Below are 226,218 nucleotides of genomic sequence, written 5' to 3'. Positions count from 1 at the left end.
TGAATGGGAATTAGTGAAGTGGAGTCAGCAAATGTAGAGAACCCTTTCAAGGTGATACATGCAAAGGGTTTCTCCATCTAGCCCTTGCCTTTATCCCCTCATCGCCCACAGTTTTCACTTGATGTTGCAGTAAATTTCCTGCAGACATTTATCACTTAGCCTATTGGGCATAGGATTTGTAAAATGCCATTCCTTATGCCTGAAATCCCCCTCCCTTCCTGCCTCTCACATTCTACTCCTGGGTTCTGATGAACTTTACCTTCAAGATCCACTTGAAGTGTTCCCTCCTCTGTGCAGCCCTAGTTAACACCCTCATATTGAGTTCATTGTTTTTTCCATCTTTGCCTCATACTTATACCCATTAGGGAAGATGTCACTATGATTTATAAATTGCCCCTACTTCTGGTCTACATTTTGACATGGATACCTTTGGATATCTCTATATTCACGGGACCTCATACTTTCAACCACAAACGATGAGCAATAACAAAGGCAACTCCCTGTGGGGAACAGAACCCACTGGATTGGGAACTTCTAGAGGTTTTCTTCATGGTCCTCATGCCTAGTCAAGTTCCCAATATAGTAGCTATCAAATAAATATTTGTGAAATGAATTCATAAAACATTAAGGATGATCCAAGGTCAGTAATAACCTCACCAGGCGTAAGCAGAATGAATTGCTTGGTGGGGGGAGGTGTTAATGAGGGAAATCCTTAGTGAATTTTTAATTCCATACAAAGATCAAAATAATGGCATGGCTCTCTTCAGGGCTGATAATTAGTGCTGGTGTGTACCAGTCAAGCTCAACTGGTTGTTCCTTACCAGCAACAATTCTGCCTGTGCCAGTCTTGTTGGTTATTATCTTGAGTCTTATTCCTAATTTTATGGGAAAGTCTGACTCCTCAAGAGACCAGTCAGGGGCACACATTCAGGATCTTAAAGACCTACCACAATAGTATACCTCAACATTTGTAAACAGGTGAAAGTGGGTTAAAATGAAGGTCAAGAAATACTTAGGGAGGAGATGTTTCAAAACAGCATGAGCCAGAAGCTGAAGGGTGTATATGATGGAGAAGGAAAACTTCCAACTTTACTGTGGGGGAAGTAAAAAGGTGGTTCTGGGCTGATTATATCCATAAGTTCCTCAAATCTATTTGCAGACCTTCAGAGTAATCTAGCCCCAATCTCCATTCCCCCAAATAGATTTATTCTATTTGCTGTGTTGAAGACATGAGGGTGAGATTCATAGTGGATGAGTTATGAGATGTAGACTTCACCTTCAAAAAGCTCCCAGCCCAACACTACAAGCTGAGCTCCAAGGAGCTCACATGCTTCTCTTCCCACTCTCCCCCAGCCCGTCTTTTATCTGTCATGGCAAAATTTGGGAGCCAGGGTACTCTCTGGGTAGCATGGAAGAGGTTCCTATATCTCGTCTGTATTGTGATAAGGTAATTGAACTAGATGATATCTCTGTCCTTAGAGGACCTTGCTCTTTCAACCACTAAGAGTAGACAATAGAGAGGGTAGCTCTATATGGGGAAGAGTCCTGTCCACAAGCAACAGGGAAAAGTGGCCAACCAACTGCCTCTTTTCCCACAAACACACCCAGTTTTGTGAGTTCTCTCTCATAAGTAGTACATTTAAGCCAGAAACTAGCATTTGGTTAACAAAGACTAATATTTATTGAGTTCTTGCTATGATTCAAACACTGGACTAAATAAACTCATGTGTTATCTTATTGTCAAAACTCAGTCAGAAGGAAAAAATTCACCATAGTCTTTGAGGCAGGTATTATTGTCACCTACACTTACAGATGATGAAACAGAGGCTGAGAAAGAACAAGGAACTTGCCTGAGGGCACACGGTGGTAGAATGGGGATTTGTACCCCAGCTAATTAAGCAGTAAAACAGATAGACTGTTGACTGCCCCTAATCCGTGAAGTTACAGAGACCATTATTATACCTTCTTTGCTACCCATATCAAGTTTGACTAATTCACTTGTGGTTTTAAAAATTCCCTTAGTCCCCCCATGAAAGAACAAATTACATAATGAGGGGGTGGGGGAAGAGTAAACTGGGAGGAGCAAACACATTCATTATCCAACCAGAAGGAATTTGGCTCTACTGTTGAAGCCCAGTCTTGGGACAGCTCTCTTTACTGGGCTTGGGAGGTGCCAGTCACACTGTATTCTATATAGAGCTAATCCTTGTCTTTGAGAATGGAAATTTTGGGAGTACAGATGTGGAATGTTAGTTCTGATTCTCAATTTCCTCACCAGTGAATTGGAGGTAAATTTAATTTAATGCATTTGAAGTGAGGGATTAAATAAGATAGAATGCTGAGCGCACAATTTTATTTAAATAAATACTTGCTCTTCCTTGCTGTTTAAAAAGAGGACTGTATGTGGAATCAGGAGGCCAGTCCTGAATCCAGTTCTGCCACTGACTTGCCATGTGACATTGAAGTTTTCATTCCTCCTCATTCTCTCTCTCGTTTTTTTCCCTTAGCTGGACTAGAGGATCTGCAAGTCCCTTTCCTCTCTCATATGCATTGATTCTGGGATTCTGTACATCTTCCAGACAGTGACTTTATTAAACCTCTGCACCTGTTAAACTGCTTTCCGAATTCATTCAACATTCTCTAGCCTTTGCTGTTCTAATTAGTTTTTCACTAGTATTGTATTTCTGCAAGTGGTTCATACTTACTTCTATCTGGCAGATCCAGTTCCTGATTGTTTTAAAATATTGGTCTAGAATCCTCTATCAAACACCTACAGTGTGAAGTGTGACCCCCAACCCCCCCACACGCAGATCAAATGATGGAGTTATGCTACATGGAAAAAGTCTGGGTTCCTAAAACCACTCATTATCTTATCTTCATTGTTAAGATGTATACTTTGAGATCCTGGTTTGTGCTAGCCCTGAAACTACAAAAGTAGGGAAATATAAAGCCTGAAATTTCACCAAGAATTGCAACTGGATACACCAGAAGTAAGAGGACAATAATGTCTACCAACAGAGCTCACATGCAAGGTAAAATTTGTACCTTCCCTGCTTGCTTTTCTCACCATTTTATGTCCAGTGCCCTGCACAGTGACTGACACATAATAGGTACTCAACAAATTCTTGCTGAATAAATAGTGAATGAGAGAAATGGAGCACAAATGAAATGTTTTATATTACTATGGTCCTGAGTAGGCTCTATTTTAGGCCTTGTTCAGGAACTATCTTCGTCACAATCATCTAGTATGTAGTTTGTCTTCAAACTTTTTTTTTTTAATATTTTATTTGAGAGAGAAACACACACAGTGAGAGAGGGAACAGAAGTAGGGGGAGTGGGAGTGGGAGAGGGAGAAGCAGGCTTCCCACAGAGCAGAGAGCCTGATGCCGGGCTCGATCCCAGAACCCTGGGATCATGACCTGAGCTGAAGGCAGACGCTTAATGACTGAGCCACCCAGGCACCCTGGTCTTCAAACTTCTAGTCTGACTCTCTCCAGCCTCTCTATTAATGGAGAGAAAAACAACTCTAGAAAAAAAGAAGCTTTTCACATAATTTCCAGTGATTTGTAAAAGATTAATATTTGAAAATTTCCCATATTCCTTCCCAACCAATGGTGTTTCCTTTGTAATAGGGTGTCAAGAAAAGTTTATGCCACAGGAATTAATCTCCAATAGTATAATTTCAATTTCAAACATCAGGTGCACATAGGCAAACGAGGAGAGACCACTTTTGGAGTTGAAAAATGAAGGGACTTTTGGTGTTCCTCAGATCGAAGTGATTAGCTCTCTATTCTAGATGTAAGGCTGACATTTTTATGTTATAATCCAGGTCATTCCTCCTAAGCACAATGATTACACATCTCAAGTTCTAAAAACTTTGCTTTCAACATTAAAAGGATCATACACATGATCAAGGGAGATTTATCCCTGGGATGCAAGAATGGTTCAAAATACCGGAGTCAATAAACGTGACACGCAACTTTAACAGAATGAAGGATAAAAATCACATCATCATCTCAATCAGTACAGAAAAATCATTTGACAAAATTCAACACCGTTTCATGAATAAAAACTCTCAACAAACTAGGTATAGAAGGAATATACCTAAATATAATAAAGACCATATATGACAAGCTACAGCTAACGACAGACTCAATGGTGAAAAACTGAAAGCTTTTCATCTAAGATCAGGAATAAGATAGTGATGCCCACCCTCACCATTCCTATCCAACATAGGACTGGAACTCCTAGCCAGAACGGTTAGGCAAGGAAAAGAAATTAAATGCATCAAAACTGGAAAAGAAGTTAATTATGTTGGGCCCTAGATTGCATGAGCTTATATGTGGAAAACCCCAAAGCCTACACACACAAACACATTAGAACTGATTAACAAACTTGATAAAGTTTCAGGGAAAAAATCAGCATACAACAATCAGTCACATTTCTATACAATAACAAGGAATATCCAAAATGAAATTAAGAAAATCCCATTTACAAATGCATCAACAATAAAGTACTTAAGAATAAATTTAACCGAGGAGGTGAAAGATTTATACACTGAAAGTCACAAAATGTCAATGAAAGAAAATAAGAAGACACAAATAAATGGAAAGACATTTCCAGCTTATTGATCTGAAGACTTAACTTTACCAAAATATTCATACTATCCAAAGAAATCTATAGATTTGATATTATTGCCATCAAAATCCCAATGGCATTTTTTTACAGAAATAGAAAAAATGTCTAAAATTCATATGGAACCACAGATGATCCTGAACAGACAAAGTGATCCTGAGAAAGAAGAACAAGCTTGACATCTCATAATTCCTGCTATCAAAACTATAGTAATAAAAAAATACTATGGTACTGACATTGGGACAGACATATAGCTCAATAGAACAGAATAAAGAACGTAAAAATAAACACACACACCTATAGTCGAGTGATCATCAAAAACAGAGCTGGGACTCCTGGGTGGCTCAGTCATTAAGCATCTGGCTTTAGCTCAGGTCATGATCCCACGGTCCTGGGATTGAGCCCCACGTCAGGCTCCCTGCTTAGCAGGAAGCCTGCTTATCCCTCTCCCACTTCCCCTGTTTGTGTTCCCTCTCTCATTGTGTCTTTCTGTCAAATAGATAAATAAGTATAATCTTTAAAAAAAAAAGAAAGAAAAGAAAAGAAAAGAAAATGGAGCCAGGAATACAAAAAGGGGAAAAGACAGTCTCTTCAGTAAATGGTGTTGGGAAAACTGGATAGGAACATGAAAAAGGATGAAATTGGACCTTTATCTTACATTGTATACAAAAATTAATTCAAAATAGATCAAAGATCTAACTGTGTAAGAGCTAAGACTATAAAACTCCTAGAAGGCAATAGCAGAAAGTCATCTTGGCAGTGATTTCTTGGATATGACACCAAAAATGCAACCCACAAAGCAAAATAGACAAATGGGACTCCATCAAACTAAAAAGCTCTGTGAGGCAAAGGAAACAATCAACAGAGTGAAAAGGCAACCTACAGAATGGGAGAAAATATTTGCAAACCCTATATAACATAAGGGGTTAAAGTCTAAAATATATAGGGAACTTCTACAACTCAATAGAAATAAAACAAATAACCCATTTAAAAAATGGTTAAAGGACTTGCATAAATGTTTCTCTGAGGAAGACATACTAATGATCACTAGGAAGAGGTATCTGGGTGGCTCAGTAGGTTGAACATCTGACTCTTGATTTGGGTTCAAGTCATGATCTCAGGGTCGGGGGATTGAGCCACATGTCAGGATCCAAGCTTAGCAGAGAGTCAGCTTGAGAATTCTCTCTCCCTCTCCCTCTGCCCCTCTGCCTACTCATGCACTCTCTCTCTCTCTCTTTCTCTCTCAAATAAATAAATATTTTTTAAATGGCCAGTAGGTATACCAAAATGTGCTCATTGGGGCACCTGGATGGCTAAGTCAGTTAAGCGTGTCCCTTTCCTTTTGGCACAGGTCATGATTCCAGGATCCTGGGATCAAACCTGGTATCAGTATCATGCTCCCTAGGGAGCCTGTTTCTCCCTCTCCCACTCTCCCTGCTTGTACTCTCCTCATTCTCTCTCTCTCTCTCTCTCTCTTTCTCTGCCTGTCAAATAAATAAATAAAATCTTTAAAAAAAGAAGGAGGAGAAGAAGAAACGAAAGGTGCTCAACATCAGTAATCATCAGGGAAATGTAGCTCAAAACCACAATGATGTACCACCTCATCCCTCTCAAAACAAAAAGAAGTCAAGTGTTGGCAAGGATGTAGAGAAACTGGAAACTTCTGCACACTGCTGGTGGGAATGGGAAATGGTACAGTAGCTGTGGAAAACAGTGAGGACATTCCTCAAAGTATTAAAAGTATAATTACCATCTTATCTAGTAATCCAACTTCTGAGTATATATCCCAAAGAACTGGAATCGGAATCTCAAAGAGATATGTGCATGTTTATGTTTTTTAAGGTTTTATTTTAATTCCAGTTAGTTAACATATAGCGTAATACGAGTTTCAAGTGTACAATAGAGTAATTCAACACTTCCATACAACATCCTGTGCTCATCACGAGGGTCCTCCTTAATCCCCATCAGCTATTTCATCCCCCTCCCCTCTGGTAACCATCAGTTGGCTCTCTATAATTAAGAGTCCTTTTCTTGATTTCTCACTCTTTCTCTCTCTCAATCTCTCTCATTTTTTTCCTTTTGCTTGTTTGTGTGCACGTCTGTGTTTATTGCAGCACTATTCACAAGATAGGGAGCCACCTAAATGTCCATCAATGAATGGACAAAGAAAATGTGGTACATATGTCAAAGAGAATATTAAGCCTTCTCTCTCTCTAAAAAAATTCATTCATTCATTCATTCATTCATTCAAAAAGGGGCACGTGGGTGGCTCAGTTGGTTAAACATCTGACTCTTGATTTTGGCTCAGTTCATGATCTCAGGATCATGAGTTGGAGACCCGAATGGGGCTCTACACTGGTCGTGGAGCCTGCTTAAGATTCCCTCTCTTCCTCTGCCCCTCCCTCCACTTGCTCTCAATTTTATTTATTATTAAATGTTATTAAGCCCTAATAATAAATATTATATTAAATACTTACTTAATATATTATTAAAATATTAAGCCTTAAGATATTGTTATTTTAATAAAAATATTAATTAAAATAAGATAAATATATTGTTTATTATTATAAATAAATAAATTATTTATTTATATAAATATGTTACGAATAAAATATTATTAAGCCTTTTAATTTTTTTTTTAATTTTTTTTTTGAGATTTTATTTATTTTTCAGGAGGAAATGCTGCCATATGCAATAGCATGTATGACCCTGGAAGACACTATGCTAAGTGAAATAAGCCAGTCACAGAAGGACAAATACTGCACATTCCACTGAAATGAGACACCCAAAAGAGCCAAACTCATAGAAGCAGAGAGCAGAATAGTGGTTGCTGAGGGCTATGGAAAGGGAAAGAAGGAAATGGGGAGTTGTTCAACTGTTGGGGTTAATGTAGGGCATGAAATCAGCCATAATACCTGGCTTGCTAAAATGTCACACAGTGGCTGCTGAGGGCAGGGAAGGTTTTGGAGAAGGGCGTATGCAGGCCTTTGGAATGCCAAGGCCTGTCAGACCACCCTGCCACTGGAATGCCTCGGGGAGTTGCCTTCCCAAACCAAGAAGCTTTCTTAGCTCAATCAGCTGCTGTGTGATCTAAGAGCTGTAAACATGGTCCCTTGGGCGGTCTTTAGCAGAAGTCCTGGAACACCCTCCTTAGCATGTCGTACCTTTCAGTAAACAGATCCTCCTAGTTCCTGTAAGACCACTTGTCACACATCCCGTGCTTGAGAAACAGTGATAAGGATCTGTGATTATTCTGAAGGACAAATAAGAGCGGGAGCAAAGAAGAGCAAAGGGTCTTCATCTCTGAGTGTTGACCCCCTTGCCTGCTCCTCTCTTTCACAGAAACGTCTGGAGTAATCTTTCATCCGTTGTTACAGGGATTGCTGACCATTCTCAGCATTCAGGGGGTATAGGTGTCAGTCAAGCAAGAGGAATAGGTTCTAGAGATCTGCCACACAACATAGTTCATATAGTTAGCAACATTGTATAGGGCACTTGAAAACTTGATGAGGGTAGATGTCGTGTTGAGTGCTCTTATCACAACAACAACAAAAAGAATTAACTAAGAATTTTGCCTTTTCAAAATAGCATGCTCCAAATATACACATTTACAACACAGGTTTTCCTCAGCCCACATGTTAGAAAGTAGCTCCTGTTATTTGTTCTAAGTTGTTAGGGCTCTTTGTTAAACAACCCTCATGCTGGTGGATCATCCCTCCATTTTTTTCTGAGCTCTATTTCATGCATTGGGTGGTATTTCTAACTCTGCTAGGACTCCCTGTAGAACCAGAAAGTTATTTAGTACTCTAGGATTTAGTCTTGTTCCTGATCCAAAGATTTTGCAGAAGGAAACTCATTCTTTTTTTTTTTTTTTTTTTTTGAAGGCCCTCTTCCTTCACTTGCTCGTTTGGACTTAAAGACAGTATTATAAAGCCCTTTATAAAAGACACTGTCTTCAAAACAAGCTGACTGAAGCCTCCCCTGGGGTTAATGGGAAATGTGGACATAACTAAAAGCTTAAAGATACGAAATTTTGGAAATAGGATACTACTGACCCACAGCCCTTCTGGGGCCGTTGCCTAGGTAACTCAGATTTGAACACCTACATGGAATTGGGCTTCCGAGGAAAGTAGCCAGAGCATAGGGAGGCATCGTTTCTTTTCAGGTGGCTTTCATAATCTGGTGGGAAGGCAGATTTCACAAGGAAAACAACTATTCTTTAAACATGTACAAAGATGGACTATGTCAAATAGCTCTGAGGAAAATGGTCCCTCATCCTAGCTTGTCAAGCCGAGGACTTCTGTGGCTGATTGATTTTTGCCGTTTCAGCCTGAATCCAGTTAACGGCTTGTGTAAGACAGCATCAGGAAGAAAAAAAAAAGAGTCACGAGTGAATCGAAGTGAAAACCTTTGAGCCCAAATCTTGATTTAAAGTATTGAAAGTTCTTCCCCCCTCCCTTTCTTTCCTTCTTTCTCTCTCTTTCATTCTTTCTTTGGCTTCGTTTATTTTTACTACATGTTGCAGTAAAACTGTTACCTCTCAGTCAAAAATCTCAGCCTCTATGTGGGCTTTCTTCCCCATTACAATCTTTCTTAATAAACAAGAGCTGTCAACTACTCTCCATGTAATTCACTGTTCAAATATCTTCCATTTGCCTTCTGTGCATGCAAATCTCTGGCATTGTTACCCAGTGTGTTCATTTCAGGGAGTCCTCTCTATGCTCATCATCCTGAGCAAGGACTCCAGTCTGCTGAAAAATCCCATTAATGAGATAAATAACTGAGAGGGATAATAAACCTTCTTGTGAACCACTCTTTGGCATCCTCAGACCAAGACTGGGATTAGGATTCAGAAAGACACTTCTAATCCTTAAATTGATCTCACTTGGAGCAGAGTTAGTGCTGACCTAAATGCATTGACCCAGACATTAACGAACAATTAGAATCCTCTGGATAAACACGTCGTCCTCCGTGGACTACTGCCTACTTCTGCCTTTCAAAATCAGATTTACATGCCCTCAGATTTGCCTCTGTTTTTCTTCCTTTTTCCTTTCTGTCAAGTAGCCACATATCGCCCCTTCTCCGGGACAGCTTGAAATGCCAGAACATTCATCAGCTGTGATTTCAGTCCAGGATACGAAAGATGGTTCAGGCTGGATCCCTGCAAAATTCAAAGTACATGTAGTTTGTCCCCTTAAATGCCTTCACTGCCTTTCCCTCCAACTTAACCCACACCTTGGCAAGCCTCCCATGCTCTAGATCTATCCTTTTTTCCCTGAGTGGTCCTTCTGTCATAGGCACCATTTGTTCAGGGCCCTGTACTAGTTTACTAAGATAAGAGCAGAATGTTGGTGGCTGAAAATTACTTGTATTAAATTAGGGCTACTATGTGGCAGATATTTAAAAAAAATAACCACTTTATTGAGACATAATTCACATACCACAAAATTCACTCATCTAAAGTGTACCATTCAGTGTTTTTCAAATATATTCACAAGGTTGTAACAACCATAACCATCTCTAATTCTAGAACATTTTTGTTCTCCTCCTCCCAAAGAAATCCTGTACCCATCATGGACATTTCATATAAGTATAAACACAGTATGAAGTCATTTATCACTGGCTTCTTTGACTTAGCGTATTTTCAAGGGCGATGTGTGCTGTAGCACATGTCAGTACCCTGTTCCTTCTTTATGGCTGAAGAATATTCCATTTTATTGACTTTACTGCTTCTGCTCATTCATTTTTCTATGGATGGACATTAGGGTGGTTTCCATTTTCGGGCTATTATGAATAATGCCTCTGTGAACGTTGTGTATACTTTTTTGTGTGGACCTAAGTGTTTGATTCTCCTAGCTATATGCCTTCAACTGGAATTGTTGGTTTGCAGGGTAACTCCATGTTGAACGTTTTGAGGAACTACCAGACTGTTTTCCAAAGATGCTGTACCATTTTACCCACCCACTAGCAATATATGAGGGTTTTTGTTTCTATGTGTTCTTGCCATTACTCACTATCATCTGTCTTTTTTATATGGTAGGCATTTTCCACATGTACTTCATCTCATTTTATATTCACAAAAACCATGAAGATAGGTAATATTCTCCCCATTTTGTAAATGAGGAAGCCAAGACACCAATAAATAAGGCAATGTTATTTGCTGAGTGCTGATGATGTGACAGGTGTTCTTAGAAGCCCTGCCTCCTTTCACCTGCACAACAATCCCATGAGGTAGATACTATCTGAATTCCAGATGTGCAGAGAGGTTAGAGTAACTTACTGAAAGACACAGAGCCAGGGTTTAAACCCAGACAGTCTGATTCTGGTGCAGTCAGAGTTCAAACCCAAAGCAATTGGTCTCCAACAAAGTCCATGCACATAAATAAAATTTCTACAGTAATGTTTTTAAATTAAGAGATCCAGAAGTCCTTGCGTCTTTCTGCAAATACTTTTTATAGAATTATTTATTTATTTTAGCAGGGGTAGGGGCAGACGAAGAGGGAGAGAATCCTTAGGCAGACTCCCCACTTAGCGTGGAGCTCTGCATGGGACCTGGACCATGAGATCATGACCTGAGTTGAAACCAAGAGTCAGATGCTTAACCAGCTGAGCCACCGAGGTACCCCTCTCTGTAAATATTAATAGTTAACAGTTACTGAGAGTTCACTAGGTGCTAGGCAATGTTGTATGGGCTTTACATAAACTAAATAACAGAATCCTTGCAACAGTCCTATAGGGTTGGTATTATTAGCATCCACATTTTATAGATGAGAAAACTGAGGCACAGAGGATTCAAGTAATTTGCCCAAGGACACACAGTTAGTAGGTGATAGAGGCCGATTGTGAAGAAAATAAGTGGTCTAGATTCAGAGCCAAAGCTCTTAACCACTGCCCCTTAAAAGAAATCACAGGGTGAGCCCACTGGATTTATCCATAGACTCAAAAATACCCATTGGATCTCCAGACTTCGGTGACAATATAATTAACAATCATTTTAGAACAACTATTTGGGTTCCTCATGAGTCAAACAAAATTCAAAAACTTCACATCCATGAGTATAATCAGGGATTATGCCTACAGACTTTTTAGAACCACTGGGTCAGAAAGCTCAGCCACACTATCTGGTTAAATATTATCCCACTGGACTGTTAGAGGGATCCTACTGGATTTTACTGAAACATACCAGTTCCCGTTCTACATTCCCAATATCGAACACTAACAATTCACAGAATTCAGTTACCTCTGAACGATCTTTACTTCCTAAAAACCCATGGAATGAAAGCATCCAAAATGACCTTTTCGCCCCACAAGACTGATTGCAAGGGCAGACACATCTCTTTAGCTTCCTTCTTAAGTTTCGTTACAGACAAAAATACAGTCCCTTCGCATTTAATTATTTTTTATACTGCTAGACCCTACAGGAACCCCCAATTATATACATCATGGGAAAGTAGCAAAGGCTTTCTTTCCGTGGCATTAGCCTGGGATCTATGTATTCCTTTTGAGACCAAGACACAGAATGAATAGCTAATTCTGCAGGGCTGGGGCATGGACTATAAAAATAGGTCCAGAAAGATGTGTTCTTAGCTAATCATCCAGAACGAGGCTTGGACAAGTAGCTCCTTGCAGTCAGGAAGTCACGTGAGAACCTGGGGAGCAAGGGAGGTGGGAGGAAGTTGAATGAGAGTAGGAGAGGAAAACTCCAAGAAAGGATGTTAGACAAATCTCTGCATTTGGCCGCAAGGGCTGCCGAGTCACGAGTCATGAGTCACGTCTAACCCCACTGAGGCTGAGGAGGGAAACAGAGCTTTCAGCTCTACCTGCCAATCACCGCATAGGAGCATGAAAGGCTCTCTCTCATTTCTACAGTCACAAAAACTCTGTGCTGCCTGTCATATTACTTTCTCCGCATTAGGTAAATGAGGGTGAGGCAGAGCGGGGAACCTGCCCAGGCCAGACTCAAAGCGGGATCTATCTGCCTGATTCCAGTCTGGGCTCAGAATTGCAATTCTGAACCTCTTCTTAAATGCTTCACATAAACCCTAACCCACTGAAAGTTCTTTGGTGAATTCAGCAGTAATAAAAAAAACTTCCCTCATTGCTTATGGCACTCCACAAGTTGTGTGTGTGTGTGTGTGTGTGTGTGTGTGTATTTATATGATATAAAGTTATGTGTATATGTAAATTTCTCTCTACCGTAAGCAGATGTCTGTTTTTGGCACAGGTAATAATCTCGGTGCCCTAGGACTGACCCTGCATAAGGCTCCTGCTCAGCAAGGAGTCGGCTTCTACTTCTCCCTCTGACTCTAACCCCAACCATGCATTCTTTCTAGCTCTCACTCAAATCAATAAATAAATTCTTATTAAAAAAGGGACATATAATTTATATATATATATATACAGATATATATATCTAAAACTTACTGAGTGCCATAAGCAGAATATATATAGTTATATATATATATATAAAATATATATAGTTATATATATAAGTATATATATAGTTATATATATATATTTTTAAAGGACAGTATGGGATAGGAGACAATATAATAATTACCAATTATCTCTTCTCAACGGGCACTACTGATACTCAGTACAGTTTTTCACTTATTTCTCATAACAACTAGAAGACATGGAGGCCATTCTTTTGTTTTCTTTTTTGGAAATCTATTTTTTTCACATATGAGTGAAACCATGTGATAATTGTCTTTCTCCGACTGACTGATTTCACTTAGCAGAATCTGCTTCAGTTCCACCCACACCGAGAAATAGGAGGTATTTGTCCTTTCTGACACTTGAGTCAGATTCCAGTGTGTACAGGAACCACATCCTCTTTATGTAGTCATCTTTCCTGTATGGTATATAAGGAATAGCGTGGAGGATCACAGGGATCGAGAGGAAAACTGAATGGGAAGAAATGGGAGAGACAAACCACAAAACCCTCCTGACTCCGGGAAGCAGTATGACTTTGACGGAAAGGGAGGTGGGCCAGGGGATGGGGTAACCCGGTGATGGGTATTCAGGAGGGCTCAGGATATGATGAGCCCTGGGGGGTATACGCAACTAATCATTGAACATTGCATCGAAAGCTAATGATGTATTCTATGTTGGCCCATTGAATTTACTTAAAGAAAGAGTTCGTTTATTCCTTTGATAGAGAGAGAGCGCGCGCGCCCAGGCAGGCTGAGTGGCAGGCAGAAGGAGAGGGAGAAGCAGGCTCCTTGCTAAGCAGGGAGCCCGGCGAGGTGGGGCTCGATACCAGGGCCCTGGGACCATGACCCAAGCGCAAGGCAGATGCTTCACCACCTGGGCCACCCAGGAGCCCCTACTTTCCTTTTTTAAGGAAGCCCTACGCCCAGTGCGGGGTTTAAACCCCAGACTCTGAGGTCAAGAGTCAAATGCTCTACTGAGGCAGCCAGCCAGCCACCCCAAGGGGAGGACAGTTTTTATTCTCAAGTCAGAGGTGAAGAAAACAATCAAGTCCGGAGAGGTTACCTGATGTGGTCTAGTTCACGCAGCTGGTAAATGGTGAACTCCCGGGTCAAACAGAGGCAGCACGGTTCCAGGGCTCAGAGCGAAATAATTTGCCGCGTTGCTACTGGAGGCAAAGAGGCTGCTTGAGGGTATTTAGGTTATGTATCCATCTACTGATTTATCTATTTATTTGTGGCAGTTTGGAGAGGCCAGGTGGAATCCTGACCCTACCTTCTGCCACCTTCAACCCCAGAAAATTTGAGCGAAAGCAGCTCAGTGCTGCCCTCTAGTAGCCAGATCCCAAACTGAAATGAAAGGAATTTTTTGAGTACTTTGGTCATGATGCCTTGTAGCCACGCGATGTCAGTATTACACAAGAATTCCTCAAACTCCCAGGTTTTCAAAATCAGTGTGCTGCATGACCTTTGTAACAAATATTTTAGAAGATGCAGAACGGTAAGTAAGAAAAAATACATTTCATCTCATTTTACTATTTTATTTTCAATGAATCGTGTACTGTCTCTTAAAGTATAATGAAAACATGTAAACCATTCAGTAAGCTCTTTGTATTCTGGTTAAATGCTTGATGCTACAGCATAGGTCAGATCCCATGAAAAGCTGAGAATTGGAGTCACAGCCACCTGCCCTCAAACTCCAGTTCTACTTTTCCCAGCTGTTGTGGGGATTAAAGAAATTGGTGCAGGAGCACCTGGCTGTCTCTGTTAGTGGGAGCATACAGCTCTCACTCTTGGGGTTGTGACTTTGAGCCCCAAGCTGGGTGAAGAAATGACTTAAAGAAAAATGAAGAAGATGGTGCATATTTTCTGGCACATAGTAGGTGCTCGACATGCACTCACAATATTTTAAGACCATGCTAAATACTAAGCATGCCTGATTTCGGTGGCAGTCCCCCTGACCTTCCCATAAAGACTTTAACCCATACTCAGATCCTACTTTAAACAAACCTTTTGCTAGAATTTGGAAGTAAATTGGAAATGTTGTTTTGGATAGTATGGAGGTTCCTCAAAAGGCTAAAAACCGAACTCCCCCTGCTATCCAGCAATTACACTACGAAGGATTGACCCAAGGGATACCAAAATACTGATTGGAAGGGACATGTACAGCCCAATGTTTATAGCAACCTTATCAACAATACCGAAATGGTGGAAATAATTCAAATGTCCATCAACAGATGACTAAATCAATAAGAATGTGTGTGTGTGTGTGTGTGTGTGTGTAATGGAATATGACTCAGCCATCCAAAAGAATGAAACGTTGCCATTTCAACGACATGGATTCAGCTGGAGAGGACTATGTGAAGCAAAATGAGCCAAAGAAAGATGAATACTATATGATTACTCTCATATGTGGCATTGAAGAAACAAAACAAGTGAACATGGGGGGAAATTGAGAGAGGCAAACCAAGAAAGAGACTAGTAGCTCCAGGGAAGAAACTGATGATTACCAGAGAGGCGGTTGGCAGGGGGATGGGCTAAATGGGAGACGGGTATGAAGAAGGGCATTTGTTGGGGCGCGTGAGGGGGCTCAGTTGGTTAAGTGTCTTCTTTCATCTCAAGTCATCCTCTTGGGGCCCCATGATTGAGTTTCAAATCAGGCCCCCTGCTCAGCAGGGAGTCTGCTTCTCCTTCTCCCTCTGCCTCTGCCTCCCACTCATGCTTTCTCTCTGTCTCTCTCTCTCAAGTTACTAAATAAATAATTTAAAAAGAAGATGGCCCTTGTGATGCACACTGGGTGTTTTATGTAAGTAATGAATTGCTAAATTCTATACCTGAAACTTATATTATACTGTATGTTAACTGGAATTTAAATAAAAACTTGAAACTATAATGAATTACTTAATTTTGTGTTTGAAATTTACCATTAGTTAGGACTTTATGGAAGGGATTATATACATAGGAATGCTTACAAAGTGATACAATCGAACCAACTATTTTTCCAAAGTATTGTAGTTTTTCTGAATATGAAATGTAATAATTTATAAAATTGTTACGTTTTCAGCCTTTACTTAAACATGTACTGACTTTAATTTTCCAGTTACCTTTATTTTTCCAACCAGTAATTTTTGTCACCTTCAAATAGATTTGTAGTTCCTTGAATAGTTCATAGGCCTTAGGCATTGTCTTCATATTGATCAATGGATTAAAATAAAAGTCTCTGGTAACATTTTGATCATTTCACTACTGCATTATTTTATGGCTGCAAAATATTTAATTTTGCATATGTTCCAAAATTTACTTAGTTTAAACTTTCCTGTATGATTATATTTAGGTTGTTTCCAATTTTTCCCTATTACAAATGATGCTACAATAAATATTTTTGAGTATAAACCTCTTTTCAGTATATTAGGAATATTTCCTTAAGATAGTTTTCCCAAAATGTAACTATTGGGTCCCAGTGTTTGACTATCAGTCATGACTCTTGACATATATGGTCTATTTCTTTTCCAAAATATTTGGACTGCTTTGTGCCTTCTCCAATGGTAAATAAAAGTGTCCACTTTATTGCTCAGTCACCAGCTTCAGGTTATCTCTAATTTATATTAATTACTTCTACAAGCCAAAAAAAAAAAGTGATGTGATTTTGCTACTGATTTTGAATTGCTGGTGAGTTGTTTAAAAATTCTTCTCCCATAATTTTGTAAGTCATATGCATTTATTTTTTGTGAATTGCCTCTCTGTCTCTTTCTCGCTTCCAAGGTCCAGTGGCAGGCAGTGAATAGTGGAAATTAAGGTGTTTTCCAGGCTTATGCAGAAGTCGGTAGTAAGTAACACTATACAATAATCACAGACTGTGCTAATACTGTGGGCTGGTTTCCTTCACTTTCATTCAACCTCTTAATCCCACGCAGCTTGGAGTTTGCATGAGAATTAAAGATCACCAGGTAGATGCACTTACATGATTTCTGGCAGGTGGAAATAAACTCACAAGCTGGAAAGAGCAGTCCTATTTTCAGCAAGATTTCTTCTTCAGTTCCTTGGGTATCAAAAACAAAACAAAACAAAACAAAAACAAAAACAGAGGTGCCTGAGTAGCTCAGTCCATTAAACGTCTGCTTTCAGCTCAGGTCATGATCCCGGGGTCCTGGGATCGAGCCCCAAGTCAGACTCCCTACTCAGCAGGGGAGTCTGCTTCTTCCTCTCTGTCCCTGTGTTCATGCTCTCTCAGATAAATAAATACAATCTTAAACACACACACACACACACACCCGAGGGGTTACCGCTAGCGAAGGCAGGAACAGCAGTTTGTTTGTTTCTTTCTTTCTTTAGCAACAGCAATTTTTTTTAAGTTTTCTGAAGTTCTTATTTTTAAGATTTTATTTATTTATTTATTTGAGAGAGAGAGACAGTGAGAGAGAACATGAGCGAGGAGAAGGTCAGAGAGAGAGAAGTAGACTCCCCGTGGAGCTGGGAGCCCAATGCGGGACTCGATCCTGAGACTCCAGGATCATGACCTGAGCCGAAGGCAGTCATCCAACCAACTGAGCCACCCAGGCGTCCCAGCAACAGCAATTTCTTGATCCGGTTTCTAGTCATCAGGTCAAAGCGATGGATGCTCCTCGTCTATCCTCGTCTAGCTCTCTGAGTATTCAGAGGTGGCTGTGGCATGTAGAGAGGTGACAATGGCAGATTCTTGACTCTTGACAGAGCTCTAGGGGTGACATCAGAGGTAGTAGCTCCGTTGAGTTTTCAGGTCCTGTGTTTTTTGGACCTTTTATTTTCTTTGTTTAAAAGATATTTATTTATTTGACAGAGCGAGAGAGAGCACAAGCCGGGGGAGCAGCAGGTAGAGAGAGAGAGAGAGAGAGAGAGAGAGAGAGAAGCAGACTTCCCGTGGAGCAGGGAACCCGATGCGGGTCTCAATCCCAGGACCCCGGAATCATGACCTGAGCTGAAGGTAGACGCCTAATGACCGAGCCACCCAGGCACCCCAGACCTATTCTTTTAAATCCAGCCTATACCCCACTCCTTTATACCTTCCGGCCATTTTGTAAGGATTTAGTTCTCTGTTTTAAATCCATTCCCAAAAATTGTTACAAACTTTTTGGAATATAATCTAGCTCTGTCTGTTACAGTTAGAAAATATGTAATACCCTTTGACCCAGGCAATCTCCTTTAGAAACTTCCACTGCCCAGAAATAAAAGTACCACAACTCACTGTCACAAAGACATTTACTGTAGTGTTATTTTTAGTGGCAAAACAAAAACAAACCCTGGAGACAACACAAATGTACATCCACAGGGCAATGGCTAAATGCATTACAGGACATCCACACTATGGAATATTATAGATCGTACTGAAGAATAAGGTTCGGTATGTACCACACTGACAGCATGCCACAATGTATGATCTATTTAATGAAGCAGATTGTAGGATTCCATTTTTAAATAAAGAGGTGAAGGGAGTCCCTGACTTCTTAAACTTCTTTTTTTAAATAGATTTTATTTATTTATTTGACAGGCAGAGATCGCAAGTGAGGCATAGAGGCAAGCGGGGGGCGGGGGCAGGGAGCTGAGCAGAGAGCCCAATGCAGGGCTGGATCCCAGGACCCTGAGATCATGACCTGAGCAGAAGGCAGAGGCTCAACCCACTTAGCCACCCAGGTGCCCCACTTCATAAACTTCTTAGAGTGCTTTCTGTTTCCTGCACTCAACTCTGACTGAGTATGGTGACAGTTGGTATCTACACTTACTGGGTGGGCAGTCATAATGTATAGTAGTGTCTGTGTGGTTCACCTGAAAATAATATATTGTAAGTCACCTATACTTCCATAAAATATACTGTGGTGCCCAAGAGACTTCCACTCTGAGCTGGTGTAACCTGGGGATCACCGTCTGGCTCAGTCAGCAGAGCATGTGAGTGACTCTTGATCTTGGGGTTGTTAAGTCCAAGCCCCATGTTGGGTGTAGAGATTACTTTTAAAAAAATGATGGAGTAACTTGTAGTAGATCAATGCCATTCTGAGAACAACTAGAAAATTTTGGTAAAATATGGAAACTAATTTTCTTTTTTGAAGGCATCAGAGAGCTTGGCTTTCAGAGGTGAGATCCCAAAAGAAGGGAAACTCACCTGAATAAGCCCAACTTCTTGCATGTTGCTTTTTTTCCTTTGGAATGCCTGCCAGTTCTTGGACCCGACTCTGTGGAAAGTGGCTCCCAAAAGGCAGAGAAGCAACTAGAGCTTTAGGTAAGATCACAGGACTAGCAGAACAAAAAGTGGAATTTAAGGTCTGTGAGGCCAGCTAGAATTTGGGTGGCCAAGATCAAGAGAGAGGAGAAACACAGAAAAGTGAACCTAACGGGGCCCCTGGGTGGCTCAGTGGGTAAAGCCGCTGCCTTCGGCTCAGGTCATGATCTCAGGGTCCTGGGATCGACTCCCGCATCGGGCTCTCTGCTTGGCAGGGAGCCTGCTTCCTCCTCTCTCTCTCTCTCTCTGCCTGCCTCTCTGCCAACTTGTGATCTCTCTCTCTGTCAAATAAATAAATAAATAATCTTAAAAAATAATAAAAAAAATAAAAAGTGAACCTAACACTCAACACAGGTGGTGCCCTCCAGGAAATTGCCAATTCAGTTGCACAGGGTAACAAATGAGAAGCTAGGGGCACCTGGATGGCTCCATCGGTTAAGGGACTGCCTTTGCCTCAGGTCATGATCTCAGGGTCCTGGGATGGAGCTCTCCATCAGGCTTGTTAGGTCCCTCTATCTAGATCCCAGAAAATGCTTTGTCTCTGAGGCCTGGTTGTTTAGTCTTTCCTTCTGGGAGCTGACCAGGTGCCTTACAAATAAATTCCTTGGTTGGTCAGTGTCATAATTTGGGTAAGTAATAAACCCCTAAATTTTAATGGCTTAAAAAATGTGTATTTCTCATTCATGTCCAATCCCAAGTGAGTCAGCCAAAGGATTATATTCCACAGTTAATCAGGGATCCAGTCTCCGTGCATTCTTTAGCTCTGCTCTCTTCCAGGTCTTAGGAGTTGCTAAGCATTTAATGTTTCTGTCTCCTCAACAGGTATGTGGTGAAGCCCTAATCCCCAATATGATGGTATTCGGAGGTGGGGCCTCTGGAAGGTAATTAGGTCATGCGGGTGGATCACTCATGAATGGGATCAGTGCACTTAAAATAAGAGACCTGAGAGAGATGATTTCTCTCTCCATGTGAGAATCTGGCAAGCAAGCATCATCTGCAGACCAGGAAGAGTCCTCACCAGGAAGTGAATTAGTCAGCACTTTGGTGTTGGACTTCTAGCTCCAGAGCCATGAGAATGAAATTTCTGGTGTTTAAGTCATTCAGTTTATAGTATTTTGTTATAGCAAGTTGAACTGTCTGCATTCATCTGGTAGGCTCAAATGGGGGAGCTTTTTATGGAAAATGGCACATAGCACTTTTGCTCATATTCCACTGGCCAGAACTCAGATACATGGCCACACTTTGCAACACTGAAGCCAAGGTTTGATTAGTGGACTACTAGTGCCAAGCCCCAGTATGTGAGTCCCATCACATTCAATCTTGAATCCTGGGAGAGTGCACTTCTGTCAATATATTTGCCTCAACCAATTGTACATTTCCTCGCCTTCGATCTAATACATTCAGAGAAATAAATTTTATTTATTTCTTTGGGCTCCCTGCTCAGCAGAAAATCTGCTTCTCCTTCTCCCTCTGCTCCTCCCCTCCCACTGCGCTCTCTCAAAAATAAATAAAAATTAGAAAGTGATAAATACATGAGTACACCAAAATAAACATTGATTGCATAAAAACAATAATAATGTCAATTTGTGGCATCAAAAATATAGAACAAAAATGATGGGCAATAAATACACACAAGTTAAAACAGGGCAATCAGAGTTAAAGTGTCCTATGGTCTTTGTATTGTTTGGAGGATAGCAAATACAGTGATTTACTTTGAACCCTATTAAATATGCACGTTAACATTTCTAGGATAACCACTAAAAGAATAGAAACATGACGTTTAACCTCTAAATAGAAAAAGAAAAAGTAGTTGAGATAAAGACACATTTTCAAATATCAATCCAAAATGGAAGCAAAAGATGAGGTCAAGGAAGAGAAACAAGAGAAGGAAGACTATGAGAAAGATCAAAATAAGATGTTATAATGTAGAAATAAATGCATATATACCAGTAACCACAATAAACATAATAGACTAACCTCTTCAGTGAAAACCAAAGGCTGTATAGGAGAAAAAAGTTCTGATTCCAGGCATAAAGTTGTAGCTTGTAGCAGAATAATTCTCCCACTGGAAACAGTTATTAAAATTACACAAAATATATACTTCATTTTTAAAGATTTGGTTTATTTATTTGAGAGAGAGAAAGAGAGCACATGCACAAGCTGGGGAGAGGGGCAGAAGGTAAGGGAGAAGCCGGCTCCCTGATGAGCATGGACCCTGATGCAGGGTTCGATCCCAGGACCCTGGGATTATGACCTGAGCAGAACGCAGATACTTAACCACCTGAGCCATATAGGCTCCCCAGAAAATATATACTTTATAAAGTGTTAGAGATATTAACAAGCAACCAACAAGAAAGTGTCAGCAGTTCTGGGATAAAGAGATGGAAGTAGAGTTCTGGACTAGCAAAGTGGCTGAAAGTTGAGGGACAAAATCACAGAAACAAGGGAATCACAGAGAAATTAGTTTCAAAATGTGTATATGAATTCCCTACAAATTTTGGGGAGACTCCTGAGCTACACATGGCCAGGGTGGGAGAAACAAGTGGTATTCTGGAACCATTTCTCACCAGATGTGTGAGTGTGCATATGTCTTCCCAATTTCATGTCTACTGTGTCACATTGGTAACTTCACATTGTCCATGGTGGCAAATACAACAAACCAGGGCTTTTCCCAACTCCTGCAGAGCCAGCTTACCAGAATGCAAAAGCATACAATATAAAGCCCTCTGGTAAAGATAACTATGCAAATACAGAATCCCGTAATGCAGTAATGATAGTACAAAAATAACATTTAAATCAGTATAGAATTTAAAAAATAAAGCTCTAAGGGCTCCTGGGTGGTGCAGTTGGTAAGCTACTGCCTTTGGCTCTGGTCATGATCCCAGGGTCCTGGGATCCAGCCCCACATCGGGCTCCTTGCTCAGGGGGAGACTGCTTCTCCCTCTACCTCTGCCTGCTGCTCCCCTGCTTGTGAGCTCCCTCTCTCTGTCAAATAAATAAATAAAACCTTTTTTTAAAAAAAAGATAAAACCATAAAAATAAGTATAATTATAAAACTATGTTAATGAATACAAAATATCAAAAGGTATATCTCATGACATCAACCATAACACAATAAATCTCAAAACCACTAACAGAAGGAAAGTGGAAAAATTTACATATATGTGAAAGTTAAACAACACACCCTTAAACAATCAATGGATCAAAGAAGAAATCACAAAGGGAGCTAGAAAATATCTTAAGACAAATGAAAACAAAACATACCAATTCTCATGGGATACAGCAGAGGTAGTACTAAGAGGAAAATTTATAGACCAAACACCTACATTAGAAAAGAAGAAACATCTGAAATCAAAACCATAACTCTGCCCCTTAAGGAACTAGAAAAAGAAGAGCAAATTAAACCCACCACCAGCAGAATAAAGGAAATTCTAAAAGCTAGAGTGTAGATAAATTAGAGAATAAAACAATTAATATGGAGAATTAATGAAATCAAAAGTTGGTTCCTTGAAAAGATTAATGAAATTGGCTAGACTGACAATGAAAAAACAGACAGCAATAAAGATCACTCTCGTAGCAACTTTCAAGTATATAATACAGTATTCTTAACTATAGTCACCGAACTGTTTGTGTTTCAATAGTTAATTTCATATTATGTGAATTTCACCTCAATTGAAAAAAAAAAAAGATTTTCAAATGAAAGGGGTTTTATTTGTTTTGTTTTGTTTTTCCCAGCAGATGCACACTACAAGAAAGATGAAAGGGGACACTTTAGGCTGATGTAAATGACCACAGATGGAAGCATACTGCAGGAAGGAAAAAAGATCACTGTTTAAAACAATGATAATAATGTCCTGTAGGGTTTCCTTTTAACTGTGGTATAATACATATAGCATAAAATTTAACTCCCAAGCAATTTTTTAATAATTAGATGGAGAGAGAGGAAGAAAAGAGGAAAGAAGGGGGGTGGAGAATTAAGCCTACATAGAAATTCAATAGCACAAAAGATGAGAGGTCAGAAAATGGAGTGAAACTGTCATACAATCATTAAATGTTGGGGGAAGTGGTAAAAGTATGAATTTAAATCAAAGAGGGACAATTATTATATGATCTCACTGATTTGAGGAATTTGAGAAACAAGACAGAGGATCATAGGGGGAGGGAAAAATGAAACAAGAAGAAACCAGAGAGGGAGACGAACCATAAGAGCCTCTTAATCTAGGGAAACAAACTGAGGGTTGCTGGAGTGGAGGGGGATGGGAGGGATGAGGTGGCAGAATGATGGACATTGGGGAAGGTATGTGCTATGGTGAGTGCTGTGAATTGTGTAAGACTGGTGAATCGCAGGCCTGTACCCCTGAAACAAATAATACATTATATATTAATTTAAAAAGCATGAATTTAAGATGAACTGGAAGTAAAGGATGCATATAATACTCTATGGGATCATCACAAAAGGAATCATAAAAGAATGAATAATTGAAAAGGTATAGAGGATAAAAATGGGGTAGTAAAAATACTTGAGGGGCGCCTGGGTGGCTCACTTGGTTTTGCGTCTGCCTTTGGCTCAGGTCATGATCTCTGGTCCTGGAATCGAGGCCCACGGTTAGGCTCCCTGCTCAGCAGGGAGTCTGCTTTGCCCTCTCTCTCTGCCCCACCCCACTGCATGTGTGCATGCTCTCTCTCTCGCTCACTCTCTCTCTCAGATGAATAAATAAAATCTTTTTAAAAATACTTGAATAATAAAAAGGCAAGAATGGAAAAATAACGGATTGGACAGATGAACAAGCAGCAAGAGGGTAGCTAGAAACCCAACTATACTCAATGATTACTTAAAATGTAAATGGACTGAGAGCTACCCTGTGACCCTACAGGGTATTTACCCCAAAGACACGGAAGTAGTGAAAAGAAGGGCCATGTGTACCCCAATGTTCATAGCAGCAATGGCCACAGTCTCCAAACTGTAGAAAGAACCAAGATGCCCTTCAACAGATGAATGGATAAGGAAGATACGGTCCATATATACAATGGAATATCATGCCTCCATCAAAAAGGATGAGTACCCAACTTTTGTATCAACATGGACGGGACTGGAAGAGATTATGCTGAGTGAAATAAGTCAAGCAGAGAAAGTCAATTATCATATGGTTTCACTTACTGGTGGAACATAAGGAATAGCATGGAGGATATTAGGAGAAGGAAGAGTGAATTGAGTTAAATCGGAGGGGGAGATGAACCATGAGAGACTGTGGACGCTAAGAAACAAACAGGGTTTTGGAGGGGAGGGGGGTCAGGGTTTGGGTGAGCCTGGTAGCCTGGTGGTAGGTATTAAGGAGGGCTCTATTGCATGGAGCACTGGGTGTGATGCATAAACAATGAATTTTGGAACACTGAGAAAAATAAAATTAAATAAAATTAAAAAAATAAAAAAAATATAAATGGTCTGAGCACCTTCATTAAAATACAAATACTATCAGGCTACTTTTTCATTTATAGAAAACAAAATGCAAGTACATACTACTTACAACTCAGATTAAATAAAGGGATATGGAAAAGTTGAAAGTAAAAAATGTGTTAGTATACACAAGTCAAACAGTAAAAAAGAAAGAGATGCAGTTATTTCTAAAGAGGCCAGCAGAACCCTGATACCAAAACCCAACAAGGACACAAGAAAGGCAAATTGTAGGCCAATTTGTCCCAAACATAGATGCAAAAATCCTCAACAAAATATTAACAAATGAATCCAGCAATGTACCAAATGAATCATGACTAAGTGAGGTTTACCCCAGTAATGGAATTTGGTTAAATATTTGAAAGTCATCCAGTGTAATTTATCATATTGGCTGAATAAAAGAGAAAGCTGCCCATAGATGCAAAAAGGACATTTGATTAAAACCCATTCATGGGGTGCCTGGGTGGCTCAGTGGGTTAAGCTGCTGCCTTCGGTTCAGGTCATGATGCCAGGGTCCTGGGATCGAGTCCCGAATCGGGCTCTCTGCTCAGCAGGGAGCCTGCTTCCCCCTCTCTCTCTCTGCCTGCCTCTCTGCCTGCTTGTGATCTCTCTCTCTCTGTCAAATAAATAAATAAAATTTTTAAAAAACCCATTCGTGACTTTAAAAAAGTACACATCAAACTAGGAATAGAAAGAAACTTCTCTAATTAATAAGGGATGTTCTTTTTAAAGCTAGACTCATACTTGGTGGTGAAATGTGAACTCCCTTCCCTAAGATCAGTTTATGTGTCCTTTATCCCATTGATTGACTTTTGTGTTGTTTCCGGTTTGAGGCTATTAAAAACCACACTGGGTGTTATATACAAACAATGAATCTTGGAGCACTACATCAAAAACTAATGATGACTAACATATGGTGACTAACACCACAATAAAAAAATTTATAAACCTCTTGGGGTGGGTATGGACTATGGTGAGTGAAATGTGTAAGCCTGATGATTCACAGACCCGTACCCCTGGGGCAAATAATACATTATATGTTATTAAAAATAACATATATGTTTATGTTATTAAAAATAATTTTTAAAATTTATAAACCTAAAAAATTTTTTAAAAATAAGAATGTTTAAGAATGCCTAAGCCAGTGCTCTAATGTAATAACATGGATGACTTTCACACTACCATGGAGTGAAAGAAGCCAGATGTTAGAGAGTACATACAGATGTTAGCAAGTACCTACTCTATGAATCCATTTGCATGAAGTTCAGTAACATACACAAACTCACTGTGATCATAAAAGTCATCATGGTGGTTACCTTTGGGGCGTACTGACTGAGGGGATAGGAAGGAGCCACTGGCCAGTGGAAATAGTCTCTGTTGTGATGCAGTTACTGGTTATGTGGGCGCATACTTTTGTGAAATCCAGCCAGCAATATACTTAAATTTATGAATATTAGGTAAATCATATATCATTAAAAAAAGATATCAGGCAAAAAAAAAAATCCAGCTATATGGAATTTACAAAAGACACACCTCAACCTAAGGACTCAAAGGAAAGAAAATAAAATGATGGGATAAAAGTGAAGTCAAGCAAATAATCACAAAAGATTGTTGTAGATCTATGCTAATTTCAGGCAAACATATACTTGAAGTTAAAAAAAATTACGTGACGGTGTGCCCGGTTGGCTCCATCAGTTAAGGGTCTGCCTTCAGCTCAGGTCATGATCTTAGAGTCATGAGATGGAGCCCCGCTTCTGGCTCCCCGCTCAGCAGGGAGTCGGCTTCTCCCTCTCCCTCTGCTTGCCACTCCCCCTGCTTGTACTCTCTCTCTCTGTGTCAAATAATAAATAAATAAAATCTTTTTAAAAAATTGACTACACGAAGCCACTAACATTTTCTTCCTTCCTCCCTTCTTTTCTTTTCTTTTCCTTCCTTCCTTCCTTCCTCCCTTTCTCTCTCCCTCTCTTTCTTTCTTTCTTTTATCTAGAGAGAGCAGTTTTTATTTTGCTTATTTTTGGTTTTGTTTTCATTGAGTTTGTGGGAACAGGAAGAAGGTTCAAACTAGATGGGAGGGAGGGGATGGAAAAAGAAATGGGTGTTGAGTGTAAAGATGACTTCTCAGATAGAGCCAAGTAAGATAGGGAAATGTTCAGGTTTTAATTCCTCATCTTGTTAGTTGAATGTGTGCCCCTGCCTGAACTTTACATTACGATGTCTTGACAATGAAAATTCACGTTTTTCTAAGAAATTTGCAGAGTGGGTGAGCTAGGGTCTTGGTGGAATTTCCTCAAACCTGAGAGCTCAACCAATACAAAAGCCTCATTGTACGTTTTGCTTCTGGAAATAATTACTTAAAGCAAAAGGAGTTTCCAGCAGAGAGTTGAAAGAATTTTTCTCCCCTGAAGATAAGACTTGTGAATACCCCATAGAGGAGGCGATTGAAAAATAATGAGGTGAAAATGGATTATTCTCTCACTTTTTCCTGACAAGAAGAAAGATTTCCCTTTATAACAAACAAGTTCATTGGGGCACCTGGGTGGCTCAGTGGGTTGAAGCCTCTGCCTTTGGCTTGAGTCGTGATCCTGGGGTCCTGGGATCAAGCCCCAGTCCCCTCGAGCTCTCTGCTCAGCGGGGAGCCTGCTTCCCTTCCTCTCTCTCTTTCTGCCTCTCTGTGTATTTGTGATCTCTGTCTGTCAAATAAATAAATAAAATCTTAAAAAAAAAACAAGTTCATAAAACAATAATAAAAATTTTAAAATAAATTTTTTTATTTTTTTTTAAGAATTTATTTATTTATTTGACAGAGAGAGATCACAAGTAGGCAGAGAGGCAGGAAGAGAGAGAGAGAGAGAGAGAGGAGGAAGCAGGCTCCCTGCCGAGCAGAGAGCCCGATGCGGGGCTCGATCCCAAGACCCTGAGATCATGACCTGAGCCGAAGGCAGAGTCTTAACCCACTGAGCCACGCAGGCGCCCCGAAAATAAAAAATTTTTTAAAAGTGAGGAGTGCCTGAGTGCCTCAGTCAGTTAAGCCTCTGAATCTTGGTTTTGGCTAGGGTCATAGTCTCAGAGTCAGTGGATCAAGCCCCACATTGGGCCCTAGGCTCACCTCAGAGACTTCTTGTCCCTCCCCATCCCCCTCTGCCCCTCCACTTGCTGGCACATGCACCCTCTCTCTCCCTCTCCCATTGAAAGAAAGAAAGAAAAAAAGAAAGGAAGAAAGAAAGAAAGAAAGGAAGAAAGGAAGAAAGAAAGAAAGAAAGAAAGAAAGAAAGAAAGAAAGAAAGAAAAAATTTTTGAAAAAAAGAATTTAGCTCACACCTTCACTTCCTTCAGACTGGATTCAGAAGCAAACTAAAAGGAGGAGAAAGTTTCATATGGTCATTCTCTTTTAACCACCTATTTTGCCTATGTTTTTACTTGTGCCAGTGGTCTGAAGTAAATGTTTAATATACGAAAAGCACATAAAGTTAGTCCCTCAAAATCTGGCCAATATATAAATAATAAAAGTCATCTAATAACAGTGTAACAGTGTCTTTCAAAAGATAGACCAAAGTGCTATCTGACAGAGCTTCTAGAATGGCCGAGTAAAGATCTCTGTAAATTCACACCCCTATAAAAGCAAGGAAAACACAGACAAACGTTGTCAAGATTAACTTGTCCAGAACTCTAGAAATTAAGCAAACACTTGCAAAAATCTGAAGAGCATGTATTCAAGAAAGACCCCTGAACACCCATAAGGACATGTAACTGAATGTACTCATGATCTCGAGCACGGCTCCATGGTAGTGAAAAGACAACCCCCAAAATGAGACAAAATATTTACAAATCATATATCTGATCAGGGGCTTGTATCTGGAAAATGTAAAGAATAATTAAAACAAAATAACAAAAGGACAAGCTAATTTTTTAAATAAACGAAGGATCTGAAGAGACATTTCTTCAAGGATGATAAACAAATGGCCAATAAGCTCATGGAACGATGCTTGAGATCATGAGGTATCAGGGAGATAGAAATCGAAACCATGGGGCACGTGGGTGGCTCAGTGGGTTAGGCCTCTGCCTTCAGTTCGAGTCATGATCTCAGGGTCCTGGGATCAAGCCCCACATCGGGCTCTCTGCTCATCGGGGAGCTTGCTTCCCCCTCTCTCCCTACCTGCCTCTCTCCTGACTTGTGATCTCTCTCTCTGACAAATAAATAAATGAAATCTTGAAAAAAAAAGAAATCAAAACTACAGTGCCATATCACTTCACACCCCCTTGGATGGCTATAATAAAAAAGATAGACAATGACAAGTATTGGCAAGGATGTGGAGAAATTACAGTTCTGATGTATTGCTGATGGGAATGTTTTGGTGTAGCCACTGTGGAAAAATGTCTGGCAGGTCCCTAAAACATTAAACAGGTTAAAAACAAGACAACAGCTCCTCCCCCCATGAAGTTGCTTATGCTAAGCCCCACATCATCTAACCAAGACTTAACTTACTTACAGTTTTGGCTCTCCGGGGAATGGAATCTCAAACCAGTCAATCAGGAATTGCCTGATCAGCATTAGCTAGGTGACATTCCCCATAGACCCCTGACATACCCTAAAGGAAAGTAAACATGACATAACCAATAGGCTTTGTTTGCCTAGTAGAACTTCCTTGTTCCCTCTCCCTTCTGCCTATGAAAATCTTTGATTTTGCACAGCTCCTCAGAGCTCCTTTCTCTCTGCTAGATTGGATGTTGCCCAATTCATGAACTATTGAATAAAACCAATAAGATCTTCAAAATTTACTCTGATGAATTCTATTTTTTAACACATAACTTACCATACAACCCAGCAATTCCACTCCTAGATATCTCCCCAAGAGAACTGAAAACATATCTGCACAAAAACTTACACAGATGTTTATAGAAACATTATTTATCATATCCAAAAAAATGGAAACCACCTAAATGCCCACTAGTGGATGAATGGATAAATAAAATGTGGTACATCCATACAATGGAATACTACTCTGCAATTAAAGGAACAGGAGTATGGATACATGCTTTGAAAACACTGTGTCAAGATACATATTGTATGATCCCATTCTTTTTTTTTTTTTAAGATTTTATTTATTTATTTATTTGACAGAGAGAGATCACAAGTAGGCAGAGAGGCGAGCAGAGAGAGAGAAGAGGAAGCAGGCCTCCTGCTGAGCAGAGAGCCTGATGTGGGACTCGATCCCAGGACCCTGAGATCATGACCCGAGACGAAGGCAGCGGCTTAACCCACTGAGCCACCCAGGTGCCCCTGTATGATCCCATTCTTATGAAATGTCCGAAATAAGCAAATCCAGAGAAGCCAGAAGTGTATTGGTGGTGCCAGGAGGTGGGGGGCATGAGGAATGGTTACTGCTAATGGGAAGGAAAGAGGTTCTCTACAGGGCATTGAAAATGGTCTAAAATATCATGGCAATGCTTGCATGACTCTGTGAATATACTAAAACCCACTGACCTGTACACATTAAATGGGTAAATGGTAGGGTATGTGGTTTACATCTCAATAAATCTGTTTTTAGAAGTACTATCTGATGTGAACCAGCCAAAGGTGCCTAGCTAACTTAGTTGGTAGGGCATGAGACTTAATGCAAACAGGCTGATCACCAATCAGAGACCTAAGAGGAAGGGGCTGACTGCTTGGATCACTTTTCTGATTGTTCTAGACTAGTCCATCTCAAATCCAGGGAAAGGTGAAGATTCAGATAGGGATGGTAGTAACTCCAAACAGCTTTAATCCCATTAGGTCTATGTCTGACCAGGGAAAATGGCTGCACAGCACTGCCGCAGGCAGTCCGAATCAACCCAGTTTATTGCTCCTACAGAGCATCCAAGCCTCTCCTGAGCTATGCCGATGCCTCTCGATACACCAAAGCTACCTAATATTTCTCAGCTTCATACTCTCAAATAGTTGTCTGCATTATCTATGCCATGGGTAGGGGAAAATAATGTTCCTCAAGCAGAGACTGCATGCCCCTAACAACAGTGTTACAGAACATGTATTAATATTATTATTTCTATTTTACAAATTGGGAGACTGATGCATGGAATAGTTAGTTGATTTGGCCAAGGTCACAGAGCTATTCAGCGGCGTGGCCAGGATTTAAACCCATGCGGGTCCCAACAACAATGTGCTTAACCAGGATGTTGTTTGGCCTTCCAAGAAAAGCCCTTTCACACCCTTCCTACTCAGCCTCCCCACTTCTTACACCTGTACAACCATCGAGCAAAGAGCAGTTCTGTGTCTCCTTTGCCTGGTTCCCATTTTTCCCCCAAACATCGTTCTCATATGGTTTAAATTTGCTGCTCTGCCCAAGGAGAGTCCAACATTGTTTCCTATGTTGTTTTCCCAGCCTCCCACCTGTGTAGCACAACAGTGAAGGTACACACAATTCTGTGCAAACATTCAGTGCAAACCTCGGAGGCTTTGCTCCACCTCTAGCTCAGCTGTCCCCTTTCAGTACTCCCAAAACTCCTCTAATCCCCAGCGCTATTGCTCACCACCAATAGATACTCATCATGGCCATAGGACAGGTCACAGCCTTCTGGGCAGCTAGAAATGTAGGCAAAAAAAAAAAAAAAAAAAAAAAAACACTTCAAAATAAGCATAGTTTAAGCACATGCATGGCTAGCAGTGTCTAAGAGCAAAGACTTTGGGACCAGCCAGCTGTGGGTTGAAATCTCAACTCCAATAGCAGTGTCATTTTAGCCAACTTACTTAACCTCTTTGAATTGCCATTTAAATTCTTCAAAACCTGGATAATAATATCTCTCTCTCCAGGGGTCCTGAGGATTGAACAAAATTAAAATGAATGCCAGACACATATTCTGAACTCTCTCTCTTTTTTTAAGATTTTATTTATTTGTTTCTTTGACAAAGCAAGAAAGATCACAAGTAGGCAGGGCAGCAGGCAAAGAGAGAGGGGGAAGCAGGCTCCCCACTGAGCAGAGAGCCTGATGTGGGGCTGGATCTCAGGACCTGGAGATCATGACCTGAGCTGAAGGCAGAGGCTTAACCCACTGAGCCACCCAGGTGCCCCCATATTCTGAAGTCTTAATTAAGAAATACAATCACCTATAAAGCAGTAAACATGAGTCATTTTTGGCAAACCATAGTAATTAACTTTGCCACTATTGGTGAATAATGGGAGAGAAGTCTGGAAAGGCAAATTGAGACCAAACCAAGATAGGCCTTTAAAAATTAGGAAAGTTTTGGAAAAATGAGAAGAGTGATAATGTTTGTGGACTGGGGAGAGAAAGTGAGGGTGGGGGAGGGGAGGGGGGTGAAAGGGAGAGGGGGGAGTGGAGGGGAAGGGAGCAGAATGGAAGGGAGAGAGGGAAGGGGAGGGGAAGTGGGGGAGGGAAGCAGAAGGGAAGGGGGAACAGAGCTGAACAGAAGCAATGGGGGAGAAGAGGGGTGGTGAGGGGAGAGGAGGGTGGGTTGGGGAGAGGGGAGAGGAGCAGAGGAGAGGGGAGGGAGGGAAGAGAGGTTGCTTAAAAAAATAAGAGTTGAACAAGTTACTTAGAATTCCTCTGTAGTACATTAATATTTTGTTTATTGTCTTTTATTCCCATTATACTGTGAACTTTATGAGCATATGAATCATGTCTATTTTTTTACCCCTCTATATTCAGAACCTTGCATAATGTGGTAGTCCATACTAAATGCTTATTATTTTTTGAATGAACAAATGAATTACGATGATGGGGTGCTACAAATAAAAATTCCAAGTATTTGAACATAGATGACTCAAAGAATACACATTGGACGTGCAGAGAAAATAAGGAATTTAAATTTTGGACTCCATGAGTTTGAGAAAGCTGTAGCACATTCCGGTGTTCATATCTAGCAAAATTTCATATGCGTAACTGGAGGTCAGGGAAGGGGGGCGGCTAGAGCCGTGTTATGTAGAGTCATTAGCATACGGGTAGCAGTTGAAGTCACGTGGGAGGAGGGACGTTTTAAATAAGAGACAGCCCCCGGAAGTGACGCCAGTAAGAGGGGCGCAAAGGAAGAAGGCGGGTGGATTTGCAGTTGAAGCTAGTCTGAACAGCGGAGAGTTCGGGAGAAAAAATAACGCCTGAATATGAGAAGATTCAGGAGAGACTGGTCTCATGGCGGAGACTCAGGAAGATACCAACGAAGAAGGGAATATTTTGATGAGGAGCCAGAAACCAGTTATTCGTGGTAAGGCTATAGAGTATCTAATTGATTTCACCACCCAGAATTTGTCAGTGCCTATGAGGTGAATGGTTTTAAAGGATGCTAGACAGTGAAATCAGGTTTTAATGGTAGTTACAACTCTCGAGCTTGAACCCTAAGTAGTTTGTGACCCTGAACAGGTTAATCAACTTGTGCCTTAGCTATAAACCGGAGAGGATTACATCATAGTGTTATTGAAGTAATAAGTGAATGTAGATTAAAATGCTTAGAAAAAGTACTTGCTCATGGTCATCAGGCAGTAAAATTCTAGCTATTCTTAGAGAGTCGGTTGCAGAAGGGGGTAAATGGCAATGTATACTAATCTTCATTTGCAGTCTGAGACAAAAACCGTATGTTAGAATGAAGGAACTTGATAAGCCTTTCCTTATGAATAAATAGCAGATAACCAAATCCGTGATTTGTGAATAATTTTAGGAATGCTACTGAGACCGTTAGGATTCAATTCAGTGAGGGTAGATTCTTCTAGAATGTTCCAGAACTTTAAATCCTTCTCCACTAGACATGCGCAGAGTGGTTGCCTACTTCGCCAAACTCCACCCCTTTTTCCTATAGGCTACAGAGCTAGCAGGTCTCCTCGCGTTTCTCATTGGTCTTCGGCTAGCCTTGGCCCCGCCTCTTGGAGCAAAGAAGCTCCGCTATTGGATCGTTTAGATGATCTTTGCTTGTCCCATGTCGCTAGGAAAATGGATACTTTCGGTTAGAGTATCTCGTTTTTGAAAGCCGAGGATTTTTTTTTCTCCCCCGAACTAGATAAATAGCTAACAAATGAATACAGAAGGCTGATAGGAGGGTACGGTCGGAACTGAAGGGACGTGTACTTAAGGTGGGAACATCGGGGTGCTTTTAACAACGGACTGAGCTACTTCCGGGGGAGAATGGGCGGGTAGAGAATTCAGCGTTTGGCGGGTTTAGCTGTCTTCCTAAATATTTGGTGCTGCAGCAGCCGAGAGCGCCGGACACGTGAAGAGGTAGTGACGCCGCCACTTCCAGAACAGGCTGCTTCGGGCTCGCTCATGGCCACGTCCGTGGTGAGTACCGGGGCCGCAGCAGGGTGCCGGGGCGCCGCGGCTTGGGCAGCTGAGGGGAGGGGCGCTGGGGCGGGCTGCCTGGCGGTCACGTGGTGCAGTGGCGAATCAGGGCCTGGCCCGCTGGGCTCCGGGGGCGGGATTCCCTCTCTGTAGCCCCTCTTGGTCCGTAGCCCCCCTATTCCCCCACCGCCCCCCAAACCCCGGCGTCTGTGTAGTCTTTCTCCTGGAAAGGACTCCGAGATGGGAATTCGCGGGAGGCAGGAATGTTGGGGTCTGTTTATGGCTTGGGATCTTTTATTCTTCATTATTTCCCTTTACAAATAACTTTCCATCCCCTGACAGATTCTTAACTCAAATAATAGGCTGGGCTCCGTGAATGGCTGGGGAAAAGGTACTTACTAATCATCCGGCAGGAGAAAACCCCAATAGCATTTCTCTTCTTCCGTTCTGCAATTCTTAGCAAACGCCAGTGAATTTTTACATAATGTGGGGAAGTTTCCTGTGTATGTACTTTTTCAAGTATTTCGTTGGCCTTTATTTTGTACTCTTATTTTGTCCCCACTGAGCAACTCCTTGTCATAACTTCTGATTCAGCTCTCTACCCCCCCCCCCGCCTTTTTAAAGGTTCAGACCACATCATTTCTATTAAGGTTAATGTTTTGTAAAACACTGGAAACCTACAGTACTTAAACAGCACCGGTTACCAAGGAAAGATTATCAATTCCAATTTAAGATGAGAACACTAATGAGGGATGACTATGTCCTAAATACACGTGCTTTAAAATGGTAGAAAATGTAAAAACTGGAAACTTGAGCCCTGAACTTTATTTATTTTTTTTTTTTGGAAGATTTTATTTATTTATTTGACAGAGATCACAAGTAGGCAGAGAGAGAGAGAGGAGGAAGCAGGCTCCCTGCTGAGCAGAGAGTCCGATGTGGGGATCAATTCCAGGACCCTGGGATCATGATCTGAGCTGAAGTTAGAGGCTTTAACCCACTGAGCCACCTAGGCACCCTGATCCCTGAACTTTATAATGTCTTAATTTATACAGAAGAATATGGACTGTGTATGGAGGTACAGACTGACTGAAATAAATCATTAGTTTTTGTTGGTGGGTTTCTGTTTGTTAGGGGTTGGAGGGGTGGTAATGTACACATCTGAATTTTTTCTCCTAGGATTTTAAGACTCATGTAGACCAGGCATGTAGAGCTGCTGAGGAATTTGTCAATATTTACTATGAGACAATGGACAAAAGAAGAAGGGTGAGTGTTTTGGACTCTGCTACTCTTTGTTAAGTACCTGGGTTTTTTGTCTTTTGTTTTTTCTTAGCCAGGCTTGCATAAGTGATAATTGTGGACTTGTTCTTTAAAAGTGCTTTGTTTAGGGAAGGATGGGTTTGATATTATGGAAGTGTGGGTTCTGGGATCCTCTCTCAGCTTTGCATCTACTTAACTCTGTGATCTTGGGCAAACTGCTAACCTCTCTTAACGTTATTTTATTTTTATGGTGGTAAGTGAGAAGTAACTTACTGCACTTGACATGGGGCTTAACATATGTTTACTTAAGTATATTACCTTTTTAATCCCATCATTCATGCAATATGCTTTAAACAGCATTAGTGCTAGTAAACAGCATTAGTGTTAGTGAGGGAGTCTGCCATTACAGGGAATGTTCCTTGGTTTGCTTGTTTAATTTCCAGTATTGGTAATTTCTGATTAAAGCTCACAGCTGTAGTAAGTTCTGATTAAAGCTCACAAATAGGGCCCACATGGTTTGGATACTTTTAGTTTTCAACAGAGGAAATTCTCATGTCATCAGCTTATTTGTTCTGATTTATCCCTGAGTCATATCTTCGAAGTAATTGTTTCAGTATGTGCTGGAGTCTTGCCTAAGCCTCTTATCAGCATAGGACTGCTTTAGAGCACGTTCTTTATGCTGCAGGTAGAGAAATTAATCTCACAAAATTTCTTTTTTTGGCAGAAGATAAAAGAAGTTTCTGGTACTGATGTTTGACAAGGGACCTGACAATAGATGTTTATTGTGTCTTGCACAATAAACTTACTTTCAAAAATAAAGTAGCAAAAAAAAAGACAACATAGTTTTATTACCAGAATCAAGATAAGGAGCTGGTCTTTGCATCCAAGTAAAATTTTAGGATTAAGCAAATAACTGTCCTGTGACAAGCTAACCGCCTGTGACTAACTCCTGTTCCTACAGGGTTAACTCTTGAATTCTGCCTTATGTGGGCGTTAATTTACATGACTTAGCAAAGACCTGCACTAGCAAATAATTGTGATTCTTTTGAACAAAATAGGTGTTTGAGTAGTACTAAAAGAATTCTTCCTAACACATAGAACATTAAATGGTTCAAACATCAAATGGCTCACGTGTACGTAAACACTGGGGTTGGAGTGGCCAGGTAGAACCCGATCTACAACTTTAATTCTCTGAATTAGAAACCGGAGGGAGACTAAACCTGGTCTGGGGCTGCATGTGCTTAAAACTCATCTTAATTCATTTTAAGAAAAAGAAACCCAAACTTCAAAACCCTCTTGGGTGCAAAGTGTTTTCATGGCTAAAGTGAAATTGTCTCTGTTAAATCCAAAATGATCAGTCAGATACCTTCTTTGCTCACATTATCTTCCAGGGGGAGGGGGCAAGGGGAGTGGAAATGGAGGTTGAACTATGGAAATGTTTATATGTCACCTGTAGCCCCTTGATCCATTTCTGTAACATGCTTCCCTAGAAACAAAATCTTTACCTTTTTTTTCCTCTTTAAGGCACTGACCAGGCTGTATCTGGACAAGGCCACTTTAATATGGAATGGAAATGTTGTTACAGGGCTGGAAGCCCTAACTAATTTTTTTGAGATGTTGCCTTCTAGTGAGTTCCAGGTCAATATGTTAGATTGCCAACCAGTGCATGGTAAGATCACATTCTTTCAACGTTTTCTTTTGTTTTCCTTTAGTGAGCACTAAGCTTGAACGCCAAAAGCAGCAAGCAACTTGTAGCAATAGAAATAATTACTTTTTTGAGCATGTTAAAAATGAAAAATTCAGCAGTCAGATTAAATTATTGGTTTTCCTTTAGGTGCATCTAATTCCAGAAGACCACTAGCCTTCTGTTGGATTGTGTGATTATGGTTTATTAAAAATGAGTGAGAAATTGAGGTTAAGTGTGCTTTTGATTGTTGGGAGAGAACTGAATTATCTATCGTCCCTGAATAAACAACTCCCTTTTGTGCCTTGGAATGTTTCCAGAGAAAAATTATACCAATTTCTGATTAATGTTATTATTTTACAACCTACTGAAATTTCACAGAAGAAATTTATTCTGCTACAGGAAAAAATTATTTGGCAAGAGTTTGATTCAAGGTAGATTGATGTGATATGTAAGATTGACCTCTAGATGGGGTCCTAAGCGTCAGAAGTAGTAGTTCGGGGTGATTTTCTTTCCCCGTTTTAGTTCTTAAAAAGAATAGCTTAAGAAGGCAAAGTACGAAAAAGTTCTATTAGAAACACAACGAAATATTAATAAATAGAGAAATAAAATGGTCCTGTGCAAAAAGCACTTCATTAGAGTCCCCAAACCCCTTCTGGACTGAAAATAATTTTAATATGCTTTGAAACAATAATTTCATTTTCTGCCTTTGGGTGTGCATGCTCAAGGTTATGCTCAAGGTAAAGAAAGTTTATGAAACTTTTTTTTTCTGTGTTGTTAGAAGCAATGTCATTTAAGCCTGAAGATCTACTTCTTCAGAGATAGAAACTGTGACCTCTTCTCTTTTTTTATTTTATGTGGGTAAAGAGCAAGCTACTCAGGCCCAGACCACAGTTCTTGTTGTGACCAGTGGAACTGTGAAGTTTGATGGAAACAAACAACACTACTTCAACCAGAACTTCCTGCTGACTGCCCAGTCGACTCCTACCAACACCGTGTGGAAGATTGCAAGTGACTGCTTCCGTTTCCAAGACTGGGCTAGTAGTTAAAAGGGGGCAGAAGTCCATTCTTGTTTGGTCCATTAGTTCCAGCAACATAAATTTATGTGAAGTAATTCATTTTATTATGGAAGCACTATAAACTAGTATGTGCTGAAACTGTTTTCTTTAATACTTTTTTATTCCTAGCAGCACCTTTTATAGTGGCTGCCTGTTTGGATCCTTGCCCTTAAGAGCTTTAATGCGAGTTTTTTACATGCCTTATATACATTTCACTAATGACATTCTTGTGATAATATTGCACACGTGGTCTCTGTATTAACACATGCACTGTGAGCCCAGCCTATTGCAAAAATGAAACCCTTTTATAATACTATCTATGGGATATCAGCACAATGTAACTATTTGGGAGGAAGTAGAGTTTTTGTTGTTGTTGTTATTAGCTTAATTTTTTAGTGAGACACATCCCTATTTTCAGTAAATGCTGGTAATGCAGTTATAATATAAGGCTTATCCAAATCAGTTTCATGAAAACATTACTAATTTAGGTTTGCATAGATGCTCTGACTTATTAGCATGTAGAGATGTTCAGTAGTCTTTTTCATGTTAAGTATTTGTTTTATGTAGGCATGTTTTCTTATGGAGTGAATTAATCTACTAAAATGTTCCCAGTTGATACTTGAGTATTCGATACACTCAGTGGTTTAAAAACAAAACTACTTGAGATTTTTCTTGGCAGCTCCAAGTTTATAACTTTAGGTAATGAATGGTAGTAGCACTAATAGCTTCAATGGGAAAATGGGGAGTGAGAAATGGAGAGGATCCAAGGTTGGCCAAAAGTTAAGGAGGGTGGCCAAATGGTAAATTTTTGGTACTTGTTTTCTACCTCCTAAAAGTGTAGCCTATTTTGAGGATTTAAGTCATAAATTATCCTTGCCAAAATGGTCCCGAGTGTCACTTTTGTTCAAAGAATGCTTTTGAAAGGTTCTTCCAGTTCACCTCATACTTATCACCAATCTCTGTCTCAGATTTATTCAAGAACTTCTGGGGGTAAGATGTCAGCAATAATGCTGACCCTGCAGGGTCTGACAGGAAAGTGGGAAACAAAGCCATCAATATTTCTATGGAACACTCTTAGCTTCTAAGTCTTCCATGTGAACTTCAGGCCAAAAGTCTCCTATGTATTACCCATCCCCCAAAGTCAGTGATTTGTTCTCTGTGTTTTACACTGTCGATTGCTCTTGTTTTGTTTTCTTTCTTTTCTTCCTTATTTAAAGTTAAAATTTTTTAATTTGATGATTCGTTCTTCTGTTGACTGAGAAGAACTGTTTGAAAGCATGTTCCTGTCATGTGGCTAGCTCTTGGCCTTTTTAAAGAGAAAACAGAGGACAGCAGATTTTCATAAGCTCCTAGACTTCAGAGGAACAAGTTGATTCGTGTTCCATCTCAACATCTAAAGAGAAAAAGCTAGCTTTGGTGTTTGTTAAACTTTAGATTTTTCTCCTTTCTTGTGTTTATTGTTTCAATGTTTTTATGCTAAATGTGCCAGCTTTGTTTCTCCATCACAACTCAAAGTTAGGGTTTCTCATCACTTGCTTTGAAAACCAGCAATTCATTCACTCTTGCCCCAAACTACACATTTTACTTCTGATGTGTTAAAAGAATAGAATTAAATATGGGAGGAAGGGGTGGAACTGAAATGTAGCCCACACCCTCTTGTAGTACTGATCAAAACTTACGTGTTATATAAGGTCTACTCAAAGTGAGCCCATTCTAACTTTGGATTGGCCGTCTAAACCTACACCTTGAGCAGGCAACAGTCAGTGCCCGAACACTGCCTTTTGCCTTGAAGAGAATGGTCTCAAGTGAAAGCTGCACATAACTAGCAATAACTGAATTGAGTGGTGATATTATATGTTTTAAGACTTCTATATACATTGCTTTTTCCAAACTCTGTAGACGTTTTAAATGGCTGGAACTACTCTTGTATGGACTAAGACTGTATTTTTTGACTATGATATTTTTGTAACTTGAAAAAATAAAATAAAATTTGCCTTGTGTCAAGTTTTCTCAAGCTTGTTTTAAGGTCTTTTAATTTTTTTTTTTAACTGGAGAAGTTAGTTGTTTCTTTACCATACGAAGTTTTTCAAACTAAAAAAAAAAAAAACCACACACACACAGGTTAGAATGTTGAAAATGGGTTGACAACCTGGATTTTGTCCTTTCTCTAGCCCATCCTGTTCTTTGCCTACCACATACTCACACCCACGAGATCCTGTTTGAGCCAGCAGTGAGGTTTCCAGTGAGATGTTGGAAATTTTAACCTTGAGAAACTTTAGCCAAAGTGCTGGATTCAGCAGGCAGGTAAGCCAAAAGACAGTTGGTTTTCAGAAAGAGGGGTCGACCCATTAATTTAAATTATACCTTAAAAATGTGTCACCAGGCACTTGAAGAGGAGTGAGAAAAGGCAACAGCCCTTGAAACCATCTCTTCACAGATAAACTTACTTTTCACAATTTAATATCCCTGAGATTGGCCTAGATCCTAAACTGATGCCAAATCATACTTGAACAGGCTCTCCGTGCTTTTCTCAGTAGTACCAAAAATACTGGAGAGTCTTGAAATCAATGGCATCTTAGATAAGGTTGATAAAGTCCAGCAATGATTTACCTGGATAAAAATGGTTAGGAGTCTACTTAGGTCCAAATTTGTAAGCATAGTGGAAGGAAACAGCCATAAGCCTAGGAAGCTAGTACAAGATTCACGTTTTGTCAAGTTATTTGCATGATTAGCTTTATGTGGCTGGAAGAGCCACAGAGCTTATTTAAATATGCATGAGCCTTAGTGAATTGGAACTTAACGAGTACCTGGTTTTTGGAAATCACCTAGTAATAGAGGATGTGTTTCAAAGATAATCCCAGTGAGGTTAAAGGGTCCATGTGTTTGGAGAAGGAGCAAGCAGTCCAAAATAGGCAAGAAGATACTAGGAGTTCCCTTATTCTGGAATATTGCTGGATTGACTTGCTTGAACGTGACGCAGGACAGACATCTGGTAGAAGGGGACTTCATTTGCTAATTTTTGTTATTTAATACAGGGTATAGAAAAGACACACATGCTATGAAGGGTAAAGATATCCAGGGGGAAATGGTGGGGCATAGTTAGCTTTTAGATTTAACAGTTGGCTCTATCCAATGAAATATTTCATCAAAACACTTGGTTACCAAACTGCGGTATTCTATTAATAAATATTTGCCTTTCATTGCCAAATGCAGCTTTCTGTACAAAAGAGTTCTCAGTGACCATGTGTGGGCTGTATAGGTCAGTCTGCTCCCTAGAGAAACACTAAAAAGAGGAAACAGTATTGCCGGAATAACATATCCGATGAAGCTAGGATAGAGCCTGTATCTCACATTGAGATGTATGTACCTTCTAAATTGGTGGCTTTCAGAGGTTTTGCCTGAACACACAATAAAAAGTATAAAGTACCACAATCCAGCACACAGATGCATACATGTGGCCAATGAAATGTTATGTCCAAAAGAAACCTCATGCATACTACTTGCAAGTTTGTTCTGGTACTTTCTATTTCACTGTACTAGGTTTTTTTTGAAAATTCTGATCACAGCCTGCTGCATAGATTTTTTTACAACTTCTTAATGGACTGTAGAAGCCATTTGGAAAACAAAAAGGAACAAGCATGTAATTTTCACTATCACTTTCTAGTGAGGGATAGGGTTGGGCAGCTTAGGAAAAGTGGTGCCCTGTGTCAGCCATGTCACCTGACTGAGGAATGATCAAAAACTTCCTCCTCTCATAGTTGCATGTCATAATTGCAGAGGGCCATGAAAGGCAGCGATGTTTTCTTCCCTGTCGTTGCCTTGCCCCCAAAGTTCAGAGGTAAGGAAGCAACTGTTTAGTCTCTAGGCAGAATCTGAGAGTAGCATGTGTGGCAGTGAAGACTTGAAATGGGGAGCAGGCCACCAGATTTCAGGTGTCCAAGAAGAGTATTGAGAAGGCATTCTGGCAGAAACCCTATGAACATAGTCTGATACTGCATAAACTGTATTTTGGTCTATTTTAAGTCAATCCTGTGTGTGTGTGTGTGTGTGTGTGTGTGTTCTCTTTCCCTTTCTTCTTGAATATTCCAGATACGGTATATCAGCCCCTTGGTTTAACACAAGCTATGGTGGTCTCAGTGGAGTCAATCCAGGTCCCAGACCCAAAGGAGATCTGTAGTCTCAGGCTGATCCTATGACCTTTGGTGACTCACTTACTCTGAGCCTCCATCTTCCTCTATTGCATGGAGATTTTCCTTGTCTGGCTCCTAACGGGTGGTTGTGAAGCTTGAATAAGACGACAGATGTGAAAACACTGCACAAGACAATTTGCACAAGACAAAGATTCATTGGCTTTGGTCTCTCCCCAGATTCTGGTTCTCTGAGGGTATAATCAGGTGACAGAGACTGCTGTCCACAACCACAACCTGCCACAGGTTGTGCAAGACTTCAGCTGCACAAGGCTCAGATTAGATCAATAAGGAGAGAAAGGACTGTTTTATTGTACAAAAGCGATTTAGGCTCTTCAAGGGAAGTAGGAGTAACAATCCACAACTGTCTTTTTGAGAGGTCTTTCTGTCATGGGGGGAAAGAAATGGCCTAGAACATTATCAATTCCAATTCTCTTCCACAAGGACAGGAAGTCAGGGAGAAGGGGGCAAGTGCCGCCAGCCCCCTTGGAGCCCTGAGCTTCCTGAGCTGGTCAACACACAATTTGTCCCCCTATCCTTTTGTACTGCTTCTCAAAGAGTCTCTGGGAATGATTTCTCCAATAAGCTTATCTGTCTGTCTGTGGCACCCCGGATTCCCAGTGGTCTGGGCCCAACCTCAGAGCTAATAATTCATTGGCTTTGGATGTTGCTGGATAGAGAGAGAGAGAGGAAAGGCAAACCTGGGAGAAGGGACCAGAGGAAAAATTAGCTGGTGGGGGTGGGGGTGGGGACAGTTGGGGAAATGTTGCTTTCCAAACAACTGGAAATTAAAGGAGAGGACGTGGGAGAGAGAAACCAGGAAATAGAGGCTCCTTGTACAGAGGATTTATAATCACACTGGAAGGGAAGGCATGGTGGTTAAGGAAGCCCTTCCACCTCGGAATAAGGACTGCAACTAAAAACATAAATACACTCACACATCTCTGGGAGACCAGTGGCAAAACAAGGAACTAGGAGGCCTCCTACCTCTCTACACTTCCTCTCATTTTTCTGGGACCCTACTTTGTTTTGCTTAGCAAGGGCCCCTCAGTTGCTGACTCTGGACTATTCTGCCTTCTTTTCAAATCCCCTTTCTCATCCTATCTGGATCTCCTTTGCCCTAAGGTTCATTCCCTCAGGCTCCAGCCTCCATTTTCAAGCTCGGTTCCTTAACTCATATGCTCACTATGGAAGTGATTGGCTTCGAGGTTGTGCTTTGTCTGGAAGCAGCTGGAACTGTACTAGAACTCAAAGACAACGACCACTAATCTTGGCCCTTTGGGCATATGTTTTGTGTGTGAGGGATGGGAGGAGCTTGATTTCTGCCCCTCAAACTCTACCTTGCAGAAGGCAGACTTCTACGTACTATTTATTTATTGTCAACTATCAATGAGCCCTGCATATAACCTCCCAAATATCTTACCAATAATTCATTCTTTCGACTTCTGTTCACTGTGGGAAATGTCTTTTATTCCACTGTGGCTCTCACCTAGCTGTTAGTGGCCTGAGAACCCTCCCAAACCCCATTTCTGTCCCCCATCCTTCTCATTAGCCTGCAGAGCCCCTTTGGTAGCAGCCTGGGAAAACTCTAGAACATCGTGTCGGTCTGAATTAATGGGTCTTCGAGTCAAAGAGACGTGGAGGTGAATTGGGGACTTGCCACTTACCAGCTGTGTGATCCTTTAGCAAGTTATTAATACTCTACCAGAGCCCCCCACTGCCTTAACTACAAAAGGGGGAGTAATACTTCCGTGGCAAGGTCATTGTGAAGCTTGCATGGGGTAAAAACCATACTGGGCCTGGCACACAGTAGTAATATACCTAACCGCCATTAAGCACCTATATGAGCCAAGCAATACTGAACATCTCGTGCGCATTATTACCTCGTTGGGCCCTGGGAACATTTTTGAAAATTTTTGAAAATACAGCAGTTGAGGCTCCAACAAGACAGTCACTTGTCCAAAGCCACTCAGCGGCAGAAGTAAAATCCAAAAGCAGGTCTGTGTGATCCTTAACCATTATGAGAGAATTACAAGCACATCATGAACAGTGGCGAATCCGGGAACTGCTGTGTCTTCCTTTCTTAGATCCAAGCCTTCAGGAGACTCAGCCACCCATATGCCCTGGGTATATAGCTGCACCCACTCAGCGTCTGCCTTTGTGGGCACTTCCTCCCTTCCTCCCTGGCTGGATGGCTCCTAGAGCTGAGGCTCAACATGGAGAAACATATTCAGTACATCAGCCACAAGTGAGGGCAGGTCTGGGGCTCCTGTCTGGAGGAAAAAAATATAATAGCACAGGGCAGGAGACACTTTCACCAGCCCCACCCCCGCCCCATTCCTTGTAAGGCAGGAAGGCCCGCACCCCAAAGCTGCAAACCCCATCTTGGGAGGGTCACCAGGTGATACGTTGCAGGACTTCTGTAAAGGGCTCCCTTTGCTCTGTAGCTGTCTCCTGGCTTGGCCCTGACTTTCAGATCCATACCGACAGCCTGCCCAATCCTGCTTCTGCCCTCCCATCCTCTCATGAGTGTTTTATCTGTAACAATGTCCAGAGACTTCTCTGCCCAATCCTGCTTCCTCTCCCTCTCTCTTTCACAGGTGTCCACCCCCAATCAACCATGTGCTCCTCACTCCATCCCGGTATCTGCTTACTGGAGAATCCAAACTGACCCCCACGTCTCCAGCCTGTCCTTTGCCGACCTGAAGAACTGATGAGTATGGAGAAAGAGTGTCTGGGGGCTTCTCAGACAGGTACCCTAGTGGCCTGCTTGACCATGACCATGGATCCTTCCATGGGCAAGGACAGGGGAAAAAACAACAACAGGAGACAAGGACTCATGGGAAAGGCCCATACTCAGGCTATGGGGGGTGGAGGGGCTTCCTAGCTACCTGGGCAGAAGGTTGGAGTCCTGGTTGACTCCATTTGGCTCTCCGAAGGTTGGAGTCGAAGAGGGGATGGAGAGACATTTGGGCTGTCCAGGGCTGGCAGACAGGGGAAGGAGATGGAGGATGGGGAAGAGAATGCTGGGGAATGGGAGTACAGCCCAGATAGCACTGTTAGTATTCACCAGGGGACCCCAGCATCCTGGCATCGTAGCACTTAACTGATGCTTTCCAAATACAAACTGGCCTGCCGAAGACTTCTGCATGCCCTCGCCTTCTCTCCCACCCTCCTCCCACCCTTGCCTTGTGTGTCTTCACACCATTGTCCCAGAACAGAGGTTCTGGACCCGGCCTGGGGTCCACAGACCTCCCAGAACTTCAGGAGAGAGGTATGGGATCTCCCAAGGAAATGAGTATTTACCTAGGGACAAAGTCTGTAGTTTTCACCAGCATCTCAAAGGAGATCATAGTACTAAAGAAGTTCCAAACTATTGGTCCAGAGTTAGTGAGTCCATTTTTATGGATTTCCTAGGCAGATCAAGCACAAAAGAGGGGACCCAAAGTAATTGCTACATGGATGAATGCCTAGAAAATAGAAATGACTCTGTGTAGCAAAAATGAACTTTGAGATAAGACATAAAGCTCTTAGCATGGTACCTGACACACAGTAAGCAATCAGTAAAAAATATTAAAATTATTTTCCTCACCATCATCACGTGGTCAGTCTTTGAACAGGAATCTGGACTCCAGGCTCACTGAACAATAGTGTATTTGACCGTTTTCTGCCACATTGGACATTAATAATTTTTTAAAATTTGCCCAACTCATTAGTGAGAAAATAATATTGTGTCTCAGTTTGGATTTCTTTCATTGTTAGATAACTTGGTAACTTCTAAACTTCTACCTCTAGTCATGACCTCCAATGCCGTACTTAAAACCAACTGCCAATTCCAGTGTCTAATGGACAATTCTAACTTCATTTAGCAGGCCCCAAATCAAAATCCTACTTTCGAAAATTTTCTTAAATGTACAATTAAAGTATGGACAACAAAATCATTTAAGATAGGAGGGACTTAGCATGTGTAAACTAAAGGCCTGGTCTTATCCTCCAATCTGCTGTACTACACCTTGTCTCATCTCTGTAAATGGCAACTCTATTCTCCATTCTTCCACCATGCAGGCCAAAACCTAGAAACCATCCTCAATTCCTCCCTGTCTCTCATACCCCACAGAGTCTGACCACCTCTCACCACCTCCACCAGGTCTATATCAGGGTTGATATATCAGGCTGATCATGCCACTACTCTGCTCAAAACCCCCCAGTGTCTTCCCACCTAATTCTAAGTGGGAGCTGAAGAGGAAGAGGGAGAGGTAAAATGACAGAGAGGGAGAAGTGGAGGGGGAGAGAGAGAGAGAGATTATAAGGAATTGGCTCAGAGGCTGAGAAGTTGCAAGATCTCCCATCTCTCTCCTGGAGACCCAGGAGAGCTAATGATGTAAGTTCCACTCCGAAAACCACCAAGCTCAGGACCTAAGAAGAGCTGATGTTTCAGTTCGGGATCAAATGCTGGGAAAGAACAACATCCATCTCAAACACTCAGGCAGGAGGAGTCCTCTCTCCCTCAGGCTTTTTGTTCTATGTAGGCCTTCAGCTGGTTAGATGATGTCCACCCACACTGGGAGGATGATCTGCTTTACTCAGTCTACCAACGCAAATGTTAATCTTGTCCAAAAACATCCTCACAGATATCCCCAGGATAATGTTTGACTGAAGAGATGGACTCCCGTGGCCTAATCAAGCTGACACATAAAATTAACCATCACTCCATCCTTCCTAAAAAGTCACTTTTTAAAAAGATTATTTATTTATTTATTTCACAGACAGAGATCACAAGTCAGACAGAGATCACAAGTAGGCAGAGAGGCAGGCAGAGAGAGAGGTGGGAAGCAGGCTCCCTGCTGAGCAGAGAGCCTGATGTGGGGCCCCATCCCAGGACCCTGGGATCATGACCTGAGCCGAAGGCAGAGGCTTTAACCCACTGAGCCACCCAGGTGCCCCCTTCATTCCTTTTTAAGGCTGAATGATACTCTGTGAATAACCTACTCATCCATCTGTGGACATTTGGCTTTTCTTTTTGGCCATCGTGAATACTGCTGTGCAATGAACGCCAGCTTACAACACTATCCCCCTACTCTGTTTTATTTTGTTCCAGAGCACTTTTCCCCACTGATAAATTATATATCTCAGTTTTCACTGTTTGTCTTCCTCCACTGTAAGTTCCAAGGCAGAGACATTGTATATTTTGTTCATCTAGTACAGTGCTAGTAGTTTGGAGCTGTTCATTAAATATTTGTTAAATAAATGGATGATTGAACTGAGAATTATTGAGTATGAACATTTATAGCACTTCATCTGTGAAATACCACTTCATTTCCTTTGCCAGGTTTTCCACTAAGATTTCCTTTTTCTTAATTTTTATACCTTTGGCCATGCAGATATTTTATGTCCTTTATCCAGTCAAACATGACACTCTTTTCTTTTTTAACTTCTGATGTTCATAGTCAGCTTAGGGCAATATTCCCTATCCCCAAATGATAACTATATCCTCTCATATTTTCTTCCAGAACTTATAGATGTTTGGGGATATTTGATTTTCTTGGGCTTTTATAAAGTTTAGATTCATTTGATTTTTTTTTTCACTAGGTATAATCTGTAAATAGAGAACTGACTTTATTTTTGCATTCCTATTTTAGGAAAATGTGTGTCAGGCTTGCTAATATAACTGGCCAGCAAACACTGAGTTCGTGATTCCCATAACGGATTTTCCTGCCAATCTCTGCCGTGAAGAGAAATAAGATAAACTCACCCACCTCCACTCTCTCCTATCATCAGATGAGAAACCAAGGGATTAGGGAAAAAAATCTCTGAAACAGAACTCTGGACAGAGGAGGGGCGAGTGTCTTTTTAAAAAGATTTTAAATTTATTTATTCAAGAGAGATAGAGAATGGGGGAGGAGCAGAGGAAGAGGGACAAGCAGGCTCCGTGCTGAGTGCAGAGCCTGATTTGGGGCTTGATCCCAGGACCCTGAGATGATGACCTGAGCAGAAACCAAGAGTCCAAGGCTTAATGGACTGAACCACCCAGACACCCCAGGGTGAGTGCTTTATTGACATAATATATGCCATCTACTCCCAAGAGACTATCTATCCTTAAACCTGTCCTCTGAGCTCCCGTCTCATTTATCCAACTGTTGGATTGGCATCCTTTCTTTGACAGCTAATTGCCATATCTGACTTATGTTCAAAAGTGAACTCGCCATCTCCCCTACAAACTGGTTCCTCCTCAACGAATGACACCGCTGTTGCCTTAATTGTCTCTCCACCCTAGAGCAAGCCACTGTGCCATCATCTCTTGCCTGAGCTGCTTCAGTATCTTCCAGCAAGATCTCCTTGCTCCTGCCCTTGCCTCGCTAGAGCCCATTCTCTGCCACACAGCAGCCAGTGATCTGAAACAGAAAATCAAATTATGTTACATCCCTCACAAAACCACTGGGGGGTTTTCTTCTAACTTTCTGTCTACAAGTTGGAATCTTTATACCTCTACAAATCAGTTGTCCACAGGCCTGGAGCAAAGTGACAGAAACTAATGATTGTCCTTCAATATATACCTTTCACTTTTTCTTTTAATGATAGAAACCCCAAGTTTTAGATGGGTACTGGCCTCCCGGCTGAAGACCATATTCCCCGGCCTCCACTGCAGCTAGAGGTTGAGGTCATGTGACTGGAATAAAAACAGAAGTCATATGTGCAAACTTCTGAAATACACCTTTAAAGGGAAGGTACACATAGATATGACAGTAAGAGCTGGAGAAGCCATCTCAGATCTTGAGATAGAAGCTTTGTATTAGAACACTTTATCTCCTTTTCCTTTTCTTCTGACCTCTGTTACTATCACCATACTTTAATAAATTCTGCATATTATTTTGAACTCTAAAAGACATTATTTTGTTTTTTTAAGTGGATATTTATTTAGGTTTATCCCTTTCATTTCTATTCATTCCTTCCTGCATTTTTACACTTTTACCTGGGACCATTTTGCTTCTACCAAAGGATGGCCTTTGTTATTTCTTCCAGCATGGGTTTGGTGGTTTCTCAGGGTTTTTTTTGTTTGGAAAAGTATTTTACCTTCCTATTTGAAGATGTTTTCATCATGTATAGAATTCAAGATTGGCCATTAATCTCTTTCAGCACTAAATCCAGCACTCTGTATTCTAGCTTCCATGATTTGTATTGAGAAGTCAGCTAATATCATTGTCCCTTTGAACATAATGTGTCTTCTTCTTTCTTTTGGCTTCTTGTAAGACTTTCTCTTTAATTTAGTTTTCAGAAATTTGAATATGATATACCCTGTGGCTTTCTATGTATACTTGGTGTTTGTGGTGCTCTTGAGTCTGTGATTTTATATATCTTTAAACAAGTTCTGTTCATTCATCTTCTTTATGTCCAATCTTCTGTTAACCCATCTAGTGATTTTTTTAAAAGATTTTATTTATTTATTTGACAGAGAGAGAGAGATCACAAGTAGGCAGAGAGTCAGGCAGAGAGAGAGGGGGAAGCACGCTCCCTGCTGAGCAGAAAACCTGATGCGGGGCTCGATCCCAGGACCCTGAGATCATGATCTGAGCTGAAGGCAGAGGCTTTAACCCACTGAGCCACCTAGGCACCCCGTGATTTATTTTTGTATATTTTATCTTCATAGTTCTAGAATAGTCATTTGTGTGGGTTTTTTTTTTTTTTTAAGATTCCAGTTCTCTGGTGATGCTCTCCATATTGTCACCTATTTTCTTAGACAAATTAATAACATTTATTTTAAAACCCATGTCAGATAACTCTAATGTCTGTGTCTGTGTCTCTGAGCCTTTTTCCATTGTCTGTTGGCTTTTGAGGGGGGTTGCTCTCATTACTTTGTATGCATGGTAATTTCTTATTGAAATGCTGAAAATTGTATTGAAAACTTGGAGAAGCTCCGAATTATGCTATCTTTCTCTAGAGAGGGTCCCCCTATCTTCTAATAGTCACTGTGGGAGGTCAGAATTCACCTAAACCCAATAGGGACTAAACAGATATGAAGCTCAGCTTCAATCTTTGTAAGCCTTAGTCTACCCCTGGTACACTCCCAGACCCAATGTGTAGCCCTTTCATAACTGAGAGCCTGAGGGGTTTTAGTAGGGCTCTCAGTTCTTGGCAAGTACTAAATTCAAAAGTTTTTCCCTTAAGTGTTACGGGATGTCTGAAAACTCCAGACTGCTTTTCAGTGGCTTTCAACTTGGTTTCTTAGCCTCTTGCTCTCCACTGCTTAAGAATTTGGCAATTGTCAGGAGCCTGAGTGGCTCAGTTGGTTGAGCGACTGCCTTTGGCTCAGGTCATATTCCTGGAGCCCTGGGATCGGGTCCCACATTGGGCTCCCTGCTTGGTGAGGAGTCTGCTTCTCCCTCTGACCCTCTCCCTCTCATGCTCTCTCTCTCATTCTATCTCAGATAAATAAATTCTTTTTTTTTTTTTTTTTAAGAATTTGACAATTGTCTTGAGTCAAAAAGCACTGAGTGCCTGGCTAACTTCTCCGTGCTTCACCTCTGTCTGGGATATTACCCCTCGGCAGCTCCAAACCCCAATTGTTTTCTCCTCAGCTCCATGCAATTTCTGAAAGCTCTGACAGACAACTTGGTCCAGATTCTCAGTTTCTTGTCCTGCACCAAGAGTCAACAAATGCCCGAAAGCTCTCTTCTCTGTTGTCTCCTTTTCTCCAGGATCTTCAATCCTCAAGGTATCTCTGACTGTTTTGGCAATTCCTGATACCTTCATAGATGGCTTTCCTAAGTTGTTTTTCATGCATTTGTTCTGCAAAAATGTGTTCTATCATAACTAGAAGCAGAAATCTCTAATTAATACATGCAGATATAATGCCATTAATAAAATATTCCCTAATATGTTTCTGATGTATGGTCTTCAGCACTCATCTTCCTAGAATGTTCCCTAAAATGTCAAAGAATCTGGAAAGTTGTCCAGAGCTGCTCCCTTTTCACACATCCCATATCCCACTTACGGCAAATTGTTTCCTCGTAGTGCTTAGCTTCCCCTTCAACCTCTTTTCGGTCCTTAGCACAGTGGAGGAATCTCCAAAGTTATAATTTGGTCAACTTTGTTCCTGGGTTCCTTTTCCCTTGGAACCTTTGATGAGACTTATCAGGGACTTTCCTCTTGTATGCCCTGCCTTCTATGTGGTCGATGCCTTAGCACTCAGGACAGGAGTGAAGAAACTAAAAGATACTCATCCCTGGTCATTTGCTAAACCATACCTAGTCCTTACCCAAAAGAGGCTGGAGCTGGTAATGAATCCAACTATTTAAATCAGACCTGTTGGCTCTGAACACATCAGTACTCACCACCTTACCACCCCATGTCCCGCACAATCACTGCCCTCTCCCTGGTCTTCAGGAACTCCAGGATCCACACAATTTATTCCAAGTATGGGAAACTCTGCACTCAGATCACAGTACCTAGCCCTCTCTAGTCTTCTAAGGGACCATGAGTCAGAGACTATCTATAATATAACCCAAATATAATAGCTATTTGAGACTCACTCTATAGTTCCTCTTGGCATAAACCTTCCACCATTCCACCACATCAGTGGTTCTCAATCCTGCCTGCACATTAGAATCATTTGTAGAGCTTTTAAACCATGGCCTCTTTTCAAAGATTCAAAATTAATTAATTGGTCTGGAGCAGGCCTCTTCACCGGTGATCCCACTAGCCTCATGGGAAAAGGCTGGAGATGCCGAGTGACAGATCTGATGGGAAGAAGTTGGACTGCCCCTGAGGAATGGAGCCTATTATTTCTTGGAGCCTGGCTAGCTCCAGCCTGAGAGCCCCAAGCCTATTTATTTCCAAACCACTCTAAGCATTCATGAACATTTTCCCAACTTTTTCCCAATTTTAGGGAAGCATTCCCTCCACTGATACATGCAATTTGCTAACAAATACTTATTTGTTGGCGGTGGGGTGGGAAAGGCAAAACTATGAGCTTCCCAGGAGTTCCTTCCTGCCTTTCCAAAGCCTGCAAAGATTTTTTTGAATTTTCTTTTCTTTTCTTTTCTTTTCTTCTCTTCTCTTTTCCTTTCCTTTTCTTTTCTCTTCTTTTTTCCTTTTCTTTTCCCTCCTTTCCTTTCCCATTCTTTCTTTCTTTCTTTCTTTTGAGTGAGAGAGAGGGGAGAGAGAGAGTGGTGGGGAAGGGGACAGAGTGAGAGGGAGAGAGAATATTAAGGAGGCTCCACACTCAGCATGGAGCCTGATGCAGGGTTCGATCTTACGACGCTGAGATCTTGACCTAAACCAAAATCAAGAGTCAGACAATCAGCTGAGACACCCAGGCGCCCCTGAATCTAATTCTTTTTAATGCAGCCACAAACATCTTAAAGTGCCACTCTACCATGACTCCTGCCTTCCCCATTAGGCTGAGGATCCAAAAAAAAAAAAAAAAGTTCTCACACACACACACACACACACACACACACACACAAAAGTTCTCACAATCCTGTTTCTTTCTTTCAAAATCTCCAGCGTCCCCTTTCCCACACTCCACACCCCTCTCCACCTTTCCAGTTTGATAGTAATCAGAAAAATGGAGGGATGCACATACTTTAGACCCCTCATCAGCCCCAGGTTGGCTGGCAGAACATGGCTTTACTGTCTTCCCCAGTACATGTTTGATTCTTGCCTGCTGGTACAATCCTATCCCACAGTCCCAATGGGAATATTTCTTTCATCTTATCACCACTTTCCTCTTCTGTCTGTAAGAAGGTCAAGAACTCATCATACCTTTTTCACCATTTTCCATTGTGGATAGTCAGAGGCTGTCCTTTGTTCCCCACAATCCAGTCCTTTCCCCCCTGGAAATCTTTTGCATCCCCATCCCAAGCTTTCAGTCCCTGGCCTCATCTACCATAGACCCCATTTCTTGTCCCAAGTCAGCCCAGGGGGCCCAGTGTGAGAAGAGCTACATCCAGGGATAAGCCCACTCTGGCTTATGAAAGCTGCTTATCCACTTGGCCTCCTTAACCCATGTTCATTGATGTCACTTTGGTAGCTTGAAATCAATCATGGTTGTAAGTTTTTACACCATAGAAATTGGAGAATGTTACAAATCGGAGCTCCTCCCCACCTCTCAGAAAGCCAGTTGTTAGACACTTACTAACAACCAATGGAGACTGGCTCCAATGTTGGTTAAAAAAAGGATGGAAAGAGTAGTGTTATACACCATTCACTCTAGGCACCAGTTCTGTGAAATCTGCAGTACCTTTCCTCCTGTGATCACCTTTCTAAACCTACAGAGTAACATGGAGTCCCAGCTTCTGGATGAAACAAGGCTACCGGAGCCCTAGTGCTGGGGAAATGCCAGTCTCTTCTTTGGATGGAAATGCTATGGAGAGATGTTCCTAGCATCGCACTGGGATTACCTGGATTGCTTCGATTCTCAGCACCATTTGGCTAATGGTTCTGTGGCTGTGGAGAATCATTACTGTACTGACTTTCATATTGTAGGGCTTGAATCAGTCATTGCTAGTTACCACCAACACCTCAACAGCCCCACACAGTAGCCCCCCCAGGTGTCAGCTCCTATAACCCTCACCCCAGACCACCACCAAAAATCTAATCAAGACCTTGTTTGGGATCCAAAGGATGGTGTGTTTTGTCCTAGCATGCCTCACAGCGTTCCCTGTGAGGAAGTTCTTTTTTTTCTCTTTCTCTTCCCCCAACTCTGACTTTATCCCAATTCTGTTTCTCGTGCTTGAACTAACAAGTTTCATTATGTAGTTGTCCATGTAATTTGAAAGTCCATCAAGTCCGATTTGCTTTTGATTGTCACATCCTTCTGAAGGAAAATTCCTATGAAAGGAAATTCCCAAACATTCATCCTGTCTCACAGCATAACTTTGATGGATTAGTATTCTAGAAAACCCTCACGCACTAGGGGTGAAGATGGGGAAGAGTGAAAGTAATGAATAGGACATAGAATTTGCGTCTCCCATCGTACTTGAAAGTATGACCATGTCAGAAAGGAAGGAAAGACAGAGATATGGAGCAAGGGGGGAGGGAAGGAAAGAAGGAAGGAAGGGAAGGGGGAAAGGAGGAAAGGGAGGAGGGAGGAAGGAAGGAGTTTTTGGTTGACATTTAGAGCTAAGGACTACCAGAGAACTTCAAACCTCATGTATAACCTGGATTTTCATTATTAAACAGAAGAAGGAAAAAGTGAGGCCATAACTGCTATTATATTCCAGTCTGAATTTAAGGTCTGGGAACTGACACAGGAAGTACTATGTTAAGACAGATTAAGGGGTGCCTGAATGACTCCATCAGTTAAGTGTCTGCCTTCAGCTTGGGTCAGGATCCCAGGGACCTGGAATCGAGCCCTGAACTGGGTTCCCTGCTCACCAGGGAATCTGCTTCTCCCTCTCCCTTTGCCCCTTCTCCTGCTTATGTTCTCTCTCTGTCTAAGAAATAAATAAAAAGTTCTTAAAAATTAAAAAAAAAAACCATATTGGAGTATTGGCAGCAGCTTTAAAACTCCAAACAACACCTTTTGAGAAGAGAAGACTTGTAGGCTCACACCCAAGTGAACATGTCCCAGCTTTCTTTCTTTCTTTTTCTTTCTTTCTCTTATTTGGGGGGGGGGGCACCAATATGTACAAAATGAGAAATGGCTGGCAAGCTGAATGCTTCCTGGGGAATCACTCCCTGGTGCTGGAGAAGATGCATGGGAATGGTACTAGAATCAAAGGCCCAAAATGAGACAGTGCAATCATAACTAAGCTCAACTTTATCGAGCAACTCTAGGCCCATCTTTGTTACTCCAAGGTTAGTTGGCAGACCCTGGTGTCACCTGGCTCTACCAGCTCTTGTTAGATGTTTAACTGCTCAATTGATCCCAATTTATACTTCCCTGGTTCACTGCCCATATTCGGAACCTTGGCCCCTACAAGTACCAAGAAGCAGCACTGAATGAGACAACTCTTTCCAGGAATTCCACACAAATCCCAAATTTCCAATCTCTGATGGCCTCCACCCTAGGTGGCAATGCTTTGTATCAGAACCTTTTTGCTATAGGAGTGAGTGTCCTAGGCAGGAAGAAATTGTCATTCAAAAATGAAGATGAAAGGGGCACCTGGGTGGCTCAGTGGGTTAAGCCTCTGCCTTCAGCTCAGTTCATGATCTCAGGGTCCTGGGATCGATCCCCACATCAGGCTCTCTGCTCCGCAGGGAGCCTGCTTCCTCCTCTCTCTCTCTGCCTGCTTCTCTGCCTACTTGTGATCTCTGTCTGTCAAATAAATACATAAAATCTTTAAAAAAAAATAAAGACGAAATAAGAATATTTACAGATCCAAGAAAGAAAGAGAATATAAATTCCAAACCAATAGCGGAAAAACACTATAATTTTTTTAAATAAATGGTAATAACAATAAAATCAATCCCTTAAGAAAAAATGAGAAGAGAAAAGACAGGACATAAAATTAAGAGGATAGAAATAAGCTCAGATACCTGAATAATTGCAATAATGTACATAGACTTAATTGACTAGGTAACAGATTGTCAAATTGAATTTAGTTTTTAAAATTTACTTATATGCTAATTGCCAAAGACCCATTAAAACAACACAAAGAAGTTGAAAATAAAAGGTTAGGAAAATATGCACAAAACAAATACTAACAAACCATTTTCTCTTGCTGCATTAATATCTGACAAAGAAGCACTATTAGGGGTACAGAACATCACTACGTAATTATAAAAGGTGAACTTCCCCAAGAAGACACGGCAATCCTAAACTTGTATACGCCAAATTAAGTAGCCTTGAAATATGTGAAACAAAAATTGACAAAATTTCAGGAAGAAATGGACAGACCCACCACTGAAGTGGAAATTTTCTTTCTACCTTTCTCGATTATTGATAGATCAAGAAGACAAAGAATTAATGACGATACAGGAGATTTGAGGAATAAAATTAACATGTATTAAACACATGGGATGTTAAAAAAAATCATGTTTTGGGGGCACCTGGATGGCTCAGTTGATTAAGCATCTGACTCTTGATTTTGGCTCAGTTCATGATCTCTGGGTCCTGGAACTGAGCCCCTAGTTGGGTTCTACATTCCGTGGGAAGTCTGCTTGTCCCTCTGCCTCTCTCCACTTCATGCTCGCTCTCTGTGTCTGTCAGATAAATAAACAAAATCTTTTTTAAAGATCACGTTCTAGGCATTTTTAATAACCTCCCAAAATAACTATCCTATAAATCTCATTTTTTCACCAGCATGCAATTGGGTGTGAAATCAAGAGCAACAAGAATGGAAAATTCCTCTGTGCACTTGAAATTAAAAAAGAACACTCCAAAATGGTTCATGGATCAAAGGAAAAAAATCATTAGATATTAGGGGAATACATAATAAAATCACAACGAGGTGCCACTTTATGCCCACTAGAATGGTTATAATAGGAAAGATCGACAATAACAAATATTATAGAGGGTGAAGAGCAATTGGAACTCTCCTACATTGCTATTGGTGCAGTCACTTTGGTAAGCAGTTTGGCAGTTCCTCCAAAGGTCAACATAAAGTTATCATATGAGTCAGCAATTCCAGTCCTAAGTATATCCCCATGAGAACTGAAAACATATGTCCACACAAAAATGTGTACGCCAATGGTCAGAACAAGATTATTCATAATAGCAAAGGTTCAAAATAACCCCTGCCTATGAACTGAAGAATGGATAAATACAATGCTGTGTATCTATTCAGTGGAATATTACTCATCCATAAGAGTGAAATTATGACTCTAAGTTCTATTTGGGGCCACCTTACCAGTACTGACCTGTTAGACATGCCTGTATCTAGTACAGGACCCTTGATATGTCCCATGTGTAAAAGTCACAACCAGTTGGGGGAGGAAAGGGCAGAGCCATTATTTGCACTAAATCATATTTAGAACCAACATATGCAGATTCAGTAACCATTAAAACCCTGAGTTTTCACAGATGACTTGACATATGATGCTTATACCCACTATGGGGATACATGCTGTCCTACTACTTTCCTCACACTACAAGCCCAATCATCTGGACCGACACTCTGGACTGCACTCTAAGGATAGCCCTCAAAGTGGTTTCAACCCACACAGAAGGCCTATACTGCCACAGGGGAGAGATAGAGAATGCATACCATACCCACAAAGAAACTAAGGTAATGTGGCCTTCTACTCAGATCCCAAAGAAGACTGTGTTTGTGTGGTGTGCAAAGTAATAGGAAGTTTTCATTTAGAAAGATTAGATCATTTTATTTGCGGAAATGTTTTGGTTGCATTGAATAATTGTATAATGGTTGTAATTTGAAAAGCCTACCTCTGATTAATTTCAACTTTATTAAATCAAAACTAATGGAGGGAATATAACAAAATTCACTCAAGGTATCAGGTCCTCCCATAACTTCAAAAGCTGGCTACACAAGTGCGTTCACTTTGTAAAAATTCATAAAGTTGTACCCTGGTGATTTGTATACTTTTTGCTTTTTGTATCTATATGTAATATAGATTTAGGTGTAGAAACATAGATAGATAGATGATAGATAGATAGATAGACAGATAGATATCCATGTCTTACACCAGACAACAATACTAGATAACTTAAAGGTTAATTATGCCAAACTTTCAGGGAACAGGCTACTCTAAATTCATACAAAGTCTTCCAGAAAAAAGAAAAAGGGAGAATCCTCCCCAACTCATTCCGAGCTCGGTATAACCTTGATATCAAAACTGAATAAACAATGTATAAGAAGAACAATACAAGTCATTCTTCCTCATGGATATACATAAAAACATTATAAGCAAAAGTATTAGCAAACTGAGCTCAGCAGTTGATAAAAAAGAAGTTGATAAAACAGCAGTTGATAAAACAAAAGAAGACCAACAATAAATATAAGTTCTGAAAAGAAAATGTTAGAAACATTTTGTTACAATCAGAAACATGATATGGATGACCACTATCACTGCTTCTATTCATTATTGCACTGAAGGACCAAGTCAGAAAAGTGAACAGGGTGCGTGGGTGGCTCAGTGTGTTAAGCCTCTGCCTTTGGCTCAGGTCATGATCTGAGGGTCCTGGGATAGAACCCCTCACTGGGCTCTTTGCTCAGTGGGGAGCCTGTTTCCCCCTCTCTCTCTGCCTACCTCTCTGCCTACTTGTGACTTCTCTCTCTCTCTCTCTATCTCTCTCTGTCAAATAAATAAATAAATTTCTTTTTTAAAAAAGTAAATGTAAAAAAATATAAATCAACAGGGTATGACTTACAAAAGAAGAAACTAAGACACCATTATTTGTAGATAATGCAGTTATTATTAAAATAACCCTTAAAATCTACAAATTATAAGAGATTTATCAAGCTAATCTGCTAAAAGATCAATATTCAAAAATCATTTGCATCTCTATATTAGCAACAAAGAGTTAGAAAATTCAGTGATTAAAAAAAACTATTCACAGCAGCAATGAAAAACATAAGGTACCTAGAACAAAGTAGATCAAAAGAATACAAGACCTAATCAAAAAAATTATACCACTTTTTAAAAAGACATTAAAGAAGATTTAAATAAATGACACCAAGTTTCATGCTTAGAAATAGGCACACTCAATAATCATAAAAATACCAATTCTCCCCAAATTTATTTCTAGATTCAATGAAATTCCAATGAAAATCCCAACAGGATTTTTCACTGAATTCAACAACTGATTCTAAAATGTATATGGGGTGTAGGGTAGCTCTATTCTTAACATCTTGAGGAACCTCCAGACTGTTTTCTAGAGTGGCAGTATGTACCCCAAAGATACAGATGTAGTGAAAAGAAGGGGCACGTGCATCCCAATGTTCATAGGAGCAATGTCCACAATAGCCAAACTGTGGAAGAAGAAGGGATGCCCTTTAACAGATGAATGGATAAAGATGTGGTCCATATATACAATGAACTATTACTCAACCATCAGAAAGGATGAATACCTACCATTTACCTCGACATGTATGGAACTGGAGGGGATTATGCTAAGTGAAATAAGTCATGCAAAGAAAGACACTCGTATGTGGAACATAAGCAATAACACAGAGGACCATAGGGGAAGGGAGGGAAATCTGAAGGGGGGTAAATCAGAGAAGGAGATGAACCATGAGAGACTATGGATTCTGAGAAACAATCTGGGGGTTTCAGAGGGGAAGAGGGTGTAGAGAGGAGGTAACCGGGTGATGGGTATTAAAGAGGGCACGTGTGGTGATGAACACTAGGTGTTATACTTAACTAATGAATCACTGAACACTGCATCAGAAACTAATGATGTACTATACAGTGGCTAACTGAACATAATAAAAAACAAATAAATAAGATAAAACGTGTATGGGACAACAAATTCCCAAGAAAGCCAAAATTACTCCTAGAGAAGAATAATAAGGTGGGAAGACTTGCCTGATCAGATACTAAGACTTATTACAAAGCTATAGTAATAAAGACACTGTGCTCCCGATGCAGGAATTGACCAATTAGCCAACAGAAGTAAATGAGTGCTCTGAAATAGACCGAGAATTGTATGGCACTGTGATACATGAGAGAGGTAGCACTGCAGATTATTGAGGAAGGAGTGATTATTTAATAACTGGTCTAGATCAAGTAGTTATCTATATGCCGAAAAAGAAACAAGATCCTTGTTATACACCATACACACAATAATACCTGGATGGATTAAAGACTTAGAAGCAAAAAGCTAAACTTCTAAAACATAACAGAACATCTCTACAATTTAAGGTAGTAGTGGATTTCTTTTTCTTTGTTTGTTTTATGGAAGTATAGCCGACAAACAATGTTCCATTAGTTTCATGTGTACAAAATGGTGATCTGACAACTCTAGACGATATGCTATCCTTACCAACAAGGGTAGGGGGTAGTAATGGATCTCTTGAACAAATCACACACACAAAAAAACACTAACCATAAAAAAAAAAAAGACTGACGAATCCAATGACATTAACACAGACAACTTCTATTTTTCAAAAGGGACCATAATGAAAACGAAAAGGTAGCAACAAATTTGTAGATATTTGTAATATATATAACTAAAAAAGGATTCCTAACCAGAAATGTAAAGAATTTTTACAAATTACAAATATATAGAATTGTTGAATCACCATATTGTATACCTGAAACTAATGTAACATGGTATGTTCATTACACTAGGAATAAATAAATAAAAATAAAACATGAGCTAAGGCCATGAACAGTCATTTGACAGAATAAACACAAATTGTCGGTAAGCCTATGAAAAGAGGCTAAACTTCATTAGTAATCAGGACAATACAAATTAAGGCCACAGTGAAACTACCTTAAGCCTATGGCAAAAATTAAGATGTCTGATACTACCAACTGTGGCAAAGGATGTGGATCCATAAGAAACTTTGTGCATTTCTTGTGTGATTGTCAACAGGGCCAGTCCCTTTGGGAAACAAGCTGGCTTTATTTTGTATTTGCATACTCTACAATCCAGCAACTCTACTCCTTGGTCTTCTCTCTTACATATGTGTTTCAGAAGTCAAAAATAGAAATTTTCATTTAAGTACTGTTGATAATACCAAATATTTGGTGGCAACCCAAGTATTTATCAATAAGGAAGTGGATAAATATATAATGGGATATCATGTAGGTGTAGGAATGAATGAAATACGGTTAAAAAAACAACATGGATCTTAGTAACATTATGGTCAGGACAAAAGAAAGTCCAAGAAAAGACTATATCCAGTAGGATATCCTTTATGTACCTTAAGAAATAATCTTTAGCCTTGCATAAATACATAACTATTCTTTGAAGCATACTGGTTATCTCAGGATACTGGTTATCTCTGGATTTAGGAAGAGAGTAGGATGGCATAGATAAGTATCAATTACTAATAATGTTCTATTTCTTGAGTTGGGTGGGCTATTATATTATTATGAATTTTGATATATATGTGTTATGTTTATAGCTTTATGTATCAAAGAACAGATTTAAAGAGATAAAGAAAAATAAGTGTGAGGAATACAAGAATTCATATTTCAATATGTACATACTTGGTTATGATTTCACTAGAGAAATACTGAAGCATTCAGTAGTTTGTACTTTTTTGTCAAAGCAATCATGACTGCAACAGGCATAAATGTAGACTGATATACATTTGTGGTATTTTCAACTCAAATACCATGACAGATCAGTGTTGTGGTTTTCCAAAATGGCAAACAATTCTTGGTAAAGTTTCAGACAAGACGTAGCACATTTTTCTATGTATATGATAGTTACATTCTTGGAAAAGGCAATACATATTGAAATCTTCTATAAGTTCCTTTCTGTGTGTACTCAATGTAAAATTAGGTCCTGGACTCAGATAATCAGATTATGCACGCATGTGACTATCCAGCAGTGTTTTTGAAAGGCTTGTGGGACTATTTTTCATTGTGTGGGATGATTCCAAGCATTACTAAGGTTGACTATCCTCAGCCCCCATCCGCTAAATGTTAATAATGTCTCCAAATCACTGTGACAACCAAAATCATCCCTATCAATTTCTCAGTTGCTCCCCAGAAGGGACAGTATCACCAAAACCACTGCCCTAGCAGAAGGGGTTGAGGGTGGGCAATTACTAGCTTTTCTGTCATTCGGGTTCTTATTTGGAGAATCCAGTTGGCTCATCGGAGAATCTTCCACACTTGACCATTGAGGATTGGAGTGCGGGCGGGGGAGAAAAGAGAGAAAGAGAGAGAAAATTTGAAAGGATAAAGTGGGCAGGGGCCAGAGACAGAAGAAGGCAGAGAAGAAACAGAAGCCTGAATTCCAGGTCCCCAAACTTGTAAAGTTATTCAGAAAAGCGTGCTGCGAACAGTCTAACATTGCAAAACTACTCCAGAAGGGGCCTACCTTCCAGGACCATTTTAAGACTTAAGGGGACCTTGGGGCACCTAATGGGTGGAGGGGAAGACCCTGTACCTGTCTTTGGTGTGAGTGGGAAGGGTGTAATTGGATCCAAACCATGAGAGTATGACAGTCCGGGTCAGTGGAAAATGGACCTCACAGTTACATCACTAGCAAAAAGGTAGGGATGTTGTACCCTGAGCAAAAGGGGCAATGAAGCCAGCATGTGGCTTTCCAGGCAATGCCCACAAATGACACCAGGAAGGACTCCACCAGGTTTACTCACCCTTTACTGATTTTTGCACCAAAGCCCCAGCTGTCCACTGACCTCAGCTTCAGGGTAGGGAGCAGGGTGAGGAAGGAAACAGGCTTAACAGATATGCAACTGAGCCCCAGGATAAGGTGGCCCAGAATAACCTAACAAGACAAATAAAACACCTGATATACAGGTGCAGTGCCAGGAGTCGAGGACCGGAGATTGGGTCCAGTTGTGGAAACTGGGCATCCTGAGTCCGTCTAAGATAGCTAAGCGTTGGAAGGGCACACAGTATGTGGTAGGGAGCAACAAGAATGACTGCCAACATATAAAGTCCAGCCTGCTGGAAGCCAGGAATGGGGGGGGGCAGCTGTCAAGGTGATATATTGTAATAATCATCTGCCCATTAGGCAGCTGGAAGGGCAAGATCAGGAGAATGAACTCTGAGACCACAGGGACTAGCTCACAAGAAGTAAGTTGGAAGTTACATTAAGAGAAGAAATATGAATCTTCCTTACCAATGCCACTGGAGGAGAGGAAGTTGAAAAGAAAATTAATCCTTGTGGAATCCAGTCTAAAGTGAAAGGCTGGGGCACCTGGGTGGCTCAGTCGGTGAAGTGTCTGGTTCTGATTCTGGCTCAGGTCATGATCTCAGGGTCCTGAGATCAAGCCCCTTGTCAGGCTCAGTGAGGAGTTTGTTGGACATTCTTCTTCTCCTCCTTCTGCCCCTCCCTTCCCTTTCTCATTCTCTCACTGTCTCTCAAATAAATAAATAAATCTTTAAATAAATAAATAAATAAAGTGGAAGGCTTCCTCCCCACATATCAGAGTTCCTTCAACTCCACCACTCACAGGATCAAAAGACAATAAACTGACATATCGTTTGGAGGGGCAAATTGCACAGTAATGCATTGGCTATAATACCTTTTAAATAAATTTTCTAATATAGGGAAAACAGATACATGCCCACATACACACTTGTAAGAATGTAAAGAAAGATGTGAAATGATTCACACTAAGCTGTTAGCACTGGTTACTTCAGGAGATGTAATTAGTAATGGGGGTGGACAAAGAAGTCAATATTTTTCTTATTATACCTCTCTGCCACTTCACTTGTTCAACTAGCATGCGAACATTTTAAAAAAATGAAATCTTTGAGTTCACCCCTCCCCTCTGCAGATGCAGCAGACATGGGGCAGGGGAGGAAAGCCATGGACATTCAACAAACACCAAAGGCAGCAAAAGACATGGGACATGATCACTTCTACGGGAATGGGTGGGATATGTTCTCAGAAAAGGAGAGGCAGGGACATGGCGGAAGAAAAGATGAAAGGCGAGAGGACTAAAAAAGGAATAAAGAAAGGGACAAATCAGAGAAGGATGGCCTTTGTCTGAAGACCTGGGAAGGTTTTACGTGTGATGCCTGCAAGGACCAAAGCAGTGAGGGCTCTTGTGCCTTTGTACATGAATGAGGCAGCTAGGCCAAGGGCACAACGCCTGCCTTTGTACATGAATGAGGCAGCTAGGCCAAGGGCACAACGCCTACCCTCACCCTCAACTTGAAGTGGCTTTGGATCAGTCACTTGAGCTCTAAGAACTGCTTGAACCTTCTTTAGGATCCAAGGTATATGGTAAACTTTAGAGAAAGGCAAATGCAGCAGTAGAACAGAGAACCTAAGAGAAAAATACTCCTCTGTGTATACGAACAGCACCCTCTTGTGGACTATGGGGTAGCAAGGAATGCCTACCTGCAAAGGATTGTGGGCCACAGGGTTTCAAGGATTAACCACCATCACCATCCACCGATGGTGATGCAGCTGGAGAGACAGTAAAGTCCAATTCCCCTACTCCCCCACAACAGTAATAGCTAGAGACTCACCTTGAGGGTCAGAAAATAGAAGGGACCATCACCCCCATGCTGCTGCATCTGAAAGCATGCTTGACCCAAGCGCCCTTTGCATCATCAAAGAAAAAGGGCATCCGTTTAGGGACAGTTTTGATGATTTTTTTATATCTAAGTTTTGAAAACTATTGATATGATGTATGAGCTCAGTCATTCTCTCTGAGTACAGGGTGTTCAGAATTATCTGAGGGTGGCAGGAGTGCTTTTAAAAACTAGATATTTTGGTCCCCAGCCACTGAGAATCTCTGCCTTTGAGAGCCATTGCTATGAGCAGAAGTGTGTCATAGCACTCAGATGTGCTGGGACAGAAATGAACAAACAAAAAGGTAAGAACCACTCTTCTGGCCCAGTTGTTTTCAAAGTATGGTTCCCACACCAGCAGCATCAGCATCACCTGGAAACTGGGTCAAAATGCATATTATTTTCACCCTGCCCCAGACCTGAGTGAATCAGAAACTCTGGGTTGAGACCCAGAAATCTGAGACCCAACAAACCCTCCAGGGGATTCTGATGAAGGCTCAAGTTAGAGAATCACTGCTCTAGCCAAATCCGAAGTGTTAAAGAACTATCAACTCCTCAGCAGACCATCCACTTCTACAACCCACTTGTAATTATTGAACCCTTTAGACCACCGCCTTTTGCTTTAATAACTTCTTGAGTTTCTGCAGTTCCTATCTTTTGTTGCTCCTTTGATGTCTTTTTTTCCTCTTCCCTTTTCCAAAATGCAATTGTATGCCCAATGCTCACCCATCTTCTCCGTTCTTCTCCCTTCACCCGTCATTATGATTCCAGTGATCATTTCTATGCTAATGTAGCTTGACCTCTAAGCCCTTCATGACCAAATACCTACAAACTAACATCAAACAGTGTTTCCTACCAAGTGAGTATCTAGAATTTGAATCATTGCTTCAAAAATCATTGAAACATCAAACAGGGTTTCCCTACCAAGTGAATATCTAGAATTTGAATCATTGCTTCAAATTCAACATCTCCAACCCTCCCCATTCTCCACTGTAGCCTCTCCAAACTAAAAAAAGTTCATGTTTGTCTTTGATAGCTCCTTCTTTCTTATCATCTAATCTATCCAAACATCCCACTGAATGTTTCTTCACACAGTCTTCTGGATATATCACTCTCTAGTCCTCGGCACCACCAAAGTCTAAATTCTTTCTAGCTCCCACGCAAAACTCCTAAATGATCTTTGAGATCATTCCCAGTCTCTGCTCCCTCAAAGCCTTCCCAGATGTCAGGCATCTTATTCACAATAACATTGTCTGTAGCACATTAGCTCCCTGATTAAAAGTCTACTGATAGCTTCCTATTATTCACAGCTTCAAATCTAAATTGCTCAGCCTGGTTTTTGAGACCAAGCACAATCTGGTCTTTTTCTTCGCATCCAACCATCTCTCCTCCAGGGAGAATGACCCTCTTAAAGCTGCCATATTGTAGCAGACACCTAAATGTTAGCCATGACTATGGCAAGCCATCTCCCTAGACTATTTCTGGTTTCTCTTAATGGGCTGCCTCTTATCTCCCTGGATCTCCAATCCCTGAACTTTGCTCTCAATATCTTTTTTTAGCCCCTTGGTTTTGGTGAATTTGTCCAAATTTCCTCTCTGCCTTCAACACCACACTCCTTCAGCTTAGGGAAAGAAGATTGTTGTACCAGCATTGGCCACAAAGAATCCTTCCAGGCATACAGCTCATCCTCTACCTCCCAGTCCTCCTCCATCAGATGAACTTCTTGGACATTGTCTCTACGTTAAACATGCCATTCCAGTAACCTGGCTACTCACTGATAACACCCTGTGCACATACACACACTTCTCTCATCTTCGTGGTGAGCTCTTTGCTCTTTCTGCTCCTTTCATATCCTGTCTTTATTTTTTTAAGATTTTATTGACTCTCTGAGAGAGAAAGAGAACACTAAAGGTCGTGGAGAGGAGAGGCAGAGGACAAGGGAGAAGCAGGCTCCCCACTGAGCAGGGATTTCCCACCTGGGATCGAGACCCTGGAATCACAACCTGAGCCAAAGGCAGCTGCTTAACTGACAGAGTCACCGAGGGGCCCCTCCTCTCTGTCTTTAGAGACCCGTCCTGTACAGCCTGTCTGAATTCCCCACACTCATAGGGCAGACTGGCTCAGACACTAGCTAGCAGATCAGAGTCTGCTCTGCAGGTACACTTTTCCAGGCTGCCCAAATCAGGATGTGAAGGAGAGTAGTAGGTCCAGTCCAAGCCCAAGTCTTAAAAGGGAGTAAAAGATCAAGAACTAGTGAGAAAAGATGCATTCAGTTCCAAGGATGAGGGTAGGGTTATAAAAAAAAATGTTGATTTTTTAATTGAATTGTTACATATTGGAAGTAATTGCAGGTCAGAAAAAAAATGAAAGAATATCTTGAAGCAGGGAGAGCTGTGGAATATCTGCCAGGAACAATGTTGGACATTCATGGCTCACTTTACAAGATGGCAGAAGCATGAGGGTGACGATATTGATTGAAAGGTTCAAGGTTGAAACAGATATCATTTCTACCTCCTTCTTGGCTTCCAGGTTATGGCATAGAATTTCTTTTTCCCTGCTCACACTGAATTCTCCCTCTGTATGTTCTTTTGTACCTATAATCTGTGTTTAATAATCACTACCTTTCTCAATTCTGTTCTTCCCTCTAAATATCACTCCATTATTTTCAGTCCTCATAACTTTGTTGGATTGTATTATAAATTTAATGATAAATACAATTCACATAAATTAGATTTAATTAGAAGACATAAGAGTAACTGGAGCTCAAAACAAAATGACTGTCAAATGCAAAACTTCAGGAGAGACATGGTTACTGCTGAAAACAAAATTAGTTTTCCAGAGAATGAACTAAAGAAACAGCCCACAACATTAGAGCAAAAGAACAGGGAAATTGCAGTTATGACTGAAAAGATAAAAGATACAGATCTAGCCTGACAACCTGACATACAAATAAAATAAGAGTTCAGGAAAGAGAAAAAATGAACAAGTATAAACCTGACAATTAAGGAAATAATTGAAAAAAACTTCCCTGCATTTACAAATTCCACAGAGAAAGGAAAAAAAAACATACAAATCTTCAGACAAAAAAAGAGAGTTTTTTTCATTTGATTTTACATTTGATTTTGCATTTACTAAGGAAAGAAACAGACAGGAATCCGAGTTCCCATCTTCCTCACCGAGAGGAGGAAAATGATAGAATAATATCTATACTCAACAGACAGAACTATAATTCAAAAGTTTACTTTTTTGAAGAGTTATTTATTTATTTATTTATTTATTCATTTGAGAGAGAGAGAGAGAGAGAACCCCAGGGTTGGGCGGATGTCACAGAAGGAAACAGAAACTCAAGCAGGCTCCTCACTGAGCACAGAGCCTGACAGGCAGCTCCATCTCACAACCCTGAGATCAGGACCTGAGCCAAAACCAAGAGTCTGATTCTTAACACGCTGTGCCACCCAGGTGCCCCTCATTTAACAACTTTATATTCATCCAACATATCACTGGCCTGCCTGGACGAAAGACATTTTCAGACACCCATGGCCTCAAAAAATTATGGAAGAAACAACTGTGATTGAATTAAAATGAAATCAAAGCAAAGATTTCAAGATACATAAAAATTTAGGGTCCAAGAAATAGTGGTTATAATATTTATAGCTAAATCTAAAAAGATGATAATGTGACAGTTGACCGTATAGTATGTGTTAAAAGCACAAACAAAAGACAGATGATAGATGGATAGATATACTCGAAGGGAAAACTACCTATTTGAGCTAAAGTAATTACCGTGTAATTGATGTCCCCACCTTCTGTTGAGTCCTCTCTAATCAATTCACCTCGCAATAGCCATTGATCTTAGTGAAATGTGTGGCAGAATGAAGAAACATGCTTAAATGTGAATGTTAAAAATAGGAATGGAACCACTAGCAAAAACAGAGCTATATTTATAAGACTTCTAAATTCCTCAGGGAGAGGACGAGGGCAAATAAAAATATTTTACAACTTGATACATCTAGCAAAAGCTAGCAAACATAAAGAAACAGAAAAAGAGGAACAACAAGTATGACGAACAAAACACGAGGGAAGTAATAAGATCCAATACAGTTGTTATCAAAGTAAGTGAGGATGGGTTAAATTATACTTTCCTCCAAACAAAGAAATAAATAAAAAGGATTCCCTCCATTTGGGTTTTAGAAAAAAAAAAAACAACTATATGGTATTTCTAATGAATACTCCTGAAAAAAATAAAGATTGACAATGAAGCTACAGAAAGACCATCTTAGACAAGTGCAAGCAATAAAACAATATTAAAACAAAATAAATTGAAATTCAAGGCCAAGAGAATTAAACAGAACAAGGATAAGTTCTTGTAATGATAAAAGGCACATTCGCAGAGATTTATAAGTCATAAATCATATGCAGTAAACAATGCAGCAGTGAATGCATAAGGAAAAAAACTAAAAACACAAACACAAGGACAGCTTAATAGAAAACCATAGTTTTGATGGGAAAAGTTATTTATCTGTAAATATTTAACAAACAAAACACAAAAATTAGCCAAGGATATAAAGAATCTAAAAAATGTAATGAACAAATTCAGTTTAACATAAAATTGAACTTTAACAGAGAATACATAGTCATATACCATTACTAAAAATCAGTCATGAACTTGGCCATAAAGAAAGTCTGATAAATTCCAACAGGGAGAACTTTACGGGCCACATTTTCTGACTAAAACAAAATAAAACAAAAGTAACAAAAAAGATAACTCCCCAAAATTTAATATTTGGAAAGGAAGAAAGACTCTCCTGAACAGTTACTGGATCAAACAGGAGATCAACGCTGAATCTACAAAATTATTTAGAAATTAATCAAAGAAGAACATTTCATAAAAGAAAATAAGATGTAGCAAAAGAAATTTTAAGGAAAATGTATAGCCTCAAATGGTTTTATTGTTAAAGAAAGAGTGGAGGAGCGCCTGGGTGATGTCTGACCCTTGATTTAGTCTCCAAACTCAGCCAGGAGTCTGCTTGAAGGTTCTCTCTCTCCCTCTCCCTCTGCTCCTCCCCCACCCCTGTTCCTGTGCTCTCTCTAAAAAGAAAAAAAGAGAGAGAGAGAGAGAGAGAGAGCATGAACTTAAAGAAAGTAGAAAGAGAGAATTAATAAAGATAGAAGCTAAAATTAAAGAAATAGAAACCACTACCACCACACAGCGCCACCTCCCCACCTTCCACAAACATTGACACACAAAGGAGAGTGCATAAATAAGATCAAAATCAACAGATTTATAAAATAAACCCCGTCCTTCAGCAGCCTACTGTTTTTAAAAAAAGATTGCAATGTATACTATTGGTATACAATTGTTATACAATACAATATACCAATATACTATTGGTATACAATGTATATTATTAGTATACAATGTATACTAAAACTGAGGTATAACCACTTCAGTAAAACACTGATAAACAAAATCATAAGCAACATTGTCAACAACATTGAAAATGTCAAGAAAATGAACATATTTCTGGCAGGACATAGAATGTCATAATGAACACAAGATGTGGTGGGAAACATGAACAGACCAGTAAGCACAGGAAAAAAAAAACATAGGAAATTGTTCAGTTCTATTTATCTTTAAAAAAAATAGAATTTGTGTTGCTCAAACTGTCCCAGACTTACAGAAAGCAACCTTAAAGCATTCTACACATAAGCTTTTACAAACGTGATGAAAGAATGTGACAAAAAAAAAAAAAACATGGACCACTTTTATTTATGAATATAGATGCAAAGTGTTTTCATAAAATATCAGCAAATAGCTTCCAGCATAGTATTAAAAACATAATTTACTCTGATGAAGCAGGGTATATTCGTGGAACGCAAATACAGTTAAATTAAGCCATCTATCATAGTTCATTACATCTACAAATTAAAGGGAATGCATGTTATCCAACTGTATCAAACAGGAACAAAGAAATATGTGATACAACCCCTCCGGCATGGATAATAATAAAACCTTTGAAAAAGAAACTTACAAACAAACCAATGTGAGCTGGGAAGGCCATCAAGCCTGTGATGCCCCAGGCCTGTTACAGAACCACCCCCTTCTCTCCCAGTGCTGAAACAAGAGTGAAGTTCAATGAAAAACATCTTGTCTATTGTGGTCCTGGTGCCGGACTCCCCCTGCATAGGGTTTGTCCGTGAGTTGCCTCAGGCCCTCAAGGCTAGAACTCCCTATAGGATAAAGCAGACATTGTTTTTCACTGAGAGAAAAACGTCCTTTGGTTAGATAACTAGGAGCAAATTGTTAGCCCCTTAGTTACCTTGTTGCCACAGACAACATCAATTCCAGATGGATTAAAGATTTAAATTTTCACACGGAAAAAAACTCAGAAAACAAAGAAAACAAGTGATTTCTGGAACCAGAGTGGGAGAGGCCTTCGTCAGCAAGATAGGGAACTCAGAAGCCATAAACTGACAAATGATAATCTGAAACTTAACAAGGCTGACATGAAGGACAAGGCAATGTAAAACTTTCGGAGGAGTGGAAAGATTCTGTAAAGATCCCACTGAGAAAAAAAATAGTTACAATTAAGTAAAACCGACGAGTAGCCCATACTGGAGAGAATTCCTAAAACTTTCTATGAAAAAGACAACAACCCAAAGATGATGGCAAAGATCATGTTGAGGCAAATCACAGAAGAGAAAAAAAAAAAAAAAAACCCACCAGATAATAAACACCTGAGATGTTTCCAACTTCATAGGTTGTCAAGGAGATATAAAATATTAGATGTGGTGGGACAGGACTGTTTTGTTTTTTTTTTTTTTTTTAACCTTCAGGCTGGCACCATTTTACAAAAATTGATAATATTCAGTCCTGGCAAGAATCTGGGGAAACAGCACCCGTCTTACACCTACCTCTGAGTAGAAGACTTGAGTTGCTACAATCATTTTGGAAGCTCCTCTGGTAGGAACTACCAAAAATGTAAGTACAAACCTTTGATCTGGCAAGATGTCTTCTAGAAATGGATCCTAAGACGTTATTTTTACCAGCGAGCAGAGACCTCTGTCTGGGGATGTTCGCTACAGTTGGCAGTGGCAAAATAACAATTTGGAAGTCCGTCAGAAGGGTAATAGTTGAGTAAGTTACTAGAGCCACACCCCGGGATACTGAAATGCTGGAAAAAGCGTAAGTTAGATCTCTGTATCTGTTGGCCAGGAAAGTTGTTCATGATGTATTGTTGTGGGGTTTTTTGTTATGAGGCAGATTATTGTGCGTAGTATGATGGTCTTTTTATTCTAAAATAGGTGGGGGAAGGGGCCGTATACCTGTGTGCATACATGCCTGTATTGGGTAGAGCTCAGGGAGGATCCGTCCACACTCACAGATACTAATCCCAAATCTTCCTCTGGATTCTACTCAGTGCACTTCATGAAATGTATTTGAATAACAAGCTACAGGGGAATATTTATATGAGAAATATGTGCCCATGTCTCTCAAACCAAAATGCTTCACTTCTGTCACAAGATTGGGATAGTGTGGCTATCCTGATTCATTTATGAAAGGGATAAGCAGCAAGCCAGAAGTTTGCAAGTAACCGAGAACAATCTGCAGTTTAGGCGAAGTTTTCAAATCTGAAGAAAGCAGGCATCAAACTTAGACTAAGTTTGTGTGTGTGTGTGTGTGTGTGTGTGTGTGTGTGTGAGAGAGAGAGAGAGAGAGAGAGAGAGAAGGCTTGTTAGTATACTCATGGAGAAAAATGTGAAAGGACATGGGTGGGGAGGGCAGAGGAGGGGAAGGAGGAGGGAAGGAGGAGGGAAAGAAAGAGTGAAGGGGAAAAAAAAGAAGAGAAGAGAAGAGAAAAGAGGCAGGCACTGAGTGGGAGGGGAAGATGGGGATGCGGGGCGAGGGGAGTCGGGGTCTGGAGCTCCTGGCACCCTGGGAGCTGCCAATCCCCACGCCGTAGCCAGCTGCGGGCCGTGGGCTCGAGTGGCGGGGGCTCCACTAACGTGGGAAGAAACAGGAGCTCGCATAGAAATTTTCCGAAGCCATACCTAAGGTGAGGAGAGCAGGCCTCTGAATACGTGCAGATGGGAGCAGCTGCTGCAGAATGCAAAGCAAAAAAGGCAGGCGGTTGGAGCCCGCCGCCGGTGCAGGAGCTGACTTGCCCAGAGACGCGTCGGTCTACGAGTTTGGGCTGCACTACCACATCCTGCTTCTGCCTAGGCAAGGGCCGCCTACCCCTTGAGCCATTAAGCTCCTATATAGCAAGGACCTCTTGTCACAAGAGGGTGAGGATCTGGAGGACGAGGAGGCGAGGAAGCATGGTCGATCACAGAGAACAGGACAGGAGTGGGGCCCCACAGGCCAGGGCTTCCCATTCCTCCGCCCTTTTTAAAATTGAATTATAGTTGACATACACTATTATGTTAGTTTCAGGAGCACAACATAGAGATCCGATATTTTTCTGTATTTCCAAATTATCACCAAGATAGACCTAGTTAACCATCATCACTGTACAAAGGTATTACAATATATCCTCACTGTATTCTCAGCGCTTGGCAGTAAATCCCCATGGCTTGTTTTAAAACTGGCAGTTTGGGGCGCCTGGGTGGCTCAGTGGGTTGGGCCGCTGCCTTCGGCTCAGGTCATGATCTCAGGGTCCTGGGATCGAGTCCCACATCGGGCTCTCTGCTCAGCAGGGAGCCTGCTTCCTCCTCTCTCTCTCTGCCTGCCTCTCTGCCTACTTGTGATCTCTCTCTGTCAAATAAATAAATAAATCTTTAAAAAAAAAAAAAACTGGCAGTTTGTACCTCTTTCACCCATCACCCCACCGCCCTCTCCTCTGGCAACCACCAGCTTGTTGTCTGTGCCTCTGCCTTTGAAGGGGAGTTGGTAGAAAGCTCCTCTCTCCATACCCTGTTGATGGACAGGTCACTGGGCTAGAGACAGGAGGACTCTTCCTGGGGAGAGGTGGAGGCCGAACTCTGGGAAGGAAAAGTCTGCAGTTGGTGACATTTGCTAGAAACTGAGCCCCTTAATCCAGCCCAGCCTGCCCATTTACCTCCAGGCCTTTCACCCAAGACAAGAAGTTGAGCAGGCAGGCCCCACATTCTGATCCCAACCCTGCCACTTGCTAATTGCGACCTTGTGCAAGCTAGTTGACCTCTCTGGGGTTCAGTGTCTTCTTTGTAACCCAGGGACAAGATTATTAAGCCTCCCACAGGGTACTGAAGAAGCAGAGAAAGAGAAAAAAGAGACTTAAGATGATCGGGTATATGCAGTATATAGGGCCAGGAAAATTTAAGTTCTCAATATATCTTAGTTATTATTAGAACATTAATTAATGTGTCAGTTGTGGACAGAGCCTCAGACCAGGTGCAGCCTTAATAGCCACAGAGGCTGCTAGATTCCATCTCCTTCCACCGTCTCCAACCCCTCCCCATCTCTCCTTCCTGCCCCCACCAGTGCCGGAACTATAATTCTATCTTGCCTTGGAGTGTCTCCAGCTGTTTGCTCATTTTCCATCAGCCTGCTGTGGGTACCCCCCCCCCAGCCTGTATTCCCTTGGGGTGCACCTTCACTTGAAGAGAGAAGCACACGCACACCCCGCCCCCACGAAGCCTCCCATCTTCCAAGTCACTTGGCAGAGGGGAGTGGAGGGACTTTAAAGGGGGGGAGTCTTAAGGCACAGACAGACACCCGGAGAGAATCAAGAAAGGACACAGAGCCCTGCTTGAGAAGCCTTTCAGGGTGCTCGAGGCAGCCAGCAAATAGCAAATGTTGAAGGTTGTTTTTTGTTGTTGTTTTTTCCATTGAGCATCTGCAGTTGCTGGGTGTAACCCTAGCCTCCTTCCTCTGCGAAATGTGTGAATGTGCTATCGTCAAGCATTCCACATATCGATTCTCTCACATTTCACTGACTTGATCCCTCTCTGCCCCCATTAACCCCACATAATGGGCGCTTTGCTCTTTCAAATCCAGGTCGACCCCCACAGATGGCCCAAGGGTGATAAGGAATAGTTAACCAGCTAGCCCATGCTTTCTGTCTCTATGCAGAAGGTGTTATTCTGGAGATGAAAATGTGGGGTGTAAGGAGGAAGCCAAGGATTATTTCTTTGAACCTTCGCTTGTTTTGCCAGAGTCTAAATATGATGCTGCAGAATATGTCCAAATGTTCCTAAAATAGACCCAGCGCTGAGGAGACTGTGCTCATGCCTGGGCATTCCCAGAACTGGCTTCACTAGCCAGCTTGAAGTCACTCTCTGTCCACAAGGGGGTGAGGAATTCTCACTTGATGGGGTGCTGAAGAGTCAATCCTTCAAGATTAGGAAAGCTTCTTGATTTAGGAGACATTTGTTATGGAAAGATCTAGGTCCTTTGGGGGCATCTCTCCCCTCCCATATCCTCCGCCCCTTCTCTGGCAGGTTAGAGCCCTGGGGCAGATGTACCGGTCCGTGGTCAGCCTGGACCACTCTGCACAAGCACAGCTCTCCACATTCTCATTTTCTTTCTCCAAGTCCCACAAAGGGCTTCTTTTTAATAACATCATCAGCCCCCTCACTCCCCCTCATCAGCAACCACTGTGTCTTGAAATATGCATCTTAAGCACGAGTAGGGAAGTTAAGCATGATTATTATAAATATGACAAAGTTACGGGACCACAGTCTAACCGTAAGGAACACATCAGTCATGTGTTGAAGGACATTGGATAAGATACCTGACGGGTGCTCTTCAAAGCTGTCGAAGCCATCAAAAGCTAGGAAAGTCTGAGAAACTGTCACAGCCCCGAGGAGCCAAGAGAGATATGATAACTAGTATAATATGGTACCCTGGATGGCATCTTCGAACAGAAAAACTAGTGGGAAAACTAGTGAAATCTGAATAAAACGTGGACCTCAGTTAATAATGCGTCAATGTCCATTCATTAGTTAGTGATAGTGATGTAAGAAGTTAACAGCAGGAAAAACTAGGTGTGGAGGTACACAAGAACCATGTATTATTTTTACCGTTTTTCCGGAAATTTCAAAATATTCTTAAAGTCAAAGTTTATTTATATATTTTCAAAGTGACAAAAGGGGGTGGGATGTGATTGATTGGAATGGGCAGAAGGGAGATTTTCTCAGGTGACGATAATGTTCGATGTCTTGGTAGACTCTCGGGTTACACAGGTTATCCATTTGTCCTCACCTATTGAATAGTGCACTTAAGATTTGTGCAATTTGTTGTGTATACATTTTATCACAAAAAGGAAAAAAAACTGTAAAGAAATAGTGAAATCCAGCAAATAAAATGCATGCTGAAGTGTTTCAGGGAGAGTACGGATGTCAGCAACTTTATTCGAAGTTAAAGTGAATAAAAAATCCTTTTTTTTTTAGAGAGAGAGAGAGAGCAAACTTACGGTCAGGTGAGAACAGAGAGGTGAGGGGAGGGGTAGAGAGAGAGAGAAAATCCCTAGCAGACCCCACACCCAGAATGGAGCCCAACTTGGGCCTCGATCCCTAAAACCCCAAGATCATGATCTGAGCTGAAATCAAGATTCAGACACTTAACCAATTGACACCCAGGCACCCCTCCATCATATGTTTATATAACAATTTTCTTTTGTAGGAAATTTGAGTTGTGCACAGGGGTTTTTGTCTGGTGGCTTATTTTTTTATTATGAACTTTGACACAGTGGCTATCATTACACATATATCTGTGCACCTGTGTGAGTATACCTGTGACACCACTTGCTAGAAATGGAATTCCTGGGTTAAAAATACTGTGGGGGTGCCTGGGTGGCTCAGTCATTAAGCGTCTGCCTTCAGCTCAGGTCATGATTCCAGGGTCCTGGGATCGAGCCCCACATCAGGCTCCCTGCTCGGTGGAAGCCTACTTCTCCCTCTCCCACTCCTCCTGCTTGTGCTCCCCCTCTTGCTGTTTCTCTCTGTCAAATAAGTAAAATCTTTTAAAATATATGCATATATATATATATATATATATATATATATAGTGTCAGTCTGTACTCCCGCCAACAGTGTATGAGAATGTGTGTGTCCCTATACCTTGAACGACACTTGTTATTACTGATTTAATTTTCATAAATCTGAGAGGTGACAAAAAATACACAATTATTGTTTCAATTTGAATTTCTGTATTCGCGAGGCTCTATGTCTATTCTGTGTTTATGGCTCTTTGTAGTTCCATTCATTGCTTACTTATTCTTTTTGCCCATTTTTTCTACTTTTTTTGCAAGTGCTCTTTGTAATATGTCTTGCAAATGTTTTTCTCTTATTTTTAACTTTCCCACAAGGTAGCTTTCAAAGTGTTTCTGGTGGAAGTGTTTTTCAGTTTCTTGGGTTTTGCCATTTTCCTGCTCTGTGTATGGATTTTGCTAATCATCATGGCCTTTCTTTCACATCACAGCCCTTTGGGGTACATCAGACAGGAGATGTGAAAAGGTCACATTAATGGTCTCATGGTCACACAGCTAACAACGAAACACTGGACTTGAACCCAGGTCTTCTCAGTCCTAGCCCAGGGTCATTTCCATTACCAAGAAAGGGCCAGAATTGTTATTTCCACTTAAGAGAAGGGAGAATGTTTTTCTCCATGCCTGTTGCCAAGCCCTGCTGGAGAAAGGCCCAGCCAGGCAGATGGCTCCAGATTCTACAGTCCAGACTGCCATCTCAACTGGGCCTTACTGCTGCCCCAGGATCCTTTTGGTTTCCTAATTAGTTCATTCAAACCTCCCCCACAACAATTGCAAACATTCTTCACTTTTATCAAACCTCTGGTCGCCATCCCTCACCATCCCACTCTCTCTCTCTCTCTCATTTCACAGACAGAACAGAAATTCTCAGGTGGGAATGCTCAACTTCCTGCCCCACCCCTCCCAAATCCCCTAACTGGGTGGGTCCCCTGCGGTAGGGGAGACAAGACTGTTTGGGGGGTGCGGCAAATGGGGTTTTAGCTGAGCAGAGAGGAGACCAATTTGGGAGACTGGTCTGGCTCCTGGTCCCCTTCTGGCCCCCAGGGCTGGGTTGAAGCCCCTCCAGTAGGAAAAGCAGACAAAGCCACAGACGTTGTAAGCTACTTGGGGAGCACTGAAGTTCAAGGACTGATGGATCAATTTGCTGGGAACTTCATGAGATTCGAGGCAAAAGCGGGCCCAGCTTTGGGTCCCACTAACCCAGCATGGAAGGGAATGAGAGAAAGTATGGTTTGTCCAGCCTTGGCCCAGAGCTCTGCCCTCCAGCAGCTCTTAGAGGGGCACAGGTGTCGCTAGAACACCAGCATGGTCGCCCTCAGCAGCAGCAATGCGGGTGGACAATGGGCTCTGGAGTGGAAAGAAGAGAGCAGAGCAGTGAGTAGAGTAGTTTACAGGTGCATGGAAGGCATCACTTTGGGGAGATTCTCAGAAATAAGTGGGGTGCTCTCCAAGGGGGCCAAATTCCTACCTGGAGCTGCTGAGGGATGGGGATGGGTACAAACCTTGAGCATAAATTAAAACATGACCCAGAGTCACAGGCTGAAGGAACCAGGAGGCCTTTGGGTCACAGGACCATGGCCAATCCCTCCCAGACGCGACCAAGGCAGAACTCACATTCTATTCAGAGACTGGGGCGCCACCTCATCTTTCTTTTCTCCCAAAGGATGACCAGTGCATATGGAAGACAGGGCTCCAGCAGTCAGGGGAAGGGCCTTTCTGCTCCCTAAAGGAATGAACATGATGAGAAATAGGCTCTGTCAGTGTATTTGGATTGGGTCTGGGTTTGCAGGAGAAATGCTGCTTTTCTATAGATGGATACAAGCAGGTTTATTTCACCCGAAGCCTGGGGCTCCCTTCTGATCAGCTGACAGGGCTCAGTGGCAGGCTTCTTTGAATGTGCGACAGAAACCACTTGCTCCCTGCCCCATTTCCACTTCTAGGCATTTTGCTTGGATTCTGGTTCCCTACTGAAACAGCCTCCCCCTTTGGAAAACTCTAGTCAGTGTCACCGGATGTGCACAGGCAGCAACTTCAGCCATGGGAGAAATCCTTTCCAACTGGCAGTCAGTTCTGACACTGACCTAGATGAGAGAGAAGGAGAGGTTGGAACTGTGGGTGGTCACTCCAACGACTCAAGGAAACGGGGCAGAAGAACAAAGACAAGGGAGATTTTTTAAAATGAGGGTGGGGTAGAGAGGAAATACATGGAGAAGTGTAACGTCCCTTTACGTGTCAGTTGCTTTTTTTGCTAGAAACTCCTAGAAGCCTACATGTTGCTCAGACAGCATTTGTTCTCAGTGGGTCTGTAAGGTGAACACTGAAGTTATCTAGGAGCCTCAGTTTCATGAATGCCGTTTTATGCCTTGAGTGCTGGCAGAATTTTCCCTGAGGAAAGCATGTCTCTGATGGATTTCTGTCGATCCTGATCTAGGAGATCTCAAATGATCTCAGATGATGCATAGTGACCCAAAGTCTGCCTTTGGGTCACCATGCATCAAAGTTTGAGGAGAAGAAGATGGCAGGAGAGAAAGTTTTTTATATGAAAGCAACTGTCAAGGAATGACGTGAGGTCAATGCAGATTTCAGAATTTTTTTCCACAGCTCTTAGAGATACCAACCTGAATAACAGATACTTCTGACTTCTGGGTCCTTGCAAGGTCTTTAAACACATTCAGAATGCTGCCAGAAAAAAATCAGTAACATTGAGAATTTGGGCATCCCACGCATTCCATCTTATTCTTGTTTTTAAGAAGACATAGCATTTGTATGGAGTTTATGGAAGCTTGCAAGAGAGAGGGAGGGAAAGAGAGAGAATTTCTCATCTTGCGAGTGGGCAAATCTCCCTAAACACCTAATGCCAAGATGCTTTCATCTTGATTTGCTACCTTAGGTGCTCAGAAAAACCAGGCTAGAGAAAGGTCTGTTATAAGTCATTCCCCCTTCGAAGTTCTGGCTCTCTACATAATCACTCACAGAGTTCACACAAGTTATACCCATTTCACTGTATGGGGGGTGATGGGTTGAAGAGTCATCTAGCTTAAGCTGTTGGAATTTGAGTTTAACCCCCACGATTTGACTCTGGTCTGAAGTGATCCCCAAAAGGGCCTTCCTATAGACAGCCATTGGCAACTCCAGTCTGGGTCATCCGTGATCTCAAAGACCCTGAAGAGGTTGGCTTCCAGAATTTTCTGGATACTCAAGATCATTGAACTAGAGTCATTGGCATTTATCGAACAATTAATAACCATAGCTCATCAATGGACATTATACATGCAACTTCTCACTTCCTAACCCCATTGTAACAGGTAGGCCCTGTTATTACCATGACCAAACTGAGGCTCCTGGAAGCGAAATCACTTACCCAAGATCACTCAGCATTTAAGTGGCAGGACAGGAGTCTGATCTGTCTGCACGATCCAAGAGGTGGCACTGACTCCTTCCAAAACTTTATCAATCATCTTTCCCCTTCAATTCATTTCCAAGACTCTCAAGAACAGCCCACACTGGTTGCCTTCTGTTCCTACCACCAAATCGCTCCTTAACCCTTTCCCTATTCCCCACTAATCAGCCATCTGGAAGGGGACCAGTGACAATCACCAGCAAATCCAGTGTCCTCTTCTCAGCCCCTCAGTTATAACACAACTGCAGGATCAGACACTTGCTCCTTCTTGGAACGCTCCTCTCCTTTGGTCTCTACAAATTTCCTGTTTTCCTGTTACCCTCCTGATCTCTTCTCTGTCTTATTCAGTGGACCCCTCTTATGCCCTTCACCCCCCTCCCCATAGATGTAGATTTTCCTTAAGGATCTGTCCTCAGCCTTGCCCCCATCCCTCCCAGATTCTAGTATTAGCCCTCTGCTGATGAAATGGCCTCTGGGAGAGGCATCACAAAGTAATGGCTATGAGCACTGACCCTAGAATCAGTCTGCTTGAGTTCCAATCTCCTGTCACATGCTAGTAACTCTGGTGAGTTACACTGTACCTCTGTTTGCTCATCTGTAACATGAGGACTCCTGGGGATCATGTACATAGTGCCCTAGTCCAGTGTCTGACAAGCAGTGAGCTTCATGCAAACATTTGCTGCTACATAGTCCGGGCACCTCTTCACCTCCCCCCAGGCCCCAACTTCCACCTGCACTCCAGATCCACTCCAACTGGTTGCATCATATTTCTGTCCTGAAGGTCACTAAGAAATTTACCATGTCCATGATTGCCTTCATGTCTCCTTCATTTCTCCCCACGAAAGATCCTGCTTGTTATTTACTCATCTGTGTTGGCGATCACCACTACCCGGATCAGTATGCCATCCAGACCCTCCCTTTCACTCACCCTGGGTATTCCATTGGTTATACAGCACCTCTCCCCTCAGTCCTACATTTTCAGATTCTCTAATCTGGGCTATGTAAATGTTCTGAAATGGATCATGGCTGAGCACCATGTGAACGGAGTAAAGGCCACTAAACCACACACTTTCACTAATTAATTAATTAATTTCTTTATTTTGAGAGAGAGAACATGAGCATGCATTGGCGGGAGGGGCAGAGAGAGAGGGAAAGAGAGAATCCCAAGCAGACTCCATGCTCAGCATTGAGCCTGGCACAGGGCTTGATTCCACCACCCTGAGATCATGACCTGAGCCAAAATCAAGATTTGGATGCTTAACCAACTGAGCCACACAGGTGTCCCTGAATGGCACACTTTAAAACAGTTGAAAGGGTAGATTTCATTTTATGTGTATTTTATCACAATAAAAAACGTCATGTGTATCTCTCCACCTCCATAGCTTGCCACCATAGTCCAGGCCACTGGAATACCATCAGAGCCTCCTAAGTGATCTTTGATGTTTCTACTTTTGCCTACCCCCAAAGGCACAGATCCAGTGGGTCTGAGGGTAGGGCCTGGGGACATGACCTACTAACAAGTACTCCTCAGAGTGCTTACTTAAAGTTTAGGAATCTCTGCCACAGGATGAAGTTCCAACTCCTTTCTCTGGCAAGATCCTTCATGTCTTTCTCTAGTGTGCTCCCTTTCCCCTTTATCTCGCTTTTTCCTATAGTTGCTTTATGTTGTGGCCAAGGGTGCTAACAGGCCACGAACTAAGGAGTAGAATTAAGAGAACACTCTGAACTTCAAGGAAAAAGAAAGCCAAAGAGAGATCAAAAAGGAGAGGGGGAGGAAAGAAGGAAAGAGAGAAGAGAACTCTGGATTTAAATCTTAGTTCAAGTCCTAGCTTCCCCACTTCCTAGCTCTATGATCCAAAGGAATTTACTTTACTTGTCTAATCACCAGTCTCCTTCTCTGTCGTAGTAGTTGTTGTTGTTTTAAATAGTACTATGCTACAATCTGGCTGTGAAGATCAGATTAGGTAACATATGCCAAGTCCTTAGTGTGGGCAATACTTTTGTAAAAAAAAAAAGAAAGAAAGAAAAAAAGATTAATGGGTTTTTAAGCTTTGAGGGAAAAATGATACATGTTAAAGACATAGTTTTTCAGTGAATATTAATTATAGTTGTTTCCTTAGTACTTAGCTCAGTGTGTGGTCCATATCCAGAGCTAGATACATTCTCTTTGGCTGTTGTTGTTAGTACTAAGATCATCATAGCTGGGGCTAGAATCAAGCACACCAGCAGAGAGCCTAACCTTGGCAAGGTGAAGGAGCAGGTCTTCCTGAGTGTCGGAAGAGTTTGAGATGGCTGTGTGCAGATGGGTCAGATGGAAGCTGAAGAAGCTTCTGTCATTTGGCCTCAGTCTTTTCAGTAATGAAGGAGGTGAAGTCATCTCCTGAGAATGTGGGGGAGGGATGGGGCTGGGGGCTTGAGAAGAGGGCAGGAAGTTTAGAGCAGCTGCTGCAGGGAATGTGATAGGGAGTCAGCAAGTGAGGAATGAATGGATTGTCGAACAGCCAGAGGGGCCAGCTTAGGGTAGAGAGCAAGTATTGGCAGTGAACCCGATGAGTAGGGTTTCTCCAGCAAGCCAACCATGGAAATAGTCACCTTGCAGGGGTCACCTGGGGGTGCAGATTGGAAAGGCAGGACTAGGACAAAAGCTAAGGAGGTGATGGATTCTTCGGTGGCCACAGGCATAGCGGAAATGCCCACAGACCTGGGCTAAAAGGGAAGGCTCACTTATTCATTCAAAAGATACTTAACTACCACATACTGTATAAATATTATGCAAGTACCTGACATGGGAGATACTGTAAAGGACCAGACCCACAAAATCCCTGCTTTCAATATATATCTACACATAGACTTGCCTACAAATATTCATAGAAGCTTAACTCATCATTGCAAAAACCTGGAAACAACCCGATGTCCTTCAGTAGGTGAATAGATAAACTTTGGTACATCCTAACAGGTGAATAGATAAACTTTGGTACATCCTATAATTACTGTGTAATAAGAAGAAACAAAGTAGCAATACATGCAACGTGTCAAAATCAGTGGGCTGAGTAAAGAAAATGCATACTGCATGATTACATTTATACAAAATTCCAGAAAATGCAAATTAATCAATAGTGACAAAAAGCAGATCACTGCTGGTTTAGACCAGCAGGAAGAAGGCACAAATAATCAAGGGGAAATTTTTGGTGGTGATTGATATGTCCTGTTCATTAACTTGATTTTGGTGATGATTTCACAGGTGTATACATATGTTAAAATCAATCACATTATATGTATCAAATATTTTTTTTCTATTGGAAAGAGAGAGAGTGCTCATGAGTCGGGAAAGGGGGTCAGAGGGAGAGGGAGAGAGAGAATCCCAAGCAGGCTCCATGCCCAGCGTAGAGCCCAGTGCAGGGCTTGAACTCACAATCCCAAGATCATGACCTGAGCCCAAATCGAGTCAGATGCTCAACTGACTGAGCCACCCAGGTGTCCCTCATGTTGTATATTTTAAATGTGTGCACTTTTTACGTTTTGGCCTGAGGAAAATCCCTGCCTTCGTGGAAACTTACAGCCTAAATGGGAGAGACTGGTAATAGACCAGTAAGTAAACAAACATGGTATTTTTAGACAGTGCTTCATACTGTGAAATTAAAATAAACAAGGTAATGGGATAGAGAATAGGGTGGGGGCTGGGAGAAAGGAACAACTATAGATAGGATGGTCAAGGAAGGCCTCTGGAAAAGTGGCATCTGCGCTGAGACTTGAATGAAGAGAAGGAAAACAGCCATGAGAAGATGCGGAGGAAAAATATTCCAGGCAAAGAAGCCGCACAGGAGGCAGGAGTGCACTTGATGCATTCAAGGAACAACAAAAAGATTAGCGTAATTTGAGTTTAGTGAGCAAGAGGGAAGGGTATCCAGGAGATGAGGTTTAGAGAGGTCTTGTCGACCATGGGGAGGAGTTGGGATTGTAATCTAATTGTGTGGGTAATCCAATGGAGGTCCTTACATAGACACATAGAGACGAGACATGATCTGCTTTATACTTGAACACTCCTCTGGCTATTGTGTGAAGAACTGACTCCAAGGGGTCAAAGGTAAAGGCAAGAAGACCAGTTAGAAAGTGCTATATTAAACCAGGTAAGAAATGATGGGGTGCAGACAAGGGTGATAGAAGAGATCATGAGAAATGGTTATATGTAGAATTCCTTTTGAAAGTACAGTTGAAAGGACTTGTCTCCTAATAGAATATGGAGGGGTGAGGGGATATGGAGAATCAGTGGGACTCCTGCTTTGGCCTAAGCAGCTAGATAAATAATGGTAGTACCATTTACAAAAGAAGAAGAAGGAGGAGATGGAGGATAGGAGGAAGGGAAGGTTCATATGGCAATGCCCACCTTCCAAAGACCACCAGGAACAAACCTGTGGTTGAACAAATTGGGTTTATGATTCATGGCAAGAAGGGAGAATTAATACCATGGGTAATCATGGGTGTCTCGATAAGAGGTGTTAGAAAGCACTTACTAATGGATTGGAACTTCTCTTAGGTGATCTGGGGAACAGCCCAAGGAAGTGATCATTTGCTCTGGATTGGGTGCTATTAGGAGGGGAGGCTAATTCTGGGATCAGGTACCTTAATAGCTCTTATCTAGAATGAAGGAAGACTAAAGTTATAAGTGGGGAGAGAAGTAGCAGGTAGCTGGAAAGAGAGGATGTCTGGTATTTTCGAGCTTCACAATGACCTTGTTTGTGTCTGTACTTAGATAATGTTATGCCGTGGTCTTGTTTGGTCTCACTTTATCATGATCACAGAGATATGTCTGTGATTAAACTTACCCGATATTAGTGTTCTGTGAGACGGTTTACATTCAACACGAGAATAATGTGACCAACTCATGAACACCAAGCCAGCTTCTAACCAATAGTAGACAATTACCCTACATGTAATTGTCAGATTGGTTCCCTAATGACAAGGGCTCTTTGTTTGTTTGTTTGTTTCCTCAAGTAGAAAAGCAAATTTGGGGGACAAAGTGTCAAAAGCTCTGTTTTAGACATGTTTATGGTTAGACAGGTTTCAACACTCAAGTAGAGATGTTTAGTAGGCAGTCAGATATGCAGGTCTGGAGCTCAGAATAGGAGTTTGGGGGGATTTAAAGAAACATAAATTTGGGGATCATTATAGTTAAGATGGTATTTATATACGAAGAAGACCTTTTTGCATGTTGGGACTACTCGACATCACCAAGGGAGAGAAAATAGAGGAAGGAGAGAAGGGTGTCTCAGGATGGAGCCCTAGGCAATTGAATGGCAGGGGGAACCAGCAAAGGAGACCAAGAATAAAAAGGACTGGTGAAAAAGGAGGTGAGCCAGGGGTTGTGGAAGTCAAGAGAAAGTTTTAAGAAAGGAGCATGAAATGCTGCTGAGCTGTCATAGAGATGAAGACTGAGAATCAAGCAACACGCAGGTCTTTTGTCACCATGACAAAGCTGTCTGTCTCACTGCTGTGGTTTAGGTGACAGCACAGCTGCAGTGGATTGGAGCAAGACTGGAAATTACCATTACTGAGCCTTGACTATGAACCAGGCATTCTGTTAAGCTACTCAATCTTCACCACAACCCTGGGAGGTAGGTGCTATTTCTTACATCTATTCTACAGATGCGGAAAGGGGCTTAGAGAAGGTTTAGCAATGGCCCTCACATTACACAGGCGGTCGAGCTCTAGAGCTCACGCCACAGGCACTGTGCTATTCTGCATTAGCAGATGATGGACACCGTGAAGAGGTGGGGCTCTTGAACTGATCTGCCCTTGGACTTGCTGGAGGGAATGTTGAACCTGAGGGAGGGTGCCAGTTCCTTCGGACATGATAGGAATTCCATCCTTCCAGGTCCTCAGAGACTCCGTCCTAGTATTTATTCCCTCAGTCTCCTCAACCATTCCCTTCCAGCATCCTGTTTGCTAAGTTAGCCTTCCAACAGACAGAGTCTAATTGGGGAGCAGGTCAAGGGCTTCTCTCCCTTTCTGTCTGTCCCACTTACTCCCATCTCCACCCCATCCCGCCCTCCACCCCGGGAGACTCACATAGAAATGCAGATACCCGGGGGCACCTGGGTGGCTCAGTGGGTTAAGCCTCTGCCTTCGGCCAGAGTCATGATCCCAGGGTCCTGGGATCGAGCCCCGCGTCGGGCTCTCTGTTCAGCAGGGAGCCTGCTTCCCCTCCTCTCTCTCTACCTGCCTCTCTGCCTACTTGTGATCTCTGTCTGTCAAATAAATAAATAAAATCTTTAAAAAAAAAAAAAAAGAAATGCAGATACCCTTCTAGAGGGCTAAGGGTCCAATCTTCCCAACAACCCCAGAAGTAGTGGGACAAATTTAAAAAAAAAAAAAAGCCAAAGTGCTGTTCTTGAGCTAATCACAATGGTTGGTATCACCAGAGCAGCCTTACCCATCTCAGGTTTGGGAGTCTAGGACAAGCCCCCTTCACAACTCCCACCCTCACAGGTGTGGCCATGACAAACAAGGTTTCCCCATGAAGCAGGAGCTCTTAACCCTTGGCCGTGTCCACCTGCTATTGGGTAAGGGGCATTCCTGCTGCAGACCAAGGAGGATGGGGAAAGAAGGCACAAATCTGGGCGGGGGTGCATTGTGGTTGCCAATCTCAGTGCTCTCAACTTGGTTATTATGAAAATAAAAGGAAGAGGAAAAGGATATTCCTGGACTCACTGATACTATTGTGCCTCGTTGCCAGGGGCCCCCAGACTCTCTCAGAATCCACAGACTCTTCCATATAAAGAAAATGATGTCCACCAGTATGTTGTGAGAAAGCACCTGAACTAAGAAGGTAAGCATCCTAGGACCCAACCGCCCAAGATTCAGCATCTTGGTCCTCCACATGTCCTATAACACAAACGTCAGTTTACTCTGAAGAAACAGTATGCCAAGCAAAATAAGAAAGAGGCCACAGAATATACTAAGCTTTTGGCCAAGAGAATGAAAGAAGCCAAAGAAAAACACCAGGAGCAGATTGTCAAGAGATGGAGGTTATCCTCTCTTCAGAGAGCTTCTCTCTTGGGGCCTGAGTCCAGCCAAAATGGAGAGTTTTCCAAAAGTAACAAATCAACAAGATCAGACATAAAACAAGGATGATTCCTTGGGTCATCATGGGGATGAACAGCAGATGAGATTTAAATGAGTAAGAACATAGCCCCTGGCACCAGAGAGGGAATGGTTCTGGAAGCTGGGACTGAGAGTGACAGTGAAGCTTGGAACAGAAAGGGAACACATGAGATCAAAACCGATCCCACAGTTCCACCCAAGGCTGGTCCTGCCCACCATGCCGCCAGAGGAGTGGCCCCGTGAGAAGAGGAACAAAATTAACGTGCCCTCCTTGTCTCTCTATTCGTTCTCTTCCAGGCCTGCTGAAGGTGGACCCCCTGCTAGGTCATCCTGAGATCCTAAAAGAGCCAAGGCGAGGCCCCCTGTTTCTTCAGGGACCTGATGTGTTTTCAGGACTGGACATCTCGTGGGTCAGGTACGTGGGAATTCAGCGAATGCATACAGCAAGCCAGTCCTTCACGACCACCTGAGTCTTCTGCAGGGTTCTAAGCACAGCTGGCAGTAAGAGGAGGATGTGACTTGAGAAGCTGTGGGAAGTTATGCCCCTTCCCACCCAGCCAGCCCCAACACACACAAACCCTTCAAGATAGCACTCTTTCCAGATTTCACCAAAATCCACAACTAGAGATTCTTTCCTTGGGTTTCACCTTTACATTGTCCTGAGTGATCTATTATAAACCGTGAACACCCCTTCAGGGGCTGAGAGAGAACTCGGTACTCCACATGTGCTGTGCTCTGAGATCCAGCACAAATGGAAGAGTTGCTTTAATCACATTATTTGTCTTCCTGGACTGGCAGTAGGTTGTGTTAAGTAACAACAGGGGCTGAAAAAGTGACTTCTCATCCAGCTTCTTCTCCCAGAAGCCATTTTGATAGGTGATTCAAATTCACCTGGGGGTGGCTATTGACCCATATGATCCATTCTCCCTTGGTGGTCCTCAGTCTCCCTCCCTAACCTTCACAGAACATTCTAGATTGCTCTTCCTCCTACCTCCCTCATGAAGCCTGTGATTCCTTCCCTTCATTCTCTTCTCTTCTGCCTTCTCTCAATCCTTGACCTGCGTCTTCAAAGTCTAGGCTCCAGTCCTGGTGGAACCCTGAAAATACAGTATTATTGTCATATATTTTTTAAACAGGTCACTGTGGGCCTGCGGGAAGAGGGGATGAGTAGGATGGTGAGGTGGTTATGCACAGACTCCTAGTCATCCAAAATTCTGAGAATGGGGGAGATGGGCTCATAAATCTGGGAGGTAGTGGCCAAATACTTACAATCCTCTCTCTGAGCAATAAGAGCAGGCTCTCCTGAATGGAGAATTTTCTCTCCCCACCCCCCCGCCCGTCCTCCCCCGTAGGACTATTCAAAGGCACTCCCCCAAGGAGGGGGAAAAGGGAAATATAAACTTAACACCTTATGCTTCTTATAGCTGCTGTACTTCCAGCTTTTTCCCACGCATTATCTTACTTGATCCTCAAATCCCCACAGCTGTGGAGACAGGCCCCGGGAGGTTAGGCAGCTCGTTCTGAGAAACAAAGCCAGCTAAATGGCAAAGCCAGGGCTAGCCCCTGGGTCTCCCGATTCTGGTCTTGTGTTCTCCACCACACCACACACATTTGCTTGAGCTGTCAGGCAAGATCCTTTGGAAAGCAGCCCAGGCCCTTTTCTGTTTGTTGATACAAATCATGTGCAGATCTTTGGTTTCTAAAAGAGATGGAAAATTGAAAAGGAGAAGGTGGTAACTACAAACAAATGAAAGACCCCATTTACAGCCTTCTAGAAAAACGAATTGACAACACAGAACTATGTCTGGAATGGAAGTAAAGTTTCCGTTTAGTTTTGCGCTGTCGATGAGGGCTTCCAGGCGTTGGAACTCCAAACATCTCCTAGTTGTGCTCTGGTGAAAGCCTCAAGTTACAATTAAGAAAGCATGGGTCTCTTTCTTCATTATTATTATGGAGCAAAGATCTGACCTGACCTAAAACAGAATCTGTTTACACAGAAGGGAGAAATAGACTGCCGGGTAGGTTGGGGAAAAAAAGAAAGAAAAAGAAAAAGAAATCACTCCAATTTATTTGAATCACGTTCAGGAGAAGGCTAACGGTTCCCCAGTTTGGACAGTTAGCTCGTGCTATTCAGGAATATATTATGAAAACGGCCAAGCCCCTGGTTTTCCTTTCTTCTATGTTTTGCTAACCACAATATGAGCATTTCAATGCTCACGCCCCTTCCTGCTGGTAGAGATTCATGTGTCCGGGCTTCTGGGAAACTCTATTATCTGAGACAGAGTCGTAACCCTGGATGTACTTGGGAAAAGCGACTGGACAGTAAAGCAAATCGTCCTCCCCAAGCCAGGTCACTTTTCTCACTGCAAGAATTCTGTGGCTCCTCTTAATACATGTTCTTCACAGTTCCCCTAATCATCATTAAAAAGTTAAAATGTTTTTGGAAGCAGAAATAGTTTTGCAGCAGGATTGGTTTTCCCACAGCTGGCACATTAATATTAATTATGGGCATTGCCTGGGAGCAGTTTCCTTTATATATATATTATTTGGGGCAGTTTTTTTTTTTTTTATTTGACAGAGAGTGATCACAAGTAGGCAGAGAGGCAGGCAGAGAGAGAGGGGGAAGCAGTCTCCCTGCTTAGCAGAGATTCCGATGTAGAGCTCGATCTCAGAACCCTGAGATCATGACCTGAGCTGAAGGCAGAGGCTTAACCCACTAAGCCACCCAGGCGCCCCGGGCAGTATGTTTTTTTAATGTCTGTGAAAAATGGTACCTAATTTGTCAACACCTAACCAGTGATTATGCTCATTATCAGAACAACTTTGTGTCCCCATTCATGCCTGATAAATGGGGGACAATGTTGTACTTGACATACAGGGCTGGGGACTGTTCCCCCCCCTCCGCCGCACTCGCCCCTGGCATGGCTGGGTATCCGTGCCCTCCCCCAACATCCCACTCGGGCCTTCCTGCCTGACCCTGGGGAGGCTCTCACAGCATCTCCTTTCTCCCTGTCATTGTCTTGGACTGCTGCCCAATCCCCGATCCCCACCTGCACGGCCTTAAGGCTGAAACCAAGACTGGAGATCAGCCAAGGCGGCAAGGCCAGCTGATCTTTGGAGAGTGGAGTGGATCCTGGGAATGAAAGTATGTTCATTTAACTTATTAACAACTCCAATAAAATGCCAGATGGGCTACAAGATCAAAACCAATGACTTGAATGTGGTTTATAGCTTATCAGCTCATTGAAGTGCCCCACAATATATTTGCTTTGCTGTCACAGAAACCACAGCTGTATTGAAGCTAGTTGGCTTAATGCTAAGAGGTGATTTATTTGTGTTCGATGAAGCCCAAACAGCCACCATCAGGTATAAGCTGTTAAGCCTAGCAGGCAAGTTCTGCTGACCTTCTTGAGACAAGGGAGAATACACCAAAAAGTGTGCACCTGTAGCTTTACCCATCACTGGCTGAGATTGCTCAGCTGAAGCATTGTCCCTCCCACTCATGACTTATGCTATTTGATGGCTTTTCTCTTTTAGTAAGCCACATGTTTGAGACTTGCAAAGGTGACTTCTAAAAATTAACTTTGATAATAGCTAAAGCAATGGGCATGAGAAGTTTTTTTAAGTGTAGCCTGAAAAACTGCTTCAGCACTGTGATAGTTCAAGGTGCTTCAGAATTAAGGGGGGGGGGGGAGAACTTTTGAAACCCTTGAAAAAACGACCCATTTAGCCATATCAACCTTTCCTTCCCCCCACAATTTCCTCTACCATGTTGGAATTGAACATACAGATATAAACACCACAACAACCCAACCCTCAAATCTAAACATCATTTCCAAAAGCAAAAAGGATTCTTTTTCTACATAGTACCTGGTCTCGAGGCTGGCATCTCTGAGACAAGAGTCAGGTTATTGCTTCAACAACATTTATTACCTGCCTCTGACATTCCCCAGATTACAGAGGAGGCAAACGTCTGAGCCTCGTGTTCCATACAAGAAGCAGACAGCTGCGGTAAAAACTGAATCCACACGGGGGTGGGGGGGGGCATTTGCAGGTACAGAGCGGATACACCCAGCCGTGGTTACCCACATCAGAAGACAGCAGAGCTGCTCAAAATCGGGCAAGTTACCTTTGGGATGACAACTGGATGCAAGAAAGCCATACAGTTGGGGTCATAGGTCTTCCCCTGCCCTTGAGCTTCCCTCCCCCTTCAGTCCCCATTGAGTCCATTCTAGCCCACAGACTGGTCCTAGTGTCCTGGGAGCTCCCTGCGGCAAGAGGGAGGGAGGGGAAAGATGTCTGAGGTCTCTTGAGTTTCTTTGTCTTGGTCCCTAAGGCAACAAGAAGCTGGAGCTGCTGTGGCCCGCCTGGCAGCGATGGCAAGCCCGCTGGCTCTGCAGAGCGAGCAGTCCCTGGCAGGCCCTGGAGCAGCTGCCCGTTAGACGGACCAGAGTTCTGATGGACTTCAGGGCTTCCCTTCAATGCCAGGTGTTGGACGTTGTGGATTCAGTTTCCCAGAGGGCTGGAGCGTGCTGTCTGGGCTGTCTGAAGACAAGAGAGCAGAGGCAGTTTAGTGCAGTTGGGTGTGCGGGGCGGGGCGGGGGGAAGGAATAGGGGGTGGGGAGAGGAGGGAGAGGAGGGAGAAACCTGGCTGGGCTGGGTAAGGGGGTGCTTCTTCCAGAGCCTGTCAGACAAGGTCTGCTGGCCTTTCCTTGTCTGGGCCTCAGGTGAGGCGGCGCCTGGAAGGGAAGGAAAGGAGCAGGCGGGCGCCGCGCCCGCGGGGGACGCGGCAGCTGAGGAGGGCGCGCGCGCGCGAGGGACAAGCGGGGCGGCGGGTCTAGACCCCCTCCGTGGCCGGGGTGGTAGGCGCCCCGGGGGCGAGCTGGCGGCTGGCGGCGGCCAGCGAGCCGGCGGCAGTCTCGGCGTCGGCGGCGGCCCACTCGTGCGCCGCGCAGGCCTGGGCCGGCTCGTCCTTGGCCTCGACGAGCTTGCGGGAGCGGGTGTAGGCCAGGATGAGGCCTCCGGCCAAGCAGGCGTAGAAGATCATGATGAGCAGGATGTAGAGATAGGCGTCGTCGCCCTTGGCGCTGGTCGCCTCGCGGCCCACGAACGGGTCGGGCACGACCCCCATGCCCATGCTCGGGCCGGGGCCGGCGCCCAGGCCGCTGGCGTTGCCCCGGTGGTGCAGCTCGAGCAGCAGGCGGCTGAGGAGGGTGCGCAGCCGCTGGCTCTCGCTGCAGTTCATGGCTGTCGGGGAAGGGCACGGCGGCTCCAGGACGCTGCTGACCTTTCCCCCGAGGCGAGGGGAAGCGGGCAAGAGGCGGCGGCGGCGGCTGCGGCGGCACCCGGCTCCCGGGCGGGCAGTGGCTGGGGGCGCGGGCAGCGCGGGCCTCCTTATCCCCTCACCCCCGCCCTCCTCCCCTTCCCCACCACGCCCCCTCCGGCCCGAGGCCGCCTCTTCCCAGGCTCCGGCTGTCTGGGCGCTCCGGGGAAAGGGGACAGCTGGTGGGGGGAGGAGAAGGGGACGAGGGAGGGGGCGAGGCCCCCGGAGGGGCGGACGGGCGGGGGCGCGGAATGCGCTAGGCCCCAGGCAGCGGAGGCTGGCAGGGCAGCTCGCTGGGGCCAAGCCTGGACCCTGGGCTGCGGAAGAGAATTCCTTCCAAGTTCTGGCCACCTGCCCTTGCAGGCCCGGCTTTGGCCCAGAGACAACATCTGGTCCCCCAAGACAAGCTCTGCCCCCGGGGTTCCATCCGCACTGCCTGTCCATAACGGGGCCACCGAGGCCACCTGTCCACGTCCTATGGCAACTGCTCCCACAGCCAAGGACCCTGGCCTATCTTTCCAGCCCATTCTCCTTCTCCCCCGCACAGAGGAGGAGAGCATCTCATTCCGAAGATGCTCAGGACAAATTGGGCGGCTGAAGCAGAGTACGACTCCCTGGTCTCCCAGAAGGGGGGCTGACATACACCGGCCTCCTTGGAAGGACCCCTGCCCCGACCTCCTATCCCATTTTTAGAGAGGCCTACACATCTTAGCATGTGACTATACCTTCCACGATGTGACCCTGTTTAGCGCCAGCCAGCCGTCTTCCCAGAAATGAAACCAAGTTCTTCCATTAAAAGGAACACAGACATTAAAAAGGCCGTTGGATAACAGTCTCTAGATATATCAGGATGTGAAAAGTGCATCTTCTAGAAAATACGCACACCTGCTTTCTCTGGGTCCGGTTAGGCCCTCCGGCCCCCAGCTCTGAGCCCATCCAGGCCTAGGCCCTGCCGGCTTGTTGTGAGGCAGCCATTTTTCCCCCAGAGGGTATCTTCTTTTAGGGGAAAGCAAGGCACTGAGACCAATAGCCTGGGCTTCACCAAGGAAACATGCCCAAAGGATTGATTTGTAGACAGTGAGTAGGAAAAAAAAATCAACAACAGAAGATCATACAGATCAGGTCTGCTTACCGAGTGAGAATAGAAGAAATGAAAAAAAGGATATGTCTTTATGCATGCCTTGAGAATCAAGCTGCCTGTTGGAGACAGTTTGGTCCAGCAGCCATTCAGTCTGCAGGTGCCATAGGTCAAAAAAGGAGGCCTTTTGGGTGCCTCTGCCCCACCTGCCCTTCAGAGAATGCAGACTTCTGCATCTTGGGGTGAGATTGGCACACCAGGGAACTATATCCAGGGTCTCAAACAGAGCCTTGCTTAATAGCTTCTACCCAGGTCTCAAAGGCATTCCACGTAGCCCTGAACACTGACTCCCTCCCAACCACCTTACCTCAAGGTCCTCACCTCCGAGGGGCTCAGGAAAGAATTGTTAAAGTGACTTGGCATGAATGCCAGAGGACACAACTAGAAAATTGTCAAAACAGTATCAAACCAGGGACAGGACTGAAAACCCAGAAGACTTCGGTTACCTATTACATCATGCCCAGAAATCTCTAGGACCTGGGGGTCTGGGGGTGACGAAGAAGCCCCTTCGCTGTCACATAAAAGTCATCATTTAAATTTCTGTTGTACTTTCAACAGCCTTATGAACTAATAGAATTATTCCCATTTTCAGAAGAGGAAACAAGTTCAAGTAGTTAAGTAGCGGGACTAGAATGATAACGTTTAACCTTGTTTATCTCAGACCTAACACATTATTCTTGCCACATGGATGGTATCCATGAACTGCCTCCATTTTTTCACCTCTCCTTGCCATGGAACCTTCTAGAATCTGGCACATTTTGCCAAACCGCTAAGTTTACCAATGACCTCCTGACCAAATTCAAGGGTCTCTGCTCAGTTTGCATCTCTGACCTCAAGGATGAATTTGATACTATCAACCACCCACTCCTTCCTGTAAGTGTCCTACCCTTGGCTCTCATGGCATTGCAGTCTCAAGTTTCTCTTATCTCTCTGAGCCATCATTCTCTGTCTCCTCTGCTGGCTCCTCTTCTTTCCTTTCCTCCTCCAGTTAACTGTTGGAATCCCTGAAGACTCAGTCCTCGGATTTTTTCTCTTAACATCCATTTCCTTGGAAAGCTTCTCCTTACATGGTTTCACGGACCACCTGATGTGTACGTAGCCAAATCTGAATCTCTAGCTCCGATTCTTTCTTGGATCTACCCCCTCCTTCCTTTCTGGTTTTGCTACCATAAGCTTAACCCAAGCTCTCATTACCTCAGGTCAAATAGGCAAACTGCAGAGTCTTCTGGCAGATCTCCCTGACTGTAACCCAATCCGCCCTGCTCTGGCTAGAATACAGATCTTCCTCGACTTAAAATGAGGTTATGTCCCAATAAACCCAACATAAGTTGAAAAGACCTTAAATCGAAAATGCACTTATTATACCTAACCTGTAACATAGCTTAGCCTAGCCTATAGTAGACATGCTCAAAATTCTTCCATTAGCCTCCAGTTGGGCAAAGTCATCTAGCACAAAGCCTATTTGATAATGAAGTGTTGAATGTCTCGTGTAACTTACTGAATACTGTGCTGAAAACAGAATGGCTGTGAGTGTATTGGTTATTAATGAGAGTGAATCAGAACATGTACAGCCAGTCCAGGAAGAGATCCAAATTCAAAACAATTTCAAGTACACTTTCTAAGAACGTGTATTGCTTTTGTACTATTGCAACCTCAAAGAATTATTAGTCAAGCCATCCTAAGTCAGAGACTGTCTGTCATTGTCTTCCAACACTGCTTCTGCCAATTCCCTTCTATGTTCAGAAACCCAGAGTCACTTCCTTTTGCTTCTTTAATGAAATCCGATCTTTTTGGCTGGGACTGAGGTCCTCACCAGCAGTGGACACCATCTCCTCCCCTTGAATTTGAAGAAAAGCTTATTTTGAAAAGAAAGACCCTGCAAGTAACCAGAAATCTTACAACAAGAGCTAAAACAATTATATAAATATATACAAAGCTAACTCTAATTCCATTAAATGAAATAATTGCTAGAGAGAGAACACGTTACTAATTTACAGAAGACTGGCATGGTGGGGCAGGATCAGAGATGGAGGAGGGGGTGGAATCAGGAATGGAGACTAGTCATAAAATTTTAAAAGGCCCAACCCTCAGCAAAAAAACAACAGGTGTATGTGTGGGGATTCTGGCTTTCTTTTCACTCAAGGGGCTGCTGGGCATCCCTTCAAATCCCAGTCCCAGGCCAGCCCTGAATGGCTGAGATGCCAACCCCATTTCCCCACCACACTTAATGAAACTACATCAGACAAGGATTCAGTCTCATTCCTCCCCACCCTTCCACCCCACCCCGCCCCCAAACCTGCCTCCAATACCTGTCACATAATCATCCGTTTATCCATCCTAGTCTAGGACTCACTTACTTCCTGGATGGTGATCAAGTGTGTCGACAAAGGGAAGTAATTTATAATCATGTATTTAGACTTTCAAACAGTCTCGGAAAAGGTTCTGTCCCATGCCAAGTTTGTTTGAAAAGTACAATTGAGGCGCCATGGGCTAGGAAATGCTCTCGCCATTCCTTGAGACTGTGAGTGCTTCCTGCCAATAGTGCAGCTCCGTGGAAGTTGGTTGAATTGAACCAGAGTCGAATTTGGCTCCTGGCCAAGGGACAGGCTCAGTTGGTAAGCACTGTTGGAGTCCAGAAGGCTGGCAGAGCCACAATGGGCTCTGAGGAAGGGGCAGAAAGGAGGCTTCATGAAGCACAAAGTCCAGACCAAGAAGAAACCATTCATTCATTCATTCATTCCACAGCTATTGATTGCAGGTTTTGCTGGGCAGGGTGCTATGCTGAGTCCTACAGACACATGGGTCAAAGAGTTATCCTGGTAAACTTTCTGTGGCTTCATGACTCTCACAGCCACTTGGGGAGCTGCAAAAAAGCAGGGAGTGAAAGAATCCAGAATGAAATGCATAGTGGGTGTGAAGTCTCACCGGAGTTTTGTTTCAGAGAGAATGTGGACCCTGGACCCACACTTGAAACACTAGAGTCCAAAGCCTTGTTTGAAGAAGGAGATACCCGGTGGTCTGCATTTACTCTTATGGCAACCCACCCTACCCCTTCCCACTCCCCCAGGGCAGGTGCATTCTCAAAAGAGGGAGGAGAACAAATGAGAAATTTCCTGGGTCCAACTGAGGCTTCTCATTTGTTCCATAAGAAAATATGTGGTGTTTGGGGAGGGGAGAGTTGGCTGGGTTTTGATAAAGGTCACAATATTTATGGGCTGCAACGGGCCTGAGAGACTTTAAGTGCCTACTTTAGAGACTTTGAGACATCTTGGCAGGCTTGTGCTGAGGACATCCTCTATTGAAGCCACAAACCCGAGCATGAGATGCAGTTCTCTGATCCTCAGGGATTGAATGCTTAACATGTGCTGGGCAGATTCTATATGTTATGTTCATTAACCTTACAGTAACCCTGCAAAGGCGGGTAGGGCTGACGTCACACATATTTACCAGCAGCAGGTCTTGGGCACTGACCACGCAGAATAGACTAGAATTCGGGACACTGGCTGTAAACGACCAGTTTAGCCTCAAAGAGCCACAATCCAGTGGAACAAAGAAGCAAGAGAAGGGCATAGACTAAATAGCTTCCTCTTTCCCAGAAGAGAGGAAGGAGGAGAATCTCATCACCTCGCCACTGCCTGGGACATTGTGCACCTCCCTCCCCTCCATGCGCACTTCCATCTGTTCTCTCTGCTCATTGTACGTACATGAAAATCTCCCTCGCCTGCCAACCCCTCTAAAGCAATGATATCTGTTGCAGCTGCCCCTTTTCTCCCAGCGATTTTCCAAGGATGTCACTCGTTGGCTTAAAATTCTTGAATGGGCCCCATTGGATCGCCAAATTATCACCTTAGTGCAGCCTTCCAGATCCTCTGCTCTGGCTTGAAAATCCCTTCCAATCATATTTGCAGCAATAACTACCCACACGTCTTCAATGTCGGGCACTTCTCCTTTTGTAATTATTATTATTATTATTATTATTATTATTATTATTTTATCGCCCTGCAGTTGACTTACAACATTATGTCAGCTTCGGGTATCCAACCTGTAGGTTTGATACATTTATATGTTGCAATATGATTACACTGTAGCATGAGCTAACACGTCTGCCATGTGACATACCACTTCCTTCTTGCGGTAAGAACAATTAAGACATTTTCCCACCAGATGAAATTTCACTCTCCTAAGCATTCCCACAGGGTGGGATATCAGGGACATGTGGGCTTGTCAGATGGTCCCTGCAGTCTTTTGAGTTCTCAAAAGTCCTTTTCTTGAGTCCTTTTCTTCCCTCCCCTAGCATGGCGCAGTGCCTGTCATATCATAGGTGTTCAGGAAATATTTACCTAGGTTTGCGGTCTTCCTTCCTCCAATGAAACCTTTTTACATTTGAAAAAAAAAAAATTCACTCCATGCAGGATGCCAAACCTGGTGGTTACATTTTTGTTCACAAAGAAAAACTTCATTGTGCAAAATTTCAAATGCACAGCAAAGCTGGAAAAATTTTATGGTGGAAACCTTATCACTTCCTAGCTAGTTTCCACCACTAATGTTTTCCCATATGGGCTTTATCCACCTGTCACCTGGCCATCTCTCCATCTGTCTGTCTAGCCACTGTCTTTTTTCTTTTCGAAGTTGCAGACATCAGCGCACTTCACTCCTAAGCCCTTTCCACTTGCCTAGCCTTAACTTGAATTCAGTATTTGCTTATGATTATTCTCCTACCAAGGTAAAATACCCCTAAGATGACATGCATAGACGTTAACTGAACATTTGCAGAGTTTTGACAAATGTAACTGTATGACTGAACTGCCACTAAGATATAGAACCTTCTCACCACTCAAGAAGGCTTCCTCTTGTCCCTTCCCAGACGTTCCCTTTCCTTCCTCCCCAGAGGCAGCCGCTCTTCTGACTTCTTTTTTCCCCCATCATTGGTTAGTTTTGCCCGTTACATAACATACAAATGGAAGCATAAGGTATGAATCCTTTTGTATAAGACTTCTTTTACTCAGCCTCATGTTTTTGAGAATCAGCTACATCATTGCATTGTCTGTGATCACAGTGCAGTTTCATTTTCCATTATCCATTCTCCTACTGATGGATCCCTGAGATATTTCCGGTTTCTGGCCATGAAAAGCAAAGCCTTGACACCTGGGACACCTGGCTGGCTCAGTCAGCAGAGCATGTGACTCTTGATCTTGGGGTTGTGAGTTCAAGCACCCATTCTGGGTGTAGAGATTGCTTAGGAATGAAATCTTTAAAAAAAAAAAAAAGGACAGCGCTACGAATGTTTTTATACAAATTCTTTCGTGGACATGGGTTTTCCTTTTCCTTGGGTAAATACCTAGGGGTGGGAATGTTGGGTCACAGGGAATATGGTTTTAGAAGACACAGCCAGACTGTTTCCCAAAGTGGTTTTATCTTTTAATACTCCCAAGGTTTGTGGTTGCTTTTAACCTTGACTTGTACCCATAAAATGCATTTACTCTTATACTTCTGAAGGGACCGGCCTGACCATTCGTGGTTTATTACTTAAAGACTTACCCCTGTTTTGCTGAGTGCTAAATGTACATCCAAAGTGTAGATAAAGTTGCTAAAATGTGAGATTCAATTATGTGTGAGGACAGCTTTCGCTGAAAGCTTATATGTACCAAGCACTGGGAGAAGAACGTCATTGGCACTATCCCATTCAGTCCTTACAAGAACCCTGTGTGGGGATGCCTGGGTGGCTCAGTTGGTTAAGCGGCTGCCTTCAGCTCAGGTCATGATCCCAGCGTCCTGGGATCGAGTCCCACATCGGGCTCCTTGCTCGGCAGGGAGCCTGCTTCTGCAGGCAGCCTCTGCCTGTCTCTCTGTCTGCCTGGGCTCGTTCTCTCTCTCTCCCTCTATCCCTGACAAATAAATAAATAAAATCTTTAAAAAAAAAAGAACCCTGTGTGGTAGGTATAGTACCATTCCCACTAGACAGACGAGGAAACGGAGGCCCAGAGAGGTTACGTAATTTGCCCAACGCCTCACAGCATGCACGTGGCCAGGGTCGGTAATCTTCATTACTGTCACGCTCTCATGATGCTGTATAACGTCCTTCAGACAGAGGCTAAGGAAGGGGGAAAAAACCTTCCGTGTCAGAAGACTCATCCGACCCCCTTATTTTGCAACAGAAGACACAGAGGTCCAGGCAGAGGGGACTCTCCTAACGTCCCTCATCGGTTCATACCGAGCCCTCTGAATCCAGCCCAGAAGACTTTCCACTCCACTGCACAGCCCTCTTCAATGCTTTGCGCAGGTCAGATTTTATTTCTAGCTTTTTAATGATGACAAGAATCTGTAACTCCTCTTGAGGTCTTTCAAAACAGTGCATGAAATCAAAATGGGTGGCAGATAACCCCCCTTTGGGGGCCCAAACACAAGGTCATAAAGTCAATTGTCAAATTTGTGTCAATACACGCCTCGACCTTATCTTAAAAATGTTTCTTCCACCCACTCAGTTTTCTCTGAAAGGGGAAAGAAAACAATGTGGGCACTTGGGGTTTTCTGTGGGAAAGGTAGCGTCCCAGGGGCGCTTTTCTCTTGGACTCCCACAGCGCCATCTGGTGGAAGCCCGGAGTTTTCGAGCCGCTTCGTTCAGAATGTTTTTCAACCGGAGCATTTGATGCCAGTTTCTGTGCCAGGTGCTACGTTAGGAGGTTCAGCACCGGGGATCCAGAGAGACCCTCCTTCTAGCATAGAGCTCACTTTCCAGGGGTCAAGAGCTACCTAGACCATTGCAAGGCTACGGTATGGTGGAGACCCTATATAGGAGGCAAAGAGTAGAGTATGGTAGTTGAGAGCAGCCACACTCAGCATTTTATTTCTGGTTTGGCCACCTCCTGGCTGTGCTACCAGGAGACATCACTCAGCCTCTCTGTGCTCGTTGCCTCTTCTGCAAAATGGAAATACTAGTAAAAGTGCTCCCCGCAAACATCCCTGAGGATGTGACACTTGGGATGTTTTGAGTTCTCTGTGTGCATAACATATGGGTAAGGGAAATAACAAGGTTCACCTCCCTGCACCCCTGCCTCATGAGGGATGGCAGAACAGCCTTTGGCTCGGGGCTTGGGGTGGATGTGTGTGCCAGGGAGTTCAGGGAGGGCCTTTGAGCTGGGAGAGGATCTGGGAACATTTAGGAATCACTGGAATCGGGACCCAGACCAAATGAGAAATTGGTTCCCACAGTGAGTAGGCACAGCTTGACATAAAATTAGATGCTAAGAGAAAAATCAAGACCAGTTGTGTCAACTACCGTGTGTTTGTTTTAATTTTTGGCTTTGTTTTGGGGCAATAATGCTTCAGTGGCTCTTTATTTATCCAGCACTATGCTAAATAGGCATGATGGGGCTTGTTAATTTCCTACTGCCTCCAAACCCAATCAGTTCTCAGCCCCTCAACTTTGTTTTCCAAATTGTGTCTGGTGCACACCACGACTGTATATGTCTCTGTTTGTGCTATTCTTCCCTGCAAATGTTTAACCCTTCCATGTTATTCAAATCTTACTCATCCTCCAAGGTCTGGACTCTCTTGTTCATTTACCCATTCATGAAATCTTTTCTATTTTTAAATTGAGACATAATTGACATGTTACTTTCAGGTATACAACATAATGATTCAATACTTGTATATAATGTGAAATGATCACAGTAGGTTGAGTGAACATGTCACCGTACGCAGTTACAGATTTTTTTTTTCTCATGATGAGAACTTTTGAGATCTACACCCTTAGCAACTTTCCAATACGCATCACAGTACCACTAACTATAGTCACCATGCTGGACATGATATCCCCATGACTTATTTATTTTATAACTGGAAGATGTACCCTTCGACCCCTTTACCCATTTCAACCACCACCCAACCCACTCTGGCAACTGCCAATCTGTTCTTTGAATCTATGAGCTTTTTTTTTTTTTTTTTTAAGATTCTACATCTAGGTGAGATCATACAATATTTGTCTTTCTCTCTCTGGACATTTCCCTTAGCACAATGCCTTCAAGATTCATCCATATTTTCAGAGATGACAACATTGCCTTCTTTTTATAGCTAAATAATATTCCTCTGTGTTTGTGCACGTGCGCACGTACTTCCTGTATTTTCTTCATTCATTCATCCATCAGTGGACGCTTAGGTTGTTTCTATATCTTGGCTATTGAAAATGATGCCGCAGTGAACACAGTGCTGCAGATCTCTTTTTGAGTTAATGTCTTATATTCTTCAGATAAATACCCAGAAGTGGAATTGCTGGATCGTATGGTAGCACTATTTTTTACCTTTCTGAGGAAACTCCATACTGTGTGCCACTGTGGCTGTACCCATTTACAGCAGTGTACAAGAGCTCCCTTTTCTCCACATCCTCACCAACACTTGTTATTTCTTGTCTGTTTGGTTCTAACCATTTGGACAGGTATGAGGTGATATCTCATTGTGGATCTGCCTTGCTTGAAATATTTTCCTGAGAACTCACCACATGCCAGGCACAGTGGCAGGCCCTGGAGAGAGAGCAGTGAACGAGACAGACATTGTCTACCTTCCCAGACCTGACAGTCGGCCTGGGACTACAGGCATGGCATCATGGTCACGTGTTACCAAGGTTTTCCAAGATGAGGGATGTATCTAGAGGTGTATTTCCCATAGCTTTCACCACAAAGCACACACAGATAACGTCTATGATGCCCTGGGATGAATGAATAATAAAGTCAACCTCCCAGGGAGCCCTGGCCACTCCCAAGGGCCGAGACATCAATATTTCAGCACACCTGGAATCTCTGGGCAATCTCTGGTCTAGAGCCTCAAGCTACGAGATCGCTATCGCTCTCACTCCACTTTGTCCTTGCAGGCTGATGGGCACAAAAGCGATGCTGCTACAGATGAGTACATACTCTTCGATATTAGCTAGAAGCTGCTAAGAGTCACTCGTGTCTCTTCAGCATTAGGCTCAGGCTGGAGGCTCCAAGAAACACTTCTCGGACAACTGAATCCTAAAGGGATCTCTGCCTTTGCCAAATTCCTACGTAGTTAGAGACTTCAGCTCACAGTACAGCTTCTATTGCACGCCCATCGTCTGATACTGAGTGCTGACAGCACAAGCCCTTCTCCTGCCCCCTTAGAGAGACACAGAGAGAGTGAGAGGGAGAAAACATGAGCAGGATGAGGGGCAGAGGGAGAAGCCGACTCCCTGCTGAGCAGGGAGTCCAACGTGGGACTCGGACCTGGGACTTGGAGATCATGACCTCAGCAGAAGCTTAGCCGTCTGAGCCACCAGGCGCCCCTCAGGAGTACTTCTTAACTTTAATCACCTTAAAAAACTTTACAGAGAGAAGGTTAGGCAGAATGCTGAATTCTCACAGCTCCCAAGCCAGTTTGGAGTTTTTCCTTCTCTGAGTGAAACCAAAAGCCAACCAAGATACCCCACAACCCCGGGGTGGGGAGGATAGGGTGGAGAGAGCTGTTTATATCATAAGCCCAAGGAAAGAATTCACGAGCAAAGAGAGCCCAGGAGCCCTCTCACAGACAAACCAAAGGCTCCTGCTGAAATGAAACAGAAGACCCCATGTCCTTTCCTTCACTCAGACACATATGCCCCCCCCCCCCCCCCGCCAGGGAGGTTAATGTTCTTGCCACAGGGAATCCCTATGGCTAATGAAATGCAGATCCGGATTAGAAATAATGTGGACTCCCCCAAATCCACCTCTCCCTCCCCCTCCAGGGAGAAGGCTGGGTATCAAACTGGACAGAGTTTTAACTCATTTCTTAGATCCCTCATTTCATTCATGCATCCAACAGTCACTGTCTGGGCAGGAAGACGTCCCTAGGCTTCCCTCTCTGGCCTTGTCCCTTATCCACTCTTGGGGAGCTACGTTACAACTCCTTACTACTCTCCTGTGAGGATATGTGCGGTTCACCATCCCAAACTGAATTAGGGCGTTGGAATGCCCTACCCTAAGGAATGTGGAGTTACCCCTAAGGTAGGGCTGTTGGCCATGAAGAAGAAAATACGTTTGGACATGTCCGTAATAGATATGTATGTGTGTGTGTGTATATCCGATTCTAAGCTTCCTATAACTCTGCGCTTGCCAAGAGCCAGGCACAGGAAGAAATATCTGACTTTGAAAGACTCCTTTTCAGATTTATGCTGCAAAAGTCACTCTGGGGAGATAACAAGATATGGGAGTCTGGAGTCTCTTGACTTGTTTTGTTTGACTGATCTCTTACAACCCCAAGGCAACAATGTAAATTATTTAGAGTTGATAATTAGCACTTTTGAGTGGCCCCACCACTAAAGCCTGTGTCGGATTCTTGATACCTTTAGGAATGCCACCCGAGAAACATTCATTCTCCAGGAACCTCTCAGGTTTGCAAGCGTCAAAGGAAATAGTCTGCCAAAGCAAAATAAAACTCAGTCTTGTACAAATAAGAGAGGGTTATGGGAGCTGACCGTTAACCAGGAGCTTCCTTCCTTGGTAACCTATGAAGACTGTCCTCTCTAGGAATTATTTTGTGGCTTAGTCGTAAAAAGAGATGCTTCTGGTGGGGGCCTGGGTGGCTCCATCCGTGAATTGTCTGCCTTTGGCTCAGGTGATGATCCCGGAGTCCTGGAATCCAGCCCCGCATCGGGCTCCCTGCTGGGTGGGGAGTCTGCTTCTTCCCCTGCTCCTCCCTCTGCTCCTGACCTCACTCTCACTCTCTCTCTCCCTCTCTCTCAAATAAATAATAATGTATTTTAAAAAATAAAAATAAATACAAAGAGGTGCTTTTTGTTTATTTGGGTTTTTGTTGTCATTGGTGTTCATCTTAAAGTGCAGCCAGGGTGAAGAACCACTTAAATGGATGAGCTCACCTTACTAGGGATCCAGGGATTTGAATACCAAGCTGACATTTTGATTTGAGTAAGAATAGCATCAACAAGGTGGTATTTTAGCAAGGTAAGTTTGATTTTTTTTTCTTAAAGATTTGATTTCTTTCTTTGTCAGAGAGAGAGCCAGAGAGAGCACAAGCAGGGGGAGGGGCAAAGGGAGAAGCAGGCTCCCCGCTGAGCAGGGAGCCTGGCACAGGGCTCCATCCCAGGACCCCAGGGTCATGACCTGAGCCCAAAGCAGATGCTTAACCCACTGAGCCACCCAGGTGTCCCCCGTTTGGTAGGTTTACATCCGAGAGAGTAGACCAGCAGTGACGGAAGGAGTGGACTTGCCAAGAAACAGGTTAGGAGGTCGATGTGTAGTTCTAGGGGAAAAGGACTGAAGGTCCAGTCTAGGGTGGTAGGAGCGGGAAACAAATAAGAGATGAACTGTAGGTACGTGAAGATGCCATGTCTCACAAACGAAGCCCAGTGGAAACAACAAGCGGGTGCCAACACTGACATACACTCATCTGCGTGCGGGTGTTTTAAGGTCACTGGAGTTGTCTTGTCCCCTTCTTCACAGCCGTCAGGCCAACAGAGGTTTCTCATGACCTGAGCCTCGGGCTCTCCTGCACCCTTACTGGAACACGCTAGTTCCAAAGACCGATCCTTCTGAGGCTTAGCACGTTCTGGACAGAAAGTGATGAACCTAAGTGATTCATCTTTTTCACCCTCAACGTGCCCAAATACACCCATCCTTCAACCTCTTCACTGTATTACCTATCTTACCTGTCTACACCAAGCATGCCTGACCCTACTCAGGATGCTCCCAAGAAAAAGACAGAGGACAGGGGCGCCTAAGTGGCTCACTTGGTTAGGTGTCTGGCTCTTGGTTTCAGTTCTAGTTGTGATCTCGGGGTCCTGAGATCAAGCCCCGCCTACATTGAGCCCCAAGTTGGGCTCCACACTCAGTGCAGAGTCTGCTTTAGACTCTCTTGCCCGTGGTGTGCCTGGGTGGATAAATTGGTTAAGCATCTGCCTTGGGCTCAGGTCATGATCCTGAGGTCCTGGAATTGAGTCCTGCATCAGGCTCCCTGCTAGATGGAGAGTCTGCTTCAACCCTTCCCTCTGCTACTCTCCCAACTTGTACTCTCTCTCTCTCGATCTGTCAAATAAATAATCTTTAAAAACAACAACAACAAAAAAAACCTCTTTCCTTCTCCTTGTGCCCTTCCCCTACCTAAAATAAATAAACAGTTTAATAAAAAAGTAGAGGTAAAGAGGCTGGAGCCCAAATCAGGACTAGTTCAGAACTAGTGTCCTCCTTGCCAGAAAAAAATTTTTTTTAAGATTGTATTTATTTGAGAGAGAGAGAGAGAGAGAGTGAGCGTGCAGGAGAATCCTCACTTCTTGTGATGGCTTCATCTACAGCCTCACATCCTTCTAGGAAAATTCGGGACCTAGGGTGTCGTTAACAAACCACAGTCCCAATGGAAAGCTAGAAGTGCTCAACCCTATAGGCAACATGACATGCCTGATTTCCTCTGTTGTTCACCGTTCCATTTTTACAAAGGGTGTCTTCTTCAAGGTTTGGTCCTTTTATTTATTTATTTTTAAATAAAGGAAGAAGAAACTGGGGCTAAGAGGGTATCATGAGATTTGTCCAGGGTTACAAAGCTAGTGATAGAATGAGCCAGGCTTCCTCTCCTCTATATCCAGAACCCTCCACAGTATTCTGGGACCAGCAAGCATAAAAGCCTTAAAGCCCTCAGTGTGCTAAGTAATACGTGAAACCAGCTCGCTGAGGAAATTGCCTGGCTAAGGTTGCCCTGATCCAAACACTTTACATGGACTAATGTGTTTTAATCCTCGCAACCACCATGTGGGGTAGATCCTCTGATCAACCAACCCCATTCGTTCAGATGGAAAAATGCAGCAGGCACACATTCGTGAACTTGCTCACAGTCATAGAGCGTGTGAGGAGCAGAGCCAGAAAAGAGACTGAGGACAGTGTTTTATTCCACAGTATCAGGTGTTCCAAAGCAGTTCTACTCTATTAACTGTATCAGTGTAACAGCTTTAGGTTCAGATGCTCCAAACTAATGGATGGGACATATATAGGCCGGATTAACTGCTTAATGCAAATCCATAAACCTACAGATGAATGCTTTTAAAATATGTGCTTACAAGTCTGGCTAAGGGGCACTTGGGTGGCTCAGTTGGTTAAGTGTCTGCCTTCGGACTCAGGTTATGTTCCTAGGGTCCTGGGACAGAGCCCCACATCAGGCTTCCTGCTCAGTGGGGAGCCTGCTTCTCCCTCTCCCACTCCCCCTCCCCCTGCTCACACTCTCACATGCTCATTCTCAAATAAATAAAGTCTTCAAAAAAATAAACATTAATAAAAGTCTGGCTATTTAGGGGTGACGGGCTGGCTCCACTGGAGGAGCGTGTGACTCTTGATCACGGCGTTGTGAGTTTGAGCCCCATGTTGGGTACAGAGCTTACTTTAAAAAAAAAAACTAAATATACTTTAAAAACCACCCAATTTAAATGAATAAAGAAATAATGGCTGGCTAGTAGTCTTCAAACCTGTGGGTTTTATCTTGGCGCATCAATGAGGCACAAATCAGCTCGATAACATGTGTGGATTTATTTCTTAAGATTCGAGTGCAAACTTAAAAAACAAGAACAAACCAAGCTTTTCATTAGGAATAAACACAAAAATTGCAGTAACAACCCCGCGATCATGCATTTTAACAGAAAGTACAAAAAATGAATACATTCTAATTTGTAACTACATTTGAAAATTAAAACATTCCTCTGGAGTTCCAAATATGACACAATCATTAACCTATTCTCATTCTGTCACCTCAGACATATCCATCATATGCTATCAGGAAAACACAGGCAAGGATTATTATTAATCAGCCTTTATGCCCAAAAGAAACATTCCTCTCCTTAACTTCTGACTCTTTGAATCATTTACCTGTATCTCAGTTCTGAAAGCTATACAATTATACCTCTGCTCTAAGAAAAAGAAAAGAAGCAATACAAGTATCAGGAGGCAAGATATTTTCATGTCATTAAAGCAAAAGTCACAAGTGTTCAACTTAGAAATGTACAGAATTGTAGTAAATTTTTAAAGTACAACTTCATTTGATGGCTGACACGTCATAACAGCGAACAATTTAAACAGGTATAAAAATGTAGGATTAAAATCTTTAGGCTCAAATACTTGAAAAGTCACTATGAATATGGTAAGATCGGTTTACATAACCATATATTTTTTTTTCTGATGAAAAATCAGGGGGGTAGTGGCATCTCCCTTGGTCCCTTAACAATATTTGGATTTTCTCAAAGAATTAGCAGCACCCAACTTTAAGTGTTGATTCCATGTTTCTAAAGGACCTTATACAACAGATTAGTTGGCAGTGTTCTAGCTTTCAGGAGATGGGACTGGGCAGGGTTGCAAACACGGGAGTATGCATGCATTCACATATTTGAAATCACCATTCCAGATGGGAAAACAATTCACATATTGAAAAAAAAAATCTAAGGGACTTGTCCTTGAAGGATCAACAGTGGGCCAGAACAGTAGAAGCTGAATAGTAGTCTACTTGATGACAGTGGTTTTTCAAGCTTCCAAGGCAAGTTGGGAAAAATGAGAATAATCACATACACATAACTTCAGAGAGAACTTGCCTTGAATTGGACACTGCAGAACACTGAACAGAAATCTTTACAAAAACCTTCATTCTTGCTTATAATAACATCAGATTATTTTTTCCTTTTCACCACCATATACATAATATTTAAATATTTTCATTATAAATATCTTAGAGCAAAAAAGAATGTATTTAATTGCAGTGGTGGCCCACATCTGTACAAAGCAATGTAAGCAACATATATATATATATATATGCATATATATATATGCATATGTGTGTGTATAAAATGATTAAGAAAAAAGTGCAAAGAATAACAGTATTAAGAATTTTTGCTTTTTACAGTAACTATGGTTCAAGTGTGAAAACCTGTCAGATCTAGAATCCCAGATTTTAATGAAAGAGTCAAAAAGAAGCCCACATGCCTAATTGCTGCACAAGTATCAGTCCCTTACTGAGTATCTTCCCTTTGCCCATATCGAGCATTTCCAGTTTCTAAACTTTTCACACAATCAGGAAAATAGTGGTAACAGTGTGTTCTTTCCCTGTCACTTCCCCAAACTCATCCATGTTAAGTCATCACTCAGAGATCCAAACAAGATATTGGGAAAGTCAGTCATCATAACCCGCTTTGTGCACATTAAAGCTAAATGAAAGGCTTTCTGAAATAAACTACGGATCAAGAATCGAATCAGCAACAGCAAACAGACCTTCAGTTCCAAGTGTAATTTAATACGAGGACATTTTCAAATCAATCCCTGTTATCATAGGTAAATTCCAAATTGAAATCCTTTCCTAGGTTCAGTGCTATGCAAGGATCAGAATTCTAAATATTTATGATGGTTTCACCTTTTCAAATAAAGAAAGTGCTTCCTGTTAAAATTGGATTCATTTTTTCTCATCTTAACTCTTGGTCTCAGTTTTTTCTTTGGAAAAGACAGACAATTTTTGGCAGTCTTTAACATAATTTACCCTTAATCATTCAAATAATTAGTTACTGATTTTAAGACCTCCAAGTTTCAGAAAACCAGTTCAATTTCCCTTTAAAAATATATTACTAAATATTTTTGGTGTGTTTAACATTGTTGTACTCAGACTTCGGGCACTGTAATTATTCACAATATTACAAGGATTCTATGTCTAACTTATGCCAACAATTATGAATCCTAAAATGGTTTCCAAGGTACTACTATTTGATTCTATTATATTATGATTGAATTTTGCCTTCAAGAGAAATGGTTGGAAGAGAATTTCAAAGCCCTGCAGAACTCCTGCTTTGAGTAGTGTTAATAACATATTTTTTTTGTCATGCTTAGTATTTTAAGCTTCTTCTGAACTAGGAAGACAATAGACATTGGAAGATACAAATTGCTGCAAACTACATTCTACTCCAATTAATTTTGTTCCACATTATTTTCCTTTAAGAAAACAAGCATATCTTGGGCTAATTTTTAAAACAGAATTTTTGCTCTAAAATTAGTAACACAGCTAAAGGGAAACAACTTCTCAATTTCAGCCACATGAGAACTAGGCAAAACTAAGTTAAAGTAGACTCAATGACTATCTTAATCACTTTGGGTTTTTTTTTTAAATTACCATGTCTTTAGAATGATATACCCCTTACATTCTAACAGCTCAACAAGGCTTAAAACTCTAGAACTGAAAACCCGCCAAGCTACCTCCTGCACAGCTGTAAATGAGAGGCGGCACTCTATTTGCCCCCGTACATTCGCTCAATGTCTTTGAGGTAATGGTTCTTCAGCTCCTTCCTCTTCAGTTTGAAAGCATCTGTGACCAAACCAGTTTCAGGCGTCCATGGCTCTGGACTTAGGCGAACCTTGATTGGAATTTCAAATCGCTCCAATTTCACTGAAATGAGAAGGGGGGAGGTAGGAGAGAGGGAGGGACAGGGGAGAGGGGAAGGGTTGGTTAATTTAGGGTGCTAGTATCTTACAATCTCAGTTTCATTGTAGAGTTCTTGAAGTGTACATAAATCGTTTCAGTTGCATGTAGTTTTAGCCCACACATTTTTTTTTTTAATTCTATTGTATATGTAGACACCCTCCTCTTTCGAGTCTTCCTATTTGTCATTTCCTCTGCCTGGGCTCATCTTCCCTGTTGGTAGCTGCCTAGCTCACTTTCTTACTCCATTTCGGTGTCCGCTCAAATGCCGCTCCTCAGAGAAGGCCTCCTGGACCCTTCAGAACAGGAGTCCCTGAGTCTGCTTAGCCTCTCTATCCTCTGACATTACACTTTTTTTTTTTAAAGATTTTATTTATTTATTTGACAGAGAGAGACACAGCAAGAGAGAGAACACAAGCAGGGGGAGCAGACTGGAGAGGAAAAGCAGGCTTCCCTCTGACCCGGGAGCCAGAGGCGGGGCTCGATCCTAGGACCATGGGATCATGACCTGAGCTGAAGGCAGACGCCCAACTGACTGGGCCACCCAGGCACCCTGGACATTACACTTTCTTCAGAATGCTTCTCACCAGCCCACAGATTATAAATCCCCGTCTGACCTACTAGAAGGCAAGCTCCATGCAAGCAGGGGTCTTTTGTTCCCTGCCATCCATGGGGCTCCATCAAGAGCCCTCGATAAATGTGGACGTATGTGTTCATTCATTCTGCGGAAAACTATGCCTCTAGACAACTGTTCTTCAGGAGCTGTATTCAACACTCAAGGAAGAATCAAAAGGGGGATGGTGAATTTCACACTTCAGTGGCATAAGGATGTGAGACAGCACATACTGTATCAGAGTTAAACAACTCAGCGCGTGTGGAGAGAGGTAATGAGGCCACGCAATCAATCAATCAAGTACTCCATAATTTTAAATTCAATTATATCCCCTCAAGCTACTTACTATTAATACAGGCTCATCCTGAAAATCCTGACAGCCCCTTAACGGCAATGTCAAGCTACAGAGGAGCTATATGGCATGAGGTGAAGGGACATGGATCTGCATGGGTACAGCCTACCGCTAACCAGCCTGGGTGACTTTAGAAACAACTAGGTTTCCATGACAGGTGCCAAAACCTCAAATTCATGGAAGTTTTTGACCTAATACTGGCCTGGAGGTTTAGGAAAGCTTGCTTCAATTACTGAATTTCTCATTAAAATGAGAGAAAAATATCTGAGTGTGGAAAAATAATCCTTCAAATTACATAGAGCCAAATTCCTAAAAGTAGCCCCTGAAGAGGCAGTAAAAGAACAGGAAATTTGCTCAAATTTACTATATCTATTCTGTTGACACATCACAGCTCAGTTATGGGGAGGAGAGAGGCCCAAAGTAAACCCATCTGCTCCCCAAGTTCACATTTGGTTCTCAAAGAAACACTTCCATTCTCAAGTACAGATTTGGCTCCAGAACCTTTTATTTCATATTCTTTTCCTTATTTACATAGGCCCTATTCATAAAAGTCACTATATTTCATTTTTATTAACTAAATTCCTGTTCAAAGTGGGGAAAAGGCTACATGAGAGGTTTCATTTTGGGAACTCCTAAATATTATCTAGTACCACAAGCTTTAGAGAACAATGGGCAAACAGGATACACTGCCAGCAAGTGAGAAAGAGCAGGGGGAAGAAAAAACAAACAGCATTTTATGCATGCCATTTTATCGAAATTACCTACATTATGAAACAGAGCCTACAGGTGGCAGCAAATGTCGACATTTCAAGCCACTGGTCTTTCTCAAATAACCACAAAACTACTAATTTGTATTCTTCTCTTTTAAATTAGACTTTATAATTATTTGAGAGCAAGCGAGCACACATATGAGCGGGTAGGGAGAGGGTTAGTGGCAGAGAGAGAGAGCTCTTGAGAGAGAGAGAGACTCTCAAGCAGGCTCCATGCCTAGCATAGTGCCCAACCTGGAGCTCCATGCCATGACCCTGAGATCACGACCTGAGCCAAATTAAGAGTCCAACACTTACCTGACTAAGCTACCCAGATGCCCCTATTACTCTGTATTCTTAAGATAGATACTACCTATACCTGAAACCATGCCCGAAAGGTCAATGAGGCTGAAATGAATAGGAAATTTCAAGCTTGTTTTTCAGAGACCTGTTTCTCCCGAATCTGCTACTCTTTCTTTCCAGACCCCAACAACAAATCCACTAGCTCCCCTGGCAGAGGCATAAACTGAAGGCCAAGGGTATGGCTTTAGCCTGTGAACAAGCAAGGCTCTGCAAGCATTCTTTCCCAGAGATAGGGAATCCGAGACCCCATCCAGTTTATACTGGTTCATGGAGCTTGCACCTAGCCCTTCACCTTGTCCAAAGAGGACCTCCTGAAAGCAGGGGCCAAATTTTGCCTCATTTTAATATTAAGTCTGCATCCCCAACAACTCAGCATACAGGTTACAAATGTTTGCTCAAAGTCCACACTCCATCTTTCTTAAGAATCGTTAAGCTTCCCGCGCTGGGGTGGCTCAGTTGATTAAGCATCCGACTCTTGGTTTCTGTTCAGGTCATGACCTCGGGGTTGTGAGGTCCAGTCCCCGCCTCAGGCTCTCCGCTCAGCATGGAGTCTCCTTAACACTCACTCTCCTTCTCCTCTCTCCCCCACACTCTTTCTCTCAATAAATAAATCTTAAAAAAAGAGTCATGTTCCCCCACCCTTTTCATCAATATGTATATAATCTCAACCCCTGTAAATGTTAAAAACAAACCAACCAACCAACCTTGTCCTCTCCTGAACAGGTAGTAAAGGAACATGAAACTTGCTCAAATTAACCATGTCTACCTACTGAAACATTACAGCTCAGTTATGGGGAGGCGTCTGGAACTGTATTGTACCCTATATTGTACCCTAGAAATTAACATAACACTGTATGTTAACTATACTGGCATTAAAATAAAATTGAAAAAATAAAAATAAAAAAGGCTTTGTGGTTGTCAGATGCTACTTCTGATTAACTGTTTTTTGAGTGTTTGTTGTTTCCCTATAAAACTCAGCCAGGTACTGATTTCTTCTCCCTGAGTATCTGCCTATGACCCTTCCAACCGAGGCGTCCAACTTTCTTCCAATCCCTCGAAATGATTTAAAATGAAAACAGCCCTTTTTCTAAAACCCTAGGAACAGATGCTAGGCTACTTGAAATGAATGTCAGTGAAATGGCCACAGCGGCTCAACTTTAGACAACCTTCTTACCTGCTGCTGTGCATGGGCCACTCGAAAAGATCACCAGAGACATTAGAATGGCAAGCCAGGGAAATCTGTCCAGTGGCCAATGCCTGCCCTCCCTCCAGCTAAAGATGCTTCACACCTGATATCTAGAAACCATCTCACTGGCAGCTCTCAGGACTCAGGACAGGGGGTTTATCCTTTCCCCCAACCACTAACGTCTATTTTCTTTTTGTTTCCAGAGAAATGTCACTTATTAGTTCCCTGCCTGCTTGCATAATATAGGCCTAAGTTTGAAGGCCCACCTGCCCCACCACCTCCCGAAATGAGACAGCCGTTTAACTGAACTGACCTTCTCTAAGACTGCTGCAGGAGATGAGGAGCACACCTGTTCCCTAAGGTCCACAACACAACTCTAGCTACAAGGGAACAATACACACAATCATCTGTGTGATATTTTTCTAAGAAAAATCTTGGTCTAAAGGGGGATCTCCCCACTACTTCTAACCAGATCTGGGGGAGCCATGTCTTGGCAGTTGGAAGATAAATCTGTTGATTTAAAAATTTGGTCCCCCCTTTCTCTAGTCACAATCTCAAGGAACCCAGTCACTGCACTAACCCCCTTAAACCTTTTCATCAAACAAAAAAGGGAATCGACACCTCCTGCCTACCAGGAGGATAGAATCTGATGTTTGTTGGGGAGAACGTTTTTACCCTGGTGGGGAATAAGGGCTCATGAACACATGAGGAAGAATCTTTCTATCACCTTAGGTGTGTTCACCAACAAAACTGCTCTTGTCACTGTTGCCCAACAAAAAGAAAATACATTTGTTAGCCTAGGTAGTTGTTGGTCACAAGATAGCAATGTTGATGGTCACATTGCTCAAGACTATATTATCTATGCACAACAGGCTCGGATATGTGCCATTTCTAACCAAACTGCAGTGTTTAGATAATCCTTCTGACCCAAGTAAAACTCACTCAGATAAAATCAGAGAGTGTGCCACTTGGCTGCCAGGAATTTCCCCAGAGATGTGTGGGAATTGACTGGTTTATTGGACACATTTCCTAGAACCCTGAAGGCATTAGGTCAATGGTACAGGGACTATTAAGATTTGGGTTATCTTTACATTATTTACATTGCATTAACTAAATATGTAATCATCAAAAATGCTTTCCAGTATGGTTCTAAAACAATCAAAAAAGGAACTAATATATTGATTGCGCCAAATGTCCACATTAAGCTAAATACCAGGAAATTTTCTAACAAAGTACAAAGTTGCCTCTTTCCTCAAATCTAGAAACTGCCCTTTTCCAGCAGGAAGCAGCCAGAGTGGTCACTGTCCCAATTCCCTCAAGATCCTCAAGATCGAGGAAGGACTATAAAGCAAGGGAAAGTGAAACCATGCACATAAGGTCAATGAGGTTGAAACAGGAAATTTCGAGCTTGTTTTTCAGAGACCTGTTTCTCCTGAATTAGCTATACTCTTTCTTTCCAGACCCCAACAACAAATCCACGAGCCCCCTTGGCAGAGGCATAAACTGAAGGTCAAAGAGTATGGTTTCAGCCTATGAACAAGCAAGGCTCAGAATACATTCCTTCCCGGAGATAAGGAGCCGGAGACCCCATCCAGTTTTACTGGTTCACAGAGTTTGCACCTAGCCCCTCACCTTGTCCTAAGATGACCTCCTGAAGGCAGGGGCCAAATTTTGTCTCACTTTAATGTTAAGTCTCTACCCCAAAGTGAAATGAGATGTATATTACTTGTCTGTTTGCTCAACGCGCAAGCTCCGTCTTTCCTCATTAAGAGTTGTAAATCCGCCCCTCTTCCTCCGTATGTATGTATTCCCAACCACTAAGATTATTTGAAAAAACAAAAAGAAAAACCAAAAAACTAAGAAAAAACCCTGTGCTCTCCCCCTTCGGGGAAGTGGATGTGAGACTTGCCCTCCTGTTGGTTCGGCTGCCTCTCAAATAAGCCCTCTCCTTCCTGTACACTCGCTGTCTCAGTGACTGGCTTTGTTGTGCGCTTGCACCCATGCTGGGTCGGGTTAGGTACCTCATGCTTCTATTTAAAACATGAAGAGGCCATCTATAAAAGATGTATGATTTCAGGCAGATTTAGCTGAATACAACCAAGACTATTTTATACTTTTTGCATTCAGTCTCTGAAATTGTCATTGGAAGCAAAAGTTTGGCAAGATAAGTATTTTGTGGCACAGGAAAACTAGGATTTATACATTGAAGCTCATGATGATTGTGTATTATCGAAATCATCAATTGTTTGATTTCCTGCCTCAGTCTAGGAAAGTTATGAGAATCCAGCAGGTCCTAGAATTTTATTCCACTTTTCATCTGATTGTGATCCAGGTTGACTTTCCCCATTATTGCTTTTACACGGTGAAATGTACAATGACAAATTATTTAAGTTGCATTTTCCCCATCAGTACATTCAGAGAGTGAATAAGAATAACAGCCTATTGGCTGAAATACTTTTTGAAATAGTGAATTTAAAAAAAATTAGGATCTGTAGCAAAGAAAATTCTGGGAACCCAGTGACAGTAGTATAAAAAGTGTAGTATATCAATAATACTATAGCTGACAAAGCCATCTTCAGGAAAAAAACAGTAAGTGCCTGTTTTTAGGGTCATAAACTTAATTTCGTATATGTTAATAAGCCATCTGTCATTTAAAACTTCATAGTGTCTAGAGTTAACTACAAGAAGTTAACTACTTCTTGGTGGAGCTGGGGGGCCTGGGTGGCCTGGTGGGTTAAGTGTCTGCCTTCAACTCAGGTCATGATCTCAGGGTCCTGGATCAAGCCCCATGTTGGGCTCCCGGGTCAGTGGGGAGCCTGCTTCTCTTTCTCTGTCTGAACCTCCCCCTGCTCATGCTCATTCACTCTCTCCCTCTCTCTCTCAAATGAATAAACAAAATCTTTAAAATAAATGTTCTTCTTGGGGAAAAATAATTTTTTTATTTCAACCTGGTAGTTAATATTATCAACTAGTGAGTAGACCTAAATAGTTAATTTAAAAGAATAAATTATAGTAGACTAGTTAGGGAAATAGCGGTGCTTATATACGTCAGATAAAAGCATAAACATGTCTACAGGTTTTCTGAGTGACCAGGAACTTATATGGCAACAGAGTTGGAAACAAGCCTTTAAAATATACATTTTCTTTGACTCAGAAATTCCATTTCCAGGGATTCTAAATAAATAAATAAATAAATAAACAAACAAACAAACATGATAATATGTTACATTTGTTTATAGTGTGTTGCCAGGGAGAGGAACTCACCCTAAAATCCAACAAAGACTTAAGTGGATATTCCTATGCTGGAATACTATTTAGCTATTGAAAATGACAATGCAATTCTGTATCTACTGACTTAGAAATAGGTCACTGATGCTGACAGGCTGGGTATGTATACCATAAACAATGTAACATTACCACCCAAAGATAACTACTAGAAAGTGATTTTTTTTTACTTCCTCCTTTATAATTTTCTGTACTCTCTAGTATTTTATGATGAGTATACATAACCTAATCAGGAAAATGATGTCTTCATTTTTTAGGAGAGAAAGCAACAGGTTAAAACTAGGTTAATAGCTTCCTAATAAACATGAAGAGTTGGGTGCCTTGTTGGCTCAGTTGTTAAGCATCTGCCTTTGGCTCAGTTCATGATCTCAGGGTCCTGGGATCGAGCCCCACATCGGGCTCCCTTCTCCGTGGGAAACCTGCTTCTCTCTCTCCCCCACTCCCCCTGCCTGTGTTCCCTATCTCGCTGTGTCTCTCTCTGTCACATCAATAAATAAAATCTTAAAAAAACCCACAAACATGAAGAGTTCACAGTTTCTCTCTGTTCCCTTGGAAAGTAATTTAAACAGTTTAAAATAATCTTTTAAATTAAAAAAAGGTAGTAACCACGAGGAAACAGCTGAGATGAGAGAAAGAGGACACTGGGTGAGTAGTCAACAAAATTTTGGAAGACCCAAAGCAAACGGACTAGCAGTAACTGATGGAGAGTTGAGGGAGTTAAAGCTAACTGCCAAAAAAAGAAGAAAGATATAAAAGCTCACTGCCAACAGAGGACACCAGTGAGAGGCAAATGGACCTCTTGAGCCCATGCCTCTGAAGACAGAGGTGAGGGATACACCTCTGAAAAGAGAGTTCTGGTCCTCAGCCCTTTTTCAGAGGACAGCTCTTCTCCAAGAAGAAAATCTTGCCCTTTTTCAGAGGATAGCTCTTCTCCAAGAAGAAAATTGCCTTGCTCTTCCTTAAGCAGGATGGCAACAGGTTTACTTTTTGGAAAGGCTGAATGAGAAAGACTCAGGACTCCAAGGACACTAGGTATGACAGGAGGAGGGAACAGAGCTGAAAACAAAAGGATGCTGTGAGGGTAAGAGCCACCCACCCCACCCTCTGCCCTTTTCCAATTTCTTCTTTTTGGGCCCCAAATGGGCAGTCATGCTACTATCCTCCAGGCAAGAGACTCAAGAAATCTTTACAGAAATGGGATGACTTCAGATACTAACTTTGAATAACCTCTCAGTGAAGCCCAGTGACCTCTCCAAACACTATTTTAGTGCCTTGTTCTCAAGTATGAATGGACAGACAGGGACCAATGGGTATAGGAGAGGCTATGAGCAAAGCAAGCAGGAAGTGGAGCTTGTAGGAAATGACCAATAACAGGAGAAGAATACGCAGAAAAGGAATACCTTGAACATCCTCGGGGGAATAAGAGGCAACACAGTGAGTGCGTTCATGAAAGAGCAATAGGATGCTATTAAAAGAACATGGAGAAAAGAGGAAAGAGCTCTTGAAAACTAAAATTCTGACACTGGAAGTTGGAAATTCAATAGACAGAGAGATGACAAAGTGGAAGGATTCTGCCAGAATATAAAACAAAAAGGACAAGATAGAAAACAAAAGGGAAAAAAGGATAATAAATCTAGAGGATGAAAACAAGAGGTCCAACAACCATATAAAAGTAGTCTCAGATAAAGACACAAACACAGAACTTGGGGGAGAAAAGCCATAAAAAGAGTAGGTTTTAAAAACCCTGTATTATGAAAACAAAATAGATAGACATCTCAAAGAGCCTAATGCATAAAACATCATTAAATGACTTCTAGGTACTTAGTAGACAAGCAATTTCTTACTTACTGGCATTGGCAGCTTCTCTAATTTCTTTCAGTATTTCAGCTTCCATGGCAGGATTATTGCAGATATCAACCCAAGATCCTTCCACTCCTTTCTGTTGTGCCAAAAGTGTCAACCTTTTCTGATTAGGAACCACAAAACTAATCACATAGGACTGATCACTAAAAATTTAGAAAATAACACAAAATGGAAATTAAAACATTGAGAACAATCATTTTTACATTATCGACTTGAACAGTACACATAATTTCAAATACATATTTCTGTTAAGTGTTACAGTTTCATTAAGAAGTAATAAAACCCACAGCACCTGGGTGGCTCAGTCAGTTAAGGGTCTGCCTTCAGCTCAGGTCATGATCCCAGGACCCTGGGATCGAGCGCCATGTTGGGTTCTCTGCTCAGAAGGGTGCTTGCTTCTCCCTCTCCTTGCCACTCCCCCTGCTTATTCTCTCTCTCTCTCTCTCTCTCTCTTTCTCTGTGTGTGTGTGTGTTAAATAAATAAAATCTTGAAAAAAAAGAAGTAATAAAATCCATAGTACTGGCATAAAGATAGACATTTAACCAATGGAGCAGAACAGAAAGCCCAGAAATAAATCCCTGCACATATGGTCAAATGATGTTCAATAAGGGTGCCATCACCACTCAATGGGGAAAGGACAGTCTCTTTAACAAATGAGTGTTCAGAGAATTGGATATCCCTTCGTAAAGAAATGAAATTGGACCCTCAGTCAACACTACACATGAAAATAACTCAAAAAGGATCAAGGACTAAATATGTAAGAGGTAAAATTATAAAATGTCTAAAAGAATATATAGGGGAAAAGATTCATGACACTGGATTTGACAATGCTTTGACACCCAAAGCAGAGGCAATAAAAGAAAAAACTGATAAATGGGAGTACAATAAAAATTTAAAAATTTCAGCATATCAAAGGACATAGTCAACAGTGTGAAAAGTCAATCTATGGAGCTGGAGAAAGTATTGGTTAGCCATATAGCTGATAAGAAGTTAATATCTAAACTATATAAAGAACTCCTGTAACACAACAGCAAAAAAGAAAACGCAAGTAACCCAATTAAAATATGGCCAAAGACCTAAACTTATAAAACTCCTAAAAGAGTATGGGTAACCTCCTTGACATCAGCCTTAACAACGTGTGTTGTTGGATTTGGTACCAAAAACAAAGGCAACGAAAGCAAAAATAAACAAGTGGCACTATATCAAACTAAAAAGCTCTGCACAGCCAAGAAAACCATTAGCAAAACGAAAAGGCAACATACAGGGGTGCCTGGGTGGCTCAGTCAGTTGAGCATCTGATTCCTGATTTTGGCACAGGTCATGATCTCAGGGTCATGAGCTCGAGCCCCACATTGAGCCCCACATTGGGTTCCTCACTAAGTGGGGAGTCTGCTTGAGATCTTCCCTTTCCCTTTTCTCCTCCCCCGCAAATAAATAAACCAATCTTTTAAAAAAGGCAACCTACAGAACGGGAGAAAGTATTTGAAAATCATTTATCTAGTAATGGGTTAATAACCAAAATGCAAGAAGAAGTCCTGCAACTCAAGAGGGAAAAAATCCAATTAAACAATGGGCTGAGGGACACCTCGGTGGCTCAGTGCGTTAAAGCCTCTGCTTTCGGCTTGGGTCATGATCCCAGGGTCCTGGGATTGAGCCCTGCATCAGGCTCTCTGCTCAGTGGGGAGCCTGCTTCCCCTTCTTCTCTCTCTGCCTGCCTCTCTGCCTACTTGTGACCTCTGTCTGTCAAATAAATAAATAAAAATCTTTATTAAAAAATGGGTTGAGGGCGCCTGGGTGGCTCAGTAGGTTAAAGCCTCTGCCTTCGGGTCAGGTCATGATCCCAGGGTCCTGGGATCGAGCCCCACATCAGGTTCTCTGCTCAGCAGGGAGCCTGCTCCCCCACTCTGTGCCTGCCTCTCTGCCTACTTGTGATCTCTGTCCATCAAATAAATAAATAAAATCTTTTAAAAAATGGGTTGAGAAAGCAAATAGACATTTTTCCAAAGACAACATACAAACGGCCAGCAGGCACATGAAAAGGTGCTCAGCATCACTCATCATCAGGGAAATAAATGCAAATCAAAACCACAATAAGATAACATTTCAAGCCTGTCAGTATGGCTATCATCAAAAAGACAGGAGATAACAAGTGTTGGCAAGGATGTGGAGAAAAGGGAACATGGCACACTGTTGGTGGGAAGGTAAATTGGTGCAGCCGCCATAGAAAACAATGTGGATGTTCCTTAAAAAAAAAAAAAAGGCAAAACAAAAAATAGAATTACTGTATGATCTAGCAATCCAATTGCTTGGACAAAGAAATATAAATCCAAAGAATATGAAAAGATATTGAAGAGGTATCTGAATTCCCATGTTCACTGCAGCATTAGTCACAAAAGCCAAGATAGAGAAACAACCTGTGTTCGTCAATGGATGAATGAATAAAGAACATGTTGGGTGTGTACACACACACAAGGAAATATCATTCAGCTAAGACACACACACAAGGAAATATCATTCAGCTAAGAGAAAGAAACTTCGGCCATTTGTGACAACACAGATGAACCCTGAGGGTGTCATATTAAGTGAAATAAACCAGAGAAAGACAAATATTGCATGGTATCACTTACATGTGGAATCATTAAAAAAAAAAAAGTGAAACTCAGAGTAGAAGTCGTTGCCAGGGACTGGGGGAAATAGGAACAGGTTGGTAAAAGGGTACAAGCTTTCAGCTAGAAGATAGATAGGGTCTGAGGATCTAATGTAAAGCATGTTGACTACAGTGGATAAAACTATATTGTGTAACTTGCAAAGAAGAGAGAACAAATTTTTAATGAGCAAAAGACTTCAGATTTCTCCAGAGGTGATACACAAATGGCCAAAGAGCATATGAAAAACTGTTCCATGTCACTAATCATGAGCGGGGAGATAGCCCTTCACACCCATTAAGATGACTCCTATCAAAAAAAGAGAAATAAGTGTTGGTGAGGATGTGGAGAAATGTGAACCCTTGAGCAGTGTTGGTAGAATGTAAAAATGGTGCTGCAGCTGTGGTAAACAGTATGGTGGTTCCTCAAAAGATAAAAAATGGAATGGCCATATGACCCGGCAATCCCACATCTGGGTATATATCTGGAAGAACTAAAAGTAGGATCTTGAAGAGATATTTGTATAACCATGTTCATAGCAGTAGGATTCGCAATAGTCAAGAGGCAGAAGCCACCAAAGTTGGCCATTGATGGATGAATAGATACACAAAATATGGTCTATACACCCAATGGAACATTTTTAAAAGATTTTATGTATGTATTTGAGAGAGAGGAAAGAGAAAGAGAGGGAGTATGAGCCAGGGGAGGGGCAGAGGGAGAGGGAGAAACAGACTCCCTCCTGAGCAGGGAGCCCAGCATGGGGCTTGATCCCAGGATCCTGGGATCATGGCCTTAGCCAAAGGCAGAGGCTTAACCCACTGAGCCACCCAGGTAACCCCATCCAGTGGAACATTACTCAGCCTGAAAAAGGAAGGGAAATTCTGACATCTTCAATATAGATGAGCCCTGAGGACATTATGCTCAGTGAAGGAAGCCAGTCACAAGAGAAATACTGTATGATTCTATTTATATGAGGTATCTAGACTAGTCATATTAACAGAAACAGGAAGGAGAATGGTGGGGGCCAGAGTCTGGAGCCAAGGAAAATGGGGAGTTGTTTAATATCTAGAAAGTTTCAGTTCTGCAAGATAAAAAGTTCTAGAGTCTGACTGCACAATGATGTAAATATACACAACACTAGTCAACTATACACTTAGAAATGGTTAAGATGATAACTTTTATGTTCTGTGGGGGTTTTTTTTACAGTTACATTTTAATTTTATTTATTTATTTGACAGACAGAGATCACAAGTAGGCAGAGAGGCAGGCAGAGAGAGGGGGGAAAAGCAGGCTCCCTGCTGAGCAGAGAACCTGAAGTGGGGCTGGATCCCAGGACCCTGAGATCATGACCTGTGCCAAAGGCAGAGGTTTAACCCACCAAGCCACCCAGGCACCCCTACAGTTACATTTTTTAAAGGGTGTGATAAAGCCCCTAAAAATAAACCCTATTAACACAAAAAGAAAATGGTCCAATCCCTTAGATTTTTTTATTTCAAAAACTGTAGTAGCTGTGTAAACTTCCTAGGAAATTACTTCACAACTTATCTCAGTTGTTAAGGATGTTCAATGAAGTAAGTTCTGTGGCACAGCTAAGTAATTTAGCAAGACGTTGTAGGTGTTGAAGATTTAGTTAAAATGTCTCTGTTAGGGACACCTGGGTGGCTCAGTGGGTTAAGCCTCTGCCTTCGGCTCAGGTCATGATCTCAGGGTCCTGAGATTGAGCCCCGCATTGGGCTCTCTGCTCAGCGAGGAGCCTGCTTCCTCCTCTCTCTCTGCCTGCCTCTCTCTCTGCCTACTTGTGCTCTCTCTCTCTGTCAAATAAATAAATAAAACCTTTTTTAAAAAAATGGCTCCATTATCTCAAATGATCTTCAGGCTGGTTAACTTTCAGAAATGTTTAACATTCCCCAGTGCTGATGAAATGTTGGTGTTTCCCTTATGATTACAAATGATCAAAATGTCTTCCAGTTGTCCTTCCACCGTGAGTACAAGGAAGCACAAATGCAACTTTTGAAAAATTACCTTTTGGCAAATGCACAGATGTTGTCTATAAGTGGACAATTCTTCAGTGCTGCTTCTACTTTTCCCAGAGATACATATTCTCCTGCTTGCAACTTCACCAGGTCTTTCTTACGATCTGTAAGATGAAAAATGAGGAATGTTAAGTCACCCACAGTCCATTTTATTAAGGTATATACAATTCTGATTTTCTTTCACTCTCACTGCCGTCATCTTGAGTGACAAAGAGATTTCTTCTAAAGTCTCCTCAAATCTTCTTAAATATAATGCTTGCCCATGCACATCACTTAAAAAGAAAATACCTAGCTGAAGAAGTACTGGCTAAAATGTTAGACCCCATACAGAATGCTTCGGTATCTTACTATAATCTTAACCACCATAATCAAGTGAATAGAAGGAAAAGGATCTGAGCGCACTCGATTTGAATGGGCGGCTTGGCCCATTATAAGCCATGTGAGCCTGGGCACGACAGCCGACCTCTCCAGCTCTCAGTTTGATCAGAGATATTGACACAAGCATGTAGCACAATGTCAGGCATAGGGAACACAATTAATTAACGTGAATTCCCTATTTCCCATATTTGACATCATCTTGTTAAAACAACAGGGCTCCTGGCACAGGATGGCATGGCTTGAATAATCATCCATTGCCTTACGACTTTCGTACAAGTGCCAGCTTGCCTACCTCTAGCCTAACCCACTCTACATGCCCATAGAAACTACCTTTGATGCCAGGGCAAATAAGGATCAAGGGGGAAAAAAAAGCAGGGGAGGGGAAGGGATTGGTTCGAGATTGAACCATGCTTACTGGGGATTTCCCCAGCAGATCTAACTTCTAGATGAAGAACCACTTTTCCCGGGAGATCTCTAACTATATTCAGGTCAGGCATGGGTCCAGGGACAGATTTAAATGGACCACTGGAGATACAACTGAGGAAATCTGATGGCTTGAAAAGGACTGGACTGGGACCCTAAAGACTGGTCCTTGCCAGCTAGCTCATTGAATTTTACTTTCAGGTTCTGCCTGCTTAAAGTGAATAGCATAAAGGCTCTCTTGGAGTTCAAAGTCTATCTCAGTTGGCTCAGTGAGAGCAGTGTCAAACCAACCGACATTCTCAGAAGAATGGACTGCTATTGAGAATTTATAATTTTCTAAGGTTCAGGGATAACTGGGGCTATATAAATAGCCACTAGGGAAAGTAATGTGTCCACACTGCTTCTCGAGTGGGGAGGTAAGTGGGGAGGGATTCTACTCTGTGGTGTTCTATGGTATTCTAGGTAGGGTATGTTACAGTAGATGGTTATACAGTGCCATGTGTAGTTGACCAAAAAAACCCTCTTTTGTGTAATCTTTGTGTTCTTGCAAAATGAGAATACACTGACCTATAATCTGCAAACATCCATCAGGATGAAATTCTCCAATATCACCAGTACAAAACCACCTTTGTCCATTTTCATCCACAGAATAATCCTCTGCTGTTTTCTCCTCATTCTTAAAATAGCCCATGGAGATATTCTGTCCACCAATTACAATTTCACCTCTGGGGTTCGGCTTGTCGTGAATTGTATAACCGCCTGGAAGACATTAAATGAAATTAGTTACTGTTCTAACACAGAATGTACTTGCATTAATTCTTAAAACTCTTACACTGATTCTGTGGATCAAATTTTCTGTCACTTCTGGTGAGAATATTAGTTTATATTTATTCCATGGATGTGAGAAGCAGCAAGGAAGGCTCGATGATAATCACCAGCCACCAACTATACCAAACCTCCCCAGTGTGAAAAAATTTTCACACTTCAAAATGGGCTTCATAGAGCTCTGTTAAGACAAAAGTACCCCCAAGAAGGGTAACACTTGAAGCTGTTATAAGTTACTAGTATGCGGTCATCAATGTATTTCAGATTGTTTCCCTAAAGACGTTTTATTTGCTTAATCTTGTTTACATTTTTGTTAGTAACATACAGTGCAGTATCAGCGTCAGGAGCAGAATTCAGTGTTTCATCACTTACACATACCCAGTGCCCATCACAAGCGCCCTCCTTAATCCCCATCCTCCATCTAGCCTCTCCCCCACCCACTTCCCTCCATTGATGCTGTTTGCTCTCTATCATTAAGAGTCTCTTAGGGTTTGTTTCTTTCTCTCCTTTTTTTTTTTAAGATTTTGTTTTAGACAGAGAGAGAGAGAAAGAGTATGCACACATGCACGCATGCGTGAGCGGGAGGAGGGGCAGAGGGAGTAGCAGACTCTCCGCTGAGCAGGGAGCCAGATGCTAGGCTCCATCCCAGGACCCAGGGATCATGACCTGAGCTGAAGGCAGATCCATAACCGACTGAGCTAGCCAGGCACCTCCCTTTCTCCCTCTCCCTTTCTCTCTCTCATGTACATGAGTACATGTACATGCACTCACTCTTTTTTAAGGGTTTAATACAAGAGAGCAGGTAGAAAGAGGGAAAGGGAGGCTAGGAGAAAAAGGAGGGAAACTTTATTTTCTTAACTTTGCCTATAACCAGTCATGACTTTAAAAGTGAGAACACTGAAATAATTGACAATAACTCTAGAATCTCTTACCACTACTCATTACCTGTTTATTACTGAGTAAAACTTGCTTGCTTACCTGAAGGGAAATATACAAAAATCTGAATTCATAATCTGAGATGTTGATTGGATTTTATGTCCTAAAACAATTAAAGCTGCTCTTAAAAATTTTAAACTAGTCAGTATTTGAATTGGACAAAACCCACTGTACATAAAACATTAAGATCATTCCTATTCTAGAGAGCAAAGGTTCCTTCACAGCAAGAAAAATTCCCAAATACATTTGCACAAATGGACCCACTCCCCCAATGAATATTAAGGCTCGATGCCAGAAAATCAGAAACAAAAATTAGAGGCAAAATTTGCCTTACCAAGTTGTAGCAATATACCTCGTTTCTCTGATTTCACTGCCTCATAAATAACCCATCGAACAAAAACAATTGTGATGCCGAGACTCAACAGAGCCAGACCCATATTCCCTATATTCTCTCCAGATTTCTATCCTAGAATTGGAATGTCACGGCCTGGGAGGACTCATTCCCAAGATGCAAAACTCTTGGGAATGCAACTGGATTTTAAATGTGGTTCAGTGGCCATTTGCTTGTGAAGCACTGAAACAATATACATCTTAATAAAGTCGAAGAAGAGAAACAATTTCAGGGACTTCAAGTATATGTCAGATAAAGCCCATTCATTTTCTTGAGTTTGAACAACCTAGGGGAATTGTCCTAAAAGGTAACTAACCGGTCCTTTAAATTTTCAGTCTACGGCTCCATCCCAAGGTGAATATTCCCTTTTAAAATTTTAAGTTTCTAATTACTTTTGCTTCATCTGGCAAAGCCAGGCTGCTAATTATTTTGCAATTAATGCACATATTTCGTATTTGTCACACTTTCTTCAGGTACACTGGTTCACTTTTGCCTTTAGCTGATTTAGAAAAAGGATTATTGCCAATGTCTGTAAAGCCCAGGCTCCTCTTCGTAGTCACATATAAAAATAAAATTATACAAATAGCTGGAGAATTGAGTCTCAACTGTGAAAATATTTCCTGGGGTCAAAAGCTAAGGGGTTGTTGGTGTGTGTGTGTGTGTGTGTGTGTGTGTGTGTGATCAGTCACTCAATCCCCTAACAATCTGAGGATTCATTTCCCAGCCCCAACCTCCTCACTAGCAAAGTTGAGATTCAAAAGATGGAATACATCTTCTCCAAACCTAGGGAATGGCCCACTAAGAATGTTTTTCCTCTTTATCATCAAGTTTTCTCAAGTTCAGAATCACCACGCCTGTATTCTAGAGATTTTCTTTTCCTCTTCGGAACCTGATGATGTTACCAAGGAGAAAGCAAGCATGGGGTATGAGCAGCAGAAAAGACTCACACAGCACCACAGACCACCTAACACTTTAAGGACTGGGCATCTTGATGCTCAAGGTGGTGTGCAGCATATCTAGAACCAGTGGAACTTGTCATAAAATTCTTACCTTCCTGCCAGTCTTTTAGCTTAATTTCACAGCAAATGAGAGGGGCTCCAACTCTGCCAGTAGTATAGTCAGTAACTATGAGGGAAAAGGAAACAAAGATATTAGCATACACATTTCAGACCCACCTGAGACCAGCAATACTGGAGTCCAAGCCAGAGTCTCACAGATGACAGAAGAGAGACCATCGTGAGTGCAGTGCAAAGTGTGGTCAGGGTTTCGATATCTCAAGCTCATTTCAACAGTGCAATCAACACCAGCTGTTGTTACATCATTTTTGTTTCTCACGGGCTGTATTTCAGATAATGAAGTACAAAGCCCTCTGGTAAAGGAGAGCTCGCTCCACCATGACCTACCTAGGATTATAGTAAGATGGATCTGGAGTGGAATTCCTTCTCTACCATTCACTGACTGGCTGTGCAACTTGACAAATTACTTAACCCCACTAAGCCTCCATTTCCTCATCTATTAAATGGGGAGAGTAAGAAAACCTACTTCTTAATAGGGATATATGCTATAGGGATTCAATGAGATGATGTGTGGAAGGTGCTTAGTACTTCCTAGCACAAACTAAGTTTTCGATGAACCTTAAATGTTTTTACCAAACATGAGGATGACGATGATGACGATATTCTTCTTCTGTAAGCTGGAAGTCCTGCTATCCATAATCAACCTAGCATTATATTAAATACTGAAAAGAGAAAACACATAAAGGACCACATGTGTTATGTGCCCTCAGTGAGCTTACAAACAACCTACCTGAGCCAAAATGCATGTGAAGCAATTTAGAGCACATTTAAATACTCAAGCGCACAGTCATGGAAGCGAGCACCACCGTTACCTCAGAGACTAGCAAGATCAGTGTAAAACTGGGAAAGACTTCACTGAGGAGTCGAGCATAAAAAGGCAGCTGTGACCAGTTAGCCAAAGGGCATTCTAAGAGAAGGGAACAGAAGCTACAGAGAGGTGAGAGCAAGAAGGCCCAGATGAGAAAGAGTAAGAAAACTGGCTTGTCTGGAGAGCAGAGCCAGGTACAAGGAGATATGAGAAATCATGGAAAATGACAATGGCTACAATGGCGCCAGATCAAAGATGTCTGGAAAGCTCGGCTGGCCGGGAATGAAGCAGTGTTTGAGGGGGAGGTGTCTAAAACAAGTACATACGATGAATCCAAAGTGCAATCATGGAGGCATGGCACAGCCGGGGAGAGGCTGTTACAGCAGAGCAGTGTGAAGTAATAAAAGGCGGGATGCCAAAGGCGACATGAAGGGAGGGACCAGTCCAGTGAAGAAGTGGGAAGATCTGATCCAAGTTGAAGATATTTAATTAGATGACTTTAAAGTGAATGCTCTGAATGAATTTAAGGATGCTAAGACCACTGTCACAAACAATTTGTGAGGTGGTGAGATGGTCTGGGATGTTGCATATGATTCTGAACATAATGAACTTAAAGTGAAAGTGGGATGATCCCCCAAATATTACCATACCCAGTATTTCCCAATCCAAGATGATTTTGCCCCTCGGGGGATATTTGGTAATGTTTCCAGTTATTCCACTGCTGTAACTGGGAGGAGTGAGTTACCCCTGCTATCCATTTATCCAGCCACTGAACAACTTACGACACACCAGACAGCCCAAACAATAAAGAACTCTCTGGTTCAGGATTTCAGTAGTGCCAAAGTTGAGAAACACTGCCATGGGATGATGGAAATGACAGAAGAGGAAACAAACAAGAAGTCAGGGTGGGAACATGCGTTCAAGAGGGAGCATGAAAATGATACTTTATTCTAAGAGTGCAGTTCTCTGAAGAAGGAATCATTTGGAGAGAGAAGTTTAAAGGCCCAGGGTGACAGAATTCTGAGGACTGACAAAATGGCATAAATATTTACAAGGCTTAAAAATAAAGGGCACATGTGATAGTTCAATTAAAAGTTACTGAAAGTCTTCAGGTTTGCCCTGAACCTGATATCACGTAATGAGGTATAAAAATACCATAGTTCCTAAAGCTAATGCCAATGGGTTTTATCAGCACCAACTAACATTGAATTATTTGCCACGTTACCAACACTTACCTTCAGTAACTGTCCCAGCACCACACGATTCTGTGAGTCCGTAACCCTGACCCACTGGGCAGCAGAAGCAGACATTCATGAATCGGTGTGTCTGTGGTGACAGTGGCGCTCCACCAGACAGCATCATACGGACATTCCCCCCCAGCAAAGCCTTTACCTTCTTAAACAGTAACCTTGAGAAAATGAAAAAGGAGGAGGGATTGTTTTAATGCATGCATTTGTTATTCTTGGTGACATCCTAATTTATAAGCTCTGAGCAAGACTGCTCAACTTGGCTGGACACCTAAGTTTGAGAACCATGGTGGTAATTAATGAGAGGTTAACAAAGTGACAACTAGTAACACTTTAAAAAAAGGCAGAAAAATGCCAGATGGTAGTGACACCTGTGGTGAGCCCAGCATAACATCCGGAGAGGTTGAATCATTATGTGATATGCCTGAAACTAAGGGAACATTATGTGTCAACTGTACTTTAATTTTTAAAAATGCCAGAGAAACTCTTAAAAAAGCAAAAAAGAATGCAGTGTCAGGAAATTGCTTTGACATACAGTAAATGAAAGAAAATGATGTCATTGAAAGAAATAAATTACAGCTCTCTTTAGAACATTTAGTTATCAACTTCTCTTTCTCTTAATGAAAAATGTTTCCCCATCTCCACTCTCCTAGCACTGCACTTTAAATAGCCGTTATAGTCATATACCTATTATACTGTTCTATGAAGACAATACACTGGAAACTTTATGCAGAATAAAATCTTGAGTATCACTTTTAGTTAGACGTGACCTTTTTTAAACTCAAATGTCTTGATTTGAAAGTCTAGATTTTCTTCACAAGACCAAATTTTATAATTGAATCTTAACTATTCACTCGATTATTAAAATCTATTAAATTGCCACAATCAGAGCTTGGGGTTCTCTGTGTTGGCTGTGTAAGTAATGAGGGTTAGAAATGAATAAAAGAGAAATGCAAACCTTATGATGATGGTGCTGATGCTCAAACTAACTTAACTTGCCAGTTACTTAGTCAGTTTCCAGATGGAAACACACAAGACCTAAAGGCTCACACTATAGAGTCTATCAAATGTACTTACAGATTGCAAAGTGGTGCATCATATCCCTTTTTGATCTGTTCCAATTTGTAATCATACCCAATCTTGAACAGTGTTTTCTGAATATAATTCATCTCTTGGACTTTGCTCATAACATTCTTATAAATTCTATCCATGATTTCCTAAAAGGTAAGCACAATAATCAATAATCTGAAAAGAATTACACCAACACTGAGACAGTCTTTAGTTGAAGATACCTTGTTTACAACATCTTAGGTAAAAGTCTTCACTATAATAGATATGTGTATTCCATAATTAATTTCACTGAATTTACTTGTTCACTATTTCAAAAAGACTAGGAGTTTTTCAGTTCTATGCACTAAGTTTACCTAATTTTTTAAAAAAAATGTTAACTAACTAGAGTGTAAAAAAATTCATTCTCCTCCCACATAAAAAACCTTTTTTAATTCTTTTCTTTCACATATATTCATTTATTTTCAAAAAACACCAAAATCCCATGTTGAACCTAATCCTGATGTTTTTCTCACTACTACCTTGTGACTGTTAGAGCATGGCAGAGAGATTTACAGAGCTTCTTAAGAGTTTATTCATACAGTTTTCTAAAGTTCGATGTCCCTATAATTTAGATATTTTGATTCCCTTTCAACAGAAGCTAAGACAACAAAAAAGAATAGGCTTCTTGCTCATAGCTCCTTGGAAAATTAAACATAGAACTAGGTTTGGGATATAGGGATTCCCAAGATAGTATATTAAAAAAATAAAACAGAGAAGCAAAAAGGCCCAGACTATCACTAAATGTTTTCTTGAAATGATTTAGCACAAATTAATAAGAATTGTTGCACAAAGCACATCTATTTACAAATACCTGGTTAAATATTTGAAGTAGCAATCAGTATAAATTCAGTTGTGCTACCATGAATGACTTTAGGAATGGTTCCTCCCATATCAGAATAGAGCCATTCACAAATGAAGACAACAAAACCATCTCTTGCATTCTGCTCCATGAAATAAGGCAGACGGAAAAAGACAAATATTGTATGATCTCACTTATACATGGAGCCGAACTTAGCAACAGAGAGTAGACTGGTGGTTGCCAGAAGTTAGGGGGTGGGGGGAAATGGGGAGATGTTGGTCCAAGGGCTTACAAAATTACAGGTAGAAGATGAGTTACGTCCTGGGGATGTAACATACAGCACAGCACGGTGACCACAGCTAACAAGAATATATTGTATATTCGAAAGCTGCTAGAAGAGTAGGTCTTTGAAGACCTACATTGATGTTCTCATTGCTCACAGACATATACACACACATACACACACGCGGTAACTATGTGAGGCGATGGGTGTGTTAAGTAATCATTTCACAATATCTGCAAATATCAAATCATCACACTGTACACCCTGAACTAACATAATGCTACGTCAATTGTATCTCAGTAAAGCTGGCGGGGGAGCAGAGAGGCTACCTCAGCATTCAAGCATGGGACAGCGTCGTTCTGTCCATTTCCACAGACAGAAGCATTATTACAAAACTGAAATATTTGTCTAGATCTGTGATTGAGAAATTCCAAAACTTCCCTGGAAGGATTTTAATATCCTGTAACTGTCCCTCTGAAAAAAGTGAATGGGATGTTGGGTGGAAAAAAAGCATATGGGAGTGAGACAGATGTATGAGAAGTAGCCCCCCCGCCACCCTGCTCCTTCCAGTAGATACGAGTCATGAGCACAGAAAGGCCTCAGTGAGGAAGGAACACAAACAGTATGGTTGCAATGAGTTGGCAGGATTTATTGTTAGCCCATTAAGTCACCCTTTAGTTCAACCTAATAATTACATGATGTTCAACTGAGTCACTGCTTACAAGAAGCAGCGATTTATTCTAAATTCTGTGAATATACGATACTAAATGGATCTTTTGTTCTGACCCAGGAAAGAAATTAACTCAGATAATAGAATCTATCAGTTCTCAGCAAAAAATATTTTTTTAAAGGCCTATTTGTAGAGGAGTAGGAAGAACTAAGGGAACCAACAAAGGGAACCAACAAAGTTGGGTGAAGCATCAATGGACCAGCAACATGGGGATTGTTTACTATCCCTAGGCCTGAAGAAGTAAGTGGAGAGAAGTATCATTGGAACTAATAAGGACTACAGCCATGGGCAAGGCCTGGTTATGGCTAGTGGGAAAGAAGAGACTGTCCAATGGGCACCTAACCACTTCCCCAAATCACAGGCCAGGAGGAAAGGAGCAAAGTATGCAGAACACCCCTCCACCCCTCCCCATGCCTCCATGCCCCATGATCTCTCCTGAGTGCCAATAATTTCGCTGAAGCCAACCACAAATCAGAAGGCAAGCTAGCCCTGATAATTCATCCACAGAAGCAACCCTTTCAAGACACAAAGCAAAGAAGAATGAACGATGGGCAATTGGAAGATACACAGCATATCAGCTAAGTCCTGCTTATCCTCAGACCTAAATTTGGACATTACTTCCTGTAATGTCCTTTTCCTTCCCTTTGTTCTCTGATATGATTTACTAAGGATTCCTGTACTTTGGGTAATAAAGCCAAAATACTGTCTCCCAAAATGAAACAATCCTAAATAGATAAGCATAGTAGTTAAGTCGACTGATTCTGGGATCACTGTAGTTAAGATGACTCAGGTCACACTTGAGCTTTAGCACCTGCGGGCTCTGTGACTTCGGGCAAGTTTTTTTCCTTTAAAAAAACTGGAAAAACCCAACCCATCTATAGCACCGTGCCTGGAACACAGTAAGTACCTTGTGCTACCTATCACTAGTGTCACTTTCTTACACTTTAGTGAGAAGATTCTTGCAGTTGGTAAACATGCTGAATCCCACAGCACCTCTAAATAAAAAGGCAAAGGCGGCCACTCTGATCTACCCTAATTTTTTGGTTATTTGGTAATTTTGTAATTAGGAGCTAGAAAAAAAAGTAACTTCCATCTGTAATTCTTAGAAAACTTGGGCCAAACACTTCATGATCTAATCTCTGACTTTCCATGTGCAAAAAGGAGTTCTGAGAAAGATACTGGGCTAAGTCTTAAAATCTGGTGATAATACAAGCAAGTCATGATACACAGTCCCACCGCAGTTGCCAAGCCTAAAAGTACTAGAATATATTTCACTCTGCAAATTAGAAACACTGTGTTAAATATTTTAGAATTTATTATTAAAAGGTCAAAAAATGGGGCACCTGGGTAACTCAGTCGGATAAGTGTCTAACTTTGGCACAGATCATGATCCCAGGCTTCTAGGATCCTACCCCATATTGGGCTCCCTGCTCAGTGGGGAGTCTGCTTCTCCCTCTCCCTCTGCTCCTCCCCTCCCACTACGCTCACCGCTTATGCTCTCTCTCCTCTCTATAAATAAAATATTTTTTTAAAAAAAGACCAAAAACTATAATGTCTTCCTTTTCATAAAAGACACTATTTCACATAAGGCTTTTAAATATCTAGAAGAGCTTCACTTTGGAAGCTCTCTCCAGTGCCACTTTTCCTGGTCACCGTAAGGGTCGGATTCGAGACCCAGTTTCCTAACCTTGGATAAGCTGCTTCAGTTCTCTGGGATGGCCTACATTCCCTCCGTTTGTTTGTTTGTTTTTTAAATTTGTGATGAAACAGAAATGATCTATAGGATAAACTTGTACCTTTGAAACATGACTGATTCTCACATGAGGTGATCCGAACTCAGGTCATTTTCAGCCCCTAATTTTAAAGTATCTGCAACACTAGCAGGCATACATTTCAGAAGCTTGCCATCTCACCCCTCTCAATACTTATTAAAGCTTTTAATGAACACATCTGCCATAATTTCAACATAGTAAAATTAACATTTAAAACCATACACAGGGGCACCTGGGTGGCTCAGTGGGTTAAAGCCTCTGCCTTCCGCTCAGGTTGTAATCCCAGGGTCCTGGGATGGAGCCCCGCATAGGGCTCTCTGCTCAGTGGGTAGCCTGCTTCCCCCTCTCTCTCTCTGCCTGCCTCTCTGCCTACTTGTGATCTCTCTCTGTTGAATAAATAAATAAAATCTTTTTTAAAAACCGTACACAAATCCCTAAAGGTATTACCTTTTAAAATGTCCAAGTGCGAGCAGTAAAGAACATTTACATTCTGTACTCACCGGAACAGCTGCCATGAGTGTAGGCTTCAGTACAGTGCAATCCCCTTTGCTTCCTTTTTTAATTTTGCTGGACTATAGCAAAGACAAAGTAAATAGGATGAGGAAAACCAATCTTCACCAAAAATGTTGTAATTCAAATATCAACAATGACAGTGACAGAAATTTACACATGGAATTCATCTACTGTCCTGGGAGTTATCAGAACTATCATAACCTACAAAAGTCTAAAGCATAAGTGCTTTATTGCTTTGGTCCATAGATTATTTCTTCTAGTACATTTCAGCCACTTTAGAGCAGAAACGCTGATTCAGAATGAAGAAGAATGGGATATTTTGGTAAATCGAGCATTATTATTTATGACATAATGACCATAACACAAATCATCCATTAGGGGAAGAAAAAAAAAAAAGGAAAAACAGAAACCCTCCACTGAGGTAGATGGGGCACTAAAATAAAATTGAGGATACTTTTGGGGAGGTGAATCATGAGAGACTATGGACTCTGAAAAACAATCTGAGGGTTTTGAAGGGGGGGGATGGGAGGTCGGGTACCAGGTGGTGGGTATTATAGAGGGCACGGATTGCATGGAGCACTGGGTGTGGTGAAAAAATAATGAATACTGTTTTTCTGAAAATAAATTAATTAATTAAAAAAAGAAGGGAAAAAAACTGAGGATACTTTTAACTCTTTTCGATGAGCCAAATGGTAAAGCCACCTCTCAAAGTCACTGCTGTCAATTAACAACATACCAAAATACTCAAAATTTGGTAACATTTTGGTCAACAGGATACTGAAGACACTGCCAGTGACCATGGGAGATTTGCACATACATATGTCAATGTGTATGTACTACTTCTTTCTTTTGTTTTCCTTTCTTTTACTTCTTATACACATAAATACTGTTTGGGATTTCAAATGTCAGGTCAGTAGGTAGAAACAATGATAAAGGAGCCCACTGAAAAAGGGAGATGAAAATAGAAATCTGTTAAGGTGCCTGAGTGGCTCCATTGGTTAAGCGTGTGACTCCTGATTTCAGCTCAGGTTATGATCTCAGGGTTGTGAGGTCGAGCCCCACATCAGGCTCATGTGCTGGGTGTGGAGCATGCTTCAGATTCTCTCGTCTTCCCCCTCTGCTCCCCCTCTCTAAAAAAAATAAATAAAATTTAAAAATAGAAAGTGAAAATAAGAATCTGCTATAACGCAGTTCGCTAGTCTGTAAGCTTAGATGTAGGCTGTGTTAGTTGTGCTGCCACAGGCAGGAAGAAAACTAGCTCTTAAGAAAAAGTGTGATATTCCAGGTAGCACCAGCCTTGTCACACAGAAGGTTCTGCTGGAAGAACTCAATTGCCTTTATCCTACTTTTCTTTAAGATGGACAAAGGAGGGGTGCCTGGGTGGCTCAGTGGGTTAAAGACTCTGCCTTCGGCTCAGGTCATGATCCCAGGGTCCTGGGATCGAGCCCCGCATTGGGCTCTCTGCACAGCGGGGAGCCTGCTTCCTCCTCTCTCTCTCTGCCTGCCTCTCCGCCTACTTGTGATTACTGTCTGTCAAATAAGTAAATAAAATCTTTAAAAAAAAAAGATGGATAAAGGAAGGGGCGGGGGTGGGAGGTTGGGGGAACAAGGTGGTGGGTATTAGGGAGGGCACATATTGCATGGAGCACTGGGTGTGGTGCAAAAACAACGAATACTGTTATGCTGAAAAGAAATAAAAAATGTTTTTTCTAATAGAAAAAAAGTCTTTTATTAAACTGAAAACAAACAAGATGGATAAAGGAAATAAAATAACTACCTGTTGTTTTGTGTATATGCAAGCATGTGCACTTTTGCAAGTGGGAACCTATCCCCACACAGGCATACCACACATGGTAGGGGGAGCGCTGCTCTATAGGGAGAAAGATGTGCTCTTAAGTCCTTTGAGAGAGAGTTGCCCTCTGTGTGGTGCTGACCACTTGTCGTTCTAGAGAGCCATTCCACAGTAGATGCAGCCTAAAAAGCCCTTCCTCACTTTATTACTCTCTGTAATGACATCAGTTCTCTTGTCTTATTACGATTGCAGGAACCCTAGTTAGGACATCACAGTGATCTCTGGCTTCATATGTGGTGCCTCTCATCTCCCCACTTTTTCTGATTCCAGACATGAGGGAGATTCCTGGGTCTTAGATGCCTGGTAAAAATTGAGACTCTTTCTTATAAATGTCATTAAAAAGGTAGATGGGGCATTCACTCCATTGGCCCCCTTCCCTACATGGATGCGACTGTTTTCAGAAAGGCAGTGAAAACAAGGGTTGCTAGTCCCTGGCTTCTGAACTTTCCCAGGGGTGGGGGGGAATCACACTCAAAGCCTACTGAAATGTTTTTCACATTTTGAAAACATTTCAAAACATTAAAAAACCACACTACAGTGCACTGAAACATAATCATCACAGATCTCCCTCCCTTTCTCCCTTCCTTCCTTTACCATTACAAAGCTTTCTAAAAAATCTGTTTTACAATTCAAGCCCCAGTGTTAGTCACAGGTCTATTTTAACTTGACTACATCAGGTGCCATTTACTAGCAGGTATTGGTTGTGTAATTTCTAGTGGGCTTAAAGCACATGAGTTCACTCTACGCGCTGCTGGCCTTGCTACTTGTGAACACCAGGGAGCAGGGAGATCCTGGACCCAGGGCATAAAGCTGAGGCCTGCCTTTAGGGAGGCAATAGAACTTGCAGCTACTGAGACCTTGAAATGTGGCTACAGCAACTGAGAAATGAGATTTTTCTCATCTACTTTTAATTCTTCCTACTTCAGTGTGTGACTAGGGACTACTGCAGTCGACAGCACAGTGCTAGAGAAAACCCGGAGTAAAACCAGGCCCCAATCCCACCACCACAAATCTGCCCCCAAACCCACCACTGTTGATGGATAATGCACCCAAAAGGCCCAGAGCCTTTATATTCTCTATCCTAGCTATCCAAAATCAAAATCTAATAAAGACAAGATGAACTGTTAGTTTCAAAATTGTTTAAAAAAAAAGATGCAGAAAAAGCAATGCTAACAAATCCACAAGATTATTTTCTACGGCTACATATCTGCTCATGGGAGCTATTTTTGAACTCAAGGAGAAAGCTTTCACAGAATTAAAATATCTCAAGTTTCCCAATATGTTGTCAGCCAAACAGTGCAACTTAATCTGATCACGCCAATATAGTGAAAAGCTTGTCACCTGGTCAGAGAGTGTAAGTGGAGAAGAATACCCAATCCTACAGCCATAGGTAAAGCAAGATATCTCTGCGGTCAATTCTAGTACGTGAGCCAGAGGCAAGTAGCCAATGTACGTGTCCTTTGGTCTAAAACAAAATGAGAGAAACATTTTAGCCATTCTTAAAAAGGTGTGGTAATTAGCAACATCAAGAGTCTTGTCATTTTAATACAGACTGTGCTCAGGGAAGGCCAAACACGAGCTCTGACTTCTAAGGAGAAAGTAGAATAATTCTCTTACCCCAGTCCGGGAATTCGCTCACACTGGCCAGTCATGCCAGCGATCAGATTGCTATGGTGCATCATCACTCCCTTGGGACGGCCAGTAGAGCCGCTGGTATACATGACAATGGCCATGTCCGAAGGGGTCGGTCTGTTCGGAGGGACGCCCACTAAATAAACGAAAAAGCACCGCACTTTTTTCAGTTTAAAAGTTAAACTGCTAAACAAAGATGAAGATTTTTAGGTTTCTGCATCATGATAACCTGTGTAAAACAAATATTCTCTACTGATACTCAACAGAAAAATGGTGATCGAATTCTGGTGACCTGCAGTGAAAATTTCCAACTTGATTTGGCCCGGTTTCCAGATACTCAGCCTAATCCCAGTCTACGCCTGCCTTTCAGCAGTGTTATGGAAAGCTATCCAGGACTTTGAAGAATTGGGAGAATACAGTATTGTGCACAAGCGCCTCAGGTCTCAGTCTTCCTATCTTTAAAATGAGACAGTTGGACCTGATTGTGGTTCTTAACCACTGGTGGACATGAGAATCACAAAATGCCATCTATATCTCTGGTCCCTAGCTTGGAACATTCTGTGTCTGGGATGGAGCAAAGGCTCGACAGGTGACACTCATACAGGCCCCTAATTGGAAACCACTGGACTTGATCTTTCTTTTTTTTAACTTTTTCTAAAAATAATTTTATTTTTCAGTAACTAAACTGTGGGGACTGAATTAGATACCACAATACATTTAACAGGTGATTTTAAGATCAGATTCCAAGTGGCAAGTAAAATCCAAAGAACACCAAACCAAAATTACCTTTTCCACTGTTTTTATCATTGCTTCTTGAAATCTGTAAAGTACTTTTTTCAAAGTACTGAATGTGCAGTTAGTTAAAAATAATGGTGTAAGAGGTCCTTTCTCTCTGACTCACTCGCTCACTCTCTCCTGTAGTCAGAACACTTGTCATGAGTCTGGCTTCGGGACTCCTTGGGGCCTTCCAGATTTAGTGCTTCTTGCCCTGTCTGGATTGGATCATACTTTGACTCTGTGTAATTGAAATTAGGCAGGAATTTCCAGATACCAAGAGAGAGAGACCACGTGGAAGGGTTTATAACAACTCCATTCCCTATCAAAGGTAATATCTACATAGTATTTAAACTTCTCGTCTTCTAGCCCTCTGTCTGAAGGCCGGGCTGTTTAATCATCTTAAAGGTCTTGAGCTCCAGTGCTATCTTTGCTTACTGAATGACCGAGAGAGGAGAATAATACAGGGGTCCTCCCCACTGATTAGTTTCAGCTATCTTGAGCAGGGGGTCAGCAGACTTTTTTTTGCAAAGGACCAGACAGCAAATAGTTCAGGCTCTGAGGGCCATACAGTATCTGCCAAAACTATCCAGCCATAGATGCTTGTTAAACAATTGGGATGGTGTTCTAGGACCAGTTTATTAACAGAAACAGAGAGCAGGCTGTAATTTACCAACCTCTGTGCTATAGTCATGCTTCTCAAACTATGTGTGGTAAGGACTTTTTCTCCCCCTCAATAATTTGTGGATGTATACTTTCAGAAAATACAATAGAAATGCATTCTTGGAAAAATGAAATTAAAAAAGACACAACAAATGAGCTGAAAAAGCTTAGATTACCCAGACAACAAATTACATTTCAATAAGTACAATTAGAACAGTCATACACAGGGAAAGTGAATTAGAAAAACTGTAAATATTGTCACTTGAAAGTATCTTTGAGCCTACCAACAAGGAGAATTGCTATAACCGTTATTAGTTTTTTGTCATTCCACAATACTAACAAACGGTTGAGTGAAATCGAAATTCCCCCTTTATTAAGTGCCTAGATACACACTTATACACACTTTGTGTATAATTGATACACAAAGAATTACACATATTTAATGTACACAATTTGGTGATGTGAACATATGCAAATGCCTGTGATACCATCACTATGATCACGATAACAGACCTCTCTCCATCACCTGCCTCCATTTCCTTGTGTTCCACTGCTGCTGCTATTGTTGCCTTGATCTGTCAGGCGACTTCAACTCTACATGCTCATTTAAAACAGCATACTGAGGCCTCCACTTTCAAGGTGGGGTATTCCGGCAACCTAGTAACCTCCTTACCATTCCAGAATACACCAAAATGGCCAAGCATCCACAGATCTTTTATCAGAATTAAATAAATGTTCTACAAGATGGGTGGCTTTTTATTTTATTTTATTTTATTTTGAGAGAGAAAACAAGCTCTCTCTAGTGTCTCTCTTTTTTTTTTCTGAAAGATTTTATTTATTTATTTGACAGACAGAGATCACAAGTAGGCAGAGAGGCAGGCAGAGAGAGAGGAAGGAAAGCAGGTTCCCTGCTGAGCAGAGAGCCCGAGGCGGGCTCCATCCCAGGACCCTGGGATCATGTCCTGAGCTGAAGGCAGAGGCTTTAACCCACTGAGCCACCCAGGTGCCCCGATGGGTGGCTTTTTAAAAATCACTTTATATCCTTTATGGTCCCATGATGGTGCCACTAGGACAGGGAGACTGGAGTGGTGGCACTGTAACAGCAATGTAATGATTATACATGTGTCTAAACTCGTGGAACGTCCAACACCAGAGTCAACCCTAGTATAAAGTATGGGCTTTGGGTGATAAGGATGTATCAGAGTAGATCCATTCATTGCAACAAATGTACCACTCTGGTGGGTAATGTTGGTAAACAGAGGAGCCTATGCTTTGTAGGGACAAGGAGTGTATGGAAAATCTGTACCTTCTGCCCAATTTTGCTATGAACCTAAAACTGCTCTACAAAATAAACTTTGTTTTTTAAAAATCAGTTTAGAAAAATGAATTCTACTTTTACATACCAGTTAAAATAAAAAATTTAAGCAGTATGATTTACCACTGAAATAACCAAAGGTAAATTTATCCTTCAATTGGGTCATGCTCCTTAAAGATATCTACTGTCAGAATGCATAGCTGGCTCGGAAGAGTATGCGACTCTTGATCTCAGGGTCGTGAGCTCGAGTCCCATGTTGTGTGTAGAAGTGACTTAAATAAATACAACTTAAAAAAAAAAACTACTGTCAACTTATAGAATCAAGCAAATAAGAACTGCATTCTTTCTCTGATGACTAAGGGAAGCAGCAGCAGTAGACATGTTAAGCTCTTCTCAGTCTAAGGACATGATGTGACACTTCACTTCTTGTTATCATAACAACTATTAACTAAGGTAAAAAAAAAATACATGTCTCATTACTATAGAGACAAATGGAACTAGGTGGGATATGTGGTCTATCAAGTTACCACTGACACAAAATTATGAAGACTAATACCCCCTCAGTTTTGTATTAGAATTTTCTGGTGAATCAATAGAATTGGCAACAGATCCCTGCTGCTAAGGACCTCCCAGGTGACCTCAATCTTGCAGTGTCAGTCTGGTGTTGAGAGAGAATTCTCCACGGGTCTCTTGAGTTTCTTTCTGCATGTCTCATGAACAGAGGCAGTGACTGGGTTCTAGACCATCTTTTCAAGGATGTTTGTGCAATAAACCACCTTGGAAGATAGAGATAGCATCTACCTCTAGAGCAAAAGAGTAGATGTGCTTCCTGTCCAGTACGGTAAAAATAATCTCTCTCTCACCAGAGCAGTCCTACTACCCTCTATAAAAGCTCCAGGCTCCCTAATCTCATGGTTGCTCTCCTGTAACACGACTCACTGCGGGTGCAGGCAGCATCCCAACCCTCTTCACACTGCCCTGTGAAAATGGGAATATGGGGAAGCAAAATGAATGCTGACAGTCTGACTACTGCTTTGGCTGAGAGTAAACAACTGTCCTTCATCTCTGACCCAGGCATTTCGGACCTCCAGGAAGCTGCGGCTGGCTCACTTGTTTGCCTGAAAGGGGGGCATTCGTGCCATTCTCCATACTGGGTAAAGGGCTATACAGTCTCTCTTTTTCATTGCTAATGTGTTCGGTGCCTAATGGTCAAATACTCAGAAGCTAAAGAGGGGTTCAACCAACGTTTTCTCCTACCAAAATTAGTCCTTTTCTCATCTAAGGAGACTTTCGTGATCTTCACATTAAACATGAAGAAAGAAACTCCTTAAATGGAGTCTTTAATTTCCTCAACCCTCTGTCCTGATGACCAGCCGACATTCCGCCATAAGGGGCATCTGCTGGTTTCAAATGAAATACCAAATACCACCTCAGTGGGAGAATAAATTTGACCATGAGCTTGGCCAACAGCTTTTTGCATCCTCTGAAACATCAATAAAATCACTAGCATTAAGCATTTAAAAAAAGTTACTGGGGGCACCTGGGTGGCTCAGTGAGTTAAGCCTCTGCCGTCAGCTCAGGTCATGATCTCAGGGTCCTGGGATCGAGTCCCGCATCGGGCTCTCTGCTCGGCGGGGAGCCTGCTTCCTCCTCTCTCTCTCTCTCTGCTTGCCTCTCTGCCTACTTGTGATCACTCTCTGTCAAATAAATAAAATCTTTAAAAAAAAGTTACTGAATGGAAGTCCTTAGATCTTTTCTTTACGTGAGCTCCAGGCTGGAAAATTACAGTGAGTCACTTGAAAAAGAAATTCAGACTGCCCCAAGTCTGAACCACTGAATACATTAACTATTTGGTAGATTTTAAAACACTGGTTACCTTTGAGGAGAAAAGGAGAGTAAACTCTAATCATATTTGGTCCTGATAGTTTAAACATTAAAAAAATTTTTTTTTAATCCAAGAAGTTTATGGTTTTCACTTGTATTACTTCTTTTCCTAACCTACTGAAATAAACCTTAAATAGATGAATAAATTTTGTTTTCACTGCTTTACTTACCATTTTCTGGCTTGGATCCCAATTCTTCTACTGATTGCATACTGTGAATCTCAAATCCTTCAGGGTATTCTGCTTTATTGATAGTCTTATTGTCCACATAAATGATGTGTTTAACACAACTGATGTCTGACAATGCAGTCTGTTAAGCAGAAAAAAAGATCCAGCTGTTACATGTGGGCCCGTAATATACTCAATTATTGGACATTTTACTGTGAGAGAATACTACCATGAAGTCAAAGAAGAATTCTTATTTACCTTAAGTTTACTTTCCAGAAGTTCAACGCTAGTGATCAGGTAGGTAGCCTCAGATTCATTTAACCCATGAACTACAGCCTCTTTGCCAAGTGTGGCATATAAAGTCACAACTACATAATAAAAAATAAACACATATGTTAAACTATAAACATTTATGAGATAATATTATTTAAATTGGCCTTTTGTGATGGGTACACTCATGGATGCAAAGACATTTTATAATGTCGTTTGATTTCATGTTCTCTGCTATCACCTTCAAACATTGCCTGAAACTTCCCAGTAGCCCCAATTTGTCCTTACAGAGTCTCAGGATTCTAACCTCCTAAACCTGAAGAAACCCAAGCATACTGGAAGTGTGCAACTGTTCAAAAATTAGTCAATCAAGATTCTCAAAGCCAGTAAGTTTCTGGCTATACTCTTAATTTAGGTCAGAGCTAGCCCACCTAGAACTACCCCATGCCATGCTCTTTCATTGGGCATAGCACCAAAGAATGAGTAAGTCCTTGAGAATCTTCAGATTGAGATTTCAAGGTGGAATTATGTCCTCACTCCTAGGGAGTTTTTTTAGTGGGCCTAATATCCAAGCTCAATATTGGTGACCTCCAAGCCTTAACTGGGTGGGCCAACGAGATCTATTCTTTAGGGGCTGCCAGACAAAGGAAACATAAGCTGAAACCAAGATGAGTTAGAACCAAGGGGTGTCTGTTAAACTTCAGACTGGAAATTCAGCTCTAGGCTAGTAACCAAAACAGCAACATGGTTAGGAAGAGCGACTTTTCACAAGCTGTTGATTGTTGAAGGTGGGTGATGGGTATATAGGGGATCATTTCATATTCATTTTGTTTGTTTGAGATACAAACTCTTGATCACTACACTGCACTTGTAGTGTTCTTCATTCAGTAAACAACTGAGTGCCTAGCATGTGGTAGGCACTGTTCTGGACTTTGAATTTTCAAAAACAATATCATGCACAACAGCAAAAACAAATGCTTCTGAATCAGGAATACACTCTGCACTTTACTTTCTGGCCAATGTATCTACTGTCAGTTCAAGTTGTTATGTGCTCATTTCACATGTAAAATGGAATAGGTCAAAGAGGCGGCCTTGAAGTAAAGCAATGAACTATAACGATCCTAAGCAATGATTTTTCTTTTGTTGTTTTAATCATTATCTTGTATGTCATGCCCTAAAAAACACTCCTAAACCTTTCATATATAATTCACTTCCAAATGAAAAGTAAAACTAAATTCTATCTATTAAGCTGCCAATTCCCATACTGGCTATTAGAAATTACTCTCTTTAACAGAAATTATCAGACAGCTTTTAAAAAGAGTACATACCATTTTATGGATAGAACTTATGCAGAAAAATTGCTAAAGAACACAACAGCATCACAGGACAATTTCACATGTTACTAAAACCCCTTTTCTCCCCCTCCAAAAACACAAGGCACTTACGAGGGAAGTTGTACTTAAAGCAGGTCTGGGCCGCAATCATCCATTCGGCCCTGGTCTCACAGAAAATGGCAATAGTGTTCTTTGGTTTCAGTCCCAAGGCAGTGAGTCCGCTACCAAAATTATTCACTCTGCAGTTCACTTCGATATAGCTCATCCATTTATAGTTCCCAAGAATTAACTGTTAAAGGAAGACATTCTCTAATATGAGTATGTTTATTTCAATAAGCAGTCAAAATACTATTCAAAGTATAGAACTCTAAAACTGCCTTTAAGTGAATATGCCGAAGCTGGAGCACCCTCTGAGAATTGGTTACACAGCATATTTAAGTGGAATGGCAGCATATTCTAAATGCATTTGATCTCTGATCAACTGATGCATACCTTCCCCTTAAAAAAATTAAAGAGTGCAAGAATGCTGTACCTTCTTAAAAACCTTTCCATTAGGCTGCATTTCGTTTTCTTCACTTAGGATTTCTCTGGTCCCAAGGCTGTCCTTCTTCCCAAACTTGGACACGGCGTGATCAAATAACTTATCCAGAGTGTCGGCTCCAGGGATGTCTATGACAGCTAGCGAGTCGAAGTGCGTGACAGAGCGATATGGACTTCCAGGTTTGTCTGAAGTGGGCTTAGCTTTTATTCTCTTTGCCATAGCGTTTTTCTTCTTGGCGTTGGTAAGAAAATACCATGGAATAAATATAAGGGCACTGTATATTGTTATTAACAAGTGGACAGGCAGCAAAATAAAGGTGAGCACGTTTAGCCTAAGTTTCATAGTGGCAAGGCTTCTACAGTGGTGTGTCTTGTTATTCTTTGGCTGCAGAAAGCCTTATTTTGCTGAAGAAGGCAATAATGGAAGCAGCAGTGAGAGTAGCAGTATAGCCAAGGCAGTTCAATTTTAATGCTACAGATAGAAGTTAGTAATCTTTGGAAGCCGACAATAAAGTACACCTGTAGGTGAAGACAATGAACCAGGCAGAGAGCAGGATAAAGGAAAAAAAAGAAAAAACAAGAGTATTAGCAAGTTGATAGCAACACTGATTTAAATACTCAGGTCTTCAGTAGTTTATGTAATTGATTTGATACAGAAAGTTGAAATAACTGGTCTGAAAGACTGGCATTTTTCAGTTCCAAGCATTGCCATAAACTTCTGAATTTAATGTTAGGGATGCTACTTTAATGCTTACACGAACGTACAGATGGGATACTGAAGACTGGTTGAATTTGGGGAATGCCAATAGTGAGATTTCTCTTAAGTATGTAGATGTAAAATGGGTAACTTTAAATAGGATTCGGCTTTATATGCAAAATGGGAGAAATCCACCAATGTAGGTTTATTTCTCAATGACCAACCCGGAAATACTATTTCTGAGGTAACGCTGTTCACGATATCCTGGCCCCCAAACTGTTGAGCAATAGAATTGCAAAGTCATTTCCTAAATGTTCTTTTGTGCTCAAAATTGCACCCCAGTGCCTGGGAATAGTCGTAGCAGGTCCAAACTGGTGTCAGTCCAGTCCTGGCCCTTGTCCATGACCAGTTAACACTTATGAGGAAGTCAGCACACAAGTCAGATCCAGTGTCTTTCAAGCTTCTTTCTGGGGAGTGGGGTGAGGGGGGAGGGGCAGCTAAACAGCTTCTTCAAATAAAAAGTCATGCAGACTTTCCACATATGCAACTAAAGTGGAACTGCTCTGGCTGAATTGTGGGCGGGGTACTGGGGGTGTCCAGAGCACCCACACTGGACTTCCTGGAACCCCACTCCCAAAGTGACCACCACTGAAGCATTTCCAGTGAAAAGCCTGTGGAAAAAGCTAAGTGCTCTGGTGTGCGGTACAAGCAATAAATGCAAGAAGGCGTCCAGGGGAAGTGTGAAATAGCCACCAGTAGGTGAGGGAGGCTCTGTGGACATGGGACTTAAACTGGGCCGGGCAAAGGAGGAAAAGACTGGAGAGCATTCGGGCAGGGAAGCCACATGAAGACACACAGAGATAGGGGTGAAAGGGCCTTGGGGGAGTAGGAAGTGCCAATAACAAGGACACTAGCCTGACTGGGGCACAGAGTACGTGCACGTGGGCTAAAGAGGCTATGGGTAGTACAGGGTCTGATAGATCAGACAAAGTCATTTTGATTTGATTAGGCACAAAATAGGGGGCCATGGCAGGTCAAGAAAATAGTGCCCGTTGGAAAGGAAGTGCAGCAACAGCCTCGGGGACAGTACTAACTCACAAGGAGCTGGCCTGCCTTCAGCTGAGAAAGCTGTTTTGGAGAGTGGCGGCATATTTCAACTATAAAAATTAATAGTTCACTTGGAGGAGACAAATTGAAGCCCATCCTTTGGCAACTCCTGTGGCAACAGAGGGACTATCAATCCCAGGACAGCTGTGTGTTTTTACACCAGTTACCATAAAGAGGTAGTTTAATCCTGCCTCAGTTTTTGTTCATGCCCTTCAACTGAGTGGGGTAAAGTGAGCAAGAAACTACAAGTGGAAAGACCTGGGTTTTGGTTCCCATCTTGGTCACTAACTGGCAGGGTAAGCTTGAGGCAGACAACAGATCTAAGCTTAGGATCAGACTAGATCAGTAGCCCTTAACTTCTTCAGGTGATGGACCCCTTTTAGAATCCAATGAGAACTATAAACCCAAGCTATACAAAATGGTATCTGTAAATTTAGGGGGTCTGTGGGTTCCTGGAAATCTATCCACAAAACCCTAAGGGTGACACTAACACTGAAGTAAGAACTGCTGGCCTAGATGATTTCCTGGGATCCTTCCAACTTTAAATTTTGTGATTTACCCTACCTAGAAATTGCTTCCTTGGTCTGATAAGGCTGGTCATTCATTTCTTCCTCTAACTTCCTACATCACTTGAAATGTCTAACACTCATTTTGATCCTTGATTATATTACCAATATTACCAAACATCTAAGCACCTAAGTATTTAAGCAGAGACCAGTATGTAGTTCTCAACCCTATCAAACCCAATACCTCTTTCTTAGAACAAATATCCTGTAATATTCTTTTATCAATCTTAAAGGACAGTCACAGATGATAACCTACTTATGTGTATAATTTTAAAAAACAATTCCTACTGGTAAGAGAAAGGAATACCAAAAGGAAATCAACTCAAGACAAAATATTTATTTCAATATATAAATTCTCAGAGACAATAACAGAAGATCAAAAAAAAAGTCTTGCCTTCAATTGAAAAATTGTCAGACTTGGGGCTGAAGATCTATAAAGAAGACAGCTTTTGAAGGGTTTATAATCTAATTAGATTAACTGTACTATATATTTTTAGTCATTCATGTTATATACATTTGATCTTTTATACATATTTGCCTTAAGCTTCAGAGGTAGGGACAGGTCTTCTACTTAATCCTCATAGAAACACACACACACAAAACACAACACACACAGAGTAGGCACACCTAGAAGAACATTTAGATGAGGAGAGATCGGAGACATCATTTATTCCAGTCATTTTGAAATTCTTTCTGGTGGTGGCGAGGGGGACATGGATCATCCATTTGAATAAAATCTTACGTGAACAAGGAAAACACAAATATGTATAGATAAAAGCCAAAAGCAGAGCTGCTTTGGTGGGAGAGGCTTGAGAGCCCCTGCCTGGACTTCTTGGAACCCCAGTTCAGCTGAAAGACCTACTGTTGTTGGTGAATAAGTAGCCAAGTGCACATTGTAACCAACCCCTAGTCCCCAGTCCGGTGCTCTTTCAAACCCAGTGGCCAGTTTTGCCTGTCATCTAAAAATCTTTCCTTACCAAAGATTTTCTAGGGTTACACTCACATCTATTGATAACTTCATTTCAAAAAGAGAAAGAGGAGAGAACACCTACCATGTGTAAGTTTTGAGCACTGGATACAAAGATGAATAAAGTATGTACTCAGTCTTTTGAATGCATTTACATATGTGTTCATATGTATGACAGATGGCAGGAAGATGAGTTCACAAACATGTAGAATATATCCCATAAGAGGGGTACCTGTCTGGCTCAGCTGGAAGAGCATGTGACTCTCGGTCTCAGGGTCCTGAGTTCGAGCCCCATGTTGGGTGTAGAGATTACTAATTTGTGGGGGAGAAAAGATGGTCGAAGTAGGAAGTAGAACCATCTGGAAAGGTTTCACAGAAAAAGAGCAGTTGAGGTAGACAAGAAGGATGGTGTGTTTTCAAAAGACAAATAAAACAACTGGAAAAAGAGGACAGTCCTAACAGAGAACAAATGGATGGGCGAACGGATGGAGGCAGAAAAGGGCAGGATGGTGGAGAAACAGCCGTAGTGTAGCAGAAGCTTTAATGCCTTCCACATGAGGAGCTGCTCCACTTGAGGGATCGAAGTCAATGGGAAACTTGAATTTTTTTGGACCCAATTTTACAAGCATGCAGCTGTACCCTAAGAGACACATGTGTATGACGACTCAGCAACTCAAGATTCAACATCTGCCTATTGTACTAAGGGGAAATGAACTATTCTCTATGGAAGAGAAAGTCTGATTTCTTGGGTGGTAAATGGATTAAACTAAGGTAGAGGATTGTGTCTAACCTCACATGTGCTGATAAGCGGGACTCTAAACAAGTTTACCGACCTCTCACTGAAGAGCTCTGGGCCAGTGGCATCACACAGCAAACAGCAATGCTGCTTCGTGGCACTGTTGGCAGAATTCCTCCCCAAAGCCTGCTTATAGTCCACGGACACCAATCATCAGTGCTCGGAACACAGTCTTGCCCCCTTTTCACTTTGTTGCACTTTTTGGTGAAACTTCAACCCGGTTAAATCTAATTCTCCACTGAAGTCTGCCCCTGTACCCATGCAGCTGAGTTTGGCTGGAGAAAAACTGGACTGTGCTGAATGCCCCTGCCCCACATGCATGACGGCTCCTTCCAGCAGGCCCTCTACACTGCACAGGAACTGCACTGCACCAGACCGCTCCATTCACTGGCCTGCTCTCCTGAGTTTCCTGTCTGCTCCTCATACTTCTGACCATCGACATCTCTGACTCCGTCACTCCCGCCACTGTACCTACCCAACTTTTCGCACCTTTAGCCACGTGCTCTTCCCTCTGTGACTCTGCCCATGGAACAGTGCTGTGCCCGGCTGGCGGTGACCGCTGCCTGGGGACTCCCGGGCCCGTGTCTGCCTGGGCCCTGCCTCTAGGGGGCGGTGCCCGTGCCCTGTTCCACAGAATTATGCCTATTAGCATCACAACAGGGCTATTCTTTCTCTCATCTTAAAAACCATAGTGTATGGAGCCCTGGGTGTTATGCATAAACAATGAATCTTGGAACACTGAAAAAATAAAATAAAATTTAAAAAAACACCATTGCCTCTCTCAGATGTTCTCTGGCCACAGCCCCATTTCTTCACATCCCCATCAGGACTTGAGAGTCACCTGCACTCTTCCTCTTCCCGCTCTCTCCCCTAGCTCCTCTTGAGCCTACTACTCAGACTTTTACCCCCTACCACTCCACAGATTGCTCTGATCAAGGACCCCTGAGCACCTCCACATCTTCACATCCCAAGGTCAGTTAAGGCTCCCTCATTTCTCTAGACTCATCAGCAGCCTTGGACAAGGCAAACCCCTCTGTTCCTGGGATTCAAACCTTCACTTGGCTTCCAGGAGACCACACTTCTTCCAGTTTTCTTCTGACTTCCCTAGCTGTTCCTCCTCAGTCTGCTTTGCTGCTTCTTCCTTATGTCCCTGACCTCTAAATGCCACAGTCCCTGGTCACCTAACCTCCTCTTGGCTTTCTCTACACTCACTCCCATGGTGACCTCATTCAGTCCCACAGCCTTAAGATGGCGTGTATGTATATATATGCTGATGAGGCCCAAATGTCTCCCCCTCTCCTGGAGGTCTTCCCTAAACATTGGATTTGTAGATCCAACTTTTTCCTCAACAGATCCCTATCAGTCAAGTACCTCTGACTTAACATGCTCAAAGCTGAGCTGCTGACTGTCCTGCCACAAACCGATCCCATCCAGTCTTGTCCGGCTCAGTAATTCCAGCTCCTCTGACCAAAAACCTTTGAGATTCCCTCTCTTGCACCTCTCTCTCCCTCTCTCTCTTGCTCCTCTCTCTCTTTCTCTCTCACACACACATTCCACACCCAACTCAGCAGCAGCAAATCCTACTGGCTCTACTTATAAAACACATACCAAATTCAACTATATCTCCCTACCTCCACTGCTACCATCCTGATTTCAGCCACTATCATCTCTTACCTAAATAAATGCAGTTGCCAATCTGATCTCCCTGCTCCCACTTTAATAACAAACTCTAAACTTGTCAACCAGAGTTAGTTAAATGTAGTTAAAATGTAAGGTAAATTAGGTCTTTCAAAGAATCCCCATACAACCCACTCAGAAGTTAGTCCTCACTCTGCCCTATGAGACGACAGGGACTTTTCCCCTGCTCTCTTGTATTTCCGACTTCATCTCCCATGCTTTCCTTTGGCTCATTCTGCTTTAATTCAACCTGTTCCTTGTGGTTTCTGGAACACACCAGGCATGACCCTGCTTCAGGCCCTTTGGACATGTCTTCTCTCCCTGGAATGTTCGTCCAGCTCCTTTTTGTATTCACTCAAGTATCACCTTCTGCAGCCATCCTAAAATGGCACCCCAACACCTCCAGTCCCTTTCTCACTCTGTTTTTCTCCTCAGCACCTATCACCAATATGCCACATGCTTTCCTTTTCATATTTGTTACCAATGTCCCGCTAAGCTCCATGAGGCAGGGTTGACAGTCTGCTGCTGAACACTAAGTGACCACAACAGTCCCTCTGTGCACTAGCGGTGCCATAAATCTGCTGACTGAAATAAGAACAGATATGGCGGGGCACCTGGGTGGCTCAGTGGGTTAAGCCTCTGCCATCAGCTCAGGTCATGATCTCAGGGTCCTAGGATGGAGCCCCACATCGGGCTCTCTGCTCAGCAGGGAGCCTGCTTTTCTTCCTCTCTCTGCCTGCCTCTCTGCCTACTTGTGATCTCTGTCTCTGTCAAATAAATAAATAAAATCTCAAAAAAAAAACCATTTAAAAAAAAGAATGGATATGGCATTGCTCTGGAACAATAAAGCAAAAACGTACGCAAGTACAACAGCCTGAAAGCCACCAACCTTTGTCACCTTTAAAAAAAAAAAAAATCACTCGTCTGTGTTGACATTCTAGGACAGGGTATCCTCTTAAAAATCCCTATAATAAACTTAACCTGTTTTTAGCTGCTTAATAAAAAACATGAAACTGGAAAAACTGCCTGTTGCACAGAAGTGAAAGACTGCTCTTCTAAATGCATGAAGGCTATGCAGCGAGGACTACGTGCTTTCTCACCCATGCCTCTCACTAAGGTATGCTGTCCTTCTGCATATGAAGAGCAATACCTACTGCCCTACCCAATAGGAGGACATGAACTCGAAGTTGTGCTTCCTTGAAATCAAGAAATTCATTTGTATGGCCTCCAGGAAAGGGCAGGCCATCATCTTTAGTTACAAAACAGTTCACTGTTCCTGTTGAGGATTACCATTTCATATGGAGAGCAGATGAATAACCACTCACTGAGCATGGACTCTGGGCTAGGCACTGTGCTCAGTCCTCCAGATGCATTATCTCACTGAATCCTTCAAGAAACCCCTTTGAGGTGGTACCCTTATTTTACTGATGATATAACCAGTCTCTGCCACGTGACCCAGTGAAGTAGGGATTCTGATCCAGGTCTAATAGATTTTAAATAGATCATAACAGCTTCAAATAGATTTTAAAGCTATGTTTTCATCTCTCCTGTCTGTGACCCTAGGCGTACTGGTATAATCTAAATAGGTGACAATGACAAATTTTGTGTATGAAGAAATCCTGGAAGCAATTTTGAGCACTAATCCAGCCTATATCCCGAGGCATTTTTATAAGTGAAAAAATATCCTCTAGGTATCAAGTGAGTCCTAGAAGCTTAGGGGAAAATCAAATAAAATTTTACCTTTTGTCTTAAGGTCAAGTTTAATGTTAAATATTTCATTCCAGTTACTTCAAATGCTCTGAGATAGTTAGCTTAAACACAAAAAGCATTAGTGATACATTTAAGCTCTAGTACACAAAGTAAACAAATGCTATATATTGATTAAAGTCTGAATTTAAAAGAAGAAATCATCTCCCCCAGAAGCATGTGACACATCAATTTAAGAATGAAAAAGAAAAACTAATAAACTGAAGTCCATTAATGCCCACATGTTTTTTCCCCCCAAAAGTCTGGGAAAACAGACTTCACTAAGCACGGATTCATGCATTTGCCAAGTTGAAACACACGATAAGGCCAGATAAAGGTCATCTGTCCTTTACAAACAACCTTATGAAAATGAAAAAGGCATCAATTTGAAAATCAATGATTAACTATGTAAGTGCTACTTTAAGAAATTACATTTTCAGGTCACACATCACTTAAAGGGGTAATTTAAATACCAAATAAAGAGACAATTTGCCTTCTGTATCCACTCAACATTAAATCAGAAAACAATTACAAAAGTTCCAAGAGGGACGCCTGTGTGCCTCACTCCATTGGGTGGCTGCCTTCCCCTCAGGTCATGATCTCAGCGTCTTGGGTTCCAGCCCAAGTGGGGCTCCCTGCTCAGCAGGGAGTCTGCTTCTCCCTCTCCCTCTGTGCTCTCTCTTTGTCTCTCTCAAATAAATAAATACAATCTTTAAAAAAATAATAAAATAAAAATAAATAAGTAAAAGTTCTAAGAGATTAAACAGATAACATACCTGTGGCACTTTAAAAGATCCTATCTCTACATAGTTGTTGCATCCCCGAGACTTATAAATGGGTGGAGTGCTTTAAAAAAAAAAACTTTTCTCTCACATACTATTAAAAAGTTCCAAATGATTTTAAAACACAGAAGAGAAAGCTCAAAAATGATGTTAAAGAATGGTTGCATTTGGTCAATGAAATCAAACCTCACAGGAGCTGTATTACAATATGATACACTTCATATTTAATACCAAAACTTTAAAAATGGTACTATTTTAAGAAAATAAAAGGCATTAAGGGCAGCTAGTAGGCTTTCTTGCTGTTAGTTTGCAAGACTGAATAATCATGTGAAATATATATTCACCTGCCCTTTGTAAGTCTCACATGATTCAAATTGACAGACCAATCTAATTGACACAGTATAGTTTGTACAATCAAATTTTAGACCCGATATACAGTAATTATAATAAATACATTTGAGAGCTGAAAAAGCAAAAAACAAAAACAAAAACCTAGGATGAATATATGCGTGCCCTGTCCCAACACACCGCACCTGTGCCTAGCTAGCTATTTTGACTACAAGCCTCTCACTACCACGACTGATCTTTGGGTGCGTCTCCAGCAAGATTACCCAAACTTGTCTACTTCCTCACCTGGAGAGGGATTAACCCCTGAAGTCGCCATCCTGCCAGTCTCTTCCCAGCTTTTCCCAGCAAAGAAAGCACCTCAGCTGCCATGCTGAAGATGCTCTTTCACAGTGCAGCAGAAGTCCCCTCCCATAATGCTTTAAGAACATCCCCAGCATGCATCAGATTATGTTTTTTCTAGGTCATAGGATCTTATAATTGGAATCTATATGTGTTGAAATGAGGAGATCCAGCAGCCAATGTTGCTGCCTACACACTTCACATACACTGTGTATGATGATGCGGCTATTCCTCATTTCAAGTGAACACAACATGCTGCATTTTTAAATATGAAGCTTTCAAAAGTCAGGAGTTGGTTGTAGAGCTTTAATCCAAAACTCAAATTAAAGGAATACTGAGGACAGACCAGGCTAGAAGTGGCACCTACTGACCAAGCATGATGTTCCAATCCAACTTGATTAGACACCAGGAAAGAGGGAGGAAAACCAAGTTCTGGGGGGTACGTATTTGCAGAGAAGTGCAGTGCTATAAAATGGGAGTAAGGTAGCACAATGCCAATTTCAACGTCTTAGGCTACTGCTGAAGATGAACTCCTGCAGATCCCTGTAGACAGATCCCTGCTGCTAAATTAGAGGGCACATCGTAGACTAATTTTGTCTATAAAGTCTTCTATTTCCCAGGTATTTTTTTTCTCTAGGGGAACACAGTCATGGCTTATCAAAAATCATTCAAAATAACTTCAAACTTAACTTTTAGTCATAATAAATGTCTTGCATCCAAGTGAGATCCTACCTCTCTTGTCATGTTACCTATTTATTAATAATAAAGCAATACAAACCGCAGGCTGCCAACCGTGAGTATAGATGAAAAAAAAAAACACCTGTGACCAGCATAATACTTGCCCTAGTAATAACTTTGTATAGTGGTGACAATTTTGCAACCATTCCTTTTTCTGCCACATGACCTACCCTCCACATTTGCTAGAGGAGGAGCCAGTTCGACAGGTTAGTTCTTTGCTAATGTTGTTTCCCAGTACTCTTTACTATTAAAAATTATGCAACAATGTAGTCTTAAGTCATTTCCATTTTTTTTTTAGATTTTGTTTATTTGACTGAGAGAGACACAGCGAGAGAGGGAACACAAGCAGCAGAAGTGGGAGAGGGAGAAGCGGGCTTCCCGTGAGCAGGGAGCCGGATGTGTGACTCGATCCCAGGACCCTGGGATCATGACTCGAGCCAAAGGAAGATGTTTAACGACTGAGCCACCCAGGCACCCCTTCAGCCATTTCTTTTTTTTTTTTTTAAAGATTTTATTTATTTATTTGACAGAGAGAGATCACAAGTAGGCAGAGAGGCAGGCAGAGAGAGAGGAGGAAGCAGGCTCCCTGCTGAGCAGAGACCCCGACGCAGGACTCGATCCCAGGACCCTGAGATCATGACCCGAGCCAAAGGCAGCGGCTTAACCCACTGAGCCACCCAGGCGCCCCAGCCATTTCTTATAAAATGGCCAAATAAGTCACTACAGTTCAGCCACATGGCCACCATGTGAAACTGTGGTATGGTTTTGTCTTGTTTTGTTTTGTTTTTACAAGCTCACTCTGTGCTTCAGTATTAAAATACTTTTAAAATGAGATTATTAAAAGAACTCAAAGACTGATGAATCTGTTTAAGACTGAAATCCTGTAGCCATTCAGACAACTCTCAAATATTAGCACTAAGAAAAAGAAGAGCACAGATATTCCAAAGACTGCAGAAAGTTCAAGATTTTTTTTTTAATTCTTAGCATTTCATTATGGCTCTATCTGACATTTTAGAAATTAAAGGATTCTTCCCTAAAGGAGGAAGCCACATGATGCTAAATATAAGAAGCCAGGGAAAAGTACTCTTAGAGTTAATGTCTCCATACTGGGGATGAAGAATACTTTCCATTCTTTTCTCTTCATGTTCATTTGCTTCCCTGGCCCATGCATGCTTCACTAAGGTGAGTGAGGGAGGGGGATAAGGGAATTAGGTATTTCTGCTTGGAAGTGTATTTGGGACAACGAAGGCCCAGCTATACCAATCGGAGAGGAGTCTCTGAAGTGTCAAAGGCACTCCAAAGTATCTGTAAACTCCTGAGTACAAACTGCACATGTTTCTGCCAATGTGTTTAGCAACTCCTACTCTCTGCCTTGGTAATTTTTTTTTTTTTTTTTTTTTTTTTTTTTACCTATCTAGATGGGCTGTAAGCCGACTGCTCTAAATGGTTATCCGTGTTTGTAGGGTGTGTGCATGTGGGGCATGGCGGGGAGAGGTGGGGGAGAGAGGAGGATGGAGGTGGGGAGGGAGGCAAGAGGAAACAGACTCTGTGCACAATAAGTCAACTACAGAAGCCTGAATACTACTGTCCTCAAGATGGCACCACAGTCTATTTCCCAAGGAAACACTAGCCTCACTGATACCTCACCACTTTTCCGAATCATGGGGTAGCATGCTAAGCAGCTGAATTCAGAGACGGCTAATTTGGGCCTGCTGAGGAAAATCTCTGGCCATGTTTTCAGATTTTTCTAATGCAGGCTCATCAGCAGACTTTAGTACCAAGCTACACAAGAACATTAAGTCTTGAATTTCTTTACACTCAGAATTCAAAAATAGTTATTAGCACCTAAGAACTACTAGATCTTCTGTTTCAAGTTTATAATCAATTATAATTAAAGTGATTCTCAGAAGACCAGAAATACAAGAGAGGCAGCATCATATACAGGGTTTTGGTCCCGGTTCAGCAGCTTGCTGAACAGTAAGACATGGAACAAATCAAATAACCTCTTGTCTGTGTCCTCATCTGTAAAATGAGAAAACTGGATTCTTATTTTAAGATAGCGCAGGCCTGTGCTCGCTTCGGCAGCACATATACTAAGATAGCACAGGCCTGTCATAGTTTTAAAAGCAAAGAAGGATGGTGAAGGGAATGATACAGCTGCCTTGGGTGGGGGGCAGGTATAGACATTAAAAAAAAACCCTATGATTTGCTATCACAATCATTTCATAAAATACAGAATGTATTTAATGCCTCTAAATTAGATGGGCAGATCTTATAATGACAAGAAATCATTTGAAGGGGAAGAGTTTAACCTTAAAAAAAAATGCACGGCCTGTTGTCCTTACTTTCCTCACTTCACCCTGGACCACGAAAAACTCCTCACTGACCACCAGTGGTCTAAAAATCGATGCTTGGGAAACACTGGACTGGGTAATTTTCAAGGTCCAAGACTAACACTAGGACTCTAATTTTAAGTGTGCTATTGTGTTTCTTTTAAGAGTGCTGTTGTGTTTCTTGTATTCCATGCTATGGTCTAGAGAAGATACTCCAGTGAAGGAAAGAGCTAATACCTAAAATTATGCAAATCAGAAATATATTTCAATCAGTTTTGAGAACCAGTAACTAGAACAAGCTTCAGCTTACTAGGGCGAGCAGCCACCACTACAGACATCCTCTCATCGAGAATAACGAACCTCCTTACAGTTAGCAAAGTGAGGCAAAGGGAAGCAAACTAGCTTGCCAAAGACTCTCGGCCTGTCAGTCTCACCAGTCAGAACTGGAACACTCCCATCTGTGGCTCCACTTTTCGGTAATCACTCAAGGAAAAACATTTTACTTAGATTTCAATTATCACTTCCCCTTTCAAAAACGAGGGGTGGTAGTTTAAATTTTAGAAGCTGTACAGGGTAAAAAGTTTTCCTGTTTTACTTTTCCAAATATTGCCCTTTTAACACAAACATGGAGATTGGCAGGGTTTTTCCACAACAAAAAGAGTCAAGATGCCTGTTAGTATAGTTAAAACTTAATTTCCTCCAAAAGCTGATAAAATGACAAATTTAGAATTTTCAAAGAATACTTACAGATTTCCTTTTTCTCTTAAGAAGAACACGTGTATGTATCTTTTGTGATTTCAATCTGCAATAAAAGACAACATTAATGGGTACATTGACACAGGTATCCAAGACAAAATAAGAAATGACTCGAGATGGTCATCTAGCTAGAAGTAATGCTATTAGGATCACAGAAAAGTAACTTAGCCTGACTAAGAAACAGTAGTCAAAACTCTGTGGGAAAATGGTAAGATGAAAAAATGGACAGAGGAACTAAATAGACATTTCTCCAAAGCAGACATCCAGATGGCCAACGGGCACATGAAAAGGTGCTCAACATGATTCATCATCAGGGAAAGGCAAATCAAAACCACAATGAGATACCACTTCGCACCTGTCAGAATGGCTATCATCAAAAAGACCAGAAATAACAAGCCTTGGTGAGTTTGTGGAGAAAAGGGAAGCTCTGCGCAGTGTTGGTGGGAACGTAAATTGGAGCAGCCACTCTGGAAAACGGTATGGAGGTTGTGTAAAAAAATTAAAAATGCAACAATCACATGATCCAGCTATCCCACTTATGGATATACAGCCAAAGGAAATGAAAACAGGATATCAAAAACAAACCTGCACTGCCATTTTTAAAAAAGATTCTATTTATTTATTTGAGACAGTGAGAGAAAGCATGAGAGGGGAGAAGGTCAAAGGGAGAAGCAGACTCCTGGTGGAGCTGGGAGCCCGATGCGGGACTTAACCCTGGGACTCTGGAATCCTGACTGGAGCTGAAGGCAGTCACTGAGCCACCCAGGCACCCCTGCACTGCCATGTTTACTGCAGCATTATTCACAGCAACCAAGATAAGCAAACAGCCTAAGTGTCCACCAATGGATGAACGGGTAAAACAAATGGGTATGTACACACAATGGTATATATTCAGCCATGAGAAAGAAGGAACGCCTGCCATTTGCAAAAACATGGGTGGACTTTGAGGGTGGACTTTGAGCCTTTGTGAGATGAGCCAGGCAGAGAAAGACAACTGTGGCATGGTGTTATTCATTTGTGGACTCTAAAAAAGCCACGCTCACAGGAACAGAGTAGAATAGTGGCTACCAGAGGCTGGAGGGGGAACCCAGGGAGATGTTCTTAAAGGGCTGTTAGAAGATGAGTAAATTCTGGAGATCTGATGCCCAGCACAGTAATTACAGGCAACAATGCCATGTCATATACTTTCAAAACTGCTAAGGAACTAGACCTTAAATGTTCTCACCACAAAAAAAGAAATGATAATTATGTGATGCAACAGAGGTGTTAGCTAAAGCAAAGGTGGTAATCGTAACAATATATAAATGTATCAAATCAACATGTTGTGCACCTTGCACAACATTATACGTCAATTATAGCTCAATAAAAAATGTTAAAGTAAAATGAAAAGAAAATGGCAAGAAGCAGGAGTCATGCTGTTAATAGTTTTATTTGTACCTCTTATTCCACCCCCCAGTCCCAGTCAGGACAGGAGCCATTCAGGGATAAAGTCCGACCACAGAAAACTAGTCAGTCTATCCAGATAGCCTCAACCCCAAGTGCCTGCACATGCCTAGCGATTTTCCCATCAAAATCCAAAATGAATAATTTCCTTTAAACAGTGCAAGATTCTTTCCAAATCAAAACACAGCACTGTAGAGCAGTGCAAAAACCTACAGATATTTTCATCTTCCCTCAGCAAACATACAGATCAGTTTTATGATGCTCTTGAAGCTATACATGCTATGAAAGTTTTGGACTGACCTATTTTGTATAGTGCAGGAGAAAACAACTTATCATCTGAACACCCAGAATAGTAAACTTTTTTTAAAAAAAAATCTAGACATTCCAATGGAAGTCGCAAACATCCATATGGCTAACGACCACACTAACTACTTGGTGTTAACTCAGTTCGTTTTCTCTCCTGCTACCATCAGAACAAGAGGGCAAGAATGATTTACACCCAGACCTATCACCAACAGAGCATTCCTTTTGTTTGGTTTCACAGAACTATTTCTTCACTTTAAGTGAATATCCACAATCTACTTTTGGAGAGGGTGTGCTGGGGACGGTGTCAGTATATGTGTGAACACAGATGGTTAAGACTACTTATAAACGGAAGGCATGCTACTTAACATTTTCTTATTTTTCTCCCACAGGGCTAACAATTCATATTAACATAAGCAGAGTAAATCTCTGCACATACATACTCAAATAAAGTCCGAAGAGCTCAAGAAGAGAATGTTGGAGAAGAAAAACTTCGTATTTCTAAATACAAATGGATAGATTTCCCCCACAGATTAATTCAGGTAACTGATAAACAACAAAGACCAACTTTCTACAAAATCATTTAAAGACCTATGGGTGGCAGGGGGGAGATACAAAACTATCCACTAGCTTAATTTGGAAAATAATTTCATCCATAAATATTTGTAAAGGATAGTTTATACTTGGTCGTTGGTACCATAGAAGGAGAGGATGGAGAGGTAAATCAGAAGTGTCAGAGAATTCTCTCAGCTGGATGAGAGCCCCAGTTTCCACCTTCTGCTCATTTCCAGTCTCACAGTCCTCCATCAATCAGGCAAGACAAAGAAACTCTCAGAGGTTCTTAAATACAAGAGACAGGGATAAAGTCCTGTCCTGATTTTTTTCTAGCATCTGTACATTTAACGGACATTTATTTCATCATTTAAAACAAAACAAAAACAAGCCACCGCTGCCCAGCAGATAGAAGGGAACTAAATCACATTTCCTCACCTTACTTTTTCTACACAATGGAAAAACACTCTGAACGTAACCTCTCTCCCCCAGCTTCCCCCTACCAAATAGCACCCTGTTCTTAGAGTCATTCTATTAAAATAAATTGAAGACATAATTTTGTATGAAAGATCTAAGCAGATGACCACCTTGCAGCTTCCACTTACAAATGACTGGGACTAGGAATAGGAATGATCTGGCTGAAATTAGAATGCAAATTTGGAATACACTTTTCACTTTCACATATATATGCAAGTTTTTGTTAGCACAAGGAAGTTGGAAATTCTTCGCAAGGCCAATTTTTAACAGACTGAAACATATAACACAGTTTGTTTCGACTTAATGATCACCTGATACTATGAAAAAAAGAGAATACAGCATCTAGAGTTTATCGTCTTTCAATTAGGAAATGAGGCAGCCCTGAGAAAGCCTTACTCATCAAATACCACGGAGCAAAACAGTGTCCAGGCAGCTAACAGGATGGTGATTAAGGAAAAAGCAACCACAAATACAAGGCAGGGCTGTTCAACTTCAGACAACCCTCATATTTTGAGACAGACTTCAAAACAAACCATTACTGTGCTTAGTTTTTGCCCTGTTGCAAGTAAGTTAGTCTGCTAACCAGTATTTTGAAAACATTCTTCAAGAAGTAAAGCCAATACTCAACTTGTGATAACATCTGTTGGAAATGTTTAAAGCACAATCAATCTTCCTCCTGTCATTAATGTCTCAAGAACCAAGCTTAGTACGTTTAAAAGAAAATGTTTCAAAAAGAGTGGGAAATATTAACAAAGTCCTGAGCATTTAGTGTCCAAATCTAAAAGTAAATTCTGGTGAGTCCCTTATAGAACAATCTCCTCAGCAATGGTCTTTCACAGGTCTTGCTTCAGAGAGATGTGCGTATGTCATGTATCCACTAATGGATGAAAACTGCCATAACTATAATACAGTTCAAAGGTTAGCAATATTGAAATCAAGAACAAGGCAAGTACAAAACAGTAGGTATGACTCCATGATATATGCATTTCTTTGAGTGGGTACATGTTCATAGAAAAATTAGCAAGATACACACCAAATATCAATTGCTGTGTGGCAGCATTACAGGTGCATTTTGTGTTTTAATTTTTTTGTTTTGTTTTATATACTTTTGTATTCTTTGCGCTGATTTTAACAGCTTCTGACGTTTCCATAAATATTGTTTATTTTAAAAATGATTTTTAAGGGGCGCCTGGATGGCTCAGCGGGTTAAAGCCTCTGCCTTCAGCTCAGGTCATGATTTCAGGGTCCTGGGATGGAGCCCTGCATCGGGCTCTCTGCTTGGCAGGGAGCCTGCTTCCTCCTCTCTCTCTCTGCCTGCCTCTCTGCCTACTTGTGATCTCTATCTGTTAAATATATAAATAAAATCTTTTTAAAAAATGATTTTTAAAAAGTCATAAAGAAGAAGAAAATGACATTTAGAACAGGCCTCTGTAGCTATCACAAGCCAATCAAACTACTAGAGGGTACTACTCAGAATCTAAGCTGTAGTAGAATCTTTTCTTTTCCCCTTAAGAATATATAAAGTATTGGCAGTTCAAGAGTCTTAAATGTTTCATAGGCTTATAGGTTACTTGGTTCATAAAAATTAAAATGTATAAAACAAGTATTATAACCTAAATAATAAAACTACCCCAAACTATCATGTAATAGTGTAAAAAATATGGAGATGATTCTAGGCTGTCATAGACTAGAATGCTGGTTCATGGAAAAGTTAGATAACCTAAAACAAAATGTTTTTTTTAAATATTCATGATATCTCAATAATGTGTTTTTTAAAAAAAACAAACATTACAAAATATAAAATACAAAGTGAAAGTATCTTTTATATTCAATTCTCCAGAAATAACAGCTTTCAGTAGTATGGTGGGTACTCCTGGGGATGTTTTTGTAAACATAGTCTAATAAACATGTGTGCACAGAGGTACACACACACACACACACACGTACAATTTTTAAGCAAAAAGTGAATACTATCTACACAGGTTTGCAACTTTCTTTTCTAAAAATATGACTCTCTTACATGGCTTTCCATGCCAGAATACATAGATCTACCTACTTCTAAACAGTTAGAGATGGCTGGGTAGATCACTGGATTAAGCAGATAAACATCTGCCTTTGGCTCAGGTCATAATCCGGGGATCCTGGGACTGAGCCTGGCATTGGGATCTCTGCTCAGTGGGTAGTCAGCTTCTCCCTCTGCCCCTCCCCTCTGCTGATGCTCTCTCTTAAATAAATAAATAAAATCTTTAAAAAATACTCTTAAACAGGTATATGGTATTCCAGCAAAGAATATCCTTAATGATATATTTATGCCATTGTGTCTATAGGATATATTTCTAGTTGAATTTCTGGGTCAAAAGGGTATGTGTCCATTTTAGGTTCTAGTCTTTTAAAATTGCCCTCCAGATCTAGAAGCAAAGATACTCAGTAGCAGCGATCATACCTAGTACCCAGATCTTGGGTTTCCAATTACCATTCTCCAGTAAAAGGAACCAGGGCCCTTTAGAGAAGTAGTTGATTCCAGAGCCAAGGCAGGAAAAATGCCAGCTGAACCTGGTATCTTCTGGTGCCAGAAAGTAAGGAAGTGCTTAAAAAAAAAAGATGGGGATGTGCCAAAAGGACACAGGGGCCAACCCAAAAGAGTTCTCAGTGGTCAAATCAGAACAATGTGAACAATATAAATGATAGTATTAGATTATATCCAAAAGAATAAAGTAAACATCCATGAGTCCACATAAATAAAATAAATGATGGACCAAATAAATAAGTATAGGAGGGAGAAGGGACAAAACCTCCTTATATAAGTTCTAATTAATAAATGTGGAAGGAATAAAGGAAATAGAAATAGAAAATCTCCAATCAAACACTACAGTAAAGTCCTGGGTGGCTCAGTCAGTTAAGTGTCTGCCTCCAGCTCAGGTCATGATCCCAGGGTCCTGGGATCAAGTCCCACATCAGGTTCCCTGCTCAGCGGGGAGTCTGTTTCTCCCTCTGCCCCTCCCCATGCTCATGCTCTCTCTTTCTCAAGTAAACAAAATATTTTTTAAAAAGCACTACAGTAATAATTGGCTGCACACAAAATCCACTGATGGATGCTAACACTGGTGAGTGGAAGTTTAAAGTTGAAACTGGATATATACATGGTCTCAAAATACCACCTCCAAATATATATTAATACAATATAATAAAGTATTTATAATACCTATTAACTACAAAGGAAAAAATGGTAACTTTACTGTGGAGAAACACAATTGAGATCAAGGTGATCAAGATTACCATCACCAAGTACAGGGCACATGAACATCACATACCTCCGACAGGACACACTGAGAAGAACACAACACAGCTTTCCTATGGTGTTCTTGCCCAAATTACATCATCTTGAGCTACCAAGAAAGAACATCAGGTAAACCCAAATTAGGGGCATTCAACAAAGTCCTGAATATTCTTAAAAGCTGTTAAGGTCACGAAAGATAAACACTGAGGAGTTGCCATGGAAGAGACTAAGGAGGGGTAGAGAGTCTTAAGTTACAGGAAATCAGTCAAAGACAAATACTGATTTCACACATATGTGGAGTTTCAAAAACAAAACAAGCAAAGGGGGAAAAAAGAGAAACAGAAAGATCAACCAAGAAACAGACTTCTAACTCCAGAGAACAAACTGATGGTTACCAGAGGGGAGGTGGGTGGGGCGCTGGGTGAAACATGTGATGGGGATTAAGGAGGACGCTTACGATGAGCACCATGTGATAAAGGAAGTGTGAAATTATTATATTGTACACCTGGAGCTAATATAACACTGTATGTTAGCTGCAATTAAAATAAAAACTTTAAAAAAAGGGAAGAGACTAAGGAGACATAATAACTAAATGTAATGTGAGAGCCTAGATTAGATCCTGGAACAGAAAAAAGATGTTAGTAGAAACACTGATTAAATCTGAATAAAGACTTGGGGCACCTGGGTGGCTCAGTGGGTTAAGCCTCTGCCTTCAGCTCAGGTCATGATTTCAGGGTCCTGGGACTGAGCCCCACATCAGGCTCTCTGCTCGGCGGTGAGCCTGCTTTCCCCTCTCTCTCTGCCTGCCTCTCTGTCTACTACTTGTGATCTCTGTCTGTCAAATAAATAAAATCTTTTAAAAAAATTTTTAAAAATCTGAGTAAAGTCTGTAGTTTAGTTAATAGTATTATATCAATATTAATTTCTTAGTTTTAATTAATTATACTATAATTATATAAAATAGTAACACAAGGTGTTAGGTGAAGAGCCCATGAATATGATGTACTATCCTTGCAACTCTTTTGTAAAAGTCTAAAGTTTATTCCCATCCCCCCCAAATTTTAATGACCTCTAAAAGAGAAGATACCATTTCACATTCCCACCAAAATTAACATGCCCATCTCAGGGCACCTGGGTGGCTCAGTCTGTTGAGTGATTTCAACTCAGGTCATGATCTCAGGGTCCTCGTGAGCAGGCTTGAGGATTATTTTGCTTCCTCTCCCTCTTACCCCCATCCCCATGCACTTGTGTGTGCTCTCTCTCTCTCTCAAATAAACAAATCTTTTAAAAATATATGCCCATATCTCCATATCCCCTCCAACCATGAAGTGAATTCTATTCAACAGGTACCAAAAACACTTTTTTTTATATTTTTCAAAGAATATATTAAAATGTTCCACTATATCTAAATTTCTTTTTCCTTTTTAAAGATTTTATTTATTTGACACAGAGAGAGACACAGCGAGAGAGGGACTACAAGCAGGGGGATGGGAGAGGGAGAAGCAGGCTTCCCACTGAGCAGGGAGCCCAGTTCAGGGTTCGATCCCAGGACCCTGAGATCATGACCCGAGCTGAAGGCAGAGGCTTAACCTACTGAGCCACCCAGGTGCCCCACGTATCTAAATTTCTTATATGAATGAATATGAATCCAGTAACTCTGCCCATTTTTTCACTTTATTATTCATATTTTCTTGGTGATTCATAAGAGCCCTTTGTATATTAAGGAAATAGACCCTTTTTCTGATATATTACAGATACTGTTCCTGGTATAGATTTTCTCTTATTTTGGGTGCTTTGGGCCAAACATTGGTTTTTATGTGTTAAGTAATAACATGTACCAGTAGTCTCCTTTGTGGCTTCTGGGTGATCTTCCCTCCTCAAGATTTAAAAACCTCCCTCATATTTCCTAGAAGTGTGATTACCAAGTCAAAGATAGACTGGGTGATGGTGGGGAGTGTGGGAAAGGAAAACTCTTGATATATACCTATAAAATTACTTTCCAGAAAGGCTGCACCTATTTATACTCCTATCAGCAACATTAAATACTTTACTATAAAATAAATCTTTTAATTGAATAAGAAAAAATATCTACCTTACCTATATCCTACCCAAAAGAAATCACTTACCACCTTGGGGGTGAAAAAAAGCTGACATTCTCTGAAATTCTCCTGTGTCAAAGATTTTATGCATGCCCTTCTTTGTATCCAGAATTCTGCTCAAAAGCCACCTTTTCTGGTTTATCTTCACTGATACCTTGAGCTAACATGTCTTGTCTTCTTTTGAACTTTTATAGCTCTTCCCTAAAAGCTTGAAACTTGTAATCCATTACCCAAATGGGCATCATCTCTTTGCCTTCCACTCAGGTGACAAGAAGGATTTTGAAGGGAGGGCATTTCAGAAGTTAGTTGTACTATTTATAAATTTATCTTAATCACTTATCTAAACAGTAAGCTCATTTGGGAAAAGGACTGCATCCTATTATCTCTGTTCCCCACATGGGCTTGGAAACAGCATCAAATATTTGTTGGAATGGATAAGAGAAATAATCTAACACTTGTCAGAGAATTCAGCTGGTTGAAGTCTTTATTTTTTCCTTCACAATTAACATCAGCCTTCATTTTATTTGTGACTGTTTTTTAATTTATTGAAAAATAAATTGAACCATAGTTGACAAAGTGTTATATGAGTTTCAGGTGTGCAACATAGTAGTTTGACAATTCTGTACTATTTTTAGTATATAAAAATATATACTGTTAATACATATATTAATGGTATAGAAAAAATATATAATATGACATGTGATATATATTATATATATTAATAGTATATAAAAATATACTATTTTTAAACTAGACTTTCTGTTTACATTATCATCTTTGGCAGATATCAGGGGAAAACATTTACACCAAAAAATTATGATTATATTTTAGAATGATGATAATCAATGTTAGCCAAACAGAAAGTCCTTTGTTCTACTCATAACTCAAAGATTATTCTTTAAGTATTTTTTTAAAAAGACTGTATTTATTTGAGAGAGAGAGCACATGAGAGGAGAGAGGTCAGAGGGAGAAGCAGACTCCCCACCGAGCAGGGAGCCCGATGCAGAACTCGATCCCCGAACTCTAAGATCAGGACCTGAGCTGAAGGCAGTTGCTCAACCAACTGAGCCCTTAGCACCCACTCAAAGATTATTCTTGTCACTACTGGAAGAACGTATCACTTGCATATCCATGACAACAATGAATATTTCCTCACATAGTTAAATCTGCAGTATTCTGGGGGTAGTTTCTTTGTTTTGCTTTCTCAGTTTTGAAGCAATGTTTATGTATGCTATGCTATACCCAAGCTTGAAGACAGAGTCTAGTTGCAATTCCAACAGAAATACTCCCAACTTTAGTATTAGGTTACCACCCATTTTATTATATAAATGCTTCCCTTATCATTAGTATCTTTACATACACACACACACACACACACACACACATATGTACGTATATGAAACTTGTACACTTTCAGAGAGCTAAAATGGGCTCTAAGATGGGAGTAGTGAACTAGTCTCCAAAAAGAAACTCTTCTCCCTCTCTCCCCTCCCAATGACTACAGAAACTAAAATAGGATCTACTTTCTAGAACATTAGGAAAACATCTTATCTGCTTCTTTATGAGAAACAAACTGAGGGTTTTGGGGGGGCGCAGTTGGGTGAGCCTGGTAGTGGGAAGTATTAAGGAGGGCACATATTGCATGGAGCACTGGGAGTGATGCATAAACAATCTTGGAACACTGAAAAAATGATAGAATTAAATTTAAAAAAGGAATTAATAATTTCTTTGTAATCAGTATTGATTAGTTTTACTCTTAAGATGAATATAAAAATACCAGAAAACAGGGGTGCCTGGCTGACTTGGTGGGAGGAACGTGTGACTCTTGATCTCAGGGTCATGAGTTCAAGCTCCACACTGGGTGTAGAGATTACTAAAAAAAAATAAATAATTTTTTAAAAATAGAATATTAGAAAACAGCAAAAAACAAGTGCACTGTCCCTATCCCTTCTGTTTCGTAGGATTAAATTAACAACAGCATCAAGAGGGGAAATTCTCTTTAAAAATTCTTGATGTACCATCACATTTAAATAAGAATTTTTTTAGTCACAAACATCAATAAATCCTACTTGTAAGGTCTGCCTAAGGTATAGCTTTGCCATTATGAAACAATCACTGGGAGGAAGACAGTTTTAATAGATGAAAATTACTGTCACACTGGTGATTCCTGACTTGGGACCAACAATTTCATGACACCGATTTTTAAACATTTTGGCCAAATAGATTACATCATATCAAACACCGGACTTACTAAATCCCTTTCTTCCAAATTTACTCAAGAAATGTATTGATACATGGATGGTTCTGAATTTATAAGGTTTCTATTTAAATACTAAGGATCTGAACAATACTTGGAATGCTTGTTGCTTTAAGAAAGTACTCCTGTGTGATGACCAAAACTTCCCAAACTCCACGTGATTTTTGCCAAAGGTTACATTTTGTTTTTTTAAAGACAACAAAAGCATGGTTCTTAATAAATGCCCAGAAAGGTCTAAGAAATGATAAGCACTCATGGAGCAATAATTTCAGGAGAAAAAAACTAGAACTTACCCCTCAAGTTGTGATTGATAAACTGCTTGAGAGAGAAAAAATGTATTTTTAGAAGCACAGACTCTTGAAGCTAACACATGGCCTGCTTTGATGGTTCTTGAAGTATCCTGGGCTACCAGTTCCTTGCAGTACTGCTGTTAATATTACATTCCCACCTTCAGTTACCAGGAATAATTTTTTTTTTTTTACTAGAACAGCAATGCGTGGAAGTTCCATCAAAAGGAGTGCCAATTAGGAATCAAGAAATCTCTCAGTGCTGCCAAATATACACAAAAAGGCACTTTATATACTGTTGACAGAAGTGTAAACTGGTACAAGCCTCATAGGAAGCAATTTGATGATATGCATCAAGAGTTCTTCTATCATAGCTCCCCACCTAATAATTTCATTTTCTACTTCTAGGAATATCCTAAGGAACTAATCAGAGATACACACACACACACACAGACACACACACACACACAGGTAAGAGTCATCACTGCTATAAAGAGAACAGAAAACCTAGAACAAATTTCACGTGCCCAAATGGAGGTTGGTGAAATAAGGATGCATCCATACGATCACATGCTACACAATCAAACGCAGCACTGCCGAAGAATATTCAAGGATACAGGAAAATGTTCAAGATACGCACAGCTTAATTGGCTTGAGAGGTGACTTAAAGAACAATAGCAACTTCCTCAGATATAGGCAGGCTACAAGTTAAAACGTTAACCCCTAGGTTGGAGAATTATCAGGGATTTTTAATTTTATCCTTACAGTTTTCCTACACTTCCTGAAACTCCTGCAGTGAACATATTAGTTTCATCATTTAATAAATCAGTTGGAAATAGAGCATCAGTCTTTCAGTTCATTCTAGTGTTTGTGTATGTTGGTAGGTGACAATGAATACAGCCCCTAGGGCACTTGACACTACTCAAGTGACAGAGGGACGCTGTAAAAGGAGCCAAAAGGGAACTTCAACTGCACTACAGAAAGATTAGACACTTGTTTCTTTTTTTTTTTAAGATTTTATTTATTTGACAGAGAGAGGTCACAAGTAGGCAGAGAGGCAGGCAGAGTGTGTGTGTGGGTGGGGGCAGGGGAGGAGGCTCCCTGCTGAGCAGAAAGCCCAATGTGGGACGCTGGGATAATGACCTGAGCTGAAGACAGAGGTTTAACCCACTGAGCTACCCAGGAGCCCAACAGTTTTGTTTCTAAACTAGTCTCAAAGTAAAAGAAACTTTGTTTACTCATGCAATATAATCTGTGAAGCGGGGCACGTGGGTGGCTCAGTGGGCAAAGCATCTGCCTTCGGCTCAGGTCACTCCTGGGATCAAGCCCCAAGTCGGGCTCCCTGCTCAGCAGGGAGTCTGCTTCTCTCTCTCCCTCTGCTACTCCCTCTGCTTCTACTCTCTCTCTCCCTCTCTCTGACAAATTAATAAATAAAATATTTTTTAAAATCTATGACACAAAATAAAATAAAGTTTCTTTTTTCTTGCTATAACTACAACGTTAAAGTTTTCCTAAAGTTAACTGTCCTTGTGGTCCCCTATGCCAAAACACGACTAAGAAAAATTAACTACTACTGCCAAGTGAATAGAGGATATCAAAAAGCCAGACAATCGTGAGGTGCTCCACACAGATTGAAATACAAATAATTTCTTGAAGGCCCAGAGTTCCACTCATTTATTCTATTACAACAAACAGGAACTCAAATGTCAGATGATATCTGCATAAGATTTAATAGGCACCTCATACTTGCCAACTCTTCTGCCTCACAAGGAAAAGATTTTTCATCTGACCAGAATCAGTACCCTAGGAGTAATAAAGGCCTTCCCTCAGAAAAAGTATCACAAGCAAAAGGTACCTGATGTGTATCACTTCTTTGTCCTCCACTTTAGTGGTAAGAAGGATTTTGAAGGGAGGGCATTTCAGAAGTTAATTTTCCATCAATATCCACTTGTTTACGATCTCAACTCTGGGACCAACTACTCTGAACTTGGAAGTATATCATCTTACCCAAGACTGTCTAGCTTCAGACATTCCAATCCACTGTGATATCACATTACAAATGTGTACTAGCTTCAAAAAGGAGTAGGCAGGAAAGGCTGAATCATTTCTTTCCCTCAAAGTTTTCACTTCAAAATGTTTTGGGTAACAGTGAAGTATCATTAAGTAATCTTACTTCCTGTAAGGCCCCAGACAGCTATGAGCATGTCCTGTAATAACCTCGACAGTGCCCAGCAGCACAGAGTTCAAGACACTAAAAATTATCCAAAGAACACAGCTGATTGATATATATACAATTCCACCGCAACATACAATAATACATCTATTTGAAAATTAATGTTTTACTCCAAAGTCAAGGAAAGTCCATCTGTGTTCGATGGTTAATTTAACTGGGTTGAGCCAGTGAGTCTGAAGCTAATCTCACAAATTTGATCCCCTATGAACTGGTTAAAATGATGGTGATCACACTTGCCAGTTTGCCAAAGTCTGTCCCCTGGTTTACCTGTTGGTCCAGTGTAATTATTGTCAGAGTCCCCACCCTTTTTTTTGCTGAAACCTCCTTCAGGATGACTCTAGTGATAACCCTAACTCTGTCCCACAAAGGTACAAGGCAAGAATGTATGACTACATCAGCAAAGCCAACATTCACTCTACACAGAAATACTAACTCTTGATTGAATCCACTGTCATATGCAAATGGGCAAATAAATGAAAGTACAAGCCTCGTGCTATTAAACATACAAACATATACACAAACACAATTCTTCATTCCAACTGTTTCAACAATGCAAAATTATGACAACCTTAGTTTACATACAACTGAATCTTTATAATCCAACTTCTAAAATCTAGATTAAAACCTTAATTGAGGGGCGTTTGGGTGGCTCAGTAGGTTAAGCATCCGACTCTTGGTTTTGGTTCCTATCGTGATCTCATGGGTAGTGACATGGAGCCCAGGGTTGGGCTCCGTGCTCAGCAGGGAGTCTGCTTAAAGATTCTTTCCTTCTACCCCTTCCCTTACTGGAGCAACTCTCTCTCTCTCTAAAAGAAATAAAACCTTAAAAAAAAACCTTAATTGATAAATTCAAACTGAAGTCAATTCCTCAATTTACAAAATACATACATGTATTTGTAAGTACATAAAAAGATAAATCAAATCCACTATAAGAAAATATCTCCATTTATAAGTCCTCAATTTATACAACTTTTAAAGACTGTCATCCTATTTAAGAAGTTGTATTTACCCAGTGTACCTAGGTGGCTCAGTTGGTTAAGTGACCAACTCTTGATTTCAGCTCAGGGCATGATCCCAGGGTCATGAGACAGCCCAGCGCCAGGTTCCATGCTCAGTGTGGAGTCTCGAGATTCTCTTCTTCCTCTTCCTCTGCCCCTCCCCTTGCTTACATGCACATGTGCTCTCTAAATAAATAAATCTATTTTTTAAAAAGTTGTGTTTACCCTTTAACTAACTGAAAGGTCAGAGAGCAAGATATTGCCAAATTAACTTTAGCAATCAGGCAAAAATTCCAGCCTTGCAGGAAATACGTGTTAATTATCTTTATTACAAAAAAAAAAAAAACCCCACTAACTGAAACTTCCCATCTATGATTTTCTGGAAAATACGGGTTAGCAACCTTAGAGTTGCATATCAAATGAAGTATCTGATGTCCAATCAATGACAAAATACCAGAGCAAACCAGAGTGTTTCTGGGCTACCCCAGATGATATAAGCTTAAGGAATTTTTCACATATTTATAAACTCTAGCTCTTGGAATAGTCTGCGTCTAGTACAGCCTAACATTGTTTACTAAGAAAAACTGTATTTAATTTGGCCAATCCTAAGAAAAGACCACAGATTTAACAGGATAAGGTCCTATGGTTCATAGAAGGCTAAAGAACCAGACAATGAAGCTCCAGTCTAACCCAGTGCCCTGCTGAGAGACCGTCTACCACAGAAGTTAGGAGCCAAAACACTGGAGCCAGATGGCCTTGGTCCAGCTCTTGGCTGTGCCCCTTACTAGCACTGGGTGACCTCCAGCAGGCTATTTAACCTCTTTACTTCATTTGCCACAGCTCTAAAATGGAGAGAATATTATTACTCCCTGTTGAGAGGACTTTTGTGAGGCTTAAATCGAGCTGATCTCAGGGCTCTAGCCATTATAAACTTCTTTTAGTTTCTCAAAAGCACCAAGCTTAATCTCTCACCGCTGAGTCTAGCACACACTTTTTCTTCTGCCAAGAACATTCTCTTCTCCCTTTCCCTGGCTCCCTTTACGTCTTAGTTAAAATGGCACTTCAAAAAAGCCTTCCTTGACCTCGCCTTGTTACATCAGGTGCCTCTGCTTTTTGCTCTGTGGGCACCCATACAGCAAGGCACTTAAAATTGTTCAGGTTTCTGTTTCCTTGCTGGACTGGCAAGCTCTTTACTGGCAGAGACCATGTCTGTCTTGACTCCCACTATAATCCCCAGAACCCAGCACAGTGCAGGAACACTGTAGGTGCTTACCAAACAGCTTTGGAACAAACAAAGAATGAATTAAACCAGTAATACTAAGCAGAAAGGAAACCAAAAAGTCATTTCCAAGTTAAATCTTTCACTCTGAGGTGGACATGCATGCCTCTTCCAATCTGAGCTGTATAAAAGGGCTTCCTTCTCCCATAACAGAGAAGTTGAAAATTAAACGTGACAAGTGTCATATTCTGACAGGATACAAACTCGATGCCCTTGTGGGGTAGGAATCATGACTTCATAAGCAGAGCAAATAACAGTCTGGTGTGTTACTTATTATTTCATGTCTCATGTTCCAAAGCCTTTATTTAAATAAGGATTATCACAGCAAAATTACATGACTAGTGTATCTCCCTGAATATTATCAGCTGAGCTAAATTAAACCCATAAGTGCCTGGCAGAGGTGGGGGGAAGAAAAGGAAGGGGAGAACATGAATACGGAAGTGCATGAAAAAAAGGGGAAAGGAAATGAAAGTATTTGATATGCTGGAGAGGGGGAGAGCAACATCAGCTGCTCCTCTGCAAGGTACCACTGGATGGCACCAGTGTCCCTGGCTAGCCCATACAGGTGAGAAAGCCCACGGGCTATCTTGCGTAGAGCTTGGGTTGAATGTTCAGAAGTCTTTTTTCCTTATACACATGGGCAGATACAATTCACTGGAACACACGTTCTTTGCATATGTCACCAACACAGGCATAGGTCTTGAGGATCCTGTTTATCAGCGACACCTGGAAGGGAAGTTTGTCAACATTTTTGCCTGACAAAATGTTGGGGTCAGCTCACCATTCTAAATGCAGAGATACTCAGCAGAGTGAGAAGCCAGGGATTCTCGTGGAATGAGAATGGCAGGAAAAGGTAGCAGAATAATCTAGAAAGCTTTTTCAAACGATGAGGATGACCCATACAAAATTGCCAATATAGTAAAAAACTTGTTACATGCCAGAAGACAGCAATTTCAAATGGTTCACCTAATACACAGGTATTTGGACTCACAGGCTTAATGAGCCATGGTTACTGAGAAGAGGGTGTCATACTTCTCGGGTTTATGGCAGGGGGAGGGTGAAATCACATGCATAGTTAGGCCTTAGGTCATGAAGAATTAACTAAGCTCAGGAATGGAAACAACAAAATGTCTTAAGGGAAGGAAAACACGTCAGATGAGGGAAGACGTAAACACACAAAAAAATATTATATTAAGTGTAAAAAAAGCAAATTACAAAACAGTACATAAAACACATCTTGTGACTTGTCTTTAAGGGAAACCCAAATAGTTTTGGGGGGTAGGGAACAGATTTCCATTCCCTATAGAAAAAAATATGGAAGCATGTATACTAAAACTATCGGTAGCTGGCTCTGAGTGGGGAGGATTACCCATACTTTGTCTTTTTATCTACACATGTTTTCTAAAATAAACATGTATAACAATTTTGGATCCTGGTACAGGAAAAAAATAAAGACCAGTAGAAAAACTCTAGCAATCCAAAGAAATTTTATAGTTTTGTTAAGAGTAGTATGCTAGTGTTACATAAACATGAAGGGGGAGCTGGGTAATGATGTACGGGACCTCTGAACTACCTTTACAAATTTGCTGTAAGTCTAAAATTATTCCAAAATGAAGCATTTATTTTTCAAAATAAGCCATTTATTAAGATCACACTTGAAAAATTAGAAAAAGGAATCCATTTGGTTAAGGGATCCCCACATATAAATGAGAATACATTGAAATAAAACTTCTTTGACAGGAGAATTTCCTTCTGCCTTCTAGCATGACAACAGAGAGGCGTAAAGATGGTCATACAATATGGCCTCTCCTAAATATGACAGTGATGTCTCCCTATTGGGCATAGCCTCACTGAAGCAGGAAAGTCTCTTTTCTTTGGTTTCATAATCATCATTACTGAAGACTTACCACCATATTCACATTTCTATTTGAGGAAAGGAATGAAAAATAAATACAACCAGTAATGACCCATTTCCTTTGTAATATTTTTTTAAAACTTAGTTTCCCAAATCCTGGGCAGTTACAGGTGCATGCACATGCGTCTATTCAAAAACTATTCAGTGGGCACCCACTGTGCTGTCTTTACAGGGCTTACTATTCAATAGATAATACTGTAAGTGGACTAACACAGATAGCAGACATACCAGAATAGGAAAGGAGGGTCACCCATGAGGCAACCCTCGACCCTATAATAAGCCCAACCAGGTGAGTATATACATTTTAAAAAGCTAATAATAATAGCTACCCTTTGGGATTATCCAGTTATACCTATTACTGCTTAGGTCCTAGTTGGCTTGCTTAAAACGTACTTTTTTAAAAACCTCCTTCAGATACTGGGGCAAGGCAAAGTTTGCAAAGCCAAAGAATGAAAGTGAGTTTCTGACAAACAATAAAGGAAAGAAAGATGCAGAGCTGGAAAACACAAACCCAGAACTAAAATGTCGCAATCAATTCCACCTGCACACCACTAGCCAGCTACTACAAAGAGCACTGTCTTTGGGTTACACCACTACTCTGGCAAGCATAAAATTTGGAATAGGCTAGCTCCATTGTGGAACATATCCAGCAGAGGTTTTATTGCTTGGAGGTTTTGTTACTTAAGTATTTAAAATGCCTCAATATACAACAATTTTGCATAGGATGAGACCCACAAAAAGAATTTCAAAAACAGATTTAAAGAGAAGCACCAAGGCTCTAGAAACTCCCAAGCAGAGCAGTCTTATTCCCCATCTCCATGAAACACTGCTATTTAAGGGAGAGAATGTATGTACCATACAAAGGTCAGCTAAGAAACCTGCTACAATGTCAATAGCATTGCTGTTTCCTGCTAGCAGATCTCACCCATGTATCCCTGAAGCAGGGAACTTCTGCTGCATCTGCAATGTAATTTACCTAGAAGACACCCCTTTGCAATTCCTTCTGTGAACATTTAATCTAAAATATATTGTCTTTAGACTAGGTTACAATTCAGTCTTCCTTGAAGCATCTGCAACCAATGTGAGGAGCAGTAAAAGCTAAGAAGGTGCTCTGTTTTTATAGGAGTATGAGCCAATCTGTTGCTTACTCTTCCTCAAAAGCAAAACCAAGGTCAACCCAGAGGAAGGTCTGAAAGCCAAAGTTCTCTGTTACTAAACATCTTCAGGTCTGATGATTATGTCACAGCAGCTTACCGGTCAGATTTTTAAAGAATAAGAAAAGGTATTATCAAAACACTTCCAACAGCTCCATCTTAGAGTTTCCAGGGCTGCCCCACCAGTGAGTAGAAGAGGAAGGCCCTGAGGTTCAGCGCCTGGTGCCAAGCCCAGGCAACATCCTGATCTTTCAGTGGCAATGGGGCAGTGCCGGGAAAAGTGAGAGAAAAAAAATTTTTTTTAAAGGTTTAGCAATAGCAGGATGTGGCCCCAGACCTGGCGAAATATCAAACTCAACACAAATTCCCAAAGTTTATAAAATCATCCCACAGAACAATTTTATGCAACCCAAATAACTATGACACTTTGAAACATCACTGATTTTCCCTCGCATGGGAGGTAGAGGTCAGCAGCAGAGGCAACAAATCTAAGAAGGGATTTTGCATCCTAAACAAATTCTGAGTCACTCTACCCAATGGAAAAGAAACTTTTTCTCATGATCTCATGACAAAATGCTGTAGCATCTAGAGGAGAATGGACAAAGAAAATTACCATAGTGATACATTAGCTAGGAAAGGTGCAAAGTTAGAGAAATCAACTCTAGGTTGAAAAACAGTTCCTTCAACCCAAATTAGCTGCTTCAGAAAGAATTGCCTTTGTATGGTGACAGAGGGTAACTAGACATTGTGGTGATCATTTTTGCAATGTATCCAAATGTCGAATCAATATGTTGCATACCTGAAACTTATAGAATATTGTGTGTCAACTATACTTCAATAGAAAAGATAACAATAACAAAATAAAGGATAGATCTTTGATTACCTATTCGATAAAAATGAGTTGCTTGCATCTCCTGAAAGTCATTAAAGTAACATGTTATGTAGCAGTAATCCCACCTTTGAAAAAGACAGAGTTTTGTGGCGCGCCTGGGTGGCTCAGTGGGCTAAAGCCTCTGCCTTCGGCTCAGGTCATGATCCCAGGTGGGATCGAGCCCCACATCAGGCTCTCTGCTCAGCAGGGAGGCTGCTTCCTGCTCTCTCTCTGCCTGCCTCTCTGCCTATTTGTGATCTCTCTCTGTCAAATAAATAACATCTTTAAAAAAAATAAAATAATGAAAAAGACAGAGTTTTGACTCCATTTTGCAGATTTCCACTGGAGACTGTGGTATCATCCAATAAAACATGACAGGGTTTCTCAATACATATAGTCTTAGCTTAAGGAACCCCAGAGGCTACAACTGGTTTTTAAAATATGTCTTTATAGCATAAATGGGTTGAGACTCCTGGTTTCAGACCTTAAGATACACTCTGGGTATAGATCATATATTCACTGCCATTTCCTAGTCCTTTGGTAATGCCCTAGTGTAGCACCCACTTCCTCTCTCCTGCCTGCTATGCCTTAAAGCAACATAACCCTCCAAACAAAGGCAGGCACAGAGGTGGTCCGGCTTCCTCAGTTGAGGACAACAAGAACCAAGATTGCATGCAAGCCCTTTCTCCCTATGAGGTTTAAAAAAAAAATGCCATCTTTAGGGCTAGGGGCTTTCTGAGAACAAGATCAGCTGTCTGAAAGTTTTGTTAGGGACAGCTCTCCCATTTCACCAAATGTTATCACTGCAACCATGGGCCAATCACTCCACATAATCATTTCATGTAAGCAAAGAAAAAGGACATAGATGCAGGCTACCACGGAGAGGAGACAGGGCTTGGCGAGCCATCTGGGCACTAACATGTCTGACACATCTTCCTCCCAAGGGTCGAACGGGTGCCACCTTGTAAAACAGCTTTGCTTACAGAAGCTCCAGGGGGGACCCATGGAGCTAGGATTCAAGACAGCTAGCAGGGCTGGGGCAAGTGTCATTGTAAACCCACTGAATCATCCCTCATTCACTTCTACCCAGGTAGTCCCCAAAGACATGCTGTGAAAGTGAGGTGGGGGGAGGTCAATCAGTTCAAAATAAGAATTTTTTAAAAAGGTGGCAGGGGGTTCATAGAGGTTTTCATGTTGCAGCTGTCTCCTCCAAAACTACTTTAAAGGATACCACCTGTAAAGAATCAATTCTCTGAGGGCTAGTTCCTAAAGAAAACTACCAGCCTACAAACATTTAAATGTTCAGCAATCTCTTGGTGGTCAAGCAAATATTAACATTAATGTAAATATGCCTATAAGTTAAAAATCTGCTTCCACATAAAAACCCTGACCTTCATACTTGACACTAAACACAAAATCTAGGAATCCAAAACTTTCTGGGGGAAAATGTGAGTTGTACAACATCCTATGAGTTCAATCATTTTGCTTAAAAAATGTGTAATGTACCTGTATTGAATGCTAATGCTTACATTTCTTTCTACATAGCTTCCCATGTGTGGGTTCCTATAATTCACCAAAAATGAGACTGAACCCTGCGCCTTTTCTAGTTTCCTGGTTGTGGAAACTATTTACTTCACAGAAATTCTAACCTAGGCCTGTAAGGAACTGCCTGGGCACCAAGAGAATCCCAAAGACTTTAAACCATCCTAGACCAACCTTGCAATTGACCAAATCCTGAAGGTTTCTGTGGTTCCAGGCAGAAGAATGCCATTTTCCCTGGCCTGCTTTTCTCTTTTCTGCTCTATTTGCCTAAAACACATTCATCTGACAATTGTTTATAGCTAGTTCTATCCAGTTTGGCCCCTCGGTCAAGTTAGGATTTTTCCACTATTCTTTTAAGCAACTTCTCTGTATCTTCAGTGATCATGTGGAACACAGCATCTTTTATTTGGGCTCATCCCACGAGACCTTAGCACTAGCTCTGTCTTCTCTCCAGTTTTCAAAGCCACAACTGAATTTTAAGCTCATTCACCAAGTTCCTGTTTCCTGTCTGAGGGAAATGTTGAGCTTTCAGTTCATCTGAGAAGCAGAAATGGCTGACATATTCTGAGCCTAGTGAATGATCCCCAACTCAATGGTAGCAGCTCTGCTCATTTCTCTAGATTTTCTTTGATGACTCCTCATCTGGATACCTCTAGGAGAGTGGTCCTTCAAAACCCTATCACTGCTTGCTTTTTAATCATATTAAAATCCTTTAACCACATATTAAAGGCAATGCACAGAATACCTAAGAGAAACCAGGTATTTCCCCAAGCCTTCCACTGCATTCACCTCACAACCCGTAGAATCTACCAGAAGCATTTTCAACACCTCTGTAACAGTCGAGTCTCACATGCCCCTCTCATTAATCAAGTGGGAAATACAGTCCCTCTATCCTGAATCTCCTGTAAAATCTGCCCCCTTGACAGCAGCCATGAGAGAAAAATCCTCATATTGCAAAATCGGCTTCCAAAAAACCGAGATGCACAGCTTTGGAGAACAGGGACACTGTTTCAATTACCACAGCAAAAACAAGAGCATCTACCATGGGTCTTCACATTCACACCATTGTTGGTAAGGGAGACTCTTCTTTTGGTAGTCCATTGAATTCACTAAAAATGGTTAAAGTATCAAAACGTATTCAGTGTAACGTAAAATAAGGTAAAAATTTCCACTTCTAAGTTCACAGCATAAACCCAGGAGAAGTTGTAATGAACCTTCAATGGATGTGCTTAACTAATGCTTCCAGATGGGCTCATGGCTGGTTCAGTCAGAAAAGCATGAGACTCTTGATCTTGGGGTTGTGAGTTCAAGCCCCACGTTGAGTGTAGAGATTACTTAAAGTGTTTTTTTTTTTAACGTTCCGAGATGACATGAGAGAGCAGAATGCATATATACGTGCCCAAATCAAATGTGATCCACCAACACAGTTCTAATATTCAGTTGTATACACTACAGATGGAGATATCCTAGACAAAGATTCATGTCGTTACAGAGAACCTAGATTTTCTTCACCTTTATAACTTGTAAAAGAATACAATTATGCCCACACCTTTACCAAAAATTGGAACAGTTGGTTTTTCTCTAAATCAAAGTAACTCTTCAAGTTCAGTTCTAAAATCCTTATTAAAATCCTTTAAAATACTTATTAAAGCCAAACTCCTTGGGGTGCCTGGAGTTAAGCATCTGGCTCTTGATTTTGGCTCAGGTCATGGTCTCAGGGTTGGGAGATGGAGCCCCCTGCTGGGCTCCGTGCTGGGTGGGGAGCCTGCGTAAGAGTCTGTCTCTCCCTCTCCCTCTGCCCCTCACCTCTCTTTCCCCTTCTTAAAAAACAAAACAAAACAAAACTCCACTCAAAACATATTGTTAATTACATTCTGATACATTGAACTTATACATCATTACTAGTAACTACAATTTAAAGAACATGCTTATATGGGGCGCCTGGGTGGCTCAGTGGGTTAAAGCCTCTGCCTTCGGCTCAGGTCATGATCTCAGGGTCCTGGGATTGAGCCCTGCATTGGGCTCTCTGCTCAGCAGGGAGCTTACTTCCTTCTCTCTCTCTGCCTGCCTCTCTGCCTACTTGTGATCTCTGTCTGTCAAATGAATAAATAAAATCAAAAAGAAAGAAAGAAAGTACATGCTCATAGTTAAATTCAAAACAGAACTGAACTGGTTCAACATTGAGAATTTTAAAATTCCGTGGCTATTTACTTTTGGTAACCATGACTTTTTTTTTTAAGATTATAGTTTGCTCTAGAAACCAGTTATTTTAACGAGAACACTGTATTTACATGGTAGTGTTTTTCGTTTCCCACCAAGAGGTCTTTTTCACTCACTCAAAGTTACCCATTCTGAAAGATGCTCATGATATAATGCCACGTTGAAGGAAGTGAGTTACAAATCAGTCTATGCTGTAAGAACCCATTTTTGCAGAAAGATACACTTTTGCACATGTGCCTATGTATGTGCGTAAGTGCCTACACATGTGTATACAGAATGTGTGCACAAACAGATATAACCAAAAATTGGCAATAGATCTCTCCGGGTATGGAATTACAGTGCCTTTATAGTTCTTTGTACTTAAATTTTTAGTGTAGAAAATCTAAAAGATACAAATAGTACTTTACCAAAGGGAGAAATTACCAAAAAAGTAGCAGAGTACTCACTAAACACAAGACACTGAGTTTCTAGCATGGTGTCATTGTATAATGCACAACATCGGGACTGGGGTGTGAGCACCCTCCAGAGTGTAAATGTGTCTGACTATTCATCTGTATAATCACCAGTAAAACAGTAATCACAAATTTAGAAGCTCACCATAGAATTGTGCAGGGTCAAAAATTAAAGTATTCCTTAGACTGCCTTCGTTTAACAAGACTCCCTTTCCCCCCAGAGATAACCACTCAGGGTGTGTATCAATTGGACCTTTTTGTATCATCCGCACACATAGTAAGGGTCTGCTGTTGTTTTTAGGTAAGTGGAATTATGGTATGTGGACAGTGCTGACAGCCTCCTTCCCCTACCTCTTTTAACAGTGTACTTTGGAACTCCTATGTCAGTTATTACATAGGTCTATCTGAGGGTTTCTTTCCTTTAATAGCCCTATTGGATCCCATAGACCAGCATATTATCATTCAACTCATTCCCCTACTGATGGACATTCAGGTTGTTCTGAAGGTTTCACTGTTATAACCAGTTTCACTGCAGTGAAACCTTACACATATCTTTATACACATGTGCAGATATTTCCCTATGTTCCTAACAGTATTGCTGGGCCAAAATACACATACATTTTAAAATGAGAGGATGTGGGTATTTTTTATCAAGAAGCTATACAATCTGCACTCTCAGTGACAGTGTATGGTAGTACCCACTGTTTTGCTAAAGTGGGTATTATATTTAGTTTTGCCAATGTATTTGGTGGGAAATGGTTCTCATTTCCCTAATTACTAGAGCGAACTTGGGCATCTTTTTTCATATTCATCATTTTTATTTCTTTTTGTGAGAAATGTCAATTCATAACCTTCTAATATGTGCCTTTTTCTTATTGATTTTCAGGAGCTCTTTACATAAAGTGGGTATTACATAGCAGAAGAGTTTTTTAGTAAAAGGTGTAAGTTCTATGCAATCCGCAGAGAAACCAAAGTATATAGTAGAAGCCTTTTTATCTAATGTTATTCGGAACAGTTGATTAGTTATTGAAAAGGTCAATTAAAGTAAACAATCATAAAAAATACGCACATGACAAACATTTCATTTTATCTTCATTTCATTAGCAGTAAATGCACACATGTTCCTCAAACTTTTGATAGAGGGCAAAGAGGCCAAGACCTTTTTCTTTAACTCCAGGCCCACTAACAGTGAAGAAATTTAAACTGAATTTTTAGAAAATGTATAACTTCAAAGAACTTAAAAGACATTTACAAAGCACTATGAGTGAAGAAAACTTTAGATTTTTATCCTTATTTTATACAGATCTTTTATCATATTACCCACACTTAACTGGACAGTAGTCACTTGCTTTCATCAACTCTACAAAACACTCTATTTGTTTTGTTATAATGACTTGAATATAACTATTACCCAGCTTCAACAATTATTCACATGTGCTGAATTTTATTTTTTTACATCTCTATGCACTCTGTACCTCCCCCAACCCCCCACAAAATTTGAAGCAAACCCCAGACATATTATTTCATCTATAAATTTTTATAGGTTAAGTAATAAAAGTATCTATTCTAATGGTGGGTCCTCAAGCATACTGGCATACTGGAGACCAGCCTACTGACAGCAAGTGCTCAATGCCATGCATTTTACAAAGGAAATGAAGAGCATCATATCATGTGGTGAGTCGGTGAGGGAGATGTCAATTAAACTTTTCACTGCATATGTAAGTGGCATTTCCCCCAGTTCCATCACTTGCATTTTAACTCTGTCACAGTTGTCTTTTGCTTTCCAGAAATTTTTCAACCATATACTTAAATTTTTAAAATACATCTTTAATTTCTTTTTGTATATGATGGGAGGCAGGGATACATCTCTTCCCCAATGTAGAGCCAACCCTCTTAACTCAACTACCATTTTCAACAGCAACCACGGGGCATTTAAGAAAATTCAAGTGTCAACTTCAAACTGACAAAAGAAAGCTACGCAAACAAAACAGTAAGCCAACGGTCTAAGTTCAGCTTGCCAGGCCTGGACTACGGTGTATTTAAAGGTTAGTGAGCAGTGCTGGGAGCAGGAACAAGGGCACTGCCCTACCTGGCTCGGTCACGAGCACTCTGGCTTACAGTGGGGTCCTCCGAAGGACTTCACAAATGCATAGACCTCTTTCTGAATCTTACCAGCTGAAAATCTACATCACACTGAACTCGCCCACACTTAACAAGAACAATAAAATCCACATTTCCACCCTTCTATCCATTCCTTCAAGCTGCTCCTAGACCACAGGTCCTTGTAGACTTAGTGAAGAAAATGAGTACATTCTCCTGAACCACAATTTCCCACAGAAATGTAACTAAAAGGTACTAGAAGTCCAGGTAAAGTCTGCTGAATTTCCTTTATAACACAGAGACTCAGTAATTTATAACACTGCTTTATCTCTGGGTAAACTTTGTCTATAAAGGACCAGAGAGTAAATAGCCTTTGGTGGGTCATACATTCTCTGTTTTGACTCCAATAATGCATTTTGAATGCAGCCAGACAATATATAAACGAATGGATGTGGTGTGTTCCAACAGAAGTTGATTTACAAAAACAGGTGGTGGGCAGGATCTGGATGCCAGAGTATTTTGTCAGCACTTGCCTTACACCAATGATTGATCTCTATCAAATAGGAATACACTCCCCTAGCTGTACACTTATTTGAGCAAATATGGTGACACTGAGGGAACAAGTAATACTTTCAGTACCATCTTACAGAAATGAATACTCTAAAAATTATCACTAAACTTTTCCTGTAAGTTTTCTCAAAAAAGGAGTACATCCATTGTTCAAAATATAAAATTGTAAGCCACTTTAAAGCCAGCGCTTACTTTTAAAGAAAGTGAAAATGAACACTAAGTAACTACTCTAAAAGGAAAATATACAAAATATATTTTGTAGACGTACAAATTCATCAGTCTTTTATTCATTATTCTGGTAATCAACACTGAGTGTAAAAAGCCTCCTAAATACACAGTAAAGATTCATGACCGCAGTACTCGAAACACAGAAGTAAACTTTAAATGAGAACACAAATTTGTTCTTCAGATCACTCACTCACCAGAAACCTTGATACAAAAAAAAAAAAAAACCACAAACTATACAGTTTTGCCAAAATAGTTTTAATTTAGAAAGTGAAACCAAAAATCTCCTTGGCACATCATACCGACTTAATTTTAAAATATTAATTTTAACACTTCACAGCCCGATAAGGCAGAATATTTTCAAGGGACAAAAGATGGCAGCCACTTTAATATAGCAAGAGCATGTGTGAGTATGTATTCACACTGCAAGCCATCAAGACCAGTTGTTCACAGAACACAGTTGAGCTCCGGGATGGTTGAAATGAAAAAAGCTCCACTGCTTACAGAAATATCGAATGTTCTACAGAACAGCAAGGAATAAAATTAAATAACAAAGGCACATCAGACCCTTGACACCCAAGGCACTACCCCTAAAAGGGGTACAAAATTGATAAACTGGACCTCATCAAAATTAAAGACTTTTGTGCCTTGAAACTCCCTGTGAAGAGGATGAAAAGACAAACTACAGACTGGGAGAATATATTTGCAAACCACATACCTAACAAAGGACTAGTATTTAGAATATATAAGGAACTCTCTGAACTCAAGTTAAAAAAATATATATAACAAGAAAATGGACAAAATGCATGAACATACATTTCACCGAAGAGGATACAGAGATGGCAAATCAGCACATGAAAAGATGTTCAACATCATTAGGCACCGGAGAAATGAAAATTAAAACTATGACAAGATATCGCTAGATACCAAACAGAAAGGCTAAAACAGAAAATAGTAAGAATGGCAAATGCTGGCAAGGATGAAGAGCCTTCATACAGGGATGGTGGGAATGCAAAATGGTACAGCCACTCTGGGGAAAACAGTCTGGCAGTTGCTTTTAAAATGAAACATACAACTACCTTAACACCAGAAACTGCACTCTTAGGCTTCTATCCCAGAGAAATGGAAATTTGTGTCCACACAAAAACACCAGTACACAATCGTTCATAGGAGCTTTATTTATAATTGGTTCAGAACAAAAACCAGAAAACAACCAGATGTCCTTCAATCGGTGAATGGTTAACACAAACTGGGGCACATCCACCCCATGGAATACGGCACATCAAAGGGGCACATCCACACCATGGAATACGACTCACCATTGAAAAGGAACTACCTGGATACAAAGTAGACTCCCTGCAAGAATCTCCAGGGCACTACCCTGAGTATAGAGCACCTGGGTGGCTCAGTGGGTTAAGCCTCTGCCTTCAGCTCGAGTCATGGTCTCAGGGCCCTGGGATCAAGCCCTATATCGGGCTCTCTGCTCAGTGGGGAGCCTGCTTCCCCCTCTCTCTCTGCCTGCCTCTCTGCCTACTTGTGATCTCTCTCTCTGTCAAATAAATAAATAAAATCTTTTTTTTAAAAAAAGCCCATCTCCAAAAGTTATATCCTCCATGATTCCATTTATATAACATTCTTAAAATGATGAAATTATAGGCATGGAAAACAGATTAGTGGCTGCCGGGGATCAGCGAGGGAGGAAGATAGCTGTGGCTATAAAAGGGCAACACCAGGGATCCCCGTGGTGATGCAACTGTATCTTTACCCTGGAGGTGGTTACATGCATTTACGCATGTGATTAAAACTGCACAGAACTAGATACACACAGACAAATGGGTGCATGAATAACTGGTGATCTCTGAATCAGGTGGATGAATTGTATCTATTTCAGTTCCTTTGTTGTGATATTATACTAGGGCTATGCAGATGTTACCACTGGGGAAAGTTAGATAAAGGGTATTGTTTCTTAGAACTGCATGAGAATCTACAGCTACCTCAAAAATGAACAGCTAAAAGACAATGAAAAGAAGTACAGAACACCAGCCAGTGATGGGAGTGGAAAAATAAAGCTTTTATTTTTGCTACCATCTCAGGAACTAAAAGTCAAGGAAGGGGAGAAAAGGAATGCCAGGAAGAGAAGCTATAGGCTACAATTAATACAATCATCTCCTCCTTCCCTATGGAGCTCTGAGGTTCCCAGGATTTTGTTTGTGTCCCTGATTTGAATGCTGTTGTTGCTGTTAATAAAAATAAACTGTATATACATCTATCTCTTTACAACCCTCCCATAACCATCCCAGACTATAAAGTCATAAAGAGGGACGCCTGGGTGGCTCAGTTGGTTAAGCACCTGCCTTCAGCTCAGGTCATGATCCCAGCGTCCTGGGATCGAGTCCCACATCGGGCTCCTTGCTCCGCAGGGAGCCTGCTTCTCCCTCTGACTCTGCCTGCCATTCTGTCTGCCTGTGCTCGCTCTCGCTCGCTCTCGCTTTCTCGCTCGCTCTCGCTTTCTCGCTCGCTCTCGCTTTCTCGCTCGCTCTCGCTTTCTCGCTCGCTCTCGCTTTCTCGCTCGCTCTCGCTCGCTCTCGCTTGCTCTCTGACAAATAAAGAAATAAAATCCTTAAAAAAAAAATAAAAAAATAAAGTCATAAAGATGGTTTTCTTAACCATCATATCCTAGTGGCCTGGCACAAAATAAGTGACAGCTGAAGGAACGAGATAAGTTCAATGAGCGATAAATGAAAGAATGAGATGCCAGCATATTCTTTAAAGTTCCTAGTCAACTGCAGTTACAAGGCAATAGGCTGCATGGACACATTCACTTTCAAACTTCTAAAGGCCATGAACGTTTTTTAAAAAGTGTAAAATGCACACATTTCACTTGCAAGCAGAAGTTAACAATACTCGACTTTTGTAAAATACTTCCCAATTTATAGACTTCCGCATACAGTCCCCCCTCATTTGATAAGGATGAATTAAGAATGATTCACACATACACTGGAACAGGTATATGCAGATCTTTGAGAAAAACATTCTAGACAACTGGTATAACTAAGAACTTATGGCACAACATTAATGCAACTTATATAATCTTAATAAACTTGTATATGTCCTATAATCACATATACAGATTCATTATGTATATATTTTCCAGTATAAGAAGAATTCAAATTAGGGGGCTTATGGTTCACTCTGTCAATCACCATAGCGCTTTTACAGATGCAAAAATGAAGAGAGGCTAAGTGAGATCTCCAGGATTATACAATTAGCTAGAGCTGGATTCAGAGCCTCTCCAAGCCCCAATTCATTTTTTTTTTTTTTTTACTGAATTGGGCAAGACTCTCCTTCCTCCTCCACCCATCCCACCCCTACCCAAAACACATACAAAAATGTTCATCTGAATCGCTTTTTTTAAAATAGGGTTTTCAGAGGGAAAACTTTCTTTTTTAATGTTGCATTACACCTCCCCATGGATTTTTGAAGTGTCAAATTACCTCCCATATCAGAACAAAATGGTACTTTACCCTATGGCACAAGTACACTAACGGTCTACTGTTTCATCCTCCACCCAAGCGGTGGCGAGGGTGTTAATTCTAACATGAGGCTTACATGTCTTACAGTTTTGTGGCTCCAACTGAAAAAGAGAGCTACTTTACAATTCAAGAAGAGGTCTTGTGCGATAAAAAGCTTGACTGTAATTGAATCACCACTTGCACACAGCCATATGTATCAAGAACAGTTACAACTATTAAGAAGCAAAATCCAAGAAAAACTAAAGTGACAAGCAACTAACTACCAGGAAATGGGGCTTTAATTAGGTTAAATCTCCGTTATGCAGCAATATAGAACTAAGCATGAATTTAGAAGTCCTAGAATCACACTGGAAGAACCTTATTTGTGCCCTAGTCCACATCCTCATTTTTGTACATGAACAGAGGCGTCGATTTAGCCAGTAGCCAATAAAGCAGACTGCTTACTCTTTCAAAGCGATTCATTTTTTCAAATGCCATTTTGCCCTTATTCTGCATCTCACCGTCGTTTCTTGGAGCAATGACTGATTATTTTGAAGGTGAGACACTAGAGCAAAATTCATTTCAAGAGGGTGGAAAAATGCCTTTGAAGGAGGAGATGTTGGAGTGCAGAGGAGAAATGACGTCCTATTTAAAATATGTAACCCCTTGATGGGGGTTAGGCAATGAATCATATTCTCCTCGATTTTTCTATGTGCTATAGACATCGGCTGCAATTTTTTCTGTAGGGTACTCAACTGAGAGGAAGAGGAAGTGAATAAAGCTCATGCTAAATATACAGCATTCATGAGGACAGGGATGTAGATAGAAAGACAGGAAAAGATACGAGCATGCTTCTGGTAGAATTCAGCTGTTTTCTAACATACCTAAAGATACGGAAGCTAAAAGGATATCGGAAGCCAGGGCATCCCTCAAATCGAAAGGGCGGATGCTGCCAGGGCCGGAGAGATCCTCTAGCCCTCGGAGCCATACCCCTCCAGAGGGGACAAGGTGGTGTTGAGGTCGAGGGGCACCCTAAAGGTCGTTTGGAGGTCTGGAAGCACCTGAGGTGCTCCTTCGGAAAGGGTCAAGGCAAAGCCTAGAAGGCCGGTCGGGAGGATGCTTCTGGCTCTCGAGGGGTGGGGGGCGGTGGGCGGCAGGAAGAGGGGCAGGCTGGGCTCCCTAGGACCCTGGACTTCGGCGGAGGAAACGATGCAGAGACCCCGGAAACCTTCCTGGCCCCGGGGGAGGTGGGGTGAGAGGTTTGCAGGCGGGCGGGTAGCTCGGCCGGGCTCCAGGAGAAAGCGAGCCGGTTCCGGGAACTGGGACGTCCCCTCCACCTCCGCGGGGCTCAGGTGTGGGACGGCGGGGCCGCCGGAGCTCGGGCGCCGACTCCGACAGGGGTAGGCAGCTGGGGCTACTCACCGGAGACACGGCCCCCGGTGTCTTCCCAGCCGGCCGGCGCCTGGCACTCGGAAGCCCTCAGAAGAGCCGCGTGCCCGTTAGCGCTGGGGCGAGGAGGGGCGCGCCGCGGAGGCCGGAGAAAAAGCCGCAGCGGCGCGCGCGCACCCTGACGGCTGGCGGAGGCGGGACGAGGCGCGGCGCGGCGCGAGCCCGGAAAAGACGCGCCCGGAGGGGCGGGCGGAGCGGGGGCGCGCGGTGGTGTGGCTGAGCCGGCCGAATCGGGGGCGGCGGACGTCTCGGCCCACCCACGCTCCCGCCTCCGCTCGCCCCGGACGTCAGCAGCGGAGGCGGGGCCCGGCTGGCTTCCCGAAACGAGGGAGGGGAGCTGAGAGCAAGCCGAGTCGGCTAACGGCTCCTCGCTGGCTTGCCGCAGCCTCTCGCTCCGGCTTCCGCGCCTCTGGGAGAGCCGGCCGCCTTATCAACTGTGTTTTCGGAAGGGCCTAGCGCCTATCTGATTTCAGCGAGGCTTGGAGCGCGCCCACGCCGGCACCTGTGCTCTCTACTTAGGACTCAGCCCGGGGAGGAAAGTTCCCCTCGGGTCATCTTCCAGCTGCCCTTTAGAGATATTCATCTTTGGACTTCTACTCTTTCTTCCGACGGAGATCCTATTCTTTGATTAAGGACATCCTGCTCCTCCACGCCTGAGCTACTGCCTCCGCTCTCTTACCTCGCCTCTCACTCCGTTAAGACCCCGCTCCCTCCCATTTGTGAACTACCACTAGGATGAGGGCGGTGGGGGGGGGGGGGTTTCCCTTGATGCCTTTCCTTTCCACCGCAGGGGTCATGGCCAAAGAGCCCACAACTGATAAGGAGCGCATTGTGACATTTTATTGGCCATGATCATGGCTTAGGAGCCGGTCTTACAAAGACCATTCCCAAGAGATAGCTGTTAAAAGTAAGATTCTGGTGAACTGTTTCAGGACTGCAAAAGGGACAGACCATAACTGTAAATGAACCATGACGACAAGCTGCCTAGAATTTATCACGACAAGGATTAAAGCACCAATATTCTTCCAAGCTCCCTGATGCGAAAGGGAGGACTAGCTTCCTCTCCCTGCTAGTAGTGGTCATTTCATTTCTCTTGCTGTTTTCCATATTCCCATAGAATTACACATGTGTGTGTCACCCTTTCAGATTACAGACTAGAGTCGTTCTGGAGCTTTAGTATGCATCCAAATCATCTGGGGTGCTTGTTGAAATATGGGTGCCTGGAGCTACAACCTCCAGATACTGTGATTAGGGTCTGAGTGAGTCTGGGAAATTTGATTTTTAATAAGCATCCCAGGTGACACTATGCGTGATGAGAAGCCCACAATTGGAGAGCATAGAACTACAGCTCTTTTGTGTTACTTACTCTGAAGTAGGATTACTCAGCCAGTTTCCAACAGGTCAACCCACCTACCTATAATTTGCCTACAACTTTTACTATGGCAGTCATGAACTTCCTTTTTCGATACTGACCTAGAAAGTTCAGGACTTCAAACGACGAGTTTGTTGTGTTTATTTTATGAGAGATCTTGTAATACCAGAAATAAGTAATTATTTGTTAGCTATATAATTCACTAGGTACCTGCAGAGTACAGAGCCTCCATAACAGGGTTAACACAAATGAAGTAGAAGGAATGATCATCTCTGCCCTCAATGAATTTAGTGTCCAGTCATGGAATTAAAATACAGACACAGAACAAACCCAGTGTAGCACATAAGTCAATCCATTGGACCGGGGGAAAAAAAGGACTTATAATTAAAGAGTACTTTTGTTGAGGTGCCTGGGTGGCTCAGCCGGGAAAAGCCTCTGACTGTTCATTTCCAATCAGATCATGATCTCAGGGTCCTGATATCAGCCCCTGAGAGAGCCCGCATTGGGCTTGGAGTCTGCTTAAGGATTCTCTCTCAGCCTCTCTGTCCCTCTCTAAAAAAAAAATAAATAAAATAAAGAGTACTTTTGTCCATTTCCTTCACTGACTGTCATTTAGCCCAGACCTCTTCGACTAGGTAATCTCCCCTGAACACTGAGCCCTTAGCTTACTGAAGTTGCTCCAACTTTAAAAGGTATCAAAGAAAGAGCCCAAAGCTCTCTGTTTTTGTTGGTATGTATGACTTTGTATACATACATACGTATGCATGGACCCATGTGTATAATAGAGACAGACCCAGAAACTCTTTCAATTTTTCAAGATCTTTATCACTTAAGTTATTCATTAACGCAGACAGTTGGGGCTACCTTTATCATAGACCACATCTCTTTGCTCTACAGTGAACCACACCCAGGACGAAGACTGAAGAAGAGCTACATCCCCAAAAATGAAACCAGGTAGCTCCATACAATTTCTAGCTTTCCTTTCTCACGTCTTCAAAGTCAAAATAAACCTTGTTTAACTTCTTGTCATCAGAAACCCTCCAGCACTCCTACCCAGGAACAAAACGTTCCCCCAGCCAGCTGCCTGACATTTTAGAGAGAACATTTGCACAGTTGTTTACCAGTTAGGAAGACAGGGTATTATTATCGCTGTTTTACAGGTGGAGAAATACAACCAGGTTAAATGACTTGTCTAGTCCCACAACTAACTAGTAACAGAGCCTGGATTTCCTACCATGGGTTCCCTGACTCCTGGATGACAGCATTTACCAGGATATCAGTCTTCCTCAGTAGGAAATCTTGCCTGGGACTGCCAACCCCATTAGAAACGGAAGAGATCAACATATGGAAATGGAAAACAGGAAAATAGACGGCACAGTGGACAGATTTAAACTACAACATAAAAAGAATGAAAAGCCTGAAAATAAAGCTGTTCAAGTGGAATTCAACGCAACAGCTCTGTTAGCAGGTACTCATACTCGGGCCTTGCTCACTTGACTCTCCTGTAACAAGAAGCTAAAACAGATAGCCAGGCTGCTCCTGAAAACAGAAAACAACCGCTCTTCATTGACCGTGTAACAAGGCTTTTCTTGTTAAACATACTGCACAGGTTTGTAAAACGTAACTTCTTCCTGCGGTCCAACTACAAGCAGCAGGACTTTACAATAATATTTGCATAGACAAGTTATATTATATTTTGTCCTGAGCAAGGCCTTCTTTTATTTTCAGGCCCAACCACTGGGCCAAATACTGTCTTCGATGGCTTGTGTGAAACGAGTGAAATCAGAAACCTAGACAGGAGATGATCTTACTGTGAACAAAAATAATAACCCAAGCTACTCTATTCAAAACTGGTCAGAGGCCTAGTAGCTAGATCTAGATGTTGTTGTTTGAGAAGTGATCCTTTTATTTTTCCAAAGAGCCCTTTCTTTTCATTCCAGCACATTTGGCAGGTTTTTATATTCACGGAAAGACCAAAACAAAGGGAAAGACACCCCATGCATCTGAATGCAAGAGGATGGTATTGTAAAGCCTCAATTCTTCCCAAATTAATCGATAAAGTCAGTGCAGTTCAAATCAAAATCCCAGCAGGGGTTTAATGGAACTTAACTACAATGTGTCTTACTAATTCCTTCTTAGTCCTCTTAAAAGTGAGCTCCTATACCCTCTAAATAAACTCCTCCCAGTGTCCTTGTAAACTGCTTTAGTAACCTTCCCAAAATGGAAAAGAGAACAAAATATTCAGATTATGCCTAAGGCAGGAGGCAAATGAAATGGGCTGTGGGTGTTATTGGAACAGCATGGAAATTACCTTCAGTGTAATTTCAATTTTTATTCCCTTTCTGTACGATTCTAGCCCAATAATTTTAGGGGAAAAGAAAGGTCACTGGCATCATAACTCATATTCAGTCTCTCTTCATTTTCCTTTCCCTTTCACATACCAAAACGTTCTATTTCATCTTCCATTCTTAAAAGACAAGGCAAATAACGACAACATTTTCAAATGTCCCTTACTCAGAATCATTGTCTACCAGAGCTGGAAGGCCACTCAGAGGCAGACTAGCAGCATTGAAACTACGTGGGCTTTGGACGGGGACCACCCGGGACCCAGTTACATAATGTCTTCTAAGCCTCAGCCTCCTCATCTCTGAATTGGGGCTAATAATGGTTTCTCCTTCATAGGGCTCTTCTAAGGGAGGATTAAATGAAACCATGCTTGTAAAAAGCCTGGTTTATGACAAGTGTGGAGAAGATGGTGGCTATTAATTACCAGGTATGACCTCCTCATTCTACTGATGAGAAAAAAGGAAGCTGTTACCAAAATTCACATTCTTCCATTTATACCACACCACTCTTTGTCCAGATTCTCCTGTTTATTGAATGACTTTCTTTAGAGCCAAGGGCTAAATTCCTTAAGTGGTCTACAACCGCCACCCTCACTTTCATTTACTAAATCACTCTGTAACCTGTGCACTAAACCTCCATTCCCTTCAATCCTCTAAATATGCCTTTTGCTAATGCCTTCTCTGAAATGGACAAACCCCTTCATTATACCGACATATTCATTCTGCTTAAGCCTTGAACATTTATTCAAAGCAATCCTTCTCCAAACTAAATGTTATAATAAAACTGTCTCCTTTGCTTGGATGTGTGTGGCACGGGTCCAGGCTAAGTTATTGTTATTCAAATGGGAAATCTTTAGCAACGTGTTTAAATAACAATGGCCACCAGGTATTAAATACTTACTCAGTGCAGGACGCTGCACCAAACACTTTACAGGCATTATTTCATTTTACCTGCACAGTAAGCTTACAAGGTAGATACTGTTATTATTTCAGTGGAAAATGTGCATATGGCTGGATAAGTAATATTTCACATAACCATCTCATTAGCACATAAACCCACCTAAAAGAGAAGCAAATTCTCATTTTTGGAACATCTTACTTCTATATTAAACACAGGGGAAGCCCTCCTACAAGAAGACATTGATAGCAAATACCCGGAAGGTGAACTCAAAGATTCTGAGTCACTTTTAGCTAGGTTCTGTATCTAATCCAGACCATCTATACAGGCAGCTTTCAGATTCAGGGTCTAACCTCAACTTTCGGAGAGCTCATTTCAATAGTATTTATGAAAGAGTTCAACAAATCTAATTTTGTTGCCAATGGACAAAACATTATATAGGGCAACCCAGATCAGCTTATGAATTGGTTATCTCTCTTAATTGAGACATGATGCAAATGAGGCCTAATGTAAAAATTATCCAAACTCTTTGTAGCTAGGCATCACTGTCCACGGACGAATACGTTTCTGGAAGACTATTTTAAGCAAATTTTCATACTGTAAGCCCTACTTTTCTACTGCTTGTCTCTATTATTCTTTTTCTTACAAAAGAAGTGCATGTTCACTTCTTTCGTTCAAATAGAAGTATATAAAGTAGGGCGCCTGGATGGCTCAGTTGGTTGGGTGACTGCCTTCGGTTCGGGTCATGATCCTGGAGTCCTGGGATCAAGTCCCGCACTGGGCTCCCTGCTCAGCAGTGAGTCTCCTTCTCCTTCTGACCTTTCCCCTTTCACGCTCGCTCTCTCATTCTCTCTCTCTCAAATAAATAAATAAATAAAATATTTTTTAAAAGAAGTATATAAAGTAAAAGGAGTCTTTGGTCCTGCTCTACAGAGACGATGACAACTGAGAACAAGCTGATACACATCTTCCCGAGTGTTTGCCATGCACATACAGGGTAACATATACTTATTTTTCAAAATGAGAACATATTATACATATTGCTCTCCAAATTGCCCTTATCCACTTAATAATGTATCACAAACATCACTCCATGGTATTATGTTTGTATGTAGATAGCTAAGTAATTAACTTTTTTTGTTTTAAACTGCTACCCGGTATTCCATAGTATGGACGTACCATGATGTATTCATCATATCTCTCTTAACAAACATTTAGGATTTCCCCCTAGTTCTTCACAATACTCCAGTTAATATCCCTGTGCAAGTATCTTTGCATATTTGTTCAAGCATCTCTATGTAGTTAAGCCCTGTAACTGGAAATGATGCTGGGTCAAAGGCTATGTGCTCTTGAAATTTTAAAGGATACTATCAAGGTGTCTTTTAAAAGGACCAAACAATCTTACACTCCTACTTAGAGTATGTAAGGGTGCCATTTTCCTAGTATCCTTGAAAACATTGAATATTATCAAATCTTTAAAAATCTTATCAATCAGGATATCTGGGTAGCTCAGTCGGTTAAGCTTTTGCCTTCAACTCAGGTCATGATCCCAGGGTCCCAGGATCAAGTCCCAAGTCAGGTTCCTTGATCAGGCAGGGAGCCTGCTTCTCCCTCTGCCTGCAACTTCCCTTGCTTGTGCTCTCTCTCCTTTTCTTTCTCTCTCTGTGAGAAATAAAAAAATAAAATAAAAAAAAGAAACCTTACCAATCCAATAGGTAAACAATGCTTTCTCATTATTGTTTAAATTCCTTTCATTAAAATGTTTGAAAATTTTATGTATTTTTCTAAAAGTAATAACTATTCATTATAGAAAACAGAAAGCACCAAAAATATATAAAGAACGCTCTTTACTCTTTTTTTTTTTTTTTTAGTATCCTCCACACCCCATATGAGGCTTGAACTCATGACCCAGAGATTAAGAGTCACATGCTCCACCATCTGAGCTAGCCAGGCACCTCTAAAGAGTGCTCTTTATTTTTTTTTTAAGATTATATTTATTTATTTATTTGACAGAGAGAGAGAGATCACAAGTAGGCAGAGAGGCAGGCACAGAGAGAGGGGGGGAGGCAGGCTCCCCGCTGAGCAGAGAGCCCATGCAGGGCTCAATCCCAGGACCCCGATATCATGACCTGAGCCGAACGCAGAGGTTTAACCCACTGAGCCACCCAGGCGTACCAAGAGTGCTCTTTAAATCCACAATTCTGCAGCCTTGAGTGAGCCACTATGAATATTTTGATGTATTTCTCACCAACTTCTTCTCATGCGTATTTTTTTCCAAAATTGCAACCATTCCATATGCCTAGCTGACACTTGAACAGCATGAGGGGAAGGAGTGCTGATCCCTTGTGCAGTCAAAAATCTACATATAACTTTTGACTCCCCAGAAACTTAACTACTAATAGCCTGCTGCTGACCAGAAGACTTACAGATAACACAAAAAGTTGATTAGCAAATATTTTGCATGTTATATATATTATATACTGTATTCTTACAATAAGGTAAATTAGAAAAAAGAGTTATTAAAGAAAATTGTAAGGAAAGAAAATACATTCATAGTACTCTACTGTATGTATTGAAAAATTTCCATGTGTAAGTAAATCCATAGAGCTCAAACTCATGTTGTTCAAGAGTCAACGGTATAGTATTGTGTGCTTTTCCTCACTTGACACTGAAAGTGAGCTCTCCCCCATGTTGTTAAAAATTAGTTAAAGACCAGGTTTAGGGCTGCATAATATTCTAGCACATGGCTATTACATAATATATTTAACCAGTCCCCTATTGTGAGTGGGTGGGGCATTTAGGTTTCTAAATTTTTCAAGTGCTAGAAGTGATGCTGTTATGAACATCCTTGAATATCAATTTGCATGTCTCTCTAATTGGTTTCTTTAAATAACTGTTAGATGTTGATTTGCTGAATCAAATGTTATTATTTCAAGTTAATCGACTCATCACCAAAACTTTTCCATCTGATTCTCAGTAGAAATTGAAAACAGTAATTTGTAGTGATAGTCCCATTGATGAGTAGTTCCCAATAAGAAAACAAATGCATGCACTGATCTGCTGTAAAATCATAAAGGTAATTTTAATTTTAAATCAAATTAAATAAAATGATTTTTTAAATAAGTTACCAACACAAAATAGTGTTTGATTCAAGGTGGAGAGGTTGTTTCTCTTGTTTAGGATTTGAGTTTGGGGAGGTTTTTTGGCAGGAATATAATATTTTAACATTCTACTGGAGAAAACAGTTGGGGAGAGATAATTTCAATGAACAGAGCACACTGACCTTAAGAGTCCCTTCAGCTTCAATTACACCTCCCTCCCCCGGACCTCATACTCTATCCTGTTGCCAGCCTTTTGTAGAAGCAGCTGCTTTTTTGGAAATAAACAAGCTGATCTTGGGCTGAAAGAAAGACACTAAATAAAGAAACCTAAGGAAAACGCAAAAGCAAAGTATGTCTGCAAATTAACAGAAAAGAAATAGCCACAAGGTAATAAAAAATATCAAAAGCGGGTCTTCAGATATTACAGATCAGATCAGTTCCCTGATCAAGTTCTGTGATCATAAGTTTTGATAGAAATTTTATCTTACCTACTGTTTTTAACTTGAGAAAGCCTCTAAAACTGGAAAGAAATACTAATGCAAAGACCATGCCTTCATCACTTCCACTCCTTTGTATTTTATTTATTTTACATTTTTATTTTATTTTTTTCTTTTCCTTTTTTTTAAAAAAAAAGGTTTTTATTTAAATTGCAGTTAACAGGGGTGCCTCGGTGGCTCAGTCATTAAGCGTCTGCCTTCAGCTCGGGTCCTGATCCTGGGGTCTTGGGATCAAAGCCCACATCAGGCTCCCTGCTCAGTGGAGAGCCTGCTTCTCCCTCTGCCTCTCCTCCTGCTTGTGTTCCCTCTCTTGCGCTCTCTCTCTCTCTCAAAAAAATAAATAAATAACTTTAATAAATAGATAGATAGATGAAGTTCTAGTTAACAGACAGTGTAATATTAGTTTCAAGTATACAACATGACAATTCAACACTCCTGTACAATACCCAGAGCTCATCACAAGTGCACTACCATAGCTCATCCTATGTCATGCCCAAATGATAACCTAACCCCTCCCAGATAGATCTTAAATCCTTGACCCCTCCTCAGGGACTAAAGGTGCTAATTGTTCTCTTCTGACAATGAGCTGACCCAGAGCTCCTCTGACCCAGAGCTCCCTGGAACCTGTGTCAGATGGGCTGGAGAACGGCCCCTATGCTGGCAGGGCAGATCACCTTACCATTTATTACAACGTTTCAGCTACACGTTAAGAGGGGAAAAGTTTCAAAACCTGGTAACCTCCTGCAGGAAAAAAAAAAAAAATGCATCATCGGATTAAGTGAAAGTCAAGGTACCCTCATCTGAAGTCACAGAAGTTAAGAGAATGAAAGACTGGCAAAGTTCATATGAGAAATGCTTGAGCCACTGACTAGGAAATAGTGCAATGTCCTGTCTGAGTCAGTTACACTGTTTGATAAACAAATATCTATGACACACATTGCAAAACGGAGATTAAGAAACCTCAGGGCAGAGGACAGACCATCACACATACAAGTGTACTGAGGCACTCAGCCAATACATAAAGAGGAGCCTGGCTTTAGAACTTAGAAGTCTGTGTCTCTCGGCCCTTTTTTTCTTTGCTCCTTTTTAAACTTATTCTGTTGATACAGGTTTGAACTGAAGCAACAGTTTTAATTTCTATATGTGCAAACAAAGGAAGAGTACACATCTGCCTTTGAAATTTAAAGCACGTAACACATGAACTTCTCAAATAGAAGTCCAGAGCTGTAAAAGATTTTAAAGGTAATGGAGAGTCCGATCATTCATTTATTTACAGATGAGGACATGGAGGTTCCAAGAGATAAAGTAATTTATTCAAGGTTACAAAACTAGTCATTTCAGAACTGAGGGTTGGGACAGAGATCTCCTATCAACTCACAACTCATCCTACTTTGCTACATTGTCTACCTCATATTGATTTCCCAGAGGTTTGGTAATCTAATCTTAAGCACAGTTACCAAAACCATATCTATTAAAGTGCTCTGAAAAAAATAAAATAAAATAAAGTGCTCTGAATTGCTTGATTTAAAAAAAAATCAGGAATGTCTAAGGAAGACAGAAAAATATGATCTGTTTAATTTATGTGGAACATATCTGAGGAAGCAAGCAGAAATTTCAATGAGAAAGATTTTTTTTTCTCATTTACATTTTGTTTAGGGGGAAAAAAAAGTCCCACAAAACTTTCCAATACCCTTGTTAATTATCTGCGTGTGCGCAGACCTACAAATGTCCCTTCTGGGTTGCCATGTCCTCCTTAACCAGTGGACATATGAATTTGATAGTCAACTTGTCCTGTTTACCATGGCTTTCCTTATTCCCGTCTGTCAGTTTTATGACATTCCTGCTATTTCATTTAACTGCATCAGCAAATATTCAAGGTCTGTAAGACTTGCTATCAGAAAGGAACTTTCCACTGTTGTGGGAAATGTGACATTCTCAGGGGTGGGGGCCAGGAAGGCATTTGGGGCATCGGCCAAATAGAATCTTATGACGCTAGCCCTCTCATTCCTGTCTGCTTCTGATCTATCTTCCGCACTATCTAAAAGAAACTATAAAAGTTCAGAAATTGTCCAACGTCAGAAGTAGTCTACATTGAACATGACCAATAAATACATGAAAAGATGCTCCACATCATTAGTCTCAAGGGTAACATAAATCAAAACCACAGTGAAGTACCACTTCCCATCCACTAAAAAAGGAAAATCTCAAGTATTGCACGAGGATATGGGGAAAAACCCTCCCATCTTGCTAGCAGGGACGCAAAAACAGTACAGGTGCTGCAGAAGACAGCTCAGCTGTTCCTTAAAGCATGAACCACAGAGTTACCGTATAATCCTGAAATTCCAAGCCTAAAGTATATATCTAAAGTCACTGAAGATAGGCATTCAAACAAACACAGGTACACCCCTGTTCATAGGAACATTATTTATAATAGCTAAAAAAATGAAAATGCCCGTCCATTTACGAATGGACAAACCAAATGTAACACACCCATATAATGGACTATTTATTATCTGACCATAAAAATGAATGAAACACTGGTATACGTGAAAAAGGCCAGACATATGATATGATTCCGTTTGTACAAAACATCCAGAATAGGTAAATCCATAGAGACAGAACGCAGAACACTAGACGCCAGAGGCTGAGGGAGAAGACACTGCTTAACGCGTACAGGATTTTATATAGAAATCACAGAAAAGTTTTGAACCTAGACAGGGGTGATGGCTGCGCAATACTGTGAAGGTACTACGTGCCCCTGAATCATCTGCTTTAAAAGGGTTCATTCTATGGTATGTTAATTTCACCTCCATAAATCATGAAAATTCTGTATTGAAAGAACCAAGTGAAAGACTACGAACTTTGTTTGCCAAAGTTCACGAAATGAAGCATCAGAGAAGACACCGCTGATGGTAATACCTCAGAAAATAAAACAGAGTAGACAAAGGTCCCTGGGGGTAAAATTTATGTTCAGTGAGTTGCAGGGTGTTTTTCTTGCTCACTTCTCTTGGCTCCTTTTCTAAGACAATGTTTTCTATATCTGCGTGAAACCCTAAGTCCTAAAACCTAATGGCTTCAGCAGTGTTGTTTTCTTCTGTCCTCGTGGGATTTTTTGCTTCTCTTAAATGAGAAAAAAATCTAGGAAGAAAATTTTAATTAGGTTTTAATGCAATACCAAATTCAGAATTACCTGAATAAAGTCTTCATTGACATACAGTATAACAAGTTGTAATCATTTTATGATTTAATGAAATTAATAAGCTATGTAGTGTGTTTCTGATTGAGGAGGCATTCAAACTACAAATGGATTTTTTATTTTTAAATTTTAAATTCAATTAATTGACATATAACATATTACTGCTTTCAGAGGTAGACTTCGGTGACTCATCAGTCTTACATAATACCCAGTGTTCATTCCATCACATGCCCTCCTTAATGTCCATCATCCAGTTGCCCTATCCCCCCAACCACCTCCCCTCCAGCTACCCTCAGTTTCCTATGATTAAGAGTCTTTTATCATTTGTTTCCCTCTCTAATTTTGTTTTGTTTTATTTTTCTTCTCTTCCCCTATGATCAAATAGTTCTTTTAAAATATCCCATATTTTGAGATTTTATTCCTCAATTTCCATTTTTTCCCTTAAGAGATTAAGGAAGCACAAAACATTGTCTATGAATTCAGAATTTTCCGAAATTTTAAATATTTACTCCCAACTCCTGCCTTCACATCCATTCAGTCATTCGACAAATATTTATTTAACTTGGACTCTGTGCCAGACTGGGTGTTGGCACACAGATTCTAACTGAGCTAAAGAGACAAAGTCCCTGCCCCTAGGAAGCTTATGTGGTAATGTAGCAGACAAAACAAGACAATTTCAGAAAGTAGTAAGTGCTATAGGGAAAATAAAATGAAATCAAAATAGGTGTGTGTAGGGAAAGGGACTGGGCTTTAGATTGAGGAGATTAGCTTTGCTGAGAAGATGATGTTTGAGTTAAGAATGATGAAAAAGAGCCAGCCTTGTCCACCCAGGTCTAGAGGAAGAGTAGTCCAGGTAGAGGAGTCATTAAGTATAAGGGTCATAAAGCCAGTCTGGCCTTGGGCCTTGAGCAGCTGGATGGGTCAAGAGAACCAAGGGCAGAGGACCATAGAAAGAAGACATGAAGGTAGGGAAGATCTGGTTTTTCAGAGCTTTAGAGGCTAGGGTAAAAAGTTTGATTTTACTCAGGTACATCTATGCTCTGAAAGGTCTTTCAACACCAGTGGTAACCTGGCCAAAGCTGTAGCTAAAAGGGGTTGTTGAAACATGCACACACACACACACACACACACACACACAACTTAAAAGGGGATATATCAAGACAACTATGCCTCTCTCTGGTTGTGAGAAATTAATGTGATCAACCTGGAAGACTGTTTTCTTCCTCTCTAGTCCAGGGCTTCTCAGCCTTGGCACTACTGGCATTTAGAGCTGGAGAATTCTTTATCTGGGCAACTGTCCTGTATATTGTAGCATGTTTAACAGCATCCCTGGTCTTTACCCATTAGATGCCAGTAGCACCTGTCCCCCAAGGTTGTGACCCCTCTTAAACATCCTCAGATGTTGACAAGTGTCTTGAGGGAAGGGGTGAAATATTGACACGGATTGAGCACCATTGCTCTAGTGCAGGGCAAGGAAGTGAAAAGTTGTCGTGTACAGAGAAGTCAGACTTTGAAGACAACAGCATTTTCTTTTTGATTTCACCTTTCCTACCTCCAGACTCATTTCAAAGCATCTCTTTGATTCCCTGAACTCATGGACTCATGACAACTTTAAGACCTTAAGTCAATATTCATTTAATTCATTCAACACAGACTACCAATGTGTACACATTGAGGCACTAGTTTTCTTCAGTGGTGAGGTGGTGGGGGAAGGATACCACTGCATTTGAATAGTCTGGGTCACTGTCTCAACTTTTTGACTCATTTCTGTTACACAGAGCCTTAGAGGGACTAAATCTCTTATTTGGTGTTCATATAACACTCAAAGAATTACTCATTTTATGCATTGTAACAAAGTTCTCTGAAAACACAACTTTCAGTCATTGACTTTGACTTTAAAATTTAAGTTGTATTTCCATATGTACCATCTAACAGAGTAGAATATCAAATGCTCTAGAGCAGGGTACTCAACCTTGGTGCCATTGACCTTGGGTCAGACAACTCTTTGTTGTGGTGATTTATCTTGCATACTATAGGACCAGTATCCCTGGTCTCTCCCCACTACATGCCATAATCACCCTCCCCAGACCCTATTGTAAAGATTAAAGTGCCTGGGGGAGGGGGTGCCTGGCTGGCTCAGTCAATGGAGCATGTGACTCTTGCTCTCAGGGTTGTGGGTTCGAGCTCCATGCTGGGTGTAGAGATCACTTAAAAAAATAAAATCTTAAAAAAATTTAAAAGTCTGCAAGAAATATCCAGACATTCATACTAGTGAAAATGAATGTTATCTAAATCAATATGGGAAAAAAGACAAATCTACCACATAGAATCCAAATAATTTATGTAGCTATTTCCCCTTAGTTAGATGGAGCATAAGGACTTACCCAACGAATAAAGTCTGCATATAGTGACTAGCTTCCAAAGAAGAGAGAATGGAATGGGGGAAAAATAACTTTAGAGCAGAGAAAGCTCATAAACACTATCTTGGACAGGTGGTCGAGATTAACACCATCAGTGATAAGTCATGTTGATAGCCCTAGATATGATACGATGAGAACAGCTCTTGATCTCTATTGTACTTCCCCTTAAGAAACTCATAACCACATTATAATCACAAGAATAACATCGGTCAAATCCCAATTCAGGGACATTCTACAAAAGTTCTGAGCTATATTCCTGCAAACGGTCAAGGTCATCAAAAGCAAGGAAAGGGAGCGCCTGAGTGGTCCAGTCATTTAGCCTGCCTTTGGCTCAGGTCATGATTCCAGGGTCCTGGGATCGAGCCCTGCATCGGGTTCCTTACTCCATGGGAAGCCTCCTTCTTCCTCTCCCACACCCCCTGCTTGTGTTCTCTCTCTTGCTTTCTCTCTCTCTGCCAAATTAAAAAAAAAAAAAAAGCAAGGGAAGTCTAAGAAAACTGTCAAGGCCAAGAGAAGCCTAAGGAGTTATGACAACTAAACACAATGTGGTTTCCTTGATGGGACCCTGAAACAGAGAAGGATATTAGGTAACAACTAAGGAAATTTGAGTAAGGCATAAACTTCAGTTAGTAATAATGTATCAATATTGTTTCTTTTCATTATAACAATTTATCATACTGATGTGGGATGTTAATGATAGGGGGAACTGAGTTCATGTATTTAGAAGTCACTGTACTGAGTTTGCAACTTTTTATAGTTACAAAAGCTACTAAAATCAAAAAGTTTATTCTTTAAGAATACTTGCAGACATTGCCTTATGTCCCCTAGATGGCAAAGTCTCCCTCAGTTGAGAGCCACTGCTCTAGGTCCTTGAATCCATTTGCTTTTTCATTATAGTGCTTTCAGCCTTTATATTTGACCAACTCCAGATTCTTCTTCATGCTGTCAGCAATTCTTGCGAGGCAAGGATTTTTCTTATGACTTCCAGATCACCTGACTCATCACCCACAGTTTCCAAAAATTTATTCCTCTCTAATTTTGTCCTGAAATTCATGACATGCCAATCAAAGTGGAGCTCATTGTCATTTCCCTCATGGGTAACAATATCTAATAAATCAGGTCTGTAAATTCTTGTACTTCATTAGTTTTTTTCTTTTTTATTATTTTCACAGTTTGAAAATCTTCATAGTGAAATGACTAATTTAAAAAGGACACTTGCTGGGGCACCTGGGTGGCTCAGTTAAGTGTCTGCTTTCAGCTCAGGTCATGAACTCAGGGTCCTGGGAACGAGCCCTGCATCAGGGTCTCTGCTCAGCTGAGAGTCTTCTTCTCCCTCTCCCTCTGCTTGCCACTCCCCTTGCTCTCTCTCTCTCTTTCTAATAAATAAATAAAATCTTAAAAAAATTAAAAGGGCTACTTGCACTTCTTCACCATTGCTGTAACTGTAGTCTGAAAGTGATATGTGTTCTTATTAAAGCTGCTTCACCTGGACTGCACAGGACTTCACCTGAGATTGCACCTATTTATGGAACAGATTTATGGAACAGAAGGCTTCAGCTTTGGATATGAAATAGAATTAATTTAAGCCAAGGGGGTCTGCCAAACTCAATGTAATCAATCACTTTCCATAGCATTTTGTGATAAAAGCCTACCTTAGTTAGCAGTTATTCAGCCATGAATAGTAATTAATTGCTGTCCTCTTCTGGTTCTAAAGATGAAGGAACAAAAGCCTTGGACTCAATATTGAAATTAAGCCTAAGAAAATGAAAAAGAGCAATAAGAAATAATGACAAAGGGAGTCACTGACTCTTTCAATGTTTAATTCTCTTTCTGAGATGGTGGTTTGTTTTATATCACCGTTTCCTTCCTCAGATATGCTCTTCTCCTTCCCACTCATGCCCTGATAGAAACAGAGTTTATGTCTTTATTATATGCGTAACAGAATCTTGGCTGGGGCAAAGCTGGTGCTAGAACTTCATCTGAAAGAGACCAGGTGATTGTTTCCCCACTCCCCTCCTTTACCTATTGGGTTAAGTCTATATGCAAGGAGATTTTGGAATTTGGGCTGAAGGAAGAGTAATAAGTTGGCTTTGGGGGGGGGGGCACACAGAAAAGAGAAAGATAAGGAAAGAACAGAGGGAAAGTAGAGTGTTGATGCTTTGGTTAGCTCTTTGGGTTTGAGGCCCAGTGAAAAGAGAGAACCAAAAGCTGAAGGCACTGTTTTCACCAAGGCCCATCTGTGATCCTGGGCTCAAATTATGCTGTTTCAAGCCAAAGTGACAAAATTTATATAAAATTGGGTGAGGAGCCTAGATTTCAATACCTCCAGGACTGGAAGCTCTGTGCTATTTGCACAAAGGGTGTCAGCAGTGGAGGCAATGATGAGGCGCCTTGATTAGTAGTCCCGACTGTAAGAATGGAAGTGATATTTTTACAGGCCCATGTGGTAGCCCCTCTCCACTGCCCTCCACCCCCCTGAGAATGATCAGAAATAACTGAAGCGTCTTTGGAATGGGGTTAAATTCCTCTGTGAGCAGGTGGGGCCTTGCAGCTGATGAAATTTGGAAAGTAGTGTTCATGTGATCTCATTTCACCAGCTGGAAATGTCTGGGATATTAGTATTACAGAATTCTTCTTTTCTGGGGCTTGATTCTAATAAAAACTAGGACTTCCTAAGCCTACCTCCATTATAGAAGAATCCTGCTCCAAGCCTAAGCCATAAGTTCTCTCCCAGATCTAAAGGAATCCTACTGCAGTTTCTTCTGAGCCCTTTGAGCTGCCTTATCTAACATCATAGTAACTGGCTATAGCTCTCATCCTCTGTAAATTCTCTAGAATTAGTCTTCCTGAGATAGTCTCCTTCAGAAGAATCATTTAGCTTTATCCACCTTGGTAAGCTCTAAATATCCTTTTATAAACACTTCCTGAAGGGAGCCACTTGCTTCTTTCAATGACCAGTGATTCTTTCTATGAATGTGTGTCTCATCTAACCATAACTTTACTGAAAACCTAGATTCTTGTAACTCAAATAAATATAACGTGATTTTGCTCTTTGTCTCATTTTTTATCTGTTTCTCATTTTTTAACATGCTCAACATGGAAAAGAAATATTCATACTCTCTGCATTGTGGCCGATACAGAAAAAATGTAAGTGAACATTAAGATTGCTAGACTATATTATTCCTGACAAAAGACCTAGCACAAATTTCCTGGATGCTAGCCATGTATCTTGTTGCTGATTCATATAAAATCCATTTAGGCTTTCATAATAATATGGTTGGTTATGTTGTAGATGTTAGAATCCTAACCATTCCCCTCTATCACTAAGGATTTGAAAGAAGTTTGTGTAGTAGGCTTATTTTTATTTTTCACAACCAAAACTAGCAACCTAATGAGGAATTTGGAAACTGATCTTTGGAGTAAGTTCTTAATCTGCTTCTCAATTACCATGTAATTCATCCAAGATCCAAATGCTCCTGTAGTCTGTGGGTATAAAATGGAAAATACTCACAAGATGACAAGCAAAGTGTCAAGAAAATAGGAAGAGTACTGAGGTCACATACCAGACTTTATCGCAAACATGATACAAAATATCCTGAGATATTCGTGGCAATAGATAAGCAAAAACTAATGACAAATCCTGCTATCTAGAGAAACCAGAAAACCAAAATTATAAATTGATGTCTCAGAAGATTAAGTAAGCAGAAATAGTGGTAAAGCGACATCATTCTTTAGATTAATCCAGAGGTCTTCAGAATTAGGGCTAGGGTTTCTTCAGTAATGATAGCATCATCATCTTTAAGTCAGATGAAACACCAGGATCGCCTCCCCCCCCCAATAAAAAGAGGTCTTAGAATGAAGCTAAGTGGAATTATACTTAACCCAATGTACATTCCAACAGTTTCTATATGGCAAGCACAAGTTGGGTTACTATAAACAGGCAGTCCCTCTCCACAAGAAAATGCTGTAAAGTTAGAGCAAAACAAATCTCTGAGGATCTTCCCATTACTATAGAATTGCAGACATCCCTAGCATTAGGCATGCCAACATGGAAAACAACAATCAAGCAAGTCATCGATGAGCAGAAGATGCTGAGTGCCTTCCACAGTATGAGTGCTGAGGAGGGTGTCAAAGAGACATAATATCTGATCTCTGGTTGCAGCGACAAGACTTGAATACATAAATCAGAGGAAGCCATAAAACCAAACAGATGGGTTAAATGCAACAGTGCTGACTAGAAGTGTCAGAACAAGTCCAAAAAGGCCAGAGTGGAGAGTTTTGAGGAGACGTCTGGATTTGAGCTGGGCAGACATTGAAGGAAAGGCTAGGTTGTAAGAGCCAATATGAGTGAGGGCAAAAACTGAAAATGAACATGGCGCATCAAGGAGAGTCTGGAGACTGGCCTGACGGGAACAGAAGATTCACGTTGGGGAAGAGTTGGAAGGCAGTTCGGGAAAGACAGAATGCAAAGTGGAATAGACCTATCAAGCTAGAAACTGAATCGCTACAGAAATGGCAGCTAGAGCGCCTGACACCCAAGAATTTAGAGAGGACTGCTTCACTTACGCGACTCTTTTGTCATCCTTCCACACATGGAGAACTCTGCCAACTGTGTCATCTTCTAAGGGTACATAATGAGGTGAGGATGATGCAGATATGGAGCAAAGGAAACATAAAAAGGAATGGCCCAGGGTGTCATCCCTGCCTTCTGGAATTGAACCATTATTGTCCCATCCATTACAGTGGAAGTCATTTTCATACAGAAAACTCAACCTTTGCCTGGGGACAATAATAGCTATTTGATCAATTGTACAGTTAATACCAATGAAGTGCCTATCTCTCTAGCCTGCCAGTATTTCAGTAAGCAATTCACTTTAATGCAAAACAGATTGTTTTCATTTGTTTTTAAATTGTTTTTATCTAAACACAGCAGAGATAATATCTACATTGAAAGGTGGCTTTAAAAACACAGCAGGCACTTCTGGTTTCCGGTCTAGCCGGTAAAGAACTTAGAAGTCTCTACTCCATCCTATAAGAAAGTAAAAAGCTGAACAAACTGAAAAACTCACAACTCTTCTTAAATCCACAAAAGCAGTGAGATCTTGAAGCAAAATGCTGCCCCTCAAAATTGGAGAGACAAATGGGCAGAAACGGAGAATCACAACTTACCTAAGCAGATATGCAAAGCAGAAATCTCCACAGGAACCAGTACTGGGGTAGGAAGACCTGATTATAATTGATGAGTTACTGGAGGCTTAGTGTGTAGACAAGTATGACAGTGAAAAAATCCAGAGCGGACCCTACACTTTTATGAGTCTTACCTCCTGGAGCTCTGTCAGGTTCTTAAAGTGAAGAAAAGCCCCTCAGGCTTCCAGTAAGGGGAAGGTAAATGAACTATTTCTAAATAGGCTAGAGCATTCTGTTCTTAACAAGGCCTGCCCTTTAGAGAATATATTTTACCAGAGCCTAACCTATTGGGGTTTTACCGGAACCTAACTGACTTGGGAGAAAGGAAATATTCCATTTTAGTTTGCTCTAGCCTTCCATGTAGGGGGAAAGGGAATACCCAAGTTCCAGCACCCCACCCTAACCTAGCCATCCTGTCATAACTAAGATGAGGGAAAAGGACTGGGAAACACTGGTAAAATTTATGGTCCATTGGCACAGGCTCATTAAAAGACTGAAACCTAATCATCAGACTATAAAATGCCTCACCTGCCCCCACACCTTACCAGCATATCACTAAAGTCCTATTTACTGGAAATCTTTTCATTCGGTACATTATGTTTGGATTTCAACAAAAAATTATGAGACCTGCTAAATGGCAAAAATATAGTTTGAAGAGACAAAATAAGCATCAGAATCAGACTCATATATTGTAGGGATGTAATTATCAGATTATTAATTTAAAACAACTATAATTAATGTGCAAGACACTCTAATGAAAAAGTCAACAACATGAAGGAGCAGACAAATAATGTTGGGCAGAGAGATGGAAATTCTAAAAAGAATAAAAAAGAAATTCTAGATATCAAAAACACTGTAACAGAAATGAAGATTGCCTTTGATGGGCTCATCAGTAGACTGGACATGGCTGAGGAGGGAATCTCTGAGCTTGACGACATGGCAATAGAAAGCTACAAAACTATAAAGCAAAATAAACCCAAAGCAAGCATAAGGAAGAAAACAATAAAAATTAAAGCAGATGTCAATGAAACTGAAAACAGGAAATCAATAAAGAAAATCAATAATACCAAAAGTTATTTTTTTTTAAAAGATCCATAAAATCAGTAAGTCTCTTGCTAGGCAAACTAAGAAAAAAATAGAAATGACACACACCACTAATATTTAAAATGAAATGAGGGAATCATTACAGATCCTATGGACAGTAAAAGGGTACTAAAGGAATAGTATGAACAACACCATGCCCATAGATTTCATAACCTGGGCAAAATGAACCGATTCCTTGAAAGATACAATCTGCTAGAACTGACACAAGAAAAATTCACAATCTGAATAGGCCTATATCTATTTTAAAAATTAAACCAATAATTAATAACCTTCTAAAACAACAAACATCAGGGCCAGATAGATTCACTGATGAATTCTACCAAGCATTTAGGGAAAAAATTACATTAATGCTCTATAATCTCAGAAGATAGAAACAGAGAGAATATTCCCTAACTCATTGTATGAGGCCAGCATTACCATAATACCAAAGCAAGGCAGAGATATTATTAGAAAAGAGAACTACACAGATCAATATCTCTAAGGAGCGTATAAGCAAAAATCCTTAAAAAAACATTGACATATTGAATCCGACAATGTATAAAAAGAATTCTACACCATCACCAAGTGGTGTTTATTCCAGATATACAAAGCTGGTTCAACACTTGAAAATAAATGAATGTAGTTTATCACATTGATAGACTACATGCTCATATCAACAGATACCCAAAAAACACATGATAAAATCCAATATTGATTCATGGTAAAACAATAACAACAACAACTCTCAGCAAACCAGGAATAGAGAGGAATTTCCTCAACTTGATAAAGAACATCTGGAAAAACCCTCCATCTAACCTCATACTTAATAGTGAGAAATTTGCAGCTTTCCCACTAAGATTCAGGAGTAAGGCAAGGATGTCCACTCTTACCACTCCTTTTCAGCATCATATTGGAAGTCCTAACTAATGTGTTAAAAAAAGTAAGTAAAATGTATACTGATTGTCTTTCTTTGAAGTCTTTCTTTGAAGACTGTCTTTCTTTGAAGATGATATGATTGTCTATGTAGAAAATCTGAGCTGACAGTCAAAAGAAAACCCTCCTGGAACTCATAAGCAATTATCCTGCAACTAATAAGATTGCAGGATACTAGATTAATATACAAAAGTCAATCGCTTTCCTATATACAAACAATGAACAGAGGGAAAGTAAAATTAAAAACATAACACTTTACATTAGCACCAAAAAAAAAATGAAATACTTAGGTTTAAATCTAATCAAATCTATACAAAATCTATTTGAGGAAAATTACAAAACTGATAAAAGAAATCAAGGAAGAACAAACAAATGGAGCTATTCCATATTCATGGATAGGAAGACTCAATATTGTCAAAATTTCAGTTCTTCCCAAATTGATCCATAGATTCAACACAATACCAATCAAAATCCCAACGAGCTCTTTTGTGGCTATCAATAAACTGATTCTAAAGTTTATAAGAGAAGGCAAAAGACCCAAATAGCCAACACAATATTAAGGAATAACAAAGTTGAAGAACGGCTACTACCAAACTCAAGACTTACTTTAAAGTTACAGAGATCTAGACAGTATACTGTTGATGAAAGAAGACACAAATCAATCAGTAAAACTAAACAAACCCAGAAATAGATCCACAAAAATACGGTCAACTGATCTTTGACAAAGAAGGCATGGCAATAAAATGGAGCAAAGATAATCTTTTCAACAAATGGTGCTGGGTCTATTGGATATCCATATACTACAACAACAATGATCTTCTTCTATTTCCACAAAAATTAACTGAAAATGGATCACAGACCTTGATATAAAATGAAAAATTATAAAACTCCTAGAAGATAACATAGGGGAAAACCTAGAGGCCTGGGTATAGTGATGATTTTTTAGCCACAATATCAAAGTCAAAATCCAGAAAATAAATAATTGATAAGTTGGACTTCATTAAAATGAAAAGCTTCGGTCTGTGAAAGACAATGTCAAGAGAAGACAATGTCAAGCTACAGGTCAGGAGAAAATATTTGAAAAAAAAAAAGGACCCTATCTGATAAAGAACTGTTCAGAACATACAAAGAACACTTATAATTTACCAATATGAAAATGAACAACTCAATTTTTAAAAAATGGACAAAAGATATGAACAGACACCTCACCAAAGAAGATATAAGATGGCAAATAAGCATATGAAAAGATGCTCCAGGGCACCTACGTGGCTCAGCTGGAAGAGAATGCAACTCTTGATCTCAAGGGTCATGAGTTTGAGTCCCACATTGGGTGTAGAGATTACTAAAGAAAAAAAAATGGCTCCATGTCATGTATTATTAAGGAAATGAAAGTTAAAACAATAATGAGATACCAGGCACACCTATGAGAATGACTAAAATTCACAACCCTGATAACACCAAATGCTGGTGAGTATGTGGAGCAATAGGAATTCTCATTTATTGCCGGTGGGAATGCAAAATGATATAGCCATGAGATCAAGCCCCAGGTCCAGCTCCACAGTCAACATGGAGTCCACTTGTGACTTTTTCTCCTTCTCCTTCTGCCCCTCTTCACTCTCTAAAATAAATAAACAAATCTTTTTTAAAAAGAACAAATTAGAAGGGACCCTAAATGTGGGTAGATTAGGAGTTATTGGGGGTAGTCTAGGAAAGAGGAGATAGACAGAAGGATGGTGCTAATGGAGATGGAAAAAAGTGGATGGAGTCTGGAGATTTTTAGGGGTTAAAATGAGAAAATTTGACCTAAACAAACCAAGTTTCAGAGTTGAGAAGGAACAGGGTGTATCAAAATATCCCTAAATACAACTGGACGGAATGATAAGGCAATCCACAGAGAGAGGGAAGGCTAGAAGACCAGGTTTGGGGAGCAAGTTGCATTTGAGTGACCTTTGGGACACCCTAGAGGAGAGGTCTAGTAAACATTTGGATACATTGATCCGAAGGTCAGGTGAGAGGTCTGAGCTGGACATTGACACTGGGGAGCTCATGGAAGCTGTAGATGTGAGTGAGCTTGCCCAGGAAGAGAATAGAGTGAGTGAGATGGGAGGCAGCTGAGGACTGAGTCTCAGGAAAAGTCAACATTTATAATGAACAAAGTTGCTGGGACAACATGTGAATTCTCTGTCTACTTCCAGAATTCAGAAATCCCAATTTCTTTCTTCTGCTTTGCCATTTCATTACTTGATAACATCCAAAAAATAACCCCCCCACCTTTAAATCAACATTTCATTTGTTGAAGGAGATTAGGCCATTTTTTTTTGTGAGGGAACATGTTTACTTTTTTGACAAATGTCATTAGGAAGATGCTAGTAAATATATTGTTCAATTGAGAACACGATAGCAGAAGTTTAACTTGGTGGAGTATTGAGCCTTATTCATAGACACGTGGGCCTCAAAGGGAGCCGCTGTGCTCTTTCAGAGTGGTTTCTGTGAGGGCGGGAAGTGGACAACCACTGTATTATTGTGAACTTTGAGGTGGCCAGTTCCTACATGCCCAGCCATTTTCTGAGAGTAGAGCTAGACTTTCAAAATACATCAGCTTCTTGTCAATGACTGCTCCAAGAGAGAGACAGAGAAAGACTGAAAGAGAGAGAAAGCAAGGCCTACCCCCCAGACCTTACTCAGTACATATTTTTATGCCCCTGAGAACTAGAAGGGAGGAATGAGCTAATAACTTAGTTGATTTAACATTCTGACCTCTGAGTCAAGAAGTTACTCAATAATCTTTACCCTCCCCAAAAAGTAAATAAAAAATCCTTACAGTGGGCAATGAGGGGGTGGTGTATTCAGGGTCAGGATTTCGTGGCTCTGATACTGACTCATATGCTGGATGATTGCTGGGTAAACTATATCAATTCCCTCCATTTCTGGATCAGTAATAACTCCTGTTTCTCCTATCTCTTGGGGTTGTTATTAGAGTCTGACGAAATCACACATCTGAAAACATTTTGAAAATGTCAGACATTATCATGCCAATAAGTAAGCCATCAACCCTGAGAGCTAGTCCTTGAATAAGATACAGCTTTGCTACAACATCCATTGTATCAGCCTGTTCTGTTTTATGTCCAAATCCTGTTTCTTTTGAAAAAAGGGATTCTGAGCTATGAGCTATTGAGATAGATGCTAGCTGCTTCTACCACCACAACCAAATATCAAATATTTAAATGAAACATTGTTACATTAATCAAAATTCCAGCGTATACATGGAAACTCTAAAACAAAGAAACGTAAAATGAAGGTTAGTTTTTATCATCATTTGAGTTCAAAAGCCTTGACTTAGCCTACTAGACCTTACCTTATCACCTTCTTACCTATCTTTGTGACTTCATCTTGTACCACTTTACACTTCCCTCTCTCTGTTTTAGCCCTTGAGCAAAGGCCTCCTTGCCATTCCTTGAATAACCCAAACACTATCTTGCCCCAAGGCCTTTGCATTGCTATTACTCAGAATGCCATTCCCTTTGACACGCCTCATTTCATTCAGGTGTCAGTGGATGGGGAGGCCTTCCCAACTACCCTATTTAACTGGCCGAATCACCCTTCCTACAGCAGCGCATAACCTTATCACCTACCACCCATGTCTTTCCTTTTCCTTCTTCTCAACTTGCTTTACTATGCTTCATGACACTTATAACCACCAGATGTCCTATATTTGCTTTTCTGTTTTTCTCCCAACAAAGTGTAAGCTCAATGAGAGTAGGGGATTCTTGTCTGATTTGTTCCACCTTTGTATCCTTAGTGCTTAGAACACAGCCTGAAATATAGTAGGCACACAACAGATAGTGTTGAATGAAAGAATGAGAAAAACATATTCCTACTGCTGCTCCTCTGGCTGGCAAAATCCTTTGTAATGCAGCACCTCACAATCATGAGCTCAAAGAATTAGAATGAGATGTTAAGCAGCAAGATATTTCTGTGAGCACAATCTTTTAGCTGATTTTGCAAAAATATAGGGAGGAACATCAATATCGCACATGTTACGTTATTTGGACCGTAAAGTCACCAACAGAACAATCAGACTGACATTGAAACAGTCATAGTTCATTGTAACACAAATCAGGGAAGGAATGTGCCCTGCCAAATGGTGCAGTTATCACAGAAGGCAGAAGAAAACTTTGTGCACAAACTAAAGGACAGTATGTCCTATCAGTTTGTGGGGCGAATCTCAATGTTGTTGGAACTTCAGCATCTGTCCTTTAAAGGATCCTGTATCTGGGATCATAGGACCACTTCACGAAAGGAGGGGATGGTTTGTCAGTGTACATTACAGAACTACCCAGTGCTCATAAGAGCGAGAAATAGGAAGAAAAAAAAACGAGAGCTATGCATTGTGGAGGTAGTCATGGCAGAACTGTGTTCTGGTTTTTTTTAAGATTTTATTTATTTATTTGTCAGAGAGAGTGAACACAGGCAGACAGAGTGGCAGGCAGAGACAGAGGGAGAAGCAGGCTCCCTGCCGAGGAGGGAGCCCGATGTGGGACTCGATCCTAGGACACTGGGATCATGACCTGAGCCGAAGGCAGCCGCTTAACCAACTGAGCCACCCAGGCGTCCCTGGCAGAGCTGTTTTGAAGAAATCTGTTAAATCATATCAGAAAACTGAATGAAATAGGTTAGAATTTGCAGTCACATCTTACCTAGTGAAATGTGTTCTTTTTTTTAATTGAGGTGTAATTAACATATAACATTATGTTAGTTTCAGGTCCACAACAGAATGATCCAATGTTTGTATATATTGCAAAACGATCACCATAATAAGTCTAGTTAACATCTGTTACCATACATAGCTGCAAAAATTTTCCTTCTGATGAAAACTTATAAAGTTTACTCTCTCAACAACTTTCAAATATGCAATACAGTATTATTTACTATAGTCATCAAGCTATATATTACATCACCATGACTTATTTATAACTGAACATGCATAAATTTTGACCCCCTCCACCCATTTCTCTTACCACTCCCCAATGCCAGTTGGGAACCACCAATTTATTTTTTGTATCTATGTTCTCTTTATTTTAAAATTTTATAGAGTTGACTTACAGATTCAGTACTGTAATTACTGCTTGCTTCTATTTTCCATTTTGTTTACAATAAGGAACTAATATCTCTACTTTCTCTCACATGCTCAGAGGTAGCCAGATCCCTTAGCAGTGACTCCAGTACTTGAAACTATATCCCCATTCATTGACAATGACCTAGGATGGTGTGAAACTCCTGGTAGAAAATTCTTTGTCTTCATCCTCTTCCTCTTCAATGTCATTTCATGTCCAACAACAATAGAAGCATTTATTAATTGAATTTTATGTGCCTGGTACTCTGCCAAGCATTGGGATTTCAAAAGCCTTTCCATGTCTTGCCTTCAAAACTCAAAATTATAAGTTGTCCCACTTGGAAACAACAGCACAAAACTGTCTTCATATTTAGAAATCATAAACAGTGTGGCTTTTGGGGAATGAAGGACTCAGACAAGCAGGATGGTAGAGTAGTTAAAAGCACAGGTCTTGTCTGAAGTCAGAGTCCTCCAAATCCTATTCTAGCTCAGGTACTTCCCAAACCTGTGTGACATAGACATGCTGTGCAACCTCTCTGGGCCTTACTGTCCTCATCTGTAAAGCAGGGATCATCATCATCATCATGCAGGGTGCTTAGAACTGAGTCTGGTTCATTGAAAGCATTCAATAAATATTAGCTGTTATTCTGCAAAAAACTCAATTTCTGCAAAAAACTCATTTTTCATCAGAAGGAAAAATTTTTGCAGACTTTCTAAGAGGCAACTCTGGCTACAAATCAAAGAATATTTTCTTTTGTGAAGATTAGCAAAACTATCAGTTGCTTGATAACCTTTTGTGTCAAGCCCTCATGCACAGTGGTCATTATAAATGTGTAACTAGGAAATCCAGCAATATATGAAAAGTTAGATTCAGATACAGGGCTTTTAAAAAAAAAAAAAGAAAGCATATACATTGCTGTGAAACAAAGGGGTTGGCAAAATTTCTCTGTAGAGGGGCAGATAGGAGATATTTTAGGCTTCACAGGACAGATAGTTTCTATTGCAACTACTCAACTCTGCTACTGTGAGACATTTACATATTTATAGGCAGTATGTCAATGAATGGGCATAACTCCGTTCCAATAAAACTTTATTTACAAAAACAACCTGTGAGGGGTCCCTGACGGCACAGCAGTTGATTGGGCATCTGACTCTTGGTTTTGGCTCAGGTTGTGATCTCAGGGTTGTGGGATCAATCCCCACTTGGGGTCCCATGCTGGGTGTGGAGCCTGCTTAAGATGCTCTCTCTCTCTCAATCTACTCCCTTTCAAGCCCCCACCACATCTCAGTGCTGAGTCTGCTTGGGACTCTAGCTCCCTCTCCTTCTGCCCCTCCTCTCTCTCTCTTTCTCTATCTCAAATAAATAAATAGATCTTTTAAAAAAACAGCCTGTGGTCCAGATTTGGCTCAATGGGTCATAGATTGCCCACCCCTGCTCTGAAAAATTGTCCTAGCTTATGAGGATTCTAATGGCCACTACAGCTGAGTAACCACAGAAATCATATAAACTGGGAGGAGAATAAAGGGAATGAAAGGAATCGAATAGGAAGATAAACAATGGCTTCTCCAAAGTCCTTCCAGCATCCTAAATGGTAGTAGACACCTTATATGACCAGGGAACAGTGTGCTTCATTCATTCTTTCCTTCACTTAACACCTACGGGTATAAACTTACCATGCCCCAGGCACTGTGTTGTGATGTATAATGCTGGGTGAAAACAGACCTAGTCTCTACCTTCATATAACTTAAAAATCCAGCCAGGTAGGGATAGGGAGCAACATCAAATGAACACACAAAAAAGTGGAAACCCACATCTTGGCTAGGTTGTGTCTAAGTTTATAAGAGAAGGGTTGCTCTAATTGTGGAGCTCAAGGTAGGCTTTCCTGAGGAGCCTAAACCTAAAACTTAGGCTGATATCTGACAAATGAGTAGTAATTAAGGAATAGGGTGGAAGACCATTCCAAGCAAAGGGACCAAACATGGGCTCTATGACAGCAGAAAGTACAGCGCATTCAAGTGATGAAAATAAGGTCACAATGACTTGAGTCCAGAGGTCCAGATGGAGTATGGTGGGACATGAGGCTGGGAAGGAAAGTAGAGGTCAGACTATGCAAGATCATGTAGTAGCAATCAATTATTCATTTATTCAGCAAATATTTACTTAATAATACTCTATGTCAGACTCTGTGGGTACTGTGGCAAATGAGAAAGGCAGATGTTAAACAAACATGCAGATAAATCTATAATTACAAAGCTCTGCTTCTGGAAGCTCTATGCTCTGAAACCCTGTTTAGTGGTGTGATATATTTTTAGAAATTACCGGGCCTGTTTCCCAGGATGTAGTCCCAGTTTAACCAAGTGCCCTGCTTAGAGTTGCATGTACATATATTACTCTACCTATTACTTTTTGGAATCACAGGTGAGTTTGATATGTCATCCCCCATGCTTCACATGACTTTCATGTTAATAAGGAGCCACAGAAGGCCTCTTTTTGGGGAGTCATGAGCTTCCAGACAGATGTGACCCCCACCCTGTGATGTTCATTTGGACAAGTCTTTATGACTTGTCATTGAGGATGGTATCATGGACAAGACTATGAGAGTAGACCCTTTCTGAATATTTGACCTATGGATTCAATTGTTTCAATTGGAGCTCTTTTTTTTTTTTTAATTTGTTGCATGCTTCTCTTACATATCTATTCCAATGGTCAACCCAGTCAATGTATTCTAGGTTACATTTTGAACCCTTAGAAGAAACAGAAACCCTTCTGTTCTAGGGAACTGCAAGGTTTTTGGTATTGATGACTCCAAAAAACTAACAAGACTTTTAAACAGTTTCAAAGAGATTTCTTTATGATGCTACTGTTTCTCTCTTAACTCCTTGGCCTATTTTCTACCATAGACGGACTTTAAAATGTCAGAGAATGACTTGTTTTGTATAAAGCTGGGCTGATTGCCATCCGGTACCTGATGCTAGTCCAGATGGGTAAAAGAGTTATTTAATTATCTCCTCTATTGCAACAATTTGGTTCCAAAGTGTGGACCACAGATGCTTAGGGTTCCCATAACCCTTTGGGGCAGGGGCCAGAGAGGTCAATATTACTTTCATAATAATACTGAAATATTTGCTTTTGCCAAAGTGTTTCCATTTGTGCTGATGTTCAAGAAACAGCAGATCAAGGCAGAGGCATGAAACCCTACTACTCATCATTTATTCTTTACCTCTGTGCACAGATAAATAAATAAATATAAACATAAATTATTTTAAGTTTCTTTGTTTTAATATCTAATTTAACATAGGTAACTGTACCACATATCAACAAAAGATATTTATGGTCCTCCATGATTTTTAAGAGTATAAGGGGCTCTTGAAACCAAACTATTTGAGAACTGCTGCTCTCTTCATCTTCCAAATATCAGTCTTATCAAGACAAGTTTCTTCTTTTTAATTAAAATTCACACACAGTCTTTTCATATCTCCAGATCTATCTCCTCTTCATGACTTCTCAAACATAAAGACTAAGGGTTCTAAAATAAACTTCTAGAATTCCTTAAGCAAGCTGCTGTGCATTCGACCAGTCTGTTTCTTCTCACTCTCTTCTAATGTGGTGTTTTTGAGGAAGTGACCTGAGTTTTCCAGAATTTTGGTGTACTGGGCAGCAGTGGTTGTGATTTTAGTTTACCTCACATACTTTCCTATTCTTTGCCTATTAACATCATTCCCTTTCCATCAGAGAGCTGCCTCCCCATTCCATGTCTTCCTGACGAGGTTGTCAGTCATAGTACTCCACCCTCAACCCAAATCTGCAAACTACAAGAGTGACCACATGATCCAGGTTTGGCCCAACCATAGCACTGCAACTTCTGGGAAACAGTGATTGGTCTGAGGGAGAGGACACATGGCCTAAATAAAGTGAATTGGAAGCCTTACCCAAAATTATCTGAAGTAAATTTATCCTCACTTTAAAAAAATATATTTTATTTATTTATTTGAGAGATAGGCACACAGACACACTCTGACACACAAACACACACACACACACACACACACACACACACAGAGGGGTAGTGGAACAAGCAGACTCCCTGCTGAGTGGGTGCCCAATGCAAGTCTCGATCTCAGGACCTTGAGATCATGACCTGAGCCAAAATCAGATGCTCAATCAAATGAACAACCCAGGTGCCCCATAATCCTCACTTTGATCATGAATTATAAGGATATATGATCTAGGCTACTACCCATCATCTTTCCCACTATAGAAAAGAACCTGTCTACGGACTAAATCCAAGCAGCGACAAGAAGAAATAAAGATGAATAGAGAGAAAATTCTGTCAATGTCGAGTACTTACTGCAATCTCTGAGGCCCTGGTTCCTGGCAGGTTTTTCTCCCTTTATAGGTTACACGAACAAATAAATCCCTTTTGGGGCTAAAGTAACTCTTCTAGTTGAAAGAATTTGGAAGAGTGCATTTAAGGAAGTTACCTAATCTTCTGACTTTAGTTTCCTTGTGGAAATATCTACTCCTTCACTTCACAGATTGAAGGATCTAATGAGATGTTTAAAACACATTGAAAACTATAAAGCATTATACAAGTGTTCAGTATAATAAATATTTTCTTTCTCCATTCCAGTAGCAAGGTGACTAATCTTGCTGTCCCCAAACTATTTTTAGACCACTAAGTATACTCATATCAAATCCTTGGGCCCAAGAATGGCTTAAGAGGGCTTTGAATTTCCTCTGGAAGTCAAATAAGGCTTAGAAACATTTCAACTACAGTTACTCTATCAAGAGGGCTTACACTGCACTTAAGCCACTTCAAGAATCATGAGGACACCAGGAAAGAATTGACTGTTCAAGGATCTGGTTGGAGGTGTAGGGGCCAAGGGCAGCTCCAAGATGGGCTACTTTGGCATGAACACTGTTTTGAATTAAAAGCAATCAAAATAAAAGGTTTCTGCACAGTGAAGGAAACCATCAATGAAACTAAAAGCTAACCTATGGAATGGGAGAAGATATTTGCAAATGACATATCTGATAAAGGGTTAGTATATAAAATATATAAAGAACTTACAAAACTCAACACCCAAAACACAATCCAGTTAAGAAATGGGCAGAAGACATGAATAAGCATTTTTCCAAAGAAGACACACAGATGACCAACAGATGCATGAAAAGATGCTCAATATCATTCATCGTCAGGGAAATACCAATAAAAATTACAATGAGATATCACCTCACACCTGTCATAATGGCTAAAGTTAACAACTTAGGAAACAACAGATGTTGGTGAGGATGTGGAGAAAAGGGAACCCTCTTACACTTTTGGTGGGAATACAAACTGGGGAAGCTACTCTGTAAAACAGTATAGAAAGTCCTCAAAAAGTTAAAAATAGATCAACCCCACCACCCAGCAATTGCACTATGAGGTATTTGCCCAAAGGATACAGAAATACTGATTTGAAGGGACCCATGCACCCTGAGGTTTATAGCAGCATTATCTACACTATCTTCACTCATATGTGGAATTTAAGAAACAAAACAAATGAACATAGCAGGGAATAAAAATGGAGGCAAACCAAGAGGCAGACTCTGAACCTCACAGAACAAACTGAGGGATACTGGAGGGAGATGGTGGGGGAGTGGGGAATGGGTTAAACAGGTGGTGGGTATTAAGGAGGGCACTTATGATGAGCACCAGGTATTGTATGTAAGTGATGAATCACTAAATTCTACCCTCAAAACTAGTACTGCGCTGTATGTTAACTAGCTGGAATTTAAATAAAAACTTGGGGAATATAAGAAGTTAAATATTAAGAAAAAAAATGCAAAAATAAAAATAAGAGAAAGCAATAAAAACCCAACAGATTCAGGAGAATTTATCTCCCCCTTATCTGTGTGTTTGTACCAGGAAAGAGGGCTATTCACAGAGATTCCCCTTTACCTGAGAAATATATCTACATAATTGGGCACCCTTTGTTTTCCACACACCTCCTTTCACCCTCCTGCTAAAGGCCTTTCTCTGTCTTGTATCTTCAGACCCTAACCCCTCTCCTTAGCTCACGTAAGCATCGTGTTGCCTCACTGTCTGAAATTTCCTTATCTGTATGGATTCTCAGTATGTACAATATTAAATTTGACTTGTTTCTGTTAATCTGTCTCCCAACAATTTGATTCTTAGTCCAACCAGAACGGCCTTGAAGGATGGGGAAAATTCCTCCTCCCCAACAGAGGTACGGATCAGCTCTTAGAACTCTTCAATAGGTCCGGACCTAAAAGAGGCACAGGAGAGAGAAAATAAATGAAGACGAGAAAGTCACATGTTAACCGAAGAGGACTCCCACACAACTAAATGCCACTTAATAGGAAGCATAAATGAATGAACCAAATAATAATAATAATAATAATAATAATATTGTTATAATAATAATAATAATATTATTATTATTATTATAACTCAAATGGTGTGAAGAACACAGGTGAATCATCTATGGCATATGGAATTCGGGGTGTAGGTGGGGGGTAAATGCCATGGGCATATTCACAGTTTCTACAATATGCTTGGCATCTTTAGGTTACAAGGATATTTCAGCCATGTATTTGGCCCAAGCTATCCAAGGACTCAGATCAGAACCAAGGTTTTCTCATTTGCTAGTGGCTGCTCTAATCTGTGCCCTTTTAGAAAATGACACTAGGAACACGAGGCCTCGTAGGGGACAGTATTTGGTCCTGTCTTATCAAAAGACTGACTTCCCCATAAATCACTCCTCCAAATATTTCTCATTGTCTCCTTAACTGAATTTGATTTCCCAGGTGAGGCTTCCCACCAGGAAGTGGATCATTTCAAAGCTAATGAATGACAAACCACCCAGCAAGAGGGTGAGAGCAGCAGGAGAGTGATTTTATTTAAATTGTGAAAATAGAAAACCTCCCCATGCATCTTTAAACAAACAAACAAACAAACAAAAAATCCAGGACAGGGAGACAGGCGTTTGCAGTTTCTACTGGCTGGTAAAGATGTACCATTTTTACCCACTAGCAGCAGGAATGGCTTTTAATTTTGAATGAGGATTTGATCATGAACATTCTTTCATTTTTGATTCTGCCAAGGACCTGCCAGATGGCCTTGTTTCTGAGTGGGGAATGTCTTACTCATCACTGAGCTTTCTTTTTAACACAGCAGTGTAACAAATCTCCTTCCGTTCTGGTAAGTCCTTTGGCCCTCTTCCCTGTCATCAGTGAGAAACCATGGGGCTTCATAATTGGTTAACTTCAGAGATGAACAGACTGAATTTACACCCCCCCACCCAGTGCCGTGGGCCTTTTTACTCTGTTAAAAAACAAACTTAATCTTGGAGCATTTTGGTTCACCTGCCTCGGTAGGATAGAATTCCCTTTACAGGCCACCCAGGAATCCACCCTTCTGTGGCTTAAAGTAAATTTGGCATGACACTTGCAGCTTTACCAGAGCAAACTGGAAAAAAATAAAGGTGGAAGCAATCCCCGTGACCCGAACAACCTCCGCTGTGGCCCTATAGACAGCACAGCTGGGCACCGTGAGAGCAAATCACACTTCAGTTAGCTCTGCCTTTCTGAAAAGCATGTTCGTTGGTTCGATGTGGGGGAAACAATCCGTTCATGTTCTCTGCCATTGAGGTGTAGCACTATTGTTGCTTTGTCATAATGGACTGGCTTTAACCAGTACTGGAAAACTGCAGAGTAGCAAAGGCCAAGGGGAAGGGGAGGTTGGAACAGTCGACCGCTTCTCTGACAAGTAGAAATCTCTGTGTGACCCTGTTACAAGGCCATTTGGCACACTTCACTTCCTGCCCCAGCTCAGATAGGTACATTAGAGGCTCCAAGGCATCCCAAATTTGCCCCTCCCCACTCCAAGTTGTTCTAGTCCTTTGAATGCCTTTCAGTCCTGTTTCTTGAATGGGAAATGACCCAATATTTTAGGAGACAATATTAGGCAACACCAGCAAGCATTGAGAATATTCCCAGAGAAAATACACAGTGATCTGCTGAGGCTAGACCTTTGACTATGACTTTCTTTTTTTTTTTTTTTTTAAAGATTTTATTTATTTATTTGACAGGCAGAGATCACAAGGAGGCAGAGAGGCAGGCAGAGAGAGAGAGAGAGGGAAGCAGGCTCCCTGCTGAGCAGAGAGCCCGATGTGGGACTCGATCCCAGGACCCTGAGATCATGACCTGAGCCGAAGGCAGCGGCTTAACCCACTGAGCCACCCAGGCGCCCCTTGACTATGACTTTCTTATGGCTCTTTATGACAATAGTCTTGACTAGATTCTTTAGCTAGAATTTAGCTATAAGAGTCATGTTTATATCTCAAGGATGAACCAATGCAGCCTTGAGAGCCAGTCTGCATGTCGCTTAACTCACTCGCATAGATCCTATCAGCCTCTGGGCAAAAGAAAATGCGAACACCCAACTACCCCAATTATTAGAAGATAATAAAATCTGACTCATTCCTTCAAAGAATGAGTTGTGGGGATATTTATTTATACCCATTTAGTAATCTTCCAAAACATTAAGCAGATGCCTACCACCCAACATGGACGCTGGTCCAGAATAATAATAACATTTATCAAACACTTACAAGAGGCTCGACACAGTCAAGGGCTTTAAGCATGTTTGAATTGAATCCTCATAACAACCATAGGAAGGAGGTGTTGATGTTGACTCTACCACTCATTCATTGGGAATTGGAACTTTGTTACCAGACCCTAAACTCTTCACCACTGTGTTTTTCTGTGTCCCATTTTTATAAGAAGACGACGAGGATTCTGTGAACCAAAGTAGACCAGATCAATGCTACTAAAGACTGTGAACTGCAGACCAGCGTTAGCCTGTGAATCGTTAGGTACCAGTCTGTAGTGAGAGAAGTTGGAAATTGAGAGTTAGCTTTTACAAACATGTATAGCAATGTAACAGGGTATGCTTTTATGTCTGCCTCATCTAATTATTAAAAAATTGGGCCTCATCTTATGCATGTCTTTGGTTTTTATTTAGTATCATTTTATAGTAATTCATTTTTATTATGTATTTTTTAAAAGCGTCAGCCCAGGGGTGCCTGGGTGGCTCAGTTCAGTTATGCGTCCGACTCTTGATTACCTCTCAGGTCATGATCTCAGGGTTGTGAGATCAAGCCCCATGTTGGACTCCATACTCAGCGTGAAGCCTGCTTAACCTTCTCTCTCTCTCCCTCTCCCTGCGCCTACCTCACTCCCTGTCCAGAAAAATAATAGTAATAAAACATTAAAAAATAAAAGCAGCAACCCATGATGGATTGGAAACTAAAAAACCGAAAGAGAGAAAAACTAGTCTTTCCCCGGACTAAATAGCATATGTGCATAATGACCCCTGTAAAGAGAAAAATGGAAGATAGGGAAAATTGAACTTCTTTACCAGGGTTGTGGAAGTTTTCTGTCTTTCTTATCAGCTGTCTCCACTTCTCCCTGATAAATTTACCCATTTCTCTGTTGGGTTTAAGGAGAACAACCTGTAACTCAACTTCTCCTCTTCCCAGTTTGAAAGCAACTGAACCACGAACACCAGAATAAGATAGAAGATCAAAACATCAGTTACGAAAATAGTCTGGGAGACAGAGCTGAAACGTAAGACCTCAACTGTCTTTCTAATTCCTCCCCACTCCTGAATTAGGGAGGCTTACCCACCTAGCCACTGGCTCAGCACAGGGCTTCTCCCACAAGATAAAGGCAGATCACAATAAAACTCTTAGAAGACCTGGAGATGGCAGAGTGGGGTATTCTCAATTTCTTTTCAAAAACTCATTACTCAGGTAAATTTTTCTTCATTTGGTAGGGCACAAGGGAGGGTCCAGGAGAGAGATCATGGGTGTCTCTGGAGTGTATGTTGCCTAAAGGAAATGTGAGGTTAAGTGAAGGGAGGTTCCCCTAACATGTGTGATAACTCCATTCATATTATTCCTACCTGCAAATATCCTACTAAAATGCAGCGCATCCCATTCTTTGAGCTTTTTGTCCCCATCACTGAAAAAACTCTTGAAAGTCTATCTCTACCAGACAAGTCTGGAGAAGTGGTAATAATTCCTTATTCAAGCTCCCTTGCTCACCCCCCTGGTAAATGTCCTTCCTTTTTTATTTGCCTTCGGTGAAAATGTGTAATTGATCAAATTATTGTAAGTTATTATTTTTGCAAGTTCTGAAGTTGTTGCCTACTTGGGCAGGGGATCATGCAAGGGCCTACTCATTTGCTACAGCTCAGTTTAACAACAGGCATTTAAGGACTGCTTTGATCTCAGGGATGGCAAGGATACAGACGATGGTAAAGATGTACCTCTGGGCTGTTTGCATTTAAGTCCTTAATCCTGGATGAGAAACCAGTTTCCCCACTTCTATGGCTTGTTTTCTGGTCATACCTGATCTGCAACTTTTCTCCCAGATTATCGGTTCTCAGCCGAATACTTTTCAACAACATGTATTAGGAAAAATTAGATCCCTCTCATATATACTATGTGACTTGACTTTTTGAAATTATATTCTTCTATGGAGGAGGGGTTTTTTCCTGTTGGTGGGGGTTTTTGGGGGTTGTTTGTTTTGTTTTCTTTTGTTTTGCAGAGTAATTCTTAATGCATTTGTATCATGAGATACTATTACAGGGCCATCACCACTCCGTGGTGGTGCGGTCCGTTTTGTCTTTCTTCCTGGCTTCATTTCCTGCCCTTTCCTTGTCACTGATCCTCTTTCCACATGTCCAGAGCACCACCTATGACACTTTCCAGAGCTGCTGTCCAGCCGTCCTTCTCAGATCTGCCGTCTCTGCCTGCATTCTGGACCTTTCCATCCCCGCTTGTCTTTCTTTACAAGAAAGAGCCTGTTGCCTTTGAACAAATGCCTTCGGGAAACTCTTTCTCCAAAAAAAAATAACATTAATGGTGGGAATGCTGTAAATGAAGGTAGATCACTAGGGGTACCATCTGGGAGCAGAGGCTTTTAATTACCCTTCTGATCACAGTCTGTAGATGGCTACCTACATGTAAGGTCAGGTCTCTGTATTAATATTTGTATCACCCTTGTATAAGTACGTAATTGCATTTTAAGAGATGAGCTGTGTACTCACATATATGAATATGAATGCAAGTTTCATAAATGCATGCTTGTGCAAACCCCTCATTAGGACATCAATAAAACATTTTCTTGCTCTCCTGGGACCTCTAGTTTCTGGCGATATGGAAACTGTCTCTATTTGATCTCATAAAATTAATTGCTACTGTCTTTTTTTAAAATTTTACTTATTTATTTGACACACAGAGATCACAAGTAGGCAGAGAAGCATGCAGAGGGAGAGAAGGGGGAGGAAGCAGGCTCCCTGCCAAGCAGAGAGCCCGATGCGGGGCTCGATCCCGGGACCCTGAGATCATGACCTGAGCCAAAGGCAGAGGATTAACCCACTGAGCCACCCAGGCGCCCCTTGACTATGACTTTCTTATGGCTCTTTATGACAATAGTCTTGACTAGATT

The 226,218-nt window shown here is 41.3% G+C and overlaps 3 protein-coding genes across 15 annotated transcripts; 1 reads left to right on the top strand and 2 right to left on the bottom strand.

The window, feature by feature from the left end:
• Positions 1–32,803: 32,803 nt before the first annotated feature.
• On the top strand, positions 32,804–40,058 carry NXT2 (nuclear transport factor 2 like export factor 2). Of its 5 annotated transcripts, none has more exons than XM_045068291.1 (5): positions 32,804–32,981; positions 33,961–34,045; positions 35,222–35,308; positions 36,827–36,971; positions 37,854–40,058. In XM_045068291.1, the coding sequence occupies exons 1-5, from the start codon at positions 32,881–32,883 to the stop codon at positions 38,033–38,035; spliced, it is 600 nt and encodes a 199-aa protein (XP_044924226.1). In that variant the 5' UTR covers positions 32,804–32,880; the 3' UTR covers positions 38,036–40,058. The 5 variants fall into 5 exon arrangements, with proteins under 5 accessions (XP_044924226.1, XP_004769094.1, XP_004769097.1 ...); XM_004769037.3 differs by having other exon boundaries at positions 33,958–34,045; XM_004769040.3 differs by lacking the exon at positions 32,804–32,981 and adding an exon at positions 33,670–33,840.
• Positions 40,059–90,690: 50,632 nt separating this feature from the next.
• KCNE5 (potassium voltage-gated channel subfamily E regulatory subunit 5) lies at positions 90,691–92,225 on the bottom strand. The gene has a single exon (XM_045068259.1). The coding sequence runs from the start codon at positions 92,024–92,026 to the stop codon at positions 91,619–91,621; it is 408 nt and encodes a 135-aa protein (XP_044924194.1). The 5' UTR covers positions 92,027–92,225; the 3' UTR covers positions 90,691–91,618.
• Positions 92,226–106,737: 14,512 nt separating this feature from the next.
• Positions 106,738–219,130, bottom strand: ACSL4 (acyl-CoA synthetase long chain family member 4). Of its 9 annotated transcripts, none has more exons than XM_013064832.2 (17): positions 219,047–219,130; positions 204,034–204,136; positions 157,329–157,383; positions 144,478–144,717; positions 144,057–144,234; positions 142,600–142,709; positions 142,345–142,483; positions 137,524–137,674; positions 137,248–137,371; positions 134,042–134,113; positions 129,925–130,064; positions 128,836–129,008; positions 126,767–126,841; positions 124,132–124,323; positions 122,753–122,867; positions 118,070–118,227; positions 106,738–109,640 (listed from the first exon to the last, which is right to left on the bottom strand). In XM_013064832.2, the coding sequence occupies exons 4-17, from the start codon at positions 144,703–144,705 to the stop codon at positions 109,483–109,485; spliced, it is 2,013 nt and encodes a 670-aa protein (XP_012920286.1). In that variant the 5' UTR covers positions 144,706–144,717; positions 157,329–157,383; positions 204,034–204,136; positions 219,047–219,130; the 3' UTR covers positions 106,738–109,482. The 9 variants fall into 9 exon arrangements, with proteins under 9 accessions (XP_012920286.1, XP_012920284.1, XP_004769104.1 ...); XM_013064830.2 differs by lacking the exons at positions 204,034–204,136; positions 219,047–219,130 and adding exons at positions 163,424–163,498; positions 188,526–188,713 and having other exon boundaries at positions 144,478–145,004; XM_004769047.3 differs by lacking the exons at positions 204,034–204,136; positions 219,047–219,130 and adding exons at positions 163,424–163,498; positions 188,526–188,712 and having other exon boundaries at positions 144,478–144,760.
• Positions 219,131–226,218: the final 7,088 nt, after the last annotated feature.

This window comes from Mustela putorius, unplaced genomic scaffold, assembly GCF_011764305.1.
Source record: "Mustela putorius furo isolate JIRA1106 unplaced genomic scaffold, ASM1176430v1.1 tig00003901_pilon_pilon_pilon, whole genome shotgun sequence".
Lineage (NCBI taxonomy): Eukaryota > Metazoa > Chordata > Mammalia > Carnivora > Mustelidae > Mustela > Mustela putorius.
The sequence above is the reverse complement of the archived record's forward strand: the minus strand, read 5'-3'. Positions and strand labels throughout refer to the sequence as shown.

Coding starts and splice junctions, on each gene's coding strand:
- NXT2 (XM_004769037.3), top strand. CDS start 32,881: ATGAGAAGATTCAGGAGAGACTGGTCTCATGGCGGAGACTCAGGAAGA. Junction 32,982..33,957: donor CCAGAAACCAGTTATTCGTG/GTAAGGCTATAG, acceptor TTGGTGCTGCAG/CAGCCGAGAGCGCCGGACAC. Junction 36,972..37,853: donor AGATTGCCAACCAGTGCATG/GTAAGATCACAT, acceptor ATGTGGGTAAAG/AGCAAGCTACTCAGGCCCAG.
- KCNE5 (XM_045068259.1), bottom strand. CDS start 92,026: ATGAACTGCAGCGAGAGCCAGCGGCTGCGCACCCTCCTCAGCCGCCTG.
- ACSL4 (XM_013064830.2), bottom strand. CDS start 144,828: ATGAAACTTAGGCTAAACGTGCTCACCTTTATTTTGCTGCCTGTCCAC. Junction 126,842..128,835: donor TGCTGGGACAGTTACTGAAG/GTAAGTGTTGGT, acceptor TTTCCCTCATAG/TTACTGACTATACTACTGGC. Junction 118,228..122,752: donor ATCTGTGCATTTGCCAAAAG/GTAATTTTTCAA, acceptor CTAAATTTTTAG/TGATCAGTCCTATGTGATTA.